Below are 288,358 nucleotides of genomic sequence, written 5' to 3'. Positions count from 1 at the left end.
ATGTTTAGTTGCATTCAGAATACGTCAAAAAAGCTATCAATCTCAAACATAGTTTATTGAGTTAGAGTAATTCTAAATAGTTCACTGTTTTTTTTCCTGGAAATTTTTGGTACTGCAGACTTTTTAAAAATGTTAACACTGGCTCTTTTAAAGGACCTAAGCTATATATATTTTTTCAAACCAACAAAATGGTAAAAATTCGAGGAAAATTGGGTGGAGGACTAAAGATCAATCAAGAACGAGCCTCAAAGGCAGAAATGGAGCTCTTCTGCCACCTGGTGGGTGTTCTGTGATATAGCAACAGCTATTTTAAACAATTTTTTTTTTTTTTAATTTTTATTTTGCAATACAATTCAGTTCTACATATCAGCCACAGATTCCCTTGTTCTCCCCCCTCCCGCCCCCCCTCACCTTCCCCCCAGCCCGCCCCCCATTCCAATCTCCTCCAGGGCAAAGCCTTCCCCACAGACTGAGATCAACCTGGTGGACTCAGTCCAGGTAGGTCCAGTCCCCTCCTCCCATGCTGAGCCTAAACAATTTTTGTTGTTTTGTTTTTAAAGAAATGTTCTAATGTATATTATTCTCAAAAGACAGACTACTTCCTCTGGGCTGGCCAATTATAAATGTCCAACAAGGTTACCCTAATAACACACCATGGGGCCTATCCCTCCATATTTTTATCCCTGTGTGTGTAAAAGGACAGGGAAATATCGCCAATTGTTAGCAATGATGTGCTAGTTAATTCTAGATTGGATGCGTCAGAGTGTACAAGCTTTACCCTCAATGGCCTCTTCTTTCTAGGCTCACAACTAAACTTTTATTGTGCTATTCTTTAACAGGGTTTGACCACGTGCCTGAGTTTGAACTAATGGAATCCAGTCCTAGGCTTTGTGATTGTTCAGTTTCCATTTTCTTCTCCTTTTATATCAGCTAATCTTTGGGACTGATGACAAATTCTTTCTTCAAATCTTTTCCTCTGTTGAGTGCAATTAGATTTTCATTCCTTGTTCTCTTCCTACAGAATAAGCATCCTCAGAGTAAAAGTTTCAAATCTCTCTTCTCTCTATCCAAGCCAGACTACCATGGCATATACATTCTAGGACGGCCTTGCACAACCTGATGTCTCTGAATAGAGCATGCGGTACTCTGACACAGGCACAGACTCTGACCCTCCTCTTTTAAGCCTTTGTTTGGTTGTTTTTTCTCACCTAACACTGTATTTTTGCAATGTTACTTCTAACCAATCCCTGATTCTTCTCCACTTGCCAGATTTCCCCATAGCAGTTATAGTATTTTAATGAGCTATGCAATCTTTAATACATTTCCTATTCATTTTCTTTCCTACCGCGCAATAGAAAACCCACGAGCACGGGGATTTTTGTTTACCTCACCTCACTGTGATGCACTCAGAAATAAAAACACTGCCTGGCACGCTGTCAGCCGGGTGACTGAATGGAAAAATAAGTGAATGAATAAATGATGACCCATTCTGCTCAGTAAATAAGTACACAGGGCCACAGTCGAATGTTCAGACCTACACATTCACACAGAATATCATCTTATTATATTAACTAGTTGCCCTCAGTGTCTATTCCAGTTCTTGTGATTAAAAAAAAAAAAAATACTCTGACCAAAGCAAATAAGGGAGAAGGGGGTTGATCTTAGTTTACAATTCCAGGTTATACAGGCCATCATTGTGCAAAAGTCAAGGTCACTAAAACTTGAAGCAACTGGTCAAGAGAGAAAATGAACACACACACGCTTATACTCAGTATACATTCTCCATTCTCATAGCCCAACACCCGGCCTGTGAAATGGATGGCATCGTCACTCACTTTCAAGATGGGCCTTCCTACCTCAAATAATCCAACTAAGAAAATACCTCATAGACATGCCACAGTCCAGCACTATCTAGATCCATTCCTGAAACTCCCTGCCCAGGTGACTCTACGTTGTGTCAAGTTGAAATCAACCATCACACTAGTCAGTTTATATGAACTCACAATCTAATTCCTAAAGTAATGAAGTTCAGTGAACTGTGTACTACCATATTCTTGTAAGATGGAAAATTATAAGACAGTTTACATAGTCAGTGGTTTTATAATCCTTAGCCCATCATCTTCATGTGGCACAACACAAATATAAAGCTATATAGATTCGATGAAGCTAGCTGCAGGATCATTATTAATAACACGTGATGAAGATGCTAAATTTGTAAGAAAAGGATAGTGGACTAGATGATGTTTATTCTGTGCAATGACATGTTCTGTGATACAAAGGCCGTATGGGCTTGCTGCAACCTGGAAGATGATGTGTGGTGAATTACATACTACAGCAAAACTTGAGGATTTTTAAAGGTTTAAAAATCTGCCATGATGCAACTTTTATACCAACATAGGAAAAGACTATAGGCAAAGCATAAGATTTAAAGTTATTGTCCACAGATGATGGATTAAACCATTTTTTTCTTCCCACTGCACAAGTATTCCAACTTATAATTGCTACAGATTTTACTATTTAGAAGAAAAATAACTGCTTATTCCTCAAGTATTTAAGCTACACTTGACACAATCTCATTCTAATTTCTGAAAAGTGATTATTGCTGGCTTGCATCATATCCAAGAACAATGTGTGCCTCTTTTGAAATGTCCTCAGTTAGAATTGTTAGACTTGGAGTCTTCAGATTTACTTGCATAAAATGAGAAATTTATTCAATAAATTAAAGCTGAGATTGACATTACCAAAGAACTAAATCATTCTCTCCTTTTAAAAATGCATTTGTTCTATCTAACTTCCTGCATTGGTTTACCTAATAATCACTAAATTCCTACAGATGTACTTACAGACACCAAAATCCACCATGCTTTAATACATGGGCGTGTCTATAACTATTCCTCTTTTATACACGTTAGTGCTCATTCCTTCATAGCCTATTTTAAACAATTCATGGCAGACAAGGGGCCTAAACTGAGTAATTCAAGGACTGGATTCTCCCCATTGAAATATCCAACCCACTCCTGAGTTTGATAGCTGAAATGATCATCAGCCTTCACCATATCCGTGGTTCCTGACTCTTTGTTTGAGCTATCCCTTTCTTCCAGATCTCAGTCAAGCTAGTCCTCAGTTTCTGTCCATTGAAACATTGCTACATTGCTCTCCTGCACTGTGCTTTGCTTAGCCAAGATTTTGGAAGTATGCGTTTGGGATCCACACAGTGGGGATTTACTGTATTTGTTTTTCACTATTTGGATGTTTGCTGTCACCTAGTTCTGCCCTAGAGGGTCATTCTGAGGGACACGTGCACACACACACACACACACACACACACACACACACACACCAATTTGCAATACTATTTCCCTAATCCTCCCCATTCTATACTGACAGTCCAAGAATTACTTTCTGGGTCACAACATTGACTCTTGCTGTGGAACAAATTCAAGTGGACCATTTATTGATTTCCTTCCTTGTAAAACTGAAGGTTCATATGACTGCTCTCCCCCACCCTACACTCAAAAAAGACTAAAACAAAAAAATACAAAAAAAAAAAGGCTACAAAAATCCCTCTCTATGGATCCTCTGGCTCTTTCCCATCCAAAGTCCCTCCATGCAATGGCACCACACACCTTATCTCATTGACACGCTTGTCACGTGACTTCCCCTAGACAAAGATAAAGCAATATACCAGCTGTTACCTTTCATATGATTCTTCTTCTTTTGTTTTTTATTGCATCTCCAAAAAACTAACCATTTTTGTCTTAGATGACACTTGCTTCTTCATCCCAAGTCCAGAAATGAGGCGGAACAAGTGTCTTTTAATGAAATAAAAAGCAAAACCACATTAACATGCAACAACTAACAATGCCTGTTTCAGGTAAGTACTGTGATACACTGATATTTTGCAATACACTGGTGTGTATACACTAATGCTCTCTGATACACTGGCACCCTCTGTGACCTTGAACAAGTCACCTGATCTCACAGTACCCACTGATGACCCAGGCACAATACCTACCATGAGGCTGACATGACAAACGAGTGAAAACTCGTAAACCCAAGCACCGTTCACTCCATGTAACACACAGTCCATAAACGTTCATTGTTACAGATTGCTAGTATTTTACAACACAACCAACATGGAATCTACACTTGTGTGCATGTAGTCTCTAACAATATCTCACTCACTTAATGCTCCATCTAGGTCAGTTTTCCAAATGCCTCTCATTAGCCAGCTTATTCTCTTTTTGTTGGGACCTTGTGCGAACATGCTTACTTCCCCTGATTTATCTCTCTTCATCATTCTCTCCTTCTACTTGAAACCAGCTAAGATTTTATAAGTTCCAACAGGATCCCAATACTTCCAAAGCAAACGAATATCCTGAAGAGAGTTGGTAGAACTTCAATTTGTTCTTTTCCCTAAACCCATCTCTAAAGAAATCATTTTTAAGTGCCCAAGTTTCTGCCAAAAGGACATTGTAGGATATAATATGCTTGATTGGTGAACACTTAGAAGTACCCCAGATGGTCACAAGGTGTGCTGCCGGGAGCCTTAAGGAAAACTCCTTTTAGAAACCATTCTTCCCTACTGTCATGTACGCAGGGGTGGGACTGATGTTCTTCTCTTTTTTCCTCGCATAGGACAATGGTACAAAGAGACAACTTTTGTTTCTTAGAAATCCTGTAATTTTTGTGTCCCTCGTTTTCTGAGCATCTTTCTTTTTCCCTCACAATGCATCTTTAATCATTTGTGACAGTGATTTTCACTGCAAACCATTTTCCTAGATTCTATAAACAGGAGACACATGGTTTAAATTACCAGACTCTCACTGTTCAAAACACCTCATTTTTCACCGCAAGAAAATAAAGTCAAAAGTTCTTTTTCAAAGTAAAACTGTTGCTTTTCAATTCAGCTTTGTAGATACTTAAGGAATTTTTTCTCCTTACTTCTTGATTTCCTAAGTGGGCACCTGGACATTCACTTCTCTCTCAACTCTATATAGCCCTTGCTATTTTATTCGTAGAATCTTAAGTTGGTCTTATGCTTTTCTGGGGGAAGATGGCATATGGGTCCCCTTGTATTTTCCAATAGAATAAAGCTCAATTAATTGCCAAAGTCCCGGTCACTGCCATGACTCCTGATGCCCCTGAGACAGCGGTGTCACTTTCTCTGCCTTTATCTTCCAATTCTCTTTAGCCTCTTCCTCCTCGTGGATCTGTATGTTTTACATCCTCTACAATTACAGCCTCAGCCCCAAAGTCTCCTTGATGTCTACCCATAAGCACTCAGTAGAGTAGAACTTCCCAGTAGAAATATAATAACAGCTGCAAACATGAGCAGCATAGGAAAGCTTTAAATTTCTAGTAGATGACTTTTTTAAAATAAGAAACAGAGCTAGAGAGATGACCCAATGGTTAAGACAACACACCACTCTTACTCAAGTTCAGTTCCCAGAACCCCGTGGTAGCTAACAACCATCTCTAGCTCTAGCCCCAGTGATTCTGACAGCTCTGGCCTCCATGGGAATCTGCATGCACATGCAGATTCACACAAACAGACACACATGCATAGACATAATTTCAAATAGAATAAATATTTTTTGAAAATTAGAAACAACAGATGAAACCAATGAAAGACTGTAGTCTGCAACATCTTAAATATTAAGGTTTTTCAGCTGCAATCGATATTGAAAATGTCTTTAGAACTGAATGTGTACCTGAAACCACACATATTAGACAAGATTGGCCACCTTGTTTAATGTCCTCTATGACCATGGGGTCACCACATTAGGCAGTGTAGGTCTAACACACTAAACACTTTCTCTAAACGTGTTGTTGTTGTTTTGTGTTTGGTGGGTTAGTTGGTTTGGTTTTTTGTTTTGTTTTGTTTTGTGTTTTTCAGTGCTGTTGATCAAACCCCGGGCATCAGGCTCATGAGGCTAGTACTTGTCTGCTAAGTAGAATCATCTGCCTCAAAATGTGTCCTGAACCATCTATTTAATATGCACTTGTAATTGCCCTGTAAGTGCTTCAGATTGACCACATCTGTAAACAAAATGTACTGTTCCCTATATTTTTATATATAGTATCTTTAGTGTCTCATGTACATCTCAGTTCCTCCTTCTGATTTCTTTGTCACTGTCAGTAGCTCCTAAATACGTCTTTAGTTAGTCTCTGGAACTATTCTACTATTGAGGAATTAGAAAGATCTTCCTGTCATCCTGTCTAACTCTTAAGCATTTTATCCACAAAAGTATTCTCAACTTTGAATTACAAGATTAAGTAGTCTCCTAAAACAGTAGATAAATACATGCATGAGGGTGTCTCTAGAAGTTTAAACAAACTCTTTTTTTATCATTGAAAATACACTCCTCTCTCATATAATACCTCCCAAACACAATTTCCCCTCATTCCACTGTCCAAGCTCTCCCAAACCAACTCCTCTCTCCCCCAGATCTAGTCCCCCTCTGTTTTCCTTCAAAGATAGAGACAACAACCAAACACCACAAAGCAAGATACAGTAAGACAAGGCAAAAGCCCTCATTGCCTTGAGACTGGACAAGGCGACCCAATAGGAGGAAAAGAGTCACCAGAAGAGAGAGAGGAAACACTGCGGGAGTCAGAGCGGGTGGAGGACACCAGAAGAACATCACATGCTCTTACAGAAACTCTTTAAACAAACGAGTTTAAAGACTATGGCCCCAATCAGCCATGCTTCCTCCTTACTCTGTAATGGCTGCATCTAATATGTTACCAAATCCCGTCTAGGCAACCTTCCTGATATCACTACTGCAAAGCTATTGCTTACTTCCCACCACATCTGGCTAGGAGAGCAGAGGTAGGCAGGGAGCCTGTCAATCAGAGGAAAGCAGATGCATTCATGTCACACATGAATGCTCATAGCAAGGTCAGATAAGCTGAAGTAATTAGGAAACAGAGTCAAGCCAAGACCATGGAGAGATGAGCTATCACTAGGGCCATGGCCAAGCCAGAGAAGAAGTTGTATTTAAGGTACCACTGGTGCCCTTAGCTTATAGATTTTGGTACTTGGAGAATTTGACTGTGGTCCTCTTGGAAATACCCCCCCCCCAGGACTTCTCTTCCCACACGCCTGATTGATTCCCTGGCCTCTCTGGCTCTGCTGTCACCCATACCATAAGATTTGCTCTCATTTACATAAGATCATTCTTGGTACCCTTAATTTATGTGGGGGCTCAGGTCAGATGGAGCCTCCAGTCTACATAGGGATGATTCCCTTCTAGCATCTGATAATGTCTCACTGACGTTCACGGGTCTGCTGGTCAGTTTCTAGAACTACCCTTTAGTCTAAAGCCTTGACAACTGGAGTAGCCTCAGCTGAGCACCCTTTTGCAGATGTCACTCTTACCTGTCTTCCACAGGCTTCTGCATAATTAAACATTCCCTTTTAGGGAACAGTAATGCCACCCTTACTAATTACTCTTATAAGTGTCTCATGGACAAGAAATAAAACCAAGAACTCTCTAGCACTGAGTTCAAGGACCTTTGGGATCTTCTTTCAAAACTAGTTTTGTATTGTTCAGTATTTCTTTACCTATAGCTAACACTCCAAAAGGGGAATGTGAAAGCTCTTGATTTCTTTATAATCATTGCCCCATGCTTCCAAACTAAATAAGTTAATAGTACTCCCTCTGAACCACATGAGTGAGTTATAGCAGTGCATGTTAATGAAGACTTCAGGAATACCCATGAATCATTTAAATATTTCAAATTGTCAGAACTGCTCAGGCCTTAGAAGTCCTGACAGATCCATAAGCTTATTAATGATGTCCTTCATCAGAGCTGTTTTCCCTTCTGTGAGAACCTGAGCAGGCCAGTGACATGTCACCGCAGCTTGGGCCAGATTTTGAAATGAAAAAGTACTCCAATCTAAAGTGAACTATAGACACTGTGTTGGCCCTGATGCAAAGTACTGTGTTGACACTCTGCCATCTTCTCATTTTCACAAAACTTTAAGCTGCCTGGATAACTTTGATGTCTCCCAAAGCAATAGACAGAGAGAACCTCCACTGTGGCCCACATGTAAGGGCTGCTGTGTGTGAGATCAAGCCCTTCAGCTGCTCTCTGTAAAATCCTCTGTGTCTTACACCAGCCCTGTACCTGAAAGCATTAGATTTATTTCTCCCTCACATTGCTCACTAATCACAGGACAAATTGTTGTCACATCATTAAAGTCTTTATCGCTACTCACTGGCAAAAACAGAATCAAGCCCACAAGAATATTGAGGGCATTGAGTTGCCTGTGTAATTCATCAAAATGCCACCCTAGAAAAAAAATCTCACTGCTAGGACAAATAATGGCTCAGTCCTTCAGAGAGCAAGAATCCCAAGCTTCTTTAAAAGATTCTCCTTGACATAACTCTAGATGAGCCTCTAAGCCTCTACACTTCCCCCATTACATCTATTATTGCTGGACCCACAGTTCCCAGTTGTAGTAACAATCCTATCATTCTACTGAGAGGCCCTCTCCCATCATTAGTGTGTGGTTGGATTTCTCAACCCCTGTTGCCACCCAGATTAGGTATCTGAGCATCCTGGCCTGCCTTCAGCAAGATCCTATCAGGGAGGTTGTCAGAAGCCCCCATTTCCTCTGGTGTCCCTTCCTAGTGACCTTCCATCCACCAGCCTACACTCTTCTTTCCCCCACTTATCCTTGCTATATTCGGAATTAAGCCTAGTTCTACACTGAGACCTGTTTTCTACTATTGCAAAAGCTTCTGAACAAAGCATGCCTTCATCTCTTTAATCTCTGTATGTTTTCCTGCATTGCTGTTTTTCTTTAACTTTACCAGTAGACCACCTTGTAGCATCTCCTGTTCAATGTTAAGAAGTGGCAGAACTCACAAACAGCCTGGGGAAAGACATGCAAGGTTTGTAGTTGCCTCACAAAGTCTCTTGTGAGTTAGGAGCTGATATTTAGTTTAAAAGCAATATTCCATCATTTGACATGGGGCATGTTTATTTTAAAACAAATTTAATTCAAGCGAATACCCTCTTTTAAATCTAAGCTCAAAGTGGTCAATGGAGTAACTCTGAATGTCCAGACCAAGAAAAACTCTTCTGGGCACATACTTATAGTATGCCTTCAAGGTTCTCTTTAAACAATTATATGAAAAATGCAGAATGAAGAGAGAAAGAAATAGGGAGGAAGAGAAGTAGAACCAGAGGACAAGGAGAACATTGGAGAGAAGAGGGTAGGGAGACAGAAAGAAAGTAGAGAAAGGAAGGGCAGAAGAGATAGAATGGAAGAGGAAAAGACATAAAGAACACTACAGGAAAAGAGAAAACGTGGGAATGAAGAAGAGAGGGAAGGAGAAGAGGGAAGAGACAGAAGACATGGACAAGAACATCACTTCGCCTAAGAGGACTCACAGTGTTTTATTAATCAAGAAGAAAATTAGATAAATTAATCCTCACATAGAACCCTCTCTAAGCTGGTAACATCATTCATTTCATAATTTTGTATTAGCAAGTCCAGAGAAAAATCTGGATTTCTTTGAAAACTTACAGAGACACTTGATTTGGCCAAAACACAACCAGAAGATGGAGTTTCTGTCATCTTCATGGTCTTCCAGATGTGTACAGGGAAGCAGGCATGAGTTGTCTGCATTCTGAGTTCAAACTCTACTCCAGAGGGAGACCTGGAATGTTCAAGGTGTTTGCTAACCAATAATATCAACACAACTCATTCACTCAGTCTTACTTCTTAGCAACAATTGAAAATGTGTCTATTAAATTCCTTGCCCTTAGTAGTTAAGCAATATCTTCATTATGTGAAAAATAATTGTGCTTTGGGATGTTTTTCATGAGCTATAAATAAAGCGTAGGGTGTAGAGAAAATAGAAGGAATACCGGTTAAGACGGCTGTGGAAGAACTAAAAAGTACAAGTTACCACTGGGGTACAGAAATCTTCAGATGTTTCTCAAAAAAAAAAACTGTTTTGCAGGAAATTTTTAGCAGAAAAGGAAACAAGACAAGCATTGTCCTTAGAGTGTTTAGAGTGTCACAGTAGCATGCTCATAGAAGCGTGACTTCAGTGTGAGATGTTTCTGAGGAAAGAGGAGGCCAAAGCCACTCCAGGATACAGGGTCCTCAAAGATCCACATGCCTTATTTCCTCAGAAAATAATGTTGGAGGCATCATTTTCAAAACACTTGGATCATGACAAGGGAAGAAGTGGGCAGAGTTGGGAGGCATGGATGAAGGGGAACCTGTGGTCAGTATATATTGTATCAAAGAAGAATCTATTTTCAATTAAAAAATAAATAAAAACTTGCATCACTCTTTAAAGTTTCATTCTATTTCATACAGCTTTCATAAGCAATATACACTAAAAGATTTTGACTAAAATGAAATATTTATTATTCAGCTGCTAAGAAAAATGAAACTCGGGCCGGGCGGTGGTGGTGCACACCTTTAATCCCAGCACTCAGGAGGCAGAGCCAGGCAGATGTGAGTTCGAGGCCAACCTGGTCTATAGAGTGAGATCCAGGACAGGCACCAAAACTACACAGAGAAACCCTGTCTTGAAAAAAAAAAGAAAGAAAGAAAAAGAAAAATGAAACTTGCAGGTAAATGGATGGAGCTAGAAACAATCACCCTGAGTGACCTAGACCCAGAAGGACAAACTAGTTGCAAATGAACCATAATTGTGACAGTTCCTTTGCTTGACCAAGCTTTAGTTAGGTTCTTGAGACTTCTCTTAGACACAACTGATGTTTTGTTTTGCTTTGGTTTGCCTTTTTGTTTCTTGTTGTTTTTATTTTTGTTTTCTTATAAAATCCATTTTTAATGGTGGTACTGTTTAGATTTGAAATGTCCCCCAAATGGGGTCAATGAAAGGTTGGTTTCCAGATAAACTGGGTCATGAAGATGTTAATTTCACCAATGGAATAGCCCAGTGATGAGTTCGTAACTGAATGGGTTATTTGGATAGAGGGTCTATGAGGAGAAAGTAGGTCATTGCAAGCACGGCTTTGAAGACTATATCTTGTTGCTGATGCCTCCACCTCCACCTCTCTCTCTACTTCCTGGTTATCATTGCCATGAACAACTTTACTCCATGGCCTTCTGCCGTGATGTTACTGACCATGCACCTGAATCTCTGCATCAAAATGAACCTTTCCTTCAGTTGTTTTTCTTGGGCATTTAGTCAGAGACATGAAAAACTGAGTATCATAGGAAAGACTGATAGCAAGCCTTGATCAAAAAAACCTTCAATATCTGATCAGGTTCTTAACCCTCCATCATCTTCCAGGTGATATCTCATTATCTTGTACTGTCTTCAATACTTGAATGAATGAAACTGAGTAATTTTATTTCTTCAAGAATTTATGTACTTATTTTAAGGAAATGTATCAAAATGCAGAAGATCTTTGACTTATAATGCTTGCTGTGAGACACTTAGAGTTCATAGCAGTTGGGAGTAGAAACAATCAAATTTAGAATTTTGGTCTTTTCCTTGGCTTTAGTATAGAGAAGTACTGTCTCCAAAGGCTGGGCAGCAACAGCAAGCCGCAGCTGTCAGTCATCCATATGATCACAAAAGAAACATCCATTACTCTACAGTGTACTATGTGGATAAGCTATGATACTTAGTAAGCTATATCCAATGGTATATCCAATGTGTGTCCAACTTGTGATAGGGTTTTGAAATGTAACTTCTTCTTGGGGCAAAGATTATCTGTATTATTAGTGAGGGACATCTTTACTTCTATGTACTCTTCTTCATTTGCCAAGTGATCTCCAGTGACTACATATGGCTTTTTAAAGTTATAAATATATAATAAAATCCATCAAAAAAGAGGTGGGACACACGTATTAAGGGAGAAGGTATAGGATGGAGAAATTTTGATTGAAAATACATAGAAGCTTTGTGTAGTGGCACATCCTGTAATCTTAGGGCCTGAAAGGCTAAGGCAGAAGAACTGTTGCTGTGGATTAATCCTCTTGTACACTGTAAAGATTTGTCACTCGAATTGGTTTAATAAAGCACTGATTGGCCAGTAGCCAGGCAGGAAGGATAGATGGAGCAACCAAACTAAGGATGATGGGAAGGAGAAGGGCAGAGTTAGGAGCAACTAGCCAGATGCAGAGGGAGCAGGAGATGAATATGCCATTTTAGTAAAGGTACGGTCATGTGGCAGAGCGTGAAAAAAGGAAATGGGCTAACTTGAAATGTAAGAGCTAGCTAGCAATAAGCCTGAGCTATTGGCCAAGCATTTATGATTGTTATAAGCCTCTGAGTCAATTATTTGGGAAGCAGCAGCCAAGTATTTGGGAACAGGAGAGTGAGGCAGGAAGCATCCAATTACAGACTGTAATGGAACAACTTAAATTACACTTGATCTTAGCCAAAAGGCCGCGAAGCAATTGGAACAACTTAAATTAAAACAGCAAGATCCTGTCTCAAAAACAAACAAACGAACAAACGTAACTTACGATTTCCTTTGGTTAATTGAAAACATAAATAATTATATATATATATATATATATATATATAATAAATAAACAAATATAATATTATATTTGTTTATTTGCTTACTGTTGTTTGAAGATGGATTTTTTGTTGCTTTGTTTGGTTGGTTGGTTGGTTGGTTAGTTTTTACTCTTCTAAGAAGTTTTTGCGAATGAGATGTTAATAATCTTTTATTATGGCATAAAATGCTTCTCAAAGCCCTTATAGTTTTCAAAATAACATTTAAATTATAAAATTTAAAATAAAATTTGAAACTTGTAAATATAACGTAAATATAAAAATATAAACATGAACTGGGAGAAGTTAATGTCAGGACACCAAGAGACATACATGGTTAAACTGAGAGAAAGAATTAAATAGAGGTGCACAGATTCCCGGGCTTCAAGCTGCAAGGGGAGGTAGTGCTGGTTTCCAAAAGGGGAGTAAACACAGTATTTGAGGTAGGGGCATAACTCCAGTATAATGCTAGACAGGACTGGGGGGACTTGGTGACTTTTGAAAATGCAAATGCCTTACTGTATCAGATCGCTTTTGATAAAGGCATTGACCCGTCTTCCAAGAGTAACAGAGGACAACTACAGAAGGGGCATCTCAGAGTCCTGTTAGCCCCTCCCCTGTGAGTCAGTTGGGGTTCATCATGCCTTCAGACCCTCTGATCAGCCATCATCCCCATCAAAAAAGGTGGTACAGTGTGTGGTGAGACAGCTGCTGGATTCTCTCCTCGTCCACTGAGACGTTGTCTGACAGTGATCCCCCATGCAGGGTGGGAACATCTGACTACAAATGCAGCCTGAGGCTCCAAGGCTACTCTGGGAAGTCACAGACTTACTCAACAGGAGCTTACCTATCCCGGGGCCACTTTTCCAGGCCTTGTCTCTCAATTATTGAAATAAAACTCACAGGCATCATTTCTGTAAAATCAAAAGGAAAAATCGTGAATGCTGAAAATAAAGCCCAGTGCCATTCCCCAGGCCAAAAATATGATAGTTTTCTAGCCAATGCAATGTAACAGTCTCTGAGTCACACTCTCATCAAATAAAGCATTTTATGTGAAGATACAAGAGAGGAATTCAAGCCAACATCTCTCCACTCTAACACACGGGAGAGATTACATGGATTCTTTCCAGACCTTTACAAACTTGGAACAAATAGTGTCTCATGTGCATGATATATATCAATATGTTATGGATTATATGTATTGGAAAACTAAACTATAAAATTGTCCAACTAAATAGCACCCAAACTGCAACTTACCCTTACATCTCTGACTGATTTTACAATGTAGTCTTTTAATAGTCTAGCTTAGAAAAGGTGTTAGGTTTTTTTTTCTTCCTTTCTTGTTTTCTGTGTTGCTAGGCCCAACCCAGAGTCTTATGCTCATGCTAGGCAAGTGTTCCAATCTGAGCTGTATCCATAGCCCACAACTGTTCTATTTTTGAAAACTTTACTTTCATTTACTAATTTAAATTTTTTAATTATAATTTAAATCTTCTATGTTAAAAAGAATTTTGATTTGACTTTTGATTAATTTTTAACATGAACTGACCATAAGTAATTTCAGAAATAATCATCTCACTGTAATTTAACAATCAAATTGAAACTCAGCTAGATAGTTGCCTCCTGGAAACATAGAACATCATTTAGAAAGGAAGGCTAATGACTGAGTCCTAAAGACATACCTTGGAATAAGAGTATAAGAGTTCTAAGAATTGAAGTGAAAAAAATCATCATTGAAGATAATAACTGGGCTAGGACATAAAATGGGTCAATGTGTGTTTGAATGATATTTAAAGGAGAATTTTCCTATAATAGGTGGTTGGCCAGAGAAAAACATAGAATCTTGTAGTTAGATTGTGAATGATGAATACTAGGTAAGGGAGAAGGCATCACAAAGAACAAAAATACCTGGAGAATGCTTGGATAGGTGAGTAGGAACACATAGGAGTGTCATTTGGAAATCAGAGGACAATTTGAAAAATCAATTTTATTCTCACACCAAGTGAGTTCTAGGGATTTAACTGAAGTGGTCAGGTGTGGCGGTAAGCAGCCTTAATGCTGAGGCTCCCATTTCATCATCCCAAAACTCCTCTTGCCCTTGCTTATAATTTGGAGTAGAAGTCACTCATAGCATAGATGAAAATTCATATGGCTTAGCACAGAGACAAATACTGCATGATCTCACCTATAAGTGGAATCAAAACAGTTAAAATGATGGAAGCAGAAAAAATAGGTTATCGGGAATTGAAAATGCAGTAGAAACCCAGATGCTCATCAAATGATGTGACATGTCAGTCATACCAGAGGAATAAATTCAAGAAATTTGTTACAGTCAAGCACTGTAGAACAAACCTTTAATCTCAGTACTCAGGAGGCAGAGACAACAGAAGCCCTATGAGTTTGAGACCACCCTGGTCTATATTGTGAGGTCCAGGCTAGCTAGGGCTACACAGGGAGACTCTGTGCCACACACACAAAAAAAAGAAAAAGAAAAGAAAGAAAGAAAGAAAGAAAGAAAGAAAGAAAGAAAGAAAGAAAGAGGAAAAGAAAAAAGAAAGAGATCTCTTATTTTATATGGTAACTATAGTTATGGTTATTAATAACAGTTTATTGGGTACTTGAATGTAGCAAAGAGAGTCAATTTTAAGTGCTCACATCACAAAAATAATATGTACTTGAGCTTTACAAAAGTATTTAAACTTATGCACAACTCTCCATTTAACTATTCCACAAAAGTATTTGAACTTACATACATGTAAATTCTCTCCATTTAAATATTCCACAATATATATGTATTTCACAATCTTGTATTGAACATCACAAATATACACAACTTAGTGAAAGAATATATCAGCTAACACAGTCTCATTTTAGGCACTATTCCACCGAAGTCACAGTTATTTCATCCAATCATAAGGCTCTGCTATATTCTAAGGAAGAATGATTTTAAATTCCAGAATCATAGACCCGTGGCTTGGAGTCAAAGCCCATGTGAGGACCTTGGATTTAACAGTGAGAGCAGTGGACCCAGAAGGTCCCTGGAAAGAACAAGCTGGTGAGCTAAGGATTAGCTTTAATGAAAACCTCAGATTAAATCGATTACATATGATATAGCCATAAAAGACAAATGATGTGTGAATAAAACCAGCAAGCTTGACTTTCTCTTTCTGTTCATACTTTTGTATGGGATATTAAAGATACGTATTATTATATTCCCTACAAAAGGGCAAGAGGGATCTTTTTAATGAAGTTGCTTAAAATTACTAAAAATCTAAGGTTGCTCTTTCTACATGGGAGTCACTTCAGGAAAACTAAATAAAGATGGTCATTGCGATGGAAATCCTCCACACAGGCAAGTTTGAATTTCTATTGCCAGCACATATAAGGCAAAACAGATGTTCTCTTGTGCGTTATGGTTCTAAAAAAAATGCTATAGCACATTCAATGAAAAAAGAGGCCATGAATTTGAGAGAGATCAAGGAGGGGTGGATATAAGAGAGGGTTTGGAGGGAGGAAAGAGAGGGGAGAAATTATGTACTTATCATAAAAATAACTAAAAAACTAGTAATTTTTAAAAGAAAAATGTTGGTAGAGATGGCATTGCTGTATGGATTAGTGACATGAACACATGAGTAAATGGATGACTGGAGATTTAAGTGACACAATGATTTCTAAAATTGGAATTTCTAAAGTTTATCAAAATGTTAATGTCATCAAGTATTTCTCCTATGTGAGGAAAAAAGTTCCAAAAACTTACAGAGGTTTCTAGAAACATCAGGTAGGTCATAGTCATGTAGGGCAAATATTCAATTAAAAATTGACTGGTAAAGGCTGTTGCGGGTATCCATCAATAGCTCACATGTTTCTGTAAGGCATCTTGGAGGCTGGATAAAAAAGAAAGAAAACACACACACACACACACACACACACACACACACACACACACACTCCTGAAAAAAGGACTATAAACTCTAATGTGTGTCTATACTGGTTTTTGAGTAGTAGAAAGATTGGCTTCTAAACATATCCAGCCTTCTATCCACATAATCAACCAAAGATCAGATGTTTTATAAATTTTTATTGTATTGTATTGCATTGCATTTCACATGTGGGGGTGTTTTGCCTGCAGGTATGTCCGCACCGCTTGCATGCCTGGTGCCCATGGAAGTCAGAAGAGGGCATTGGATCCTCATCCTCTGGAAATGGAATTACAGAGAGTTGTGAGCTGCCATGTGGGTGCTAAGAGTAGAGCCTAGGCCCTCCGTGAAAGTAGCCAGTGCTCTTGACTGCTAAGCCATCTCGCTAGCCAGCCGACATTTTTTAATTAACACTTCCACTGAATACATACAGAAATTTTTGTCATTAATCGCAAAACAATATATCACATCTAGTTCTATATTTAGATTTAGCTAGAGATATAAGTCATTTGCAGATAATTTAAAGTATATGAGAAGACTGCACAGTTTAAATGAACATATTGCACCATTTTATGATTCTTTGGTATCCAAAGGTTTTATAATCTGTATGGATCCTAGAACCAATGCCACATTGATACTGAAGTGTGACTTTGATGGAATCCTAAATCTGTATCAAGTAATCTCATATTTAATTCATCAATTAATCTTTAAAATAATAATTTAAAAAAAAAGACTTATCTTGGGCTAGGAAACATATCCAAGTGAACTTAGTAATTTACCCATATTCAGACTTAGTGCCATGGTCCAAACTTAGGCTGGTGTCTATGTTTGAACTATGTCCTTCTGACTTTAAACACAAGTGTATGGGACAGCCTGCAATCACAGTTCTGGCCTAAATGTAGCAATGATTTTGGTCACTGTAGAAGCTGTTGTAGTCATTCAAACTGCTGGCACCTGTGAGAGGTGCTCTGGAGTGAGCAATTCAGAATTCTGTGTTCCCTGGAATTTTCTAGAGTTTCTGAAAGCCCAGACACTTGGGATTCCAGCTGTGGATTCCTCAGTGAGTGACTAACTGCAGAAGTAAGATCAGACACATGCAAAGGCTTGTGATCATGTGGTCTCCCTCACTGTACGTGGCATGCATCTGATTCAGAATGACCAAAAGAGAACTAACATTTTGAAATCTTGATCTGCTGAAATACTCTTATTGCTGGCCATCTTACTACTTTGTGATTCATCAACTCTAAAATAAAACTAGGCCTTCACATATCCCTGGGATGGTTCCAAGACTGTGTGCATGCATGTGCACACACACACACACACACACACACACACACACACACACACGAGTGTCCAATGCATGCGTTTATAGCTGGATCCTCTCATTGTAGTCTGTGTGGGATCTCCAACTTAAGGATACTTCCAGGACTGTCAAGCAGTTACTGACTTCTGAGACTTTCTTCGCAGAAAACAATGCAATAAACCACAGTTTCCTGCGCCTGACACTTCATCACATGGCATCAATGCAGTGACTACCCACAGAGTGCCAGATGGCTCAGAGGCATCAATTGTTCAAGAATACACAGAGCATGGGTGTTGCTCAACAATGTCTCAGCTGCTACCGGGGACAACAAGAAGTCCTATAACTGCTTCACACTTGTGCTTTCACAACCGGCACAGAACGCAAGCCTCTTTCCATGGCCCTCTCAGATGGTTGTGTTTTTCTTAATTATGAAGTCCTCCACATAGCTCTAGAAGTTTGAATCTGAAGACTAGCGTCAAATATGTTTGTAGACCGTTAGAAAAGCAGTAGTGAACACTCACGCCCTGAGTGTCAGCCAGAATTACACTGTTGCATCACTGAAAATGTTGCTGCTGCAACATGTCCTTCAGCATCTCTACAGGATGCTAATCTTAAACCCAGGTTGGAGACAATATCTAGTTGTGAATCTTCCTGGGGGATAGAAGCAACTACAAACCTATATAATAGTCTTCAGATTAGAAAATCTGCTTCCACACAGAACTTATCCTGCTATGTTGTTCATTTCACACAGCACGGACCAGAAATTTATCCCAGGAAATCACTAACTAAAAGTGGAAATCTTCTAAGCCTGTTACATTTTCTATCGAATAAGATTTTAAGTAAAGATAGATGGTCTCTGTTATACCACTTCTTCCGAAAATGATTCTCATGTCCTTGGTGAGTGACCAAGAAACCTGGGGCAAGAATCAATATTGAATTTTCTGTACTCTTCCAAGGGAAGAAAAATCTAAATTGAGGTTGTCTCTTTTGTAAAAATGAGCTGCCAGGCCTATGTGATCATCCTTCAGATGCTGTCCCTGTGATTTCAGGATGATGATGGCCACACACTGACATTTCTGCCAAGGAATCTGAATTTTCATCAGCTGAGCTAGGAGAATGTGTGCAGAACTTTTTCCTCAGTGAGAACGGAGAAGGCATCTGGATGGAGCTGTACTAGGAACACTGCTGGAAGAGTGTCCAAACTGAAATGGCCAGCATCAGATCTTCACTTACATTCATTCACTTCTTTTCACAAGTTGTAAGCTAACCCGGTGCATTACCATTGCCACTGGTGGTTAAAATGCAAGTGGATATTTTCCCCCCGGTTTCCCACTTTCTCTTTCCCATCTGTGCAGCCACTTCAGGCAATTAGTCCACTCTGCGTTATTTCCTGAGGATGTGGGTATGACAGGGTGGGGTGGAAAGCCAAAACTTCCTATGCGTCTCTCGTTGATGTGTTCGCTAGCTTAAAGGGGCAAAAATGAATCTGAGCGGGGAAACATTCAAGATGCAAAAGGGCAGGGATTTTCCCTGGAAACTAGAAAAAAAAATACTCCGCCTGGTTCGAGGACATCAGAAGACCGAGTGTGATAATTTAGAGAGAAAATGGTAGCTCTTCCCAGATGAGAATAGGAAACAGAGGACAAATTTGGATATTTGCCCCTCCTCTGAAATACTAATCCACAAGAAATGATAAGGCCGCACATGAGGCTTCAGAGCAAATGGGATCAGAGATATATCCCAGTGATCATCCCTTGCCAGGAAATGCCATAGAAGAAAGAGAAAGATGACCCTGTTTGCAACTGCGGCAGCAGAGCAGAATAGAGATAAAGTAGACCTCAAGCTCTAGGTGGCAAAGAATAAGAGTCATCTGAGCTCTTCGCCACCTGGATCAGTGACCAAGGGCTGAGGCCATGGTATTAGTATGTAGGTAGTAGCAGGTATTCATATGCACAGGGGACTCAGTGGCAGGATGGCTCACTATACCTTTCTATTCCATAACTCTCTTGAGCTTCAGTACAACCAGGAAAAAGAAATACAGTTGGATTGTAGTATAATCTGAAGGAATAAAATAGTCAAGGAGAAGTTGGTTGAAGAACAGAAAACTAAAGTTATTTTTCTTATACATTTCATTTATTCCGTACTGTAATGTATACATGTCATAGGAGAAAATTAATATTTATATAATAAATTATACTTTATAGACTGCTTCTTACAATTAGGAATGGATGGTTGCTTCATGACCCATAGGCCTATTTGTAGTATATGTTCTTTCAACTTCATTTTTTTTCTTAGTCTGTATTTCTCTCATTTATTTCTGCTTCCCAGTTTTTAGTGCATTTACTATTTATGGAGGATGGCAGTAGGGTAGTCTCTGGCCATCAAGCCCCATGTTTTATATGAACTATCATCTATTGTATACCAACAATACTAAATGATTTATAGGGCTTTCTCTTTGCAAATACACCCAAAAAGAATGAGGTTCAACATGGTGCTTGTTGTACAAACAGAAATCACAGACTTAGGATAAGTGAATGACTGAAGGCATAAAGGAGGGAGGCCAGCTTTGGAATCTCTTCCCATTCTGAACCTCCAGCCCAAACTTGCCCCTAGACACAATGTTGCAAATGTACTGTCCACTCTACCCAGCTGTCACCTAAAGCCAAATTACTTTAGTGATACATCTAGACTCTTCCTGTAAGTTGTCTGATTCTAGTTATCACTTAAGCATTCAGTTTATCTTTGAAAGAAATTTACAGAAAAGCAAATGTCATCAATATCGTTTGAAGAAAATGTCTTTCCTCTTGTTTTTATACTTTTCTCCAAATAGTTGGCTGTGTTACTTACTCTTTCAATGCTGAGATGAAACACCATGACCAAAGCAACTTATGAGAGGAGACATTTAATTAGGGGCTTGCTTACAGTTTCAGAGGGTGAGTCCATGATCTTCATAGTAGGGAGCATAGTGATTGACAGGTAGATATGGCACTGGAGCAGTAGCTAAGAGATTGAGCCACAGACAGAAGTGAGAGAGACCAACACTGAGTTTGGCATGGACTTTCGAAAGCTCTAGTCTCACCCTCAGTGACATACTTCTTTCAATAAGAACACACCTATTCCAACAAGGCCACATCTGCTAATCATTCCTAACCAGTAACTGCTGGGATAATCTTTTTGTATACTATGTAAAGATGTGCCTCTGTCCTTCCTCACCTACTTAAGGCACCTTCTGGTTGGTTTAACAAAGAGCTGAATGGCCAATAGCTCGTCAGGAAGAGGATAGGTGGGACTTCTGGGCATAGATAGGAACTCTGAGAAGAATATGAGGCATGTGGAGGGGGTGGGAATTCATCAGCTAGACACAGAGAAAGTTGGACTTAAGGTACTGAGGAGAGGTAATGAACCACGTGGCAGAATGTAGATTAATATAAATGGGTTAATTCAAGTTTTAAGAGCTAGTTTGGAACAAGCCTAAGCTAAGGCCAAGCTTTCATACTTAATAAGATGTCTCCATGTCATTATTCAGGAGCTGGCAGTACAAAGAGAGACCTGTTACAAGTACCACTAATTGGGGACCAGGCATTCAAGCATTTGAGCCTAGGGGGCCATTCTCATTCAACCTCCACAAGCACTCTCCCAGAAATGTTTAAACTTTTCTTTCCCCCTAGGTGCTAACCTATCGCTCTTTCCCCTTCTCAAGAGGATCTGTTACCTCTAGCTCATTAACCCACCACCTAGCCACTCCCATGTCCTCTTCAATCTAGCATCCTAAAGCCTAAGCCACTAAGGACTCTTCTCCCATGAAATACTTGTTTCTAAATCCATTGAACACAGTTTCCTTTATATAAGTACTTTCTGTCATAATATCAAATAGAAAAAAATCATAGCTTAGTAGGAAGGAGAGAAAGTACCCTCCTTGACCACCTTTCCTGTATTATGGAGGTGACATAGTCATATAACCTGGGAAGCTATTATAAAGCAGTGTTGCAACAAAAGAGGAAGGAAGATTGTAAACACCACATAGCCAGACTCAGAAAGAAGCCAGCTCATAGCCGGGCAGTGGTGGCGCACGCCTTTAATCCCAGCACTCGGGAGGCAGAGCCAGGGAGATCTCTGTGAGTTCGAGGCCAGCCTGGGCTACCAAGTGAGTCCCAGGAAAGGCGCAAAGCTACACAGAGAAACCCTGTCTCGAAAAACCATCTTACAAGGGGCATTTCTGACACAAGGAGTGTCTTAGTCAGTCTGGGCTTCTGTGACAAAAGACCACACAGTCTAGGTTCCTTGATGGATAGATATTTGCTTCTCACAGCTCCAGATGCTTAAAGTGTAAGATCAGGATCCCCTCATCCTGGATTCTGTCTGATAGGTACCTTCTTGTCTGGACACATATGTGTAACAACAATTAAAGAAAAAAGAGTCCATGGATTTGAAAGTGAGCAAGGAGAATGTATGGGAGGATTTGGAGGAAAGGAAAGGGGGGAGTGTGTCATATTATAATCTCAAAAAATTAAAAAGGTGAAAATCAGTAGGACTGGAGAAATAGGTTTAGGTGACCTATTGCACAGAGGGTATTTCCTTTGTAAGTGAAGGAAAACTGAAACTAATACAGCATCTGTTCCCCACAAGCCATCCTGAGTTTAAGCAGCATAGTGGCATGAGAATAGGTAAAATAAACCACTCAGAAGGAACTGTGCTGAACACACATTGTTGTAGGGACTCTTTTCCCTCCGGGTACATTGGACTTACTCTACCATATCATGAACTTGTTTTGTGTTCAATTTGTTTTCAGTTGAGGCTGGTTGGTTGGCTGGCTTGTGTCTGCTGTTTGTTTTCTATCACAGTATGTATAATTCATGCAGAAACTTACTGTACTGGCCTCTTTCTCCTGAATTCCTTAGCCTCAGTATGTGGTTGAGAAGGAGCAGTTGCTCAACAAACTTGAAAATGATGATTTCCTATTGTTAATGAATAATCTCATTATTCAAAAATTCAATAAGCATTTTATAGATGTTCAAAGTTTCCAGTCACTTCACATCCATTGAGACATGGCTGGTAGCAAGATGTAGCTTGTTAAAGATAGTTTAGAGGATAGAAATTATTTTTGAAGGAAAAATCACGCCATGATATTAGTGTAATTAGTACTATGGGTCTGGGGTTAAGAACACTTTCTGCATTGCTAACATTCTATTTGGCATTCTTTCTATTTGGCACTTCTTGGCCCAGTGCTAGGGAAAAACAGTACTTATGATGAATATTGAGAGTTCTAGCCTTAAAAAAATAACTATACAAGCAATTTTAATAAGACAGAGACAGAATTTAAGCTGAATTTTTTCGTGTATTTTATTATACTAAACTTTATTTAGTTTTTCTCTACTATTCAGCAATATAGCATGAACACACACACACACACATAGACACACACACACACACACACACACACACACACACACACACACACTATCTCTGTCTCTCCAAAAAAATAGTTATATTACAAAGCAAATCAAAACTTTTCTTGTAAAAAAAATAGTAATTTTGTAAGGCTAAAATAAATCTATTTAAAACTAAAGTCATTAAATTACAAGTTTAGATTTGTCATGAAGAAATATGCTGATTATAGTATAATGGAAATTATTTTATCCTTTTTAGTATTTCTTTTCCAGAATATAAAAAAAATATTATTTAATGTTTACATAACCCAGAGATGGACTGGACAGTGGAAAAGAGATATAGAATGTCCATGAAAAGTAACATTATGATAAAGGGTAGATGGATGCAGATGTAAGTGGGAGCACAGAAGCCTGGGAAGCTGAAGGTATGGCCTTCACACAGTTGGATGCTCTGTGCTTCAGGTACTTAGTAAGTTTAGTCAGAGTTTACTCCATGACCCCAAAATGTTGCATAGATGGGGTGTGGGTCCAAAGCTCCAGATTCACCCCATCTTAAAAAAAAACTATCAGATATTTCTGCTTATACACAAATGGAAAAGATGTGCTTTCTCCTATTCTACCTACCAATTACAAGTTCTTAAAAATCCATTATTTGTAAAAGGAACAAAAGACTATTAAAGGACACAAAAATAATAAAAGAAAGTAGACTTCCAATTTTAAAAGCATAGTAAAACCTATTTCCAGCTCCACTCTATTTCTTTCCTTCCTGGGATTAGAACCCATGGAAACACACATTAGGGTTTTCTGGGAGGGATATGGTTGTTTCTTGTTGTTTGGAAGTACAAAAAGTCCTTTGCTTCAGGAGTCAACTCACGGCCCCTCTTTGCAGGAGGAATACAGTGATTGTGTTTGCCCACCAGTGGTGTCCAAAGATACCTACTCTGTTGTTTACCTAAGGTGAAGTCACTACATTGACCATGCTGGCCTTATTCTATCTGCCCAGCACAGCTACCTGAGCAACCTAGATTACAAGTGTGCATGCAGAGTGGATGAAAAACTCACTTATCTTGGGTTGGAGACAGAGTTCAGTAGAAGAGTCTTTATCTATTATGCATAAGGCCCTGGGTCCAATCCTCAACAATGAAAAACAAAACAAAACAAAGACAGAAGTCCCTCGCCATACTGTTCATCATGCTCAACATGAATGACAAATATAATAAATACCAAAACTACGGTTTTTACAAAAGGCAGAAATATTTAACAATGTTTTTTGAAGGGAAGATATATGTAAATGTAATTATAAACATGTTTGAAACAAGCAAAAATAAGAAATCTCAACAAAAGATGTGAAGATCAAGCATGTGAAGATTTTTTTTAATTAAAAATATAATAAAGAAACTAGGAAGGAGTGTGTGTGTGTGTGTATGTGTGTGTGTGTGTGTGTGTGTAAAAGATGGATGCAGGGAAAGAGAAATAACTAAAACAAAAATAAATTATTATCTCAACAGCAGAATGCCAAGGACTGATTAAATAATCAGTGAACTTGAAGATAAAATAACAGCAACATCCTCATTTGCAGAGAGTAAATGAGTAAACATTAGGAAAAAAAGCTATAAATATCCCTTCAGGGATATACAGGGTTTTAGCAAAATGTCTAACATGCATGTCATACTAATCTCAGGAGAGAAGGAGAAGCAGAGTGAGGCGGGAGAAGTGGTCAGAGAAAGCAATGGAGGATCTGAATAATGCCACTAACTTCATGGTAACAGTTCCTTGCTTCTCAGCCCACCCATCCTCAGAAGCTGGGATCAGGCCCCATTTACTTCAGGACATTTGTATTGGCATCTTGGTGCATCAGCATCATCTGGAAGACAGTCGTCATAGCACCCATCCTGAGACCAACTCAAAGCTGAATATTTTAATAACAGGAAATGTAAGTTTAAAAAAAAAAAAAAAAAAAAAAAAAAAAAAACCTCTTTTCTAACAGAACATCCCAATTCATTTTATGTTCTTGATCCTGACCACAAGAGGAACCTGAGAAATACAAGAAAGAAACAGTGGGGCTGGTGATGGGACCACACCCAGGATAAGGTCACTTGGGTTCTATTTAATGGGAAGGAGTGGTCAGTGGAGCATGTAGGACTTTGGGATCTTGTATTCTGAGGAAGTGTAAAGAGGTCTCCTGGGGGCTGCTTTTTCTAACAAAGGCACCAAAGCAGGAGAAGTAATATTTCAATCATGAGATCCCTTAAGGATTTTGTCTTTAAACAGTTGAAAAGGGTTGTGATTTTCAATGTTTTTGCCAACTCTCCACTCATTAATTACACATCACAAACCGACAATTGACTAGTAAGGACATATTGTTGACACTTTTATGGTTGAAGGCAACATTTGGGGTTGTGCTGGGGATGCTGTGAATGTGTTGCCAGCCGCCGTGATGAGAAGCAACATGTAAAATATTGGTAAGCCATGAGCCACGTAGAAAGGTATAGATTTATAGAAATGGGTTAATTTAAGATATAAGAACTAGATAGCTAGAAGACTGATCCATTAGGCCAAACAGTTTAAATAATATAAGTGTCTGAGTGATTATTTTATAAGTGGGCTGCGGGACTGCAGGGGTGAGAGCCTTGGTGGGACCCGGAGAGAAACTCCAGCTAGAGGGTTAAGTCTTAAAGGACTAAAAATAAAGGAGGCTAAACTATTTAATTTAAAACACTACTGATAAGTTCCACATGCCATAATGGTTAGAATATAAGGGAGATAAATTTGATGACTTGAGAAAAGAGGGAATAAAGAAACAATAATGGTACAGCGTGAGAAAGCAACCCCTCAAAATGGTAGCAGACCAGAGCCAAAACAAGAAAAAAAAGTATAGAAATGTACGAGTCCATAAAGAAAACAATGGCTGTGACTCATTGATTTAATTTTATATTAGACTACTTCCTGATGTGTATTGTGCCTCCTTTCTACTGTCACCAAGTCTTTAGATAATGTCAGATCTCATAACATCTCTGAACTGGTGCAGATGATATGAGGGATGCTGACATCTGGCTTTGAGTGAACAAGTGTGGACAGGTACTGGGAAATGATAAATTAAGACCCAAGGAAAAGGAGCTAGGGAATGGATGCTGGGAAGCTTTATGAAGCCCAGTTTTAAATGCATTCCCCTTCACAACCCAACTCTGGAACATTTTAGACAGTGTAATTTCCAGGAGCATTCTACATACATATCCTTATACACACAGATAAGCGCAGCTCTCACCCTTTATCCAAGAAGCTTCATTTAGAAGTTGGTGGAGAGAATTACAGAAACCCACAAACAGTCAAAGTGCAGAAATAAACTAACTCTCTGGTGCCCATCCCCAGTTAATACTTTTACAATGAAATCCCTACACTTAGGTCTCAGGGAACCTTATAGAAAGGGAATAGGGCTGTAAGAGCTAGAGGACCAGGATGTCAGCTGAAAGGTAGTCTCAAAAAAAAAGAGGACACAAAGTGGGGAGCAGGAAAGAGGTCAAGATCCATTGCATAAAAGTCTTAAAGAATCAGTTAAAATACATTAAGTATATATTAAATAAACTAAATGATTTGTTGAATTTGTGCAGGGGGATCCTATACTAAATTTTTTCTTTAAGAGGACAGGAGAAATACTCAGATCTCAGATCACATATTTCTTCCTCTTGAGAATTCTTGAACTGTTACAACTTAAAGTAACTACCACCCAGCATTGGAAAGGTTTGCACGATCTGGACACTCTTGTCCTTGAGGATATTGTCTGTGCTTATTTCCTGCCCAGAGTTCTCTGAAGACAAGTGAGACCAAAACCAAACTTATATAAATCTTACAAAACAAATAGAGGAAAGATATTCTAAGACCACAAACAAACAAGCAAACAAATATTCTTGGCTTGGCTGAAACTAACCATTGATAAGGAAATGCATGGAATCTGTGAGAGAAATCATACTATGTGAGTGTTTCATAGACTTTCTAGAGCAGAAGGGTGCTGGCCATGTTAAACATCTACTCCAGGCCTCTGCCATTGACACTGTTGTCCTGGCTTGCGTCTCTCTGGTAGCAGAGCATGACACAGCATGTGGGTTCAGGTGGTTATTTGGACTAAGAGCTTGGGAAGCAAGAACGAGGAAGTGAAAAAGTAGAAAAGAGGAAAGCATACATATGACATTTTTTAATCATAAATGGGCATTTGATTCTGCTGCAGTCTCTCAAAAGTAAACCGGTTACCTCACAAAACCACTCCCCCACCCACTCAAAAGACACACCGCTGAGACATTTCTAAAAGACCATCCCAGTATCCATGGTTAACTGTTGCCCCAGGAACAGAAATCTCGTCCATGTCTAGTCTGCACTTAACTAAAGCAGTTCTGAGGAAACGGGAGACCAACAGCAAAATGTCAGTCTGTTCTCTCAGGAAAGGTCCACCAACACAATGACTGAAATTAGAGGTAGGCAGAGAGGAAGAGGGATGGGAAACCAAAGTCATCTGCCCCATGTAACGTCCAATCTGGCACTCATGTGACATCCTTCTTCCCATCGCCCACAAGCAAGCTAATGCTGCTCTAAGAGCACAATCCAGTCTTCTTGATCCTAGAAAGACTGGCTCTTTCCTCTTCCTCTTGCCGTCTCTAATTCAACCCTTAGCCGGGCGGTGGTGGCCCACGCCTTTAATCCCAGCACTCAAGAGGCAGAGCCAGGTGGCTCTCTGTGAGTTCGAGGCCAGCCTGGGCTACCAAGTGAGTTCCAGGAAAAGGTGCAAAGCTACACAGAGAAACCGTGTCTCGAAAAACCAAAAAAAAAAAAAAAAAAAAAAGAATTCAACCCTTAGCAAATCGCTGATTTACAGGTGGATTGTATCTATCACTCTCCTTAAGACACATGAGATAGAATTTTTAATAATTTTGAGAACTCAAAGAAAAGAACGTTCACACATGGGGATAAGACACTGGGAGAGGTCTTTTAAGTCCAGCCCGTAGAGAATGACCTGGGTTAGTGAAGTCTTTGTCAGAGTCCTATTGGTTTGTAGAAGAGCATTATAAAAAAAAGTACTGGGAAGATGCTGTGGGTAGCAGCATTTGCCATGTAAGCCTATGGACCCAAGTTCGATGCTAAACACATAAAAAAAAAAAAATGTGGAAGCAGTGGTGCACATCTGTAATGTCAGCAGAGGAGAGGCAGAGGCAGGAAGATCACTAGAGCTTAGTAGCCAGCCGGTCTATCCAGTCAGCAAGTTTCAGGTTCAGAGAGATACCCTGACTCAAAAAGCAAAATGGAAAGCTCTTAGTTTCTTTTTCCTGTTGCTGTGATAAAATACATGACCAAAGCAACTTATTGGAGAAGGAAAAAAAAAAGGTTTATTCTGATTCACAGTTCAAGGGTACAGTCCATCGTGGGAAGGAAGTCAAGGAGATGAGGGCTTGAAGCTCATGGTCACATGACCACCGGAATCAAAAACAGTGGTATCGAGAGGTGGGCCTAGTCAGTGTAATTAAGTTATAGGGATTCCAGCCTTATAAATGAGTCAAGGTTGTCTCTTGAAAGTAGATCAGATCCTCTAGAAATGGGATAGATCCCATGAGCATACATTTTTATAGTGAGTTCAGATTTCTTGCCTCATTTTCTCTTGTTTTTTGTCTTGCCATGTGACTTCAATGTGCTTCTGATGTGATGTCATCTAGTCAATAGCAGTGTGCTATTTGGACTTTCAAGCTACTAGAATTTTGAGCTCAAACCCTCTTATCCTTATATATTACCCAACATCAGGCATTATGTTGTAATAGCATGAGACAATGACACTACCACACTGTGTGCTATTCTACTCACTTTTCCCTCTAGATTTATTTTTAATTAATAAAGAATTATAGGTATTCGTTGTGACACAATGATGTGTATATTCCTTGTGAAGTATCTAAATTGAGATAATAAATAAATTACATCACGTGTTTGGTGGTGAGAAAAACTGAAATTTACTCTTGGTGATTTTCAAGTATACAATAGCATATTTTGATATTTTCTTTCTTCATTTTGCATACTTTGTTAAAGTTTAATTTTTATGTGTGAATTATTACCTAACATGAATAATACCAAGTAATGTGCAGTAACTTCTGTAACCTTTGGTCTTCACTAGATTTTTCCAAGTTCTTCGCTTCTTGTTCCAGGAATTGAAATAAAGGTTCACATAATTTGTAAAAGTGGCAAGGAACTTTATCCAAAACACAGAAATAGAAAGATCAGAAGAGACTTCAAAAGAGCAGTCTATTGAAAAATGTTCACCGGTAGAGCACTGCCCTCTCATGTCCCCCAACACTAGAGAAAAAGGAAAGAGAAAGACAAAAGGTAGCAAGTGGTGGCAAGAATGTGGAGAAAAGGGGGCTTGTGCACCGTACTGCTAGCAATGTAAGTTAGGACAGTCGGTATGAAACACAATACAGACTTTTGTCAATTCAAGATAAAATTACCAAATTTCTGTTGCTTTTCAGTTGCTATAAAATACTCTGACAAAGGTGACTTAAGGGAGAAAGGCTTATTGTAGGTCACAGTTCCAGAGATGGGTATACAGTCTGTCACAGTTGGGAAGGCATCACAGTAAGACCATGAGGCTAACCCATGCACTGCATCCACAGTCTAGAAGCAGGAAGAGAACAGAAAGTGGGACCAGGTTGCAAAGTCTGAAAGTCCACCCCAGAATATACCCCCTCTAGTAAGTCTATGCTTCCTAAAGAGTCCCAAACCATCCCCAACAGCACCACCAGGTGGGGACTAAGTGTGGGAGACATTTCATATTCAAGTTGTAACAAATGATCCCTCATTCCAGGCCCTGGGCAGACATTGGAAGAAAATGCAACCAATGTGTGAGTGATATCTGCACATCCGTGTTCATTGCAGCACTACTCACAGTAACCAACAAGTGGATAGAAATGCTCATCATAGTGAAGGTCTGCCACCTGTACACAACAGAAGGGTATTTGGTCATAAAAGCAATAAAACCCGGGATGTTTGAATCAGCGTAGTGGAAGTAGAGGTAGTTACATTTAGTGAAATAAGGTGCAAAAAGACAAGTTCTGCATGAGTTAAATCATATAGGATATCTAAAAATGTTGATTCCCAGGGAATAGAGAGCAACAGAAGGCTCTTCCTTGAGTATGGAGCCTTCATGAGATGACAGTAAGAAGTTTGTGTGCTATTACTCAGTAGAACAAATACTAGTTCTCTGAAAATCCTAGAAGGGAGGAAGCTTAATGCTTTTCCTGCAGAGAAATGAGAAGTCTTTAAAGAGAAAGATGTGTCTAATCCTACTATACAATGAATACATGTACCAAAGTTTCACATGGTACCCTATTAATATGTATAATATGTCCTTACAAGTCAATCTCAAAACTAAATTCAAGTTTTAAATGCAAAGAGATTTGCTGTGGGAAATTTATTTTCCTGTGAGAAAGTTAGTGTGGTTATATAAATTCCAGTCTAAAGGAAATGGTCTTAAATCTAGCATTATCTCAGTGCTTCTTCTTTGCTGTCCTGTTTTTCACTGTTTGATGTCAAAATATTTGAATAGAATTGTGTTAAACTACTTGAAATATTTTTGAAAATTATTCTGATCTAATTCAAGGACCTAAAATTATTATAAGGGTTACATTAATTTTTCAGAATCCTGCTTAACAACGGTATGAGAATCTTCATCATTAACGAAAGAAAGAACACCTAAATCCAACCAAAACAAGAGGCTGAGTGGGGCAAAGGTTTGTGACCCAACCCTATAACCTTTGAGCAGAGGAGGGATAACAATTTAACAGTAGGGGGCTGGGGAGATAGCTCAGTGGTTAAGAGTGCTTTCTTCTCTTGCAAAGGACCTGAGGTCAGTTCCCAGCATCCATGTCAGGTGTCTCACAACAGCCTGTAACTATAGCACAAGGGCATCCAATGCCCTCTTCTGGTCTCTTTGGGTATTACACTCATGAACATGAGGTGGAGTTTGGGAGAACCCTGCATAAGAGAGAAAAGAGTGTAGGAGGCAGAGGGGTCCAAGTCAGCATAAGAAAACCCACAGACTCAACTTATCTTGGCTCATAGAGACTCAGAGAACCTGAACAGACAGCCAGGGAGCCTGCATGGGACTGACCTAGCCCCTCTGCACATATGTTACAGATGTGCAGCTTGGTCCTCTTGCGGAACTCCTAACAGTGGGAGCAGGGGCTACCTCTGACTCTTTTGCCTGCTTTTGGGACCCTAGTCCTCACACTGGGTCGCCTTGCCCAGCCGTATTACATGAGGAGGAGTTTAGTCTTGATACGCAGTGTTTTGTTGATATCCGTGGGAGACCTGTCCTTAACCTGAATGGAAACAGAGGAGGAGTGAATTGGGAGAGGGAACAGAGGTGGGGCTGGGGGAGGGTGCCTGGGAGGAGAGGAGGGAGGGGAAACTGTGGCTGGGATGTAAAATAAATAAATAAGTAAGTAAATAAATAAATAAATAAATAAATAAATAAATAAATAAATATGCTGTGGGATGTATGGCAAATGTGTTGCTGATTAATCAATAAAACACTGATTGGCCGTTGGCTAGGCAGGAAGTATAGGCGGGGCAAGGAGGAGAATAAAGCTGGGAAGTGGAAGGCTGAGTCAGAGAGACACTGCCAGCCACCACGATGAGAAACAGCATGTGAAGATCCTGGTAAGCCACGAGCCATGTGGCAAGGGATAGATTTATGGAAATGAATTAATTTAAGCTATAAGAACAGTTAGCAAGAAGCCTGCCACGGCCATACAGTTTGAAAGCAATATAAGTCTCTGTGTTTACTTGGTCGGGTCTGAGTGGCTGTGGGACTGGCAGGTGAGAGAGATTTGCCCTGACTGTGGGCCAGGCAGGAAAACTCTAGCTACATAAATAAATAAATGTTTTCAATAGCAAAATAAATACTTTTTTAAAAAATGTAACCAAAGAACATTTAAATTAGTGGAACAAAATCCTGCCCCATGATTCCTTTTTCAGAAGTACTTCCTTGCAGCTTCTTTTCTTTTTTCATTTTTCTTACACATGATTTTGGCTACATTTTATGTTTTAAGTTTAGACAAAACTCCCTGTGCCTGTCTCTCCCCCGTTCCTTTCTCACTCTCTCTCTCCTTCTCCCCCTAGTCCATCTCTGTCTCTGTCTCTGTCTCTCTCCCTCTCCTCCCTCACCCCCATCTCTGTCTCTGTCTCTCTCTCCCTCTCTTTCTCCCCCTAGTCCAGTGCTGTGGGATGGTCTGTATGTCAAGTGTGTTGCTGATTAGTCAATAAATAAAACACTGATTGGCCATTGGCTAGGCAGGAAGTGTAGGCGGAACAAGGAGGAGAATAAAGCTAGGAAGTGGAAGGCTGAGTCAGAGAGACACTGCCAGCCGCCACGATGACAAACAGCATGTGAAGATATCGGTAAGCCATGAGCCACGTGGCAAGGTATAGATTTATAGAAATGGATTAATTTAAGCTGTAAGAAAAGTTAGCAAGAAGCCTGCCACGGCCATACAATTTGTAACCAATATAAGTCTCTGTGTTTATTTGGTCAGGTCTGAGCAGCTGTGAGACTGGTGGGTGAGAGAGATTTGTCCTGACTGTGGGCCAGGCAGAAAAACTCTACCTACACATCTCTGTCTCTGTCTCTCTCTCCCTCTCCTTCTCCCTCACCCCCATCTCTGTCTCTGTCTCTCTGTCTCTCTCCATCTCCTCCCTCACCCCATCTCTGTCTCTGTCTCTCTCTCCCTCTCCTCCCTCACTCCCATCTCTGTCTCTCTCTCTCCCTCCCTCTCCCTATCTCTGTCTCTGTCTCTGTCTCTCTCAGGCAGCACACCACATACTGTCTTTGGAGTCCCGCCATCAACGAACCATGAACATTTGTTCTCAGTCACTTCCCTTTTCGCTTTTTAGAAAAAGAATATGACATCTGTTTCAACGTAATAAAATCAATGGAAATTTTAAGAACATTTCTAGATGACTATCCATAGTAGACATTTTTAGAAAGCAATTAAGCCGACCTAAATATGCGGGCCTCCTGCCATTAGTTGCTCTGTTTCACCTCCACCCTGCGTATATAAAGGGGGAGTTGTGAATCACACGTCTGTATCCTTTTTCCTCAATTATGTTGAATATGTGGGAAAAGTGTAGAAATTTCTAGTTGTTCAACACAAATTGTTTCTTCCACAGAATCATTTCAAATCGGCTCCTGAGGTAACAAGCTTCTTGCATGTAGATGGCATAAGTGTCGTGCCGCTGCCAGAATGCACTGAGTGTTTTTTCACAACTTCTCTGTTCCTCCGTTCCTTCTATTTACAGGTCACTGAAAGGCTGAGATAAGGAAATTCCCCTCTGACAGTAACACATCCTGGGTCACGGAAAGCTACAAGGACTGATGTGCCCAGGGGAACATTCTAAAAGGTCACGGCTTACATAAGAGATACTTGGACTTTCTGTTTCCTAAGAAATCCCATGTCAGTGCTGGGGAAGTGTCTCAGTCAATCAACTGCTCGCCTTGCAAGCTCAGTGACCTGAGTTCAATTCCTGGAGCTCACACAACAAAGCTGGGCATTCTGGGATGTGCTGCATTCCCAGCACTAGGGAGACAGTGACAGCAGATCCCTGATGCCTAATCAGTGAGTGTCACACCAGTAAGAAAGCCTGTCCCAAAACTTACAAGGTAGACAGCACATGATGGACACACAAGGTCAATCTCTGACCTACATGCGCACACTCGCACACACGCACACATACACACATACACACGCATACACACACACACACACACACACACACACACACACACACACACACGAGTGCACGCACATACACACAAAACCACAAATCCTTTTTTCTCCTCCCATTCCTACCCCCAAGTTTCAAAGAACCAACCTATAACTAACCAAGCCATGGTCTTCCACATTTTCATGACCTAACTATAAAAAAAGACACCACGGTGCTGTTTATTTGGGAGCTTTTTTATAAACCACTTAAATTTATAACTTTTGTAAGAAAACAAGTACAGGCTTGACATCTAAGGAAGAGAGGGGCAGAGAGGGAGAAAGAGGGAGAGAGAATCTCTTAAAAATGCACGGAATGTAATTTTTTTTAAAGAGAGCAAGAGAAAATTTAAAAACAAAATATAAAACACTGGGGAAAATACCACTTGAAAAGTAATAGACCTTCCTGTGAACACCATTTCTGTAAAGATTAGTCTACTAATTGAAAGGGACAAGGCCTTGGGACCCATTAAAATGGGAAAACTGTTAAAAGAGAGCCATGCTTGCTTTCCTTTGAGGCTGGGCTACCATCTAAGCAGACATCACACACCACTGTGCCCTTGCCCACTGAGCGGTCCTCACATTCACTCCCCGGAAACTCAACAGTGACCAACTTCCCTCCTCAAGAAAACCTTGAGCCACTTAAAGTCAGCATTAGACTTCCTGTTTCTACCGTGATACCCTGAATTCCTTTTTTGCTTGGGATTTCCTGCCTGGAGAAGTGATGATGGGAAAATATATAGTAACTTAAGAAGCCAGAAGTAGAAATAATAATAAAATTAAATTAAAGAAGGAAGAAATAATATCTCCACATACTACAGTATCCATAGGTCAACAATCCCCAGAATCGTAAAAGCCTCATCTTGCATTTCCTAGAGATGCCCGCCCATCTTAGGATAAATTGTGAATGACAGTAACTTATTAAAGGTAGGCTCTATATTCATCACACACCTTGTTAGTGACCGTCCAACCACTGGCACCTGAGAAACACCATTTGTATTTAATGCACGTCATTTGATAAGATAAAGGAATAAATAGAGGAAATCACTGTGAGAGTACATCAAATAAAGGTAGTGCCTAGGGTGGATACATGCCCTCTTAGGTACAATTTTTTTTAGGTAGACTAAGACAAACTATAGATGCCACAGACTTACCTCAGTTGTAACTCAGCCACATTTAGCTGTCATCTTGAAAAATTCCTGGAAGATCCCATTAGTTTTTGTTTTTGTTTTTCAGTCTTTTTTTTTCACTTGCAACTTTTTCATTATTAAACAATTTTTTATAATTTTGATTAAAACCCTGTTTTGATTTATAATCAAGAAACTGAGCTGAAAGTCATTTTCAGAGCACTGCAGGAGCATAGGAACTTGCAAGAACTTCAGTTGGACCTTCAACACCCTGACATAGAGACCCATATAGGATAACAAGGCCTTGGAAGACTCCCTGGTGACCTCAGCCAACAAGAATAGAATCTTAGTCCCTAAGTAGACAATTCACAAAACAGCGGATGCTTTTTCTGAGACTAGGCTACACATAGGTTTCTTCTGCTCAAATATATTAGAATATATCAGGAATACGGAAAATGAGTTTCTTCTGCTCAAATATATTAGAAGTTCCTTCCTTATTTAAAAAAAAAAAGAAATCAAAGAAAGAAAAAAACTGTTTCCTTTTATGTAGATCAGTATCAGGACAATTGTTTGTTTTTATGAATCTAGCATTGATTTGGGAATTAGTTTAAAGCTTTTAAATTTTTTTAAAAAAACAATATGAAAGTTTAAGGAAACTTTGGTCAATACCACACAAAACCAAATATTTCTTCAGCACAGAATTCAACAACCAAGGATTATTTTCTAATTAATTGCACAAATATGATTGTCATAGATTTTAATGAGAATAATTATATTGTGAATAACATTCTTCAAACTGTAAGTCATAAAATATTTGCCAAACATCCCATTTAATAGTTCCACTAAACTATTTCCAATTCATGTCTTAACCAAAGTTATGAAGAAATATATTAAATAAGATTAAGTTCAAGTGCTACATAATTAACACAAGAGAAGAAAAATATTTACTTATTCTGCTTTATATGACTCTTAATACTTAATGCATTTAAATCTCAAATTCTAATTGTCTTATTAATATTATTAAATAAACTTAACCTGACAAAATAAATTCCCCAGTAAGTATTACACCACTCTCCTGTTTAAACCACACAATTTCTACTCTGATGTTTACCCTTCATTTTTCTTCTACAACCCTGACAGTTTTGGGACGTGAACACTGTCTTCAATTATGACATATTTCAGTTTCATACAAAAAGTATAAATCTAGATACTGTCTTGAAAGTACCTCCTACAGAAGAACAGTATTTTCATACACTTTAAGGAAATTGCTAATTTAGATTCTTCAAAAAAATGGAAAAGGGAGATTATTGTTGGCAGGAAGAGAATAAAGCTCAAGACAGAGGTGAGAGTTGAGCCCACATACCAGCACAACTAGGGGGTATGGGAATCGCAGGATTCCAGAGCATCCACAGTGGAAAACAACTAAGTGGGGTACACGTTAAATCCCCACAGGGTAGATGTTGATTGATACCTTTCATGGGTAAGGTCACAGTGAAAACATTAAGTAGAAAAACTCTGCTAAGAAATTATGTACCACAGAAGGGAGAAGGCAAACTAAAGACCAACTCTTGAGAAGTCCCAAGGCCCAGGATGGGGGAAGAGAAAGAGGTACCAGTGCTGATGAGATTGAAGATGCTGTGGTGCTTCAGAAAAGACACCAGGTTTTCCAAAGAATGAGTTTCAACAAGATCATATGAACAGCCCAAGAGGAGGAAGCTTCCAAAAGGCCATGGTTTTTCCTGGAAACATGTACTGAATCACTGATGATCAACTTTGAAAGCCTAAGTTTCATGAGGCTAATTTAAATTCCCAGTTTACAAACTGAACATATGGTGAAAAAATGAAAACATGACTATAAAGAATCATGAGAAGATGTAGTCATGAGATGGAAGGAAATGCATTCAAAGTTTGTTCAAACCACCATAAGCAACCAAAGAAGAAAGGTTGGGTTGTTCAAGTGACCTTTGTAAATGATGAATCTTAGGAAAGGTCAAAAGGGAAAGATTGTGAACCCCCAAAATAGAGGAGTGAAGTATGTGGGAGCAATGTCTCAAAAGCCGTGGTCAAGTATGGTTCAATGCCAGGAAAAGTTAGCTTTAGAGAACACAATAGAAATAATGGCAGGCAGCACTTAGTGTAAAATTATTTTATACAAAGAACTCCTCTACATGCTCTGTGCACAGTGCCCTCCTTGATGTTATGTAGCTCTTATAAGGTGGGTTTTCTCATTTCCACTTCAAATATAAGAAAACTAGAACCAAAAGAAATTTAGTAAATTACCAAGACCACCTAGAAAGCACGAGGCTGTGTCCAAACACAGACCCATCTAATTTTAAACTCAACCAATGAAAATTCCTACTTCATACAAATTGTTCAAGACCAGAAAGCAGAAGGCAAGAAATATAATTCTGACTTTCAAGGATTTAAAAGTAATCAACAAATTCAAACACATCAGTGTCTGAGTTAGGATTTCTATTGCTGCAACCAAACACCATGATGAAAAAGCAAGTTAGGGAGGAAAGGGTTTATTTGGCTTACACGTCAGCATTGCTGTTCATCACTGAAGGGACTCAGGACAGGAACTCAAACAAGGCAGGATTCCAGAAGCAGGAGCTGATGCAGAGGCCATAAGCAAGCCATGCTTAGTGGCTTCCTTTCCCTGGCTTGCTCAGCCTGCTTTCTTATGGAACCCAGGACCACAAGCCCAGGAATGACACAACTCACCATGGCCTGGGTCCTCCCCCACTGATCACTAATTGAGAAAATGCCTTACAGCTGGATCTTATGGAGGCATTTCCTCAACTGGGCTCCTTCTTCTCTGATGACTGTAGCTGTGTCAAGTTGATACACAAAACCAGGCAGTACACAAGGATTTAAAAGTAATCAACAAATCCACATACATTGGATATGTATAGCATCTTATTCTGAAATTGTAGCTCTTTCAATATTTGCTGAACATATTGTTGAGAGGGAGTTATTAAGGTAGAAGGAGGTAGAGTTCTTTAGTACATATTAACTGCACAAAATGGTATGTTTCGCTGTGATATTTCACATACATATGGCATACTCTCTGTATCCTCTATTACCCCATTACCTGTATATGCCACATTTTATTTACCCACTCATTTGTTGACCCAGGTAGATGCCATAATTTGACTATTGCAAATGATGCCACAACAGTGGTGGAGATACAGGTATCTCTAGTGTGTGCTGACCTTGATTCCTCAGGTATGTACCCAGGAGAGAACTAAGTGGATTATTTTCTTTTTTTTCAGATCTTTAAAAAACACCCATACGATTTCCAAGTGGCTACACTAATCTGCATTCCCATAAACAGTATATAAGCGTTCCTTTATCCCCTGTAACATTTTTGAATCTATTAAATTGGCTTTCTTGATGACAGTCTCCAGTGGGAGACATTCATGATTTCTTTAGGTAAAGTACACAAACAAAGAAATAACCCTGTACCTTCCAGGGAGAGTCAAACTGCAAACAGTACAGACCTTCCATATACCATCTGTTCTCCTGTGCAAACACGCCTAAGAGAAATTCTAACTTTTAAACTACACATAGTAGTAAATTGGAAACAATAATAGAAAACCAAAGTGAGCACAGCAGCACACACCTGTAATTTCCGGACTTGGGAAATGGAGGCAGGATGATTAGGAGTTCAAGGTCACTCTCAGCTACATAGCAAATTCTAGTCCAGACTGGGCAGTATAAGACCTTGTCTCAAAGACATTAAAAATTAAGACAATTTCACCAATATATTACAATAAATGTCTTTAAAAACTGACTCATTTCATGACTTAGGACTGCAGCTCATTGCAGGTTAACTGGAACTCCAGAAGAGCAAGACAAGGAGTAAGGGGAGAACAGTTGTTTAAAATCTATTCAGTAAATTACTTCAAGGAATAACAATAAACGCAACTCTTCCACCATGCCACCTCTTCGTGACTATTGGAGTGATGGGTAAACCCTTCCTTCTCTTGTTTCTAGTTAACTCTGAGCCCAAACCCATCAAGAAGCCAGAGGAGCAAAAGGAGAAAAGGAACATCAACAGTTTCCTCACCTCCCTGGAGAATATGAAGTTCTCACCTCCCTGTGTTCTACTGACTTATAGTTTATTTAGAATTACCTCCCTGCTTCCTGGCTTTGACTTCTCCGTCAGATGCCTTGCCTTCTACACAACCTTTAAGTGCTGGGACTTCCTCTGCTCATCCCCTTCATGCTGGCCCTAAAGGAATCCACCCTCTCTAATGACCCAACCTCTTTGCTGATAGGCATTCCCTGGGCCTCTCCACTGAGCTCATTTAAGTATGCGAGTCTAAACCCGCTGCGTGTTCTACACAGGTGAGCCAGCATGTTCTGAATGATTGTCAAAACAGAAAAGTGGCCATTGACTTTTTTCTTTATTCGTCTTTCCCTTACTTTCAAGTCAATCAATGGACTCAGTAAATTCTGTTTCCAAATATGCCTCAAACACCCTTGTCCTCTTCACCTCTTATGTGTGTTATCTGGGGGATGGATTGCTTCTTGCATAGAGCACTTTTTAACAGAGAAGTCTAATTTCTTTGCTTCCAGTATTGCTAACTTCAAGTGCAATTTCACTTCTAAAATTCAAATTTGACCGTTTCTCATCCATGATATCCTCAAAGTCTTCCTATTGGTCTTTGAGAAAATGCCCACCCTTGAAGGATACTATGAAGTGATGCCATATAAGGTCCCTACATACCTCCATACCCCAAATCTTGATCATTCTCCAATTTCTAGTCTGGGTTCCAACTTCACAAAAATAGTATTTTGTTTCCAGCATTTGCTAATGTCCTTTACAGTGCCTGAAATACAATTTCCTTCCATAGCCATTGCCTAACAGTTATTCACACAGCACAGTTGCCTTCTCTAAGATTCTATATCTTATTCCATAGTCTAGCTTGAGTGTCTCTCCCAACAGCCTCATAGACTCTATGATCTCTTAACCACAGCCTTCTTTAATGATGACCAGTAAGTTTACCAGTATGACTAGAATTTCCCTTAAAGGGAAACAGTAAAGACTATTGTTCAAGAGCATCAGATTTGTAATGAAATACATGTAGACTTAAAACCTGAAAATATCTTCAGTGACATTATATGTATGGAAGGCCAATCAAAATCATCCCTTTGAACTATAGTCTCTATATCTATAAATATATTCAATGATACCTTCTATTTAGGATATCTTTGTATTAAAATAAAATATTGTCATACTACCTCACATATGATCAGATGATATAGTTTCACTCCATTTTGCTCAATGTGCACTGTCAGTTATGTAGCAGGCTTTTTAAAATGCATGTGCACTAGCCACCATTGATCCCTTGTTGACAGCAAGGTCTGATGAAGTCACAGAATGGAAGCAGACAAGGAGGCACTGGAGCTTTCCAAATCCTAATTCACTTTACTGATAGTGGAAGTGCTGAGTGACTGCAGACACTAGCGAGACGCTATGCAAAGTCCCAAGGTTGGCTCTAAAGCACACATTCTGATAAAGAATTGTGCTTTTATCCCATAATAGTTCATTCCTAGCTCAGTGCCTCTGAAATCAGAAAAAAAAAATCTATATCCTTTCAAATGCAACTTGGTACTTTCCAGGGATAAGAATCGCAATCCCTCAAATACAGCCTTTGCTTCTGACTCTGACATATTGTCCTGGGGGGCCTCTAAGCCAGACACAGTGTCCTTATAGATTTGATGTGATCTCTACACTTATCCTTTACCCTTAGTCAAGTTTCAAAATGACTCTGGATCCTACTGACATCTGGTACTAAGGATAACAAATAAAAAAAAGATGAAGATAACTATTCTAAACAAGTCCAAAAAACATTATAAAATAAAATGTAGGAAACCTCAGCTCTCTTTATCCATAGATAAGGAAATGCAAGATGTTAGAATGCTGAGCAGAAGCTCTGCTTAGAAATAACGAAAAGTCTTCTGATTTCAGATCTTTGCTGCTTCAACTCAGCTCAATCTTTGTGAAGGACAATGAAGCCACTTGTAAAAATAAATAAATAAATACATTCATAATATTCCCCAGTGTATTTTCTGTGCCTTAATAGAAAAAAATGTCTTTAAAATGTCTATTCATACACCTATAAGTTTAAGCCTTTTCACAGATGAGATCGAAGATGTAAGGTAATTGTCATTATAGTTTTGTAACTAAGACTTAAAATTTGGTCAGAAATAATGTTTTTCACTAGCCATGTACAATAGGAGCCCAGATTAAGCCTCTCTGGAAGAGGTAAATTTATATGTACGACTTTTTAATGCCTCTGTATAACTATTTGGGGATTAAATAGCTCCCAAGGGCTCACGTGTTGAAAGCTTGGTCTTTGATGTGACAGTGCTCAGTGGTGGAGCCTTAGAAGGTGATTAAATCATGAAGGTCTAGCTACTAACATCATCACTGGATGAATCCATTGATTAGTTCATAACTAAATGGGTAATTAAGAAGTGATGCCCAGGAAGTAGGCCAAGGAGTGCAGCCATGTCTTTGAGGTCCCCTCCCCTTCTCCCTGCTAAAACAATGAACAAAAATAAGTCTTTCATTCCTTTAAAGTCACTCATTTTATTTTTTTTATTTTAAGAATTGTTTTTACAAAATATAATTTGATCATATTCTTTCCTATATCTCTATTCCTCCCACTCAACTTCATATTCTTCCTCTCTCTCTCAAAAAAAAATCAAAATAGACAAACTAAAAAGAAAATGAGTAAGACCAAAATAATAATAATAATAATAATAATAATAATAATAATAATAATAATAAAATACCAAAACAAAAGTGCACCCCCCAAAAATTATCTAGAGTCTTTGGCCAACTATTCAATAGGCATGGGGATGGGGCCTGGCCTAGAGTGTGGTTGAAAACTGTTGGAAAAAACTGGTTTCCTTACCCAGCAGGTATCAAATGCAAATGGCTTCTTGGTTAGGAATAAGACTTTGTATCATTTCCCTTTCTCAGAGTTGGAATCTTGTCTGGCTTGGATGTGTATGGGACTTGTGCATGCTGTCACAAACTCTGTAAGTTCATATGTGTGTCAGTTTTATTGTGTCTGGAGAACACTGTTTTCTTGGAGTCATTCACCACCTCTGGCTCTTACAATTTTTCTGCCTCCTCTTCCTCATAAATTTCTGAGCCTTGGGAGACACTGATGAAGACATCCAGCTGTAAACCCTACAACCTACAGTTATCTCTTTTAAGCAGTTTGTCGCAGTGACAGAAAGCTGACTACTAAATTCTGCATTGCAAATAAATGAAGTTTCTGCATTTATCCTTTTGATCTAAGTTCCACTTACTAACAATACTCACACAAATCTTGAATACACCAATGTAGCTAAAATGTCACAGTTTCTACAGATAATCAATATAATGCCAGTTAGTGAGGTATCTTCCATGTTATGACAAGGTTTTGAAATACAGTTTGGATTTTGAGTGTAGTTTGGACTGAGTGCATGATAATATGGAGTGTCCCACAGGTGAGAGGCCATGGCATTGGACCATATCAGTCAAGGACACAGCAGCAAGGTGAAGTGGAAAGATCAAAGTGTGGAGTCATACAGATCAGAGTTTGAACTCCAACCTCTCACTGAGGCATGATGGATACTAGGCAAAATGTCCACACTCCTACCTGGAGGACCACTATGAGCCTTAGATTTTTCACGCATAGAAAAGGAATGATAGCACCTTGGAAAGCTGCTGTGAAAACGGTGGAGATACCAGTAGCACCAGGCATGTCTTTCCCAGTGAGTCTTCACATGTGTTTTCCTTCCTGTTTCTTCAAAGAGTCGATGTTGGTTTCATCTATGTTTGCCCAGCATGGTACAATGGTAGACAAAGAATAAATGTTTATGGCATTAATGGTCTTACATTACTTTTGTGGCTATACTCACTTGTGATTTGTATTTTCCCTTAATAAATCAACCATTAAAACACTTTGGCAAAGTTTGCAAGCTTTAGAGGTATTTGCAGTATGATGGGTGGTCCAGCAGACACATGAGCCAAGGCTGGAGTTTGGATACTCAAAGGAAGAGGCTGTTAAATTATAGGAAATGAGGCAGCATCAGAAATGAAGCAAACCAGGAAAGATGAGCCACAGACATCTATGACACAAGAGAACAGCAGATGTTATAATTCATTTCCAAGTGTAATTTTCCATTACTTTGGGTAAATTTGACAAGTGTTAATGGGATGAAGATGTATCTCCATTAAGAAAAAAATCAAGAAACACATTTTTCCTGATTCACAAAAACTCAAGTTTAGTTGGCTGGGGATGTAACTCAGTGGCAGAATGCTTACCCACCATGTACAGAGCCCCAGGTACAGTCCACAAACAAATAACAATAAAAGTACTAATTAATTAGCAAAAGTAGAAATCTCTAGTAATATGCCATAATGTGAAGATGCCTGGTGTACAAGTCATGGTTCTCCAGAGAAACAATCGAATGAGATGTATATTTAAGCTTTTCTTCAATAACATTTGCTTTCTAGTGTTGTAGAATATTATTTTAAGGTGTGTAACTTTTGTTTATGTTTCATTTGTTTAACTCTGTGAAGCTGTGTTACTGTGCCTGTCTAAAACACCTGATGGTCTAATAAAGAGCTGAACGGTCAATAGCGAGACAGGAGACAGGATAGATAGGGCTGGCAGGCAAAGAGAGAATAAATAAAAGGAGAAATCCGGGTAGAAAAAAATAGCAAGAGAACAAGGAGAGGAGGATGCTAGGGGACAGCCACCCAACCACACAATGAGCCACGGAGTAAGAGTGAAAGTAAGATTACAGAAGTAAGAGAAGGAAAAAGCCCAAAGGCAAAAGGTAGATGAGATAATTAAAGAAAAGCCGGCAGAAACAAGCCAAGCTAAGGCTGGGCATTCATAAGTAATAATAAGCCTCCATGTGATTTATTTAGGAGCTGGGTGGTGGCACCCTAAGATTAAAGAGTAATAAAAACAAATAACATTCAGGTCACATTTTTAGTGGTATGTTCATCTCAGGTTATTGGCGTGGTCAACACTATTGTACTCTGACATTTTAAATTGTTTTCATTACCTCTGTTATTTATTTATCATTGGTGGGTGGTAGCGTAGGTGTGTGGATAAGTAGGAGCGTGCCAAGGTGCCCATGTGGAAGTCAGAGGGCAACTTTCAGGAGTAAGGTGATCCCATTTTAGGATTCCAGGTATCAAACTCAGTTTGTCAGGCTTGGTGGGAATAACCTTTATCCTCAAGCCTTCTCACTGGTCCAAGCTCTCATATTTTTAAATGGTGTTTTGGGTCACATCTGACAAATTTTGGAAGAAACATATCTTCAACTAAACCTTCTTTACACATCGTACATCATACCAGCCAGATACTTCTCTTGCTTACCACACAGATCCCTGTTCCTTCTGTGTTCTGACTCGTCTAGATCTCGAGTGACCGGCTGAAGTGGTACCATGGTTTAAATCAGAAAGCACAGTAGGGAAAGTGCTTAAGGATATAGTCAGTAGCTGATAAAGAAGATTTAGAATGTCCTTAATACAAGCAAATGGGACATGTATTTTGAATAGGTGTTGAACTATCACCATGACCCATACATATATACACTTATTATGTATCAATTAACTAAGTTTTTAAAATTCATCATACAAATTTTCATACAAATGAAAGCTTGTTTGGAAGTTCTAGTGGGGGAACGTAGCTACCCTTATACCTTTGACAGAAGACTGGTCCTCCTTTATTTAGGGAAGGTTGTCCTCTTTAGCTGAGCTCAGAGCTTCAGGAGAGTTACACATGGAGCTGTAATGGATGAAGAGGATATCCTTCTAGTTAACCAGATAAGCCAAATCAACCCTGCAGATCAATAGGGTAACATGCTGCAGCCAGATGGCCCTCACATCCCATCTTATGCAACTAAAAGGTGACATCTTCTCTTAGGTCCCTTCTCAAACATCTTCAGTTAGAAGAGCTGGTAACATGAAATAAAATCCAAAGTGGGATAGAAAGAAAAAATTCTAATCTGGGGAGGGGAGAGGTGGAGGTGAGAAATTAATACATTTATAGGAAAAGACACAGCAATGTAATTCTTCGGTGGAAACAGTTGGGTGACAGACAGCCCAAGACGGTGGTTTTCTTCTTAATGGAAAGATTAAAAACTGAACAACTTCTTTAATGATGTCAAACTCTATTAAGGGCTTGTTAGCCCTGATAAAATTCCCACTCAACAAGTCCAATTAAAGAACTAGATTTCTACTAAAATATTAGGCACAAGTCACATACTTACTAATGCTGACACTTCTTTATGACCTCGTAGGAGAATTTCATAAGATTCCCGCTCCTACACACTTGCTAGAATACTGAAATCTCAGAAGAAAATTTTCCCTGTAGCTTTCCACAGGGCATGTTAAGTACAAGAATTTGTTTTTAAGATAGTGTTTTCATTTATTCAGCAACTATTTATCGGATTTTGCTATGTACCAGGAAGGGAGGCACAAAGACACAGCTCTGAACAGGCACCACACTTGCCCAAAGGCAACTTGCAGTATGAATAAAACTTCTCCAACCTACAGAGTCAGTCTCTCCCCTCTCCCCCTCACTCCCTCTTTCCCTGTCTCCTTCTATTCTGCTCCTTCTGTCTCTCTCCCTTACTCCCTCTCTTCCTCTCTCCCTCCCTCTCCTTCCCCCTCTCCTTAAACTGATATCATAGTGCAATGATTTACAGATTAAGTCCTAAAGATGAAGTTTATACCCTATTTCCACTAAGGAAAAAAAGTGTGTTTCAAAGTCATAAAGCATTGATGAATACATTAAAAATAAACAAACACTATACAATATCTCAAGCAGTGCTGTAGTGTGTAGCCTGACAACCAAGCCTCCAGCAGCTGTCTAAGGGGGTTTCGATGTGTCACACTGCGTCTTTTTCTCCTTGAGAAATGGGTCCTACGCTGTTGTCAATCAGCACTCCTTGACTATTTCTAAGTTATTCCATCAAACCCACTCTTTCCTCAGCACTCTGCGCTGTTGGCACTGGGACTCATTTTCGGTTTCACTTTTTCAAACTGATAGTGTTGAAAAAGGCAGAAGTGAAAGTGTGAATCATAATGCACGCAGGAGTTTAGGGTTAGCGACCCATTTATAACTCAGAAAACCATGGGTATTTCCAGGCTGATGTCATTCAAAGAAAGAATGCTAGGGCCGCTGAAGAGTGAGAGAAATTTCCCAGGCCATTTGGGGATTAAGATAACAGGTGGGATATTCCCAGCTAATTATTTTTATATTAAAAAAAAAGCTTTTCACAAAGACCAATCTAAGTTTCAAATCCTCACACTTACAATTATCGTAGAAATTGCAACTGTACTTTGAATTACTTTTAATCCTCATAACTGAGACAAATGTACATTGGGATTCTGACTTAGAAAGTACAGCACCAAGTCAAGGGTAGAGACATGCACCTGTAACCCATCATTCAGAGGGCTGAGCCAGGATAACAAGTTCTAGGCCAGACTGGGCTACATAGCAAGTTCAAGGCCAGCTGTGCTACCCAGTAAGGACCTGTCTCCAAAATACAATGGCTGGGGATACAATCAGTGTTGAACCATTGACTTATCAAGCTAAAGCCCCAGGTTCACTTGTAAGCACAAATTAATGATGATAATACAATATAAAGCTTCCTTTTACTTTCTTGGAGGATTTATCTAAATTTCATCTGTCATAAAATCTTAAGAAAATATTTTACTTATGGTGTTGCATAGAAAAAAATTATAATATCTGCTCAAGTTACTGAAATTGAATGGTTTTAGTTTATACTCTTTGAAAGACAGAAATAGATACAAATCGTAATTTTTTCTAACTAAACATTAAAGTATGGGATTTCTCTTCTCTCCACTATAGTGAAGCTCTTTGGAAACTTTCCAGGCTTTGTTATATGTTAAACTCAGCACATATCATAAAGAAGAAATGTTTCCCAATGAATAACCCTATGTTTGCTGAGAAAGTACTGTTGGCGTCAGCCTTGCTGTATTGGCTCTTTTGTTTGCTGGTTGGTTTGGTAGTTGCTTAGGTAATGTTTTCTATATCCACTTGTGAGTCAAGGCCACTGTTACCCTTTGCAATGAGTGTATGTCCTTAGTCCCTTGTGAACCAATGTCCCTGACTCATTAGATACCAGAACTCTCTCCACACACCAATGCTCGTAATATCTCCATTTGCCACTTGGCTTTTGAGGCTCATTCATGGGTTAACCCCAAAATCTTGTCCTGACACCTGTGAGCAACTAATTCATTATTCTGGGTCTTTCAAATGACTCTCCCCAGTCAGGTTAACAGACCCCATATGATGGAGGAATACATTTCAACATGTATCAAAAATTAAATCCCTCCCATTTCCTAGGGTAATTGGGAGCTCACAGACTTTGAGAATAGAAACCCATAAATTATTAGGTTAGCCATGGTGGTATACACCTATAATTCCAGCACTTTGGAGGCTAGGTGGGTGTATCACATGCTCACTCAATGATAGCCTAGACCACACAGCAAGACTCTTTTCAAACATTAAAAGGGGGGAGTTGAAAGAAAATGTATGTAGATAAGGATGAGCAAAAAATAAATAGAAAAATCTCTATGTTCTCAATTTTACTATGAAGCTTAAAACTTTTCTAAAAATAAAGCTTGTTATAAAAAGTAAAAGAGCAAACCATTAAGTACAAATTAAATCACGGAATATGTTTTATGACATCAGCATTTTAATGTCTACCCATTCAATACTATAAACAAAACTAGAAGGCACGCTAGAGAGGAAGGAAGGGAAATATTTACAGGATGTTTGAACAATAAATTCAATCTAAAATATATTTTAACAACCTATAAACAAGAAAAGAAGACAAACCTTGTAAGTATGTGGTTATAAATCCCCCAGATTAAAGGACAGGAAAAAAAAACACAATAAAGTTATAAAGAAAAAATAGCTGTGACTAGAAACACACAAATTAAAGGAGAATATTCTTTCATGTCTTCTAGACTGGAAATGCTTTCAAAACTCTGACAGTGACAAGTCACAACGAGGATACGAAACTCTCAAATTCATAATGTTAATTACTGATGATTAATGAACCTTGATGTTCTACCCTATGAAGCATAGCATAACATTGAAGAAAAAAATAAAATAACTTTGAGAGAACAAATTCATATAATTTGGAAAGCAGTTTCTCAATATTTAACGCATTGAAGCTTATGACCCAGCAAATTCTCCATAAAGTCCAGAAAACCTCTTGACAAGGACAATAGAATGTTCTATAACTCCAGAGCCTGCCCTGGAAGAAGACAATCAGCCCTCTACATTTCCTTTGCCCCAAAGCCAGGCATCCAAAATCAGTTTGGGGTTTTGGCACCCTCTTCTCTCTGGAGTGGGAAGTCAAGACCGTGAGTGGATCGGCTTGCCCACTGACCCCCTCTGCTCCTCATGGCTTCACTTCTCTAGCCCCTTGGGAATCTCTGCTTAGCTGGGGAAACTCACTTCCCAACGTGTCCAGAGTGCAAACCCTTCATCTTTCCAGTTCTCACAGTCTTGTTTGCCTACCCTTTCAGTCTTAGGCTATTAATAACCAGAAGCGTAACCTGCACGCTCTCAGCGACCGAGGAAGAAGGAAAGGCATGAATTACTAAGTCCAGCCATTACACCACAGTCTCCAAGTGAACCACTGCACCCCCCACCTGCAAACCTGCAGCCGGAACTGGGGGTGAGCTGAGGAGGGGAACCTGAACACCTGGCAGATTTCATGACCCACGTGGAAGTTTCTACTCAGGCGTGGAGTAAGTCATCCACAAACAGCCCTTGATTCTCCTCATCGTCCACACTCCAAGAGCTTGAGCATTTATGAGTAAGAGCAGAACGTCTTCTGAGACAGGGTACTGCTATAATCTTTTCATGTAGCTGGGCTATCCCTCCCCCCGAGCATATTTAAGGCCACCGTACGTGAAAGAGGGCTTTTGTAATGTCAGATAAATAGCCTGCTCTAGCCACATTTTCCTCTTCCTCAACCAACATCCTTTTACAAATATATGCGTTCAATCAAGGTAGCTCCAAGCTCCCACTTAGGAAGCCCTAGTGAGTCTAGCTGTCATACTGCTGTTCAGCCATCCTCCCACCCAGCATCTTTCAAGAGAGTGATATATTTCTTCCCTCTCTTTCCCCTTTGTGGCATCTGTTTTCTGTTACAGTAAATGAATGAGTGAGTAGAAGTTGAAAATCACCCCATAACGCTCATAGGTAACACATGGAAAAAAAAACTGAATACATGCTTAATCCTATTTTCTTTCTAGTCAATCACATAGTCTATTGTAGGAGAGTGGGTTTGATGGTATGGGCAGATTGTATTTGCCTTGTTCTGAATTAAATTTTTAAAAACTTCACTACGTGTTGTGAACATTCGTGCATATATATGAATACATGCATGAATGGTTAGTGGATTCTCTGAAGAAACATATCCTTTTCCATTGGGTGTATGAATGCACACACATACTGTGGTTTATCTTATTGCCCACTGAAAAAAGCTCAGCGTTGCTTCTGGTTTGCTGACAATGTAATTAATGCTGTAAGTAGCATTTTGTCTAGATAAGTACTTTATCAAGTATCAACTTTTTTAATATGTTACAGTTTTCAAACCTGGAATTGATTCATTAATACAAAATGAATAATTGATTCATTATACATAGAGTGGTTTTAATTTTAATAGACATTTACTTTTCTCTGCCAAATTAAATTGAGGAGTTCACACTCTTACTACTAAAGTATGAGGATTATCATATCCCTGATTATTTGGTAGCAATGGTTATCAGTCCTGGAATAAAAGATTTGTCAATCTAGTGTCTGAATAGGATGAGGCAAAATCCCAAAAAGAAAAATGCTGAGAACCTGAAATATTTAACTGTACATATTGGTATTCTTCTCTGTCTGCTTGACCCCAGTTTGAGATTTACATTCCTCCATAGAGACCTGAGAAAGTTGGAAACATCTAATGTTTTCCTTACAAATGTTTTCTCTCTCCCTGCAACAGGGTTATGTTCAATTTATTAGAAGAAAAGGCAATTGACACACCAGAATAAAAGGAAAAGGTGTGTCTGCTGGTTAAAATACATGAAGAATCAAAAACAGAAAATTTTTTAAAAACCTGGCAGTCACAGTAGAATTGAAGGACAAAGCCAGACCCAGTGTTGAGAAACTCAGAGGTTCTCCTGAACTTGCACTCCTAATCTGAGACATTAACAGGACAGCCTTGGAAAGGTCAACTGTGATCTTACTTTCACTCCCCATGATACTAATGATTTCAGAACTAGTGGCCAAACAATCACATAACGTGCTCATGTATGGCCACGTCCAGTTTTACTACAAAAACACGAAAGATTGGTGCAACTATAAATCTTTAACCCTTTCTTAATTTTATTTCAAAATCCAGGGGAAATAATTCTTCCTAAGAAGTAAAGGGCAGTATTTCAAATAATGTGATCAATGTGCTGATCTGTTCTGAGGGGAAAAATACTCAGCTCAGAAAATGGAAAATCACCTAAAGATTCCTGATCACATTAACCTTAAGCTGAAGGAAAGAAACCATATGCATACAAACAACAAAGGTAGACTCAACATTATATAGTTGAGTTACATTGATATAGTTGTGTATATACATGTAACAATATTAATCATAGACAAAAGAAGCTATCATTTGGAGAGTTGGGGGATGGGGACATGGGAGCAGTTGGAGGAAGGAGACATGGGAAGGGCTAGAGAGTGGAAAGAAAAAAGGGTAAGTTATATAAAATAAACTAAACAGACATATAATAAAATAAAAATTAGCATGATTCTGGGTGTGGTGCTGTAATCCAGCATTTGGGAGGCAAAGACAGGAGGATTGCCACAAGTTTGAGTCTAGCATCATCTACACAGAGATCTCCAGTCCAACCTGGACTGCAGAGTGAGAAGGAAGGTCCAGAAATGTGAAAGTTGAGTCTATTATCCTATCTACCTTTTTACTCATAATTATGACCTCATGAATTAGAATGGCCACCTCTTTCTACAACAAAAAAATCATCAAAAATGAAATTCTGAGTTTTATTCTTCATCATTTTACATTAAAATATACATTCAAATAAATTTGTCTGTACCTTTTACCTTGGTGCCATGTATGGAGTATTTGTCAACACATGCTGTTCTTAGGCACCACCAATGAACTAATTTTGTTATGCCCATAACAGAACATTACCAGAGTAACAGAACATTACCAGAGTAAAGTGACTCACTGATGCTTGATTGTGCTCTGAGCTGTAGGTGATGTCAAACTGAGGGTTCAGTGACCGACGTCATTGTGAAAGTCTCTGAGAGATCAGACATAACTCTCACCCAAATACCAACCATCATATGAGACCAAGTGTTGATTCCAGAGATAAGGCAATGCTGCCCCACCCCTTCTCTGAGAAGGAACTCTGCATGTTGAAGGTTTGATCTCCAGCTGGTGGAGCGCGAGCTGCTGAGAAGTGGTAGAAACTCTGGGAGACGGGGCCTAGCTGGAGGTCATAGTCACTTCTTGAAGGGTATAAAAAGCTGTTCTCCCTCCCCTTCTGTGGTGGTCTGAATGGGAACAGCCCCCATAAACTCATGTGTTTGAGCACTTGGCCCATAGGGAGTGGCACTATTAAGAGGTGTAGCCCTATGGAATGAAGTGTGTCACTGTGGGGGGTGGGCTTTGAGGTCTTATATGCTCAAGCTGCACCCTTTGTAGCACACAGTCTCCTTCTGTTGCTTGTGTACCAAGATGTAGAACTCTCAACAATGGACTACATCTCTGAAACTGTAAGCCAGTCCCAATTAAATGTTTTCCTTTATAAGAATTGCTATGGCCACAGTGTCTCTTCACAGCAATAGAAACTCAAACTAAGACAAAAGTTGGTACCAGAGACTGAGGTATTGCTATAATAGGCTGGAGCATGTTTTTGTTTGGAGGAATATGGATGGACTTTAGGACTGTGGATTAGAAAAGTAGTTGCGCTTTAGGTGGGACTTAATGAGTCATCCTAGTAGGAACAGGGAAGACCGTGGTGCTGAGGGTGATTTGAACTGTGGGGGCCTGACTCCAGAGGTTTCAGAAGAGAAGAATGTTAGTACATGGCCTAGAAACAGTTCTTGTGATATTTTGATGAAGAATATGGCTGCTTTTCTGCCCTTGTCTGAAGAGTCTGCCTGAGGCTAAAGTGAAGAATTTTGGATTAATTCCATTGGCAGAGGAAATCTCAATACAGCCTAGTGTAGACTCTGTCATGTGGTTATTAGTGTTCACTCTTATGAAGATCTATAATGAAAAGAAGCAAGCTGAGCAAGTAAAAGTACAAAATGTACAAATTTCGGGGAAAAAAGGAAGCACCAGGAAGGGGAATAGAGCTAAGTCCTCTGTTCAAGGAGATAAACAGTATTACGGTTAATCCACGTGAGTCTATTAAATGGATAACAGAATTTATTAAGACATAAATTGAGGAAATACACTCACAATTACAGAACAGAGTAGACAGCAGACATGGGAGCAAATCCACCTCGCAGGCAGAGGCAGGGAGAAGAGGCAAGTGACCCTTCTCCCTTTCCTTACAAGAGGTCACATACAATGGCAGGAAGCACCACCTCCTTTGGGCCATACAGTCCAAGGTAATGGGCAGAGCAAATACTACTACAAGACAGATTTTAAAATGGAAAAAAGGGAGTGGTGACCTCAGGGCAAGACCCCACCAAGCTAAGATTACAACTTGTGAAAAGGAATTAAAGAACAGCTTAAGTCCAGGTGTTGTGATGGACACCTTTAATCCCAGTACTCAGAAATCAGAGGCCAGCAGATCTCTGAGTTCGAGGCCAGACTGGTCTACCAGAGCAAGTTTCAGGATAGCCAAGCTTAGGCAGTGAAGGAAACCACAGTGAAGAAAACAGAAAGTTGGTGAAGATGTAATTTATCAAGGAGGCCATGTTCCAGCCCCAGCAAACAGCAGAACTTGGCAGCTTCAGCCTGGCTATGAGGTTCTGGCTTTAGAATCAAGGATAGAGGAACGGTGTTTTGGAATCTGGCTTCACAACTAAGGAAAGCTGCTGACTGTTGTGGAATATTATTTTAAGATGTGTTACATTTGTTCATGCTGTGGAATCATTGTTTAATGATGTAAAGATGTGTTGCGTTTTTTTCTATTACATATATTTAACTCTGTAACGCTGTGTTACTTTGCCTGTCTAAAACACCTGATTGGTCTAATAAAGAGCTGAACAGCCAATAGCCAGGCAAGGAGAAATGATAGGCAGGGCTGGCAGGCGAGAGAATAAATAAGATGTCTGGGAAGAAATGACTGAGGAGCAAGACAGAGGAGGATAGGAAGACATCCAGCTGTACAGAAAACCATGGAGAAAGAAGAGAAGAAAGGTACACAGAAATAGAGAAAGATCAAAGCCCAGAGGCAAAAGGCAGATAGGATAATTTAAGTTAAGAAAAGCTGGCTAGAGACAAGCCAAACTAAAGCCAGGCATTCATAAGAAAGAATAAGCTTCTGCGTATTTACTTGGGAGCTGGGTGGCATCCCCCCCCCCCACAAAGAATAGAGTAAAAACCAACCAAGTACAGGTGAGGCCAGGCATGGGGGGGGTGTCCCTGCATGGAGGCCTAGAGAGGCCACCGCATGAAGCAGTGAAAGAGAAGTCTGGATTGCCTTAGAAACCCCAAGATGTTGGAGATGCCAGAGCCTTGAGATACCTGCCAAGAAAGGCTACTAACAGGGAGTGCAAACAACCCAAGAGAAAGAAGTATGTTGCAGTCAACAAAGCTGAAAGGAGTTGAAGATCTGAAGAGAGCTTTGACATCGGACATGAAGATGCAGAGTTTCGAATTTGTTCAGCTGGTTTTTTATCTTGTTTTGGTCCAGTATTTCCTTACCATGCTCCATTTCCTCCATTTTGGAATGGTAATGTATATCCTGTGCCATTGTATGTTGAAAGCGTGTGATCTTCTTTTTTATTTTGATTTTACAGGGGATTACAGTTAAGAAATTGCATGAACCCTCAGAAGACACTTTGAACTTGTAAACAAGTTTGAGGCTGTTATAGACTTTGGGGACTTTTGTTACTGTTTTTTGTTTGATTTTGTTTTATTTTCCCAAGACAGGTTTCTCTTGCTGGCCTCAGCTGTCCTGAAACTCTCTGTAGATCAGACTGGCCTCAAACTCACAGAAATCCACCTGCCTCTGCCTCCTGGGTGCTAGGATTAAAAGTGTGCACCACTACTGCCTAGCTTGTTACTATTTGAGGTTTTGTTTTGTTTTGTCGTTTTGTTTCCATGTGGGGACTTTTGAAATTAGACTGAATGATTTCCGCATTATGTTATGGCTACACGCATATGGGGGCCAGGGAGTGGAGTGTGGTAGCTTGAGAAAGAACGTCCCCCACAGACTCATGAGTTTAAATGCTTGGCCCATAGAGAAGTATAGCCTTATTGGAGTGGGCATGGCCTTGCTGGAAGAGATGTGTCACTCTGGGGATAGGCTTTGAGGTCTCAGAAGCCCAAGTCAGTCTCTTGCTGCTTGGGGATCAAGATGTAGAACTCTGAGCTCCTTCTCCAGCACCATGTCTACCTGCACGCTGCCATGCTTCCCACCATGAAGATAATGGACTAAACCTCTGAAGCTGTAAGCAAGTCCCAATGAAATGTTTTCCTTTATAAGAGTTGCCTTGGTCATGGTGTCTTGTCACAGCAATAGAAACCCTAACCAAGATGTCCTCTCTCCCTGCCCCTCTCTCCCTCCCTCCCTCTCCTCCGCCATACCAGCTGCCATGAGATGGACAGCTTTGTGCCAACCCATTCTCCCACCATAACATTCTCGCTCACCACAGCCCAGAAACAAAACAACGGACCCACGTGATCACAGCTGGAAGTCCCAGAACTGTGAACCAAAAGACCCTTTCTTCCTCCAGATTGGTTTTCTCCTGTATCATGTCACAGCAACGGAGTAATAAAAATGTCAGTCTAGATATTACCTTCTCTTACACAGTACACAGAATTTGTCAGCAAATCCCACTTTCTTTATCTTCAAATGATATCCAGGATCAGGCTGCTTATTATTTAATGTCAGCTTGGTCCAAACAATCATTTTTGCTTATATTTTTGTGATTAACTTACATCTATCCCCTCGATTAATATTTGTCCAAATTCAGCATATCCTTCAAAGAGTAGTCAGAGAAATTATATTATAACATCTTCCCAGGGCTGGGGAAACTGCCAGCTGCTCAAGCATGAAGATCTGAGTTAGAATCCCAGAACCTACATGAGCCAGATGCAATCCGACTTATCTGTAATTGTACTGCTCCTATGACAGTATGGAAGATCAGAAAATCCCCAGAAGCTATAAAAATGGTCATTGTAACACAATGCACAACAGTAAAATTTGACAATAACCCAAATAAACAACAACAAAAAAAGAACATTAGATAAGCTAGTGGGGACCCACATAATGACATGCTTTCTCTTACAAGAAAAAAACAAGAGAGAAAAACAGATTACAATGGAATATCCAAAGTATTTAATCAAAGAATTGCCAATTTGAGGTCCTTTCTCCTGGTCTTTGTCTTCTGATGTTTCTATTATGATCATAATCATAAATGTAGTGATAAAAAAGATAAATGTAATAATAATAAACTACAAAGAAGTCTTATTTTAACAAAATAAAGCATTTGTTTAATGTACTTTCATATAACCTTCAAAAAATCATTGACTTGACTACGGCAAAAATGACTTCATAAACTTCAGAAAAATTAATAATTCCTTCTCATTTGAAGAAAAATTAAGATGAAGAATCTCCTCTTAACCCTTGGATGTTTGTGGCTATTGGGTAAGAAAAATATATCAATAACATTATCATTTATCAAACACATACCCACTGCCTCATTAGGACCATCTGTTATTCTATGTATAAATTATCCTTCAAACTTCATTAATCAGACTCAGTGTCTGAACATAAACACTGTAAAGTTTAAAAGCTTCCTGTGGAATTAAAACTTAAACAGAGCCATGCCCTCAACCCTCACTACTCCTTTTACCACTGCAGATGCTTGAGCTGAAAAAGTTTTATATCCATCCACTGCCCAGGGAACCAAACATGATATTATTGACTCTGAAAATGTCAAAAATTATGGTACAATTAGGCTTCAAGAAATAAAGGAAGTGAAATTTCAGTTCTTTAAAGATAACTATCTGAGACAAATCTAGAATGTACATTTTATATTTTTCTCCATTTCAACATCCAATTCTTGTATTGACTGGTATTAAGACAGCATTTTAACAGAAGAAATTAAAAGGAGATCCTAAAGATACAAAGGCTCCATTGCTGTTGATGTTCACAGGGCAAAGGTTAGAGTCCGCCCTCATGACCTCACCTAACCTAACCACTTCACAAAGTGCCTACCTCTCCACACCATCCTCTGGAAGTGTGGAATAGGGCTTCGCCATTTGAATTTGGAGAAAGGATGACATATCACACAGTCCCTAACACCATATAAGCTTGCACAAGAATTAAATTGGATAACATATATAATCCAGGACTTGATTAACACAAGGTCCCACACTGGGTTATGGGAGGACATGAATTGCTGGGGGGGGGGGTGCCAAGAAAATAGTGAACTATAAGATGGAGACATGGGAACGGATCATTATATTCAGAGAATCACAGTTAAGATGAGCCAGGATGAAACATTTCATCAAAGGACATAAATGAGAATTGAAAATAACCCTAGATTTCCTTGGGTGTGATGTTTCAGGCAATTACTAGCCTTTATGCTCTCTGGAAATGCCACTCATTTCTAGAAGACCAATCTCGGTACTCAAAGAGCAGCCAGCAATCATAAAATGGGAAATTACTTTGGCAGTTCATTCAGAGCATGTCCCAAATATAATTGAGCAAAGGAGACTTCAGTATTCTCAAGGCAGAAGAGCAATGAAAACTCCACATCCAAAAAGATGCTATTAATACCTCAAGAGCACACTTCCAATGAGGCTATGCAGAGAACTATATTACAAAGAGGTACTTAAGCTTCCTTTTCATTAGCCCCACACTGAGAGATGCTAATCCTTTTGCTTTCAAATTGACCCCGAGTGATTTGCAGTTCATTGGGGAAATGTCCTTTTTGGTAGATAATTCTTTCAACCCATTCTGCTTTATTGTGCTATGATTACATTTGACAGAAGATGCAGAAAACAGATGTCAGTGCTACCTTTCAGGTAAGTGAGGTACAAGAAAGACAAGTAAATGTATCATTAGTAAATCAATGTTATTTGTTGGTGCATTGACCTAGTAATGGTCTACATCCCTGATAAAGTACTGAATGTTCACCAACCAACTACAATAGTACCTAAGAAATATTAGGAGTACAGTACAAAGGTACTGGCATCAACCCACACAAACTAACTCAGAATTTTTGTTAACAAGATCCCTTGGCTAGTCACATATGCTTGAATATTTGGGGTATACTATTATAATACTTTTATTGTCACTTAAACATCTTCCCAGTATCTTCTCCTTACCCTCCAACACACAAATTCATTAAGACTGTATTCAGCTCAATTCCAAAGGTTAGTGCTTCAAAGAAATTAGTAGTTGCATTTTTTTCTCGAACAATAAGGGATCAGCAGTTAATGCAGAGCTCAGAGAGAAGAGCTCCCAATCCCAACATTAACTCAAATTTACTCCATCTTTGTGCCCCATGTTCAAGTTGGGTCATAAAATGTTCCCCACAGGCTAGTAGTGTATTTGAACACTTTATCCTAGGTATCTCTCTCTCTCTCTCTCTCTCTCTCTCTCTCTCTCTCTCTCTCTCTCTCTCTCTCTCTCTCTCTTTCCCTCTCGTGTGTGTGTGTGTGTGTGTGTGTGTGTGTGTGTGTATGTTTCCTTCCTGCCCTTAAGATATGAGGAAATAAGAAATCCCAGCTACACACCCCTGTCACTGTGGAACTACTTGCCACCATATCTTCGCCACCACTAAACTCATGAGTGAAAATAAATTGTCTTTCCCACAAGTTGTTTCTTATCAGGTATTTGGCAACATAATGCAAAAAAAAAAATAGCAGACAGAAAATTGGTGATGAAAAGTCCTTGCTGTTGCTCTGAGAAACCTGACCTTGTGATATGAAAGTCTTTGGAACAGGTTTGTTGCAAAACATGCAAGAGTTTGGAGCTCTGGGCTAGTAAATGCTTGTGACGATATATATACAGCTTACTGGGAAGCTCTCACAGAAATGAGGAAAGCCAGAATATTGATAGAAATATGGACAAGAAAAACTCTGCTCACAAGGTTTCAGATGGAAAGAGCATTGGGGGAAAGTTCAATACAGGCCTTTGTTTTAAATTCTAGCAGAAAAAAAATAATCTGGCTACATTCTGCCTGTCTCATGAAAGCTGAGTGAGAGCATTTAAAAGTAATTGATAATTTGCACAGCAGGAGAAATTTGAGGATGAAGTGTAACACTCAGGCTGTAGTGCAGTTATTGCTCACTATATTTGTCCAGATTTACAGTGAAAAGGGGTATAAAATGTAAATAAAGATGTGAAAAAATGGGCAGCTTAGTGAAGAAAGGAACGTGAACACATTAAATTTGCAGGCAGAAATCAGCAGTGTGGTACCAGTAAAGCAGAACCTTGACCTTGGCATGTGGACAGTAACAAAAGTAGCTTTAGCATGAGCTCAAGAACAAGCTCCAGGATTTAGCAGTAAAAATCTGTTGGAAAGAAAGTCCCAAAAAACACAGAGTATTTGTGGTATGGTTCTTGAAAATGGATGCCTAAGGAAGCATTTTCTCAGGCTCAGCCACAGAGGCACATGGAGATTAGCATAGTTTGGGTTCGGTCAGGACTAGGCTACATCTCTGGCTGGCAGAACTTAGCTTCATCGATCCGGTACTAGTTTTGCAAGCATGCAGGACAAATAGGGTCATGTAAGCTTTGACCAATGTTTGAGACAGTCGCTGAAGGTGGTTGCTGTGTAGCAGTCAGATTCCTTACACGAAGTTCCTGCAAAGGGCTGTGCATTCAGCTAGGAAGGGGAAACTTACATCCAGTGGAGATCCCAAACATTGAAGACGCCAGAAACATGGGGTGTTTGCCAGCAAAAGCTTCAGGCATTGAGTAGAGCCAGCCCAAAACAGAGTCCACTCATGAAACAGAGAACAAATCTGAAAGGAGAGAACTGCTTATGTCCATTGAAGCCCAGAAAATGTCACGAAGAGCCCCATAGGCTGCATGACACCACAGGGTTTGATATTTGCGCTGCTAGGTTTCACTTTGGTTAAGGCCTGTCTTCCCTGGCTATCCTCCTGTTCCCCCATTTTTAACAGAAAAGTGGACTTTGTGCTATTATGTATTTGCAGTAGGTAACTTCTTGTTTTTCTGTTGTTGCTTTGGGTTATTGTGTTTTTGTCTGTTTTTATTTCTAGAGATCTTCAAATTTATTTTATTTCATCCAACATTAAAAGCAAAACAGTATAACAGTTGAGGAGATTGGTGTGAAATATTTGGGGTTTTGTTTTATATATGTGTGTGTACATACATATACATACATATATCAAAATTCTTGATTCTTTGGGAATTTCACATCATGAACCCTAATCCCACTCTCCTCCTAGTCCCTCCATATCTGCCCGTCACTTTACAGCATCCCCCCAAAAGAAACCCCCCTAAAAATTACTCAAAACAAAACAAAAAAATCACCTGTCTCCTCTTTCTTTCCCATCTCTCCACACCCCTTCATTTGTACTAGTGGCGCTGAGAGCTGCAGTGTGTCACGCAGTACACCCTTTGTCTAATCAGCCCCACCCACAAATGTTCATTCCAGTGAGTCATTGGTCTAGCTCAAGGCCTCTGGCCTCTGGCCTCTGGCACACCATCATCACTGAACCCTCAATCAAACCTCTCGGATGTCCTACTGTTGACCTGAATAATGGGAGTCCTGTGGCTATTCCCGTGCCCCTGGGGCCAGTTCTCTCACACCCTTGGTGAGGGGCAAGACCATCTCTCCCAAGTACAGGGCCCAGCTCTCCCATGAGAGCCAGGGCCAGCTGTCCAGCTGCAGTGTCCAGTGAGGCGAAGGAGCTTAGCACAGCCCTCAGATTTCAACAAATATGGTTCCTATGGCCCGCTGTGGTAACACAGGCCATGAACCCAGACATGTAGCACCTCAGTCCCAGATGTCATCATGGCCCCAGGTGGCAGCACAGTCTTCAGATACCAACATGGCCACAGGTGGTGGGTGGCTCAGAGCCTGGGCATCCTTGTGGCCTTTGGTGGCAACACGAGTCATGGATGTCAACAGAGACCCCAGGCTGCAGTAGGGCCATGGACCCAGACATCGCTCTTGGCTACAGCCTGGGCCCAGATGTCACCTTGACCCTGGAAGGCAAGCAGGCCACCCACATCCCATCCACATCAGCCTGTTCCTTACCACATTTGCTTCTTTAGTTCTGCCTCTTTCCACAGCACATGAACCATTCTGCATCTTTTTCTCTCCCATTTCTCCATCACATATTTGCTCACCATAATGGTACTACCTGCCTGATCCATATGGTGATGGGCGGACCTGTAGATGCCTTCAGCCAGTCTAGACGATGACTTCTTGTTGTTTTGTTATTGTTGCTACAGATCATTTGTGTGTGTGTTTGTTTACAAAGGCTTATAACAAAGATTTTGTCTTGAGTCTCAAAAGATATGTTGAACTTTGGACTCTGTGTGTGTGTGTGTGTGTGTGTGTGTGTGTGTGTGTGTGTGTGTTGCTAGAGATTGAATGTAGGGGCTTGAGCAGATTAGGCAAGTGTTCAACCACTGAGCTCTGTGCTTTGGACTTTTGAGCACCATTGGAACTACAAGACTGAGGGAGCTTTTGAAGTTGGACTCAATGCACTTTGCATCGTGACTTCTCTGTAAGCTTATTGAGGCAAAGACAGAATGTTATAGTCCAGATATCAAATTTCCACCATAGGCTCCTGTGTGGACATTTTTACTCCATCAGGTGGGGTTATTGGGGGGTGTTTGAGGAGGTAAGGTTCAGCAGGAAGAAGTCACTGGTTAGTGGGAGTAGCATTACAGTTTATTGTCTGGACCCACTTTCTCTCTTTCTCTATGGCTACTTCTTATTCTACCAAGATATAATTTTGTAAAGAGTCCCAGTGGTAGGCTCCTGCTGCCATGGATACACCTGTTCCATTCCCTTTCCATCACTGTGGACCATGTCCTCTCAAACTATGAGCCAAAATAAATCTTTCCTGCCTCAGATTCCTTCTTGGCAGACATTTGATCACAATAACACAAAAGTAACTAATATACTTAGCAATTCATAGTATACATTTATTATGTCATAGATGAAAAAGGAAAATGCTACTCACCTCTTGGTTCCAGGTGAAATAAGGAAAAAAGGCAATCAGTTTTTCCTGGCTCTCTAGAAGTTTCTCTGAAAGCCTCACCCAAGGGACTGACTTTGATCTCATTTACCCAGAGACATCAGAGGTTCAGTGCTCCACACCAAACAAATACATCTTCTCTGATAGGCTCACAACCAAAAAGAAAAAGAACTGAGTTTTGGCAAGTTAATAAAGAAGAATGACTACCACAACAGTAACTGTACTCTTCATAGTAGACAGAATTCAACTTACATGGCAAAGGAAAGTCCTTCTGAAAATCTAAGTATTCTTTAGAACAATAACTCTCATACTCACCAAATAATATAGTCAGTCTTCTTGTTGAGAACACAGGAGCATATCTTCATGACCATTAAGATAGACATAAAGTTCTTAAAGAAGCTACCATAAATTCTGACCATAAAAAAATACTGATATCTAGGTTTTAGTAAACAGAATAATAGCTTCCCCACCCCAATATCTACATATGTGTCTCCCAAATTCAATGACTGTATTAGTGTATATTCTATAGATAGTGTATGTTCTATAGTATACAGCTTATATATACTTTGTATATAGCATTAATATATTGTATATAGTATTTTATATAATTATATAAATTTATATAATTTATATATAATGTGCTAAATTACATAAAATATATATTAAATTATGTGTAATATAATATAATTATATAAAGCAAACATATCAATAATAAAGTGAAAAACACTTACATATAAGGTATTGGCAAGGACATAGTGTAAATGAAATGCTCACGTATTAACAGCAGAGTATAAAGAGACCACTTTGTTAAAACCCACTAAAGCTATATATATTCATATACACTAACCTAGTTGTACTTTTGTTTTGTTTTGTTTTTTGTTTTATTTTGATTTTCAAGACAGGGTTTCTCTGTGTAGTTTTGGTGCCTGTCCTGGATCTCACTCTGTAGACCAGGCTGGACTGGAACTCACAGAGATTTACCTGGCTTTGCCTCCCAAGTGTTGGGATTAAAGGTGTGCACCACCACTACCAGGCTCACTAACCTAGTTGTATGCAGTGATCTCCAAGTATCTACGAGGAATTGGCTCCAGTACCACACATCAGTACCAGCATCCTCACATCTCAAGCCCTTCATGGAAAAAGGCATGGTGACTCCACGCCACTTGTGTACATTCTTCAGTGTGTTTTAAATCATCTCTAGGTTACTCATCACACTTTCTGCATTATAGATGCCAAGCCAATGGCTTTATTACTTAGAAAATAATGGCAAGAAAATATGTTTGTACATGTTCTTGTATTTGTTTTCTGAGTATATTCTGCCCAAGGTTAGTTAAATCAGTGGCTGTATAACTAAATGTGGCCAAGAGATATTTGTGTATGCCTAACAAAAGACATTGTAAAGATATCCAATGCAGCTTTATTCTGTAATCAGATGTTTCTGGTCCCAACCACCCATTTCCAAATACCCAGCAGCCACTTCCCAAATTACCACACAGAGGTTTATGTTTATTATAAATGCTCAGCCAATAGCTCAGGCTTGTTGCTAGATAACTGTTACATTTAAATTAACCCAAATTTCTATTTTTGCTTTGTCACATGGCTCATGGCTTATTACCTCATTTTTATATGTCCTGCTTGTTCAGTAGCTGGCTGGCTGGCTGGTGTCTTCCCTGAATCCACCCTCCTTCTTCCCATCTTTCTCAGTTTGGCTTTCCTGCCTAACTTCCTGCCCATCTACTGACCTGTCAGCTTTTTATTAACCAATGAGAGTAATACATATTCACAGTGTAAAACAGGATTGTTCTACAGCATTATTCAAAATAAGTAATAATAGAATAATAAATACCTCAAAATTATTAATATAAACATTGTCATGTTAATTCAATAAAACAATATGTTGGAATTTTATAAATCAAAGATAATACAGTGCATATATGAATCTCAATGTCATTGTATTGAATTAAGTAAACACAATGTGTACATTCAAGACAAATCCATATATACACACTTCAGAGGCAGATATAACTGTTATAGAGTTGTAGAAGTCAAAATAATCAATGATACTGAGTGAAGAGGTTTACTATCTGAGAAAAGACATGAAATAAATGTAAAGACTGCTTAAAATGTGATGTATTCTCTTCTAGATCATTTAAAGCTTCAATAAGCCCAACACTAAAATATTATCACATGATTTACTCCATGTATGTTACATTTTAATTAAAAAGAGACAAAAGTAAATAAAATACTATGTTCAGGTTGCTGGATATGGAAGATAGGGATTTTCCATCACATAAGTGCTAGGACATGATACACAATAATATTTGGTACTCTAGAATTCTTAAATCTACAGACTAAGGGAATGGTAATCCAAATTTGATTAACCAACAGAAAAAATATTGAATCCTTACAATTTAAGCATCTATTCCTCGAATATCCAGGTCATCAGTGAAAAATCTGTGTTAAATGAGAAACACAGGAGCAGCTATACACTTTATATAAATGACTAGGACTCTGACCTCCAAATGCTGGTTAATGTCATTGTAACATCTTATCTGTACCACCCATGAATCCTGTGTACTGAGGATATTTGGCACACCCTGCTTCTCTATCCCTTTACTCTGGACCCCAGACTATTTTCTGTTTGGCTTTCTGAGTACCTGTGATTTTTTCTATAATGGAATGAAGTCTAAAATCGGACATATCACTTCTAAACAAAAAGAAAAATGATTAAAATTAGAAACAAGAATCTAAAGCATCAAGAGTAAGAGGCTAAGGGTGTAATTTAGTAACAGAGTGCTTGCCTTAGTTGGCACAAGTACTGCAAAAACAAAAAATAACCAAACAAAGCAAAATTAGAAGAAAACTCTGTACTCAGGATTAATGTTTTCCTTATTGCTATTATCTCATCACCCAAGCCTAAAAAAATGACCTTGTCCTACACCCTCTGTCATGTGTCTTTCTCTTGGTGATAAATAAGGGTGGCAGGAGAGGAATAGTAATGGACAGGGAAGCTATTTTTAAAATGAACAAGTAAATAAGCTAATAAGTTATATTGTCAGCAGTTCTACTCTCTACTCCTGCTTTAATATCTTTTCATGCTTTAAATAAAATCTAAAAGTATTAACAAACATTAAGCAAGATTTTCTAAAACCAAAATCTAAACACAGATCAGAAAACCTGAACCAACTTTCTCCAATCCTATCTACTCAAACTCCTTATCTATTGTTTAATCTTTAACCACACAATACTCTTAGTAAGCCAAGCACATTGCCGGATAAAAATTAGGAAGTTGAAGTTAATAAATATTTTTAATAAATTAATGACTACACACATTATCCAAGAGTCTCAAGCAACACTCTAGATTATTGTTTTCCCCATCAAACTCTTTAGCACTTTCTCTTTACCTCAGGAATATATATGTTGATATTTTTGTGAACTCTCTACGCATCCCAAATTGAAATTCCATCTCTCCTTGGTACTCCCAAAGATTTATTTTTGTCAATACTGTTTTTAAAAAACACTATATCCTTCTTTCTGGTCTGTGCTAATATTATCTCCTTTGATAAGGAAAATCAAGCCCCCATCATAATCCACAGAAATTGATTTCATATATTCAAAAGTTATTTTAACTTACATGTTGTATGAATTTTCCTGGCAGGTGTGAACAAACATCCATTTACCCTAGATAGGGCACTGATAACAAACCAAAGAAGCATCCCACCTTAGTCTAGCTTAGTGACTCATGAGCTTATTGAGGTTACTTATAGGAGTGGGTGAGGGATTGCTCACAGGAACACCAAGAACTCAAAGGAAGTTGCATCACCAAAAAGGTCACCCCACCGTGGGTGACAGTTCATAAAAGCTGAATCCTTGAACTTACAGGAAGTTCATTGGCAGTAGAGTCTCCCTCCACTCTCTTAACTTGGAGAGACACCTTGTGAGTTTTATAAGTTTCAAAAACTTCCTGAGATTTATGAGTTTTTCCCTGCTTTAGCCTTGACAGTTTTGTTTATTTCCTGAGTCATGATGGGCTTCTACAGTAAGGAAGGTTTCCATTCAGAGGACTTCAATGCACAACACTACAGAAGTATCCTTCCTTCAGGCCTCACTCCCTACATGCCATAGTTCCGTCTGTTCTCTGCTTTTCATTTTGTTTTAAATTTTAAAATAGAGCTAATTACCTTCTCATGTGTAGATTTTACATTGTTTAAGGCAAATTCTCTTTTTTAAATGTATCTATGATTTTATATATATATATGTTTATATAAGTATATATATACATATATATATACTTGACCTTCATTACACATTTTATCAAAATGTAGACTTGAATCTTTTTAAATGTATATTGCAAGTTTATTTATTTATGAGTATAAGGGCTTCCCATATCTTTGATCTAAAAGCAACACCCAGAAAGATTAAGCAAATGGTTTTTTTTTTTCATTTATAAAAAGAGACTTTGCCAGGTGGTGGTGGCATATGCCTTTAATCCCAGCACTTGGGAGGCAGAGCCAGGCAGATCTCTGTGAGTTCAAGGCCAACCTTGTCTACAGAGCAAGATCCAGGACAGGCACCAAAATCACACAGAGAAACCTTGTCTCAAAAAAAAAAAAAAAATGTGGTGATATTGTGTTCCCCAAAATATTGTGCATCCTAATAAACTTATCTGGGGTCAGAGAACAGAACAGTCACTAGATAGACATAGAGGCCAGAAAATGGTAGCACACACGCCTTTAATCCTATCACTTGGGAGGCAGAGATCCATCTAGATTTCTGTGAGTTCAAGGCCACACTGGAAACAGCCAGGCAGGCATGGTGACTTAATCCCGGGAAGTGATGGCAGAAGGCAGAAAGGTATATAAGGCGTGAAAACCAGGAACTAGAGTTGGTTAAGCTTTTAGGCTTTTGAGCAGCACAGTTCAGCTGAGATCCATTTGGATAAGAACTCAGAGGCTTCCAGTCTGAGGAAACAGGATCAGCTGAGGAATTGGCAAGGTGAGGTGACTGTGGTTTGTTCTCTTCTCTGATCTTCCAGCCATTCACCCCAATATCTGGTTCCCAGGTTTGTTTTTATTAGTAAGAACCTTTTAAGATTCATGCTACACCTAAATAAATAAATAAATAAATAAATAAATAAATAAATAAATAAATAAAAAGAGACTCTGCATTAAGAAATACAGGTAGCTGGGAAGGTGACTCAGTGTTTTCTGTCCAAGCATGAAGACCTGGGTTCAAGCATGAAGAACCTATATAAAACTTGGGAGCATAACAAGTGTCTGCAATCACAACGCTCCTATGGGAACACTGGAAACAGAAACAGGAGAATTCCCAGAAACTCATGGGCTAGCTAGCCTGGTGAATGTTGCTGGGCAGGGGGTAAAAGAGAATGATAGTCTCAAACAAGGTGCATGGGAGGACCAACACCCAAGGTTGTCTGTCCTCTGACCATATGGGCATCTCAGCATGTTCACGCCTGCATTCACATACATGAATCTGTGCCCATACAGACATATATGCATACATACATAAGTGAAAAGTACAGGCCCAGACATGGTGGTACATGCCTGAAAAAAAATCTAGCCTGCGGAAGGTAGTGGCAGAGGCAGAAGGATCTTTACAAGCTGGTGATTGGCCTGACCTATACAGTTCTAGATAAACCTGGGCACTATTGCAAGATCTTCATCTCAAAGTCAAAACAAGCAAAAACAAAAGAAGCAGAATCATCCTTGGCTTTTTGTCTGCTCAGTCCCTTCTTGTCTCTTTGTGGTCAAGTTTTCAGCAATTTGCATCTGTGGGCTTTTTGTCATTATAGTTTGGCAGAACTGACAGAACCCGGAAGCAGCATGGACCCTGGCGGCAGTGGGGTGGAACTGAGTGGATGGGAGTGCCCTCTAGTTGTCCTGTGTGCCCTTCAGAGGCAGCTCCAGTCAGCCGTAGTTCCCAATGTCTTCTGTTCTTTCAAGTAAGAATTACAAGCTGCATCGTTGTCTCACGCTGTTACTCCTCTCATTCATTAAAAAAAAAAAAAGAGGAAAAAAAAACAGAAAAAGATGTCAAAATGAAGGTAAAAGCTTTAAAAAAAAATTGAGTCACATACTGATACCATTCACAGACAAAAGTTCTGACAGCAATAGGTCACTGAAAGACGGAACACAGTGTGAACAGGAAAATCTACAAAGGCAGGGACTTCTCTTGTGTCTGTGCACAGTGGTCTCCCACTAGGTCCCAAGCACCATAGGGGCAGGAAGGCTGTCATGCTAATCTCATACCACCCGATACTTACCCACAGTGAACCAGGTAAGTTCAACAGCTTGGAATCAAGAGAGAAAAGGAGAAAAGAAAGGAAGGAAGAAAAGCCGAGAGGAGGGATACAAGGAAGAGTTATTTTGTTCTGTTTCCTACCAAAAGCAGCTTTTTCCTTTTAAGCAACAACAACATCACAAAACGCTGGCCTTAGAAAATAATGGTAAGAGTTTATCATTATTTTCTCATGTTTATTTTTTTTTACTGACTTAAACCAACCTTGATACAGTTCTCCTGTCTTTATATTTCTTTTTTTTTTTTTTTTTTTTTTTTGGTTTTTCGAGACAGGGTTTCTCTGTGTAGCTTTGCGCCTCTCCTGGAACTCACTTGGTAGCCCAGGCCGGCCTCGAACTCATAGAGATCCGCCTGGCTCTGCCTCCCAAGTGCTGGGATTAAAGGCGTGCACCACCACCGCCTGGCTCCTGTCTTTATATTTCACATTTTCCTTCAAATAATCATTATTTCATTGAATATTACTAAATATTCATTCACATTCAGTGATATTATTTCAAAGGTCATTTCAGTGTATTTTCTCAGATTCGTGATTTAAGGGGAAAAGATAAGGAATGCTCACAGGTTTTTCCAAGATGCCCAGCCTCTTCCTCAGAAGCCACTTCTCTGAACAGAAACACTTAGTTTTCAACATCACTTAAATGCCTGTTATTATGGCTTGAGAATATTATGTGATTGACATATGCAGCTTTAAAATGCTGCTGATTTGGAAAATGCTCCTTTAAAGCACAAAAATTACAACAATTGTGTGAAATATAATTTGTATTGCTATGTTATCTGTTGTCTTCAGGTTAAAAAAAGAGAGAATGTTTACTTCATATTTTTAATTTAGTTTTTTTTTTGGTTGTTTTCAAATGAACAGTCTTCATGCAAAATACAACTAAAGTTGAAAACCATTTAAACAGAAATTGCAGTGGAACTCAGTGAGGCAACTTTAAGCAATCAAAAACACTTCTGTCAGTTGGCCATGTCAACTCATAAATTAGTTTTCGACATAGTCCTCATAGCAGGAAGATTTTGAATAACATGAACCAAGACTTATCCTGAGGCCCAGAAAGCATTTTTGACACATACACTCACAACAACAGCCTTCAGAAGAAAAGGGAACAGTGAAAGTTCTAAGAAAGGGGAGTAATACTTCCCAATGTCTAGCGGTGGAGATGGGTTGCTAAATTCTACATTGCAACAGTCTATGTGCTTTGCATGAAAAAAAAATACATAGTTTTATTCACCATGCAGACAAAAAGTCCCTTTGAACACACTCTATTTGGGGGTAGTTTTCTGACTCAAAGAGTTTGTCTTATTTCCCCAGGGATGCTTTAATCATTTCTCTCTTTTACCCACTGAAGACCTCAAAGAATCCAGTTATGTGTCATGAATGCACATATGTGCCAGATACATTCAGAACATACATTTCCTGCTAAAGAGTTAGGATCAGAAGAACAGGCCTTTGTAAGCTGAGCAAGAGCTTTCCCACATATTTGAGGACAGATTCTTAAGACACAATTTCACAACTCCTTAATACTCATTAATGGATCAATGTCCCATGCCAAAGTATTATGAGTCTTGGTGATTTTTTTTCCTTCCATTTCACAGTTCAGCCAAGGGGCACTTTTTAGAGAAATGGCTGAAATCTAGAAAAGCCAGGAAATGTCTAGATTAAACATCGTGGTACAGATCGAGGTGCATAAGTGATTCCTATGTGTTCTTAAGCCAGAATTCTAGTTTACCATGTCCTATAGATTACCCACAACAGGACAACAACCTTTTACTCCTGTGTTTACCTTTATTTTCATTTTTTGATACTTCTTTCTCTTAATTTTACATATTTCAAAGAACTGAACTATTCTATTACAGAATTTGTCAATTACTTCACTATTTTAAATGAAATTTTTGCATGTCTGTAATCATAGTTCGGCTTCTGTTCCTATAACAAAATACTGAGACGAGGTAATGTATAATACATTTCTTTAGCTTACAGAGGTTTAGTACTTGCAGTGGGCTCAAACCCAGAACCTGGTGCATGCTAGGCAAGCACTCTGCCACATAAACTCCTATAAGTAACATACATTCCTTGTAAGTTTTGTTCCTCTCATTTTTATGATACTCAAAAGCTTGGCTTAGCCTCTGCACATTTCTATGAAATGAGCAAGTTAGACAAATTTTTAGTTTCTCTAAATACTGAATTTCTCCGAAACCTTTATTGACTTTTCTGACTTCTCAAAGGTAAAGAAACAGTCAGCATACACCAGTAAAAGTACTATTTCCATACAGCTACTCACAACAGCTAAAATATGGAGTCAGAGTGGTGCCTGTCGTCACATGAATGCAGGGAGACAATGCAACACACATGTGTAATGAGGTACTATTCGCTCATATCGAATGAGATCTTGTCATTTGCCCAGAAAAAACAAAAATGGATGAAATTAGAAGATATTGAGTTAGCTAGAAAAAGCCAGGCACAGATAGAAGGCAAGGATAACACGTCCCCTCCCATCTGTGGAAATGACAACAGCCAAAAAGTCATCCTGAAAATAGAAGAGAGATTACTGGGGATTTTTGAAAGCAGTGGCCGTGAGTTAGAGGAAATAGAGTCTAAGATGGGTGGATGGCTATGCTAATGTACATTCTATGTGCGTGTGGAAGTATTTTTCTGTTGATTATTACAGTAAATAAATAATAATGACAAAAAGGGTTGTCTTGGGGGAGGGAGAGCACTGCCAGCCCAGGGGAAAATTTCATTTAATATATATATTCATATATAAGTATATAGTCATATACTGTCTTACATGTGTTATAGGTATTTTAGGTAGATAGTAGTATGATTGCTTATGATTTTTTTCAGACATCCTAGCTATTATTTTATCCCCTTGCTCTTCCTTCTGTATTTATCTCCTTCCTCATTCCCAAATTAAAACCCACCCTATTTTTCCAATTTCCCCCTTCAGATCATTTTATTGTTCCTACCCTCTCCTTGCAATGGTCCCTTTTTACTTTCCTGTCCCTTTTTACTTTCCTGGTTTCCGCAGTGACTCCAGGTTATGTACTCACAATTCAAGATTTGGAGCATGGGGCTCAGATTAGAAAGAACACACGATGTCTTTCTGGATCTGGGTTGCTTCACTAAATATAATCTTTTCTGGTTCCATCCATTTACCCACAAATTTCAAGATTTAATTTTTCTCCTCAGCTGAATAGTATTCCATTGTGTATATGTATCACATTTTCAATATCCACTCATCAGTTGAAGGATATTTAGGCTGTTTCCATTTCACAGCTGTTGTGAATAGACCAGCAATGGACATGGTCAAACAAGGGTCTGTGAAGTAGACCATAAAGTCCCTTAACACCAGCTATAAAAAGCCTTCTTTTGAATTGCTCATCAAGTTTGTCAAAGAGACTCTCAAAACATTATAGGCTATTGCTGTTGCCCTTGGTTGCCACCACCAACACCACCCCCACAAGATGAAATGTATGTTCCTGTGCCTGAAGATATCATACACTTCAGACAAAAGGCCCAGAGATCCCTACGTAGATCTGATCTGAAAATCTCCTCCCTGAGGACTAGCTTTCATGGTACCAGAAGAGCATCATGCAAGCTTCCAAAGGAGGGAAGCAACCAACTGTCTTGCCCAACTACGATGCCTATGAATCACAATGAACAGCATGCAGGATAACCCTAAGGGTGTGGCAGTGGCTTAAATAACTTGGTAATAACCAACAGCTCTCCAATTGGGTGTGAGACCTGCATAAAAAGAGCAAAATCATGCCTGGTACTGGAAACCAAGCCAACTACCTAGGGTTAGTTAAGTCATGGTTCTTGGAAGAGAACCTACAATTCCACTTTACTAAACCAGCATAATTTTTAGCTATATTTTTAAGTATTTGGCTTATACACACAGATAAGGGTAGTTTTCACCCTTCAGTAAGAAAACATTTTTTTGCAACAGATTGAGACCATTACATGAAACCACAACTGATTAAATGTACAGTTGTGGAGCCCAGTCCCAACTGATAGATTTCTAACACAATTCCTGCACTCGGGGCTCAGGGATCATTGCAGGAGAGGCAGTGGAAAGATGGTAAGAACCAGAGAAACAGGGAATTTGCTGTGAGATTGTGCCTCCTAGGAATGTCAGAAGCTATGCACATGAAGTCTCATCAACATGACTGTCCAAACATGAGGTGAACAAGATGACACCGATAGATACGCTGCTATGAATGGAGGAGATCTCATGAGGCCTCAATCCTACACAAAGAACTACAGAAAACTAAGGAAAGCCTTTCGCGGGAAAGAGGATCCAAACTGGTAATCCAATGCTAAAGACTCAGCCCTGAAAACTTGTACATAAAAGTAACATTATACAGACTAAGCAGGTTGTTTTTAGGAATAAATATATACATAGAATAAAAGTAACAACAATTAAAGAAAATAAGTCATAGATATGAAAGGGGGTATGGAGAAAAGGGGTTTGGAGGAAGGAAACAGAAATGAGAAATGATATAATTATATCTCAAAATATAAAGAACAAATTCTTAAGGGGCTGTTGTTTTCTTAAATAAAAACATCTACCCTTCATACTTGGATTTTGACAAAATTAGATCTCTATCAATGTCTTTTCCTTGTGTAAGATGAGATGCCTTCTCCATATTCTTCTACATTGGTATTTACTTTTGTGAGCTATTTATATATAAAATATACTAGTCAGCTTGACAAATAGGCCATGTATTTGTTCTCACAATTAAAATTACTATAGGTTGATATGATTTGTTAAACAAGTCTAACCCAGAATATTTTCCTCAATATTCATCATTTCAAATCTGTGATTTTCCAAAAATCTGCTAAGTCTAAAAACTCAGATCATGGATTTCATCAATCTTTCTGTATCCAGATATTTTGTTTTCATATTCACTGTCTCTTCCAATACAAACTTCTGTGGGGAAAATCTGTTAATAATCTATACTTAGTTTAAAATCATCAAAAGCAAATTGCCCTGTCTTCCCACTGTGGGGTCCATTTCCATGTGAAGGCACACAAGCGGTCAGACTAGCGCTATCTACAACTGTAGTCATGGTCTTCTCACCAACTGCTTTTACCCAAAATTATTTAGGCTGCACTTCACTCAGCTCTGTGTTCTATGATGAACTGAATGGGTGAGCCTTAAAAGCACTCTTAAATTCAATCATGCCCCGCCCCCCCAGATTAACACAGCACATGATCAGTTCACCTTATGCTGTTTTGGGCTGTGGATGTCCCTCACCTCAGAGCTGCCATCAAATTCTCATCCACAGAAATATTAACAAGAGCTACTGTGACCCATCATTCCCTCTGTTATTTGTGAGCTGTGGAGTGCATCTATTATTTTTACTTCAAGATACAAGTTCATACAATAGGGCATGAAGCAGAGGGATGATGGCTACCTCAGCTGAGTTCTGACTTTCATTTCTTTACCATATTTTCACACTCCTAACATTAGTTTTTAACACACAAAACTCAGTATCTTCTTCTTTTTAGATTTCTTCTAATTAATCATTATGATGCATTGTCTACATAGTGGTTAATTAAAATAACGAACATTGGTTCAACAAAGATGTGTGTTAGAAGTGGTTGTTTACTCTCGCGATGTTTTTACCACCCTTGCACCACTGGGGCTGTCTTGCCAGCCCAGTCATTGCTGTAGTTCACAGGGTTCATAGCTGCAAAGCAGAGCTATTGGAATGTGCTCTAAACAGAAAGCCAGCCAAATGTCTTCCCACAGTAAATGGACCAATGGATTATGGTACATTTACACAAAGTGCTACAGTAAAAAGCGCAATAAAAATTATCAAGATTAATTGCACACAACAATATGAATGAATCACATAAACATAACTTTAGTGGGAGAAGTTTGACACGCAAAATATTAAACCCTGTGATGCCATTTCTGTAAAGTATGAAACAAGGGAAGGCAAAATGATACAGTCAGATGCCAGGTTCTCAATCACCCTTGGGGATCAGCAGGTCTTTGAGTGGTAAAAGGGGTACCTGCCATGTTCCATTTGTGTGTGTGTGTGTGTGTGTGTCTGTGTGTCTGTGTGTGTCTGTGTGTGTATAAACATACATGTACATGAGAGATCAACATCAGGTGTCTTACTGAATTGTTTGCCACTTACTTTTTGAGACAGAGTCTATCATTGACCTTGGAATTTACTTATTCAATTGGATTGGCTGGCTAGCAAATCGCAGAGGTTCTACCTCTGTCTCCCCAGCACCAGAATTACAGACATGTGTTGCTATTCCCAGCAAGGGCATTCTGGGAGATCTGAAGCCAGGTCTCAATGCTTGCATCTTCCAGTTTTTTCATACTTGATCTAAGAGCTGATAAATAGAAGCATTCAACTTGTGGAAATTCAGTGAGCCCAACACTATAGGATATATACCCTCTGTAAGTATTTTAAATATTTTATTTGGAGAGAAAAAAATCTTAAGCAGCACAGGCTAGTGTGACCTCAAACTCACTATGTAGTTGACGATGACCTTAAGCATTCTGATCATTCAGCCTCCACCTCCCAAATACGAGGATCAGAGACACGTACCTCCATGTCCCATTTTATGTGTTCCTAGGGATTGAGCCCAGTGTTTGGTAGATGCCAGGCAAGCGCTTTGCCAACTGAACTACATCCTCAGACATATGCTTTAATTTTTTTTAAAGTTTAATAAACTAAATGACAAAACCAAAATAAGGCACAATAATTGAAACATGCTGAAAAATATCCATTAGACAATCTTTACTATTCTTTCTTTGTGCAAGGGGCTTACAAGACCGTTGTGTGTCCTCACTCTATGGCCGTGAACGCACATCTAGGACTCTAATGTAGCAGGCAGTGTGTCGGCTCAAATCTTGACTTTGCTTATTTCTAAGTTCTTGGTATTCTGTTTTCAGTGTTTCTCATCTTTTCTGATTACTTCTTTAGTCCTCGGTCCATTCTCATTTATATTTCCCCCCCTCATTTATATTTTTAAGGCAATCATAGCAGCTATGTCATAAGCATGAGACAAGGGTTAAATGAGCACACCTTTAAAAGGACTTAGCCCAGTGCCTAGCAGCACTACTAAGCATCCCATAAACCTTAACTAAATTATAGTTTGTGGATTACTCTGTTTCAAACTCTACACCTCTTGTAGACTGAAGCATCATAAGATAGTCTACAAGGCTTTTCACCTTTCATAGGAACTAGTGAGAGAGTGACATGAAAGTGATATTCTGCACAGGAATGAACAGGCGAGCACTAAAGGAAATGCCATCCATCCTACCATGGATGATGAGGATTAGGTCATGGCACACATGAGCACAGACACATTTAAGACAGCCAGGAGACACATCTAAGCCACTATCATTAGATTTTCTAAAGTAAAAGTTAAGATACAGAGTAAGAACAATTGTGCTTCTCTAGATGCTGCCATTTGGGATGTGTTTGAATCAAACCATCAAGTCTAGAAGCATGGCTGTTGATCAGAGATGGAGTAGCTATCTAGTCTGAGAGCTGCTGCCATAGCTTGTATTCTGTGGCTATAACAAAATACCTGGTACTTTATAAAGAATAGAAGTGTCTTTGGCTACAGTTCTTGAGGCTAGGAAGTCCAAGAGGATGTGCTAGCTAGCATCTTGCTGCCTCATAGCAGGGCAGGGGACATCATATGCTGAGACAGAAAGTTTGTTAGCTTGAGTTTCTGTCTTCTTATAAAGTCACCAGTATCAGTCACTATAGGGGCCCTACAACTCCGGTAACCCTAATTATTTCCCATTGGTCTCATGCCCAAGTATCATCAACACATGAATTTATCAATTTAATTTCCATGAATTCTGGGGGAAAACACTCAAAGCATAGCCGCTTATATCATCTACACAAATTCTCCCTTCCAACTCGATTTTCCTACCTGTATAACAATATTATTAGTAGCCTCCACCTCCCAGCTTGGAGTCTAACACAGTCAATATTTATTAAGGGCTTGCAGTTCTTAGCAGACTGAAAGCATTCATAAGTATTTGTGAAATACAATGAAGAAATAAAACATTCAAGGTTTACTCTGAGCAAAGCTGTTAAGTCAAAACTTTGTTCTACCTTCCCTCAGTAGTTCTCAAAATGCTTCCATCCCACTCCCTCTAGACCTCAAATGTATGCAACTTTGCCTCTAGTAATTCAAAATGCTCCCTGAAAAATATCACACCCAGACCTTCCCTCCCCCATCCAGGATGCTGTCCCAGAATCCTTGTCAAATTAACATACACTATGCTTCATTCCACATACTGTGAAAAAATGTGATCCTCTCGAATCCATAGTAATGACTGAACTTTTCTCAGGCACCTTACATCTCTCCTCCTAACAAAGCCTTCTGAAATCCGCATTATTGCCTACTGAGGAGACACAAAAGACCAAAATTCCCTTCGGTGCCATTTCTTGCCAACTGTGGGTATTTCTGTCAGAACAATCTCACCGTTCTCAGTAACAACAAATATACAACTTCCCCCTACTCCCTGATTATTTAGAAGTTGCTGACTGAAAAAATGAAAAATAATTCTCTCTATTCTGCTTCTTCATGTCCAAATGACAGACAAAAAAATGAAAAAACTTAGAAGAATATGTTGTTACTCTTCTGTTGGGTTTTAATTTCTCCAAGGAATAGTCAGGAAACTGCTGTGTGCAACCCATGCTTCCCTATGTTGAAAAGCTTTCTATTTCTCAATGTTCTGTAAGCCAAGGAAACATTCCCTCCCTCAGCCCTCACTCTGAATTCCCCTGATTGATTCCAGGAACAACCACACGGGCATGCATGCATTTTGAGTGTGATCATACCCATTCATGTGAGTATGTACACATGGAAATGTACCATCTTCCTTACTTCTGGCCCTGTAAAATATTTCCCATTTATGGGTTTTTTTTCTTTTAAGGTTATTCTGATGACCCAATATGCAAAACCTGTGTGTCACTGTGTTAAAATCAGAGAAGAGTCTTTGTTGAACCATGTCAGGTTTTATTGACTATATAATATATAGGCATCATGGAAATAAAGTGATAGACGTTCTATGACAGTCAAAAAAGCAACAACCCATGGAGTATGATGTCACTCCCTTTAGGAAGGCTCATTTAATCTACATTTGTACTTTAGAACTTGGTATGGGCAAATTATGACAGACAGCAGTGAGTCTCTGGCCTTAGGAAAATACAGGGTAGTGACTAACCTCAGAGGTACAAACCCTTTCCTTCTCTTCCCCTAAAGACATCTGGCCTATCAGGTACTACACCATGAATCATTTAGGGTTTGACACTCCCTCTGGGTCCAGGTGTTTCAGGAATGTTCTGGTGCTTATGAGCACTCTCCAAAGGCAGCACACATTATACCTGTGAATCAAGGAAATAGGATGAACTCTTGTCATAATAAAATCACAAAAAAAAGAGTAGAAACTTGAAGACTGATTTTAAAAATGCACCATATGATGTAAACCTGTACCAACCAATGGCTCAGAAAGTCCAAGGAATAAATGATTGCTCACATACAGAAAGCATCTCAGCATGAGCTGAATAACTTCTAGACCAAAGGACAGCTCGAGATATCCAATAAAGAGCTTTCTCCTTCCTCTGGTCTCTGTACAGGGATAACTGTTTGAAATACTTGCTAAATGACTCCATAGATGGGGTTCTTATGGATATTTTAAATGTGGGTACGCACTTATCACTAGGTTGTTCTAAAAAAGACTGCATCCTTAAAGTCCCAGTGGGGCCAGCTTCCCAGAAATGAGTTCACTGGCTAAGAGCCATCAACCTGCATGCCATCACCCAATACCTCTGCACTGAGCCCTGTCTGGAACTGCCCCATAATTTACTCTGGCAGAAATCCATGGCTAGCCTTGGCTCCACTCACTACATTGCCATGCAAACCTCAACAATGTCCATCTCTTTGCTCTCCAAACCCACGTTCCAAATATCTCATGCTTTCATGTTGCTCAGCACTGGGAAGAAAAGTACAGGATAGCACATGGGTTGCTTTATCTGTGTGGAGAAAAATCAAATCAGGCTTCTGTACAATGGCTAAAGGTAAGATTGCCCTTCACCCAAACAAGAGGCCCCTGGACTGCACCTCTATGCAAAGCCTATTTGGGAGACATGATAAGAAAATCTGAGACATTGTGACAGTTCCACCTGGAAGTCAGCACCAATGGCCAACCTTGTAAATGAGTTGCCTTGAGTGTTTCAGTAAAATGAGCCTCCAATTTGCAGTGGCCTCTGACAGTCAATAACACAAGGCAGAGTTACTCAGCTAATTCCATCAACTCACAGAACTTCAAAAGGGAGTAGCCAGTTATTGGTGTATTCAGTGACTGGTTTGTGGTAGTGTTCTATGGAACAATAGGTTAGCATTCATAGAAAATGGGAGAGTTTTAAAGAATGCATTGGGCATTATCAATACATTTTTCTCTAACTTCTATTCTCAAATAAAAGTTATCATGATTTTTCCAACCTGAGTAAGGTAACCCAGACCGAGAAAGACAAATATGGTGTGTATTCCCTTAAAATGGATATTTGCTGTAAAGTAAAAGATAATCAGGTTACCATCCACAAAGCCAGACAGGCTAAGTAACAAGTTGGGCTTAAGTGGGGACAGAAGAATCTCCCTTGGAAGGAGAAATAGAATAGATTTCGTGGGTCAATTGGGGGCAGATGGGGTTGGAACACGAGGAACCAAGTTGTGGGGGGCGCAGATACTGGGGGAAATGACAGGAAATGGGAGGCATTTTGGGGGTGAGGTAGAAACCTAGTGCAATGGAAACCCCATGAAGTCTACTAGAGTAACCCTAGCAAAGACTCCTGAACTGGACTTCTTCTGTAACGAGGCAAGGCCTTGAGTGGAGGGATTGGGACAGCAACCCAGCCACAAAATCTTCACCTTACAGTTTGTCCTGACTGCAGTGTGTTCTGGGACAGGAGCCTAGCATAATCTTCATCAAAGAGACCAGAGAGACTTCATCCAGTAACTGATTAGAGCAGATGCAGAGTCCCACAGCCAAAGAGGCAGAGCTCAAGGAGTCCTGCCAAGGAGGGGGAGGAAAGATCGAAGGAATGACAGGGGTCAGGGATATCATGAGAACATGGCCCCCAGAATCAATTGACCAGGACTCACAGAGCTCGCAGAGATCAGGAAGCCAGTAGGGGTCTGACCTAGGTCCTCTGCATAAATGTTATGGCTGAGTAGCTGGGTGTTCTTTTGGGATTCCTAACAGTGGGAACAGAGGCAGTTGCTGACTCTTCTACCTACTTATGGTAGGTAGACCCTTTCCCTTTTACTGGCTTCCTTGCCCAGCCTTGAAGTGATGCCTGGTCTTATAGTAGCATATTATGCCATGTTTGGTTGATGTTCCTGGGAGACCTGCTCTTTTCTGAAGGGAGATGGAGGGAGAGTGGATGGGGGCGGGGAGAGGCTGGGGGAGGTGAGGGATGGGAAACTGTGATCAAGGTGTAATATATGAGAGAAGACTAAAAAAATAAATAAGAAGTTAATATGATTTTTAAGTATGTCTAACATATCATTTGAGTGTTTAGGTGAAATACAGAGATAGATACAGAGGCCTTTTATGAACTATACATATAGTATCTACCAGAAATTCTTAATATTTAGCACAAAGTTATTCTTTTCACATCCTTGCAAAAAAAAATCACGGCTTTTTATTCTATGAAATTAAAAACAAATTTTCAAAATACAGCAAAATTAAAAAAAAAGAGAATACCATGTGGAAAAATTTCCAATCGTATGTAAAATTTTTAATGTTGTGGCTGGAATGATGGCTCAGCAGCTAAGAGCATTGGCTGTTCTTCCAGAGGACTGGGATTTGGTTCCCAGTACCCACATGGCAGCTCACAGCTACCTATAACTCCAGTTCCCAGGCATCTAACGTCTATTTCTGTCTTCCAAAGATACTGCATGCACATGGCATACAGATATACATGCAAGCAAAACACGAATATACACACAAACAAACAAGCAAATAAATAAATAAAATCTTTTTAAATTTCAATATCTGAAAAATCACTGGAATGGTTAATTCCATTTTCTTCTCCCCCACAATCCTGCCTGCCAACTTTCATTGTGAAATATATGGTCCCTAAGAATCCATCAGTGGTTATGCTATCCTTAAAAGAAATCACTCTCTGCATCTAGGCTTGCGCCTGTATAACGATCTGATAACAGAGCCCGGGGTTGGGAGTTTACAGATCATATGTTAAGGGTGAGGAAGGAGAGTTGCCACATGTTTGAGGCCAACATTTGTTTCAGAGTAGGTTTTAGGCAAGCCTGAGCTACATGGTGAGAACTTGTCTCATAATAAACAACAGAAAAACTTGACATGTTAGCAAGTACACTTACAGAGCCATTACATTTTGATTTAGGGGGCTATCACACCATTTAGGATTCTTGTATCGCCACCAAATCCTCTTGGCCTCTGGGAAACGGTCCCAGTTGTTCTGAGTCAATCTCTCCTCACAACAATGCACAACGTTGCCAACTTTGAATGAGTACAGTTCTTTTCTCTCTGTAATTCAGATCATTGGCTGGTTCGCATCCTTGACTGTCCCACCCACATGTTTAAAGACCATTTAACTAATGTTAGTTATGGCAGAGCCAAATAAGCACTTAGTCATCCCTGATTCCAAGTAGGAGTTCTGACCGGATGTTTTTATCCATCTTCCAGATAAATTGGTAGGGTCGTGAGGACACTGTCACTTTTCCACAAGCAGAATGGCCAACCTCCTCAGCTCATTCTTTGCATCAAGTAAACTAAGGTGGCTGCCTGCTCCTTCTTTGGCCAAACTGTGACCCACAGGAACCAGCCAGAATCCTAAACACCCAGATACTGCCTCGTAGATTGATTCTTACAGCAGAAATGAGCCAGACCTTTCCCCCAATCATCTCCAGGAAGTACCATCAAAGCTGGAACACAGGTCATCCAATCACAGACCAAACTCCATCTTCGAATGCTAGAAATAATTTAACCCCTAATGCTGGCTTGAGCTAGAACTTTAAACTCAGTCTCTGAACAAAGCTAGTAATTTGATTTTTCTTAAAACAAGTATTATTTAAATATTTGTTCAACTTCTTTTACCAAATACAGAGATACTACTTTTCCATTCTCTAAAATAATATATAACCTATTTTCCTATATTGATGATATTGTCTCAATGAGAAAATTCATTAAGAATGAGATTAAGTCATTTCATAAATACATGTTAAAGGAAACTATGTTCTTGGTAAGTTGCACTGTGTATTTTAATTGAGAAAAACTTATAACTATATACTCATTGTGTCCATTTAATCAAGGAATTAAGACTCAGTAATAAAAATCAGTCATTCATCACCTCCTGTAACAGATAGGATTGCATTTGACTGAATGGCTTAATTACACTGTGGTAGCTTTTCAGAAATAATTTAATGGAGAGACTATTTGCAAAGTGCAGTTTAAATGGTTAATGAGTACAATTTGACCTCAATGTCACATGCCATTTATAACCTCAGCCTTGCTCTGTGTCCCGAGAAGCTAACTGCATGGACAGCAGCACCAAGCTCTTCTGTTCTCAGGCTTAGATATAAAGGAATCCCATATTTATTTTCCACAATGTCTCTCACCTCGCTGGGTATTCACCACCGCCACCCCCACTTGCTTAGCTGTAAGTCTTGTGGTAGCCTCTTCCCTTAAGGCTACAAGTCATCTAAGGCCACTTATCTTCTATAATTCAAGTACTGGATGGATTCTTTGAACACTTTTCTTACTAAGTATTTAAACCTCCCACCATTTCTAGTTCCTGGAGGTCTCTTGCTAGTTCCAATGACTAACTAAATGTACAAGCAACCTATCTGGGCCAAAAGATGCCTAGATTCTTAGTGAAGCATGATTTGGGATGCTTCTACGAAGATGTTTCTGGATGAAACTAACATTCAAATCATAGAAAGAGCAAAGCAGACAATGTCCATGATGTGGATGGGTGTCAATAGAAGACTGACTTCCCCACTCCCAAGTAGGAGAGAATTCCCCTGTGTGACAGCCTTCAAATTAAGACACTAGCTTTTTGTAGCCCCATAGCAGGGACTGGGACATCGATGTGGCAAATTTTGGATTTTCCAGCCTCTGTAATTCTGTGAGCCAACTTGTTAAAATAACCTTTTTAGAAATCTCCTATTGACTGTATTTCTCTGGAAAACCCTGATTAGTATACTCCCTTTGCTCTTGCTCCTACCACTTTCTCTTCATTAGACTGTTTTAATTGCCTTTTGGTATACCCCCTTGTCTGCCAGACCTCTAGGTGACCTATCAGTATTGCTTGCTGTGGTTTTTCACTCCCCATTTCCCAAAGATAATCAATCCAGGTTCCTGCAGGACTCATAAAGTTGCATCTGCATTCCTATTTTGCCATCCTTTGCGTGTGACTTTTATCATCATGCTTCCAAAATGCACCAGACTCTAAAATACACTATGTTAAAGGAAATTGTGTTCTTGGTAAGTTGCACTTTGTGTTTTAATTGAGAAAAACTTATAACTATATACTCATTGTGTCCATTTAATCAAGGAATTAAGACTCAGTAATAAAAATCAGTCATTTATCACCTCCTGTAACAGATAGGATTGCATTTGATTGAACAGCTTAATTACACTGTGGTAGCTTTTCAGAAATAATTTAATGGAGATAAATAATTTAATAACAAAAAGAGAAAGAGAATCAACACTGGAGAGAGAGCTCAGCAGGTAGAAGCACTTACTGCTCTTGCAGAGGACCTGAGCTCAGTCCCTAGCATCCACGTGATGGTTCACAACAATCTGTAACTCCAATTGGAGAGTATCTGATGCTCTCTTCTGGCCTTCACAGGCACTGCATTCACTGTAGTACACAGATACATGTGCAGAAAAAAACTCATAAACAAATAAAAACAAATCTGTTTTAAAAGGGGCGGAGGGGATGATCCAGAACTTCTAGAGAAGGTCCAAATTGAAGATCTCCTTCGGGTCTCTCTCTCTTTGGAGGTTGGGGAACCCCACATAAGATGGGGAGGAAGAATTATAGGAGCCAGAGGCATCAAGGACACCAGGAGAACACACCGCCCACAGCCATCAACTAAGCAGGGCTCATAGGAGTTCACAGAGACTGAAGCAGCAATCACAGAGCCAGCATGGGTCTGCGCTAAGTCCTCTGCACATACGCTATGGTTGTTAACTTGGTGTTTTTGTGGGACTCCTAACAGTGGGAGTGGGGGGGGGGCGTGTCTCTGACTCTTTTACCTGCTCTTGGGACCCTTTTCATCCTACCTCACCCAGCCCTGATATGACAGTTTGTGCCTAGTCTTATTGTATCTTATTATGTTTTGTCCAGTGGATATCCCTGGGAGGCCTGCTCTTTTCCAAAATAATAAATTTAAAAATTAAAAGAATTTCCTTCTAGCAAAGTTTAATTTAGAAATATATTTTTCCCTATATAATTCCTACTGTCCAGAATCATACCCATACCACTAATGCATGCAAGTGGGCTGGGGACATTAAAGAAACTTGATTTCCAATCTTGATGCTAAAGTGGCTCTCTATATACCATATGAAACATCTAAACTTCATTACCTGTCACACATGCTCCTTTTGAACCTCAATCCCACTTTCTTCACATGCTACAGCTGCTCTCACACCTCTTTTATATACATTTATCTGAAACACAGTGGGAGGATCAAACACTTCTCTTCCTCCTTACCTTCAAGGTTATTGTCCTTTCTAACATCCATCCTTGCATTTTTATCTAACATTTCAAAAGCCAAAACGAATCTTCTGCCAAGGCAGCTCTCAGGAAGATTACAGACAGGACCTTGATGAACCAGAGAAACCAGACTCCTCTTACAGGTAGAGGGAATGAATTCTCTGATGTTACGTTTTGTTCCAGAATTTGAACTGCTAACATCTTCCAGCTTCAAGTGATGCTAAGAGGCTCAAAATCTACAGCTACATTGCATAATGTGCACGTATGTAGAGCCAAAATTCTAAAGACAAGAGGGGGAAAATGCACTTTATATGCATTTGCATATGTGATGTTTTTCCCTACAGAATCTCTAGCACCTATCACTGCCTGAAAAAGACATGCACACAAAAATAAGACCTGAGATGTTGCTGTTTGACATGGTTCCCGAACATGGACATGGGCATGGTTACAGTGAACTAAGACTTCTAAATTATAGAGAGTGGAAAGTAGAAACTGCCCAGCAAAAGTTGGCTGCTGCATAAGGGTGTAGGATGTATGAGCCCCCAGTGATGCTTAGCTAGAGAGATCGGTGGCTGCACAAGTAATGTTCCCTTCATAGGTGTGTCACTAAAAGGGTTCACATGGGGGGGAGATGTCTGTAGGAGTGGGAAAACAATAAAACAGGGTCATGGGGTGTATTGTGTACATGTATGAAAGTGTCAAATATTAATGTAAAAAATCCTAGCATCATTATGATTGTAAAATGGCTATTTTACTCTTGAAGCATTTCAGTCATGCTTCCTGTGGGACTTACTGAATGTTGTTGCTGGAGAGCTTCTCTCCAGGTCCCACCAAGCCCCTGCAGTTCCACAACCCACGTATAAAATAATCACTCAGATGCTTATATTACTTATAAACTGTATGGCCGTGACAGGCTTCTTGTTATCTACTTCTTTTACCTTAAATTAACCTATTTCTATTAATCTATAAGTTGCCACGTGGCTCATGGCTTACCGGTACCTTACATCTCGCTTGTCATGGCGGTGGCTGGCAGGTCTCTCTCCCTGCCTTCCTGTTCCCTCAATTCTCCTCTCTGTTAGTCCCGCCTATACTTCCTGCCTGGCTACTGGCCAATCAGTGTTTTATTTATTAACCAATCAGAGCAACACATTTGCCATACAGAACATCCCACAGCAGAATATCTTCACTAGGTTCCTGGTAAGGAGATACAAATTTGTGTATCACTAACTATGTATACTAAAATTATTTAAGATGTGGCTTATAAAAATTGGACTTAAGTGGCACTAAATTCTCAATTTACTACCATAGTTATTTTGTTCTCTCTCACTCAGGGAATAAAGGGACAATCAAATATCAAAAAGCAATATTTAGAGACAGAGTTTAAGGAAATCAGGGAAGCATCGAATCAGCTCCGAATAGTGATGTTATTCATAGACACCTCGGAGTACTTACTAATATTCTCATCAGTGCACCTTCAACACTAATCAGGGATGGGTATTTGAGTCAGTGACACTGACCCCAAATACTCTATATTATAGGCACACTTCCTCCATATCCCAAGACCACCACATTGCGCTTAATGTGATAACCTAGGAGATATCCAGAAACTACTTTAAGAGGCTAAGAAGCCTTAATAACATTAGGCGAAATTGTGATTTTGAGTAAAAATATATTGATATTCCCATTATAACATTTTGTCATGAAACATGGCTCAGTGGGTAAAATGCTTGCAGTGCATGGGGATCTGAGTTTGAATTCCCAGCACCCACACAAAAGCCAGGCACTATAAAGGCGCACCTGTTACCCCATCACTGAGGAGCAGAGGCAAGCTGATCCTCCAGGGATTTCTGGTCAACCTGTCTAGCTGAAATGGTGAGCTCCAGGTTCAGTGAGAGACCCTGTCTCAAAAAATCAAGTTGGAGAAGTAGTAGAAGAGAGCCACCATCAACCTCTACACACATATTCACCCACAGGCAACCACACCTCCACACACATGTGTACAAAACACACACACACACACACACACACACACACACACACACACAATGTCTTAGTGTAATAATGAAAGGTTGTTCTTGTGTTGGGCAAAAGATCCTATCAAATAAGCATTCAACCAAAATAAATACCCTTAAAAATTTGTCAGTATTTTACATTTTTAATTGCACTTTATAGACTTGAACACAGCCTTTGGATCCAAGAAACAAAGATATTAACTTATTTACCATGATGTTTAGTACACGATAAAAGCTGGTAATTATTAATAATGTTATATTTGAGAAATTTATAAAGAGAAAAAAGAGTCATGGGGACTACTCCAAATTTGTGCCTCTGTTTATTGGTGTGTGTGCACACATACAAATGTGATTGCACACACTTGCGCCACATCTTGTGTGTGGAGATTGGGGGACTACTTGCAGGAATTAGTTCTCTCCCTCCACTATGTGGGCTCTGGAAAAGGCACTCAGGTTGTCAGGTTTGTGTGGCAAGCCCTTTTGCCTACAGAGCCATCTCTCTGGTCCCCCATTTTCTTGTTTTGAAATCTACACTCTTCAACTGCAACTGTAAACCAGATGCTTTCTGTAAATCCTACCATGCCATTCCACCTGAAATCAACTGCAGCTTTTTAATTAACCAAGGGTCAGCCAATTCACCATATCAGTAAATACTCTGAATCATGGACACAGTGTAATGGGCACAGCCAGCTACTGCTGCTATGAGATTTAAAAATCAGGCGCTATTTAAAAGGCCTGTATCCTAAATTGTGTGCTAGTAATAGACAGAAAAATTACAAAGATAGTTTCTCTCATTCAAAATTCACACTGTAATGGAAGCACTTTCATGAAATAGGTAAATCTTTTTAGACTACCACCATGGCTCATTACTTCGCAATCTCACACTACTTCAGAGACCCAAGTCCACTAGATTAAAGGCATATTAATATGAAGGCCTAAGTATACCTTAAATAATCAGGAGGCAAACACTCTTAGAACAAAACTACTTTCAATGTTTTGTATCATTAATAATTTCTAGAAGTGGGAAAAGAACCACAAAAAAAAAAAAAATACAAAAACCCAAAACACTTTCCCTCAGTTTCTGTAGCTAGAAAGGCATTCCAGCTTCAAGTTCAAGGTCCTTGCCTATCTGAGTGGTGATAGCTATTCTCCAATCCACCAAAAGACTGATTAGCACATTGTGAGGATGTGACGGTTAGTTTAGCTGTCAACTTGACACAGTCTACAATCACCTGAGAAGAGAGTCTCCAAAAGAGATTATCTAGATCTGGTTGGCCTGTGGGCGTGTCTGGGGGTTAGGGGATGGCGGGGGCAGGGGGGGGGGCTTTATCTTGGTTATGTTAATTGATGTGGGAAGACCCAGCCTAAAAGTTGTGGGCACAATTTCCCTGGGATTAGTCCTAGAGTACATATAGCATATATTACATAGATATATAGCAGGGCACAAGCATTTGTTTCTGCCTGCTTTATGTGTGACCTCTAAGGATTCCCTCCACTCCTGCAATGACCTAATCGATTTATATCCAGTAGGCCCCATATCCTTAGAGGTTACACATTATGCCAGTACTGCCACAGGTCCGTGATTTAGGTCACAGTCCATCATTTTGGGAAAGTCAGGGAGGCAGGAACAAAGCAGCTGGTCACACACCCACAGTCCAAACTGGAGAGCACTGGGGTACTGGTGACGTCAGACACAAAGCATGTGCCTGAATCTGACATTATAGTCTTTTAAACTTGATACCAGTCTTGTAATGTGAATAAAAAAAATGTTTTGAACATTTTGATCAAAGAGCTCTGAAGTTATGCTGGAGATCAGAATAGACTTGTAGATGGCCAACTCAAACCCCTAAATGGACAGTGACCAGCACAAACTCTCCAGACAAAGCGTTGCACTTCACCCTCCCTGGGAAAAACAAAGGTCTCACCAATGCCAATGGTGCAGCTGGCGCAGAAACTTCTGAACGAGCCACACACAGGCAAAGTGATCACCGAGTGTGGATTTGCCCGGGAGTGTTTCCGGTTAGCTTCCAAAGCTCTGCATTTCAGGAATCCCCTTGGCTGTGAAAACCGAAACAGGCAGCTATCCTGAAGCTGGAGCTATCTCGGGCATGCACAGGCAGCCAATGCCGAAAGAGAACCAGGCCTCCGAAAAAGTCAGCTCTGTCTATTCCAATACTGCCTCTGCCACTCTCAATATGACATGCGACACAGAAGTGTCATCAGCCTCCCTCAGTCTACAATGAGAGAGTAATGATCTTTTTTTTTTTTTGAGACTTAAATGAAAAATTAAAGAAAGTTTTTGGAAGTGTGTCTGGCTTAAAGCAGTTGTCCAACAGAGATGGTAGATGTCGTGACTATATTCCAGGAATTAAAACATCAAACAGTAACAATGTCTAGACAGGGTTGTTTTTTTGTTTTGTTTTGTTTTCTGGGTTTAAGTGGGGCGTGGGGTATATCTATAGCCATGTGTATTTCAGTTTGTGAAAAGTCAATTCAAGCTACAGAATTTATAAAAACCCATGTTGAGTCATGCTCGCTAATAAGATAGATAGTACATTTTAAAATTCCACTTATGAGTAGATTCAACTGACCTTTTACAAAGTAAATATTTCAAGTGAAGAAATAATTCCTGTTATGAACAGAAGCATTTTTCTGTCTGGTATTTTAGGGGAAAAGTAGCATGTGCGAAGCGATTGATTAACCTGATTATCTCAGTTAAAACAATGCAGCTCTTTAACAAATTTTTATCTAACAAAGCTTGTTTACACTAAATACATCTCAAAGGGTTATTTAGAAGAAGATCAAGATTGAAACCTGTTTTTCAAATGAACAGGCTAGTAAAGGGATCCAAAAATAAGATCCATTAAATTCTATGCTTTGGGTGGTTGTGCCTGATTTTTGTGCTGATATGAAACAATGCATTATTCCTCTCCAGTAATTCCTTCCATGGCTGTTGTCTTCTACGCTGCTTTCTGAATACTCACTAAAGTGAATATGGTTTCCATATTTCACTTTTAAATTACCTGAGGAAAAGTCATTTCAATTAATTAATTTCTTTTTCATTTTTTCTTTATTTATTGTGTACAAAAGAGTGCATGATGGAGGGGGCGCACGCCACAGCACATATGTGGCAGTCATAAGACAACTTAGTAAAAATAGTTGCCTCCTTTCACATTTATGTGAGTGGCAGGGATCAAACTTGGGTTACCAGGCATATGTGACATGTGCCTTTACCTACTGAGACATCTGGCCAGTCCTCGGTTAGTTAATGTCAAACTCCAGTCGCTAGTTATTCATCTTCTAGTATAAAAGGCTTTAATGCACGTTCCCAAAAATTCACCAAGACAGGTACTCTCTGGGGGGTCTTGTTTATTTATTTAGGAAGTCTTTTCCTCCCATGAGTACTACAGGGAATATAAATCTTCAAATCTTGCCAAAGGGGTTTATTACCAAAGCAACTTTCTTTCCTGTACTTTTAAGAGTTGTTTTGTATTTGTGCCCATAAATGCTTCAATTTATGGCATGATACAGTTCAGGCTAAGGCAGTCAGAGATACTGAATAGAAACTCTGAATTGCTCAGAGAAAGTGTGAAATCCCATGTGTTACTAAAATCAAGGGACAGTCCTGGTTTAAAAAAAAAAATTCTGAGCACATTGTAAGTGGATAACTCTTTGTAGAAAAAATTCCCCACCCACATTGTTCTCTGAAGCATGTCTCAAAGTCCAAACCAGCCCTCCCATTCCTTAGCACAGAAAACATGTTGGTTTCTTATTCTCAGCCTGCACTACTGTCTCTAAAGTTAAATATGTCACATTCAATCTTGGGACATTACAGGAAATGTGATCAAGATTCTTCTCGTTACTGTGACACAGTGTGAAACAAAAATCCCCCTCAGTGCACTGCTTGTATTCCTTCTTAAATACCAGCAATTTGAGTCGATCTTGCCACTACGTTAGTATAGGGAACACTGGTATTTCTTATATTTCAGATCAAATTTCAAAGAAATAAACCTGGTCTGTTTTTTTTAATTAATACTTAATAAGATGTACCCATTGTTTCTACAGATAATACGACAAGTGAAAAAATAGAAATTTGGGGGCTGGTAAGATGGCTTATGGAGGAAAATGCTTGCTATGCAAACTTGGTGGTCTGAATTTGATCCCTGGCTCACACACTGGAAGAAAGAACTGATTTCTGAAAGTCCTCTGACTTCCCACATTCATGATTGCATAAAAATAAAAGAAATTTTCTAAAAATAGAGATTTTTTTTCCAAAACTGAGAAAACATGTTATTTTATTCCTTTTATCACTCCCTACTTTTCACTGAAATATTTCACATTTTAAAGAACTTTGAAAGTGGATTATTTACTAAGAGGAAATAAACATTTTGAACACTTCTAGCTATTTAATTTTAATCTGCAAGAATTTGAATTTTTAACTTAACATAGGAGTGAACACCAATATTTCATTACTGAGAAAAGTGCTAAGGAAATGAGTAATAGCTATCATTAGACAGAATACATCTAAATTGCTTATGTTGCCATCTTAGAAAGCTGGCCTCCTCACAGTGCTATTGGGCCATTTTTCTCGTGTACCGCAAATCCAAGACTTCTAATAGAGTTAAATAAAACATTTTACTTATGTTAACAAAATATCTCTTTTGCCTTTGAGACTCTCTTAGCAGTGTAGTCCATAAGCTTGGTGATTTTTTTTTGCAGATGTTTGGTGCATTTTTCATGGATGCAAGTGTAAGTGGAAAGGCTGTTCACCATCCCCACGTGGTTAATGGTTTGCCTGCCATTTCTTTTTTCTTTAAGATTACTTTTCTATGCTAACTTTCCTGTAGAAGAAAATCAATGTAGCGTCTTTGATTCCAAACCCTTTTCTCACTTAAAACATGATATAGTAATGAGCATCTTCTAAATCTGTAACTGCCTCTGCTGAAGCTAATTGAAAAATAAAGTGACGCGTGAGCCAGTCTTGCAGTTCGGAAGAGAGTGGCTAATACTACGGAGCACCAAGCAGACAGTGACGTCTGCCCTCACTGCTGAAACATAGAGGGTTCTGTTACAGTCACTCACCGACACAAATTCTACGTTTTACCCATGTAACCTCCAACATCAGGAAGAAGTCAATGGGTTAGAGACAAAGTGAGCCGTGCCTAGAATTGAAAATTACAGTTAATAATAATAGGCCACAGAGAATGCATGTCAGAAAATGTCATGTGGAACTCAGCCTGGCTGGTGGAGAAAGGCATCTACGAGGTGAAGCAGAGATGGAAGCAAGGATGAGCAGGATGTCTCAGACAAGGCACCAGCTCTATATCAGCTACAAAGCAAGAAATCAAAGTCTCACATCACCCAATGACGAAAAACAGGAAACAGATTCCTAGGGATCATGTGGTGTACAGATGGTCCCTGATGATGCCCTTGTTCCTATTCCTTGGAGCTACCAATGTTCTAGGCCACATTATATCACATGCCAATAGGAATCAGGTTAATTAGGATAGGGGGTTGCTGTTTAGCTGGATATTAACTGGGAATGTTATGGCTTTTGGAAACCTCAAAGCCCACCTACCGTGACACACCTCCTCCAACACTTCATAATCTTTCCCAAACAGTTCCACCAACTGGGGACCAAACATTCAAATACATGAGCCTATGGGGTCATTCTCATTCAAACTATTATTCTACTTTTATGTCAAACATTTACCAGTCACCCACCAACTCATGCTCTTTATCTCCTGAATCACTTCTGGGTCCCCTTGTCCCCTGGATAGCCCTTACTCACTCTTTATCTCTCAGTGTTCCTTACAGAAGCCTTGTAGACGAACTTCTAAACAGCCTTATTAAATAAGAAGCACAGAGCCAAATACGGGGTAATAGCCAAAGAGATCAGAGAAATAGCGAATAGCCACCCACTAACCTTATCTTACCACCTCGCCGTAGCTTTCCAAGAGAGCATCTTCCTGTCTAACCTGCGCTTTTATTGCCTTCCTGTTCTGCCTTCTCATTGGCTGTAAGCCCAGCCACATCACTTCCTCGTCACTGCCTGTCCATACAGACCTCCAGGTCTCTATGGTTGGTACTGGGTTTAAAGGTTCGGGTCACAGCTCGGCTGTGTCCTTGACTACACAGAGACTCTGCCTGCCATGTGATTGGATTAAGGGTGTGAGCTACCACCACCTGACTTCTGTTCATGGCTCTCTCTGACCTCTGATCTCCAGGCAAACTTTATTTATTAACATACAAATCAAATAACACATTTCGGTACAAATAAAGTATCACCACAAAGCCTTCTTGGCTACTGACTAAATTCAGTTTCCCAGTTAATTCCACTCATCTACTTCACAACATTTGTTTGGCAGGTGTTGGTTGGAAGGCTAGCACGGCCCAGCTTTACTCTCAGCAGTACAAATTCACCTTTGCTGGTCTAATTCAATCAAACTTGCTCTACTTGACTACTGTCACAACTCCATCAAAAAGTCAGGGACAATATGTTCCTTGCTCATCACTGCATCTAATAATGTGCCTGACAGAAAGTACATGTTCCAAGAAAACTTCTACAACATAAAAAATTAAAGACCAATACAAACTCAACAGTTTCAGCAATTCATCCTTGCATTCTAATTTTTATCTCTGTGTAACCAAAATAAAGGTTTGAAGCTACTTCTTTGTAGTCAAAGTTAAGAGGGTGCTAATAATGAACATTTCTTTCTGGCAGGACAATAAAGACATTTTCTAATCCATATTTTCATCTTTTTTTTTTTTCCTTTTCCTCTTTTGCGATACTAGAGACAGAACTCAGGGCCTTGTGCAGAAAGTGCTCTACTACTGAACTACATCTCTAACTGTTTTCAGTATCAGCTACAAACAAATTGAAAAGTATTCATATTGTAGGCATATGTAAATATGTGCATGCTACATTAGAGAGGAAGTGGAAGAGATGGAGACAGACAAAGAAAGCCACGGTGGCAGAGATAGCAGAAATTGGTTCACATGATTGGTGAGTCTATGATCTAGGACAGCTAACAATGTAGTTTTGTCTGAGGCTGGAGGCTTAAGAACCAGAAATGATTGTATAAGTTCTAGTCAAAGTTGGAAGAATTAGAGAAAAGGGTGGTGTAAATTTCAGTCTCAAAGCAAGATATGACCAGTGTTCCAACTCAAGGAGTCAGGCAACAAAAGGAAGACTCTTCCCTTCCTCCACCTTTTGCTTTACTTGTGTTCTTAGAAGCTTGGGTCAGGCCAACACTGAGAGGAGGGGGTTGAAGAGAGGACATTATGCCTACCTCATTTCACATCTGAATGACAAAGTGATGACCATATTGTCTTTCTCCTCTTCTGACTCAGGAATGCCATGAGTGATTTCTAAAGAGGAGGTGATGGAAACTATCATCCAACAAGACCCAGAGCTGTGCATTCTAACTGAGCCAGTGCCAAGTTATTTTCCCTCAGAATGGGATAAAATAGGATAGGATAGGATAGGATAAGGTAGGGTAGGGTAGGGTAGGGTAGGGTAGGGTAGGGTAGGGTAAGGTAAGATAGGGTAGGATAGGATAGAGTAGGGTAGGATAGGGTAGGAGAGAAGCAAAGCTCCAGTTGGGTAGATTGGATATTAGTCTACAGTTTAGAAGAGACTTCAGACTGCAAATATTCTAATAAATTGAGCTGCCTCCTAGCTGCCATCTTCTATCTTTTGGTGCTAAACAAAGGTAGCACCGACAAAGTGAATGGGTCTTAAAATACCTTGTACCAAAATCATGGAACACAGGAGAAGTTAAATATGTCAGGTATGGACACTGAAGCAAGAATCTGGCCACATTCTACCAGAGAAGATTTAATTTCTAAGCACAACCAGAAAGCATGGGAGCCACAGAAAAAGTGACAATGTAAGAGAGAAAGAGAAAAGGAGAGAGGGGAAGAAACAGCTCATAGAAAACAGGAAAATGTGCCTCAAAGAATGAAAGTTCCCCACCTCCCACCTGGGCATCCAGTTATGTAAAACATCAGTCAAAAGAAAATCAACTATGGATTCTTTAAAAAAAAGAAAGAATGAATGAATGAACCCAAGAGACTGCAGGTTTAATGAAACAATTTGAGGACCTTAACAATATTAGGAAAGACTTAATGGGTGGATATTTAAGGTACAGGAAATATGATAGATATGAAGGCAGAGTAAATTACTGGCACAGAACAAAGATGGCCACCAGAAGTACATCTGTATTCCTCGACACTAAGAAAATCCTTTACATTCTTTTATTCCTATATAAATATTGATTTGTGTTACTTTTTAATATTTCCATGTTTTCTTTCTTCAAATTAAGTGAAATTAACCTAGAATTATTTATTTTAGTTGTAGAAGGACAGGACAAAGCTAAAATTTTAAGCAATTGTCTCAAAATAATCTCTTAGTGAAATATTCAATTTAAAATTTTTCAATTTAATAGAAATGAAAATAATAAAATTTCTAGAGAACCAGGTGAAAACTATTCACTAAATTATTTTTGCCATGTCATTCATAATTAATATACACCAATTTCTGGACTTCCTATTGTTTCTGTGAGTATTTTTGTTTTTAATTTTATCTTATGCCTTTTAATTTTATCTTATGGCAAAGCACCTCTCACCAGCCCAAGTCACCAACTCAGTTCCTAAACATGTCCTAACCACCCCTTACACACCCACTTGATTCTTCTATTTAAATTTCCCACTTACCCACTCTCATTCACGGCTTTCTCATAAGGGACCTGGATACATTAAATTGAACTCATTGTAATTCTTGGTCAGTTATAATTATTGGAATAGGCATATATGCTTACTTGGCATGTGCTAATTATTAAACAACAGAGCACAAGAATGGGTACACAGACAACAGCTACAGATCTTCCTCCATCCCACAGAAAACTTATCCCTGACTTTGCATTTATCATTTTCAAACTCTTTAATTTTTCTTCTCAAGAAAATGCTGTTTTAATTATTTTAACCTTATAAAGTATTAGTTTTATAGGATTATTTTGTCAACTCTTCCTGCCCCTCAAATGTTTAATACTTTAATTGAAGTATAGCATAGGATAAATATCTTGTCAAGGAATTATTACAATAACAAATCTCCATACATTTGTGGTCGTGATAGTCTTCATGTACAGCATATGAAGATTCATTATTATGAAAGCAGTAATTCCTTGCCAAATTATTTATCCAGTGCTAATGAGGTCATCAGAGGGTACACAATGGAAAGCAATGGTTCCCTCTCCCTGACTCTGTCAGTAGTGAACAGTCCAGCAGTGTGGGGTAGGGATCCCTAGTCCCTTCTCCATCCGTGGCTGTTAATGGGCCCAGTGCAGACATCCATAGCTGCAATGAGTTGTGACTGCAATGGCTGTGTCTTGCTCAAGAGAATATATTCTGTAGCCCTTCTCCCTCTCTCCTGGCTCCTACATTCTTCCTGGCCCCTTTTCCTCAGTGTCTCCCAAGTCTTAGAGAGGAGAGAATAAATGTCTCGTTTAGAGCTGACTGTTCACTCACAACTTACTGTCAGCACCTTGAGCAGCCGTGAGTCTGCATTTAGAGACTTCTCCAATAGAGGCCGAAAGTGGTATATGTCTTTGATATATGTCTATGGATACAAATACAAATATTTAGATGCTGTCAATTTTATAAACAACGGTATTCAGTTCCCCTCAGCCTATGGTCTCCCTGGTATGTGATCTTTTGTTTGTTTGAGTTTGGGTTTTTTTTTTTTAATTTGGGGGGTTTTTATTTTTATTTTTTGTAAGATAATTATTCTTTATTTTACAGCTAATATCCACTTATGAGTGAATACATACCATGTTTGCCTTTCTCAGTCTGGATTACCTCACTTAGGATGATTTTTTTTTCTAGTTCCATCAATTTGCCTTCAAATTTTCTGATGTCCTTGTTTTTTAACAGCTGAGTAAAACTCCATTGTGTAAGTGTACCATATTTTCTTTATCCATTCCTCAGCTGAGGGACATTAGGTTGTTTCCAGGTTCTCGCTATTATAAATAAAGCTGCTGCTTCTCCTCCTCGTCCTCCTCGTCCTCCTTCTCCTCTTCCTTCTTCTTCTTCTTCTTCTTCTTCTTCTTCTTCTTCTTCTTCTTCTTCTTCTTCTTCTTCTTCTTCTTCTTCTCTTCTCCTCCTCCTCCTCCTCCTCCTCCTCCTCCTCCTCCTCTTCTTCTTCTTCTTCTTCTTCTTCTTCTTCTTCTTCCTTCTCCCTCTCCTTACTCTTCTTTTTCTTCCTCTTCTCCTCCTCCTCCTTCCTTTGTTTTTTATTCCTAGAGCTTTTAGAGTTGCTGTTAAGTTATATGAGACCTCTCCACTTTCTTTAATGTAGGCACTTAGTGCTGTGACTTACCTCTTAGAACTATCTTCATTGTATCTATAAGTTTGGGTATTTTGTGTATTCACTCAATTCTAGAAAGTCTTTGGTTTCTTTCATAATTTCTGTCTTGACCCATTTTTCATTCATTACTGAGTTATTCAGTATCTACAATACTGTTGTTTCTGTTGTTGATATCCAGCTTTAATCTGTGGTGGTCAGATAGGATGTAGGGTATTATTTTAATTTTCCTATATCTGTTGAGACTGGCTTTGTGTCTAAGTTTTGGAAAAGGTTCCCTGAGGTTCTGAGAGAAGAAATATTCTTTTGTGTTTGGATGAAATATTCTGTAAATATCTATTAGGTCCATTTCATTCATTAAGTCAGTTAGCTCCAGCATTTCTCTGTTTAGATTTTGTCCAAATAACCAGTCTATTGCCAAGAGTTGTATAATGAAGTGTCCCACTACCAGTGTGTGAGGGTCAATATGTGATTTAAGCTGTGGGTGCTCTTGTGTTTGGCACATAGACATTAATAGACGATAAGAATTGCTTGGTGGAGCCAGGCGGTGGTGGCACACGCCTTTAATCCCAGCACTGAGGAGGCAGAGGCAGGTGGATCTCTGTGAGTTCAAGGCCAGCCTAGACTACAGAGTGAGTTCCAGGAAAGGCTCCAAAGCTACACAGAGAAACCCTGTTTCAAAAAAAATAAAAAAATAAAAAATTTTAAAAAAAGAATTGCTTGGTGGATTTTCCTTGTGATAAATATGTAGTGTCCTTCCCTATCTCCTCTGATTAGTTTTGGTTTGAAATCTATTTTGTCAGATATTAATATGGCTACACCAGCTTTCTTCTTAGGTCCACTTGCTTAGAATATCTTTTTCTATCCTTTTACCCAGAAGTAATGTCTATCCTTGGTGTTAAGGTGTGTTTCTTAGATACAGCAGAAGGATAGATCCTGTTTTCACAATCATTCTGTTAGTCTGTGTCTTTTTATTTGGAAATTGAGACCATTGATGTTGAGAGAGATCAATAAGCATGAGCAATCTTTGTTGATTCCTGTTATTTTGTTGCTGTGATGTGTGTGTGTGTGTGTGTGTGTGTGTGTGTGTGTGTGTGTGTGTGTGTGTGTTTCCTCTCTTTTGATTTGCTGGTTTGGGATTATTCATTCCTTGGATGTGATTAACCTCTTAAGGTTAAAGTTTTTCTTCTTGCACTTTCTATAGGGCTGGATTTGTAGATAGATATTACTTGAATTTGGTTTTATCATGGAATGTCCTATTTTCTCCACTTATGTGTTTGAGAGTTTTGCTGGGTATAGTAGTCTGAGTTGGCATCTCTTGTATCTTGGAGTTTCTAGAACATCTATCCAGGCCTAAGCTTTTAGAGTCTCCATTGAGAAGTCAGGTGTTATTCTAATAGGTCTGCCTTTGTAAGTTATTTGATCTTTTTCCTTTGCAGCTTTTAGTATTCTATTTTTCTGTACATTTCGTGTTTTAATTATTATGAGATGAGGGGAATTTCTTTTTCCTGTCCAGTCTATCTGGTGTTCTATATCTTTCTTTTGACTTGGTAAGTATAATCTTCTTTAGGTTAGGGAACTTCTCTTCTATGATTTTGTTGAAAATATTTTGTGTGCCTTTGGGTTTCTTCTCCTTCCTCTATTCCTATTATTTGCAGATTTGGTCTTTTCATAGTGTCCAAGATTTCCTGTGTATTTCATACCAAGGTTCTTTTAGAATTAACATTTTCTTTGACAAAAGTATCTATTTATTCTATTATGTCTTCATTAGTACCCAAGAGTCTCTCTTCCATCTCTTGTATTCTGTTGGTGAGCCTTGAGCTTGAGGATCCTGTTTCAGTTGCTAAATTTTCATTTCCAGATTTTTCTCTGTTTTTGGGTTTTCTTTGTTGATTCCATTTTTACTTTCAGATCTTGAAATATTTCTATAGACGGAAGTTTTCCTGTGTCCTGCAGCCACTCAGTCCCAAGTAAACACTCAGAGACCTATATTAATTACAAATTTTATGGCCTATGGCTCAGGCTTCTTACTAGACAGCTCTTTCATCTTAAATTAACCAATTTCTATTCATCTATATCTTGCTACATGGCTGTAGTGTTACCAGTCTACTGGCATCTTGTTGCTCCTTGGACGACAGGATGGTGTCTCTTCTCACTCCACCCTTCTTTGTCTCTGTCTTCAGTTTGAATGTACCGCCTAACCTTATTCTGCCTCTCCATTGGCCATACAGCTTTATTTATCAACCAATGAGAGAAACACATATTCACAGCATACAGAAAGACATCCCACAGCACATTTCCTTCCGCTGTTGGTTTATGTTTTCATAGATTTCTTTAAGGTATTTTAAGGCCCTCTATCATACACATAAAGGCTATTTTAAGGTCTTTGTCTTGTGCCTTAGCTATGCTGCAAGACTCAGGGCCTGCTGTGGTAGGGTTGCTGGGCTCCAGTGGAGACATATTGTCCTGGCTGTTATTGTGTTTTTATGCTGGTTCGTAGGCATCTGGCTTTGGGAAATTATAATTCTATGTGCTGATATCCATTCTTGAGATTGTTGGGTGTGTGTTCTGTTCCTTGGTTTCTGTTGCCCTCTCTGGTTCTTAGCAGGGTGTGGTGACTATGTGTGGTCTGGTAGGAATTCTGGGATCCTGCCAGTTGTGGCTACTGGAAGTTCCAGGTATTTCTAGATATTGGGGACTGACACTTAGGGATGGGCTAAGAAGGCGAGTGCTGAGGGAGTCTACAGAAGAGAGGAAAGCTGGGTGTTCCACCAGGATCTATTTAGTCCCCTGGGGGTGGGAGCAGAGAGTGAGGAGAGGCCACAGCAAGGAGTCTACTATAGAGCTGGGAATATAACTGGGGGATTTGATATGATGGGGAGGAGGAAGGAAAAGTGTGATCTGATGCTCACCTACCCACTTTGTTTGCTTCCTTGTGTGCTTGGTTCCCAGGGAACACCTTCTGTAGTGGGGGATTGAGATACCAGGATGAGTGGGGAGCGGTGTTGGAAAGATCTGTGTGATCCTCTGGAAAAAGGGACAGAGGGGAAGGGGAGATTGCAACAAGTGGTCTGCTACAGAGTTGGGGTGAGACTGGGGGATGGGTAGACAGGAGAGGAGAGAACAGTGAAGATCTGTGGTTGGGTTACCTGTTCTGCTGGCTTATGTTTCCAGGGAATGCCTGCTGGAGTTGGGAACTGGGATAAAGTGATGAGTAGGGGGAAGGAAGTTTGGAGGAGAAGTTCTATGTGATCCCCTGGAGAAGGGGAGAAGGAGAGGAGGCTGTAGCAGGTGGTCTCAGGAGAAGAGGGTGGATAACACTGGGAGAATGGATTTGGAGAAGATGGAGAGGTGAAGATCTGCAGTTAGCCTACCTTGCTTCCCTGGCCCTAAATATATTTCTGTGTGTATATGCACACAAACACACACACACACACACACACACACACACACACACACACACATGCCTAATGCTTCAAAGCTGTCATCACAAGGCAACATCACCTTGAAATAAGACATGTCTCCCCATTTGGCCATCTGCTAAGACTTGACCTTAGTTTGGCCTTTTTCATGCTATTGACTTCTGTTAATATTCTATTAGTATGATGTTGGTGTACAGTGTGGAGAACCAAAGACCATTCCACCCAGAAAGGAAAGTTAACCTTCATGTGAGTACAAATGCACCAGCAGTCCCTCTCCCATCGCTACCATGGGAACTTGTCCAGTGTAATCAGGAACACTGTAGTTTAACCCGAACGTCTTAATTGGCATTAAGAAAGAGTAGTACTAGATATATTATCTTGCCACTACCCTCAGAAAATGTATTCAGGAAACTGAACGTTTTAGACACCAACTTCTAGGGCAGGTTCACACTGTAAAAACTATCATTTATAAACAGAGGGGTAATTTCTATATCAAGCTACATAGCTTATAGGGCTTTGTATACAGCCCTCGGTGTGCAATATATGAAAGGTAGGCCAGCATTTGAAAAAGCACTGACCTTGCAGCTGCGTATAAGCACCATGGGTGTTTACCCATTCTGCTTTGAGAAAGGAATATGTGGAAGGACAAGATGCCAGTCTCTATCAAGCTACATTCCTCGCACTGCTCTCATTATTTTTGTACTGCTTTGGGTCACCATGTCCTCATAAAGAAGACAAATTCATTATAAAGGTACGATGAATTGCTTGCTGCCTTTTGAGAGAGGCTATGTGAATTTTTTGTCCAGTTCAGCCAACTATTCAGAGTGATTCCTTTTGACCAGGAGCAGGGCAATTCATCCTTCTAGAAGATCAAGAATAGCAAAAACATATGTCACATGCTTCTAGATATTTTTCTAGAAAATTCTCTCTTAGTGGTTACAGAAACTAAACTCAAGAAGGATCACAGCAGCCATCATAGTGTAGTGTAAATGGGGGAGGACTGTTAATCTGCAGGAATAAAAATTAAGGCTGTTGTCACTGAGATATATTAAGAATGGAAGGTATGGAACATGAATAAATGAGATCTGAGGAGTAAGTAAGACCAGATGCTACAGAACTCCACAAAACAGATTAGGAATTTGGAATTTATTCTGACTACAATGGAAAACTATTGCAGACTCTGTGTAAGGACATGACAGCTGATTTCAACTTTTGAAGGGTTACTCTGGGCTGGAAATAGTGGGATATGTCTTTAATTCCAAGACTTCGAAGGAAGAGGCAGGCAAAGCTCTATGAGTTCAAGGCCAGACTGGTATACACAGTGAGTTCCAAGCTAGCAAGAGTTAATGGTAAGACTCATTCTCAAAAAAAAAAAAAAAATGGGGGTGGGGAGACAGTCCACTCAAGAGCACTCAAGTGGCTTTACTATGGCAGCAAAATAGATGTGGGCAGAAGTAGATGGTGTTGGGATATGGTTTTAAGGTGGACTCTATAGAATTCTCAATGAATTGGACATGTGCAGTAAGAGAAAGCAAGAAATCAGGGGTGTTTAGTGAAATAGATGGTGGAACCAATTATTCAGGTGGCCAAGGTTGGAGAGGAGTAAGTCTGATCTCATAAAGTAAGAGTTATGCCAACTGCCAACTTGAGAATCAGATTACAATATTCTTTAAGGAAGGGGTTCATATCAAAACATACTAAACATTCTAGTAGATGTTAAATATTTTATCTACATTAACAGATCTTTTTTTTTTTTTTTTTGTTTTGTTTTGTTTTTTCGAGACAGGGTTTCTCTGTGTAGCTTTGCGCCTTTCCTGGGACTCACTTGGTAGTCCAGGCTGGCCTCGAACTCACAGAGATCCACCTGGCTCTGCCTCCCGAGTGCTGGGATTAAAGGCGTGCGCCACCACCGCCCGGCCTACATTAACAGATCTTTAATCTATTATATCAAAATTGCATCCCTGTTCAGGAAAGCTTGGTTTGGGTTTTTATTCTATTGTTTTTGAGACATGGTCTTGTTCTACAGCCTTGACTGGCCTCAAATGTATGGCAGTCCTCCTGCCTCAGCCTCTCAAGTGCTGAGGTTCCAGGTGTGAGTAATTCCTGCTACATCTTTGAACAGATGGGCTTATTGCTCTTTTGTTGATCTTCTGTTTCCTAGAAACATTTATTAACAACCAAATACTAATAGTGCAGCTACATGATGAAATCAAGGAAAGTATTAAGTACAAAGCTTAATAATAGAAAAACATGGAGGGGAATATATAACGCAGTGGTAGAGCATTTTCGTAGCATGTGCAAGAGCCTGGATTCAGTCCCCAGAACCATGAAAATTAAGCAACAACAACAATAATAATGATAGGACAATTAGTGCCATGGAAGGTTGAACAGAAAGCTTGGCTTTGAAGACTGGAAAAAAATCAGAGAACTTTTTAGAAGAACGACTATATAGAATGCCAACAAAATGCTGTGTTTGCAATGCAGGATAGAGAACAGAATAGAGACTTAAAGATGTGAATGACATAAGCCACTTCTACAAAGGAAGAACCACACAGTCCTTTTCTGGCTTCTTTGAAATTATAGTGAAATGAGGTCCACCATGTATGGTTATCTTGTAACAGAAACCATTTTGTTACATCAGAGATAACTGAGCCTGGAACACATTTAGATGTGTATGTTTTCTGTTAGTTATAGCAATGTTAAGTCTATATTATATTAAGTCTATATTAAGTTATAGCAATGTTAACCCACTTTGTCTGTGACAACGATAGCCGTGTAGCTCAAGACTAGCTCTGACTTCTTAGTTACTACCACTTTTCATGCTATTCCTTAGAATCTGTTTTTCCCCACACTCTAAACCCCCTGGGATCATTCTTGGTGGCATGCAATAGAATTAACAGTGGAAAAGTATTCTTTAGAAAAAAAAATGAAAGTCTGAAGATGCAGAAGAAAGTCCAATGATTTTGGAGAGAAAGACGAATTATTTACATAAAGAAAAGGAGAAAACCTAACATCCTTACCACAGTGAGTATGATAGATTGAACTATGTCCTTGATTTTATTTGGAGATAAGGCTCTGAGGTATAATTAAAGGTTAAATACAGTCATAAGGGTGGTATTTAAATCCAATAAACAAGTGCCCTGGTATGAAGAGGCAGAAAGAAATCTCTTTCTACATGCACACAGCAAGGAGAGCCGTTCAGCCACAGTAAGAAGGTGGCCTTCTGCAAGCCAGGAAAAGAGCACCCTAATAGGTCTCACAGTTGAGATTAGAACCTAAAAGTCATCTAATAGGTCTCACAGTTGAGATTAGACTTCCTAGGTCTAGAATTGTGAGAAATAACATTCTGTCAGTTTAGCTACTTTGCCTCTGGTAGTTTGTGAGAGTAACCTCAGCAGAGTAATAATGACCTTGGTGTTAAGAAATGGAGTGTGTCTACAACAAAGCGTTAAACACAGGAGGAGGTTTTAGAACTGGGTTCCATACAGAGCCTGAAACATTTTCAGCATACATGCTGGAAACATGGGGGCTAAAGGTGATTCTAGTGACGTATAAAATGGAGAGAAGAAGAGCCATAGAGAAAGACTGCATCTCGCTGGTGAAGAAACTGTTGGTACAAATACACCCGCTAAAGGCTATTAAAGTGAGGTCTCCGAGAGAAATAAGAATTAAGCTATGTTCAGGAGGAAAACCCACCCCTGTTACCAAGAGCCAAAGAACTTGCCTCAAGTGTGCCTATGGTATAGAGTCTTAAGGAACAAAACAAACAGCCACAAAAACCAGAGCTTGAAAGTGATGGAAATGGCTGTTCAGCTGAGGGTTTATCTAAGCTGGGTGTTGAAGGAGTGGCTGGATTACAGTAAAGCGCGACACAAGACTGAGGGAGCCGTCAGCCAAAAGGAACAGTAAGACTTGAGAAACCGCCAGCCTGTTTAAAAATAAGATGAGGACACTATGGTGTCGCTGGACTGCAGCTCAGCAAGGGGCCTGTTCACTTAGACAAGTAAACATTTTCAGTTTTGAATTGAAATGGACAGGGGAAAGATGGAATAAAGGAAGGCCATCCAACTCCTTGGCCCTGATAAGACAACTGAGCGTTCTATCTATAAAAATATCCCATTCTTCAAGAAGGAAAAAAAATGGTTTAAATGGTAATTTAAAGGTTATCAGGACCATTGCCTTGATTTCACAAGGCAGCTGACCTGCCACGAAAGCATTAGGGCAGGATCTCCTCCTGGAGACAATCTGGTGCTCTGCCACCCAGTAGGTCAGGAAGGCAGAGCACTGAACCAAAGAAGAATATTCTCAAGCGTTACAACCAACTGAAACATGACTTGCCAGCTTTTGAACACCTGGCAACAGGCCACCTCCTCTTTCTTCCCTATTTTCTTTTCAGTTTTGAATAAGAATATTTGTCCTATCCCACTATTATATTTTAACATCAAATAACTTGTCTGATTTCAGGAGCTCACAGTCAGGGAGGAAAATTGCTTCAGGGTGAATAATTCCTGTAGTCTCTTCTGTACCTGGTTTAGAAGGTATTCAGACATGAGGAGGCACTGTAAAGTTGAAGCTGGAGTGAGCTAAGACACTGGAGACTGTTGGGCATGATATATCCCATGAGAAAAGGACATGCAATTTGGGGAGGGCACAAAATGCTAAGGTCTAAGTTCTTCCTAAATTCCTATATCAAAGCCCTAAGCACAATGTAAATATATTTATATATAAGACTTTTAGGATGTAGTTAATAAAGTCATAAAGGTGGTGTTCTTATCCAATAGAATTAGTGGCATTATTAGAACAGGAAAAGAGAGAGAGAGAGAGAGAGCAACATCGAGTTCTGAGGAAGTACTAGTGCATGGTCCATGGGATGCTAGTCTTCAGGCAGAAACAGAATCCAGAATAGACATTGCTGGTAGTTAGAGAAGTCTCCCCACTATTTCATGGAGGAAGGAAAAAAAAAAAAAAGACCGTGGAGAGTAACTTATTACAAATGACTCATCATTCACCAAGTGAAGCTAAGAACACTGGACCAGGCCAGTTGAGATAAGAGTGTGGCTGGGGTCAGACACTGAATAAGTTGAGTGCTTGGGGTGGGGGGGCACACAGAGGAATTTGCTCTGTACGTGGTCATGACAGAGCCTAAGGCAAGAACACTTCCCTTCCCATGGTGCTCATGAGCCAAAATGTTCTGAGAATTTCAGTCTCGCTCCCAGAGCTCCACTCTTCCTTCACTGTAGGAAAATTTCCATAACACTGTGACAACCTGGCCTCCCAAAAAGACTTTAAAAAGATGACTTGCATCAAACAAAAGTAGAAACCCTGCATCCCACAAAGCCAAAACATGAAGTTTACAAAGAAACTGTCTGCAGAGGTGTGTATGCACAGAAGACTCTTAAGAGACCTTAGTGCAACAACTAACCCCTTGCAGCAAGCACTGTCTCCTGGTAGAAGTCTGACTCCACTCCACTATTGTTTAAGGAGGGGTGAATGGTAAAGAGAAGGTTGAAAGATAAATGCTCTCTAATGTGTGAACTTCAGCTACTGGATGGACAGAGAGCAGGGGTGGGGGGAGAAGACCACACCTTTATCCTCTGAAGGTACCCCAGAATCTAAGAGGGTCACAGACTACTCTAAACCAGTGACCCATTTACAAAGGAAATGTGGGTGAAAAACATAAAACTTCAGACTTCAGACTTGGGCATCCAAAATGTTATAAACAGCGAAAGCAAGAAAAATTAAATTATGATAGGAAAATAAACACGATGCTTTGTTTGTGACAAATAGAATGAACACCATTAAGTCTGAACATCTTATGAAGGCCACATTTTTAGCTCCAGGCATCAATTATGGTTGCTCCACTGATGGAGTCCAGAGGAAGCCGATTCAGCCTGCTTCATCCTGGGGGACGGAGAGGATCTACAAGTTCACAGAATAATTAATAATATCCATGTTATTGTCCAACCGAGTTAGCAGGGAGCTGAAATCTTGGGCTTCATTCAATAGACTGGCCAAGTCTGACACCCAGGTCTGTTTCCTCACCCACAGTCTAAAATGTATTAGACACTCTGAGAAATGTCCCTCTCATATCCTTCCAAAGAGCCAAGTTGCAAGTTGAGTTTGGTAATCACCAGGCCTGAGTTTCAGCACTTGGTTAACCTTAAAAGATTCTTTTTTTTTTTAGGAGGGAGACAAGAGGCTGGTTTCTAATTGTTCCCTATGGTTATCATGAATTCTGCAGAACTTCATGGACTTGCTTGACTATTTCTAGCCAGAATTCTTCACTATTACATAGCTGGCCGGTCGCCATAATCTATACTAGGTTCATCCGATCTATAATAAGCAACACCAACAGTCACCACTTTTATCCAGGAGGCTACTGGTAGCATTAAGGAGTCATGAGGAAAGGGAGAAACCAGAGCCAAATGAGCCCCGGGCACACATTTATGCCATGGTCACTTTGCTAGGGTCACTAGCCGGATGTGAGTCACATCCCAAATGCATTCCTGTTCTCCAAGCTACAAGTTCAAAGCTGTGCAAGGCAAGCCTCCCTACCTGGGCTACCCACGGCATCTCTTCTCATCACTGTCATCCTCCTGTGCCTTTCTGCACCTGCCATGACCTCTTTACAAGGACACCAGGTGTGTTGGATTCAGAGTACACCCTACTTCAATGATGTTATTTTAATTATACCATTAAGACTCTATTTCCAAACAAGAGTCACATTCTCAAGGAGTACATACTGGGGCTTTCACATGGATAGGGATATGAGTTAGAATCAACATGGTCACTCTTGGAAATAGACAAGAGGGAAATTTTATGCCCACAACCATATCCATGGGATAAACATGTTCCAGCAAGGAGGTGGCCATTGCATTCCTCGGCTGTCATTGGAACAGTTACTCTGTACTAATCAAGGTGAGTTCAATAATCATCCTTCTCTTGGTCAGCTAGTATTGGCATAAAATCTATACACTGGGCAACTGAAAATTGATTTACAGAATTTTGATGTTTGGAGGATAGAAAACCCAAGCAGGGTCCGGCAAATGTGGTTTCTGGGGAGGACTTGCTCCCTGGCTTATAAGCAACTACCATATCACTCGAGTGGCATCCTCTTTGTAGAGAGGGGGAAGGAACAGGAAAGAGAGAGAAATAAATCTGGTGCCCTTTCCTCCTATAATGTCACTTTTGAGATCCACTTTTAGGACTTTATTTAACCTTGTCCAGCTACTTACTGGCCCCACCTTCAAACAGAGTAACTCTGGGTGGTAAGAGGAAGCTTTCAGTGTTCATATTTTAGGATTAGACAATTCTGTTCATAACCATCCCATTATCCTCATTACAGATGAGGATACAGGCATGTAGAGAAATTAACTCTCAATTTCCATAACCAGAACTAGTGTGAAATCCAAGTGGATTGACCCCAGAAGTCCATTTCTCTGTCTGCCAAGGTAAGAGGTCCTATTAGGAACTAAAACAGAGGTGAAGGGTGAGATTGCAGTTTCTTTCCTCTGAGAGATGGAGGACTGAGAAATACAAACTCTGCCCCTGTTACACAGAGTTATATGAACTTGTTACCTGAGGGATGGAAAGTAGGTTCACCTAAGTCTAACCTACAGGCCTACCCAACAGAGGGTGTGGTCTGCCCGGGTGTGGTCCAGTCTTCCTTGCTGCATACCCAGGCCAGTTTTTCCTGCTGCCTGGTTCTTCCTGGGCTCCCAGATGCTACAGAGATCCAGAGAGACTAGACTGTGCAGCTAGACTACCTGAGGGGCTGGAGCTGGACTTGATTCTCAGCTTGTTCCATCTCTACAAGCCAATGTAAACTGTTTTATTAATCTCTCATTTTCTTCTTCTCAGAACGTCCTGAGGACCAAAAGAGCAAAGACGTATGTGGAGTTTTAGGGGAAGGCCTGACTTATGTCAAACGCTTTATAAATATGAGTGATAACCAACATGGTCACTCTTTGAAACACACAAGAGGGAAGTTTTATGCCTTCAAATTAGAGGTTCTTAAAAATGCTCACAAGTTCCTTAACCAACCTGGGCAGTCTGTAAGTTCCTTAACCAACCTGGGCAGTCTGTAAGTTAACTGTAATTTCCAACTCTGCAGTCATTCAGTTTAGAAACTAAGAGTCTCACATGCTAGTCTAATATGTCTTCTGACCTTCGGGTGGAAAGTCTAAGTGTTGGGCATTCATGCTGGAACGCAGTGACTCACTTTATCTTTAAATATATATATCCATGATGCTGAGGTTAGCTCTGTCTCCATCCTCTGCTCCCCTTCAGTTTCTTCTTCCCCTAAGTCGAACTAAGTTGAATAGAGGTGTTCCTCACGCGTGTCTGCAGTACAACCTTGCTAGGGTGACCTTTGTTCATTTCCACTGGAGCCCTCACGTGGTCTGCTCTAAGAACATGCCTTCTTTTGGTAGAGTGAAGAAGGGTGAGGGTAAAGAAGAAAGCGGGGGCGGGTGAGTGGAATGAAGGGAGGAAGGTATTAGTGAGGCCAGAATTAAAGGATATCAAAGTTGTTGATACTTGGAGCCCCCAAGTGTAAATGCAGGACCTAGCAAGGCACGCACTTTCTCAGACCTGTTGCACATTCCGAGAGTCTGGGGTCTGGCAGGGTCAGGAGGGAAGAGGGGTCAAAACCAGGGTGCCCTGTGGCCCTGTCTGTCCTGAGGAGAGCTGGGGAAGCCTTCCCCCTGGGTCTGGAGTTGTGTGCCCTGCCACCCCGCTGCCCAAAGTTAGCAACTTCCCCTCCAGCCGGCCGGGCCAAGTCTGGCCGCCGTCATTTGAATGCGTTTCCTTTAAGAATAAAGCACCGCGGAGCAGGTCAGGAAAGTACACGGAGCGTGTCACAGAAAACACGCAGCGACCTCCCCACCGAGGAAGGGACAGGGGAAACACCGGGTCCTCGCGGCGCTGGACTTTTTTTTTTTTTTTTTTTTTCGACTTTTCCTTTAAAAAGAAAAAAAAAAAAAAAAGTTTTTCGAGCCGTAGGTTCCAAGAACCGGCGGGAGGGAGGGGGGCCGAGGCGGGGGCTTTTGCAGCCGGCGCTGGTCGGTTATGAGTCACGCGCGGGTTATAAAAGGGTCGCCGGTTCGGAGCGCGGGCTTCCTGTGCGCGGCCCGCCGCGGGCGGCTGGGGACGCGGAGCGAGCGCGCGAGGGCCGCGCGGAGGCCGGGGGACAGCTGCGCAGGTAGGGCGAGCCGGGGACGCGGGGGCACGCGGGGGACACGGGCGGCGTTCCAGCGGGAGCCGGCGGCGCACGTGGCCGGGGAGCCCGCCTCGCCGCCGCCGCCGGAGGGGACCTGGGCCGACCGAGGTCGGGGTGGCCGGAGGAGGAGGAGCGGGAAACCTGATGCAGGGGAGCGGCGGTGCGGTGTTCTGGGGGACAAGGGAGCCACCTGTGAGATGGCCCTGGACGGCTTAGCGAGGCGGGCTGGGGGGGGGGGGGCGGTGTGAGTGGAGGGTCGGAAGGGGTTGGCATCAGCTCATAAATAACCCATCCGAGGGCAACCAAGTTAGGTTCCTATGGTTTTTTAAGCCAGGGAAGCTCGGCCAACCAACCCATTGAGCTTCTGTGCCTACTTGCTCCTGTTGGGCTGAGGTAAGATTGTCTTGAGGCACCTTAGTTGTCTTTCCCCCCCCCCCCCTCAGAAATCGCCTGTAACTGTAGATCGTTTTTCAGCTTTCAAGAATGGAAAAGATCTTTTGGGTTGTGTACCATCTAAAGCAGAGATATTAGGGTGGTTGATAATACAGCCTACTTTGTAAATCCCAAAGCTGACAAGAATAAAGTCCAGTCTCTATTAAAAATGGGACGCAGAGGACCAGGCAGGTGAAGTTACTTCTCCAGCATCACACAGCAGATCCAGGACAAGCTGTGATTCAAAGAGCCGAGGGGCACCTGAGGGTGGTCATAATTTACATTTTGTGTCAAGTGGATAAGGGGAGTGCACATTATATATGTATTCCTAAGCAAACGTAACTATTACCTCAGCTTCCATCTTCAGAAGTACCACCTCTTTTATCCACTTTTAACATAGTGGATAATCTAAGTAATCTTAGGATTCATCTTTTAAAGTAGGTGTGTGTGAAGTAGCTCAAGTGAACTGTAATATATGCTATTTAATTTTCAGAGTGACTTGCCGTCTGCCATCTAATTGGGTAGTGATAATAACAGGATATTGGCAGGGTAGCTAGTATTATCTCGATTTTTGACTATGAGGACTCGGAACCTGGATTTTCTCTAGTAAGGTCACAGATTCCTTAAAGCAGAGTCTACAGTTGAGTCAAATGTGGGATGGGTGGTGAGGGGGTGTGAAGGCAGGCAGCCTGCTATTGATCCTCAGGGTGAGTTTCATGGTAGCTTGTTGCCAAGGGACCAAAGCACATTTTAAATACTTTGGCTGATTCCTCGGGGGGATTATAATAAGAGTTTCCTTCAAGAGTAGGTCAGCTGGCCATGGCCACAGAACCTAGCTTCCTGACCACACGGGTTGAGAGAAAAATATCAGCCCTGTGACACTTCCAAGAGATACAAGGCAGAACAATGGTCATAGCCCAAATAGCTGCTGTAGGTTTAGCCTAAACATGTACAGACCATAATTTATTAATTTTTAACCTCATAAAAGAGAAATGCTATGTTCTCTTTCTGGGATGGCTCTTATCATATTCTGCAGTGCAGGACACAACATTGTGCTTGATGCCAGAGACCCAAATGATCCAGACAGACACAGCACCACCCTCACGGATGCAAAGGGGGAAAGAGGCTAATGGAAGGAACCCTGACACGATATTTGATATGATTCCAACTTTGGTAACCGCAAACACCCAAACTAATGAGAGTGTACCGAGAATTCTGACAGTCTTTACTTTCCATGTGTTCGTGTGATAGATCTGTAGTGTTTGCCCTCATATGTCAACAAATGAGCCCTCTAAATAATAAGCCCATTTTTAAAAGACCCAGGTTTTAGCCTCTGGAGTTTTCTCATTGGTTATCTGTGCTGTAACCAAGATCTAATGGTCAACTTAAAGAAGTCTTTTTCAGGGTAGAGTAATAGTCCTTACACCCCATTTTTTTTTTTTTTTTTTTTTACATCTTTTGGATTCTAATGGAAATTGTATAGACTTTCTTCCAATGAGTATAAGGGGGGCAGGGAGTTCCACACACAGTTCTGCACTTCATATCAGCAAGCTTGAGGCTCCTGTGGTACTTAGCCATGATCCTCATGGGTGGTCCATTTACATAGTCCCTATTTTGAATTTAGGAGGACTAAAGGGCTTGATCGGAGGAAGTGGATTGTGGATTCTTCACTGTGGCTAGGTACTTCTGTCCTGACTTTCTGTTTTTTGAGCCCTGAGCTATTGCTTAGCTGAGGCTATTGATTTTAATAGCTTTATTGTTTAGGCATTAGTCCTCCACTTGGAGAAAGAGCTTAAACCCCACCAATGTTCTTCAAGCCATCTGTACACAACAGTCCTGTCCTCATTTGCCTGTGTCTCAGATAAGTGGCTGGGACTAGGCTGGTACTAAAATCTCTTACACTCATGATATTCTACAATTCCACAGAGACCATCAAACTCTAACTTGTGTAGCTCCTAAGACACAGCTAGGCTTAGTACATTCATACCCTTTATGTCCAAAGAAAGTTCTAGTGGTCATTACTGGAAGCCATTATCGAATGCATCATTATCGAATGCATCTTTGTCTTTTTCTTGGTCTTGTGGGCTCTAAAATAGCAAAGATTTTTTAAAAAATATATAAAAATTCCCAAAACCTCTTTTTAATCCCCTTTTATTCTCAATATACTGGCTACAATTTCCACGTATATGAGAATATATATATATATATATATATACATATATACATACGAAAGCTCTATTACAGATAAAAAGCATAACAGGCACACACACATCCCTTCTCACTAAGACTCTCAGGGAAAGCAATGCTTTTAATTTGATACCTGCTCTATAATTCTTACCTATAATGAAACCTTTAAGGCCTGTCCATCAGCGTCTCTGAACTTACAATATCCAAGACCACAAAGAAACCCACTTCAAAAGGACATTTACCTTCAAATTAGCACGTATGTCATAACCATCAGCATCCTTACAACCCCAAGGCTCTTGGCCATGTGAGAGAACACTTGATTCCCAAAATTACCACCCTTGAACACAATGGCACGCTCACCACGAAATGAGACTTGGCATCCATGAAGTAGCTACAGCTTAGCATAGTTTGTGACTCTTTATGCTGGCCCTGATAAACGGTGACCCATGTAGACGGACAAGGTTAAGACACTGGCATCGAAGATGTGTGAAGAATATCAGACTTCTGACTTAATGAAACTGGGAAGCTGCCATTCGGATAGCACTTCGGCCATTGTTCCATAAATAAGGATGTTCCGTTTAAGTTTTGTTTCCTGGGTGTCTTCACACAGAGATGTGGTCCCTTATTTGCCCGTGCATCATCAGATGGGCCAAGAGTGGACAAGTGACCCGCTGTGAGTGATTGTCCAGGGCATATCACAACTGTTTGACATTAAGTGAATCAGATCAGCTGCCTGTCCTCATGCCCCTGTGCATACCTGCCTGGTGCTCATTCCCAAGGTTGTGAGGGGTAAAACCGTCAATCACAAGGGTACTGGCCACACAGGCAGCCCTGAGTGCTTGCTGTTGTTATGTGTAAGTGGATGCGCTTGTATATGTCAGCAAACCAATTTGGAAAGTAAGATGCAGATGCAGTCTGAAGCTGTAAGGAATATAGGCACAAAGAGATCTCTAAAAATACTTGACATGGTAACAAAAAAAATCACTAACTGTTAAAGTTTTTAACAGTTGGAAAATTCATTCATCTCCTTAACTAAAAGAAAAACTAATAAAATAGTTAAGAAAACCTTTGCTGGGGCAGCATTTTGACCTTTTGGTAACTACTTTATAACTTCAGAGATCAAGAAAAGCAAAAAAAATTTTTTAATTTGTTTTATATAGGCTTTTGTGTCACCTATAGTTGGTATATAAGGAGTCAGCTATCCAGTGGTAAATATATTTGCATTTGTACATTTAAAATACCAAAGTTAAAGGTCTCCAAGTTCTCAGGTATAGCTTAGTGGTAGAGGGCTTGACTAGAAAGCATGAGCCATGGGTTCAATCCCCAGCTCCATATAAAATGAGATGGCACTGTTGGCATGAGATTAATGCTCAGATAGCTGGTGTCGTCAGCACAGCGGCTGATATCCTTTGAGCCCTGATTGGAAACTTGACACTGATGTCACTTAAACTGCGCAATGAGTTTTTTCGTAATCCCTACCATTGTCTGATTTTAAAGAAAAAGCTAAGGCTTAGAGAAGTTAATAAGCTTGCCAAATACCAAAGATCTGGCAGCTTTGGTGAAGTCATGAATGAAACTCAAGTTCCAAGCAGAATGATGAACACGCCTAGACCTTTCAGGTGGACTTTTTGTTACACTTGCTGACTCTCCCTGTTCCTATCTACCTCCCTATCTCTGCGGATCTATAGCTACCAGCACACGTGGCATCTCACCCCAAATGCTTTAACACATATCCCCTAAGAACAACAGCATAATCCTCCACAACAAAAATTCATGATGGTGGCATCCAAGTGTGGTTTCCCAAGTCCAGAGGAAACTCAGTTTTTACTCACCAGTCCAGATGGTGACATCTACTGGGATTCTCCAGCTTTACTCTATAATGACTACTCTCTGGAATGAGATCCCAGCACAGAATCCTCTAAAGGGGTTGATTTCTCATCCGGAATGCCAACAAATTTATTAATATATTTCCCCCACAAGCTCCCACCTCACTAATTCAAGAACGTGCCTGTTATTTAAATCCCACTGGCATGTTGCAGTGTCAATCTAAGCCCACTGTGTGGGGAGAAATGCCTTTCAGGAGTGCCTAGTGTTTACTCTGGACTGAGTGCTCTGTACCAAGCACTGAGACCCAGCTTCTGCCCTCATATACAAACCAGGTCAGTAGCAGAATGCACACACCCATTACCATGCTCTGGTAGAGGGTCAAGAGAGAATGAACCACCTGGGAAAAGGCAAGAGAGTCACTTCTAAAAGCAAGCAGAGGCTATCCTCTGGGAATGTCCTACTTGAGACCATGGAAAAGGGCAAGCTGAGAAAGTCTGTACTTGAGCATGTGAAATACATATATCTACTGCCTAAGTGAGTAGTGTCTCATAGTGACATCTTGGAGAACAAAAACTATAATCCTCATTTGGTTCATTAAAACATTGGCAAAATGCTATAGTGTGTATAAAGTAAGTGGTATGGATTTTGCCTTTTAGTGCAGAGTAATCACCTACCTGTATCTCACACAACTAATTTTTAACAAGACAGAAGCAAATTCTTCTATTGTAGAATCTAACGTAATTCTTATTATATAAATTCTTGCATACTTGGAGCCCTTATCGTGTATGGGAAGAGAAAAAATATGAACTGTTGCTTATCAAGGTGTTTTAAACATGTGGCGATAACTAATAGATAACATACAGATTTCAGTGGGGAGTTTTATTAAAATTAATTATTGACAATATGTGAACCCAAGTATTCAGAGGAAGTTTGTGAAGAGGTGACCCTTAAAGAGTGATAATACTATAGAATAACGGCCATACATTTTCTTTTCCCAAGATGGAGAAAAAGGTAAGGTTATCAAAAGAAATTGTAAGTGAAAAGAAGAAAATAGTTATTAAAATCTTCTTACTGGAGTTATGGCACTACAAACGTTGCCCAGTACGAACCTTTGCAAAAATATGAAATAAGGATATATAAATATAAATAAGCCCATAGATCACATCTCACCAGTGAGCTCTCCCCTTCCTGTCTCTTGTTTTTCCCATGTTTATTTCATGTTTTAGCAGTGTTCTGGGCCTTCACTAAGCCAGTGAGGTCACTGAAGTAAGGAAGTTGGTCCCTCCCTGGGATGCACTGATGTGGGGAGAAAGCTGGACTCAGGCTAGCTCCCCTCAACACTAGCTGCTTATTACTCCACTCCCAGACTCTAGGGGGAAAAAATCCTAACCTGGGTTTTTCCACATCCTTATCTGACGAGGGAAGATATTAATTATGGCCCATAATAAAACTATTGGGAAGGTTACTTCAGTTCCACTGGTCATTTTATAAAAATATTCTAGCTGTAAAACTGAGGACAGAATCTTCTAAGGCCCATATTCTTTCTCTTTTCTGCATTCATAATTAAATGTTCTCTCAGTATTATATATCCATAGTGATCCCAAGATAACACATTGGCATTCTTCTGAGACAGTTCAAATGTATGCCATATTTTTGCTTGCACATGTTGATCTTACTGGCAAATTCTCAAAATACATAAAGGTATGTCTATTTAAGCTATTCAGCATCCTTGCAGCTCCTTTTAAAAAGGAACTCTTAATTTAGAAATGTTAGACATTTTTAATAAAGAGCTCTTAATAAGAAATAAGAACAGAGAAGGAATTAAGGATTTTATGAAAGAAAATATTATGATATGAGGAATTAATAATTCCCCCCAGAAATGGCTTATAGAGGAATTTTTTTCTCCTAAATGTAAAAAAAATATGAAATGTAATCCTACCTAATTCACCCTGAGTTCAGGATATATAAAGCAATCTTTTTACCTTTAGAAGATGCATTTGTGCTTTAGATGCTATCGGTAGCAGGTCACACCACACATCCCTCTCTAATGATGGAACTCATGGATTCAAGAGGAAATAGAATACTATTTATTCCATTTCCTCAGAGAGGAGACTTATCCTTAAAATCAGTTACTGAGATGTGATACCGAATAATAATGTTCTACAGAAAATGAGCTACAAACTTCACATAAACACACTTTATAACAGCAGAAATTGAAATATTCCTTGAGACAAAAAACATTGGTCTTTATATGAAGCATTATCGAAATATGTTCTCATGATGTTTAAAATACCCAGAGGTTGAAATACAAAGAACAACCAAAGCTTAGATAATACTACTCAAAAGTTTAATATGTAACTCTTTGTCCAAGTCATTCTCTGTTCCAATTCAAACCCATCTGCCAATATGTGGGTCCTTTCTCCTCAGCCTCCGCTTTGCACCAGGACGAGCTAACTCGCCTAGTGTGTGCAAGTTGATGGAGACATAAACCCACCCCAGCCCTCCTCCTTCACTGCACTGAGGAACTTACTTCCTGAAGCCTTTCCAGACCCTAGTTCTCCCACACTGAGGGAAGATTCTGACTGTCAGAGACAGAGAACGGAAACCGGGCCCTAGGGCCGATGAAAAACTTTAGTACTTAAGACATCATGTGCAGTCATCTTCATCTTAGGTCAAAAGGCAACCAAGACATTAGTTAACGAGCTCTAGTCCAGAGCTTCCCCAGCTCTTGATTTTTTTTTTTTTTTTTACACATTTGCATTAACCTTTACTTCCTACTTCCCTGGTCTAACCTAGAACTGTAGCTTCAGAAGACTTAGGTTTAGGATAAATTCTGGTGGGAAAGCCAGATGCTCCACAGATGCAGTTATATGCAGTTGATTTTAGTAAGTAGATCTACATAGGATTCAACTCTGAATTCCATCTTCATCCTTGTGTTTTTAAAGGAAGGAAATAAATAAAGCATGAGAAATTAGTCAGGTAAAGTCATCTGAACTAAATCATTTTAATTTTCAAAAACATGACTTTGTTTTCACCTAGTGGCTTCAAAACTAAAATTTGTGTTGCTCTATCAAAACAAAACCATGGCTTTCCATGGAAGTGGATGTACATTCACTTCAGAACATCAAAGTCAACTTCTAAACATTTGTATATGTCAAAGTGAATAGCTAGGGCTGTCCCACAATGACTTTGGTTATAAATGCAACCACTGGCTTCCTATAAAAACATTTTTTAACATGCAGTTTCTTTGGTAATAACTATTAAATGGTTGGTGCTGAGAATAAACAGCAAAACAAGAAAATATAAAGATATATATAACTGTGGGAGAATAGAACTCATGATTTTCTCGTTTGCTTGCTTGCTTCCTTGCTTGCTTGTATGTTTCTCTGAGACAAAGTCTCTCCCGACATCTCCAGGGTGGCCTGGAACTCCTAGAGATCTGCCTGCACGCCTCTGTCTCCTGAGTGCTGACGCACCATACCTGGCCTAGAACTCATGATTTTTTTTATGAGACCCTCACAAAATGAACAGAGCTACTTGGGAAGAACAGTGGAGATGGATGAAGAGCATTTACAAATTTGGATAACTCAATCAGAAACTTAAAGCTGGCTATGAGAGGCAGCTTTGTGTATATGTTTTACCACATAGAAATTAATGAAAATAAAAAAAGATCAAGCCTAGGCCATATTCTTCTCTGAATAGATTAGCTGATAACATAACCCCTGGCAAATCAAGGTAAGACTAGAAAGATTGTGAAATCCTATGCTTCCCTCATACCTCAAAAAATTATGAGGCAGAAAAGCCTAATTAAGATTTCCTGGAGTGTTCCTTAGGTTTAGATCATACTAAAGGGAAAGAGTAATATGCCATTCACTGAAGGCTATCTGATACTATAATTTGTCTGAACTATTCAGTACTTAACATTGGTCTAGATTTCTACCCAAGGTCAAAAGATGTTTTCAGTAATGGTGAGTAGCAATTCCAAGTGTTGTGTTTTGTTATTTGTTGAGACGAGAGCTCATGTAGCCCAAGCTGACCTCAAAGGTGATAAGTAGTTGATAATAATCTTAAACTAAGGATCCTCCTGAGCCCATTTCTTAAGTCCTGGAATCATAGGCCTGCACTACAGTGTCCAGTGTATGTGGGTACTTGGGGACTGAACTTTGGGTTTCATATATTTTTCTTTTTTATAGATAAAATATGCCAGGTGTGGGGGTGTACAGCTATAATCCCAGAATTTGGGAGACTGAAGTATAAGGTCTTGAGTTCAAGGCCAGCCTGGGTTACACAGGGCAGCCTTGGCTACGTATACTAAATATACTCATGTTAACTCCTTTATTCAGATGTTATCTTTAAAGAATAAGACTTACAGATACCAAAGCTATTCACATAATAGAATTGTGTGCATACATGTACATGTACATGTGTGTATTCTCCCTAATGGGCCAAATAATATTGCTTGAAGTAAAACAAACAATAAAATGTTAATATATTTACCAAGCAATTACTATACCCAGTGCACTACCCAGGGGGCAAGTATTATTACAATCATGTTTTGGCTGAAAGTCTGTAGAACAAAATTCTGGACTGAAACTGTTTCATTCAAAGATTTTCATCATGAAACCAACTCATCTGAGAAAACAGCAAAGTTTAAAAAAAAATACTATCAGTAAGTATGATATATTTCCTTGGTTTGGGAATTTCCAAGCCACGATATTCTGCCCTGTCAAAATATATTCACTGGGGAATTTTTCACTTAATACATTTCTTTTGAACTTAATCACAGTTTTACATCTAGCTGGTTTCACTATTAAATAAAAGAAAAGGTGGTTCCCCTTCGGTCCTGAAGGGAACCACAGCCTTGAATGATGGTCTAACTTCTAGGTTCGCCTACAGTAACACCGAAACCAGAAACTTGTGGGAGAAATGTCACTTTATCTGAGAGAGTTAAATCCAACTCGCACAGGAAACAGCAAATTCATCTTTTTCTTTTTCTACTCGACTCTTTGCCGGACACAAGTCCCTTGAGTCAGTGCTCTTTAAGTCATACTTCCTGTACATCGAGCAAACAGAAGTCACTGGCTTGTACTTCCCCAATGGAATCCCGAAAGAGCATTGGGAACATTTCCAGATACCTTTTTAGGGCAGACCTGTATTGTCTATATCACACTACTTGGGGGGAAAAAAAAAAGATAAAGAGAAAACCTCAACTACTCATTATAGAATGAAAATGGGTTCGTTGAGTTTTAAGTTTCCTACGTCATAAAGTGCTATTCTAAATATCTGGGTTGTCTTCTTGAATCGCCTAGGGATCCAGAGGATGTAAATCAGAGAGTAGAACACCTCACTGGATCTAAAGCTATGCCCTTCAAACTTGAGCATTTTGGAACTGTGAACAGTGGTTTTGTTTTAAAGATGATACATGTGTACAAATTATTCTCACCTATGAACAGAATTTACAATGTAATTTTAAAATTAGCCTTTTAATGGCAAATCTTTCAGAATTTTTCCAAAAATTAGCCAGCTCTTTCCTTTCAAAGCTGAAGTCTACCTTGCCTTTGGATTTAGTCAGTCACTCCGTCTTTAGAACTGCATGTGCATACACAACTGTTCCTTTTTCTCTTCGCAGGTGATGCAGACCAGGAAGGGGAAACGTGTGGTTTCAGTTGCTGTGCCTCATCCTCTGGATGCAGGAGGCTCGCTGGAGGCTGTATGTTGTTAATGCTAATCGTGATAGGGGTTTTTGCCTCTGACTGACTCCTACATGTTAGCATTAACAGGATACCATGCCTGTTACTAGCCTTCACATGGAACAAACGGCTGCCGTGGGAGGATGACAGGACCATTAGTCACCCTGCTGGATGAGCACAGACTTCAGACTCTATCGTTTCTTAATGCACTAATCATAATCTGGTTACTAGGATGTTCCACTGTGTTGAGATAAATGTCATTTAAAAGATTTATCAGCAGTATCCCAAATAACATTTCAACTTCAAGCCCACAACATGTTTATTTTTATCTTTAATGGAAAATGAAACTTGTATCATTTTTAATTCAAAGTTATGCTCACAAGCACTTTCGATGATTCAACCAAAATACAGGCTGAATATACTATATATAAAACACATTTCTAGAGTATCTCTGTAGTTTAAATTCAGGGCTACCATCCTCCACTGACATCAAGAATTATCTGGAAATACCTCTTATAAGACTTGGAATTGGCATTTTTTTCCATGTTACCATTTCTTATTTAGTCAGCTTTGATTTAAAATTCATAACTCTTAATTTGTGTTTTATTTTAAGGGATAATTGAGACAATACTGAATGATTTTTAAAATGAAGTATTAAAGTATTAGCTGGGTAGTGGTGGTGCACACCTTTAATCCCAGCACTCGGGAGGCAGAGGCAGGTGGATCTCTGTGAGTTCAAGGCCAGCCTAGTCTACAGAGTGAGTTCCAGAACAGCCAGGGCTATGCAGAAAAACCCTATCTCAAAGAACCCAAAAACTAAGATAAAGTATTAAAAAACCGGCATGATGAATGGTCCCTGACAGCTCCCCATATTTCTTTCACAAGGCACAAAAATTTAACTTAGAGCACTTCTCATTTGAAATGAAACCCCAAATCTAGGTTCCAGTTCAATAGCTGAGCCACATGGTCAAGCTTTCCTCTGTATTTCTGCACGCACTGAAAGGGGTGAAACTTATTGGAGTGCAGCTTATTGGAGATACAGAACTATTTGTAAGATAATAAAGTACCACATTAGTGTTCTCTTAATCTAAAACTCTACCTGTTGCTTCGTTATAGTTAATAATTTGTTTTACAGAAACTTAATATTTGAATTTCTGTCATTTTCTCCACAGTATCACTTATAAAGTATATACAGACAGTTGTATTCTTATTATATTAAATGTATACCTGTTCTGACAGTGCTCCTGAACATTTTGTTAAGCAACTTTTTCACTATAGACAAATAAATTTCATGAGTCTTTAGTTGACTTAGAGTACTTTTGTGTGTATTTTTTTTTCAAAGTACAGAGTGTAATTTCAAAAGATATTTATACGAAAAGAAGACAATGGAAAAAAGTCATAAGGACGGTGAGAACGGTCCTGCCGGCTAGGACACAGTATTCCTGTGGAAGGGCACCTACCCCCCATGGCCCCACTGCTTTCTGCAGTGTATGCTGCCAAGATAAATTCCTCCTCTTAACCCTTGGACTGGTCTTGTAGTTCCACAGAGGTTCTGTGGCGGTGAATCACACTCAAGGTGTTTATTTGGACTGTTATTTCATCCACCACTGTCTAGCTTCAGGCCCCCTTGTTTGGAGTCTTAATTCTTCAAAATCCTTTTTGCTGCTACAGCCACAAAGTCACAGCATGATAGTAACAGACTGGGTTTTCTACATTACTTTCCTGCAGTTCCAATCAAAGTTCTGAGCATCACAAGGCACTTTAATGCCTTCTTGGAAGAGCTCTGGGCTATACTGCATGCCTAGGCAAGTGACTTGACCCAAGGCTCAGTTTCTCAATCAGTGTATTGTATCTCTATGACTTGTCTATTTTTAAGGATGGTAGGCTTAGATGAAAACCACAGGACAGAGCACGGTGTCTACAGCCTTGTTAAATACAAACCTTGAACATTTCCATTTCTGTCATCTAAATCAATCTACCATAGCAGGTATCCTTAACACTGTAGCTCTCCAACCATAATCCCACTGTAACAGTCCACACAACCCAGATATGGCCCAAAGGCTGGGTCTTCTCTGATGCTCGGCTCTCCTAGACTTCTCTTTGTTGACCAATCTTCATCAGAGATGGGATTATTCCTGACCAACATTTCCAGTCATTCCAAAAATTCCTGGGGCATGAGCAAGGCTGGGTGTGTTTGGAGAGGAAGGTAAGTAATGAGGAAGTGTGAGCGTGCTAATGTGGCTGTGACTGATTTAAATGAGGGGCTGTTTTCTGGGGTTGAGGAAGGAAACAGCAACCCAGTTTTGTACCCAAAAGACTTAAGTGAATAAAGCACTAAATTATATAGGGTATCAAAAGACTCAGCTGGGCACTCAGCCACTCTCCCAGACATTTGCTGAGCTAGAAACTAAGCTTTCCCTACTCACTGTCAACAACTACATAAACACACTAGCAGAGGAGGTGGGGGCAGGGAGTTAGAGGGCAAAGAAAATGTGGCATACTAGAAATTTTCTGAAAATAAGTGGACAGTACCTGAAAGAATGGGGAGACTGGAAGAGAAAGGGGAACTTGAAGAAAAATACATGCAGGCAAAGTATACATACACATAAAGTTAAAATACAGTTAAATTTTTTAAGCAGACCCACTAAGTGCCAAGAAAAATAACTGCTTGAGACCGACACAGCCGTAGAATGTTATAATTTTATAACAACGAAAGCAAGGTCCTAGCAGTGTCCAGAGTGTGCTGGGGCCTAGGGGTGCAGGGCTCCAGGTCCGAAATCCAACAAGAACGGCCTATCAGTCTTATCAGCAGTGTCACTTGCTGGCTGCCAACTGGACTATTTCTGAGTGCTGATAGGAAACTGTTTTTCAAAATAGAATTCTGTATCTAACCAAACAGCTGCTCAAAGGTAAGTGCAGAGAAAAGCCAGTTCCCTCTCCCTCAGTGATTTTCCTGTAGGAAGGACTGGAACGATCAACTCCAGGGAAATGAGAGTTGGGCAAGAAATGGGCACTAGACTGGGGGAGGGGAAGATATCACACAGGGGAAACAGAGTCTTCAGACAAAGACGGCACCCGTTCCAGAAGTGTTCAGAGCAGAATAGGAAAAACGCTTTGTCTTGGCAAAGGTTGCCAAAAAGAATCAGTAATCAAAGTCTGCTCCAAGGTGTGAGGAAGCAGGTATTTTCAGTCACTGTTGGGAACATCCCTTGTCAAAACCTGAATGCAGCAAGTAAGACAAGAGTTATGAAAGGGAATATAAAGCTAATGTCTTTTCTGGCTCTAATACTGTCATGGGTTTTTCACATTTGGTGATAGTTAAATGCATACAAATATATTCAGTAGTTAAAGCGTGAAAATCTGATGTGACACTCCATGGCCTCTGTGTGTTTGTGTGTGTGTGTGTGTGTGTGTGTATTTAAAAACAAACAAACAAACAAAAAACCACCTTTGGAGGCTAGCATCTGGTAGCACCTAACAGTAGCTCCAGAATTGCATCCCTATACAGGTATTCCTATACAGGCAGCACAAAGTAGAACAGACTGAGTGAAATCACCTGCATTCAAATTGTTTCCTCGTTTATGAAATGGAAAATCTGTCCCAAGTTGTGAAAACTAAATAAAGGCTCACACCCTAATTCCAGTACTCTGGAGGCGGAGGCAGGAGGACTGGATAGCAAGTTCCAGGCCAGGCTTAACTATAAACTGAGACCTTGTCTCAAACAAAACAACAGAAAAGCTTTCTGTGGGGGACTTAGCATGTTGGCACACAGTAACTACACAGTTAATGGCATCTTCCATCGACAAACACATTATTTTGGACAAAGATGTTTAGTACACCACTGTTTAAAAACGCAAAAAAATGGCAACACATGTAGTGTATTTTCACATGGAGGTTGTGGACATGGACCTTGCTGAAGTATCCACGGAGCAGAAGCAAACACACATTATATTAAAAGGTTTTATTTTAATTTACTATACATACTTAAATTTTAGAAGGCTACTGGGTAGATACAGTGCTCTCTGTCTGTCTGATTACATCTTCAGTTACCTGTAAAGACAGCCACAGCTTTACTCCTTCACAGCTCTTTCAGGTCACCCTTTACCCACAGTTCAACCCTCCAACCTGTCCCACTTCCCTTCCGTGATTATTACAAAGTTAAACAAGAAAAAAAGACTTAAGAGACAAGTTGCCAATATAAATCTCCAAGTGTATCCCACTTAAAACTATGTAATCAGAGGCATATTATATGTAGGCTTCCCAAGTTTCTCACCTTATTCTGTCTATAGAACAAAAGCATTACTATGAGAAAAATCACTAGAAGTGAAACACAAAGTATTCTTATTCCATGTATTTTGTGTGGGCACATTTCTGTTTGGAACAGATTGTGTTACAGACCCACTGCAAATAGGTACCAGCACATCCCATGGTCCTATTCCATGGACAGAACTGTCATGAAGAAATACACAACTTGAAAATAAACTGGTCATGTGCTTAACGTGTTTGTTGGGTGGCCTTACTTTCCTGTTCACAGAGTGACTGAGTAAGTCGGAAGAGCTGAGGCAGGTCTCAGGGCAGCTCGCGGACAACAAGAGTGAAAGCGGGAAGTGCTCAGGTCAGGAAATGTGACACTCTTACTTATGCAGGTTAAACATTAGAGCCATGTTTTGAACCTAGCTTTTCAGGGCACTCAACATTTAACAGTCACGGCAACTTTAAATCACATAAGCCTTCATTTTTCAAAAGCTCATTAAGTTTACAAAACTAAAAAAAAGGGGGGGACTCAATTAGGGCTAACACAGCTACTAAGAACAATTACCATCACATCATTTCTCTTCCAGTTCTATAGTATCATTTGTATGCTACTAACAAATTTAAAGGCAAATTATAGCTTTATTCCTGCCCAAAGACCTTTGGGGTGATAATCACTACTAGTAAGACAGATTATTACTCTCTGTTTCCTTTGCTTCTCTTCAGCTCCTACCCCTGTTTTGGTGGGGTTTTGTTTGGTTGGCTGTTTTTTGGTTTTTTTGGTATTTTGTTTTATTTGTTTTGGTTTGGCTTTTGGTTGTTTCTTAATTTCTAAAAAGGAAATTTCTGCCGTGAAAACTTACCTTTTTCTGTGATCTTTCCAATAACTTGTCCCATATTGTAAAATGTGCCTGAAAAAGAAAAAATTTGCTATGAATGACATACAGAAGGAAGCTGGAGTTTTCAGATTTCCTTTATCTTTATGTGTAAGTGTTTCCCCTGCATGTATGTTTGTGCACCATATCTGTGCCTGGTGCCTGTGGAGGTCAGACAGGGCATCGAATCCCTGGAACTGGAGTTAAGGATTGTTTTGAGCCATCATATGGGAGGTGTAAGTTGAACCCAGGTCCTCAGTAAGAACAAGTGCTCTTTACTACTGAGCCTTCTGTCCAGCCCCCAAAGAAAGTTCTGTAAAAGTTCCAATCTTTACCTAGCTTTTTCAAGTCATGTGTATGTGTATATCTGTATGTGGGCATGGGCATGTGGAAAGTCCAAGAAGGCCAGAGGCCTCAGATTCGCTGCAGCTGGAGTTAGAGGTGGCTGGAGCCTCCCCGTGGAGGTGCTAAGAACCAAACTCTGGTCCTCTGCAAGAGCAGTGTGTAGTATAACTGCTGAGTCATCTCTCCAGTCCTTTCTGTAGCTTTTTAAACCAAGTAAGAAGATACGCAGAACTGAAGTGTGATTACAAAAGTGAACAGAAGGCTTCTGTAACAACCCCCACCCTCACCACACCACACCCCAAAAAGTAACAACCTAGACACGAAGCCACCAAAGAGAACTCTTAAAAACTGTGATAGGATGCTGGAGTGTAGCTCTCCACAACGGACGGCCTCTGGCGGGGGTGCAGGTGGGGAAGGCCTCAGTTTTCTTAAGGGGCTGGCCACGGAGTTTGACCATGCTCCAGGGAGTATACGGACAACACAGACGGGACCTGTTTTTGTTGATGCTGTTGTTTTTGTTTGTGTTTTGGCAGGGTGGAGGATATCATAAGACTCGGGGAGGCAGACCTGGGAGGACAGGGAAGTGAGTGTGCTTGGGATATATTATGTGAAATTTCCAGATAATCAATAAAAATATTATGTTGGGAAAAAATAAAAGTGACTAGCAGAAGGAACTGCACAGAACCCTCATTTCATTTGGCTGGGACACGCCGTTTTCCTTCACTGTCCTACTACATCACTTCTATCACTGACAGTTTCTTTCTAATGGGAAGCAAAAACTGTGCCCCACTTTCCCCAAGACTACAGTGTTCTCCCGAACTAGCCTATCTGACCCTGCTAGAGGTCATCCTTCCAATCACACAATCACAGGGGTGTCACAGGAACCACCTGCAATGGTGTGATCCTGAAATGACAGACCCGTGACTCAGAAAAATCGCACCATCAAAGAATGAGCAGAAAGCTCATGGATGGTGACGGGGAGGTACAGAGGTGGTCAGTGACCACTTCACACAAAATGAGCTCAGAAAGTCTATACTAAAGGCAAAATTATCCACTATCCACATGCAAACCCTTCTACAGCCAGCATGGTGTGCCGAAGAGGAAGACCTAACCCTCCTGAGGCAGAAGGGACAGCTGGAGAGCAGAACGCAGCCTGGGACCGGGACAGAGCAGACGGAGGAGTTGGCCTGCAGTAAGGCCAGCCGGGTAGACCCCGCAGGACTTAGTGACACAGGACAGAGTTGGGTTGTTTGAGGGAGACCATTGGAAAGCTGGGGCAGGAATTACACAATCTGTACATGGTGCCCACCTGTGATCCCAGCTTTCAAAGGCAGGAGGGTCAGAAGACCAAGGTCACCATAATCTACACAGTGACTTCAAGGTGAGCCTGGACTACAGGAGACATTGTCTCAAAAAAGAAAGAAAGAAAAAAGAAAGAAAAGAAAAGAAAAAAAAACAAATATCTTTTCATTTTATTTTAATATTTTTTCACTTAAAATATTTTAAGCAAATATAGTCTAAAGTTGAACTGAAGGGCAGAGGAATTATAATAGTTCAAACAATTCTGGTAGGTACCAACATGGCTCGGAGGTTAAAAGCAGTGGCTGTTCTAAAGGAGCCGGGTTCAATTCCTAACACCTACACGCTGGCTCATAACCATCAGGAACTCTACTTCCACAGGATCTGGTGCCATCTTCTGGCCTCTACAGACCACACGGTACAGATACACATGCAGACAAAAACACTCACACACATAAAAGGAATAATTTTTTTTAAGTGAACAGCCAGCCAGGCGGTGGCGATGAATGCCTCTGATCCCAGTACTTGGGAGACAGAGACAGGCAGATCTCTAAGTACAAGGCTAGCTTGGTCTACAGAGTGAGTTCCAGGACAGCCAGGGACACACAGAGAAACCTTGTCTCGAAAAAAAACAAAAAAGAAAAAGGTAAACAAACAGATGGTTTGACTACAAATTAGAGGCTACACTGTGGAGGGTAAGGATGAAAGCAGGTCATAGTATGGAGCTATGCAGCGGATGGGTTAGAATCAGACTGTGCTCTGAGGTAGGAGTAGAAAGGATTTGCTAACAAATGGAAGAACGAACCGAGGATTCTCTCAAATTAGAAATGGGGACAACTAGGGAAAGAAGCATGTGTGCGGAGAAATCCAACGTGCAACGTGGATGTCGTCACACTGGTGAGAGTGGATTCCTGATTCTGTCCTACTGTCCAGCCCTTTCTATACCAGTCTTGACCGCTGCAGCTATAAATAAACAGGCTGTGAAGTCAAGACGATGCCTCCCATGTTGGAATCGACCAAAACCAGTTAACTATTGTGATTCCTCTGCCCTTTAGTTCAACTTTAGGCTATATGTGCTAAAAAAAAAAAAAAAAAATGTTAAATGAAAAAATATTTAAATGAAAAGATATTCCATATTAATATATTAGAAAATTAGACATATTAAAGGTAACAATTCTTTCCAAACTACTACAGAGGCTTAGAGAAATTCCTGCTATCATTCCAAAAAGATTACACTAAAGTTAAATGACGTGCAAAGGAATTACAGTAGTTAAATTTTTATGTGAATACACACACACACACACACACACACACACACACACACACACACACACGAAGCTTATAAAAGGAATTCCATGTGGCTCTTCCAAATGTCCCTAGAGTAAGCTGTTCCTCGACTTACTCCTCCACCCCACACTGCCGTCCCTCTCCCACCTAAACCATTCCTCCCATTCCTGCCCTCTCCTCCTTCCCATCACGTGTTTACAGCCCCTCTTCCGCACCATCCCCCACTCCCAGCTGAGCGATTGATAACTGAAGGGGAGGAAGAGTCAGTTTCCTTTAAGGGTGGGGCCCTGGTAAGCCCACCACACTCTAATGGGTGACCTCAGACCCATGAGAACATGGGTGGTACAAACTGGACCCGGTGGGAAATACAAAAAAGGATGACACAGAGTTGGAAAGGAGTAGAAAATAATGGATCTAAGAGGACTTGGAGGAGGAGGGTAAATATGACCAAAATACATTGTATACGTGAAATATTATTAAAATTAATAAAAACATATCGGCGAGTATCATGGCACATGCCTTTAATCTCAGCACTTTGGAGGAGAAGCAAGTGGACACCTGTGAGATTAAGGCCAAGCTAGTCTACATAGTGAGTTCCAGAATATCCAGGGGTATAGAGAGAGCCTGCCTCAAACAAACAACAAATATATTGAAAAAACAAAAATAAAAAGGCAACTTTGACAAAGAACAATAAAATGGAACAAATTATTCTACCCTATTTGGTGCCCCATTTATAGCTACAATAACTAACACTGTGGGTATGGAAGAGAGATGGGTACACGTGATCAGTGGAACGGAAATGAAACCCCACCCAGCAGATTTTCCGACAGCCATGTCCATACCCTGACTGTATTACCACTGAAGAAACCAGACACAGGTGCATGACACCTATTCTTTCTTATAACATAATTACCACAAAATGCTACTTTGGAAAATTAAAAATGCTATCTCAATTTGATTCCTTGAATGAACCTTTGCTCCTGAATAAATCTACTTTACATTATAAAGGAGCTTGCAAAGTTATTAGTAGAACACAAGGAAAATGAAAATGCGTGTTCTTCAAATTTACGTAAAATCAAGTCTAGAATCAGCCCATCCCCAAACTAGAAGCCGTGGCGCTTCGACTTTACTTACTCTCAAGTGGGTGGGTAAAGACAGGCCCTGAAATCTTCGTATGAGGTTCGGCTGCGGGGACGGAAGGTTGTGGACGGCTGACACTTCAAACTGGAAACAAACACTAGTTCTTGGGATAAGAGGGCCTTCACTCACATCAATGAAGTCTCCAATTCTGGTTTGATAGAAAAATAAATAAGAAAGCACTAATATCAAATCACAGTAGCCTAAAAAAAACCTACTTCTCCTTCCTGCTGGATCTCAATAAAAACAATCTGCCCAATCCATCTCTAACAACCCCGACATACAATGCCAAAAGAAGAAACTGGAAATTGGAAGAGAAATCTCTTTCTTAATTAGGATTCATATAAATATAAAGGATTTTGAGAGTTATGGAATGCATCATGCCATCAATCAAGCACATTCAACTTGTATAAGACTGACAACCTACAGCCTTACAATAACCCACAGTAGCCAAGTCTACAATCCGGTATGCAGGACGGACTGAATGCAGAAAAAAAGGACTGTCTCCAGAAGAAAAAACACCCTGGGACTTTGGAACTGGGGAAAAGGCTCAGAGTTATAACAGCACTTGATGAGCAAGCCTAAAGACCTGAGTTCGATACTCAGCACCCACACAAAAGCCAAGCATAGCTACACATGCCTCTAACTCCCGTTACATGAGGGGCAGGGACAGATGATCCCAGGACTGCACTTGCTGACCAGTGTAGCTGAAGCTACAAGCTTCCTGTTCAGTGAGAGCCTTTTCTCAGGGGATAAGGCGGAGAGCAACAGAAGACCCTCAGCGTCCACCTCTGAAAGAGTTTGCACCATGAGCGCCTCTTCTCTCCCGTCTCTCCTCTCTCCTTCCCTCCCCCCATCCCACTCTGGAAACTGCTCGCCATGGGAAACCATCAACATAAGCAGTAGATTTTCTTCATCTCTGCATCAGAGAATACATTCCAATTCAATTTACATGAACCATAAGTAACAAATTAGCACTCACGGTTCTTCTATACACAAAACTAGTGTGTCCAATTCCTATCTGAACGTTTTGCCCAATTTCAAAATCAAAAATCTTCAACTGAATAAAAATAAATCACAAAATCACATGTGGTAGCATATGCCTGTAATCCCAGCACTCAGAAGGCTGAAGCAGGAGCATCACATATGTAAGGCCAGTTTATAGGAGACCCTATCTCACGCGAACACAGAAAGGTTAAAAAAAAAAAATGCATAAAATGAAAAACACAAACCACAACTGTCGCTGGAGATCATGTGATCTCTAGGTTGCCACGTGAATACTAACAAAGCAACGGAGTGAGGTGATGCTAGCACGACACAGTAGACAAGCATTTCCTCTGGCCAACACACTGCCCCAGGGTAACAATCCAGGCTTACTGTAGCATAGCCACCCAACTGTAGACTCTTACCTGTGTAACTTGACTATTCTCTCGGGATTCTGAGATGCCTTCTCTTCTATGAAGTCCACTTTATACCTGAGAAGTACACAAAAAGAAAAAAAAAAGTCAAACCCTAAAGATGCCTCGTTTCCACTTCAGCTGCAGGGTTGTTTCAGCTGGAGCTTCCTTCTCCACACTCCCGCTTCTCAGGCTAGATCCCACGGCTCCACCAAATAGATCCCACGGCTCCACCAAATAGATCCCACGGCTCCACCAAACAGATCCCACGGCTCCACCAAACACCTCTTAGATCCCACAGCTCCACCAAACACCTCTTAGATCCTACGGCTCCACCAAACGCCTCTTAGATCCCACAGCTCCACCAAACACCTCTTAGATCCCACAGCTCCACCAAACAGATCCCACGGCTCCACCAAACACCTCTTAGATCCCACAGCTCCACCAAACAGATCCCACGGCTCCACCAAACACCTCTTAGATCCCACAGCTCCACCAAACAGATCCCACGGCTCCACCAAACACCTCTTAGATCCCACAGCTCCACCAAATGCCTCTCACTAAATCCACAGCACCTGATCATTGTCAGTGGACACTTCTGATCCTTCACTCCGCTCATCTCCACTTCTCGAAGCATCCTTTCCACGGGCCTCAGTGACGTGCCCAGCTGCCTGCTAAGCTAGCTCTTCGGCCACCCTCCATTTCCCTTTCTCTTACAGACAGTCTGTCCTAGACCCTCATTTTCACGTAAGCATCTGCCTGAAAGCAGCTTCCTGACTTACAATTGCTTCCACTGACGCAGTTAAATCTCCCACACCTCTGCCCCCAATCCATGACTCTCTTCTGCGCTGGAGATCCAACGCAAACACTTTAGACCACCAGTCACCAAACAGAACAACAAAAAGTCTCCTTCTTTTCTAATTTAAACATGTTTTTCATGAGTTTCCTATCTTAATATGGTAACATAACTGTTCATGTGTTTAAGTGAAAAAACCAGAGATTTCCTTGATTCTTCTAACACCATACCCTGTATCCACTGCACCAAAGTCCTATCAATTCTAATGCCTGAAGTCTCTGAGCTTACCCAGCTCTGTCAGTATAACTAATTAATACACATGCAGAACTCGAAACCCAGGTAAAAGCTTACTAAGAACTTGTCCATTTATCCTCAAGTGTCAAGTAGATATCAAGTGAGCATGAACATGAGGTCATGAATTGTGGGTGCAGTGGGGAGCACTGACTTACACCTGTCATCCTTTTTCCACCAGACACCCAGTGCAGATGGAGGGGTGAATTCCCCTAAATATGTGTCTGCCCTAACCCTCCTTTATGAGATGCTCTTGTGACTGTGAGGCAAAGCCAATGTTGGTACCTTCCTTTCTCTCAGACTGAAAGGTCAAGTCACTAAATGACCTTCCACAGTCCACTATTCCTGTGCTCTTAAACTTATCCAGAACTATCCACCTTCTTCCCATCACACAAAGAGTAGATACCAATGTCCCAAAGCTCCTTACAGACTGACGGTTGAGTGGAAAAAAGGAAAATTCCACCAAACACAGGATGGAAGCTAAAAGCACACTGTGAGTAACACAGCTATGGAGCACTTAGATTCGGGAAGTAACAAAGAACTATGCCCTACATGTAAATGCACACTGGACTCTGAGCATCTGGGACTGGAAATATAAAATCTTTAGCAGCTTTGATACTGATCATACGTTAAATTAACACTTTAGTATCACTGATTTTCTTTTAACATTTTTAATGTAGCTACTAGAAAAGTTAATAAAATTAGATAAACAGTTTAATCATATTTCTATTGGAAACTGTGTGCCTCGACTTTTGTCAGGAAAGAAGCTGATAAGTTCTCATAACCCAGGAATTGGGTTGATGTCTTACAGCATCAACGCTATAGGATGGTTTGACCTATGGTACTAGGTACTAGCTAAACTTTAGTTCAGTTAAACAATACATTAGTACAAAGTGCACTGAGTGAGGATATGCTATAAGCATTTCACAGGAAAGGGCTTCACGGCCAATCCCTTGGAAAACACTGTCTTCTACCCTTCGGGAGGCCTTGTCTTGCAACTGGGCTAACTGTGGATTTTTCACTTCTGCATTAATTAATGTCTCTGGAAGACACTACGAGGTATACTGCTTTGCAAAAGATGCCAAGCTAGAGAATAAGTTGAAGAGTCTATATCCCTGTGAGAGTCTGTGAGTCCACAGCTACACACCTAAGGCAATTCTAATCCACGTCCTTTACCGATTCCAGGTATACACTGCGGCTTTAGGCTACAATGTCTTTTGTTTCAACACAGATCTCCCTTTCCAGTCACTGTAACGTTTCTTAGTACATGAATACCTAGATTCATTTTGCTCCTAACAGCACAAGCAGAAGGGAAACTACAAATTTTAAGGGGAAAAGAGACTTGACAAGCCAAGCAGGAACTGAAATGTTGAAAAATCTATCAGACGGCTATTTCACACAAAGAAAAGTATGACCTAAATGCATAAGTATTGTCCAAACTACTTGAGTTTTCAGTCTTAACCTTTTTCTCTTGGAGTAGAAGAACAAGAGGAAAAGGCTGCCATGTGCCCAAAACAATACCGTTGTTTAGCACAGGTTATCACTTCAGAGTGGAGCAAAAGCGGAATCACACTACCTCGATAAAGAGAAGGGCAGGCCTAAAAACAGAAACTACAACACAGTGAGGAAATCACTGACGGAGTAAGGACCACTTTCCTCAGGGACTCAGCAATGAGACGAACACAGACAACACAGAAAGAAAAACGTGATCAAGAAAAAGAAATCATAGAACAAAAAGTAAACTTAAATGAAGCCTTATGTACATCAAATATAAAAACTCCTGCTGAGCATGGAAGTGTAAGAGGCCCACAACCCCAGGTATTCCAAACATAAAGACAAGAAAATGAGAACTTCCAAGTCTGCCTGCACAACTTAGTGAGACCGCATCTCAAAATCAGAAGTAAAAGGGGGGCTGGAAATACAGCTCAGTGGTAGAATACCTGCTAGGAAGCACAAGGCCCAAGGTTCACCCCAGTACCCGAGAAGAATATATGTAAGGAAAATAAAGTGACAAAATTACTGAAAAGCTGAGTTTTCCTCGTTACATGCTATTCTTGAGAGAATGTAGCCAATGCTTACTTGTTATGTTGAAATATTTCTAATGCCACTTTTGCATCAACCTCCAGAGTTTCGAAGGGAAGGTCCCTATAAATTAGAGCATGGGCATCTTTTGTGAAAGAACGTAGGTTCTCCTGAAAAACAAAACTAACCATTAGGACCCACTCGCCCAGAAGCGTTTCTCCTTAGGTCAGAAAGACAAAACCGGACACTCAGTGCTACAGATCCAAGTTTACAAGGAGGAAAAACTAATTTGTTACGACATTTTTCATTCACGGTGTTTGAGGATGTAGACTACACACATTCTTTCAATTTCACAACTAAAACACTTGTAAGATATCATACTAGTCAGTAAAAACTGTTAAAGATAAATCTGCAGAGAAAATTTTAGCATTTCACCCAAAATATAAAAATAAATGTTTACTAAAATTATAACACAGCAAGTAAAAACATTCATAAGCAGTGAGACATAGAAGATGCATACGGTGTACACATGACTAAAACTATGTTCAATAAATGCGTGAGAAAAATATCACTGTTTTCATCCCTCAGTTTCACTGGTCAGGGAGTGTCAGCAAATCCCCAGCCAATGAGGACTGCAGTCAGTTGAGGGTTTGTTACGTATGTCGCTGCTATTTGGGTCAGATTTTCATGTCTGATTCTTTAGTTAAACTCCCTCCTTTTTTAAAAAAAAAAAAAAGTTATTTATTTTATTTGTCTGTCTGTATGTGCACGTGCCCACAGAAGCCAGGAGGGGGTGTCAGGTCTATTAGAACTGGAGTTACAGGCACTTGGGAGCTGCCTGATGTAGGTAGGTGCTAGGAACAGAACCCGGGTCCTCAGTGAAAACAGCAAGAGCTCTTTTCATTGCCTGGCTATCTCTCCAGCCTCCTCTCCCTCTTGGTATGACTCCTGCATATACAGAACTCCTACTGTATACAAAAGACTGAAATAGTGTAAGGTGGTTGTTTTCAAATTCCGCTCTGCTGTGGGATGGTCTGTATGTCAAATGTGTTGCTGATTGGTCAATAAATAAATCACTGATTGGCCAGTGGCCAGGCAGGAAGTATAGGCGGGACTAACAGAGAGGAGAATTGAGAGAACAGGAAGCTGGGTGGGGAGAGACACTGCCAGCTGCAGTCAGGACAAGGAAGATGTAAAGTACCAGTAAGCCACAAGCCACGTGGCAAGGTATAGATTTATAGAAATGGATTAATTTAAGCTGTAAGAACAGTTAGCAAGAAGCCTGCCACGGCCATACAGTTTGTAACCAATATAAGTCTCTGTGTTTACTTGGTCGGGTCTGAGCAGCTGTGGGTCTGGCAGGTGAGAGAGATTTGTCCTGAGGTGGGCCAGGCAGGAAAACTCTAGCTACACTGCTCTAGGAATCCAGGTCCCCTAACACAACATTAACAAGTTCAGCTCACACATCCACATCCACATGTATATGATATGTGTGTGTGTATAATATATATGTACTCAATGTGTGTGTCTGTGTGTCTGTGTAGTGGGTGGTAGATGTGAACCTGCTGGGGTGGGGGATACATGCTGAGGCCAGAAGAGAACATCAGTTATCAGGTGTCCTGCTCTATCACTCTCTACCATATTCCCATCAAACAGTGTCGGTCACAGGACCTGAACCTAGGCTGGTGATCAGCAAACCCCCAACGATCCTCCCCTCTCTGCTCCAACACCCCCAACAGTGCAAGGGGTTACAAGTAGGTGCAGTCACACTCGGCTTTTTTCATGGGTACTAGAGATTTGAACTCAGATCCTCATGCTGTCACAGCATCTTAATTACAGAATTTTGATTGCTGTGATAAAACACCATGAACACAAGCATGGTCATGGAGAAGGAAAGTTTATTTCGTTCATAATTCTACATCATGACCCATCATCTAAGGAGGAGTTGATGCAGAGGCCATGGAGTAGTACTGCTTAATGGCCTGCTTCCATGGCTTGCTCAGCTGACCTTCTTATGCATCCAGGACCACCAGCCCAGGGATAGCACCACCCACAATGAACTGGGCCCTCCCACATCAATCACTAATTAAGAAAACTCTCTACAGAGTTGGCCACAGGCCAATCTGGTGGGGACATTTTCTCAGCTGAAGTTCATTCTTCCCCTAGGAGTCTAGCTTCTGTCAAGTTGAAAAAAGCTAGACAGCATATATAGCTAGTGTTCTTACTAAGCCATCTCTCCAGCCCAGCTTCTATATCTTATATTCTGGACATCCTAAAACTACTACCTTAAGAAAGGCACCTCAAAAGCTAGGCATGGTGGCGCACACCTTTAATCCCAGCACTCAGGAGGCAGGGGCAGGTGGATCTCTGTGAGTCTGAGGTCAACTGATCTACATAGTTAGTTCCAGGCCAGCCAGGCTATACTGTAAGACTCTTGTCTTATGGGGAAACAAAGAAAAAATAAGTAAACAAACAAAAAACAGAAAGTCAAGCAAGACAAAAAACTACAAAATGTCTGACTTCACTATTGTGAATATCCTAATCCAAACATATGTCACAAGTAAGCTGACAAATCATTAACAGATATAGAGTAATAGAGAAAGCATGGATGGGCAAATGACAGATTGGTGACTGACAGGCACATAGATAATAAATACTCATAGAGAGAGGTTCTCTTAAGTGTCTTCAATGTGCAGTACCATTCAGTAGTATTAACAGTACTATTTTATCAGAGTGTAACACACACTCAAAAAATAATACTCCAAAGAGTATACTTACTTTCGTTGGCATCCATTCATCCAGTCTCTTATCCAAAATGACATCATAGCAGAAAGCCCCAGCAATTACTGTAAATCCAACAGCAAGGAAAAAGAAAAAGGAACACAAATCTGTTAGGGCAAGAAGTTTCTAATCTATAACAATTGATTAGTTAGGTCATAGAATGCAATTGCCCCAAACTCTACAAATTATAAAACTATTTTCATACCCCAGGTGCATGCTAGGGCATCATAAAACTCCTATCAAAAACACCAGTTCGTCTTTTGTCAATCCAAAGAGCATCATTTTTTCTAAACATTCACACTTTCTTCAGGGATATTACACTATAGGGATCTCAAATGGATGCTGGATACAAAACTACAAAGGGATAACACTTAAGTAGATGTATGACTAAACACGCAGGAAATGCCCAGTTTCTTCATAATATCTTAGATATCTTTATTTTTTTTATTTTTTGTTCTTAGAATCATTATCTGAGCTTCTTTCATGTATTTTGGCACACACACACACACACACACACATACATAAGCACACATACATAAACACACATACACATATATATTAGTTTCACACATTGCTGCTACACATAATAATGAGAAATTCTGATTTTAACATGGTTAGATTCTTATCCTTACACCTCATCTATGTGGTACCCCTCTGGTCATGTTTCTGAAGAATGGAACCACCCCTAAGCACAGTTCTTCTCAGCAGCCTACCCATCTTTCCATTTCCTCACCCTCCCACAAATTCAATTCAGAAACAGTCTTTTTAAAAAAACAAAACACTATGACAGTGTAATTCCTTAACATTTGTATTCAAGAGTAACTAATTTTGTGTTAATTACTGACATCAAATTACTTCACATTTCATCCTAACAGTAATTTTATTACCTACAATACATGAAGCACGTGCACAGTCTTATACTAGATAAAATCAGAAATAAACTCTGTACATAATCAAAAATAAATACCAAAATATTCACAGATCTTAAAAGTAAAAATAGTTATGTATATATTACCAGGAACTTCTGGTGCTCTGACCAAGCTGACCACATAATCATCTTTGAATGCCCTTTCTACTACACAGCCCATCATCATAGCACAGGAACGCCAATAAGCCTAAAGAAAGAAACATACACATAAATGTAACACACTAAGATTCACTCAAGTTTCTACATTATTAAAACTGAAATCATCTCTTGGCTTAGCACATATTTTTCCAATACCTGCCCATTCATCCAGAGCAATTATGCCATTAATACAATCAAAATCTATTGTGCTTTTGCCAAAATACCTAGGTTCACATCCAGACTTTACCACTTTGTAACTAGTAGCCTTAGTCAAGTTGTGGATGCTCTCTTTATCATTTGTTCATGGCAAATAGGAAGAAATGCACCTACTCTCTAGAGTTTATATGAGACAAAATGAACACCTATAAATTACTTAAACCAGTACCTCATGCATAATAGATACTCAGTGTTACTACTACTAAAGCTTCTATCATCTTCTTGTTTAAGTACATCATTTCAACAGATGTTTATCAAACACTTCCTGATGTGAAGGACTAGATCCAAAAAGGAAATTATCTCTGCATTCACAGAAGCAGGAATCTAATGCACCCAGCAATAAGATGAAAATACTGTATATAGAGACACTAGCCAAGTGTTGCTAGAGCCTAAAGAATTTTGACAAGCAGAGACCTGGTAGGTTCCACAGAGCAGATGTTATTTTAACTGAACCACAGAACATAAACAGAATTTTAAAGGGGAGAGAAAGCGATCTGCATTGAAGGAAGAGCACTGGCAAAAGCAGGCAGGATAATAAAGCATAAATCATTAGTCACCAAGTACTCTCATGTGGCCAGAGCAAGGAAGAGGGGAAAAGATCCAGTAGGAGGGAAGACTAAGAGAGCAGGCTGGAGGCACATCATGCAAGCCCCAGAAAGCTATGTTAACTCTACCATGCAGGCAAGTTCTTCACGGATAAATGACATGACCCCCAAAAAGTCACTAATAAAACTTGATAGAACTGTAAAGGGTGATGTTTTAAGTAGTAAAAATAAGGGAGTTGGGGGTGGAACAGAGTCAAAAAGTTACGAAAATCATCCACAGAAGATGGTCTGATTTCAGACCAAATTCAAGTTGTATCAGTAGGAGTGGAACTCCCAATTATATAGAGGGTTACCAAAAGTTATGAGCATAAATGACATGCCCTATAGTTTTCTCAATCCAAAATACAGACAAGTTGATACCACTAGTATTTTGAGCTACAAAAATACCTAAGCTGCCCAGTAAAATACTATCTAGTAGATACCACATATGAGTTTGGCCATATTTTTAGATTTTATACTTCATAGAACATAAGTTTGATTTAAAAGGAGAAGAAAAAAAAAAACTGGAGGAGGCAGGAAAATACCTTATTCACTTCTGTTGGGTCAGGGTCTTTGAAGGTAAGAAATTTAATCTCACAGGACTTGGTCAAAGGCTTATACATGCCCCATGGTTGTCCGTCCACAAGAGCCAAAATGGATTTCCTGCAGTACCACTCACTTAAATCTAGGAACACAAAATTGATTGGTGATCTAAATCTAACAAAATCCAAAGTGAAAAGCTACATGTTTAAGTGCTACATTCTGAGACAATGAAAAGCAAAATTCTGCCAATTATTCTTGCAGAAATACTATATATTATACATATGACAAATTTAAAAAGAAAACATCAACACACAGAGACATTATTAACCAATTACTCAAACCTTTAACAAAATTTATTAAAGCTAAGTGTAATCTTAAGTTAATTTGCCAGTTAATAAAATAATCTTCAAAGACCTATATCAATTAAATATTCAAAGAGAAACAACATGGACACATGGCTTGATTCGTACACAAGTCAGAAGAAAAGGAAAATATATCTACACTCACATAAATCTGTTTAAATTATCCTTGAGTCTTGCTCCCAAACCACCTCTTTCTGCCATTATTCCATTACACAGACATTTCAAACTAAATAATGCAATTACCATTGTAAGATTATAAATGTGAATTCACATGTAAACCAGTCACCTCTAATCTGTTCCATTGCCCTACCCTAAGAAATTCTAACCCTGGTCACACATTTTACACATACTCACAAAAATGATGAAACTAGAGTCTAACATATAAACTAGTACAAAAGTTCCATAACCAGGGGTCAAGATGAGGACGGCTCAGAAACTTCATCTCTGCAGACGGTATGTATAGAGCTCCATTCCGGCCTTAGGTTTGTCTTACCCTCCTCTGTAATCTCCTACTGTCTACCACAGCACAGGCTAAGAAATACATGAAAATCAAATGACTAATTATCATCAGTGCTTGTTTAAGAGTCAAGAGTAGAGGGAGATTGAGTACACATGCCTTAAGCCAGTTTCAGCTGGCAACTAATCCTGTCAGTTACTTAAATGGTATTATTACTGAGTCTCTTAAAGTTTAAACTACACAGCCAATCATTCCTATCTACTATTTGGGAGATATTTAAATTTAAATATCATATCTATCAAAGCCCTACCCAAATGTCTTTAGCCCCTTCATTTCCACACCAAATCATATGTAAGCCCAAGGATCTCTCTAACAGTACATACAAAACAATTAACTTTAACATTCACTGCACTTAGCATTTCCATTCACACATTTAGTACCTATACCAAACAAAACCACAACACAAGGGGCAGAGAGCAAGCAGATGAGCGTTATATTCGGCTAGAAAAAAAAAAAGCTAAAAAGGAAAAGGTAGGAAAAAAAAAAACTCAAAACACTTTAATGAGACCTCAGGATAAATGCCTCCAGTACATGGAAAGAGAGTTTCACCAGCACCAAGCACCCTAAGCTTAGTCATAGTCAAGCAAACTTGGAGACAAACTGTACCTCACAGAAATGCTGCAACATCCACAGTGCCCACAAAGTAAAAGGGCCCATGAACGACAATAAAGCGCCAAGTAAATTCTATAGCTTCACAAAGCAACTACAGGATTTTCTCCTCTGTGGTGTTCTACACAGCTCGTGTAAAATGATCAAAACTGTACGCTGATTCTGCTACTTACGCATGGCACAACTGTAGGGAGTTGAAATGTTTTTATTCATCACGAAGACAGTGCCAGGATCAGTTTTCCCAACATGCTTAACCTCGATCTTTTCTGTTCGGGGAGTTAACGATAACTGCCTACTTTTCTCTTTATTAAAAAGATCATTCCGCATTTCTATCAGTTCGGTGGGTGACAGCTGAGCAGCTGGTGATGTCGCTATAAATCCTAGGGGGGAAAAAAATCAAAAACTGAATAAGTAAGTAGCTTACTATGGGCCTGTAACAAGTAAAGAAAGCAATAGAATTTTGCAGAACATAGGTAAAAAATTCGACCGGGGCATACTTATACCACTTTATAGCATGAATAATTTAGCTAGCATAGGCGCACACCTCTGGTTTTCTCTCACATGACTACCGATCTCCTCATTGGCGTCCCAAAACCAAGCGGGAGGAAACTACACCAGATAGTGGGAAGAAGGCAATGTTGGAGTTGGAAAGAGTCGGGGGGGGGGGGGGGGGGGGGCAAGAAAACTCCAGGAGAGGGGAAAGCCCATGCCCAAACTATCAATATCTGGCACGAGAAACGCTGAATTTTTCTTCCAAACCCCAAAGCAAGGAACTCGGCCAGGCCAGCACGAGTACTCACTCCCTAGAGGAGATGGGGACGTGTTTGCAGGAGACTGGGACTCCTTCCTAAAAGCCCCGCAAGCGCCGCCCATGCCCGCGTCCCTTCTCTTTCCCCGATTCCTGCACCCCAGACTGTCTTCCCAGGCTGGGAACGCAAAAACTCACGGCAGCGGGTCCCGCCGCCCGGGCAGGGCCGCCAAAGCAGCAGCCTTCCGACCGTAGTAGCCATGGCCTCCAGGGGAGCCAGGGGAGCCTCTGAGCCCGGGTCCTTCTCTTCCCGCTTCCCCCCCGGAAACCAGGAACGCGCCGCCGAGGTTCCGAGGGACCGCTCAGTTCCGGACCCGGCGCTGAGGCGGCCCGGCGCCACACGGGGGCGCGTTCGCGCTTCTCTGAGGATTAATCAATCACCCTTGGTCACGGAGCAGGGAATGTTCTCCAAGGCGCAGGGACCAGCCGGTGCTAGGCTGCGGAGAAACAGAGATGTCTCCTGTACAGGAGAGTCACACCCATGCCTTTGTCTTCCGAGGGTTCCAGTTTCCGGGCAGAAAAGTTAGGGGAGGACTTTCTGCTTTGCTAACAGTCTGGCCCATCACCCGGGATACAACTCTAGAGAGTGGAATAAAGAGAGAGTTTTAAAGCAAGGGTGAGTTTTTAGATGGGCTGCAGTGGGTCTGTGCCTGGTTTACCTTTTAATCGACCAGGTTTCTGTCGTCTTGGAAACACATCACGTTGATTTTTGGAGAGATCTCCTAGAACTCTTTGCGAATGATCTAGGCAAGTTTGCATGGAGTCCTTAATGAGAGCGGAGTAAACTGGAATTTGAGTCTCATCTGTGCATGGATCCCCAAAACGCAAACCGTACTGCCCGGTTTGTTCTCAGCAAATATTTGTTATGACTGTGCGTACAGAAACACCGCTGCGTCTAACGCCTTTGTGGTGCAGCGTGTTACTGTTGAAACAGCATTCTATACTTATGCAAAGCTGCACCAATATAGTTTTCATAAATTTAGCCAGGGACTTCCACATGACCTCTTCTTTTAAACTTGGCGGTGGAGTACACCGTCACCAGGTGCAAGTGTTAGCTGGGACACAATACTATGCCTTAGCCACAACCAATGTGCTGTGTCCTTGGCCCAAATAATGCGTATTTACAACTGCATAGGGAAAGTATTAAGACCTGTCCTCAACCTTAAGGTAAGTTTGAATTCAACCATTTTACGGGGCTATCTCTCATGTAATACCCTGATCCGTCGGGGATGGTTGATGCAAGCCTGCCATCCCTCCTCAACGAGGCTCGGCAGGGGGACCAGAGCTGGAGGAGCTAGAGCTGTTTGACAGACCTTTTCTCATCAACAACAAAAATTTTTATTCAAACCTGGAAAAGTGTGCTCATGCGTGTTACTTCCTTGAATGGACTATGGTTTCCTGGAAGCTTTCGGTTTCACCAGCTTTTTCGAAACTATGTCCATTTAACCTCATCTAGAAAAGCTCAGGTTTGAACTCAGAGATCCACTTACCTCTGCCTCCTGGGTGTTGGGACTAAAGGCATGTGCCACCACACTCGTTAATGAGGCTCTTATTGCCTAAATTTAGGACAGTTTTTCCTCCACCACCTCCCATAGGCTCATAGGCTAATTGGCCCCCATAGGCTCATAGGGAGTGGCACTATTAGGAGATAGTGGCCTTGAGGGAGGAAGTGTGTCACTGTGTCGGTGGGCTTTGAGGTTACATCTATGCTCAAGCTACGCCCAGTGTCTTAGTTCACTTCCTGTTGCCTGAGCAAGATGTAGAACTCTCAGCTCCTTTTCCAGCGCCATCTCTGCCTGCCGGCCACCATGTCCCACCGTGATGATGATGGACTGAACCTCTGAACTGTAAGCAAGATACCCCAATTAAATATTCTCCTTTATAAGAGTTGCCATGGCATGGTGTCTCTCCACAGCAATAGAAACCCTGACTAAGACACCCCCTTTCACTATTTTTTTTAATTTAGCATACAAAGTATTGGGTTTGTTACAGTAATTTCATGTCATTAAACATTTCCAGTTGTTCCCCTCCTGTGCCCGACTTGCTGATTCCTTCCCTCAGATTGCCCACTCTTTGATAACCCTGGGTTTCTAATCTGTGTGTTAGTAGGGTCCTCTGAGGAACAGACACAAAGGCAGAGTTCAGTATGCAAGGATTTTAGTAACAAAAAAGAATTATGATAAGGAATTAAGATATACATACTAAAAAGCACCAAGTCCATAGTAATGTTCAAAATTAAATGACAGTAGGGAATGAAGGAAACAAATTCTTTACCAATAAAAAAAAAAGCATTGCCCAGCTTCTTTCTTGAAATAGGATCTTTCACTGGGCTGGAACTCTCCAAATAATCAGGTTGTCTTGCTATCTAGTCCCAGGAATCCAAATCTGCCTCCCAATGCTACAGTTACAAAGGTGTGCTTCCAAGCCTACCTTTTGTACATGGGTTCTAGGGCTCAAAGTCAGCTGCTGGGGATTGCATGTCAATCACTTTACTGATTGAGTTACCTCTCTAGCCCTGAAGTTCAGCTAGCTAATCTTAAGTATCACTTAACTAACCACAGAGCAACAGATGCCCCTTTTCAGTGGGGCAAATGTTGTGTGCTATCTCCAAGGCCTTTGATTTTGTTTTCAAAAATTTGTATTATTAATCCCAGTATTTGGTTTTATATTTCAAAGTATTAAACATTTGTTTGAATGAAAAAAATTTTAAAAACTCTTAGAAGTGCATTGTGAAGCATTTTCTTCCCAGCTCTTTTTACACACACACACACACACACACACACACACACAAAATCCTGAAGCTTCTCTAAACTAAGCCAAATATATATCTTTATTCTTACTCTTTTGATCCCAATGCAACACACGAAACATTTTCTGTGACTGGAAAAACTGTATTTATATGTCAGCAGAGTCCATAAAGGAACAAGATTCAGCATACAGCTGGGAAAAGGCAGAGTTCAGTATGCCAAGATTTCAGTCAGGGGAAATGCCTGTGTCTTAGGGTTTCTATTACCATGATAAAAGATGACCAGAAGCAACTTGGTGAAGAAAGGGTTCATTTCATCTTACAACTCTCAGCCCACACTCCATCACTGCAGGAAGTCAAGGCAGGAATCTGAAGGCAGAAGCCATGGAGGAGTGATGCACAGTGGCTTATTTGCCCTAGATTTCTCAGTTTGCTTTCTTATATGCCCGGGACCACTTCTCCAGGAGTGGGACCACTGGAAATGGGCTGAGCTCTGCCACATCCATCAATTATCAAAAAAACACCCCCATAGGTTTGCCTGACAGCCATCTTATGGAGGCCTTTCCTCAATTGAGGTTACCTCTTCTAGAAAACTAACCAGGACAGCCTGTGAAGGAAATAAACAAGCAGCCATATAAGGCTGACCACACATAAGTTTCGAAGGAAGGAAAATTAACTAGACATATTTTTGGCCACCCAGGTAGTCTAAAGATCTTTCAGAACCATCATGGAACCTTGAGTCCATGAGTCGTGGGAGCTAGCTTGCCTCAGTATCCCTTCCACGTTCAGTGTTTTACTGGGAGCAGCTCCTGAGAAGTGGGGACTGTAGCCTCAGAGTACACATGCTGATGGGTTTTAGAAGTCATTAGAAGGCTGAGGATCAGCCACAGTACCTGTAATGGGGGGTGGGGGCAGGTCTCTGAGGCACATGAAATGAGTTGCAAAATCTAGTGATTATGGAGCAGTTGATACGCATTTTACAGGCCCTAAATAACACACACACACACACACACACACACACACACACACACACACAATTTTACCTTTTTCTTTTCATCAAGGCTCTATTTCTCTATTTCTAATTCCCTCTCTGCTGATGCATGACCCCAAGAAGTTAAATTGTATGATTCCTCTACTATGTTTCTTTATTAACTCTTTATGAACTGACTTGGCTATGAACCTGTCTATGTGTTAGCTGTTCCTGGAAAGAGAAAAGACTGTTGAATGTAAAAATGTACACAAAGCCAGGGACATAGCTGAGTAGTAGAATGCTTGCCTAGCATGCACGTAGCTCTGGGTTTGATCCCAGCACGGCAAAAAAGATAAAAAATAAAAATAAAAAATAGAACAAAGATGTACAATACAATTGATTCCTTCAATTATCATTCCTGTTTTCACCACCCATGTTCTTCCTTAAGCATAAGAAAATCTTATCAGTTCTTTCCTAACATTAAAGAGGGAATCAGGGATATAAACCAACAAGGTATAGCATTTCTTGTAGATAATATTTTTTCTGAAGAAGATAGATAATAATGTTATACATGTATGTATGTTTTTCTATCCTTCATTCTTAAACAAAAATAATGTTTATTTAAAATGATGATGATTCAATAATTGCTGAAAATTACAAATAAAATCACAAGTTGGAGATATAATGCAGATAATTAATTCCACTCTTCCCCCTCAGTTAGCAGCCAGAGAAAGGGAATCATAAAGGGAATGGTATTTGGCTCAAGGTCATCCAGAATGCTAGTGTGGCATCTGGGTTTCTTGGAAACACTAGAGTATGCCAAAAATGCTAGGACTCCTGAAGCATGTGGCATGTGGTCCTTAAACCATTCAGAATTTTATCCCAGTGTGTGACAGCCACATAAAAATCCTACACTTCATAGTTTGGAGGGAACATCACAAGAATTCCCACTCCCATTTCTTTAAGATTTCAAAGATGTACAAATTTGTCAAACATATGTTCATAGGAACTTTCTTTGAATGAAAGAGACAAATGTGTTCCCTTGAGATGGGAACCCTCATCCTTCTTCAGATGGAGAAAGCCTGTTAGACCAATCAGAATACAAGCTCATATAAAGTTTTAGGATGGAAATGCATGGGTCCTGGAGAATAGAGTCAGAATTGGTTAGAGTTTCTTTTCTTTTTAATGAGTGCATGTGTTGTTTGAATCTTGTATGGTCTTTTAATAAAAATCCCAGAGCCAGATATCAGGGTGAAAGCTGGAAGATCAGAGAAACAGAACCGCCAGCCACTAGTTCTTATCTCTATAAATCCTCAGCCTAAAGAGAGTAAGTGCCTGTTTCCTCACACTTTATATACCTTTCTCTGCCCAGCCATGTCACTTCCCGGTTTTAAAGGCGTGTGTGTTTCCCAGTACTGGGATTAAAGGTGTGTGTGCTTTCCAAGCAAAAGCATGAGATCTCAAGTGCTGGGATTAAAGGTGTGTGCCTGGCTCTGTTTCCAGTATGGTCTTGAACTCACAGAGATCCACATGGATCTCTGCCTCTCAAGTGATAGGATTAAGTGTGTGTGCCACTACTACCTGACCTCTATGTCTAATCTAGTGGCTGGCTCTGTCCTCTGATCCTCAAGGCAAGCTTTATTAGGGTACACAATATATCACCACATGCCATGTCGTGTGTGTGTGTGTGTGTGTGTGTGTGTGTGTGTGTGTGTGTGTGTGACATTCCTCCGAATTCCTTTATCTTAGTTTCACAAGGTACCAGTCGTCAATTGTTCTTAATGCTACTGGAGTCCTATTTAAAAAGCCCTTTTCTATGTCAGTAAACTGAATCATACTCTATAAGAATCCTTTTTTCCCTAATTATTGATAATTTCTCCTTCATTTTCTTGTTGTTTTAAATTCTTGACCCACCTTTTCTTGTTCCTAATCCCTTGACTACAACTCTCCTGCTCTCCACTCTCTCTCCACCCTGAAAGTATTGGAAGGAGATTAGGGTAGAGATGGAGACATCTATCTACAAAAGAAAACAGTTTGTGGGAAGACTAGAAACCCCTGCCCACTCAACTATGTATAAGTGATAGAGAATTCATAAGAAAAGCACACAATCTCCAAATACAGAAGTTGGGCACTGTGTGAATAACTCATAAAAGGTGAAGACTTGGGGCCTTTGAGCTTCTAACCTTTCCCAGTTCTCCAATCCACCTCCAATCTTGGAAATGTTTTTATTAAAAAAAAAAAACTGTGTCTCTAGAAGGAGAAATAGTCTTCCCCGGAGATGAGCCATATGTGTTTGTTTATATTGTTGCATATATATATATGAATTTGAAAGAAAAGGAGGCTATGAATTTGAAAGGGCAAAAGGTGGGACATAGATGGGGGTGAGGAGAGAAGAGGTAGAAGAGAAACGATGTAAATATATTTATATTTTTTAAATTGCAAAATAAAGCCATCTCTCTTTCCACTCTTATCTAGGGGTCCCTGGCCTAATTCTTTGTACTGGGACACAACAACCTAGAAATTCTAATAGGTGCCCTCAGGACCCTGATCCATAACTATAACAGAGTCACAATCATCCAAAAGCCACTCAAAACCACAGACTCATGAAATGTAATGTACAGAAGTATGAAAAATGAGGTATAAAAGTCTAGGCCACATCCCAGCTCTTAGTCCTGCAATAAAATAACTGTTATTAAATTGTATCTCCCTTACCCCTTCTCTCTCTCTTCTCTCTCTCTCTCTCTCTCTCTCTCTCTCTCTCTCTCTCTCTCTCTCTTTCTCTCTCTCTCTTCTCTCTCTCCTCTCTCTCTCTTCTCTCTCTCTTCTCTGTCTCTCTGTCTCTGTCTCTCTGTCTCTCTGTCTGTCTCTCTGTCTCTCTCTCTCTCTCTCTCTCTCTCTCTCTCTCTCTCTCTCTTTCTCTCTCTCTGTCCCATAGTATATTTGAGATCGAGAGTTTTGCTTCAATAAGCATCTGTCTGTCAAAGATATGGGGACGTGCTTGCTCAAGAGTATATGAACTTGCCATTTTGACAGAACTTCCAAGGTGACCATTAAGGCCACTAGCGTACAAAACAAAGGAGAGAGAGAGATTCACAACTATATTTCGGATAGTGTGCATGTTATCCTTATGGAGAAGGGCTGCGCTTGCTGCATCTTTGAGTCTGTGGCTGAGGTTCAGGATCACACTTGCCCAGTCATCCACCTTCCTTGTTTCATATGCCATAGAGTTTTCAAACCCAGGCTGGCACTGACCCACTGGGGTCATCACAGACCCTGCAAACTCAGCCTCAGTCTGTTTCAAAGGGTTGTGGGCTATCTCTAGATCTCCTGTTACATTTTGCACCACACAATTACACCCCTTGACTACAATAAATACACTAGCTTAGTGCTTTTCTCTAGAGTCCTTCTCTCTTAAGCTTGTTTTTTGGACTTTTTCTCAAGTGGTTCACTTTGCACAGTAGCCGCCCTATAAAAATCCAAACATTAAGAACACATAGAAAGTATGAAACCCATACTTTACAACCTTACTTCATTCTATTGTGGAAGGTGACCCTCAGCCCAAGTTTTCGAATCTAACCACTGCACCGTATATTATTTACATTATTCAAATAAGTCTCCAGGAAGTGGCAAGACAAGGAATTTGTAAGGACATGGAGAATAAAGGAGCAGTAACCCTGAGAACAATTCTCTCTGTGACAACTGTGGGAGTATTTTGATAAGTGTTGGCAGCAGGGTAAAGCATGTGATGTAGGGGAGGCATTCAAACAAGCAAATAGTTTGGCGACAATTTCTTAAATTTCTGCCGTGTTTGCAAATGCCAGTAGCAATTTCTCAGACTACAGAGTTGCTACACGTGACAGGTTCGAGAATGCTTTTCGCAATTTTCACCAAGTAATTCACCCTTTCAAATTAATAATTCCATAAACCCTTTGAATAATTGGAACTATTAAAGCTAAAGCCGTGCTGGGGCTTTCTATATTTAACTTGTGCATTTTGATGTTCTGCTGTAGAATCTGAAGCGAGTCCGGCATCTAAATGGAATCTTATATAACTGTTTTTGTGTGATTGGGGGGAGATGTATGCTCACATGGGTGTGAATGGAAGAGTTTAGTGTCTTCCTCTATCTCTCTCAACCTCATGACAGGGTCTTTCGCTGAACCTGAAGCTTGCCACTTAAGCTAGGTTTCCTGACCAGTGTGCTCCCAAGGACCTTTCTGTCGCTACTCCCAAAACACTGGAGTTACAGACACACATGGCCATGCCCAGCTATTCACCCGAGAGATGAAAATTAGAACTCTAGTCCTCTTACTTTCAAAACATGTGCTCTTCCCTCCAAAGCCATCTCACCATCTCTTTTCCATGTATATGTAGGTAGTAAGCAGGTTGCCTGCCCTGGTATGCATGTGGATGTCAGAAGACAACAACAAAGGCCATTGCTTCTTTCCTTCCACCAAATAGGTTCTGTGGACCAAACTCAGGCTCGGTGGCAAGTGTCCTTACCCACTGGGCCATCTTACTGGCCCTTAATTCAGTCTTCATAAATCTTCAGGCTAAAATAGTACCTGTTCCTTCCTAAATGTATAGGTGTACCTGCCTACGTTTTAAAAGCAGGCAAATTGAATGGATGTGTGGTGAGAATCCTTACTGTTGGCACTCATCTCTGCAGTTCCTCCAGGAATGTGGTACACTTTGAGTTTATTTCCCAGGAAGAAGCGTCAATTCTAGTGAATTCAATTTGGACTTTCCCATGCCCTCACTCTAAAGGTCATGAAACCAATGTAGGGTTTCTGCATGCTATCAAGTATATCTAGTCCAATAATACATTCTGAAACTGGGGAAATAGCCACTGGATAGATTAGGAAACGTACTAGACCCACTTCAAAATGCACTCAAGGTAAAATTCAATTGATCTCCTGACACCATAAGCTCCTTTTCTAACCATGGGAGGCTAGGTGTCAGTGTGGAGCCAGTGACCAAAGTCCATTAGATCCTCAAAGTCTGATGACTTATTTTTTTCCAAAGCTCAATTCCCTAGTTAAAAAAAAAAAAATTAGCTTAAAAAAAAAAGCTATTGGTCCTTGTGAGGAAACTAATGGGAAGACTAACCTTATAAAGTTTTAGTGTTAGGGTCTTTATCAAGTGTCCCTCCTGCTCACTGGAAGGGTTATGGATCTATTGGTTGGCTCAAACCTGAAAAGGAGTGGAAGTTGTGGATTAGCTGTTTTTCTCCTAACTGTAACAAAATACTGGCTTAGGAGAGGAAAGATTTATCTTGGCTCACAGGTTCGGAGGTTTCAGTCCATCCTGAGAAGGCATGATGGCAAGAACAGTGGTCCATAGAGGAGGGGGTGTGAATTGGCTGCTCTTCACATCTTGGATCTGAAAGCAGAGAACACAGACAAGAATCAGCAGTAGGTGAAACCTTCAAGTCCTATCCTGGTGACCCATAGCTCATGTCCCTACTTGGGAACAAAGTGTTCAAATTACATGAGCCTATAGAGGACATTTCACATTCAATCCATACCAGGTTGTGACCATTTTATGATTTACATTAGACCAAGAAAGAAGGAACAGAGATGATCTGTTTCATTCCCACAAACACCGTAATCAATCAGCAACACTGTAGGTTTGAACAAAGCAGCTCATTCTGATTTGCTGCTTTGAGCCTACTGTCCATCACATAACTGCACCCACCACCTGGTCTGTGGTGGCCCCTTTTTATCCTCACCACCTAGCCCGTGGTGATTGAGAGCATCCCCTTTTTATCCTCACTACTTTTGGTTTCCTGAGTCAGTAATGGCAGTTTCCACTATTAAATCTTGCCTACAGAGAGAGGCCATGAGCTGTACAAAGTTTCCAGGGCTCCCATCACAAATATATTTCTCACCATCATTGTGAAATGTGTCATCTTGACCTTCTCAGTGTGGGGGAGTAGATCTAAACTGACAGGTTCATTCTAACAGTCCAGTCTTCCCAGGCCTTGGCATCCCTCCACCTGCACTAAACTGAGGGAGTTTGATTGTCTACTACTCACTTGCAGTGGAACTCCTGTTTTCATGTTTCAGGCAGACAACCAAGCTGCTGGAGCCCTATTTATTCACATGTTCATTCATTTGTTTTCTGTGTAAAAATGCTTTTTTATTTATTTCTTAATGGACAGATGATAACTATACTTTTTCTAGGATATAGTGTGTTTTGGTAGATTTGTAATGGTCAATTTGGGATGTTTAGATTTTCCCTTACCTCAACCACATATCATTTCGTTGTATGAGAACTCTGAAGATCCTCTCTCCTAGTTAAGTGAGTTGTGTGGTACAGCATTGTTACCTGGGATCACCCTTCTGTGTAGTAACACACCAGAATACATTCCTCCTCTCTGGCTGGGATTATGTACTGCTATCTCTTCTTCATCCCATACCTACCCCACCTCCAGCATCCACTCTACAACTTTTGGCTCCTATGCACTCAACTTCCTTAGATTTAGTATGAGCAAATCAAGCAGTGTTTGCCCATCTGTGCCTGACTTCCTTATGATCACCGGGACTATTACATGTTATTGTAAATGACAGGATTTCATCCTGAGTAGCCTTGCATTTTATACATGCACGTTTTGTCCATCTGCTGATGGACATTTACGTTGAGTGTGTATCTTGGCTATTGTGAATAGTACCACATTAAACCTAGAATGCAGATGTCTTTCTGGCACATCTGTTTCAAATCCTTTGGCTGTAGATTCAGTAATAGGATTGTTGAATCATATGGTATAGCTCTACCTTTAACATTTTGCAGATCTCCATACTGCTTTCCTTTGCCCACTTCATTGATTTACATTTCCATCACAATGTACAAGACCTCCTCCTTCTTTGCATCCTTGTCAGCATTTGCTATTTATTTCTCCTTTTGATTGGCACTAGAAATTCTAATTTGGGTGAGGTAAATGTTGCATTGTAGATGATTTGCATCTTGATGAGGACTGGGTGATATATATGGAGCAGTTTGACAGACTTACTGGCTATTTTATATGTTAAGAGTCCCTTTGAACAGCCAGAGCTGTAACAGTGGATACCTCTTCCTAGAAAGCTCATATTGATAGATTTGGCTGGGTCTAACTTTCTGTTCTTCTCCCCACTATCTCATGCCCTTAATGCCCATTCCTGCACATGCTCCCCACATTTCTACCAGTGTCAATTAGAAACCTCAAATATTTTTTTGAAGTGCAATTCATATGGGCCATACTTTGAACCTCATCTTCTAGGAATCTACTGGGAGTTGAGTACAATTATAAGACTAGAAGCAAAAAATGACTACTCATCCTGAAGAGAGTCAGTGGTATCAAGCAGGCAACTGCCTCAGAGGGAGGCTATTGCAATCCCCACAGGCAATGTAGGGCTAATCTTGGGTGGAGCTATTACAGGGCATTCAGAGGGCAGTAGATGTATAAATATTGAAAAACAAGGTTTGTGTCATTCTAGCTTTTTAACTTCGCACTTAGTTGTAACTTGATCATTTATTGCACTGTAATTCCCTACTTGACACAAATCTTCTTGGTGTTCATGATATGTTTTATTCTCCTCTCTTTTCTTTGCAATCTACAATATTCAGACACTTGAAAATTCAAACATTTCTTCTCACATTAATAATAAATCCCTATCATGTTTGTCAATGAGATTTTGAGAATCTACATGGTGATATATAGCGTGTGTCCCAAGTATTAGTAACTGATTATTTAATATTTAAACAGCCTTGTAGACTGACATATTTCTCCAAGTTTTATGAGATTTTATAGCAGTTTGAAGCAGTCTCAAAATTTTTCTCACTTTACCACTCCCCAAAGTTACCTTTATTGTAGATGAAGGTGTCTACTGCTGCATATGTATGAGAAAGAGAGAGAGAGAGAGAGAGAGAGAGAGAGAGAGAGAGAGAGAGAGAGAGAGAGAAGAGAGAGGAGAGAGAGAGAGAGAGAGAGAGAGAGAGAGAGAGAGAGAGAGAGAGAGAGAGAGTGTGTGTGTGTGTGTGTGTGTGACCCAGAGGACAACTTCAGGTATCATCCTCAAAAATGTTGCCACCTCCTTGGAGACAGGACCTTTCATTGGCCTAGAATACATCAAGTAGGCTAGACTGGCTGGCCAGTGAACTCCAGGGGTCTGCCTGTGTCTACCCACCTCAGTGCAGGAATCACAGAAAAGGCCACCACACCTGAATTTCATATGTGGTTCTGGGAAAGGACATTAGACATCACTTTAGAAAGCAAGATAAAACAAAGAACAGATGTGTCTGCTTTTTCTCCCCAGTTAACTTTTTCTTCAAAAATTGGAGTTGTTTTGGCAGTGATCATTTACCTTGGATCAATTAAATAAGTAGAACCAGAGATATAATAAAGAGAGTTTGCCTATTTTACTAGTGAAAATAGAAAGTAGTTTATTTTGAACCAAATATGAATATGAATAACTCTGACCCAGGAACACAGATTTAAATTGCTGAGAGGTAATCCATCAACATATATAAATAATACACTGATGGTGTGTTGGGTAAGCAGGACATAGCAGACTTGGAAGTCTTCTCTATGGATTTTAGTTGTTATAGCATTTTTATTGCAGCTTTAAGGATAGAGATCTGCTGTGCTTAGAAGATATGAGTTTACCTATAAACTCATAAAGTAAGTAAGGCATGAAAGTTAACATAAATACTATTAAAGATCCTGTGATAGCTCTAGAATTATTAAATCCATCTCTGCAACCATGGTGTTCCAGGCTAAGGTCATTCTGCAGGATCTTTAATATAGATGTGATTTATTCAGAGAACTGGAGCTTGATGAGCCAGCAAATTAATGTAAGGAAGAAAAGAACATAGTGTAGTCCAGTATACTAAGCTTTCTTTTTGGTGAAAATGGGGTTAATTAATTAATTTTTATATATTAAATAGTTTAGACCTACAGGAAAGAAGGAACAAGTAGGGTAACGACTGCCATGTAGCCATCTGCAGTACTAGTGTCTGGATGCTGAGTCCTCATAATTGCCACACTGAGCCTGATTTCAAATGTGATCATATCAGGGACAGGATGGGTGGGAAGTGATTAAGTTACTGGGTAGCATCCTCAAGACTGGAACTAGTGCCTTTATAAAAGATGCCCTGGGCAGCTGCCTTTCCCCTCCCACCACGCAAAAATGTAATGAAATGGATTCATCTATACCTCAGAATGTGGAGCCTCGTCAGACATTGAAGCTGCCCTTACCTAGACTGCGAAGGCCCCTGCCTCGACAATTGTAAGAAACACAGTTCTGTTGTTTATAAACTCTCTGGCTAATGGCATTTTGTTACAGCAGTATCCACAAACTAAGGTGCTTGGGTTAATGATTTGTCACATTTCGCTGCCACTTTATTCTTCTAAAGTATTTCATCATAAACTACAAGCAGTATAATATTTTATCTCCACTCCTTCAGCGTATATCTTCTTTTAACATACTATTTTCTTATATAAAAAGTGGCACACGCCTTTAATCCCAGCACTCAGGAGGCAGAGCCAAGTGGATCTTTGTGAGTTCGAGGCCAGCCTTATCTACAGAGCAAGATCCAGGAAAGGCACAAAGCTACACAGAGAAACCCTGTCTCAAAAAACCAAAAAAAAAAAAAAAAGTGAATTTTACTTCTGAAATCTTTAAGATTAAAAGAAGGCATTTCTAGTATTAAAAAGCAAATTCATTATTATGCTCGTCACTGTCTCTTCTACTAGCAAAGGAGAAGAGAAAAATACTTGGACTTATGAGAATAGGTCCAAGTAACAGCTAAGACTTTCTATTTTGGTGTTTCCAGAAAGGACCTGACAGAAGGAAGCCAAGTTCTTTTTTGCCTTGAACTATTGATGACTGTGGTCAAGTTAGGCCAAAAGCTGAGGCTCCCCTCATGGGGAAGTGCTATACAAAGATTTGACTAAACACTAGATGTTTTTGCTTAAGAATTTAGTCAAGGGGGCTGGGAAGACGGCCAGTCAATAAAAGCACGAGGACCTGAGTTTATTTTTGTTTTTGTTTGTTTGTTTTTGTTTGTTTTTAGAGATAGGATTTCTCTGTGTAGCCCAGAGTGTCCTGGGACTCACTCTGTGGACCTGACAGGCCTTGAACTCAGCGGTCCACCTGCCTCTGCCCCGCCAAGTGCTGCAATTAAATGCATGCGCCAACACTGCCTGGCAAGGAGCTGAGTTTAATACTTAGCAAGAAAAAAAAATCAGGGAGGATGTTGGATGTGCAAAGATGTAAGTGGTGATGAGGAACACTGAGAAGAGGGAGAGGCAAAGATGAAGGGAGGGAAGTCAAAACTAAGTATGGATAAAAATGCCTTAAGGGAACCTACTCAGGAAATTAATTTAAAAACAAAATTTTACACACACACACACACACACACACACACACACACACACACACACACACACACAGCTGGAGCTGTAGTCATGGCTACAGTCTCAGATAGGAAAGTAGACAAGCAAGCATCCCTGAGGCACACTACCCAGCTAATCTAGTCAAATCCCTGACCTCCAGGTTTAGTGAGAGACCCTGCATCAAAGGGTGGAGAGATATTGAAGAGGAAACTAATATACCTCTGGCCTCCACACGCACAACGGTCATATGTGCATGGGCAACTACACACACACTCACAGAGACACGTGGGCATGTGCACATGCACACACAGAATCTCAGTCAATATATTAAAATTTTGAAGACAGAAAGAAGAGAATATAGAAAAGCATGAAAGAAAGGTTTGAAGAGTGAAGTGGGGGAAGATGGTCTTATAAATCTAAGTCATATACCACAGTGAAAACATCCCTTCTTCTGTCTGCTTATATCCCCTTCCTCTTCAACCATTAAGAAGGTAAGGTTTCTTTATTTTGTTTTATGTGTATAAGTGCTTTGCCTACATCATTCCCCCAAGGTCAGAAGAAGACATCAGATCACCGGGAAATGGACTTATAGATGGTTATGAGCCACCATGTGGGTACAGGAAATCAAACCTGGGTCTTCTGCAAGAGCAACAAGTACTCTTAACCACTGAGACATCTCTCTAACTCACTTCCTAGTACTGTAAGCCTGGTCAAAAAATACAGCTGGCAAAGTCCTAGGGAATGAGTTACTTCATTTTGAGTTGTTGGCCAATGGTGTCACATTGATCCCCTAACATTGCAGGTTATCGCCAAAACTCCTGGTCACCATCCAGAACGTGTCGGTAAGACCTTATTGCTGAAGACACCACATTCTTGAATCACAGAACATGAAAACATCAAGCTGGTACTCACCTTCAAGTTTCATCCCTGCTGGCTAGCATCTCTCGTACTGGAAGGTGCTAGAAGGAAAAAAGTAAATTTCAGGCTCACCCAGCTTTGCACCCTGAAAGTTACAACAGTGAGTGACCCGACAAGATAGGCTCACTGGGGAAGAGGGGTACAAATGCTGTGGAAGTAACGGACCACTTCCAGATTGGATCAGGCGCCCACTCTATGAGATGGAATCTATACCTGACACTAGTGTTAAAGGGGCCCAGACCCTGTAGCTAGATAGGTCATGGATCTTAGGGGAGAACCCATCCCTATTACTTTGCTAAATAGTATTAAAATAACCCTTAATGCCCCCCTTTAATTCTCCCAAGGGAAAAAAATCTTGGCTTATGGGGAGAAGAGAACACTGACACACTGTTATCAATCCTGAAACTAAGTGTTAATCTGCTGCTGCTATTCTAGTCTGCAATTTTTTTATCAGCCAAAAGGAGCATTCCAGAAAGACTAAAATCATCCACCTGTTAGAGTGGACAGATCCAAGGACACAGAAGAATTCCAGAATCTTTGGGAAGGAGAAGGCATCAATCTGTTTCGTGTCTATGGCACTCAGTTCCCACGTATGTCCTGTTTATTCCTGCTCTCTGTAGCTCTCTGGAAGTTCACTCTTTTAAGGTGGAAATGTAATCTGTTGCCCTCTGGAAGTTCACTCTTTTAAGGTGGAAATGTGATCTGTTGTCCTCTGGAAGTTTACTCTTTTAAGGTGGGAATGTGAAGCTGAGACACTGGTAAGCAATGCTGTTTCACGTGTATGTGTACATGTTCATGGAGATAGAGACACAAACCACGAATCATCTATTTTTTTTGCTGCATTTACTCCTATTTATCCACTTATTTAAGTTGAGATACAAATTAAACTCTGTCCTCCAAAAGAGTGCCTTGAAGAGTAGTTACATGGAAAAAGGACTCTATCTTTTCTTTTCTTTTTTTTTCTTTTAAAGTTATGTTTTTCTTTCTCAGTACAGTGGCAGATAGGCAAATAGGCAAGGCAATAGAATCTGTTACTAAAAATTCAAGTATTAATGTGACTAATTTAGCCACATGCATAAAAAAAACTTTTAAAACTGTCCAACTTTTCAACTTATTACTATGGATTAAATAGAATTAAATATTCTTCCCAAAATTCAGGTTGGGAGCTGGTGGTGTAAGTCTCAGTTGGTAAAACACTTGCTGCACAGCATGAGAACCTGAGTTTGGGTCCCCAGGGTTCACATGAAAAGCCTGGCATGCTGTGGAGTGTGCCTCCCACAGGGCAAGGGAAGGCAGAGATGAGATTCCCCAGGCTTACTGGCCAGCCGGTTATAATACAAATTATACCAGGAAACTGTCATGTACTGTCTGTGACTGTCGAGAACTGACGCTAAGGACAAGACAGGTTACCTTGTCTTAGACCTCAAGCATGTTTAATGCAAATGTCCTCCCAAACATTCTTTCATGGGACAGGCTGCCTCTGCAACAGAGAGAAAGGAAAAGAGCAGAACATCCCAGGAGTTAACACACGCTGCCCTGGAAAACAGAAGGAGAGTAAATCATTTGAGAAAAAAAAGAAACAAAAAAACCATTGTGTCCTTTAGAACAGCTAGAGGAGAAATCTTTTCCAACAGAGATTACTGTTGTCTGTGGAATGGTATAAAAACTTAGTGGGAACAAGAAGGTGGAAGCTCCTGCGTGGAGAGATGGCTCTGTCGGTCTGGAAAAGCTTCAGCATTGGGCCTGGAGGGATGCTTCGGTGACTAACAGCACTGGCTGATCTTCCAGAGGACCCACTTACATTTCCCAGCATTCACATGATAAACAGCGCTCAACTGTCTATAACTCCAGTTCCAGAGCATCCAACAGTCTTCTGCCCTCTGTTGGCACTGCATGCCAAACATACAGACATGCAGACATACATGCAGGCCAAACAGCAAACACATAAAATAAAATGAAAAAGGGGTTTTTTGTTTGTTTGTTTCAAAAAGAACTTCGGCACAACCATTCCAGAAGGGCCTCCCCAGTCATTTCCACTGGGTGCTGGAAGCATCTGATGTGATGATGTTTTGCTGTCTATATGTTGTTTCTATCTGCTACTTGCTCTTTGTTTCTTTTAACTCTTGTTTACTATGTACTTAATAAACTCAAACATTCCAAACTAAGAAGTACAGCTATAAAGATCATTCCCCATACAGAGTCCCAGTCTAGTTGAATTGCAAAAATAAAGTGAAGAGCAAATGAAGAAGATACTGATGTTGACCCTTGGTCTATGCATACAGTTGTGTGTGCACGTGCACATACACACACACCCTTAGGTTGAAATTTAATTTTTATTGTGAAGTATTAACAGGTAGGACCTTTAGGAAGTGATTCGGCCGTGGAGGATCTACCCCTAATAATAGGTCCATTTCCATTAGTTGAGTAATGGATTATCTTCAGACTGGATGTATTATAAAAGCCGCTTTGGGCTGGGGATGCAGCTTTGTGGTAGGTAACATGCCTAGCATGTGCAAAATCCTGGGTTTGATTCCCAGTACTATAAATGGGGTGGGGAGGAGGGGAGAGAAGGGGGTGGCTAACCTCACTCTTATTTGTGCCCCTCTATACATGTGACATCATGAGAGTCCTCACCAGCAAGAAGGTCCTTACAAGAGGTTTTTTCAAGACAGGGTTTCTGACTGTTCTAGAACTCATTCCATAGACCAGGGTGGCCTCAAACTCAGAGAACTGCCTGCCTCTGCTTCCTGAGTGCTGGGATTAAAGACTTGCACCACCAATGCCCAGCTAAGACTATTCTTAAATTGACTGATCTTGTAAAATGTGCTATCCTAGCAAGGTCATAAGACTAACTGCTATTTCTGCTTTTGTCATAAAACTTGCTTACTCTACTCAATGACTAGGACAACCTCAAGACATATATATTAGAGAATACATGTAATCTTGTAGCTCCCAACTTTATAAGCCTTGGACTGATATGGCTAGGTGCTGTATCTTGGTTGTGCTCTTGGTTGCAGCCCTGGTGCCATGAGTACCCAGCACCAGTATTTAATAAAGCCTCCTCTTATTAGATTTTATTTATGGTCATGGTGAATCTCAGAGTGACCCCAGAACCATACACCAGCCTCCAAAACCATGATCAAAAACTCCTTTATAAGTTACCTGGAGTAATTGGTTAAAGCAACAGAAATGGGACAGATATGTATCCAGTACCCTGGAGAGATAGTAAAGCTTAACTGTTGGTTGACTTAAAAATGACACTGTTATGTTAAAAACATTACATTCTGTGTAGTCATACAGTAGCCAAATAGTCACTGAATGTTCATTAACTGACAAGCAAGTTATTAGACAAAAAGAATATAAAAATGGTCCAAAACTACATAGACTGCCTTCATGGAACTAGTCTATTAGCTTTTGAAAAGCCGTAATGAGTTAAACATAAAAACCCAGCTCTGATACAAGGGAGGCAGCGGAACAAAAACTTTGAATACGGGGGTTTGATTCCACAGTGAGGAAAGGGTTTCTCCTAAGAAAATAGCTATTGAGCAGAGGCAGGAGGCTGAGTGGGCACCAATCAGATCTAATGCTATATGAGGGGTCCCTAGAGAAAAAAAACTGATAGAGTAACTATGTGTTTTTTAAAGGGGTATTTATTAGATCAGCTCACACAGTAAGGGCTGAGTAGTTCAATGATGGCTCTCTCTGCTCTGTTAGGTCCACAAAGCTGGACGCCTTAGTCATCACAATCTGCCAGTGAAGGCCTCAAAGACTCCTAGTCCATGTTGGAAGACTGTGGACTCTGAAGTCTGCCGTCAACAAAGGGTGATGGCAGAAGTAATGGAGTAGATACACTGACCAGCAAGAAGTGTAGTCAGGGAAGCATGCAGCTCCGCATTTCCCTCGGACCTCTTTATATCTGGGCCAACCCAGGAAGATGCTACTTGCTATAGGAGAGTCTTTAATCCTTCCTGGAAATGACTCACACCCAGGCAAAGGAGTCTCTCTTAGTTGACTCCAGATCCAATCACCTGATAATCAAGATTAACAATCACAAACAGGCAGAATCTCAAAGCAGTTCCACTGAGAGGTTAAACATCAGGATCTGCAGTCAGTCAAGCATGGGTCAAACCTCACTCTGTGACATCAGTCCATTCAGGCTACTTTAGCAGAATGGCAGAGATGGAGGCATAAGCAATGAGAACCCATCTCTCACAGGTTTGGGAACTGAGAAGCCGAAGGTTGTTTAGTAAGGGTTCACTTCCTGGTTTGCTGAGTGCCATTTTACAAGGCCTGGTGTCTCCTCCTCTTAAGGAACTAATCCTGTCCGTAATGGTCCGACGATCACTGTGCAACTACAGTTCAAAGACTACAGCTTCTCACACCATCACTTTGGCAGTCAGGACGTCCACAGACGAACTTTAGGAAGATGCAAACATTCATCCCACAGCAAACACCCAGAGGCCATGATGACTCTGGCATGTTGTTCAACCTTTCTATTCTAGATAGCTCACCTACAAAACAAAGTTATGTTCCTTTATTTAATATGATTGTTATGAAGAGTAAGTTCAATAACATGGCAAGACTTGAGCATCATATCTCAGATAGCATACATTCAATTACTGCCAGAAAATAACCAATTTAAGTGAGAGTAAAGAACCAACTGAAGAGGAGGAACAGCACGGGCACAGGTTCTGTAGGAACTTGGTGAAAATAAAAAAGGAAGGGGGGGGGGTCTGGTTTGATTTCTGCTTTTATTCTAAAAGGTGCCGGGAGCTCCCGAGGATTTCAGGATGGGGTATTTTGTAGATTCCATCCTCCTCTTGACTTAATGCTACAGCCTCACAGGACTACTTTCCTTCTCCAGTACATGTCGCATGTCTGTCTACACAGCCATCCTTGTTCATGATTTTCTTTCTGCCCATCCTCTACACAAAGAGGCCTCCTCAGTCTCTCTCTGAACAGCCCCCAGCCTCCTGTCCACTGAGACAGTTTCACAAGACGTCCCATGCTAGCCTTGAAGTCACGATCCTTCTACTTCAGCATTCTGGGAATACAATTACAGATGTGCACTGCTGTGCCCTGCTCACTTTTCTCACCTTTTACCTTTTTATTTGTTTATTTATTGGGAGGAGGACGTCACATGAGCTATGGTATACATGTAGAGATCAAAGGACAGTTCCTGATTGTAGTTATTAGAACCGAGAAATGCAATAGTTCCTGCTCCCCTCCTGAGACTAAATTTTGAACACTATATTGTTATAAGAAACTAGGGAAAAGTACCATGCTAGGAGAATAACATAAACCTCCAATAGCATGGGGTCCTCTAAAGAAGCATACTTGCCTGGAAAGAAGGATAGGCACATGAAGTAGTTTCATGTTACAACAATAAAATATGAAGACAGATAAGCCATAAAGAGAAAAAGGTTTCTTCAGCTTACAGTTTTGGAGGTTGAGAGCTCATATAGTATAGTGCTGTCTTGGTGGCCCCTGATTGGCTGACTCACCTCATGTTTCAGATGGCAGGAGCGTGATATACCTGGAGTAAGCTAATGATTAGATACTGAATTGGGAGTAAGAGGGATGGAGGAAAGAATAGTATCAAGTCAGGCTGGGGGGCCCCAAACCCTTTGAGGACACACCTTGTCTTAGTCAAAGTTCTCCTGCTAGAAAGAGACATCATGACCAAAACAACTCTTATAGAGGAAAACATTTAATCGGAGCTGGCTTACAGCTTCAGAGGTTTAGTCCGTTGTAGTCATATCGGGTAGCATGATGCCACACATGCAAACATGATGCTGGAGGAAGAGCGAAGAGTTCTACCTGGATCTGCAGGCAGCAGGAAGAGAGAGAGAAAAAGACTGGGCCCGGCTTGAGCCTTTGAAACCTCAAAGTCCATCGCCATTGACAGACTTCCTGCAAGGCCACACCTACTCCAACAAGGCCACTCTCCTAATCCCCCTCTGTTAGTGCCACTCCATGATGACCAAGCATTCAAATATAGGAGCCTATGGGGGCCATTCTTATTCAAACCACCACAGTCTTCTAGTGACCTTTTACTGGACTCCACCTCTTAAACATCCACAGCACCTCCCAGGATCACCCCACTGGCAGGACCGAACAATTACATGGGGACCTGTGAGGGAACACCAGGCCATAGAAGGGCAGTACAAGCACGAGTGTGTGCCTTTGGGCACCTCGGGGTGGAATGTTGAAACCAGGCACACTTCACAAAATGGCCTCAAGAGATGATGTATAGGGAAGCTGAGTGGCAGGGAAACTTATAAAAGACCTTGACTTTTTTTTTCCATGGAAGGTTAAATTTTATCTGTGAGATAATTGAGAGTTCATGTGGTACTGGAAATGAGAGACTTATTTTGTGCTCTCTTGTCTCTAAATTATAGTGTGGGCACACTTCCCAGCACCTTCTCCACACCCATGAGGAAAAATAACCCATGCAACACAGAAACACCAAATCTGAGACACTGAGAAGTCACTCAGTTTAAACCCAGCCCTTTTCCTCATTGCTGGTTTTAGGAAATGTGCCTCCACACCTCCTCAGCATTATTTGAATTCGGAATTAGAGTGGGTGGAAAGGATAAAAAATGGTGAAGAGTCCCAAAATACCAAATCTCCATTTGTGTTTACCTAAAAAAAAAAAACCTGTTCATAATGTTACGTGAAAGTGACTCTGACAGGTGAGGCGTGTGGAGATTAGAATGGAGGGGATGGAGGGGGGCTTCAGTGGGCTGCAGATGCTTCTTATTCATTAACACTGAAGCTAGGTTCCCACTTTCCTCCTTTCTCCTCTCCTCTCTCACCTTTACCTACAGCTAATCGGTAGCATGATCCTGTTTGTCGGGTTTGTGAAATACCCACTGAGTTCTACTGACTTTTCACTTCCTGTGCCCTGACCATTTACTTCACACCTTGTCTCTTTCACAGACCATAATAATGTTTTAGACGTGCTTAATGCTCTGTTTCTCTTTTCTCCAACCCACCCTTTACATTCTGTGATGACAGAAACGCTTTACCCTTATGCTATTCTATATTCAGCTCCTTCCTCCCCCCAAAGTGCCTATCGAGAACTAAACGTATGGCCAGCCTGGTCTACAGAGTGGGTTCCGGGACAGCCAAGGCAATTACACAGGGAAAACTTGTCTCAAAAAACAAACAAACAAACAGACAGACAGACAACAACAAAGAAGTAGGATGAAAATGCAGATAATGAACACAAGAAAGATAACCCTAAACTGTAAGAAAGGAGTTAGGAGCAAGCCAGCCATCCCAGAATTCCAGGTGGCAAAGTTAACAGGGCCTGAGCTACATGGTAAGACACCGCTTTAGTTAACGTGGATCTTTTCCTCCCCTATTCATTGCTTTCAAAGCACTCCTTTCTTGTATCTCCATGTTTAGAGCTGGTAATATGGAGCTGAATGGCATTTGTAACCCAGTCTTTTGCTTTGCCACCACTAATATCCTCTGCCCAACTACATTTATAGTCTAGTGCTACAGAGCCTTGCTTCGCCTAAGCAAAACCCAGTTTTAGGTCTCCCAGCTATCAACCCTGCTCTCTGCTCTAATGACAATGTCCATCCTTTATTTCTTTCCTTTCAAATGTTCCATATTTCAAGGCCTAATGAAGAAAGCCTGAACCTTATCCCCATCAGGGAAACCATCCCCTTCTCCTTGACCTCAGGTGAGCCTTGTCCCATCTCTCAGCCTAGTTCTCCTCATCTGTAAAGTGGGAAGAAAAACATTTCCTCTTTGGGGAGGGTTAAGAATTGCAACTTTAGACTCTTACCACTGAGAAAACATGAAATAAAACCAGCTGTTATTGCCCCCACCCCAACAGGTATTGAGTGATGTTAGAAACATGTGCAAATGGAACTGTCTCTCTTCTGGAGACTGAATTTCTTAATAGCAAAGCTTGGTCTTGTTCTGCACTCTCCCTGGAGATACACTGTAGCTACTGGACAGATGCCTCTAATGCATGAGTCAATGACTAAATAGAAGAAGCTCTGAGCATGGCTTTTTTTTTTTTTTTTTTAGACAAGGTTTCTTTGTGTAGCCTTGGCTGTCCTGGAACTCTGTAGACCAGGCTGACCTCGTACTCACAGAGATCTGCCTGACCCTGCCACCCGAGTGCTGGGACTAAAGCCTTGCACCACTACCATCCTCTAACAACTTTGTCTTGTAAAAATGTATTAAAAATTTGGGCCAGGTGTGGTGGTGTACAGGAGGGCAGCCTGGTCTACATAATAAGTTCCAGGACAGCCAGGGCTATGTAGAGAGAGTCTTGTCTCGAAAAACCAACAACTGTGATGGTTAACATTACATTGACAAGCTGGGAGATGGTGGTACCTTTAATCCCAGCACTCAGGAGGCAGAGGCAGGAGAATCTCTATGAGTTCAAGGGCAGCCTGGTCGACAAAGCAAGTTCCATGACAGCCAAGGCTGTTACACAGAGAAAGCCCATCTCAAAAAACCAACCAACCAACCAACAAAACAACCAACCAATCAATAAAACATTACATTTACAGTTTAAAAAACTTACTGTGCTTGAGAGACCAAAAAGCAAAACATGCCTCTAACGTGTAAGCCCTGACTTGTACAGGCTGTACCCTACCAGCCCACCTCCCTTTTTCCCCAGACGTTGAAGACTATTCTTAAATTGACTGATGATGTAAAATGTACTGTTTTAGCAAGATAGTAGTAGGTCATAAGACTAACTGCCGTTTCTCCTTTTGTAATCAAACTTGCTCACTCTGTTTAAAAAGATGACTAAGACAACTACAAGACATGTATGTTAAAATTAGACCCTGCCTGTACATAGACAGAATACATATAATCTTGTGGGGTTTGCCTTCAGAAGCCTTTGGCTGTTATGACTAGGGGCTGCATCTTGAGAGTGCTCTCAGGTGTAGTCCAGGCCCCACAATGAATGCTAGTACCTAAAATAAAAAGCCTCTTCTTACTGAAGTTTATTTATGGCCATGGTGAATCTCTGAGAGACCCCAGACCCATAACACAACAACAAAAAGTTGGCAGTTCCCAGAAAGCAGATTAAGCAGTCTAAGCAGCTTCTTGAATTCTGTACCCTTTAAATGCCAAAGCAATGGAAATTTCCCCAGGAATCCCATGCTGGGAGAAGGAAAAGGCACCATCCAGAGGGGCCCCTTGTCTCTGGGAAAGAGATTTCATATAGTTGTAACAACTTGTCATACCACCCTAGAGGTTGAGACTGGAGCTCAGACAAAGATGAGCTAGATGTGGACTGCTTAGCTGTGCATATCCTGGGCTCTGTATTTCATCTCACTTCAGGACCCCCAAAGACAGATTAGGAGTTCACTGGGTCTCTATTCTCTCTCTCTCTCTCTCTCTCTCTCTCTCTCTCTCTCTCTCTCTCTCTCTCTCTCTCTCTCACACACACACACACACACACACACACACACACACACACACATTTCCACTACTAATTTGATTCTTTCAGTTGAGAGACTTAACCTGCCTTGGAGCACAGGCCATGATCCTTAAGTTAGATGACATCCTCACTGTTTGTGTGCTTGGACTACCAGCTCCAACACTTTTATCATTTTTTTCTTCTTTTTTTTTTTTTTTTTTTTTTTTTTTTTTTTTTTTTTTTTTTTTTTTACTTTCCTTTTCTTGCCCCCAGGGGTCCTCTGTCCCCTCCCCTTCCCTATGGGGACAAAGCTTTCATCACTGTTGCCAAGGCAACAGTGGGGATGCCTCATTCTTCAGAGCTCTGCATCTCTAAGTATATTTTAGCCTTTGTCCACTGAGCTGGCTCAATTCTTTGTAAGGGGTCCGCCGCTAAATCAACTATCTTCTACCCATAACTTGATCCAATATTTCACCTTATTTAAACCGATCCAAAAAAAAAAGAAAATGTCTTCGCCTGGCAACGGCCTTTACACAGACGGGTCAATTTTCTTGAATGCCCCAGACATTAGTTCTGGAGAGCAAATGTGAACATCGCCTTTGCAAGTGTGCGCTTCCGCAAGTGCGGGTCAATTTTAAAGCACGCACTACAGCATTCATAATGGATTTCCCTTTTAAAAGCACAGGAGACCAAAAATAAACCTGACAAAAGGGCAGCTGTAGAATTTTAACATGTGGAAAACTCCACAGGCGGCACTTACATAACGGGAAAGAAACAAGATAAATATTTCACACGCTCAGATGAACTTCCAGATGACAACGAAAAAAGCCAAGAACCTAGAACACACCTTAACTCTCTAGGGAGGTCCGGAGGGGGTTGCGGGGGCGGGGAACGCTTGAACTAAGAAGATAAAGTCTGGGACCTGACTTGAAGCACCAGTGAAGGCTGATTTTCACCCTGCTTTCCAGAGTGTGAGGCTCAACTCACCAACCAGTACTTAGGAGCGCTTTTCCAACGATTTATGTCCGCTAGGTAGAAATTTTCCAAAAATCTCCCACCCTAGGCAAAACACTGAAAACGAAGTTTTCTAACACCAGAGAAGAAAAGGGCGAGACAGACCGAGCCACCCCCACCCCCACCAACACACACAACGGTGCCCATCCCACCGGCTGCGCTCTCCCGCCCCCGGCTCCTCGCCCTGGGGACAGCTGGCAGCCCAGCGCGGGACCAGACACAAAGCGGATCAGCCTGGGGGCGGGGGCCCGACCTGCGGGACTCTCCCTCCAGCAGCCAGCCTCCTGCCGCCGTCCCTCGCTTAGGACCCTGCGGACACCGCGCCCCGCGTCCACGCCCTCTCCTCAAGCCCCCCCACCCTTGAAAAGAAGGAACGTCCCAAACCCTACGTCCCCAGGGCCAGAAGACCTGCCAGTGGAGGCACCCGGGACCGAAGAGACTGACATCGCGACAGGACCCGACCCTCTGCCTCCACCTCTCTCGGCTGCTCCACCACCCCGCCAAGTGCTGGGGGCCCGGCCCGCCTGTCACGCTCCAGCGGGGGACCCTCGGCTACGCAGCCAGCTGGCGCTCGCGTAGATGGCGAGGAGCCCCCAAGGCCTCCTGATGCTGCTGCTGCTGCACTACTTAATGATCGCCCTGGACTGTAAGTCTCTGGGGTACCTCCACCCCGCCACCCTCCTACCCACTCTCCAGTCCCGTTATACCAGCCTTCTGGACGCTTGCCCGCAGGCGCGGCGCTCAGGGCTGGGGATCTGCCACGGGGCACCAGGTTTTGCACTCTGGGAGCACGAAGGGTAATCCGGATACAGGCAGGCTCTGGGCGGGGAGACTGAAGTCTTGGGTGACTTGTAAATAGTGCTGGGTTTTGTCAGTTCAAGTTGAAGAAAAACTAAGGGTCCCTACCAGACGATTCTCGTCTCCTTACAAAGTTGGGGGAAGTTTTCGAAGACACAAGGACGTGATCAGAATGCAAAACTCATAAAAGTATTCAAGACGCAAAGAGCCCAAGAAAGATGGCATCCGGGGTTGGCGCAGGGCACTCTGAAGTACCAGCGGGCCGGTGGCAGAGTCCTAGCTGTGCAGGCAAGGTGCTTGTGAAACACTTTAGAGGCGGGAGTAAGTGAAGTTCGAGGCTGCTGAGCCCCAGTAGCTGTTACCCTTTCTGCCTGCAAAATCTAGTTAGAGAAGTCTTGTCTGGCTACTCCAGCCAGCTGCCGTGTCCTCAGGGGACATCCAACCAGCAGGGCGATTGTTAGGATTGTTAGAAAGGCGCAAGAGATGAATGAGCGAGCGAGCGAGCTGGCAGCTGGCATAGTCCGGGAGATGTCCCAAAGCCAGTTTCTCTGGATGCTTTTAAAGGGGATTTGCACAAATAGCGGTCTCATGTGATTTGAAATTTGATTTTGTTTTCTTTGCGTTAACTTTTTAGGAGAATGGAGAAAATAACAATAGATTTTAAGTGTCAAGGTCTTGGTGGTGTTTGCTTATTGTTTCTGCTTTTTTTTGTTTTTTGGTTTTTTTTGGTTTTGGTTTTACTTTGATACCCCACGTTTCCTGTCTGTTTTTTTTTTTTTTTCCTTTTTGAGAGGTGGTTAAAATGTGCTACTGTTGACCTTCAAATTCTAGTAATAGTACTTTCAGTATTTATTTTGCCTGATGAATGTCTTAACGCCCAACACTAAGGCTTTTTCTCAGATTCCCTTAGCCCCAGCCCAAAGAGATGGGAGCTCACAAAGGGGTATGCCCCTCAGAGCCTGAGCAGGGTGCCTGCTGTCTCAGGGAAGCAACATGTCAAACCAGGAAGTTGAAGATTTCACAATGAAACCTTTATGCCTTTTGAAATATCAGCTGGTATCAAACAGAGCACACGGGGGTTGAGAGGTAATGTACTCACGATGAAAATCAGTAACAAAGCTGGAATCTGGAGGAAGTGTAACAAAACAAAGTCGTGTGTTCCTCTGAGCTCTTAAGTCTCCCTTTAACAGGAGTGTGGATGTGCTGTAGAATTGTTCATTAAAGCACAGAATTTCTCTGTTATTCCCATTCAGTCATCAAAGTAGAAACAATAGGCGCGTTTGAAATGGTCAGGAACGCAGAAGCAAGCAAAGGCTTACTCAATGGGCAGAATGATCCCTTCGAATTCTCCATCATGTGCCGGCTCTGCTAATCCTGATACCTGTAAGGAATGAGTTGGGAGCCTTTTCCATACTGTTCCCCCAGTGCCAGAAAGTCTGGCATGTCACGGGTGTTTTCTTTCCTTTTAATAGATTTAAAACTTTTAAGAATTCAAACTTAAAGAAAAACTTCATTAGTATAGGACGTTCCCATATCCTCCATACCCATTTCACCACTGTTGTCCTGAATGATGTCACATGGAACACTCTGCTCGGATTTTTCCCATTCCTATGGAATGCCCTTTTCTGCTCCAGGATTCCACATTGTGCTCATAGTCATGTCCCTTTATGCTCCTCTTGGCTGAGCAGTATTTCAGACACTGCTTGTGTTTTATGACCTTGACAGATACTGGGGTGCTGGTCAAGTATTCTGTTAAATTTCCTTCAACGGGTATATCTGAGACACTTCATTTGTGGTTAGATGAGGTTGTGGGATTTGGGGAGGAAGAGTACAGAGGCAAATGTCATATTCATCCTGTCATAACCCAGGGAGCATGTTGATGTGGTCTGTCACTGTTGATGGTAACCTTCATTGCCTGGTGGAGGCACTGTGTCAGTTTCTCCGTAGATTCTCCACCTCCTGTCCTCATGTCCATACTCTACGTTTAGAGGGAAGTCAATATCAGCAACTCACACTCAAGGAAGGAGGCAAGGGTGGTGATGCAGGACTATCGTCTCAGCACCCAGGCGGGAGGCAGGAAGATCATTCAAGGCCATAAAAGATTCAAGGCCAGCCAGAATTATAGTGAGACTATCTCCAAAAATAATCAAGGGATGAGGTGGGGGTGGGGATTGGAGATAGAAAGAAAGGACTGGAAATAAGCACTTGTAAAACATGAACATACACATATGAGCATACCCATGTATGCATGTGAATGTGTACACACACACAAATACACACACACGTGCACATGTACACACACATGAAGGAACAAGTATCTCACTTCCATAAGGATGAAATTTCTTCATACATTATCTGGGATTTGTATCCATCATAGATATGTCTTCTTGAACTTATTTACACACTTATTTAATCACTTTAATATCAGCATGACCTTATTAATAAATATGTAAATAATATATATTTAGTTGGTAATAGAATACTATTTTTATTTATTAAAAAGGTGGAGCATCTCTTATCTGTAATAATTTAATATTCTTCTCAAATTTAGTTGTACTGATTCTTTGTCCCAATCCAACCATGCATAATTACAATATCATGCTTATCATATTCTTTCTACTGTCTGTCAATTTCTAATATCTTTCACGGTAATCTAGGGAATTTTTTGCTATGATTTTTTTTGTTTTTAAAGCATGAATTCAACATCATTTATAAATATATGGACATTGACTTTTGTATTTAGTTGATGTATTTGTCCCCTATCAGCTACTGTAACAAAGTATCTAGGATAACCATATTAGAAAGAACAAAGGTTTGTTTTTGCCTCCCAGTTTCAGAGGTTTCAGACTATGCCTGGCCACTGCTTTTGCTGCTGTGTTGACATAGCACATGGGGAATACGAGAAACAGAGTTCTGCTCCAAGAAGGAACCGAAAGGGAGGAAGGAGTAGTAAGTTTCCCTGTTTCCCAAGGCCACACCATCAATGATAGTTAGAACACCGAGGAGGTCTCAGCTCCTAAAGGTTTTACCACTTCCCAATATTGCCACAGGCCAAAGACCAAGTCTTTGAAGAACACATATCCAAACTCTAAACAGTTGTATAATATCTTTTCTATCCAAACTATAAACAATTACAATATCTTTCCTTCTCCAGTGAGGTAGAACATTTTTTGATCTTTGACTGCCATTCTTATGCCCATTACTGAACAAAGTACCTGGTTCATAGTAGATGTGAGCAAGTATCTGTTGATCAGATGTAGTCCACTCAGCCTGCTATGACAAAATACCATAGACTAGGGAGCTTATAAACAAATATTTTTTTCTCTCACAGCTACAGAAGCTGGGAAGTCCATAAATAAGGCAAGAGCATTTCCACTGTCTGATGAGGGCCCAGCATTTGGTTCATACATGTTCCTTATGGCATTCTCATGTGGTGGAAAGGGCAGGGCAGCTCTCTGGGGACCTGTTTTATATAACCTCATTTGCAAGGGCCCCGTTTATGAACTAATCCTCTTCCAACAGTCCCATGTCCTAATGCCATCTATCATGTTAGTAACCAGGTTTCCACAAATGACTTTGGTAGACACAAATGTTCAGACTATAGAGTGGGATGGAGATGAGGTTTGGAAGACAGACGTACTATATAGAGTGAATTAGTGATCATACTGTAATCATGAAGTACCAACTTCATGTTGAGTGAGCAGTGTCCCATTTCTGTAAAGTGATAGGCTATTATTTCTAAAAACAGGAGGAATGAGTGTTCAGTATTGGGAATGGAGCTCTCATGAGTACTGGGATCTCTCAGAGAGCACTTTCTGCCACTTAACAGTCTGATGGCAGCTGAGTCTTCAGATGTGGACTGGACCCCTAGCCAGCCACTAGGCCTGAGTCTGTAATCTCTCCTAAAATGATCAGGGCTATGGTAAGAAAGAGTGGTCTGGATATATCATAGCATCATCGACTCCAGGAGACCAGTGATGCAAAACTTCTGCCAGTTGTAAACATTGCCAAAAACAAAACATCACCATCGACTGGCTCAAGAGAACGATTTGAGGCTGGTACAGTTTCAATTACCTGAAGAACATAAAGCCCAAATGGGAGTTTGTTGGTGGGCCTGACAACCATTTAAAGACTATGTCAGACAGTGCATTTCTAAAAGTCTCAAGCAACAGCCTCAGCCGTAAAAAGAACATTGGGTTTTCTTTGGCCAGGAACTCTCATTCATCCTTTCACCTGCGCATGAAGAATGACACCCATGGGAGAGTGTGGATGTGGACCACCTATGCCTTCCTCTGCACAGGATTTTTCCCTAGGGGATTGTCAGTGGGGAATAAACAAGAACTGCTGTCTTTTTGTTTTTTTAATCAAAGACCGCCAGGGTTTTGTTCGGGTTATCACATCAAATGCCTTTGTTTGTAATGTCTGTTTGTCTGTCTGTTTCATCACATGGTGTCTATCAGTGGAAAATTTCTGAGCCCATTCTCCAGGACTTGTAGAGAAGGTGAGGGTGAATTTAAAGAAGAGGAATTAGGACTTGGGCAGGTGTTTCCTTTGGCAAAGCTAGGAAAGGAAGTCTTAAAACGGAGCACTCCTTTCTTGGAAGGCCTTGCTGTGTTCAAGTGGAGGACTCAGAGAACTAACCCAAATAATGAGTTGTCTATTGCTGTGAAAACAAACAGCCATAATAATACAACAGCAATTCACTGTGCTAATGTTCTGGAAGTCTGGAAGTAGATCACACTAGAATAAAACCAAAGTACCACCAGCAGTAGTCCTGGGGGTCACAGTGGAGAACCTGTTTCTCAGCCTTGTCCAGCTTGTCAAGCTGAACAGGACCCATCCTTCTACCTTCAAAGCCAGGAGCAACGCCAGGATGCTGCCTCTGTGACTCTCACCCTTCTACCCATTTCATCTGAGTGACTCAAGCTAATGTACCCATTTCAAGGTCAACTGATCAGCAATTTCAGTTCCATCATAACCTTGATTCCTAGTTATGGTATAAAGTAACCAAAAGTATAGGTTGGGAGGATAGGGTATGAACATCTGTGCCCTGCTGGGGTGTGATTAGTGTTACCGTCAAGAACACCTTACAAGGGCAGCCTGACCTTCAGCTACAGATTGTCATTCATAGTGATATAAAGCTATATTCTTGCTTTGCGTTGGACTGCAGGGTTCAGTAGTGAAGAACATGTACTGTGGTCCAGTGTGATGACTCAACCAGGGAAAGCATCTGCTGCCAAGTCTGATGCCTTGAGCTTGATCTCTAGGACCTAAAATTATAGAGAAAGCTAACTCCCAAAGGTTGCTTCCAACCACCACATGCATGTGCATCCCCCACACAATAATAAATAAATGTTTTTATAAATACCCGCAACATGTTCTGTGACGCTGAACTCCCTGCTCACTCCGCAGCTGGGCAACCCGGTACCAGTTATTTCATTTCTGTATCAGTTTACTCATTTGTGGTGGTGGTAATCCCCATAATGATGTTGACCTTATAGCGGATGGGGGCGAATGAAGTGCGCTGGCACAGTTAGGAAACTGGAACTGCCAGCCTGACCCACTGTACACATGATCAGTTAAAGTCACATTTGGAAGAGGACATACAGGGTGGTGTGTAGAGAATGCCCAAGTCGGGGTGCTGTCAAGTTGGCAACTGCTTCTGTAATTATTTCTGAATGGTTTATTAAAACATACACACACTTAATTAATTACACAAAGTTATATGCCCACAGAGAAATGACTTATATTTGAAAAGAACTTAAATTTAATGAAGGATTTGACAAATTATACTTGGATCTTTATGATTCTGCTCCCCACCCCCCCTCTTTCTCTCTTCCTGTCTTCCTGTCTTAGGATTAAACCCAGCACCTGGCGCATGCTAGCCTTCACTCTACCACTGAGCTATTTCTTAAGACGCTAAGTAATTTAAAAAAAACAATGTCTGCCATAGGTATGTCCAACTTCCTGTTCAGCTCCAGACATAAAGCATTAGCTCTTTGGTTACTATTTCCCTTCCTGCAACTTTGTTCCCTTTCTTCTCCAGGGTTTATCTTTCTTCAGCATTTACGTGTTTCTGAATTTCCCTGAGTTGTCACCTTAGGAAGACTGACTTAGTTTACATTATATTATATATTGAATAGTCTGTCTGTCTGTCTGTCTGTCTGCCTCTCTCTCTCTCTCTCTCTCTCTCTCTCTCTCTCTCTCTCTCTCTCTCTCACAGACACACGCAGAGACAGAGAGATAGACAGAGAGAGAGAGAGAGAGAGAGAGAGAGAGAGAGAGAGAGAGAGAGAGAGAGAGAGAATGAATATGAATAGCCACACATTTAAATACATAAATAGATGTCTTCTCTGCTCAGCTGACAAGACCCTGAACTCAGCCTCTGGGTGGCCCAGAGAGTGTGTAAGAAATGTTCTCTGTTCTGAATTGTCCTGCAGTTTATGAGAAGCTAAACAAAAGACTGCACTGACCCAGTCCTGTGAAGAGTTCAAGAGTACACGCTTAGCTGTTCACTGTCTTGGCTCCAAAAGTCCTGAGCAAGAATCCTTGTGACCTGAACTGACAGGAAATTTGCTCTTTATTGCAGTCTCTGCCTCTGTCTCTCTGTCTCTCTCTCTCTCTCATTTCTCATTCTTTTATCATTAACATCCAGTTTTTAAATTAGTTACATAAGAGTTTGTTTTGTTTTAGCTGTCAACATCTCCCTTTTCCAGAGGGACAATTTATCTTTTGCCAACTAAACTCCTTGATATGAAAATTTCCAATGATCAAATCTCCAAAACTTTTTGAGTGCCAACATAACCCCAGAAGTGGAAGATTCTGCAGTGGATACCACCAGTACAATGAAAACGCTATATAAATTACCTTCAGGTGCATATGAGACCGAAACTGATTTTATGTTGAGACTTGGATCCTTTCCCTATGATATCTCATTATGTGTGTGTAAATATGCTAGAATCCTAAACAATGCTGGCCCCAAGCCTGTCAGACAAAGGGACATTTGGCCTGTAGAGAGGGAAGACATCACTCCTGGTCCCCTCTTGCTTGGTGTGTCCTGTTTGCTTGCTCTCAAGTCTGCTGAAATGTTTGTTCTGTTCTCAGAACTTTTTCACACCATGAAGACCTGTGAAATAGTTTACTACAGATGAAACCCGACATAAAAGTAAGACTTAGTGCATCTACTTATATAATAAATATGGAAAAGAACATGCGCATATGGTAAAGTCACACGGTGTGCAAAGGGAAGGGTATAAAAGGAAGCCAGGCCTCCCTTGCAGCCCTTGGCACCTGTTGTGCCACCTACAGATAATGCTCTTGAGTTCTTAACCGCATACAATTCCAGGAACTAGGAAACAATCATTCCTGTGAAATATGGATATATCTATGTCGTTTCTCTACAAAGGAAGGAGGCAAGCGTGGTGCTGCGCACTGAGACAAATAGATTGCCATCAGTTCTAGGCCACATTGGGTCCCATAAGGAGTCCTATGGCAGCTGGGCTGTCTATTGAAACCATCTCTCAAAACAAAAAGTTAAAATCAAATTTTGCTGTTTTGCATCCTCTAGCAAGTAAAATTATACTGTGTGGTGTGATAGAAGACATGTAGTGCACTCTCCTTCCTACTAAAAATTATTTTTGATAGTAAAGAAACCCCTCTACAAAGTTAAGTCTTACACTTGGGACTCATGATGACATCCTAGAGAAGCCTTGAGAATTTTTATGCCAACATGCAACAGTCTCCTAACAAAACAAGAAGCAATCTCCTAAGAAAAACAAATAATGGAACAGAGTAATTAACAAAATTGAGGGAAGTAGACTTCCAAACCATTGACCAAAGCTAAAGAGGGAAGAGTGCCAACCTAGACCTAATTAGAAAGTCCAGAGAAGAGCGTGTGTGCCAGACCCAGAGAGAACACCAGCTACAGCTAGCATTCACAGACAAGGGCAAATAACTGCTATTTAAAGAGACCAGAGGAGAAGTAATGACCACAAATAAAAAGGGAATGTGGTGAGCTGCTGGAAACGTGCTAATTTTGAAAGGGAGAGTGGTGTTTATGTTCTAGAAACTGCTCTAGAGGTATTTAAAAATAGGGATGGGTTCTGAGTAGCAGCAGAAGTAACTTCACAAAATGAACTATGACTCAAGTGTCTCTTTTTTTTCTTCAGTAAACCTAAACCTGCTGTCCTTTATATCACAAAAATATTAATAACATATTGGATAAATGTATTGGAGCTGTGAGATCATTGCAGCTGGACCCATACAACGGTTTGGTTCCAGAACAAATGAGATGTGGTGTGTGTGTGTGTGTGTGTGTGTGTGTGTGTGTGTGAGAGAGAGAGAGAGAGAGAGAGAGATGCATATAATTTTAACATTTCTTTTCTGCATCCATCTGCATTGTCTTGTATAGTCTACTTCTGGGTTGACTGGTTTAAACGGCAAAAGAAATTGACTAGAATGTGTGCTGTGGTTTAAGGACCTTATCCACCTTCCCATGCCCCTCCCCCATGCTTATATTGACTGCTAATCCCAGTGCCACCGCGTTAAGAGAGGCAGGCCTTTGGGACATAATTAGGTTGTGAGGGCACAGCCTTTGGGAATGAGATTAGTGCCTTTGTATAAAAGGCCTGAGAAGAACAGGAGAGGAGGGGGAGGGGAGAAAGAACAAAAAGAGAGAAAATGAAGGAAGAAAAGAGTGCTGGGCAAACTCATTCACTTTTCCCTCTTACTGTCAGGTGACGACTCCGACGACATGCCTTCTAAGCCCACCTATAAGGGGCTGGCCCTCCCAGCCAAGTCTGCCTGTTCTTCAGTCTTGGACTTCTCAGCTTCCAGACTGAGCAATACATTTCTGTTGTGTATAAACTACCCAGCCTAAGGTTATTTAGCATACCAGCAGGAAGGAACTAACATTGAGCCTGTATGAAATATCGAAATATCTGTACTCTTAAACTCCATAGCTTCACCAGAGTGGTCTACATTAAGACAAAACAAAACAAGCAAACAAACTTTAAAAAAAAAAAAAAAACACATGAAAGCACTTCTTTTAATGTATTCGGTCCATTTCAGACTAGCAGGAAAATGAAACCCCTTAAAAACACCCAGAATAATACTATCATCAGTTAGAACGTAAAGATCCTGACTTTCGAATAAGGACATTAGTGTTCACTGCAGATCAGCTTTTCATTGTTGATGATGTCATCAGATTTTCACTGCTTCTCAAGGGGCTTCCACATCTTATCTTCAAAAAGTAAAAACATCCATCAGACTGTGCGCGTGGTGTACACAGACTGATGGTGAGCAAAGCCTGTGAATATTAGGAAGCTGATTTATTCCCCCCCCCAAAAAAAATAGAAAAATGTCCCCTTGATTGGCTAAAGGAAGACAGTTTGAGAAAGCCTCTGGTTGTTCTGATCAACAAAAGAAAAGACTCATAGTGGTCTACAGAGCCAGAATACACCCAATATTTGACATAAACTCCAGAACATTTTAAAATTATTCATACTTCCTAAAATAATTCATTTAACATTCAAACTCATTAATAATCAAAATCTTAATGTTGAGTTCCATATGGACACTTCACTCTGTCTCTCTGTCTCTCTGTCTCTCTCTCTCTGTCTGTCTCTGTCTCTCTGTCTCTGTCTCTGTCTCTGTCTCTGTCTCTCTCTCTCTCTCTCTCTCTCTCTCTCTCTCTCTCGTGTGTGTGTGTGTGTGTGTGTGTGTGTGTGTGTGTGTGTGTGTTCCTCTAAGTACAAGTATGTGTGATGTGCATGTGGAAGCCAGAGGTCACCTTTGAGCATTGGTCACCAAGAGCTGTCACCCTGAGTTTTGACAGAAGATCTTTCAGTTGGCCTGGAGCTCACCTAGTAGGAAAGTCTGGCTACTGACCACAAGCCCAGCAGATGCTGTCCTGTCGCCACATCCTCAGCCTGGCTTTTCACACGGGCCTGAGGACTGACCTCAAGTCCTCAGGCTTACAGAACAGGCACTTAACTAAGAACCCACCCCACCCCTGGCCAGCTCCATTTCCGCTCTTTATATAATGTGATTGGCCACACTTCTTTAAGCTTGAAGACACACCGGCTCCTAAGAGTGCTCTTAAGAAGACAGTGGTTGGGGGGAAATGGAAGAAGTAGAGGCATTTAGCTGCCACACAGAAAGCAGCCTGGAACCTGTGTCAGCAACATACAAACATTCTCTAGTCATTTGTGTCAGAAGCAATTTCCATACCGGGGACCACTTGCCTCAAATACACTGTGAATTCGTGAGCAAGGGATGTGAACAGAGGAGAAAGTTTCACTCCACTGTCTCCTCCATTACCTCTCACTTTTAGAGTTAAAAAAAAAAAAAAAGATTGTACCAACGTTTTCATAGAGTATGTATACAGAGTCTTAGTGATTTGAATAAACAGTCTTATTTCTCTTGCTTTTACTGTTTCTTTTTCTTTTTTTTTTTGGTGTTTTGAGACAGGGCCACCCTGTGTAGCCCTGGATGTCCCAGAACTCACTCTGTAAACCAGGCTGGCCTCCAACTCACAGAGACATACCTGCCTCTGCCTCCCAGGTGCTGGGACTAAAGGTGTGCACCACCACCACCACCACCACCACCACCCTGCCTGCTTTTACCCTTTCTATGTTCAAGTATTCATCTTTAGTCGGAAGATTCTAAAATCTTCTAAGTAACAGTGAGAGCGCTTGTGAGCAGACTTCCTATTCTGTGGGCCTGAATGACTGAGGAAACATTTCTAACTATTAGAAAATAAACCATCTTGGAAGTGAATAGAGAAACATTGCCTTTAGAGAACAAAGCTAAAGCTATTTCACGGATAGGTTGACTTCCAGCTTGTCTCGGCAGAGGACAGTGAGAATGTGTAGGAGGAATACTGGTCCTATCATCTCTGACATAGCTGTCTTAGAGTCAGGGGTGATAGGCAGAATCACCTTCCCCTTCTAAATTCGTGAACTTATATTTAAATTCAGAATTATATTTGTAATATATACATGCCCATTTATACTTTGTGAAATTAATAGCCAAAATGGCTTCTGGAATGTCTCCACTGGATATCCAAAGGACCTCTTTATACCTTAATCATGAATGTGGAATTTGCTCAAAAAGAAACAAGAAGCATAATAACAATAAAATAGAACTAACATTTTAAGATTGAATTAGCTCTGCTCCTAGTAATTCCATATATGGCCTTAGAAAAATTACTTATTTCATTTGGAGTTTGTTTTCCTTATTTGTACAATAAGAGAGTTTGATTTAATGGTGATTAGTGGCTTCTAACATTTAATTTAGCATTTCTGAATGGGGAAATGAACCATAATTCATCTGTGGTAAGTTTATTTCATGTATAGTTGAGAACACATTTTATTTTTAAATTCTAAACTGTCTCCTTCAGAATTCTTCTGGATTATAACAAAGGCTTTTGGAAAAAGCAAAGAGTGGGGAGGGGATCTGTACAACTTGTTTGGTTTTTGTGGAGTTGGGTGCATATTATGCCATAAAGTCTCTGTTTGGTAAAATGGGCAACAGGAAGTTGCTGGACACTTAGAAGAATGAAGTGATGTGTGATACGTGGTATTTAGAGCAAATAATCATTTTCACTTTGGAGAGGGAAAATTGTACTGAAACTAAATGAAGTATCAAGTAAATGGGATCCAGGATTGAATTGACAACTACCCAAATTGGTTTAGTACAAGTTAAAATTAGCCTGATATTGTGTTGTATGGCTGCAGTCCCAGCTGTTAGAAGAATCACAAATTTGAGGCCAGCCTAGGGCTAACATAGTGAGATCCCCATATCAATATCTGTAACAATAATAATAGTAAATTCCAAAAGATATTGAAAATAGAAATTAAGACTTAGTGATTGGTTAGATTCAGTTAGGGGGATACTGATAAAATAAAACCTGTAGTTCTAGGGCTGTGAATGTGTAGAACCAGAGACAACATGGTGTGCATTTAATGGAGGAGGAATGAGCATTTTTCTATTTCAGGAACTGATGAGTCATTGGAAATGAGGCAGGATAAAAAGAGAGAAAATTAAGAAGGCATGGGGAAGGAAAGGAGCCCCTGGCCCCAGGGTGTGGCTGAAGCCTTAGACGCTGCGAGTCAGGAGCCCAGCAGAACATTTGCTGTAGAGTTTGACTACAGTCACAGGATTTCTTTTATACAGAGATATTTCCAATGTAATGTCACAGCAGCAGTGAATGTTTAAGGCCTGAGTGTATATGACCCCTTCTCCCTTCCCAGATGTAAACCTGTGATTTTCCAGGAATCTCACAAGAAATATCCACAGTAGAGGACATGTCAGTGCCCTTGTGCAATTCTTGGAACTTACCTCATCTTACCTTATCTTACCTAATGGTTCCACCTTATCAGGCTGCAATCCTATCCAGTGTACCTCTGGAGCCACCCTATAATCTCACTTATGGCAAAGGGAGCATGGGGGTCTTAGCAATCCTTCCAGATGTAACATGAGAAACACCAAGATGGTATGGATAGCCATGGCTAAGACACTTTAAGCACCATCCTGCTTTGAGAAGACCACACTGTTTTGTCCTTGAGCACCTCTCTTACCTGGACTCTTGAACTCACATCTATGTTAAAATCTCCTCGTAAGCTCCAACTCTACTTCAGATTGGCTTTCCCTGACATTCTTTTCTACAGTGAAGTCCAGAATCCTAACTTTACCAGAGATCTCTAAAGTTAATGCCTCAAGAGGCTGCAAATGGCAACATGGAACGGTGTCTTTGGGTCTCCGGCCCCACTGCCTGTGACACAAGAGAACGAAGCGGTTATTCATACACACCCTCTATACTAGAAATGTGAAAACACCCCGGTGGCGGGGCATTGGATGATTAATCAGGACAAAACATGAACTCTAGGGAATGTGTTAGGCAAGCAGGAAAAAGTGCAGAAAAATAAGATACTGGCAGAACCAGTGTCCTGGTCACCTGAGAGGAATTCTGTGAAGTCATTTGTCTGCAGGCCAGGAAGAGTGAAGGAAAAAGTCTGGCCAATGAAGTAATGGGCAACTGGAGGACTAAAAGCAAAGAAGAAACAAAATTAACAATTGTCCCTCTGTTCAGAATATTCTTCAGGGGCTCTTCGTCCTCCATTCTCATGCCAACATGCCTGAGCACAGGGAACTATTTGTATCACTGCTTCACAAATGTGAAACCCCACACTCTCCTTTGAGGCAGATATGAAGAATGTTCTGGAAAGCATAAGGAATGGGAGGAAGCTGAAGAGATTTCAGGGGAAGTGAAAGTGTTCATCTTTGGTGTCCCTTTCTCAGTATGAAAGCAGTGGGCCAGAGAGAGGAGTTGTTGTCTATCTACATGGATTTAGAGTTAGCACGAGTATCCTGCAGGACGCTGTAAGCATGACTCTTGAGTTGTCCTGGTAATAGAGGACTCTGCTTAGGAATGTGGTAAATGGCTTAACTGTCATAATGCATCCTTAAAATACCTTTGGACACTAAGTATATTTGGAGTGTAGCTATCTCTTAACATATATAAATGCCTTCCACATTCACAACTCAAATCAATCACAAAGCAATATTAAAATCAAGCATAAGCCATAAACCTACAATAAATATTTTATTATAGAAAATACTTAACTAAGTGGAATATCCAGATATAAGCACATCCAATATTTTGAGAGATTTATTATTCAATTATGTCATCTAACAGGATCACAGATTATTTTTAAAAGGAAATAGAAAAAGACCCTGTTATGGTCTTTTCTAAAGATAAAGATTTATATTAAAGAAAATGTTAATATTTTCTTATGCAAATTTAAATGTTTTTAATGGCATAGGTTTCCTAGATTTTCTTTTTTCATGTGTGTATGTGTGTGTGTATGTGTGCATGTGTGCATGTGTGCGTGTGCGTGTGCGTGTGCGTGTGCGTGTGCGTGTGTGTGTGTGTGTGTGTGTGTGTGTGTGTGTGTGTAGGCATATACACGTCTTCCGTTCATCACTTCTCTCCTTGCACTGTGTGGGTTCTTCAAATCAAACTCAGGTACAGCAAGCACTCTTACCCAAGAGCCCTCCAACATTTCTTAAGTCTATACATGTGCAGGTTTTCACAGCTGCAATGTGCTATCTGATGGAAGGACGGACGCAAGCTGTATTTTGAAACAAAGGATAACTCTTTTCACTAATTCCCTTGGTCCTATTTCACAATGTCTTTTGTCTTTAACCACTTCCCAACTTTAGTTTCTATGGCAACAGGACAAATCAGAAAGTACTTGGAACTATTTTAAAGTGTTGTGTCTAGGATTTATTACTTGGATCCAGACAACTGTAGTTCAATTAAAATGAGTCTCTGTTAACGTCTTTTAAAGTAGAGAAACTCAGGCTATGATTTTATGGTATGTTTGCATTTTCAAAGATTTTCTTAAAGGTTTGTATCAAAGAGCCTTAAGATAATTTTTAAATGTGATAGTACATGCTTGAAAAATTAAATATTTAAAGATACAGCGATTATCCTAGTTAAATAGATGAAAGTTATTTAACACTCTCTTAGCTAGAAGTATGATCCCTTATAGCATGGGGTTAGTAGGAAAAATTATATTGGGCTTATATTTGAAGCAGGGAGTAATTAAAAGTCTAGAGAAGTCAGCCAAAATAACAGCGTCAAAGGCCTAAAACTATACAAAAAGTGACCATGAATAAATCATGTGTCCTCTCCAGTATGTCTTCTGTAGTTGTGATGACAGGGTCTAAGAGGCATAGAGAAGAGGATAGTTTTTAAATTTTAAAAAGTAACTTTAAAATCATGTTTTATTACCACATAAGGGGAAAAAAAGTTCACAAAACTTTCAAGATTTTCTAGGTGAAAGTGTGTTCAAGAATTAAATCAGGAGCTATCAACAAGAGAGATGCCCACATGGACAGGGGAAATTCAACACAGTCTCATTCCTAGATGAAGAGCTACAGGTGACGGTCAGTGGCTGTGGAAGAGGGAGAATTTTCCTCCTGCAGGGACAAGCTCCCACGTAAATCGTCCAATCCCAAGGGGTCACCTCTCGACACAAGTACATACAGGCAACATTAAATGGACTCAGCAGGTCCATTTTATATGTGTGTGTGTGTGTGTGTGTGTGTGTGTGTGTGTGTGTGTGTGCATATTTGTATACATATGTGTGCACATAAACATGTATATACATCTAAGGATGATAGTTGAAGAGGAGATCATGAATTTGGGGGAGGCATAGGACCTGTCGGCCGGGGAAGGAAGACAGAAGTGGTGTGGATTCAGGGCTCATGTATGAGGTTCTCAAGTAAAATAAATTTAGGGGCTGAAGATAGGACTCAGCAGTTAAGTGCACTGGCTGCCCTTGCAGAGGATGGCGGTTCAGTTCCTAGCACTCAAGTGGGGGCTTACAACCAACTGTCACTCCCGTCCCAGGGAGTCCCGTGTCCTTGGACACTAGGCATAACTACAGTGCACTGACATAGAGGCAAAGCACTCATACCCTAAAAATGAAAATGAGTAAGTCATTAAAATGTTCAACGATCTTAAAGAATAATGATTAATTTTTTACAAAGAGAGTGTTGTGATTTTTAGGAGAACTATTTGATTGTCACCATGATAAGTAGTTGCTGGGTGGAGGCCAGGGCTGTTAATTAGCATTTAGTGAATCAATCTATCAAAATGATGAATTCTCCTCACATGCCCTCAGTCTTCATGATTTTCCACAATCCTACTGCATGCTCATATAAGTGAAATGTGTGCAATTATCTAAGCCTATAATTTACACTATTTAACCTATAAGCAATTTTTGTATAGTCTCATCTAAATAAATATACAAATTGCTATTTTTTTTATCTTCAGTAATGAGGCTCTTCATTTTTCTATTTTATTTGAAAGAGTTTTTTATCTTTTTGACTAAATTTAGGTATAACTTTCTAAGTGTCTTCCAGTGTACTTATGAATAATCATGTATGTACATATTTATTAAAATATATACTGTTTTGTTTTCTTTCTATTTCTATTTAATATTAAGAAACTTCACATTTAGTTTTCTGAATGTATATATATATACATTATTATACATAATGTTATTAATATATTTTGTTTGAAAGGAGGCAGTCAGCATTTTTTACAGAGGTTCTGGAATAAGAAGATATATCAGTTACTATAGTGCTTACATGCAAAAATGAGGACTTGCGCTTCATCCCCACTGGCTACATAAATCACATTTGGTGATACACATTGCAATCCTTGTCCTGGTAAGGCAGAGACAGGAAGATCTCTGGGACTCACTGGTTGGTCATTCTAGCTGAATTGGTGAGCCCCAGGTTCCAGTGAGAGGCCCTTTCTCTAAAATCAAGGTCAATAACTCTCGAGGAACAACATCTGGGGTTTATATACTGTATTTTATGAAGAAGAAAAAAGAAAGTTTTGTTCTTAGGTGATGTGGAGAACAAACTCGGTGATAAAGGTGTTCTGGAATAATGCTTGTGGGACATGCTGGGCAGTCGCTGAAGGCACACTTGGTTAAAATGGGTCAGTCTGAGGACTTTCACCAGCAGCACAGAGGGCCACTCCAGCCAGTGTGTTGACATGAGAGGAGAGAAGCAGAATGCAAGGCCCAGGCTCCTGCAACAGTCTCAGCAGGAGCTTTTCCTGCCCAGACCCTGGTGGTAGGGGAGGGAGCAGTGGGGAGCATTCAGACTTTAGATGCATCGTGAAAGTGGAGTGTTAGCGCTTGCATATAGATTGGATTTGTTTTCAATAAGTGGAGTTATTAAAGAACACTGCCCAGATTTTGGCCAGAGCAACTGCAGCAGTCAGGTGGCCTCTGTCTGGGGTGGGAAAGGTAGAGTAGGCTTAGAAAGATAATATTTAGATACAGGGTTTGGAATGTCTCTTAAATTTTCAAGTGGCAAGGCTGAACAGATATTTGTATCTAAGCCCAGAGTTCAGCAAAGACGTCTAGACCAGAGATAAATATTTACGACTTGTTGGCATTTATTGGCGCTTAATGTCAGGAGTCTGGATCACAACATCGTGAAAAGAAATATGAATAGAGGGAACCATATGATCAGAGGGAAGGGAGAGCAGGAAAGTGTTCGTCCTGGATGCTAGGTGCAGAGAGTGTGTTAAGAAAGGTATAATGAACTGGTTCAATAACGGTAGTGTGGAAACTGTCTTTGTCACAAATTCCCTTTCACAGATGCTGAAACAGTTCAAGGAGCCAGTAACTGTTCGAAACATGTCATAACAAGAATGAAAGAGGCGGCAGAATTTAAACATAGCATCCCACCCACTCTGAGCAGCCACTGAAATGAAGTTGTTCTAATTATTCTTAAAAGAGAAGAAAAAACATTAGCCTATCATTTCGTTGTTTTGCTAATCCATCCTAGTGTGTGATGTTGTTGAGTCACTTTGGAACACTAAATTTTTGTGACCACATTGTATAAAAAGCATCAAGCAGCGAGGAGAAAGAAAGGAGCAAGAGGTATTTATAGCGAATCTATTATGGTCCAGGAGCTAGGCTAAGCAATTATGGACTTTGATTGATTCTTTACAGCTAGCAAAGGAAGACATCATTAGCTTCATTTTACCTGGAAGGGAACCAACACCGTATCTTCCACAAAGTGACATGGGTCACACTTGATCTTGTTCCTTCTTGGTTGGTTATGACTTTCTGAAGACCAAAGATGATTCTAATAAACCACTAACATCTCTCTAGCCCTAATTCAAGGGGCTGAGGCAGCGGGATTCAAAGTTTGGGGTCAGTCCAGGAAACAGAAAGATTCTACCTCAAAAACTAAATAAACGAGCTTTGTTTAAAGACTCCACTTCAGCCCAGCAAGTTGTCTCAGCAAGTGAAAATCCCACCAAATCTCATTTGTTCTTCCATTACGTGCATGGGTGCAGAGTCAGTCACTTTTGAAATGTGTTCTCACTGTTTTACTCAGGCTGGTCTCAAACTTCTGGGATAAAGCAAGCCTTACACACACACACACACACACACACACACACACACACACACACACACACACTAATGCATGCACATGAGACAAGGTTCTATGTAGCCCAGGGTAGCCTTGAAGTGGCTGTGTAGCTGAGAATGACCTAACACTTGATCCCTCTACCTCCATTTCCCAAGACAATTAGGTCCTTTTCATTTCTTGCCCATTGTGGACCATACTGCAATAAACACTGGAGTGCAGATGTCTCTTTGACATGTCTCTTTTATTTCTGTTGGATGTGTGTCCAGTATTGAAGATCAGTTTGAATATATTAATATGCAGGTAGTCACTCTTGACAGCTAAATAGTCATTTCTTTGGTTTTAAGGATCATCTTTAGGTCCTGCACTTCTCTTACTTCCATTTACTTAAAAGATTGCTTGCAAATGAAATTAAAAAAAAAACATTTAATACATGGTCACTGAGATTGAACTTGTTTAAACAGGAAGTTCTTAATCTAATCTTAAAACTTTTAAGTTACTGTAAATGTTTAAATGTCCTAACACATCTATCTACCTTGCTTCAGCTCTTCTCCTCAGACTCCATTTTTTAAAACATGTGCCTAATAACTCTTTATATCAAGACAAAATGTGGGATTCCACTTCAGTACTTCACCAACAGATGTTGGGAATGGTGTCGGTTGGCTTCTTTGCTGGACCGAGTTTTTCTTTACTTTTTCAGAATAAAGTAAGTAGGAAAACACAAAAAAACTGTTATGTAGGCCTGGTGGTTGAGGTCAATGGTTGTTTTAAAGTTGGCTACCAAACATCTTTAATTCTTATGGATGTATTCCAACTCTACTGGCAGAAGTTCAGAAAATGAGGCAGAGATGATTATTTCCATAACGGCGAACGGCTCCCGCTGAAGTCCCCCCCCAATGAAATCCTTCTCTCTCTCCACCCCTGACTCTGCTAACTGAAGAATCAAAGTTCTCGTATTTTTCTGTTACTCATCTAAGATAAGCTGCTGGGACTAAGAACAAATATTTACTTTGCACCACAACAGTTTTAAACTTCTAACGATATTAGTTAAATTAACATACTTCACCAAAAACATGATTCAAAATATGAAGTATGATAAGGGTTTTTATTTCAAAAGTAAAGTACAGGCAGTGTCTTGTATAAAATTATTATAAAATTGGACATACATTATCTTATGTTTTAAAATAAATATTTAAATCATTAGGTATTTTTAGAATAACTGATAATGATTGCACTAACTAATATCACAAATTGCACAGGAACGTGACACTGTAGAATTTACTATGAACACTACTTACATGGCTAGACAGCAGCCCAGTGAGGTGGGGATTAGAAATTAGATATAACACAGTCCTCTCTCTCACAGTCATTCAGTTGTGTCAGATGTAGAGAGCAGGAGGAAAGAAACGAGAGGAGAGAAGGCATGAAGGAAGGAGGAGGAAGGAGAGAGAAAGAGAGATGGATACAGAAAAAGAGGCACACAGAGAGAGAAAGAGCAAGAGAGAGAGATGGAGGAGTGCAAAGAAACATACATCCTTCTACTCTCAGACCTTTACATTCTGGCTCTTCCTATTAAGAAGACTGATTTTTTTTTTTTTTTGAGAGAGAGAGAGAGAGAGAGAGAGAAACCACATTAAAATGTGAGAGGAAAGAAAACATGCACTTGACTTTATGACTGCTGAGGGCTGACATTCTGCCTTTATATGTTCTGCTTGGCTTTTCCTAAGATGAAGGCAACAGCAAGCAATGGAATTATTTAAATATCGGATCTCAAAAATACACCATCCTCCGCGATGGCATGGAAGAGGGACAAGGCAGTGTCCTCCTCAGCGATGACCAGCGTTCTGGAGTGTATCACAGGCACACCTCAACAGGAGAAATGGGCCATCTGGCTTTGACAACCAAAATAAAATTACTCATTGCCCTTTACTCTGCAATTGTAATTATCTAATTACTATACACTGAAGTGGCTTTTAAAGTCCCAAAAGTCCAAAACCCATGTCAAAATCTGGTAGTTTTCTCAGTAGAAATGAGCTTAACAATAGAATTATCAGGGGGAGAGGAAAGGTTATATCAAAAGATATTACATGAAAAAATTAAATTTAAAAATCAAGAAAACAGGAGAATTACCAAATAAATTATGTTTGAGTCAATTATTGTACATCACTTCTCCAGTTCGATCAGCTCTGGGCAAATGCCTAAAGCCTGATTCTTGAGCCTGAGTCCAAGAACTAGAGCTCTGGTTCTGAGTCACCAATATCATCTCTGAAAATCTGAAAAACCAGTAAGAAATGTCTTAAAAGCAGATTCAAAAATTGTTCACTGGTTGTTTTGATCTAGGGACAGAGGAATGGTTAGTCCACATTTTTTAATATATATATTTATAAAATCATTGAAGCGGGAGCTAGAGAGATGGCTTGGCAGTAAGAACAGTTGCTGCTCGGCAGAGGACAGGGTTCAGTTCCCAGCACTCAGATGGTGGCTCACAATCATCTGGAAGTCCACTTCCAAGGCATCTGATGTCTTCTTCTGGCCTCCACTGGCACCAGGGGTTCACACAGTACACATACTTACATACAGGCAAAACGTGCAGACAAAAAAAAAAAAAAAAAACCCAAACCAACAATCACTTAAGCATCAGATGCAAGACAGCACTTCTGCCTCCTGCTAAACTCTGCCCACACCCATGCTCGGTATTGTTTCAAACTTTCTGTGGCCTCTGAGTTCCACTTCTGTATCTTTTTTTTTTTTTTTTTAGCAACTTCAGGGTTGCTAATAACAGCTCAGTGTTCCAATATTTTCAATTTATTTAAAGCAGTTAAGACTGAAAATTGTGTTTTATAAAAATTAGCAAAAAGGTGTATTAAAAGAATTCTCTAATATTACCACACTGTCAGATTTGTAATCTTTGAATGAGCATATATTTTGCATTAGCTTTGCTAAGGTTTTCAATATTTTTCTGAAGCAGAAGACTTATAAGGTAGAGTAAATAGAGTCATTAAGCAAGGCCCATTGTGGCCAACCTTGGCCTGGGTATCACCCAAGACCCTGGACATAGGGTAGGGAGGACCTGTCAATAAGCACATTTTCGTGAAATTATCAAGAACAGAATTTTTTCTTTTTTGCTTTCATAGTACTAGGAATTAAAGCAAAGACCTTGAATATGCTAGGCAGGCACTCTCTCACTAACCTACATCCCTAGCTTAAGAGGGACACTTCTTACACTGTCTTTCACAGAGCATATACTTATGGGTTTCTTGTTAATGAGTTTATTTAGCTCCTCAGCTTGACTACTGCAGGATAAAGGAAGTGGTCTCCAAGGACTCTGGCCTGATAATTCCACCATTAAAACACTGAGGCTCTTACAGGACCAATGACTTTATGTACACATTCATGGGTTCCATCAAACCCCAATTCTTAAAATAGAGGGTTTTATAGATATGATTTGCCAAGTCTCCGGTGAGATGAGGACTCACAGAATCTGAGCCTTTACGTTTCACACACATGCTACCAATTATATTCAACTGACATAAACGCTAACAGAAGGAATCTGAAAGCCAAGGGAAACCTCCCTGCTTATTGTTGCTTCAGGTTTCCTTTGATTAGTGTTCAGGAAGCCAAAAGAATAAGGACCATTTATTCCAAAGGGCAGACATGGAAACAATGGTCTGGCAGCGTCATCCGACTGTCATGTTTGTGATTGGCAGGCGAAGATTACTCACATTTAGCTACCCTCATTTCTTGTAAATCCAAGGATTATAATTTCCTTTTTCTTTTGGTAAAGGCGGTTCTCTGACTTACTCTTATTCCAAAACTGGTCCTACACCCCTAACTGTGACCTCACACAAAACATACAGTAGCTTGGGTCAGTCACTAAACAGATTTTAAAAATGGCTTGATGAGTATCGGTACACATTTGCATCTCTGGGACCTTTGGATCTGGGTCCTCAAACAGTCATAGGACATCAGGATAGTGTGTGCAACTAGATGAAGTTCCAATTTTTCAAGTTCACTCAAATCAAATATTAAAAGACAGTAACAAAGTTTTTTTTGACCAAATGTAGAATGTGAAAGTCTACTTGTCATAATTCAGGTGAAATGGCTGTTTAAGACGCGCATGACTGGATTTGTGATAGAATCAAAGGGACAATTTAAAATCTGGAAGATTCTGGCCTCAGCACTGTACTTCATGATGAGGCAATAAAAGAACTCATTTCATGTCTATTTTAGAATGAAGAACTGAATAGGTTTCCACCATCACCATTGTTACCAGTTTTTTTTTTAATTTTATTAATTATTACCTCCTATCAAAATTATAGCACAAAGGAAGTCCAGTTTGGTAGGATGAGTACTGTCTATAAAACACAACACAAGTCTATTATAGACCAAAATGAAACTTTTGTAGTGTGTGTGTGTGTGTTTTCCTTCTACCATGAGGTTTTAGGGATCAAACTCAGCTCACCAGTATATATATGCATACGTACATAGGACATGAAGTTGGGAGGGGGAGGGATGTGTTTTTGCCATACAGGGGGAGTTAGAGGGGAGTGAATGAAGATGGAATGAAGGTGGGTGATCATATTTCATTTTATATGTGCATGCAATCTTTTTAATGTATGCAATTCTTAAGAATAAATAAAGCTCCTAATTAAAAATGAAAGAGTTAATGAATAAAAGTTTTTAAACTTTCGAATACATGCATGTAAAATTTATGAGAGAGTGAGTACAACTCATGAATAAAGTTGTTATTTTCCATAGAACTTTTAGTGATCTTTGGAATTTTAAAAAATATCTTTCAAAAGAAGTTTTAGTAAGTACAAAATTGGAATTGACAAAAAGGAAAAATATTCATATTCCTATTTGAGTCATGAAACCTAGCTCCCAAACCTTCCAGTCTCAGATTTGAAGTGTCCCTGGGTAAATGGAAACCTTCGATTCAGCTGAAGAAAATAAACACTCTCAGTAGGCGTGTGGTGTTTGGAGAGTTCAAAGCTAGGACAATGTGAAGGGAGCAAAGATTATCTCTTCCTCTTTTGCTCAGATTTCCCCTTAACTGGTTTCCAGAGAATATTAGTCTTTATTGCTTTGTCTGAAAATCACAAGACTTGTCGGTGGTCATAATCAAGAGCTGCTGTGGGACACTAATTCACATGTTTCAAAGTGACCTTTGAAAGTTTCAAAACCTTTCAAGTTTGGAATCGTAATTATTACAGCTGTATCCAGAGATTTTTATCATTAAATGTAGGATGACACGAGAAGGCCCGACTTTTTGCTAAGCTCACCTGTGAGAATCTGGTTTAGCTGTAGTCTTGACCCATCCTCAGCTCTCCAAAGGTACAGGCTCTGTCTTCGAACTCTAGAGAATAAAACTGGGGAAGGAGAAAAGAGGGTAGAAAAAGCAGCTCTGGAGAAGGGAGAGGTGAGCAATTCCAGAGGAACATTGGAGAGAAGAAAACAGCTTGCATGGGAAGGAGGTATATGGGAGAAGCAGGAAGGAGATTTGAAGAGATTCCCCGGACCTTCTTCATGGTTCTTGACATAAAGGTTTCTTTGAAGTGACGCTTTGGTGGCCCCGACTCCTCTCTGTCACTGAGCCTAGTGGCCTGATGCCTTCCACACCCATCTGCATTTCTGATCCTCAGTGACAAGGATCAATGGAGGTCCACATTCTTCCCCCACACCAGCTTACCAGTTTCCATGGTGGAGACAGTTGCAATTTAGAATCAAAACCTGAATGGAACAACTAGATAACTAAGTTTTGCAGAAATTGGGGAACTTTAATTTGCAATGAGACATGCTACCATGCTTCATAGAGAGATAAAAAGGAAAAATAAAAATTTCTCCTGAGTGGCTGTGTTCCTTAGGCATGAGAAGGAAACACCCACAGATAAATAAGCCAAAGAGAAGATGTCATCTCACATTTTTCTCCTTCCCAGAAATATAATAAATTCTTTCATCATTATAAAATTTTGATTTCATAAGAACTTTAAAATCCTTGAGCTCACAATTATCTGTTCTCCTTAAGTCTATTGGTATATGTCTATACCTGGTTCTTAAACTAGCCTGACTGGAGCAGGGTTTTTCAACCACGAGTGATTTCCACACCACACTTTCAAGGCACATTTATCCATTTATCTCTACAGTTTTAGATGTCAGGACATAGGCAGGGTGCTACCTTCATCTAGTGGGTAGGAGCCAGAGATGGTGTAACTGCATGATTGTGTACAGGACAGCCTCATATAAGAAACTACCTGACCCCCAACGGTCATACTATCAGGATTGAGAAACCATGGCCAAGAGCCTTCTGAGGTTTCCATGGTGTCTTTTTTTACTAAGCTCGGTCTCTTCACTTCTACCCTCCTGTTGTGATCAGAGCCAGTCTTTTGCCTTCATCAATACCAGCTTCTCTTCTCCCCAATCCTGCCTTCAGTAGAACAAAGGACCTTTCCACGTGACATCTGTATTAATTGGCAGTCCTTGTTCATAGTTCAACTTGAAAGAAATGGGACACTGTGCCTAGTATAGTACAATACAGTATAATACAGAAGAGGATAGATAGTACAGTATGAGTAACCATGTGGGATTTGGGTACTGTAGTAGTTACGTTTGCATAACTGTAACCAAGATACCTGAAAAAAACCTTAAGGTGGGAACTTTTTTTTGGCTCATAGTTTCATGCTTGGTTGGCCTAATGAGCTTGGGAAGAACATCATGGCAGCATGATGTTTGGGTGAATGACCTTCTTCACCCCATGGTAGACAGGAAACAGAAAACAGGAGACAGGAAAGGGCCAAGGTCAAGTTAGCTCCAGTACCTCACCCCAGTGACTTACTTCCTGCAGCTAGGTCACAACTTGTAAAGTTTCCAGAATCTCCCAAAATAAAACCATAAACTATCCTGGGGGAAGATTCAAGCTATAATCACAGATAATTCTTATAAGAGTTGGATGAGTACATACTTAGGAAGCACTGGGGATACAGCCTGACATCTAAGTACTTAATATGCATTGAGCATTATTATTATTTTTTGCTTTGATACCGAGATCCATGTTGGCTAACTCAGTTCCTCTTCTACCACAAGTCTGGGAAGCAGGTGTAATGGTGGTTTCTCTCAAATGCTTGCCTAAGCTATTGCTTTCTTCCCAGGTCTGTCCTGCCCAGTGTTTCTTCTACAGTGATGAGGCAAGATGTGCCCTATTTTACTCTTGCTTGATTTGAGGTATTTATATACCCTCTTGAAACAAGGAACACTGATGAATGTACGAGCACAAAGGACAAATACTCAAAGCACTGTCGTGGGTGGCAGAATTCTCGGACTGTATAGGTGTGAAGACAGGTGAATGCTGGGAAAAGTGTCAGATTCTGGCATGAGTGACCCTGTGCATTGTGATGCCTTTCACAGAAATTTATAGAAACAAAAGGAAGTTCTCAACCAAGCTGCTGTGTTGCTTTTGCCCATGAATTTGTGGTGGAAGGAGAGAAAGGAGAGACAGGTGTCTAGAAGAAAGGGAGGCTTGTAGGTTTCATCTCAAAAGAGACATCACAACTAGTAATAAGTATTTGTTTGGTTTTTGATTTTTGTTTTTGCAAAAAAAATGGTAATTAAATCAAGGAGAGAATAAAAGACTACATAAAAACAAGACAGTTGAATCTTTGAGAAGCTATCTCTGGATGGATGGATATGTGGGTGGGTGGGTGGATGAGTGGGTAGGTGGATGAGTGGGTAGGTGGATGGATAGGTGGATAGATATGTGTGGGGGACAGGTGGATAGATGGACAGATATGTGGGTGGTTGGATGAATGGATGGAAGGGTGCATAGATATGACATTGCATAATAAGGTAAATTAAGGGCATACTTGTTTTCAGAGGTTCTGAGGAGAGATTACTTCCTGCTATAGATTCTGCTTGGGAAATACTAAAAGCCCAAACCACCATAAAGAAAATGAAAGTGATGTGTGTGGTATGGTTTCCCTGTTTTGATGTTTTATGTTATGTGTTATGAATTGTGTAACAATTGTTACTTAGTTTATGTTGGCTTTGTTGAATGTTGTGTCCCACTCAAACATTTGAAAACAAACTTCCAGATTGATTATGCATCTGTTTTACTCTTTCAGATCATAAGGCAAATGGATTTTCTGCATCAAAAGACCACCATCAAGAAGTTACAGTAATAGAGTACCACGGTACGGCATCTTACCGGTTTAATTGGTTTACATACTGTCTTTCTATTTAAGATCTTCTGTCCACTCCATACTGTGTGTGTGTGTGTGTGTGTGTGTGTGTGTGTGTGTGTGTGTGTGTGGTGTGTTGGGAGAGAGCATCCAGGGTGGGAGAACAACTTTGTGGAGTCAATTTTTTCCTTCTACCTTATGTGGATTCCCAGGGATCGAACTCAGGTCTCCAGGCTTTTGTGGTCAGCCTTTTAACTGCTGAGCCATTTAACTCACTGCCTGCTCACACCTTAGTTTTCTCCTTTTGTGGTCTGTTTGGTTCTTGTGATGGCATTTATCATCAGCCAGGATGCTGGTAGTGGATGTCATTTATCATGTACTTGGAGCTTCTGTAGCGGCCACTCTGGTAGCCATCTTATAGCCAGTCAGGTTTTGGTCTGCTCTTCTCAAGAGGAACTTTTGGCCTCAGGCATCCTGGTTTCAAAAATGAACAAGATAAGGGTGAGGTATAAGTTCCATTAGGTCACCTAGATAGTAAAAGATTAGGGTGGTATAACAAAAAGCACTCAGATAATTCAGTGAAGGCTTTTAAGTTGTAACATGACTAAGCTAATAAGACCCACTTCATTGCGGGTCAATTTCAAATGAGGGAAGGTGGCTAAGAGGTATAAATGCGTGAAAGTGAGTTGGACTCCAGAGTGTGTGCAGGAGGCTAAACAGAGCTGGCACCATGCCAGAAGGGAGGCTGGAAAGCAGAGAGTGTGCACAGCAGGAGAGGATGATCTCAAGAGGCGAAATGAAGTTCAGCCTTCTACTCACTTTCCCAGAGGCACTTACCTAGGTCCAGCCAGATGCAGTGGGTGTACATGCCTCGGGTTTAATATCTCTATTAAAATGTCAAGATTACATGCTTTATTCTTACATTACTTTTAAAACACTGAGCAAAATTAACATAACTTTAAAATCTGACACCTTAAAATGTAAACACTTCAGTGGGATTCAGTATATCCAAAATGTTCTAAAAGCACAACCCCTCCCTAGACCCAGAACATTTCCTCTACTCCAAAGTGAAATCCTTTGCCCTTCGGCTTTACTTTTTAAAGACATGCTTTATTTTTTAATATAGAAAATCCTTCTATAATTTATTGCAGTCAAAAGTTAATCTCAGGGATGAAGTTACTATGCTCAGTGAGAAATTACTTCATGGCAAGGTCAGTGCTTACCCATGTACAAGATGCTGGGTTTAATGCAGTGCAAGCACACTCAAACACACACACACACACACACACACACACACACACACACACACACACACACACACAGAGTCAAACTGACTCCAGAGTAAATGTCTACTGTTTTCTTCTTTCACTTTCTTTTAGTTAGAGTGGACTTTAGTCTGTTTCATCTGTGCCCTGCTTATTCCAATTTGGCTCTTCATTAAGCAAAAATCAATCTGTAGTTTCTTCCACATTTTTTTTTTGCAGTAACTAAAAATCTGTGACATTTTGTGATTTGTATACATGAAACACATTTCATTCAGGTCTTTTTTCTTATATTTCTCTGATGTCAAAAAGTTATGAATTAATCCCCGATTCTCAGGGCTGCTGGTCTGCCTCACTTCCCACGGTGCTGCCAAAAGCAGATTAAGCCCGAAATGAGGGCAGCTCTGCCAGGCTTGGACATCACATGAGCAGCTCTCTGCAGCATGCAAACCTGAAAACTATTAATCAGAGTCTAATAGCAACCATTTTCTTGAACAATGGTCTTTTTTTTTTCAATCAAGATGAAACAGATGTTTTGACAACATAATCCACCTTAATAGAAAAGGTTGGCACCTTTTTGTGTATTAATGTGTCTTGTGTGAAGAAATATGATTTATGTCAACACTATTTGTTTTACTATCCAAAACAGAAGTAACATTTTAGTACAGATTTGGGCAATGTAAATGTAGGCTTGTGATGAAATCTTGTGTGGATTTCTAGCATGTGGAGGTGAGCTTATAATTATAACTAAAGAGAATTTCCCCATGGATGAAAATAACAGGGCTTTTATGGAGCACATGCTATACGCAAGGTATAATGTGCATCAAACACACATATATATGATATATATTATATATAATTTTGACAAGAATTACTATTTTATCATTTCACTGATATGAGTATGATGCTCCCATTATCTCAGGCCTAATATGTGACAACGGTCTAACTTGATGGCCTGTGCTGTGAACCTCCATGCCACCGTAATTCTGAAGCCAGATATGGAAAATTATGCCAGCTGTGAGTTTCAAATTTTGGCTGGAGAAAAGGGGGAGTTAACATCTAGGTTCTTTATCCGGAAATGTTAACCCCATAATGCTAGCACTTTCACTATGTGTATTAATATCCTAGGACTGTCTGAACAAAACACTACAGACTCTAAAACAATAGCCTTGTTCTCTGACAATGCTAGAGGATGACAGCTCAAGATCAAGGTGTTGATGCCTTAGGGCAGTGGTTCTCAAGGTGTGCTCCAGTGGGGTGGAACAACACTATCACAGGGGTCACCTAAGACCATCAGAAAATGCAGATATTTACATTATGATTCATAACGTAGCAAAATTACGGTTCTGAAGTAGCAATGAAAATCATTTTATGGTTGGGGGTCACCACAACATGAGGAACTGCATTAAAGGGTGGCAGCATTAGGAAGGTTGAGAACCACTGCCTTGGGGCTCTTGGTCTGGACTTCCCTGTGCAGGACACTTTCTCAAAGAATCTTAGAACTAAGTCCCCATCTTCTAAATCTTTGATCAGATGTTACCTTCTGAAAGCGGTCAACTGGTCTGGACATTGTCCCAGCAATCCTCATCTCCCCTGCTGTTTCACTCTCCCCGTCTCTACAGCTCTCACCTTCTGGGGCACTTGTTGCTTGTTGGCCTGCCTTTTCCTGCTGGACTGTCAGATCCCAAAAGCCAAGGATCCTTCCCTGCTTGCTGATTACAGCTCAAGAACAATGCTGGCCCACAGTGTTACTGAACATATTTTGGACAATTGGATAGATCACTTCTTCACATAACATGTATTCCATAAGAAGGAGAATAAAGTCAAATCACTAGGGTAGGGAAAGTCATTGGTTACATTTTCTAATAGGATTTCCTCAAGTTTTTCCACAGGACAGTGAGGGAAGGATCAGGAGGCACTCACCAAAAGGGATGTATTTGTGTGCATGTTTAGTTAAATGTATGAATAGTGTGGTGTGGTATAAACATATCTCTTAAGATGTAGGAGGTGAGACACGGAGAAACAGTGAAAATGAGTGTGGGCGTGTGCATAATTGTTGGAAAACTCAACAAAATACGGGAAGGAAACCTATCTAAAACTCAAGACTCCGGAAGTTACCACCCTTTCTCCTTAATCAACAGAACAGAACTGTTTCCTCAGACAGGTCCCTTAGCACACATTTGTCTTTGGAGCATTGTTGTAAACACCTCTGAAAACGATCATTCGGAGCGGCGTGAAAGTTTAAAGCTTTACGCACTCTGAAGACAGCGCAGGGTTCTTTTTTTCCCTTGCCTTTTTTTTTTCTCCAGCCATTTTTCTACTACCTTTCATTTTAGCTCTATAAATAGAAGCACAACTGAAAATTTAGAAACACACTACAGGCTACACATAACAACAAGTCCTTAGTCTGTCACATACCCATCAGCACTGGCTTAGTTTTCAAACATGTGCCTGCAGACTTTTTGTCCAGGACTATGCTCCATCTATAATATGGGACGTTTTAAAATGGACATTCAATGTTCTTGTTTTAAAATAATTTATTTATACTTATTTATGTGCATTGGTGTTCTGCCTGCATGGATGCCTGTGTGAGGGTGTCAGATTTTGGAGTTACAAACAGTTGTGAGCTGCCATGTGCTAGGAATTGAACCTGGGTCCTCAGGAAGAGCAGTCAGTGCTCTTAACCATTGTGCCATCCCTCCAGCCCCTTACATTAAATGTTCTTAAACATCAAAATCAAACATATGGAAAAGATTTTAACCTAATTTTTTATTCAGTGAAAGATCCTCTGCTTTTTTTTAAGCTCAAACCACATGCCTTATGGTTAAAAATATTCAGAAATATGAAGTTGGCACTGGAAGGAGCCTAGTTGAAACATACTTTTAAACTATTTATAGCTGGAGCTTCTGCTTGGCAGCTTGGAGTAGTATTGAGACAGTATTGGGTGACTCTTCCCAAGTCATTTGGTTTGGACAGTCAAAAGAGGTGACTCCCGCAGAGGTTCCAGGAATTAGTTTTTGTTTTTTTTTTTTTGGTTTTTTTTTTTTTTTTTTTTTTTGGTTTTTCGAGACAGGGTTTCTCTGTGTAGCTTTGCACTTTTCCTGGAGTTCACTTGGTAGCCCAGGGTGGTCTCAAACTCACAGAGATCCGCCTGGCTCTGCCTCCTGAGTGCTGGGATTAAAGGTGTGCACCACTAACGCCCAGCAGGAATTCTTTAATGATGGAACTCTGGTAAATTTACTATCATAAAACTGATCTTTGCTACACTGAAGTCAAACTGATGTGAAGATTCATCTTGTAATAGTTAATCCAGATTGAAACAAAGTTATAGGCAGTAATTTTGCAGTAGGAACCTACAATTTATTATAGGGCTCTATTAGGTGTATATTTTTGTCTTCATACAGAGTCACAAGGGAACTGAGTGGGACTGTAGCCGGTGAGGAACTTCTGTGCATTTTCCCAGCAGGCATTGGCTGGACCAAGTGTCTTTCTTAGGTGCAAATGTCCAGTACTCCTCCTTGAGCTCCCTCTTGATGCACATCATCTTTGCCTGAAATGACGTCATCTTGCCTGCATCTTCCATCAAACTTTAGAGTCCTGGGATGCCGAGACTTAGACTAACAAGTAAATAATTAGTCACAGCTGCTGCTTGTCAAGTACTAACAACGTTGAGGCCTGTATGTTTTGCATATATTGCTGCTTTTGAAGACTCACAACGATGTGAGCTACTATTCCATTTCAGGGATGGACACTCAGATTCCAGAGCTAGGATGATGTCACATAATTATTACAAAGAAGAGAGGCTATGCTCCCAATTCATCTTTGGGTGAAGCCAACATGGTATCTATTGACGTGATGTATTGATGTTTCTGTGTGTGGCTGGGTAGAGATGAATGGATGGATGGAAATGCAAAAAAAAAAATTGAAGTAATTTAAAGATTGTTTTAAAGTTTTTTAAATTAAGTAAGGTGTAAGCTCATAGGAACAATTAGAAAACATATTTTCCCTATTGTTTCTAGAGGCTATTTTAGCTTGTAAAACCCCAAAGAAGACTACTTCATCTAGATTGGAGTGGAAGAAACTGGGACAGGGTGTCTCCTTGGTCTACTATCAACAGGCTCTCCAAGGTAAGAAGCTGGAGACTTGAGGAGGTCAGAGTGAGAAGACACCATGTACAGCCCATTTAATTTACAAATGGGAACAGGACATGACTGATTACTGAAAATGTGTTTCTGTAAGTGTGAGATGAAATGAACAGTGTCGGAGACCTAAAATACAACAGTCATAAAAACCAGATAGCAAAAGCAAGTGAATTCCACCGAGACCTGGGATCCTTGGTTACTTAACACAAAACACAATTATTTTGCTGGCCTAGTAAATCAAACTGTTAGAGAGGAGAAAAACACTGGCCTGAGATTGGGCTGGGCATGATCGTGCATACCTTTAATCCCAGCACTCGAGAGGTAGAGCCAGGCGGATCTCTGTGAGTTCCAAGCCAGCCTGGTCTACAGAGCAAGATCCTGGACAGGCACCAAAAACTACCTAGAGAAACCCTGTCTCGTAAAACAAAACAAAAATAAAAGAAAAAAAAAGAAAAGAAAAGATGAGATTGGAAAGTCTACCACTGAGAAGCCTGGAAAGTTAGGATGTGTGGACTGTTAGTTACAAAAGGAGCCTGGAGAGTTGGAATGCATAGACAGTTAGTTAAAATAACTGTTAGCAAGTACTTTTCATTTGTTGTACATGTCTTTCACTCTCTACTCTTCCTTCGGATTATATAATTTATTATGAATTAAAATATGATAATGGTGGTTGAGCTACGGCGCTAGTTTGTATGTTGGTAACTTCTCTGTTGCTGTTATAAAATACTCCAACAAAGGCAACTAAAGGACGAAAGGGCTTACTTTGGCTCACTGTCCCAGAGGGATAGATAGAGTCGTTCGTAGCAGGGAAGGCATGGCAGCTGGATCGGGAAGTTTGCTGATCACATTTTCATCCATACACCGGAAGCAAAGAAGTACAAAAGGAAGTGAGGTGAAGCTAATCAAGATAGTGCTTTTACGATCCTTGCCACCTACCTCTTCTCTGCTATTACCGCAATGAGCATATATAAAGTTACTGTTCTGACCAGTTAAATCAGACTCTTCAATTTTGAAAGCAGAAACAGATAAGAGACAGGTGGCAAGGCAGGCATTTGGTTGAGTTCTTTAAAGTCAAACATGGTGCCAAATGTAGTGGTATACACCTTTAATCCCTGCACTCAGGAAGCATAGGTGTGTAGATCTCTGTGAGTTTAAGACAAACCTGGTCTGCGTAGAGAGTTTCAGGTCAGCCAAGGCTACATAGAGGGACCCTAGAGAGAGAGAGGGCAGTATGTGAAACTTAATAGTCTTTAATAGTCTAAAAATGTCCCCCAAAATGCATAATATGCACATGTAAGTTCAATGTTTAAATTTAAGTTTTTACCAGGAAAACAAATGCTTTAGTTTTGAATGAAGTAGCTTGAGGCAGACACTACATAGAAAGTTGCTTGCATTGTTTCTAACACTTTTGTCTTTTTTCCTTCCAAAAGGTGACTTTAAAGATCGAGCTGAGATGATAGATTTCAACATACGAATCAAAAACGTTACAAGAAATGATGCTGGAAAGTACCGCTGTGAAGTCAGCGCTCCATCTGAGCAAGGCCAAAACCTGCAGGAAGACACAGTCACTCTAGAAGTCTTGGGTAATGCCCGTGCACACATGTGTAACTGCCGTCAGCTGTCCCAGCCTCAGCCCCAGCCCTGGGGGTGAGACACAAACCCAGAGTCCCAGCCAGTACTCTACAAGCACCTTCCCAGAAAGACCCAGGCTATTTCCATCAGATCACTAGCTGCTGAAATCACTATTTCTTCAGATCTCTCTGTTTAAGACTGAAGTAGCCTCTAATGGTTTTGCTCTGTACCACGAACATTCTGGTTTTGTTAGTTTTTCAGTATCCTAGATAGTATCCCATAAGTTGATGGAAAGCCAACAGAAGAAACAGCAATTGTAGACCAGCAGAAAAATCAGAAAGTGTTTGGTTCAAGAGAATCAGCATTTATTTGGTAGCTAGCAGATGTTAAGTGCTTTCACATAGTATTTTACTGAATCTTCACTACAAAACTAATTTTTACAAATGAGGAAATAGAAGTTAAATTATTTGCCCAGTGCCATAAAATTAGAACATGTCCCAACCATGATTTGGATGCAGATGAGGTTAATTCCAAGGCTACTATGATTAATCAGCATAAGAATGATTGGTAGATAAAACAGTTCATAACAGCAGTAGGCAGAACCATCTTTTCTACGATGTTAGCATAAGAAACCAAGAAAAATAACCTCTTCTCTTAAAAAAATGTTGTTCAGAGTCTTTCTGAAGTAGTATTATTTTTCAACTTTTTGGCTAAGGCCAAGTATAAAATCCAGTGACACGCTAGTATGGAGAAAGTATAATTCAGAACAGCAGATTCAGTTGGTATAATCACTTTCTATTCTACATAGTGAATTATCATACATTAGCTTAAGAGAACAGTCCTTTATCAGCTTCTGGTTCTATGGATGAAAGGTCCAGTAGCAAGGCTCGGTTCTACTCAGTGTTCCACAAGGCTGAAATGGAAGTTTTACGTGGGCTCAACTCCTTTCTCCAGGCTCTGGGGAAAATCTGTTTCCAAGCTCCTTCTTGGTGTTGGCAGATTTTTATTTCCTTGTGATTGTAGGCCTGAGATCCTAGCCCATGCTCCCTATCATCTAGAGTCACACTCATTTCTTAGAGGCTGTGTATTTTCCTGTCACCTCACCCTTTTCATCTTCAGTACAGCAGAGGCATGCTTGATCCTTCTTGTACTTTGAATTGCCACCATTTCCTTCAGTAATTAACCAGAACAAATCCTGCATTGAAAAGGTCCATGCTGGGGGCTGGAGAATGGGCCACCAGTGGTTAAGAGAACTTGCTGCTCCTACAGATGACCCTGGTTGGTCCACGTTCATTTTGTAGCATCCAGATGGGAAATGACAAACCTGTTACTCCAGGTCCTGAAGATCTGCTACCCTCTTCTGGCCTCCATGGGCATTGCATGCACTTGATGCACATACATACATACATACAGGCAAAACACCCATACCCATTAAATATAAATAAGTAAATCTTTAAAAGGTCTGTGTTGTGTGGCCAAATCCACCTTTCTATATTACAGACAATAGATTTGGAATCTTTTTCTTTTTTTCTTTCTTTTTTTTTTTTTTTGGTTTTTCGAGACAGGGTTTCTCTGTGTAGTTTTGGTGCCTGTCCTGGATCTCACTCTGTAGACCACGCTGGCCTTGAACTCACAGAGATCCACCTGGCTCTGCCTCCCAAGTGCTGGGATTAAAGGTGTATGCCATCCACCGCCCAGCCACTTTTTTTTTTTTTTTCAAATCAGGGTTTGTGTAGCTCTGGCTGTCTTGGAACTTACCTTGTAGACTAGGCTGGCCTCGAACTCACAGAGATCTGCCTGCCTCTGCCTTCTAAGTGCTGGAATCAAAGGCATGTGCCATCATCACCCCCTGGTGATTTGGAATCTTAATGACATTTGCCAGATTTCTTCACAGTACTTTTATATTTTAAATATTTGAGAGACCATGTGTATATACTGAAGATGGGGTCTTCTGGGACTGTCTTGGATTCTGCCTACCATTGTCAGCCCTGAGTTTTCCAGGAGATTATGAATAGTTACCCACTAAATTTTGTTTTACTTCAAGTCCCAAAGACCCACTTTCTCCAATGAGATCCCACTTCTTTTTTTAAGTTTAAAAAAGCATTTTATAATAAAATAAAATATAATAAGATAAAAGACCCCACTTCTTAAAGCTTCCACAACCTCTCCAAAGGACCACCAGCTGGAGACCAGCTGTTCAAATACATGAGTCCATGGGGGTCACTTCATGGTCAGATCTTATCATTCAGTCCCTGATCCCCATAAACTTGTGGATATTTAGTAAGGGGAAGTGCATCCAGTCTAACTTCAGAAATCACTGGTCTCATGGCCCAAACCCTGTTCTAAAGTCTGAAGTCTTTTTTTTTTTTTTTTTTTGGTTTTTTTGAGACAGGGTTTCTCTGTGTAGCTTTGCGCCTTTCCTGGAACTCACTTGGTAGTCCAGGCTGGCCTCGAACTCACAGAGATCCGCCTGGCTCTGCCTCCCGAGTGCTGGGATTAAAGGCGTGCGCCACCACCGCCTGGCAAAGTCTGAAGTCTTAAACCATTCAAAGCAATCACTTACCCATGAACTCCTATAAAATAACAAAATACAGTGTTTCACAGTAAACATCCCCATTCCAAAAGGGAATAACGGGGGCACAGCAAGGAAAGGCTGGGCCCAAGCCAGACCAAGACAGAATGAAAAGCACTGAACTCCGCAGCTCTGTGTCCACTCTCTGGGGCTCTTGGTGGTATCATTTGGGCTCAATGACCTTGCATAGCTGTTGCTCACTGTTACCTGACGCACAGGTGGCTTCTCTTTTGGGATAGCTCAAAAGAGCCGGTGCTGGAATGTTTTCTCAGTGAAGGTCCAGTGCTTCTGACAACCCTAATATCCTGGGGTCTCACTACAGCTTGGACTAGACCCTTACAGTTTCACATGCAGCCCACACAAGAGCTCCATGCAAAGAATCTGACACTGTCCCACAGCTGTTGCAACAGCTTTCTGGGATCTCGGTACAATTGCCTTTCTCTTGAACCAGAATGCCTGGAAACAAGCAAACAAACCAACCAGCAGCATTGAAATAATTCCAAGTACTGTAGCCTGCTCCAGATGTGTCCTGACCCTCTTGGACCGCAGTATAGCAGCCTCTGTGTGCCTTTGCTACTGAACTCAGGCGGAACTCTTCGCTTGATGTCTGCTTTACAGAACGACACCTACAAGGCTGTTCTCAGGGATGCTTCTTCTACAGGAATTTGAATGGTTACACCATGGAGCTCTTCCTGATGAGTGGGTTTTCCTCTCAAGGCACCCTTTCTTCCTTGGTGGTGCCAATATGTTTAACAATTACAGCTGCTTTGTCTGAACTCACCTTGCCCTCCACCTGCAATTTAAACATCTCTGTGCACCTTTCCTTGTTATAAACATCACTTGCTCATCCTTCTCCTTTCTCCTTGTAAATCTGACAAAGGCATGGAAGAGTTACCATGCACAGCTTGCAGGCTATGCTGTCGTGACATTTCCTCAGCCAAACAACTTAGTCCACTGCTTTTAAATTCAGCCTCAACCCAGTTTTCAGGACACTGGCAGAGAGAGCCAGATTCATTGTCTGAATGTCATAGTAATGGCCTCTAATCCAATTTCTGATACAAGTCAAGTTCTTCATCCTGTCTATGAGCAAGCACAGTCTTTACTGTTCGCCCTTCTATTGGCATTCTTATCTTCCACAACCCACCAAAATAAACCATTAACTTCTGTTTATAGCATTACAGGGCTCCTCTACAGCTCCAAACTCTATTACAGTCCTGCAAATTAGTTCCTAAGGCTTATGAACTGTGTGGTCAGAGTCCCAGCAATGTTTCCACTTCTTGGTGCCAATTTTTGCTATTAGTTACTTCTCTCATTTCTGTGACCACCTACATGACAAGGAACAACTTAAAGAAGGCTCATGTTTTGAAGGGCTGTAAGTCCAGCATGGTAGAGAAGTCATTGAGATGGGACCAGCTCATCTGGGGCAATGGGCGCACGAGGTTGCTTGTTTACATCTTGGCAGACCAGAGAGCAGCAGGGCCAGAAGCAGAATGAGGGTATGAATCTCAAGGCCAGTCTTCAGTGACACACTTCCTCACAAGTGGTTCTCAACATTCCTATTACCACCAGCAGCTGTGGGCCAAGTTTCCAAACACATGAACCAGCCCATGGAGGGTATTTCATATTCAAACCCTAACATCCTACTTTATGAAATGAAGAGACTCAGAAAAATACAGGTCTGGCATCTTCAATACATGACTTCCTAAGTTCAAGTGTATTGATAACTTTGGTAGTAGGTGAGGATAAAGTGAGCAAATGAAGCATACATGAAATTTTAATAGGATATAGACATGGCTATTATCACTTTTACTTATATTCCTTTGGCCAAAACTAATGCATATAACTCTCCTGGCAGCAAGAAGAGTAAAAAGTGTGGTATATTGTATGCCCAAGAAAAAAGAAATACGTCTAGTGAATAGTGATCCATCTATAACTCAGGTGTCCCCTCAATATAGACTGTTAAAATTCATGTTCAGTTAATGAATAATCTATACTATTTGGCTTCCATTGTCCAGTGGCTCCCGCAGTTCCTTCATGTGAAGTACCCACTTCTGTTCTGAGTGGAAGTGTTGTAGAGCTACGGTGTCAAGATAAAGAAGGAAACCCAGCTCCTGAATACACATGGTTTAAAGATGGCACCAGTTTGCTAGGAAATCAAAAGCTTGGCAAACACAACAGCTCATACACAATGAATACAAAATCTGGAATTCTGGTAAGGTCATTTCCGGTATTAAAGTACTAACTGTCATTGCGATGAAATGGTTATTAGAACTTAAAATGATACAGAACAGCAGATCAATATCATTACTTACTAAGTGGGGAGAGGGGGTGGTAGCAGGAATGAGGATAGTACATGTACTGATAAATGAGGGAACAGACTATCATGGGAAGTGGGAAAACAGTACAGGGAACCAGGGAGCTAAACATATAAGGTATGACCAGGAACTGGGGGCAGGCCAAACAGGCAGTGCTCTATAGCTACCTCTCTGGCCCGGAAAATCACTAACCTCAGTCTCAATTTATACTACTGAGGAAATGCATGAAAAACTCAGTTGGGGATACCTGGACCTCAGTACTAACATGGAAACAGTGACCATAGGAAAACCATGTTAGGATGTCGGAGTCATTAAACTTTCCCATGGCTCTAGATCCATCACTACAATCTCCGTGACTTACATATCTATTACTATACACTTAGTTCAGATTTTCTGATTGTTTCCACCTTTTCTAAAGATAACTGAGATGGCTCTATAAATAAGCTGCTGAAACTTAATGACATTTTTATAAAGTAGTTTTACTTTCTCATCTGTGACTTTTCAGAGTAGAGGTGAGCCAAAAAAACAAAACAAAACAAAACAAAACAAAAAACCAGGTCATTTAATCTGAAGCCATTTGTTTCCAATCAAGATAATATCACATTAGGTTTTAAATGGTTTGCGTCCAGCAATGCAAAATCACTACCACAGCTATTATGAAAAACACTCTTATAGGTAATACTAAAAATAGCCTTAAGAATTTTGAAACAAAGGCATATTGTTTGCTTTGATTCTTTCTACCAGTACAGTGTCATTGAAAAACCAGATCTTCTGATGCCCAGGAAAGCACTTGAATTCTGTAGCTAAATGAAAAAAGAAGGAGTAGAGGATGCTGCCCTCAGAATAAGGCCATGCTCTAGCATTTTCCACAGTCATTGGGAGCAGTCAGCAGGTCCGAGAGATTTGTCACTTGTGAAATTGCGCACAAAAGCTGCCGTCACACTCTGCTATATTTACTCTTCAGATTTCTTTTCTGAGTGGGTGATAAAAGCCCCGAGACAAGTCTGAAATGCTAGGATCCACTCCCCTCAGGGAACCTCAGCCCTTGGGGTATCTGGTAAGGACACCTTATGCCCACAGGCTTCTTAAACTGGAGTGGGTTCTTCCCCCTTCCCTCCAGCCCACCCCCACTTCCTTTTTTCCTTCCAGAAACTCCTCAAGGTTATAAAACTACTGGTACAAATTATAAAGCCTTTTATACCAAATGCTTACCTCTCATCACTTGGCAGGGAGAAGTCATAAGGGTTGAACTTTTATCTCTTCAGAATTTCCAAATATTCTGGAATTGCTATAATTTACAATCCCATAAACATCAGTTGAGGTTTCCTGGGCCCAGAGCTACTTCCTGGTCATAGCTCTGACTCTTTGGAGAAAGTACTTGTGATTTGCTCTTGCTGTGAATTCACTGTCACTGAGAAAGTGCACTAGCCTTCTCACTAGGGAGGCCTTTCTTTATGAATGGCACTTGCCAGAAACTAGAGATCCTGTGGTGTCATGTACTTGTAATGTTGGCCACTTGAAGTCTACAGAGGGAGGATCAAGAGTTTGAGACCAGCCTGGGCAACACAGTGGCACACTGTTGAAGGTAAGGGGAGGAAAGGGAGGAAAAGAGAGAGACAGACTTCCTCAGATAGACTTGTCTTTTTCTGTCAAATTAAACAGGCCTAGCTGTTTACTTCTCAAAGTCCTGGCAGATTCTGGTAGATACATACACAAGAAAAACAAAGTTTTGAGTCATTACAAAGGGCAGACCCACTTGATGACAAAATTCAAAGGACATTAGTTATTTTAGGAGTCTACTCACAGATTTACAGTTTAAAGGTCTATTTATTTTTCCTTGTACAAATAGCAATTTAACATGATTTCCAAGATGGACAGTGGAGAATATTACTGCGAAGCCCGTAATTCTGTCGGACACCGCAGGTGTCCTGGGAAAAGAATGCAAGTAGGTAAGCATGGAGTATTGAGAAGTTCTGGTGTGTGAGGAGAGTGTGGAACATTTGATGGTTAAAGGAGCATGGGGAGCAAAGCGGGTAAGTGATTTGAAGGACAAGTTGGAAGAAATGTAAAGTGTGCTTAATATAAAAAGCAGTATTGTTTTCAGTCTATCTTCTAATCAAGGCAAGACAATTTAGCTTCTACATAACGTTTTTAATTTTTCAAATAAATGTTTTAAAATATGCAGTCTTTCGAATCACAGCCAAGTGTGCTATAGTATGTGTTGCTGGGGGCCCACCTAAACTGCTGCCACCAGCCTGCCACACATTTCAGTCTTTACAGTGGTAGATTCGTTCTTCATAGGGTTACACTGAAATAATACAGCAGTGCCTCTGTTCTGTGAGCATTTGTGTTAGCCACATGGATTATTGTTACTAAGCCATTGATGATGGGTGTGTCAATACCCTGAAACACTAAGCTTATACTAATTGCAGGGTAGGTTTTCCAAGACACACGGAATAGTTATGAATCGATGTGGTTCAAACTGTAGCTACAATGCATTATATCTGACAAAATGACTTTTAGAATCCAAGAAAATGACAGCTTCTGAATCTTTCCTAGGAAATATGAGTTTCAGAGAATAACCCCCACCCCCACCCACAGGGATTAAACCCAGGGCATGAGTGGATGTCAGAGAAAGGTTTCAGGGATTGAACTCAGGTGTTCAGTAGATGGCAAGTGCCTTTACCCACTATGCCATCTTGCCAGCCCTAACATTTAAGATTTTAGCGAAGCTTGGTTCTCTGAATATTTTCAATAAGTTTTGGGCCATGTCTTGAAATTAACTTAATTAAATAGGCTGCAAAAGCATACAGGTATGCTCAGCATTGCTACCAAGGGGAGCTTTTATGACTCTGTTGGATTTAATGATGGCATGTGTCCAACAATTCAAACATGCATTATTTCACATTCCAGATGTTCTCAACATAAGTGGCATCATAGCAGCTGTAGTAGTTGTGGCCTTCGTGATTTCTGTATGTGGCCTTAGTGTATGCTATGCTCAGAGAAAAGGCTACTTTTCAAGTAAGTTGAATTTATCCTTCTCAGATACGTAATTTCCTATTAATATAGAGATTTCTTTTAAGGTATACTGTTTTTCCTATGAAGTTCTACCCAATCTGGAGAGCATTTTTACTGCTATTGTATGATAGATAATGTTCACAATAACATGCATAAGGGTTGTGATACACCTTGGCAACTAGAGTCGAGGTGGGGTGAGATGGAGGATGCTTCCTTTTCAAAAAATTCTAGGCAATTCCATGGAATGTGTGAGAATCATCCTTGGAATATAACAGCACAAAGACATTCAATGTAGACAAATGTTTATAATGTATTAACATATGTGTGAGATCTTTATATTATATTATTTTAAGTTGGAATTGGGTCTTTCTAGATAAACATTGATTTCTAATTTTATAACCACCAGTGAAATGTTTCAGTATAGAACGGTGGGATGTTGAATGTCTAACTTAGTACAACTATAAAGAAAACTGACAACGAAAACTAGAAACCTAGTTGGGCTTGGGGGGGGTTTATACCTGGGATCCCATTACTGGAGGGCAGGGTACAGTCGTGAACATGGAGGTGAATATCTGGGATCCCAGTACTGGAGAGTAGGATAGAGTCATGAGAATAGATAGTTTGAGGCCATCCTGGGCTACATAGTGAGATCCTATTTCAAAAAAAAAAAAAATGACATAACAAAACCAACGAGCACACATAGACCCTACTGAACTAGAGATGCTTCCGGACAAGGTTTTAGTTCCTCATAGTTAGAACTCTTGCAACTTTAAAACACAATTGACCATGCAATTAGTTTGATATACATTTTTGAGATTTAAACATATTTTATTCTCTTAATGTATTCCTTCTCTCCCTGTGTTTAAATTTATGGAAACTCAAGAGCTTCCACTTGCTGCATTGACATAAGGATATGAAGTTGAATTTTTAAATGAAACAATAAATTATAACATGAATGAATTTTAGGTCCATTGTTTAATAATGGATATTAGTTTTAGAATTTAGGTTGAAAATTATTCATATCAAAATAAAACAAAATCAAAAGGAGTTGCTGATAACATAAGTAAATCTTACACATCAGAAATGTTTCCATGAAAACTGATTCAAGGTAATTCTTTATGCTTAGCTGCTACTGGGCATGGAGCTCACACATGTAATTACAACATTCACAAGGCTAAGGCAATAAGATTGTAAGTTCAAGGCCAACCTGGTCTACAAAGTAAGACCCTGTGTCAAGAAAAAAAAAAAAAAGAATAAACCGTTGTGTGAATGAGAACTCAGTCTAGCTTAGTCTAGCCTATTTTGTGAATAGAATCTAGCTGTGTCCCCCTGCTGGTCAACAGTGAAAGTATAAACAAAATTATTATTCAAAATTCTTGTCATTTTACCTAGTGAGGAAAAAAAAACCCTGATGATTTTTAAATGAGGAGTCAGTAAAGATACCTTTCTTAAAATACTGAGAGTTGACATGGGGATTAGTTCATTAGCTAAGTTCATTATTTCCATTTATTTATGGCAGAAAACCTGTGCAGGGGAACTGTATTTTTGAACTTGTGTTTCGGATCAGCATCAGCAAACTATAACCTCTGGCCACGTCCAGTTTATATCTGTTTTTCCTTCCCTTCTACTTTTTTTTTTTTCTGGTACGGGAAAAAGGGGCTCTCTACAGGCTAGACAACTGCTCTGCCACTGAGCAACATGGCCAACTTTCCTTTTACCTTTCCACTGTGTTGCCCAAGTTGGCCTTGAACTTATGATCACCCTGCCTTAGTTTCCTAAGTATCTGGGATTGTAGGTTTGCACCACCAGGCCCAGCTCCCTACCTTATTATCTGGGGCCTGTAAGGTAATTTTTACAGAGGCAAACTTGAAATTACTTAATAATAGTAACACTACCTTGAGACCACATTTCAAAGAAATGTTAGCCCTACACCAAAAGAATTCCATTATTTTAATGAATAAGCTGATGAGATGATGATTATACTTTAAATTTTGATAACATTTTTGGAATTTTGTTTTCTTCTGGATTATAAAACCAACTAAAGTATCCTTGATTTTACCCCTGAGCCCTCAAAGCCCAACCACTTGTTGTCCGTATGCCCTTTGATAGGAAATTTTCATTTAGAAGGTACAAATGTTGCAGGTGAGACTCAAAGGGAGTCAAGCCAAAGTCATGGTAGATGGATCTGCCTAGTAATTCTTGCACTAATGATATATACTTGTTCTTTTGTAGAAGAAACTTCCTTCCAGTAAGTATCCTTTTGCAACACTCTTTTCTTCATATCTTTTATTCTTTAATCCTCTGTTTAATGTCAAAAGTAGTTTGTGTAGAGTAATCCTGTTAGAAGTTAATTTAATTGCCTTCGTCAAGAAATACATACTACCTCTGTCCTTGTGCCTGCTTATAAATGACAAGAGAAGAATCATGGTCCCTAATTTTGTAGTCATTTCCATAGTACAACTTTAAAAACACATTTCTATGTTTCACTAAGCTGAAATTTTTCAAATAAGCTTCCACTTAGTACTTTCTACACTTAACTGAAATTTCATCAGTTTGGGGCCCAACACTGCTCCAGGCACTGCCATTATATCAGTTTTTTCAAAAAGGCCAAAACACCCACAAAATCTCTATTGGAAATCATGTATCAAAATCAGTATCAACACGGGGCTTACACTCCAGGAGCAGGAAATAACTAACCCTGTACACTCTAGGACATTGCCGAGTGTGACAAGTGAAAAAGGAGAGAGTATGAAGACTTGGAGTGGAGACTATCACTTAAATAGAGGGTCTAGAAGGGGCCTAGGTGATGTTTGGTAAAGGCTGAGGAAGGAAGCAAGCCAAGCAGAGAGCCACAATGGTGTTCTCGTAAGGGAGAAAAAAAATGAAAGTGCTCAAGGTCAGGATGTCCGGTGTATGGGGAGACATGAAGATGAGCATTGTGCGTCCAGCAGTGAGGGAAAGAGGCGATAAACACAAAAGTCCTGGGGGACAGACTATACAGAGATGTTGCAAAGCACTTTTGAGGATTCTGAGGTATTTGGCTTTGGTTCTAAGTAACATAGGAAGTCCATGAAGGACTGTAAGCAGCTTTAAAATTTTTAATTCTTTAATGTCCATCTTGATTTCTCTGTTAAGAATAAACTTTAAGGGAAAAAAAATGAAAGCAGGTAGAGCAATTAGATAACAAACAGAAACTAAGACAAGACAACATAGCTTATGGTCCCAACATGGTAGTGTTGGAGTACTTGAGGGTTTTATAGCATAGTGGATATATTTTCAGCAATTAACTGATCGAGATTCAGGCTGTTAGGAGAAAAGTCAAGTGGGAGGTGGCTTCAGGGTTACAAGACATATCCTCTACTTACTGAATGCGGAAGATTGTAGGAGATGTGGCCTTGGGAGCAGGGTCAAGGGGAGGGGAGGTCCAGAGTGCTTGAACTTTCAGTATTCAAATAAGCTTATTAGACTATTAAGTAGAAATAATCAGTAACAGAATATATGCAAATCTGGAGTTTGGGGGGAAATATTTTTCTTCTTTTTTAGTTTACTTTTATGTGACTGAGTGTTTTGCCTGAATGTATGACTGTGTACCAAGTGCCTACAGTATCCACAGAGGCTAGAAGTGGGTGTCAGATCTCCAGGAGTTGGAATTACAGATGGTCGTGAGCCACTGTAGAGGTGCCGGGAGCCCAGTTCTCTGCAAGATTACCAAGTGCTCTTACCCACAGAGAAATCTAACCCCTGGGGGAAAATACTTCAGCTGTTAACAAAAATGCTCGAGTCCTGCATAAGACATGATGAGATCATCAAAATCCCAGTTTTGCTGCACTTGATCTGTGACTGACCTCCCTTTATATACAAGCATGGCAGATGGATCCCGTTTACACATTCTTCCCTCTTCCCAGCTGGCATGGCTTGTCTTAAATCCTTTGAAGACTCACCTGTCATTGACTTCTTGCCTCAACCCTGGTATCTCAATCTCGTGCTATCCCAGTACAAACACAAGTCAAAGTCTAAAATATCAGAATTAGCAAAGGGGCAATTCAGGAGAGAGCTGCCTGGGGGTGCGGCCACTACCCAATCCCACGCCAGCACCAGGCAACCGTGAGCACTTCAGGTTTTTATTAAGATGAAAAGTGAATGGAGGGTTTTGAACAAAGTGAAAAGTGATCTTAAATAAGTGAGGGAGATTTATACTTTATTAATTTGAGCCTCTGTCAAATCAGACAGGAGTCTTCATAATCCAGGAAGGAACATTTTATTTCTTTACACCTTGTGTCTACTCATGAAATCTATAGTCTTCAAATTCATTTAGCTTCTACAAGAATCCCAATCAACACGTAAAACTTTGGACAAATGAAATTTCAGATTATAATAATCAACTTTTAAAATATTTAATGTTAATATATCAGGTTGAAAATAAATCTCGTTTGTATATTCCACAGAAACAATTTAGCATGTTAGCCTCAGGCTACATTTTGTTGCTGAGGGTTTCACACAAACCTGTATGTACTTTGCTGCATGGCTTCTCTGGATACTGTCTATAAATGTCAGAAAGCAGGCTGGGCTGTTGGGTTTTCTTCCTGCCTGGCTAAGATAGTCCTGCTGAATGAGGATGGGTTCCAGTTGGAAGTAATAATATAGTAAATACTGTCTTTATGTTCTACAAACAGGAAGGGTAGTCCTGCATCGAAAGCCACTCCAATGAGCGAAAATGTGAGTACTAGTAAAGCATGTTATTAGAATAGGTATATTAGGGACTGTAGCAGAAAAATGAAGAAAATGTATGGATTTCTATTACTTTAGATTGGTATCTACCACTGGTACACTAAAGGATCTAAGTAGTTCCTTTCCATCTGGATTGGCATGATAAAGATGTTTGGTATTTACGGAGCAATTACAGGAAGTGATTTTCATCATATTCTGTTGAGGGTATTCAGTTCTAAGTCTACCTCTGTAACATGAATCCTAAAAGGGCTTATTAATAAGAAAAAACCTGGAGCCAGATATTGGGGTGAAAGCTGAAAGATCAGAGAAGCAGAGCAAGCCACAGCCAACCTCACCTTGCTGCCAACTCCTCAGTTGATCTTGTTTTCTTGGACTGAAAGCCTGGGTCCTCACCCAAAACAATCTCAGCTGAACTGCCTTTTTCCTACCTCCTCACGTCTTATATACCTTTCTGTGTCCTGCCATATTACTTTCTGGGATTAAAGGCATGTGTCCTTCCCAAGCAAAGACATGAGATCTCAAGTGCTGGGATTAAAGGTGTGTGCCACCATGCCTGGCTCTGTTCCTAGTGTGGCCTTGAAATCACAGATCTAGATGGATCTCTGCCTCCTGAGAGATAGGATTAAAGGTGTGTGCCACCACTACCTAACCTCTATGTCTAATCTAGTGGCTGTTCTGTTCTCTGATCCTCAAGCAAGTTTATTAGGGTACACAATATATCACCACATACCTCCTTAATGTGACTGGGTCTGGCATTTTTAGCTGTTTTTGATAGATGAGAAAATTAAGTCAAGTTCTCACAGGCTAACCCTGGTGGAGGTGGAGCCCAGGCACCCTGTGTCTTTGAAGTCTGACCTGGTAGATGGCTACTTCCATGCTGTGGTTCTAGACTTTTATTCCAAGCATTTGGAAATGTTAGGGGCATAAAATAGCACCTGCTACTGCAGTAAAGGAAATTATCATCTAGTTGAGACCAGTTAGGAACATCATTTGGACATGCTGGACTACTTTTTGGCAATATAATAGAGAGGGGACAGGCAACATTCTCAGAAGCTTAAATCCTTTCCTGAGAAAAGAGGATTCTCAGAACCCTTCAGAACTCTGGGGAAGGGATTCTCAGACTTCTTCCAGCAGAATTCAGGCATCAGCACCTTAAACATTTAAGTGATTCTAGTAGACAGTAGTATATAATACCCATTTATCGCTTGTAAAGGTTTTTTTTCCTGTAAATTCATTTATAATTTACTTTTGTTAGGATCTATGACAGAAGTCACTATGTTTTGTAGTTTACTACACTAACCTTTAATTAGGGAACAAATATCATGTCCTATCCTCATCTGTAATTTACAGAGAAAAATCTTTAAGATTGTAATAAAATAACGTCATCCTGTCAAATAATAAAAAGGACTTTGTCTCTAAATGAAAGGGATCTCGATATCTCTCTCTCTCTCTCTCTCTCTCTCTCTCTCTCTCTCTCTCTGTCACCCTCATCAGCTCCCGAAGTCTCCGTTCACTTCTGTCCTGTGGTAGGTTTCCCACCTCAGTGTTGGGCCACACTGCTCTGTTGCCCTGGCGCTATTGGAAGAGCAGCAAGAGTGCCCTAGCACATGCCTAGCAAGCTCCATTCCTCTTGCTATAACTTCAGTCCAAGTTCTTTATTGTCAGCAAAGGTCAAGCTTCTTGGCTTCCAGCTTTTACTTAATTATCCATAAAATTAGATTTAGTTACATATAGACTAACTGTAACTCTAAGAACCTTATAGTTTGATATTGTTAAGATTTATATGAATGTTTTTATATATGAAGTAGCACATTATATTTAAGATTTTTTTCTTTCTTTTCTAGGATTTCAAGCACACAAAATCCTTTATAATTTAAAAGAATTCCACTTTCAAGATGCACCAAAACCACAGCTGTCACACAAGTTATTAAAATATTATAAAAATCTGCTTTGTCTTACATTTGCAAAGAGATGGATGAGGAGATGACATCATAACTTTTATGACCTCTAATTCACCTGAAATTGTTATTTTAAGCAGAGTTCTTGCCATCACCTAAAGTACAACCTGGTATCTTGTGTCTGAACTAAAGAGAAGGGAAATACCTGGTAATATTCAGTTTTGTGGAATGCAAATGAACGTCAATGAAAGTCTAAGTTTAGAACTTCAATAGATCATACTGACTGCGAAGCTAATCCACGAGGAGAGTATACACTGCAAGTGCTCTCCGTGCGAGAGTGGCTTATGTGTTCAGGAAGTACTCTGAAGGATGGAAACTCTGGTCTCAAAATTCCCACCAGAACCTTCTTCTTACCTCCAAATAACCCTTATTCCCGTGGTCCCTTGTCTCTAATATATCCATCTGTACAGGAAGTCCAGGGCTGGGTCTTCCGCCCAAGGATTTGTACTTTGTGTTTACTTTCACCTCGCAGAACCAAAAACAACACGAATGGAGCTGCTTGCTGCTATTTCCATCTCCTGAGACTCCCTTGGAGAGCTCAGGGACCCGGACATCAGAACGCACTACTGGAACCTACACAACTTCGGAGACACCTTTCTCGGCATGAATGGTGATCTCCCATCTATCCCTAAAAACAATTCTGCGCTGGGCTAGTCCCTCACTGCTGAAGATAAGGGGTTGCCAATCTGCTTCTAATGGAAACAGGACATGGGGGAGAGAAGCGTTTGCCCTATATATAAAATGTAAACAAAAGAGCTCATTTTCACTCCCAGCTTGCTTGATACAGCAAAGGCACATGAGAAACCATGGCTGATGGTTTCTAATGGGTCTAATGTTTTCTGAACTGTTTAACCACAAAGGCCAGCGGCTGATGTCAGAATATGAAATTCCCAGGGCTCAACAGTAAAACCAGTCCTGTTTGGGACTGGTTTGCCCATACTGAAAACAAAATGTAACTAGGGATGTCTAGTTCTAGGTAATAGCATGAGAAGGTCATTTGTCAGCTTTAAACATGGTTAAATTGGCGTCAAAAGAGTTTGTTCTTTCTACCCAAAAAGCAAAGCAGATTCTTGGGATTCACTGAACAAACGGAGTAGGTTGTTACTGAGTCCCTGTAGTGATCAGGTCACTGAGGAGTTGCCCCAGTACTGCCATACTGCTCCCCTGTAACTGTGTGGCCTTCAATCCTTCTCAGCAGACTCCTTCCTAAAGGTCTCACTTCTGTAATATGCTCTGCTCTCAAGGTCAGAGGCACACTTAGTGGAGCCAGCAAACTCTACAAACAACAACACAGTAGATACTTTAACTCCCATGCTTCCTGTTGCGACCACTCGTTTCTGTCACACAATGAAAACAGGCAAGTAAGTGTGCCTCTGTTCCAAGAAAACACAACTCACAAAACCAGTGACAGGGGTGGGATTTACCCACAGGGACAATCTCCTCATTCCTGGTAGCAAATGACAAACAGACACCTGTGGTGTATAAGAAATCAGGGTAAATGTTGCCTATGCCCTGACTCTGAGACTTGCTTTGATAGGAAGAATGCTGTCCTTCTGCAGTGCCAAGTAGACATACAATCTCAAGGATGCCTCTTCAGGCCACACACCACCATCACAAGATCAACTGCTTCAACTTCAATGACACAAAGCCACAGTGTGAGAGGACAATTATGTAGTGCCTTAACTTCACTAATAGATGAAAAGCTTCCTGTCAACACACTGAAGCCTAGATTCCATTTATGTGATGTAAAAATCTAACAAAGTCTGTGCCAAATACCTATTATACATTATTAACTAAAATACTGTACACAGCTAAGCAGAGATCACTGAATAAAGAATACTTTCTTGTACACAAAGGCTGTAACTGCAAACACTAATCTTCTAGTTATGAAGTCTGTCAGTGGTCACTGCCATCCAGACTTGTCCATTTGCTGTTTTCTGAGACTTGAACACTAATAGTGTATCAAAATCCAGCATTTGGGTTTTATTTTTCCACAATGAACCTGTGATCTGGCTCTAGAAACTACGATCACAACCTTTGTTTTAGTATTGTTGCTATTGTAACTAGAAGCAACTTATTTTTAGTCAGGGTGGGGGTTAACTTAACTAAGTCGTGAGTGTTTATTTTTCAATACAACTTTACAAAGAACTTCCTTCATTCTACAGCTCACTTTTTGATGAAAGTCCACATTTCAAAAATAGCTACAGGCAGCTAAACTTTTTAGCCCCATTCAACAGAGCAGAGGAAGTCACTCACCTATTGTTCAGTAAAGCCCAGGAAACCCCTCCCGCTTGCCACCTGCAGCTGTGGGGTAGCTCTTCAGCAGCTCAAGATGAGAAGCTGACTCATGCCTCAGCCTGGATACCTGCCAACCTCTAAAGTCAGAGAATAAAAAGGGAAAATACTTATTGGATGCTTTACGCATGTATGTCAGAGGTGGGGAGACGGGGGTGCAAACCTCACTCGCTCTTCTCAGAGGTTAGTGAGGAGCCTGTCGTTTTATAGTTGGCCACTTCTCAGGTTTGCAGTACTTCTGCTAAAGGAGCTGGGGTCTTCGTGAACACATGTCCACCTGACCCACAGTTCAGACTTTTTTCTTCATTTTAATTCTCCAGTTCCTTATACTTTCTCTTCATCCTCAGTAACCTCTGGCTCACCCAGCCCTCTCTGGTCCCCAAACCTCTCTCTGTCTCCTACCCATTCTGTCATGGTGGGACACATCTTCATCCACTCTGATTTCCAGATCTCTGATCCGGTATTTAAAATGTATCTTACAAAGTCATCTCCAAGCATACTTCATTTTGACTGATTATCAGCCCATCTCCTTTCCCGTTTCCTGCTGTGAGGCTGTTATGGCCCTCAGTATTCTCCTATTCTGTCCTGTTGTGTGCCCCGTACCCCACTCCTAAGCCTCTATTTCATGGACCCCATCTGCCTCCCTGCGCTCTCCCCACATCTCCTCCCACCTAGATAAACATACTCAGCAGCTAGAAGCTAGAGTCCACACAAGAACTATGACACTTGTGTTTGTGCCTAATCCTTTCCAGTTCCATCCATTTCCTGGCAATTTCATTGTTCTTCATGGCTCAATAAAATTGTTATAATTCTTGTTTTTAAATGCTGTTAGTCATCAACATTATATGTAAATTCTAACCACACAGCCATCCCATCCCTAAATTTCTCCATCTTTAACTTCCTCATGGTGCCATTAAAACTGGAGTCTCAGGCTTTCGGCATCCTCACCTTTTCTGGGGCCTTCTCTCAAGACCCTCTTCAGTCACTTAACCTCTCCTGCTCCAAGGCATCCTTTCTCACCCCATCTGACAGCTTGCCCACATACTGTCATGTCTAATGACAACTCCCTTCTCTCTTCCCCTGGCTAAACACTTCTCACTCTTTCTTGATTTAATCAAGTCTACATTCCACAGCTGGGAATTAAAAGGCTCCTCCTGTCCCCTTACACATAAGCTCTCATATTATAACCCACCTGATCAGCCACATGCGATTCTTCTTTAATTACATTATTATTCACTGATCAAACTGAACTGTTTGTCTTTACAGTTTATTCTGCCCTTTTGAATACATGTATTTACAATACTTCCCTTGGAATACTAGTCCTCAGCACAAGCTATGGAAATTCTATCTACTCCAAATAGACAAGTCAAATTCAACTTGCTGTAGCACGGCCTTCTCATTTCCTAGCTGCAAGTTTCTTCTCTGAATTCCCAAGACATTTGATTCTTCTATTGTATTTATTCATTTCTGTGTTATAGCATAAGTAGGTATGGACATGTCTGACACCTCTACCAATCTGAAATCCCAAGAAAAAAGACTGACTCATGTTGTACAGGTCTTCATAAACCCCAAGGTATTTAATAGTATCTAACAGGAAAACAGTTCCTAAAAATGCTGAATACTTGTGAAGCACAGAGAATGATTAAATGTAACCATCTACTTAGAATATTAATAAAACATTATATTCTGATACAACTCAGTTTGTGTTCTATGGATTATTACTACATGAATTAAGGATGGACAGAAATTAGTTTTCCCTTTTAGCAATTAGGTGTCCATATTCCCACAGTTCTTATTTTATGTATGTGAGTAGTTGTCTACATATATGTCTGTTCACCACATACACCATGGCTAGTGCCATCAGACATGAGAAGAAGGAATCAGATCCCCTGGAACTGGAGTCCAGGATGGTTGTGAGCTGCCATGTGAGTGCTGGGAATTAAAACTCAAATCCTCTGGAAAAGCAGCCAGTTGTCTTAAGCACTGAGGCATCTCTCCAGCCCTAGCCACACATTTCATACCTTTTTTTCATTGCTTGTTTCTTGCTCAGGAAGACTTGGAACATTTTAGCAGTAGTAACTGGTAAAGAAACCCAAGTGAACTCTCATGTTTGTTGTTGTTACCAATCATTATACATTCATTTTTAATGTGTCATAGTTTTACTTGACCAAATTCAAAGACACACTATAATGTCTTTTTACTTTCTACAAAGAACATGCTTTCAAAATAATGAAGTGTGTCAACAAAGGACCTATTTAGTTTAAGACTAAAGGCAGATAATTTCCAATACTCATTTTATGATCATTTTCTGCTTTTAATGTGCTACCTATAAATGTTCTTAGAGATATACAAAATTGAGCATGGTTCCATGATCTGTAGTTGCATTTTTAAAGTAAACTACTGCTACTCAATTTCTTTTGTTTTGAGACAGGGTCTCAATACGTAACCCAGGCTGGCCTTGAACTCCCAATCTTCCTGTCTTCATTACTTAATATGATTACAGAAACATGCTATTATCCCCATTTTATTAATTTGTAAACTGACTTTTCCTTCTAAAAAGTATTTAACTACCGTTGAATTCCCTGAAGTAACTGAAGATGCAGAAACTTACCTTTCTAGATTTTAGGACAATACAGAACAGAGGGAATAAAAGGTTTATTCATAAAGACATACTTACGTAACAGGGCTACAGAAACGTTCTGCTGCTCAGAGACTGCAGGGTTGTACTTTCTACTGAAAATGATGACTGCACTGCCTATGCCTACCCCTTAGTGCTATCTTGAGATTGCTAATCCCCACTCCTGCATCCATGTAAGCTTAAGTATGTAGGGATGTATTAGTGACGAGAATGAATGAGAAGAGACGGGCATAGAAACAGACAGAGAATGACTTGGTCAGAAACCATCAAAGTTATGAGGAATCTTATTCTCCAATTTGCCCTCAAGGTCGTTAAAAGTTTAATAAACCCATATCCTGGCATGCCAGAGACACTGTCAGATATACGATGACGGGGCTATTTCCCTTTAAAAGGCTAACTTTCTGGAGCTCCACCTACAGTTGCCGAAACTTCGAAGTAAAGTTCCTGATCTGAAACATATCCCCAGGAAGTAACTGCTGCCTCTTTTATGGCTGGGCCAACAACGTTCCATACAGTTACATCTTTGAGAGCCTTTTGTTCCAAGCTACCTTCACTCCTGAATCCATACATACCATAACCTGAAGGCAAAAATGAGCGGACAATGGTTAAGACACAACAGACATTTCTGTGCATATTAAGTTACAGAGTTTAGTAAGAAAGCCATGACAAGGATGTAGAACCACTGCTTCAAGAAGGTAAATATATGTTGGCGCACGCCTTTAATCTCAGCACTCGGGAGGCAGAGGCAGGCAGATCTATGTGAGTTTGAGGCTAGCCTTGTCTACAAAGTGAGATCCAGGACAGCCAGGGTTACACAAAGAAACCGTGTCTTGAAACATACATCCCTGATCCAAAAGGTAAATACAACATCCTTCCCTTCACAGCACATTCCCTTAGGTGATGGCTCCACTACTAGAGGACAGCACTGTACACTGGGAAGAGTCTAGCAGGGATAAGCAATTTTACCCAACTTATCCAAAATCTCCATCTGCTTCATTCTAAGAAAATGAAACGATTTAGAAACAACCCAGAGACAAGTCAATGCCAAACACATACTCCACATCACCAAAGAATTTAAAGGACATTTGATAACTGGGAAATGAATGTTTATTTGAATTTTTTTAATTAGTTGTACAACTAATTCATGACAAATTACCAGATGAATTTTATAATATTCTTCAGGACTGGGGTTTTTCGATGACTTCAAATTTGGGATCTAAAAAGAGGGAAAAGTTTCAGGCTTAGCCATGCAACAAAAACAAGATTCGCTACAATGCTTGAAGTTTACCAGTTCTTAGATTTTTTTTTTTAAAGAAAACATCTGTTTTTAAACATGTACACAAAAACATAACAACTGTCAACCTTTCAACAGCTTCTGTGATAGGGATCTCTATTAGCCTATGCTGCATAAATGGTGTTGTGTAACTAGGCCAACCAAATGAGAAAGCTATCATAATTCACGTGCTCTCCTACACCGAAGTAAAACAGTGACCCGAAGGCTTCCTTTCGAAACACATCACGGTTGTAGGAACTCCACATGTAACTGTCATTTAACCTCCAAACAATCCAAAAAACTCTCCTGGATGAAGTACAGCTCAGTGGGAGCATTTGCATAACAGAGGCAAGGTACTAGGTTTGAGCCTCGCATGAACCCCCAAAAGAAAATGTATGTGAATATTCTCTACCTATAATAATCCCCCAAATTTAATTTGTGATTAGACTTACCTTGAAATTTGAAGGTAGGAAACGTATTCATGTCCCCTCCACCATACATTTGTTTAAGCTTATAAAGCTCTTTGTCCAGCTCTTGCTGATACTCTGGGCCAGTATCAACAGGTCCTCCAGATGTCCTATTGGACAAACGAACAAAGAAAACTGATTTTATGAACTAATTAAAAAAAAAAAAAAAACAAAACTGAAATTATACTTTATCATTAAGTTTTAAGAGATTTTAAAGGTACACCTATGGGGTAAAAAGAAAACTCTTTAGGATTTGAGTTAATTCAAATTTGTTTCAGAATAGGTTTCAGAGATGAGGTAACTTCAAACAAATCTGTAAACTCAAGGTTTGTTAGCATCAAAGATACTTACTAATCAGACCCTCTCAGGATCTGAGTTGCAGTATATGGAAAATGATGCAGTTCAGATAAAAAAAGAAGAAACCCAAACCAGTAAAACAAGAAATCCCAGCAAAACCCAGACCATCGGAGACCTGAACTGTTAGGCCTGGGAGCTGCTAAATAATAAACTGATAAAGGGACCGGGGAGATGGCTCAGCAGTTTGGAACATGTGCTGCTCTTGCACAGTACTCAGGTTCATTTCCCATCACCCACCAGTGGTTCACCAGTTAACCAGTTCACCATTAACACCAGTTCTAGGGGGCCTAACACTCCCTTCTGACCTCCATGGGCACCAGGCACACAAGTTGTACACACACACACACACACACACACACACACACACACACACACACGTGTGTGTGTATATATATATATATATATATATATGCAAAACACTCATACACATTAATGAGAAATAACAACAACTAAAGAGTTATTACAAACAGATGGGTCTCTCAAATACCCAAGGTCTGTATGTTGTACATATGTATGGAGGCCAGGGGTCAATGATGACATCTAGTGACTTCCTCTACATCTTTCTCTCTCCATTTTGATTTTGGAGACAGGATTTCCCACTGAACCTGAGTTCATGAAATAGCTAAACTGGCTGACCAGCAAGACCCCAAGGATGTCCTGTCTCTGTCTACTAATGTTCAGATTAAAGGCAAATGCTGCTGTGGCTACAGCATCAGACTTTTTACATTGGTGCTGGGGATCCAAACTCTGGAACCTCTTTATTATGCAAGAACTTTACCAACTGAACCACTTTCCCAGTCCTCAAGACTCTTACTGACTGCATGGTTAGTTACCATTAGAGTTCCAAAATAATTATCTGGCACTTAAACTTCAACCAAGTGGGTCCAACCTTTGACATCTGCCTTAGTTAGGGTTACTATTGTTATGATGAAACATCACTACCAAAGCAACTTGGAGAGGTAAAGCTTATGCTTCCATATCACTGCTTATCATCAAAGAAAGTGAGAACAGGGACTCCAGTAGGCAGGAACCTAGAGATGGGAGCTGGTGCAGAGGCCACATATGGAGGGGTGCTGCTTACTGGCTTATTCCATATGGCTTGTTCAGACTGCTTTCTTATAGAACACAGGACTTCCAGCGCTTGGTGGCCCTACCCACAATGGTGTGGACCCTTCCACATCAATCACCAATTAAGAAAATGCCCTACAAGCTTGCCTACGGTCCTATCTTAGGGAGACATTTTCTCTGTTGAAGCTCCCTCATCTGATACCTCTAGCTTAGGTCAAGTTGACATAAAACCAACAAGCATACACTTGAACTTGACACTTACCTACAAAGCTCACGCTTGAAATTGTGCATATTCCTCCTATGCCCCATACCTCTGGGATCACAAGTGTGTGATTCTCCAAATTTAATGCTTTCTAGTTTTCATACTTTAATCTGACATCATTTTTCCATCCTAAAAGATATAACCTTCCTATTCCTACTTACCTATCTAGTCTTTAAAACTATTATTCTTAACCTGGTATAGTACTTGATGTGTCTTCCAGTTGGTTGAGAACAAGCTATAAGCAAAATCATGAGTAAATTCTTTCCTTTTCTTTTCTTTTTACACTGGGAAGATGATTTACAGCTGCCCAGGAGACACTCAAAAGAGTAGAATGCTCCCAAGCACTGCCTTCAAAGCCCTAATGTGAACTTCTCCAAAATACCTTTCAAAAATGTCTCCAGCTGGGAAATGTTTCCTTTCAAATCTCCAAACACTAGAAACCACCTAGTATCTAACCATTTACGTATACTTGTTTGTTTATAAGCTTTCTACTTCCATCAGGTTTTAAGAATCTGCATGTTATAAAAACATGGCCCATATCAATTAGCCCTCATTGTGGTGATACTGTGTTCCCCAAAATATTGTGCACCCTAATAAACTTATCTGGGGTCAGAGAACAGAACAGCCACTAGATATAGAGGCCAGAAAATGGTGGCACACATGCCTTTAATCCTATCACTTGGGAGGCAGAGATCCATCCAGATCTCTGTGAGTTTAAAGCCTGACTCACGCCTTTAATCCCAGGAAGTGAGCCTTTAATCTCAGGAAGTGATGGCAGAAAGCAGAAAGGTATTTAAGGTGTGAGAACAGGAACTAGAGCTGGTTAAGCTTTTAGGCTTTTGAGCAGCACAGTTCAGCTGAGAGGCATCCAGTCTGAGGAAACGGGATCAGCTGAGGAATTGGCAAGGTGAGGTGGCTGTGGCTTGTTCTGTTTCTCTGATCTTCCAGCATTCACCCCAATAACTGGCCTTGGGTTTGGTTTTATTAATAATACTCTTTAAGGATTCATGCTACACCTCATGTTCTTTATAAATGACAGAAGACTAAAGAAAAGAATTATACACTCCTGTGTTATCATTTTCCTAAGATTTAGGGGTTGAACCAAATGATGCATAGATTGGACATTCATCTCAAATGTGTGGTTTGCAATCATGTTTTTCCAAGTCTTACTTTAAGCCATTTTGAGTGTTTTGTCATTTCCAGTGATATATCACCATGAAAACATCCTTAAAGAGAAAAATGCTGTTTACGTACATCCCCAAATCACGTCACAGAAAAAGCCAAAAATGAGAGTTGGAATACACTGACTGTATGTTTTGCCCAATCATTCTTAGTTCTATGATGTTAAGCTAATCAATGTCTCTGGGACTCAATTTTCTTAGATAGCTACTAAATGAGTTCAAGATGCTGTGCACTTCTGTGACTTATTTCATTATAATGACATTACTGTGTCTATACTTCAAATGACAACAGATTTACTGGAACTGTCCTTGGAGCCTTTATAAAGAAGACACAGTTAGGACTTACATCTTGAAATCTGCATACTTTGAATATTTATAGTCACAGTGCACTTGGTCATCTCCCCACTTACTGTCGCTTTGACTTGTACGCTCTTATCTTGTCCACGAAGAGTTTCTGTACAGGATCAAGTTCCTTATTAAACGCCACCGCTGTCACACCAATGTTCCTCCTCAGATGCACAGAGACTGCCGAGCGAAGGACAGAGGAGAGCCTGAAGAGCCTCTGGAGAATCATGGTGAGCCTCTGGTACTGGACAAGCATCAGAAGGTTATGCACTTTTCATAAAACACCCCAAATGCATCATGTGGTGAGACCTAATTCTATCAGTTAAGTTACAGAACTATACTGCACCGGAACTCAGGCTATATCTGGTCATTCACAGACATATGTAATGACCCTTCCATTACAAAACCTTTGCTTTTTACCAAAAGGCTCTGGGACATAGGAGCAGCTGAGAGTTCTAGGAGGGTTACAGCAGAAAGAAAGCACCAAGTCTGGGGTGATGCTTTTTTTCTCCCAGGAACTTGGACCTAAGGAAACAGTGAGGCGAGGCTCTCAAGACCATTACTTGTCTCCAGCAGGAAAAGACACTTTGCTCATAATGTGCCAGTTTCCATGACCCCTCAAAGGGCCAAAGGGCGCTGGACAAAGAGAGTAAAGACAGTTGTCTTAGCCAGGAACGAGAGGCTGGAAAGTTCCACTTCACAGGCCCACAGGAAGGAAAAGAGCTTTGCCTGCTAACAGCAGCAGGATCCTATCCACTTAACACTGTAACAACCAAATCAGCTTCCAACAGAAACAGTAAAGGAAAACAACCACCCCAAGTGAGCCCTGCAGTAACAGAGAGATCAGATGATAGAAGCTCATCAGAGAGTTTGCACAAGGTCAAAGTCAAAATTTAAAAATCAGAGCTTAGCCTTTCAAGTCCTTAGACCTCCTGAAGCTAAAACAAAGTAATTTTCTAGCTAAAAATGTTCTTAGATACATTAAAGGACAGGATAATTCTTTTTTTTTTTTTTTTTTTGGTTTTTCGAGACAGGGTTTCTCTGTGTAGCTTTGCGCCTTTCCTGGGACTCACTTGGTAGCCCAGGCTGGCCTCGAACTCACAGAGATCCGCCTGGCTCTGCCTCCCGAGTGCTGGGATTAAAGGCGTGCGCCACCACCGCCCAGCCAGGATAATTCTTGTTGAGACCTGAGTTAATGATTTACAACTCAAATGCAAAAATATTCCTAATTACAACAAATACATTCAAGCAGGAACTCCAAAAGGAAGAGCCAGGGAAGCTGAAATTTAGCAGAAGAAAAATTTCTCCAGATCTAGACTTAGCTTATAAAGGGAAAGGGATCACCAACCCCTAGTGAAATGGCAATAGAAGGACCACATTTCAACAGATAGGGGATAGGTTCGTAACGTTCCTCTAGACCCTGGGAAATAAAACCAGCCCTCTCCCACCTCACATCTGTTTAATAATCATTGTGCTACAGTCTGCTGTATCACAGTTAATGCTGCTCAAACTGTGACAAAGGATCACTCAAAGCCCCGAGGAAAACCTGCTCCCACCCAGATTTTATCTGTATCCGCCTGCTGAAACCTGACTTCTACTGAACTGTGAGGACCCATGGCAGTGGGCACATTGCTACTAGTGTATATTAGTGGAGAAATAGGAACAAGGATTTAACAACCTTTACAGCAATTTGACAAATTAATTTGTCCCTTGAATCTGGTGAGGACAGTTACAAAAGTGGTGGTAGACGGGATAGCATTTGATCCCCAGAATCTGCGCGTTCTGTTTCCTTTTGGTTGTCTCTAAAGTCAGGATTGGCCGCAAGCTTATGCTAGCACCGGGGAGGCAGAGACAGGCAGATGTTTGGACTCAGTTGATAACCCAGTCTTCTTGGCAAGACCTTGGACACTGACTGACCTTGTCTCAAAAACCAACATGCATAGTACCTGGAGAGTAACAGCTGAAGCTGACCTCTGGCTGCCAGAGAAACACGTGCAGAAGTGCCCACATACACCTACATAAATACACAGATGCACACAGACAGACAGATAGAATTACATAGAGGGGTGGGAGTAGACCTTTACCACTGAAAGTTTGAGAATCATTAACTACAAGCCAGCAGAATGGCACAGTGGTTACTAAACCTATGTGAAGGGAGTAATTTTATCTCCCAGGGCACATTTGTTGTCTCAAGACAATTTTAGTTGTCCTGAATAGGTTGGATGTAAGTGTCTTGTAGTGGGTGGGTGGGGATCGGCCACACTTCTATACCCCTACAACATGAAAAGTAACAACCCTCCCTCTCTCACTTCAAAAGGTTAGGCAGTCTAAAGTGTCAATAATACCAACTCCAACAAAGCCTCGAATAGCATTTAGTACTGCTCAAAGATATCAAACAAGCAGAGGGATACCATTCACTGACCAGGATGAAAACATTTGAAGAAATTAAAGTCTTGATTAACGTGTCAGTCATAATCTACCAGAGAATTATACAGGTGAAAGGGCTAAAAGCAAACAAAGAAACAGAAGGTCCTGATATCAGGAAAGTATAACCCAACTCAATGTCTGTCTTCCTCTCTGGAAATCTGGGAACACGTAACATACATCAGTAAAGGCAACAACACTTGTTTAGCCCTAGACATTTTGAAAAATACATTCTCCACTTAAGGAAATACCCTTTAAGAGTTAGGGGAAGGAGGTCTTAGTCTTGCTTTCAGTTGATAAAAATTATATCTAAGGAAGGTTATTGTTTACCTAACATTTTACAGTCAACCTGCTCTCAAGCTGACTGCAAAGACTGTCATTTCTTCTACAAAAACAGGCAAAAAGGTTCCAGCTTTCAATAACGTAGCATCAAAGTACTGATTCTCAATTCACATTTCTAATTTACCCCATTTCCTGAGCCCCAAACATACATGTATGTGTTTATCTGCCTCCTAAATCCGACACAATCATCCAAAACATGAACACATAGTCTCTTACCAAAACTACTTGTTGCTTCTCCTCTACTGCCTTCCACTTTTTCAGATTCAACAGTGAATACGGACTGTTCGCTAGCACATAGAAGAAAATGTCACCTTAAGTGTATAAAACATCTGTGACAAATTCTGTATTGATGGACTATCAGGAGCTAGCTGTCTGTGAAGGGTCTAATATTAAAATATCGGGGAAAGCATCGGGGGGAAAAAAATCAAAGTTCAAAAAAAGAGGCGTAGCATTGGGAAGGAGCATAGCTCTCCTATTTATAGCGATGACTGACCAGCCCGGCCAAAAGCTAGTCCGTTTGCTGCCTGTTAGTATGTAATCATAAATCAATCCACCGTTTCTAAAGTCAACCCATAAAGCTGTTTTAACACCATCGTTTCTAGACTAGATGCAAACTTTGGGGATATCACTAGTGCCCTTTTTTTCCGTCTTAAGGGGCCCGACCGGCGCTCCTGCATAATTCACAAGCTTCTGGCTCGTGCCTTGACCTTGGGCTGCCCCAAGTGGGCTGCAGACCCATCCCCGCGCCCTTCTGCCTTCCGTGCGGGTCTGTTCTGCCCTCAAAGGGGTATTAACGGTCTTCTTGTGTCTAAGGCACAGCCTGGTACTCAGCACGGCCGAGGTCACCTGTGACCTCAGGCCGGGCCGGGCAGGTGCCAAGGGCACGGGGCTAACCCTCTGCGACTAGAGCAGAGGTGACAGGCAGCCCTTGGCTCGTGAAGAAACCCAGAATCGCAGTCCCAAGAGGCCAAGCCAGCCGGGTTACCCTCCCAGTCACCTTGCACTGAGTCCCGAGCTGCCAGAGTCCCCGCCGCCGCCACCGTTCTACTTCCGGCCCTGGCTCCGCCTACACACGCCTACCCGCCATCGCAGTGCATTATGGGCCGCCGCTTCAGTCGTTCGACGCTCACCGGACAGGAAGCGCCTCGGAGACAGTCTGCGACCGGACGCCTCTAGGTGAGACAGAAGCCAAACAGGAGGAGGAAGTGGAGGGCAAGTGCTTCCGGGTCCCATAGCTAAGACTCCGCCATCTTATCTTTCCTTCACTTAACTTCACCCCTTTCTCCCCTCTTGGAAAACAGTGCACTGTACGCATGCGTACTTGGTTCTCTCTTCTAGTTCAGGCCTCCCTTCGGAGTCAGCGTCTTGTTCCGTGGGGTTGGGGAGGTGGCTGCAGTGTGTGTGGGGGGGAAGCGAGCTCGTCACACCGAGCGGCTAGGGGCGTTTGTGCCTCGTGAGCCTCCGTTGCCGCCGGCGTTCGTGTCGCGCACCCTGCTGGGAGTTGTAGTTCCTGGCCCAGGGGTGCCTGGGAGGCGGGAGAGGGGCCGGGGTTCCTGAGCGCCGATTCCGCGGGAAGGGCCCCGGGGCCTCACTCAGCGAGTCGCGGGCGCGGCGCGGCTTACCCGGAGAGTCGCTGCACGTGGAGCCCGCGCCGCCGCCGTCCCCAGCCGGCTGTGGAGCGCGGCCGAGGGCCACGGGGCGGATTCCGGAGCTGGTGAGTGCGGCCGCGGGCTGGCGGGGAGCGCGGGCCCCGCGCGGCCGGCCTGGTTCCGGGGCTTCTTCCCCCCGCCGCGGCCCCCCCGCGGCCGCCTCTGTGTTTTGTTTCCGCTGGTCCCCGGCGCTGTGACTCCCATTTCCGTTCGGGGAGACTTGAGGGAGCCGGGTGGGGAGGGGCGGGAGAGGCTGTGCGGGGAGCCGAGGGGAGGGGCGCGGGGAGCGGCATGGTCCGGGGCCGGCGCGGCGGAACGCTGACGGCGCGCTTGTCGCCCGGCGCGGGGCGGGCTAGCCTCGGCGGCCCCGCGCTCCCGGGTCTCCCTGGAAGGGGCCAGACCAGCCTGACACCCGACTCAGCGACTCCCGCACCCCACATCCAGTTGCCCCTCTGGGACGGTCTCAGAATTGCACACTAATGCAAATGATGACTTCCAGTTCCTTTTGCGAGGAAGTCAGTGAAGGTTAAAGGTTAATGTACTTGGCCAGCTTTTTTTTTTTAATTAATTATTTTTTTTAAAATCATTGGCGTAGTGCAACAACGATGGAGTTCAGGGATTCCACCCTAGGGTTAACAGCGTGGGGAATGGTGCCAGTTCGTCGTTTCAAGATGCTGAGTAGTCGTTTGAAAATAGATCCGTAGGTAGGCCAGTGACATGGCCCGACAGGTAAAGCCACTTGCTGCCAAGCCTGATTATCCGAGTTCAACCCCTGGAACTCTAGTGGCAGAGAGAACTGACTACCACAAGCTGCCCTCTGACCTCCACACATGTGCACCTACAAACATACCTCACTATCTAGCTCTGGCTGACCTGAGACTCGCTGTTTAGACTAGGCCGCCTAGAATGCAGAGGTCTGTGTGCCTCTGCTTTCTGAGCCCTGGCATTAAAGGAGCGTACCACCACGCCTAGCAGTAAGTAAATGCAATTTTTAAAAAACCAATAGGTAGTTTGGACTAATGATAGGTCTGAGTGCTGGCAAGAGGAAATGATTTCAACAGATTCACCATCGTCACGTTCTTGGATACCATACAGTCGTCTTTAACTCCACAAGATACTGGCCACCACTTTAGTGCCTTTTTTTTTTTTTTTTTTTATTTGTATGCAGACCTGGGTGCCAAGGGGACTGAAGTCCATTTTACCTGTACTGCAAGTACAGAAGTGCATCTTGGGTACATGGTCATGAAGTAGTGAATTAAGTACTGAGATGTTAAGTTGGAAGAGTCAGGAGAGCAGATAGAGGCCAAGTACTGAATTAACACGGTTCACGGGAGTCTTGTGGCAACAACAACCAAAAAAAAACTTAAATCTTAGGACTAAAAAGTAAAATGGTAGTTTTGAAAACCTGAATGCCCTTCACCTGAAGAAGGGTCTTCAGTTTTTAACTTTTAATCAGATTTTGGTATTTGCTCTTTACACACACAACATAGATGTACATGCTGTCCTTTTTTCCTAATGGTGATTGCATTTTCCAGGAAATGCACAATACAATGTGAGTGAATTTCGTCTTGGAATGATTTGTACCTGTGCATTTCTTCACACCCTGAATTATTTTAGTTTGCTTTGGTATGAATTTCCTGTTTCTGTGCTGAGCTTTGCCAGCTTTGGGAGTTTGTCCCACCTTTTCTCTCTCTTTTTGGTTATTAATTAACTGAGGGTTTGGTCTTTCCACCTAATAGTCACTTTCAGTTCTGTTTTGTAACTTGTGCGTTAAACAAGAATTTTAATCTTTATGTAATCAGGCCAGATATTTAGCTAGACAGTTGTAATCCCTCTCCATGTTAAACTTCAGGTTTGAATCCAAGTTGCTTTAATATAGTTGCTCTAACTTTCATTTGCTTTTGTAGTGTCTTGAATTAACTTACTTAGACTGGGCCAACAAGTTCCAATAAATAAAGGAATGGAATCACCATATCAGGCTAATAAATGGCAATTTAAACAAAAACTAGTTTATAAATGTGGTATGTGAGCTTTCACATAGATAGAGTACCTCTCCTCCCTCCGCTTTAGTTCAGATTTGGTCTTTTTCTTGCATATCATTTTTGCTTATACAGGTGATGTTTAAAAATCTTGACATTGATCTCTTCTAGGACTGAACATTGAAAAACTTCAGCCATGACTAAGAGAGAAGCAGAAGAGCTGATAGAGATTGAGATTGATGGAACTGAGAAGCCAGAGTGCACAGAAGAAAGGTTGGCGGTTCTGAATTGACCAGTTTTTACTATTACTGGTATTCCAGGTTACAGTCAAGGACCAGACCAATGTGTTTAGTTTTGTGTGTCCTTGTCTGTCCCCATGTCCCTTCCGTCGTGTCGCACCCCCCCCCCCCCCCCGACTTAATAGGTCTGTAGCTCAGAGAGAAAGGCATTTCTGAAATATAAGCAGTAGTAATGGGCACACAGTTATAATAGCCTGTCCCCACCCCCACCTAAAAGGCATTTCTTTGTTTTTTATTCTTTACTAAGTGCTGATGACTTTTATTTCAAAGACAGTTTAATTCAACCTGAATTTAACAATAGTTATTTATGAATAACTGCTGTATATTAGTAACTGTCAGAAGTAAAATAAGACAGTTTCAAATGTCCTTATAAAAGTCGAAGAACACCTGTGTCCACAGTACTGAGCATAACGGTAAAAGTGTTGCTTCTTGGAATGACGATAGAGTCTTACCTGAAAGGGGGTGGTGATGAATTCAGAATCAAGGGAGAGATTCTGATAGAAACAGATTTGGAAAAAGTCAGTAAGGAGGTTGTGGAGATAGTAGCTAAGGTGCTATTGTACTCTGTAAAGCAGGAGACAAGCTAATTAATATACTGAAGCTAATGGGACTGAAAGGTCATAGGGGACTTCTACAGAGTAGCAAAAGACAGGCTGGGATGACTTAGATCTGGAGGGTCCTGAATTAAGAAGACAGCTAAAATTTAAACTTCAGTGCTAAAGAGAGCTTTGAATTGTTTGTTCCTTTCTGCAGCACAAGAATAGAATGCCTGGGGTCAGCTTAGCTGGATGGTTTTGACCTGAGTACTTTAAGAGCTTCTAGTTGAGTTGTCAGTATGGTCTGCAGTCACCTAAGAGTAGTCTAGAGCTATAGTATCTGCCCCAGAGATCACTGGTGATCTTGTTGGCAGGGAACCTCCGTGTGTCCAGTGAGCCTTTTTCTAGGGCTTTTCAGTTAGTCTGAGAAGGTGCCAAGGGAGAAGCCAAAGAAACTTTGTAGCATTTGGTCACACAGCTCAACCCTTGGTCAGGTTGGGAAGGAGCTGCAGAACTGGAGTCTAGCATGTCTACTTATTTTTATGCACACAAATACTCCTAAATGCTCCATAGAGCCTAAAGTGTTTATCACAGGCCCTTTGCAGGTGTCTGGGTGGTAGATTAGCTGTTAACATGTGGCTCAGTGTAAAGGAGGCCATAGGTGTTCTTCAACTCCAGCAGTTTGTTATGTTGCAGAAATTGAGAAACAGTAATGTGAGATCATCCACATTCCTTCAAAAGAAACTACTGATTAAGATTTTTAGATTTCCCAAGGTTTATAACTTTGCAACAAGAAACTTCGAAAGTCTTACTTAATACTTGGTATTCAGAGAAGTGAAATTTTAGAATCTGTTCTAAGGTAGCATTTGGATCTCTTAAAAATCATTATTACTAAAAAGGATAGGTTTCAGTGCTTAATAGCTGAAAAATATGCTGAAAGTGCTCACTTTCAAAAAAAACCAAAACATTCTTTATATTAACCAAGAATAATAATACACTATTATTTTAAAATAATATTGTTTTTAATCATGAGTGTTCTGTTTTATAAATTTTAAATATTTTAAGAAATGTGTTGTATATATATTCACTAAATATATATATTTTATATATATCATTATACTTGGAAAATATGTAAAAATAAAATGACATTGTGTATGTGTGCACACTCATGCACTTATACATGTTTGTGTGTGTTGAATGTGGATGCCTGTATACCATAGCATGCATGTGGAGGTCAGAGGTCAGCATCAGGTGTTCATCCTCACTATCCAGCTTGTTTAGACAGGCCAACCCAGCTGGCCTGTGAGCCTGGGATTTTTGCTGCCTTGTCTCCCATCTTACTGTAGGCGCACTGGTGAGATGTGTACTACCATACCTGCCTTTGCCTGGGTTCAGAGGATCCAAACTCTGATCCTCAACATGTACAGCAAGTGTTATCCTACTGAGCCATTTCCCTAGCCACTAACTCATGTTTTATTTTATTAGGAAATTTTATTTTTAATTATGTGTATTTCAGTTATGTATCTGAGTGTGAGTATATGCAGGTGAGTTTAGGTACCAGCAGAGGCAAAAGCATCAGATCACCATGCAACTGGAGTTTTAGATGGGTGTGAGCCACATGATGTAGGTACTCAGAACCAATTTATGTCCGTCTCTCCATCCGTCCCCATGCGTGCCCCCCCCAACCACTGAGGTATCTCACTGACTCCCACTTCATACTTATTTTAATAACTGTGAAGAGATTTAAGTCATATTTAAAGTTTAAATGTGTTGTGAAACTTAATTTAGTAAATACTATTTCCTCAGTCTTCTCTTTGACCACCCCCACCCCCACCCCCCACCCCCCCCACCCCGTAAGCATTTACAAGAGATATGTACAATTACTTATCAAGGCTTTTAACCTATTTGAATTGTGAAATAACAATGCAAAAGAGCTCTAAGTAAATTTTAAGGGCAATATAAATTCCTAAGACTAACCAGGCAGTGATGGTGCAAGCCTTTAGTCCCAGCACTCAGGAGGCAGAGACAGAGGCACGTAGGTTTCTGAATTCCAGGACAGCCAAGACTATTCAGATAAACCTCTCAAAAACCTAATAATTGGTTAGTATTCAAATTAAATTGCAAGTATTTATATTGCTATGCCTTATCAATTTATATTTACTAGATTATATTGGTAAGGAAATTGATTAGTAGAAATGATGTACAAAATTTTGGTTTTGATTTTTGTTTTGTTTTGTTTTGAGTTTTGAGATAGGGGCTCATATAGCCCAGGCTGGTTTATATTTCTCTATGGAACTGAGGATGGAGGATGACCATGAACTGATGCTCCTGCGTCTACTTCCCAAGTGCTGTGATTACAGGCTTGTGCCAAAATCTCAACAAATTTTACAGATTTTAAAGGACACAGTGTATTACCATGGTTCTGGGCCTTAAATTCTTGAAAATAACTTGAGAGGTAATATAAAGGCACACATTTCCCCTTAGATAGTATACATCCAGAACTTATTTATGTACTGGTGCATGCATTTATATACATAACTAAGCATGTTTTTAAGAGTGTTTTAAGTTTCAAATTAGCTATGAGATTTAGCGTTCATATTGACAGCATTAGTCCATGAGTCTAACAGCATCAAAGAAGAAATTAGTGCACACCATAGGAGGAAAGAAAGAGTTTCAAAGACCATGTATGTTTTTGGTATAGTGTTATCTTTATATCAGGATAACATGTGATTATTAACCTTTATCTCCATTAACATTTAGCATTGTGGAACAGACCTACACCCCAGCTGAATGTGTAAGCCAGGCAATAGACATCAATGAACCAATAGGCAATTTAAAGAAACTACTAGAACCAAGACTGCAGTGTTCTTTAGATGCTCATGAAATTTGCCTGCAAGATATTCAGGTAAGGTTTATCTCTGTAAATATCTATAAATATATCTGATATAAAATTTGAGCACTTAGAAATGAAAATTCTTTCAGCAAATTTCCTGTATCTAAAACTTAAAGATTGAGTAATAAAATTGAATTGCATGAATAATAAGTCACTCATTCCTTTTTACTTTCATGAATGTGAAAGTCAAATTAACGATGGAGTCGTGGGAAGCATTAAGAAGTGAGACTGAAGAAGTTTGTGCTTGCTGATTTAACTTAATATGAGTTTTCTCACCTTTAGAATGAGGGCCATTGACGGAATGGTTTGTGTTGCCTTTGCATTTTCTCTGGCAGTAAATTGGAAATATTTCCCATTGTAGTATTATTGTATGTTTGAAGCATCCTCACAGACTTAGTTTACCTTTTTTCCAGGTGATACTACTTTGTGTATAAGAAGTAACCTGAGTAAGATTGCTGAAGTAGTTTTCCATGACTTGACTTTTCTTTTTTGGGGGGGTTTTCGAGACAGGGTTTCTCTGTGTAGCTTTGCGTCTGTCCTGGAACTCACTCTGTAGCCCAGGTTGGCCTCGAACTCACAGAGATCCGCCTGCCTCTGCCTCCCGAGTGCTGGGATTAAAGGCGTGCACCACCACCACCCAGCTCTATGACTTTTCTAAAACTCATAATAATTGCTAGCATCTGTACACTTTTTTCACATTAACATATGAATGTGTATTTTGTCATTTTTTAACATTGTTTGCTTCGCTTTATTTTTATTTTATTATTATTATTATTATTATTTCTTCTAGATAGGGTTTCTCTGTGTAGCTTTGGTACCTGCCCTGGATCTCGATCTGTAGACCAGGCTGGCCTTTAACTCACAGAGATCCGCCTGGCTCTCCCTCCTGAGTGCTGGGATTAAAGGCATGTGCCACTAACGCTTGGCCGCTTTATTCTTTACTATCTGTAATGTTCATGCCTGTCTTGTGATACCATTTTTCCATGTATTACAGAACTTTGCCTTAGTGTTTTAAAAATTCGAGTCCTCTGCAGTTACTATTAAACAATATTCTGTTATAAAGTAAATTGAAATATTCATTAGTTGCTATTAACCATATTTTAAGTCTTTTTCCTTTATTATACATATAATAAATGTTAATGGTGATTGGATATTGCCTTCTAAAATTAGAGACTGTCGTTGTATCTACTTAAAACAACATGTTAAACTTTCGTCTTAGTAGTGAGAAGATAAATTAACATGGTATTTTGAAAGCAGTTGATATTCAATATCTTATTAGAAGTGTAAAGTGCCCAACAGTTCTACTTCAAAGAATTGTTCCTACATAATGCTCACCTGCATAATAGTATATTTATAAAGATCCTAAAAGTAAGTCTTTTAAAACAGAATATTCAGTACATAAATGCAGGATTCAAAATAGTCACTAAAAGTGGTGAGCTAGAGCTATAAGGATAGAGTACATTGAGTTAAACACTAGCAAAATACTTCCAAATGATCCCATTTAATTGTATCAGTCATCAAAAACCACCATGTTATTATTTCTATTCTGCAATGATAGAATACCTGGCCTCGTAATGAAATATGGCCTACGAAGTACCTATTCTATCATAGTTTCTCAGTAAGCATTTTCTGGATAAATGGAAGTATGTGTAAATCATGATACCATTAACTTGAGAGCTATGCTTGGATATATGGGCATTTCACATCCCTCTAGCACCTTTCCTCAGCTGAACAAAGAATGTGAGCATGGCAGCTCTGTTTCCCATGTCAGTGCAAGCATGCATTTGACATTAGTACCTGCTGCTTCTGGGAATGCCTTGGCATCGGCAGATAAATGCCAACTTAAAAGCAGCTGGAGCAATCACTGAGTTGTTCTTCTTTGAAGAATATGTTACACATTCAACCATGCTGGAGCCTTGTTCTTATATGTCCTATTCTTAGTATGCTGTCGTGTTCAGGCTCTGAGATCTAACTTTTCAAGATACATAAGCCATAGCTTCCAGTTGGTAATGCTAGTGTCCTCTCGACCTGGAGGAAAGTCTTGATGTTCAGAGAATGTTTAAATGCCAAGCAAAGACTTACGTTAAGGAGTAGAAACTGCCACATTTAGCCAATCCAATGTGTTATAGAGTTTGTTTTGTTTCTGTTCAAGTCGGATATAAAGTCCACTTAATACTTTAGGTTTCATGTATAAGACATTGTAAGTAGTTGAAATTGTGATTGTACCTTTACTGAATTCTTGGTAATCAGAGTGAAAGGAGGATTTGTGTGCTGAGTATATGTGCAGACACATCTAGACACAGTGTACTTATGATGGAAGCCTGTTCCAAGCTAGTGATACAGTATCAGAGGTCAAGATTATTTTTATTTCATTAATAAGCCATGGTAAGAAATGCATTCACTAGAAGGAGGTATGAAGAGAAAAGAGCACCATTGTTCCAAGGATATGGAATTATGACAAAAGTAGATCCAGTAGTTGAGTCATGAATCATTTAATTTTATTAACTTTGTGATTAGAGGCTTCAGCGTGAATCCTAAGTGGCTTTAGTTACAAGGGAGATACGGCATGAATATGTTAGTAAACTTAGGTAAATTGTCAGCCGCTAATTAACATCTTTTCTTATCTGATAAACATTGGATTATCTTGTTCTTTAAATGCATTTGCAGAATGAAGAATTGCCTGTTGGTGTTATTTAAGATCCCAGCTGAGATTGCAGAGCTCCCATAGAAAACTGCCACTTAAAATAACTTTGTAGCAGCAGGGAATGGTTGCAGGATGTCTGCCTGGCACACATGAGGCCCTGACTAGTCCTCAGCACCACCAAAATAGAAAAATTAATGTGATAGGTTTCTGCTGTCCTCCATTACTTCCTCAGTGGTGAAAATACTTCTAGTTTTAGCAAATAAATAGTATGACAGCTTTATAATTAAATACATTCTTATAAATTATTAGTATGCTCAGAAATTCTGTTGGTACAGTGGTTTGTACTAAACCACAGACAGTAACTTAGCTAAGGATTGAGCTAAAATAATCTTACTTACTCTTGTCTGTTTAGCTGGATCCAGAACGAAGCTTGTTTGACCAAGGAGTGAAAACAGATGGAACTGTACAGCTTAGTGTACAGGTAATTTCCTACCAAGGTAAGTTACTTCCATTGGCAGATACTTAAAAATGGAGTTCATGTTTGTCCCCTAAGATAGCTGAAATCTGTCTGCTGAAGGTGTTGGAGACGAGCGTCCAGATGCCTGGAGTGGTTCTAGACTTGTGCTTTTGTTCCCTAAGTACATCCTCGGGGTAAAGCTGAGAGCGGAGCACGGTTAACCTAAGTGAGATAGTGGTATATATTGAACGATAATAAGTAGCAGAATCACATCATAAAGAACTATTTCTTCTAACATTTTTATTCTTTGAGAATTTTATTTTATTTTTATCATGTTCACCCCCACTCCTGCCCTTAACAGTTTAGTTTATTTTTAATAAATACTATATCTTATGTGCAGTTGTTTACCATTGTTCTTAGGTTATAATTTCTAAATGTAATTCTGATTTCTGAAATAGCTTTAAGTTTCTGCCTGCTAAATCTCCATTGAGGAGTCTCCGTAGTGATAAATCACTTACCTCAACTTTATTTCTATCCTTTCCACAGGAACTACAGTTTTTAATGCTATAGGGCCTGAATGTCTTTAGGATGTGGATTAATTGATGTGAATTTAATTGAGCAAAGTCAGCAGATGTGTAGGATGGAAGACAAGGGCTGAGGAGATGGCTCAGTCTGTAAAGTGCTGTGAGTGAGGTGAAGACCTGAGTTCAGAAACAGTGGTTCTTACCTCTAATGCCAGTGTGGGAGCAGAGAAAGGAAAATCCTTGGGTCAAAATGAATTGGTGACACTCAGACTCAGTGAAACATCCTGACCCAAAAAAATAAGGTGGAGAAAAATTGAGGAAGATGTCCCACATCAACTCTGACTTTCATGTGCATGCGTACACCTGTACACACTCAACGCCACACACAATAAAGTAAAAAGAAGGCAGACAGAGCCAAGTACAGTGGTTTGTTCCCGACACTTGGAAGGCAAACACAGGGGGATAGCTACTCTGGGCTTCATGTGATCCTGTTTAAGAGAGAAAGAACAGAGTCTCATATTAATTTTCTTAGAAGGTTTGTAAAATCTTGAATGTGTAGCTACTCATGCACTCTCTGTTTCTGGGTTTTTTTTTTTTATATCAGTGTAATATCATTATATCAATACCTTCATCTTTTTTATGTTGCTTTTGTAAGAAGTGGCATTTTTTCCCATGTGGTATATGTAGGTAATGTTTGTCAGGTTTGTGTGCTCAACCTTTGAATGCTAGGTTAAAGAATTTTTAGGTATTCTCTACATAGGTGTTAAATTTTATTACATTTGACTTTACTTCTTTTTTTAACATATATTTTTATTTTTCAATTATTTCAGGATAAATTGCAGACATGATTATTTTCTATCTCTAAATATATCATCAGTGTCTGTGTTTCCTGAAAACCAAGGGTCCTAGACTAGGGTACAGCTCAGTGCTAGAGTTCTTCCCTCTTCTGTGTGAGGCCCTGTGTTGGATCCTCAGCACTGCAGTGAAACAGTGCTCAAGCATTCTGCTGTGTAATCACATAACTGCTCCCCGAGTCAGAGAATTAATATTGACACAGTACTGTTGCTGTAGAACTGTACTTACTTAGAAATAAAGATCTGTTCAGTTTTTCATTATTTCAAGGACATTTTTTTTTTTCTCATTTGGAAAAAATAAACTTTACTTTTAGCTCTATGTGTCTTGTGGTTTTTATTTAAGTTTGTATTTTTGTTTTATCCACTGTTAGGAATTGAGCCAAAGCTAAACATTCTTGAAATTGTTAAAACTGCGGAAACGGTTGAAGTGGTCATTGATCCAGATGCCCACCATGCAGAAGCAGAAGCACATCTGGTTGAAGAAGCCCAAGTGATAACTCTTGATGGCACCAAGCACATCACAACGATTTCGGATGAAACCTCGGAGCAAGTGACGAGATGGGCTGCTGCGCTGGAAGGCTACAGGAAAGAGCAGGAGCGCCTCGGGATCCCCTATGGTAATGAGACCGCTGTTGTTGGGAGCAGTCAGGGCTAAAGTAGATGTAGAAATACCACTCGGATAATGTAGATGTTCTGGAAAGATTATTGATTTTTGTATATCTAGTTAGTTTTGAACTATAACATACTAAGAACATAATGAACAAATACTATGCCGATTGCTTGGAATACAAAGAATTATTAGAAAAAATTCTGCCCGTAGCATGTTCACAGTGTAGTTGAAGAGAAAGATGATAAATAAAAAGAGGTGAGTGTCATAGAAAGTTTAAACTGTCAGTGACTAATACAAATAAAGCATGCCTTTAGAACATCAAAGAAATGAATATTTTGAGGAATGCCAAATGGAGTTGAGACAGTAGTTCATGGATTCAGGGCAAGCTTAGGCTTCTGTAGCAGGCCCTTTCTCAAAAAACAAACAAGAATGTCATAGGATCAGAGTACTCTGAGGAAATTGGAGTGAGTTTATTCTGAGAAACTACACTGCCATAAAGATCATTTCAAACAGGAGACATTCAGAACAAAGTGTAGACCTGGATAAATGCAAGAGTGCTTAGGCTGTATTGGATCAAGAGTTATTTCTGACATCGTAGAACTGGTTTTGGTCAGTGAAAGTGATAACTAAAAAAAAAAAAAAAAATGAATGTTGCCCAGATGTCCATAAGGCACATAGTGGCTGAGTGAGAGAAAACAAGAACATAGTAATACTGTTCGGATGAGCATAGACTAGGTGGCTTCTTTGGTAGTAAACAGGAAGAGATAGGTGAAACAGTGATAAGGTTGACAGATTGTGAACATGGGGAGAGGATACTCAAGTACTGACCTAACTTGGAGAGCTTGAGTGACTAGAGTGGTAGTTTGGGTACAAATTGGTTGCTTTTTCATTACAGTGGAATGATACTGTTTACTAGGCACTATGGTAAATTCTGGGCTAATGATGATCCCCAAGAACAGAGCATGCCTTTGACGACACACCCCCTAACCCTGTATAGGACTGGCCTTAATGCCTTACGCTAGCTAGGCAAGCACTTGACCTTTAAACTAGATTCCTAACTGCTAGGCATACCTTTGAAAGTCTTTTGGAAGATATAGGGATGTCTGGTATAAAGGTTTCTTAAGCGAGAGTATTGATAGCACTTGACTTTGAAGTAAAGTACATCATCAGTTTAGGGTACCCTTAAATTCACATAATTTCAGGAGCACAAACTCTCAGGCTAGAGATACAGATATTCTGTGGAGCACATTCATATTGGGTTTGTATTTGAAGACGTAAAAGTAAAAGTCTTTTGAAAGAAACATGGAGAAGAACACATTACTGGTTCCAAGACAACCTGTAGGGCAGGAGAAGAAGGGAAACAGGAAAACGTTAAAGATGCCAGGTGTAATGGCACATGTCTTTAATCCCAGCACTCCAGTGGCAGAGGCAGGCAGATCTCTGAGTTCTGGGTCAGCCAGACCTGCATAGTGAGACCCTGTCTCAAAAATAAAGCCCAAAATCAATGGTACAGCTGAAGACAGAAGGAAATAACTATGTAGTATCACTACTATTGAGGCAGAGTTATAGGTTGGTAACACACTTGAGATGCTTTTGAGAAAGTCAGAAATACAAAGTAACATCTAGTTTGGTAATCATAGAACGATTGTTTAATTTGGGTTTAAGTTACTGTAGAGTTCAATAAAGCTGAACTATAGGCACAACTTAGAAATGGGGGAACATTCATTAGAAGCAATAGAGAAGAAAAGCGTTAGGGAAACAAAGTATCATACAATTGAAGAGTTGGTAGTGTGCTCTTACCACTATTCCCTCAATAATGTAACAGCGACTTAGAGTATTCACACTGTATTAGGTATCTCATTTAGACGTGGTTTAAGTTACATGTGTTCACGTACATCCTTCATAAGTAAATACTGCACTATTTTGTAGAAGACTTAGAGTCTGAGGAATTTGGTATCCCTGAGGAGTGGGGGCCTTCTGGAACCAGTTCCCCACAAATGCCAAGGGATAGGTATATGCAATTCCTTATTGTGACATGTAGAAATTTACTTTTGGCATGTAGAAGCTAGTGTGGATATATAGTTTATTTGACCTTTGTGATAGCAAGTTAGGAATCACTGAGAGGAAATGCTGAGAAGGGAAGAAAGGGACATGAAAACACTGAATAGTGTTTTTGCAGTGTTTGCTGTTATTTTCCACAAGACATCCTCAGTAGTAGTAGTAGAGTTACAGGAAGTAATCATAAGGATGACCATAGGTAGTAAGATGATTGATTCTCTGTGGTTCAAGGTCCTACCAGGAATGTCATTTACTTAAAAGCACATTTAAGCTGGGTGCACGCCTTTAATCCCAGCACTTGGTAGGCAGAGGCAGGTGGATCATTGTGAGTTTGAGGCCAGCCTGGTCTACAAAGCAAGTTCCAGGACTGTTAACACAGAGAAACTCCATCTCAAAAAAAAAAAAAATTTAAAAAAGTACATTTAAAATACTTGACATCATCATTGATGAAATTCCTTGTCATGAAATTTTTATCTACTAGGCAAGTATCTTAGTTAGGGTTTCTGTTTCCATGAAGAGATACCATGACCATGGCAAATTTTAAAGGAAAGCATTTAATTTGAGGTGGCGGCTTACGGTTCAGAGGTTCAGTCCATTATCATGGCAGGAAGCATGGTGGCATGCAGGCAGACATGGTGCTGGGAAAGTAGCTGAGAGTCCTACATGTTGGAGGCAACAGTAAGTCGACTGAGACACTGAGCAGTATTGAGCTTAGGAAGCCTCAAAACCCGCCCTGACGGTGACACACTTCCTCCAACAAGGCCACACCCAATTACATTGAAACAACCACATTCCACTCCCTGGCCCCCAGAGGTTGTAACAATATCATAAGGCAAAATGTATTTAGTCCAACTTCAGAAGTCCCCATAGTCTATCACAGTCTCAATAGTGTTTTAAATTCCAAAGTTCAAAGTCTTTTCTGAGATTCATGGAATCTCTTAACTTTAATCACCTATAAAAATCAAACTCAAAAAGCAGATCACATACTTCAACATATAATGGTTCAGGATATACATTGCCATTCCAAAACACAGGGAACGGAAAGTAGCAAGGAAATACTGGACCAAAGTCAGACTGAAAATGAGCAGACACACTTCAAACTCAGCATCTCTGCAATCCACACTTCAACTTCACAGCTTCACGCAGTGGCCTCTCTACTAGGCCTCCATTCAGGGACACCCCTGACACATTTAATTACATTCAAAATACCACAGCAAGCTTACACTGAGTAATATTTTCTCAGAAAACTATCCTTTCAAACTTCTCTTTCTTTATCTACATGCAGTTTTGACAGATTTACTACCTCAATTACCACTGAAATATAATATGATTAACTATAGCTACTTTAAATGTCTTTGAAATACTGACCCACATTGGGAAATCCCTTAAAGTTCACATTAATATAAACCAGCTTTCTATCTTGATAGCAGCTTAGACACTTCTTCATTCATGTGGTTATATGTGTGAATATTTTTAGTATTGCCCGTTAAACTAATCTAAAGGTGAAATTAATAACTTTATAGTAGTTAGAAATCTATCAAAGAGATGGGCTATCCAAAATGTTAAAAGAATAAAAACAAATTCAGAGTCAAATATGTATTTTTTTCCTTTATGAAATACATATATTGAAATGATAGGTTGTGATTTTTATTTTTTTAAAGTATTTTCTAAAAATTTGTTTTTGCCAGATACTAACATTTAAGACCATATGCAGATTCTTAAATATAAATACTATTCACACAGGAAAAGTATTAGTGATTGTATCTAACTAGCTATCCAGTTCCATAGCTCTGTCTTCTGCACACTGGTAAACTCCTTTGTTTAGCCTCTCTCACAGGTCTGATAGAAAGCAAGCTTCTCAGAAGCCAGTTCTACACCAGCTTTCATTCTAGTGACTTGGCTGGTGTGTGTGGTGTGGTGTAGATGGTTTGCTTTAGTGTGTTTTTTGAGATGAAGCCTTCCTATGTGGCCCAGATGGACGTTGGCTTGTGGTCATGCAGCATAAGCCTCCCCATTTACTGGAGTTGCAGGCACTTGGCTTCCTTTTCTGTTTTATAAACTGCTCTGTAACTTTCATTTAAGTTAGTCTGATTGCCTTAGGACTGCTCATTTGTTAAAGAACATGTTAGACAACTCTTAGGTTTCCTGAGTTCAGGATGGACTTCTTTTTTGTTGTTTGACTGGTTTTTTTGTTAGTTTGTTTATAGACAGTCTCCCTCTAGCCCAGGCTATCCTAGAATTCACCATGTAGCCCAGCTTGTCCTGTCCTTGCAGCAGTCACCTGCTCAGCTCCCTGAGTCTTATTTATAGTTGCCTAGGTTTGTATGCACATCCAGACTTTGTTTCTCCTACCTGAGTGCTCAGCGTTAGTTCTTCTCATTCTCCTGTGGGTCTGGAAGCAGACTGCACATCTCCAGAGCTGTCCTCTTGGCCTTTGGGTCACTGTATGCTGAGGCCTCCAGTTCTGTGTTCGTAGCCTCAGCCTTTTGTTTACTCCCCATTCTTTCGTTCTGTTTACAGCTTCTCTGGAAAGGGTTCCTTGAAAAAGATTGTTGGCTTTACACTTCCAAATAATACGTATTGTACTCTGCTCTGCTTGTGGTAGTGTCATAGCACATTAAAGAGGACAATTTCACTTTTCTTTTAGGTTTGATGACCCCATTCCATTACTGTTGTGTAAAACATTCAGAAGCACCTTAATTCAAGTTCTTGAGCATCTGCTTTTTGTGTTTGGTCTTTATCTTCATTTGGTTATAGTGAGAATCTTTTCTTTCGTCGTGGTATGCATTAGTATTTGTTCATGGTAATGTGATTCTTAAAAGAATAATCCTGCCGTATATATTAAATGAGTTCCCGCCTCTTTATCCTTCTACCTTTCTTTTTTTTTTTTTTTTTTTTTTTTTGAGCTGAGGATTGAACCCAGGGCCTTGTGCTTGCTAGGCAAGCACTCTACCACTGAACTAAATCCCCAACCCCCCTTCTGCCTTTCTTGCTGCCTGGAGTCAGCACAACCTGAGCAATCGTAGGTCTGAATTGAGGAGTTCTCACTTTCTACTGGATCCTCCCGGGTGGACAATTTGAGTCATAGTTTGACTCTCCTGAGTAAATTGGTTCTTGCCCAGCTTACTGCTTTAGGAACTAAACCTCCCTCCCCCTCGTGACTGTGTCTGGGGTGCTGTGCTTTTGCATCCTTAAATAAGTGCTGCTCTGTCCCCTGACTGTGACGTTGAGAAAAGACGAATACGCGGCCAGTTCAGTAGATTACACTGGGTGTCCTGGTAGTATTTGAGGAAAACAGGAGAGACTGTTTCCCTTGCCTTGCTTATCTTGATAGTTTCCTGTAAATGTCTTAGAAAATGAGCTTACTTTCTGAAATCTTTGAAAGGGAGGTGCGGTTCAAGGTCACTTGGCTAACTCAGAGCCTTCTTAGTTGCTCTCAGGTAGCCTTCCAGGGCTGAGCGAGTCCAGGGCTGAGCACTGCACTCTCAGCTCTCGCTCCCGTTTGCTGCCGTATTTCCTCTCGTGCACTCCACCCTACATCATCCCATCTCCTTCTCTCCTTTCTTTCCTTCCTTTTGCTTTTGTTGGCAATAATGGAGGTTGACCCCATGGACTCATGGATGCTTGACAAGCACTCTACACTGAGCTGTATATCAACACTCTTTTCAAGTTTTTATTTTGAGACATGGTCTCCTTAAATTGCCCAGGCTGGCCTTGAACTGTGAATGATTCTCCTGCCTCAAACTCCCAGGTAACCAGGCTTGTGGTTCTGCACCACCAGGCGCAGCATCTGTTTGTTCTCTATTGTTTCTTTTGTTGTTTCCTTCCTGATCTGCTTTCACTGGGCCACGTCTGTGCATCTCCTTGCTTGTTGTCGTGCCCCTGTGCTTCTCACTGTGTTCTCATCCCTCCCTGACCCTGCACTCAGCGGCTGCTACCTTAGGAAAACTATTCTGTAGCCTTCGTGTTTGAGTTTGGCCTGCTGTACTTCCCATGACTGCTTCTCAGCTGAATTCCGGCTTCCTGTGCTCAGAATGAATTATGTCGTTCGCTTCCCTTTGCATTCTTCTGCATGACTTTTTACTACCTGAGATGAGAGCTGACTGTTGGCCAAGCTTCCCTCAAGTCACCTTAACAGTTGGGGTTACAAGTGTGTGCCGCCACACACAGTATCTTATAAACACGGCTTTGTCTTCACCCGTGTGTATTATGGACTCTGTGGTAGATATTTTGTCACCTGGGTGTTTTTCTGTTTGGTTTTTGTGAGCATTTATAGGTTTCTGGTTTCACCCTCAGTTGCTTTTTCTTCTGTCTCTCTGTGTACATTCAGAAAAATCAAACTGTATTCCCATCTTCCTAGACTTTCCCCCTTCTCTTCTTGCTTTCGGTCCTGTGTTTATTTTTACTATAAATTGTTCCTTGACAAAAAGATTGTTACTTCTTCACATATTTTCTTACTGAATAACATCCATTTGTTGGGTATGTGATCACTATTATTTGAGTAGACAGTCATCTTCAAACAAGAGTGCCAGTGCCAAAATTAATCCAGCATCAAGTTCCCACAGATAACATTTCCTTTTAGGTGCCAGGAGTATAGTGATGAAATCTTTGTATATACTGGCAATCTTTTTCTTCTTTTTGCAAATTCAGTTAGCTTGTAAAAACAAAAAGAAAAGTTGAAGTAATTTGGGTATTCTTTGTATAAAGTCAACAAGTATCTATTCAAGGTACTGTGGTAGACAGAAGTCAGATTTACCAGTCTTTGGAGTTATAGCCTTGATACCAATGGAGAAACAGCTGAGTAAACAGGTAGTTAGATACTATTCATAAGTGCCACCAAGTGTGAGTACAAGGTAGCTAACTTTTTATCAGAAGGGACGGGGAAAGGGCGCATTGTGCACAAGTTGAAGAGTAACGCCAGCTCCCTAGGATCCCATTTAATTTGTTGCAAGGCACCAAACCATACAGTGCTACAAAATAATATTTTGAGCTTGGGCAGTACCCTCCATTATCTCCAAGATAATATAGTTTAGTTGTCATTTGGCCCAGTAGAGAATGATTTTATAGTTTGGTTTTTATGATAAATAAAATTCCAGACTAACTGATAGAGAACCAAGTGACTCCTCTGGAGACTTAGATTGAGAAATTGACAAAGAGTAAAGAAGAAAATATAGCATCAGCATGAAAGTCGTTCTTCATAGAATCCATTGTTTCACTTGGAAAAACATCTGTCTGGATTTCGTATGTGTATGTATGTGTATTGAGAAATTAACTGTAAATTGATCTAAGATGGAACTAGGCTAAAGGTAATATTTTTCTTTCTAGATCCTATACAGTGGTCCACAGACCAAGTCCTGCATTGGGTGGTTTGGGTAATGAAGGAGTTCAGCATGACTGATATAGACCTCACCACACTCAACATTTCGGGAAGAGAATTATGTAGTCTCAACCAAGAAGATTTTTTTCAGCGGGTCCCTCGGGGAGAAATTCTCTGGAGTCATCTGGAGCTTCTTCGAAAATGTATAAAACTAGAGTTATTATCTATTTGCATTGTAACTAAAGCTTTATTTTTTGTGATTTTGTTTTCATTTTATTGTTAATAAGCAAACGTGCTATAGTAGTTAACATTTATTGTCATAGGTAGTGTGAAGAGTTCTTTATGTATTATCTCAATTCCTATAGTAATGCCATAAAGTATTACCTTTCTGATTTTTTACTTTTTATGTGAGAGACTGAGGCTGTAAGATTCCTACAGAGTGTTAGACCTAGGGAGTGTAACAGCTAAGATTCTAATTCAGGCTTCTATGGCATTCCAAGGTCTCTCTTTTGGTTTTCTTTTCGAGACAGGTGTTACTGTGTGCATGGCTAGCCCTATGCATGAACCTTGCTGCAGTTCCCCACGTGACGGGATTGCAGGTGCACGCCTGGCTTAAGTGGCGTCCAAGGTCTTCAGTCTCCCAGGATGCTCCACCCTTAGCCCTTTTCATGTGTTCTAACCAGTGCCTTCTCTTTGCCTGCTCACTGCCTGCATTTGATCACAGGCTTCCCTCCTAGTCTCTTCTTTGTAGAATCAAGCATTTGAAATGCCTTCTAGTTGAATAAATGAGATTTTTTTCAGAGCCACAGAGATTATGAATGATCAAGGGACTATGAGCAAAGCTTGAAAACTGCCTGGCTGACCAAAGAGTTCAAATAAATACAATTTTTTTTGTTTAATCTATCCCATATGTTAATAACTTTTACAGTAAATGTTAAGCAATCTTATCAGCAGCCCGTCCTCTCATACTGTTTTATATATCAGTGATGTTAGCCAGACCTCTGTAGTTTTCAGTTTGTAAGTGGATAGATGCTGTTCTTTTTGTTGGAGTCAAGGATGGAAATGTCACGGCTCCATCTTTTTTCTGCTATACGCTGATGAGGAAGGAGGATCTCACACAGTAACTTGACAGCATTTTCATCCAAGGGTCATTCTGCTATTGAGGAAGAGATGACCTCTGGAAAGAAGCTCTGCTTGTTACATCTTGAATGGATTCTCATAGATGGTTTTTAAAGTGTTCCTAAGAGTCTGTATGTTCATTGACTGTATAGCTTTATTACCAGCTTCAGTTCTTATACACGAGTAAGTTGAATGTCTTGGTTGTACTTTTCAGAGTCTCAACTGAATCATGTTCATTCAAACATTTTCTTGTTGGAATTCTTGGAACTACAACAGTAATAGTACTTAATGTAGTCTCTTTTTCCAGTCTCTCCCAGATCAGCTCTTTCTTGTGCTTGGCACATTTTGATTCGCCTGATGTTTCTCAAACTGTAAAATTAGTACTTGTTTGCCTTTCCTAGTCAGGAGGCAAGAGTCTTGTTTATCCTTTTCCATGCAATAGAATGGGTTCTCCTTAGAGAAGCTCTGCTCTAGAGTTGTACAGCCTCCCTAAGTATCTCACAGAATTGCTTGCCTGTTCAGTGTGGATCTTTGCTCTGCTCTAGTAAGGCAATGACATTTGGTTTTAGAATCTAAGGCCCAGGTCAGCATTTACAGAGTGGGCATGATGATCTAGAAGTTGTGACAGAATATCTAGTTTCTAAGTCTCCTCAGATCACTTCCCAAGAGAGCAGAAAGAAGAAAGGCCTATAGTTTAACTCTGGAAGGTACTGTTTCCTAGGACAGAACTGTTACTGAGCAGCCTGCTGCCTAGTCAGCCTTAGTGATCTCTTGTGGAGCTGTTCTTTTGCACCTTGATTACCACTTGGCCCATATGAATGCAGCTTCTGTTAAAATATCTTTCAGGTTCTACTATATTGGGAAGATAAAGAAATGTTTCAGGCATACAAATTCTTGAGCATGCTTTTGATGTGAGCGTCTGTCTTGTCAGCCTTATACCCTTGGAGCCTAATGTTTCCTCAAACCGCCCCGTGTTCCCCAAAACTTTGCTTTTAAGCATTCTATTTCCTTCATGCATGGCCAAGATTAGGGGGACTTTAGAGAAGTCCTGTATTCAGATTTCTATCTTTTCTTAACCTATCACTTTGTGTGTTCTGCTTTCTGTCTTGAGAGTCTCTAAGAACCATACCAAACTCAAGTCTTTGAGAATGAAGGTTTTGGAACTGAGTTTCCAGGTTACTAGTGTCTGGGCTGTCTAATGACTCGTTTCTATTATGTCTCCTTAAGGCTAAGCTGCTTCTATTCATTTAGTGAAAAATGGAATCATTTCAACTTTAGTAGCACTTTTCTTTATTGAGACTTTTAAAATAGTGAGGAAAAAAATCTACCAGAAACAAAGCTTTTAAGAGAGAATAGTTCTGAGGTAGAATGTTCAGAACTAGAGGTCTGAATAAAACATAATAATCCTCAGTTTACTGAAAAGTTAACTTTGTTGTGTGCTTCTTAAAAACAGTTTTCTTTAACATTCACAACAGCCTTTGGTCTGTGTGAGATCTCACTCAGATGTGAAGAATAGCCAGAGGTCGAAAGTTTACCTAAGTGGTTGTAATTGCTAAGATCTAAACCCCTGTCTCTCTGAAGCTAGTCCTAAATAATTAAGACCTCAAATTTATGAGCCCCAAAGAAAATTCTGTCTAATAGGTAGGATGCAGACCCTGTCTTAGTCTCCTAACCCTTGTGTGCTCTTGTATCTCAGACTGGACCCAGGCAGTACACCCTTAGTCTTTTTTGGGGTCCCAGTGTGATGACTCACTCGGTCCTAGGATGATCACTGACAGATTCAGTTTCGACAGACAGGCATAATTATGATAGGCATAGTTTGAAGTACTAGAAACTTGGATGTGTGATTATGTGACAGGGTAAGCATTTGATCTGGCAAGAGTGACAGTGATTAATGCATGCTTTTGTAGAGTGTTATGTTCAGGTCTGTGTTAGGGATCTCTAAGGAACCAAACTGATACAGTGAACTCATGGTGGCTGTAATGAAAGTCAACATTGAAAGCAGTATTTTAAACATGGTTAATTTGTACCTCTTAGGACAACTAAGATTTTACTGAAAATTTAACTTTAGGAATATTATAAAGTTAAGGCAGGTCTGTTCAAAAGTGAATGTTACAAAATGAAACCTCTCAAGTGGGTTTTGGGTTTTGATTTCTTATCCTGCTCAAGTTTCAGTTGTTTAATATATATCTTGTTTGTCTTACTGGTTTTGATTTTAATTATAGGGCTTTCTAAAAACATTGTATTTGCTAAATTCAGTTTTACTGGACTGGAAATTATATTTTTGGTTTTAAATGAAAATGAATTTTTTTTTTGTCTTCTTCAGATGTTTTGGCAAGCCAAGAACAACAGATGAATGAAATAGTTACAATTGATCAGCGTGAGTATTCATTCATGGAATTTGCCCACTTATCAGTAGAAATGCTTCTTTATTAGATAACTTCAAGTTAAAGTTTCAGCATAGCTTTCTGACAGATCGTTGGGTTCACAGAGGAATGAAACATCATAACTATCCCATGTAGACCAGGAGTAGAGCCTGTGTGTTGGGTTTGCTTACTTGAGATCCTGTTTTCCCTCTCTAAATTGAGAACTGATTATCCACAACTATTCTTCCAGAGTTTTTTCTTTCTACCAGCTCTGCTACCCTAAATACTCCGTAGCCATTATTCTGTGCATGTTTGAAGCTTGCTACATGGATCTTTGATAAACTGAGTTATTATTTAACACTGTGAGACTTAGCTTTGTTGATACTTGCAACTCTGTTTCATTCATTTTCACTGCTGAATAGCATATCCAGAAATGCCACAAATATTATCAGATTGTTAAGTTTAAGAAAAATCACCGGGCGGTGGTGGCGCACGCCTTTAATCCCAGCACTCAGGAGGCAGAGCCAGGCGGATCTCTGTTGAGTTCGAGGCCAGCCTGGGCTACCAAGTGAGTTCTAGGAAAAGGCGCAAAGCTACACAGAGAAACCCTGTCTCGAAAAAACCAAAAAAAAAAAAAAAAAAAAAAAAAAGAGAAAAATCAACAGCTTTTATTTCTACCCTTTCAATTTCATTGAGTGCCAGCTTTTCTCACAGTGCTCTTGGGTTTATAGTCTTATAGATGAATGTGAGTTCTTGGTATTCTACGTTTTCACCATCTTTGAAACCATTTTTATAAACAAATGTGTTGTGACTTTGCTGATGGTTATTTGCCGTTTTAAGTTGTTAAATGTTGGAACCAGGAAGACTAGCTGGCCGTAAGCAAAGATTTACAAACTGCAATGGAAACAATATAACTTGATTCTCTACCTAGGTCTGAAGTCTTTTCTTGATATAATTAGAGGGACATTAATTTTATTGATTGTATTTATTTTTACTTCCTATAATAGAAGGAAAATACTTTCTTTTTTACCTTTTCTGTCTTAGCTGTGCAAATTATCCCAGCATCAGTGCAATCTGCTACACCAACTACGATCAAAGTTATAAACAGTAGTGCAAAGGCAGCCAAAGTACAGAGGTCCCCAAGGATTTCAGGAGAAGACCGAAGCTCACCTGGAAACAGAACAGGTATTTTTGCATGGATTGGTGTTATGAAACTTGTCAAGTTAGATATGTAAAAGTATAAATACAGACTCTCTCTCTGGCAGTGTAGTTAATATTTCTAAAATAAGTTTGTTTTTGCCTTGGATGAGATTGAACCAGAGGACTTGTGCACTGCCTTTATCTTGTGTTAGTTTCTAACATGATGACCTGTGCTTGTTCTGCTTATGGATTTAGGAAACAATGGTCAGATCCAACTGTGGCAGTTTTTGTTAGAACTTCTCACTGACAAGGATGCTCGAGACTGTATTTCTTGGGTTGGTGATGAAGGCGAATTTAAGCTGAATCAGCCTGAATTGGTTGCACAAAAATGGGGACAGCGTAAAAACAAGCCTACAATGAACTATGAGAAACTCAGCCGTGCGTTACGGTAAGCAGTTGTACTTTTTATTTGTTTCCCCCAATACCAGACTTCTCTAAAATGTAGCTTCTCGTTCTTGATATAACACCTGGTAAGTAATGAAAATAAAATACTTTTTCTTAAGATAGTGGGTGTGAGCTGGGCGGTGGTAGTTGCATGCCTTTAATCTTAGCACTTGGGAGCCAAAGGTAGGCAGATCTCTGTGAGTTCAAGACCAGCCTGATCTACAGAGTCAGTTCCAGGACAGACAAGGCTACACAGAGAAACACTGTCTTGAAAAACCAAAAAAGGAGAGGAAAAAAAAAGATACTCGGTGTGTGTTTAGTTGGTTAATGGTTAAGTTCAGTTCACCACAAGCCTGTCCTGCCAAGTTTCCTATCTAGATCTTCACGGTAGTAGAGGAGCGCTAGCTTCTAACACACACATGCACACACAGAATAAACAGAATGTGATTTAAAAAAATTTTAAGCTAAAACTGACTTTTAAGAGTTTACTGATAATTTTGAGGTGCATAAAGCTTTTTTGAAAGATTGTAAGATTATTTGTTTTATGCGATTTAAAAGCATCCCTGTTCAAAAACAGCCTGCTTATTAATCTTTAATATTTTTACAATTTGCATTACAAAGATGCTATTTACATACTAAATTGAATGTATATTATATCAAATATGTGAATACTGTCTTCTATTTTTACAATTATATTTACAGTTTTATCCTTTACATCTGCCTAAATCTGAATATCCAAAAGTAGAACTTGGAATCATTTTCCCTTAATACTATGAATACTCTAGCTGGAAAGACCTCTACTACCTTGTGTTAGTGAAGCCATTGGAGTACTTCCACACTGTGGCCAGAGGTGCGCCCTGCTGAACTGGGTCCAGTGAGGAGTGCACTTGTGCCTGCTAAGTTCCTAAGTAACTTTTCTTAGTAGATGACAAAACAGAAATGTCTGAATGTCCACATACATATAATATCCTAAATCAGACCTCACCCGTGTATCCAGCAGCAAAAAAAATGAGTAAACTAGCTGTGATACATTCGAGTATTAAAGATGAGCTACGGCCACAAATGGTGATACAGTGATGTTCTCGAAAGGGTGTGAGAGTGTGTGTGTGTGTGTGTGTGTGTGTGTGTATTCATTAGTATAGTTTGATAAGACAGGAAAAGCAAACTACAACACTTACGGATGTGCATTTCAGGAAAAAAATACAAAGGAGCAATGAAATTAGTATCTTGAAGCAAGCTTGTATTTACCTTTAGAGTGAGGACTGGTTGGGAAGGAACAGAGGAGGCTCTAGGTATTGACAGTCTATTATTAGACCTGAGTGGTAGATAATGCTGAACCGTTAACTTCTGTGTCGTTCCTGTTTAAGTGATACCAGTTGAGAGTTGATGAGGTTTTAGTATCTAGTTTCACGAAGGTAAGGGGAGGTAGCTGTGGAAGTGAACAGAGGGAGAGCAAAGCAGAGCATGCTGTCATCTGGCACCTTCTGATGCGTACGCTAGATTGAAGGGAGGAAGGACTAGACACAATTAAGGCATGATGTGTGTGCCTTTTTCTTTTACCAAGAAACAATGATTATACCAATTCTAATTACATTCTAGAAAGAGGAAACCACTTTCTTTTTTCCTTTTCCCAAGTGTCTATTCATCATAAACTTGTATTTTTAAACTGCATGACAAGCAGTTTGGTGATTTGTAAGCTGAGGTTCTTTATGGTGCCCTTTACCTCTTCCTGTAGCCTATTTGTTCTGACCCTTATAATTATTCTTTGGGGGCCTGTCCTAGTTAGGGTCTCTTGCTGTGAAGAGACACCATGACCATGGCAGTTTTAAAAAAAATTTTATTTTGTTTAATTAACATTTTTCTCGTTTATTTTACATACCGACCACAGTTTCCCCTCCCTCCTCTCCTCCCACTTCTCTACCCCCTACCTACCCCCCTCCCCATCCACTCCTCCATTCAGAAAGGGTAGGCCTCCCTGGGCTTGAACAAAGCGTGGTACATCAAGTAGAGGTAGGACCAAGCTCCTCCCCTTGCATCAAGGCTCGGTGAGGTCATCCAGCATGGGAAACAGGTTCCCCAAAGGACCACGGCAATTTTTATAAAGGAAAATATTTAATTAGGGTGGCTAGCTTACAGTTCAGAGGTTCAGTTTATTATCATCATGGTGGGACATGGCGGCATGCAGGCAGACATGGTGCTGGAGAAGGAACTGAGATTCCTACATCTTGCAGGCAACAGAAAGTGGTCTCAAACACTGGGTGGTATCTTGAGAATGTATAAGACTTCAAAGCCCACATCAACTGTAATATACTTTATCCAACAAGGCCACACCTCCTAATAGTGCCACTCCCTCTGGGGACCATTTTCTTTTAAACTATCACAGGATCCGTAAAGTTTTGTTTTTACCAAGAAATCTGGGGAGCCTTTATATAGTAAATGGAAAAGATGAAGGTATGTCTGTATTGTATTAGATATATCAATTTTTTGTTCTCTGGATTCTTATTGGTATAGCTTCTATTTTATAGAGAGTTAACTGTGGCAGTCATTGTGTGCTAAGCACTTTATAAAGATTATCCCTTTACTCAACAGTTCTGTGAGGTAAGTACTGTTTTAACCTCATTTTATAGATGAGCAATGAAGGATTAGAGGAAATAGGATGTTCCTGTGCTCACAGAGGCAGCAAGTCCAAGAGCGAGCGAGCGAGGATTTACAGCATGGTCTCTGGTTCAAAGCCCTTTGTTAGGTTCTGTTGCTGTTTCCAAGGCTCTTTGTTTTGTCTTCTCTTTAGTAATTATGTTGGTCTCTAAATCAGTGTGTTACCACAGTTGTTAAAAGTTCATTTTGAATGTTTCATGTCATTAACTATTGTGGTGAGTACAGAGCTCTGTAGACTTGTATTTGTAGAAAAGTCTAAAACATAGGGAGTACAAACTTCATTTTTTACAAGGTCCTAATATGGTTTCTCTTTTTAAAGGTATTATTATGATGGGGACATGATTTGTAAAGTTCAAGGCAAGAGGTTTGTGTACAAATTTGTTTGTGACTTGAAGACTCTTATTGGATACAGTGCAGCAGAACTGAACCGCTTGGTCACAGAATGTGAACAGAAGAAACTGGCAAAGATGCAGCTCCATGGAATTGCCCAGCCAGTCACAGCCGTAGCCTTGGCTGCTGCCTCTCTACAAACAGAAAAGGACAATTGAGACCTAGGACCTCCTGGGAGTCTAAGGCTTTTCTTAAATATTCAGAGCAAGCTTGGCTCTAACCTTTATTACTGAATTTGAATCTTATTTCTAGACTGTACAATCTGATGCATGATTTTTTTATAAATATTTCATACTCTTGTGAATTTGGATCTTTTTACTTTGAGCATATATTTTAGAAAATGTATGTTAAAGGATCCCCACGATGCCTGAAGTGTGAGAGCAGGTTCATCATGGGGTAGTTTGCTAACAGTCAGGAAAGCTAAACTGGTCAGTATTAATGTCTAGCCCTACCAAAACCAGCCAGTAGCGTCTGCAGATGACAGTAGGGAGTGTCTCCAGGAAACAGCCACCAGTGTAACCATCGCTGGAGTGAAGAAGCTGTTTCCTCTCTGCTGCTTTACATAGAGCCCGAAAAAGGAAGTCCTCAGCTAAAGCATGTGTGCCTGTTTCATCTAATCAAGCAGAGCTAAATGGTCATATCAAATACAATTATATGGATAATTACTAAACTATCAGGTTATTAATTTATATATTTGCAAGTAAAGAATAAGTTAACTGGCAGAAGAGAGTGTGGAATGAGACCCAGGTTTAAAGCTGGCTTAACTCAAGCCATTATTAATGGTTTTCTGTATAGTTTATTCATTATGTCAGGACAAGGACTTAAATTATTTTGAGAGAGGCGTTTAATTCTAATAAACCAGCTATTGCAAAAATTCCAAGATGATATCATTCTTTCTCTCAGATTTAAAAAAGTATACCTCAGCAAGAAAATAAAAATTTGGTTTAGTTTAACTTCTTTTTTTAAATTAATCTGTAGTACCAGATTATTATGCAACACCATTTATGTATTCATTTCTGTGTTTCTGATAAAATGACTTGAGATCAGACGAAAGTACTTAACGTTTGAAGATGTTAGTGAATGACTTGTGAATAGTTATGAAAGGATATTTGCCTTGGCGCTGTAGGTGATCTTTAAATAAACTTCCCCACTTGTTTCATCTTTTTTCCTTTTGAATATTGCATATGTGTCTCTAAAAACATAAATGGCCAACTAATCACTTTCTGCATGTATGAAGACATAAAGATATTCAAAAGGGAGACTATTAATTCTAAAATCTTTAAATAAATCTTATATGAGATGCCTTACTGCTTGCTAACACTAAGAAGAAAAGGCTAGAAAAAAAATCTTTTTTGTTTGTTTTAAAGTATTTTGCATAAATCATGATGTGAGAGACTAGCAAATAGTTTTCAAAGCAGAAAGGTGTTCCTTAGAACAGTAGAAGGCCACTTTATACACCCCTCTCATTTTGTTCTTTGAATTCATGCCAGAGACGGCTGTAGACGAGCCCATTGGGTGTTGACCAGCAGGGAAAGCACATGTGACTGCAGCCATGGTGTTGCCAGGACTAAGCAGTGGCTGGGCTTATGAGAAAGGACAGGAAAGGAGGGTTGCTCACCTCCTGCGTCATCCTTTCCACTGCTGTGCTGTCAGTCTTCAAGGATGGTTAGTTTGCTTACATTAAGTCCTTTAAGATTCTACAGTAAATACTGAAAAACAATTCAATTGTATTTTTATTTTATTTTTAGTGAAGAGCTGGCAAATATCAGTATAATTTAATCCCCGTGATTTTAAGAATATCTGAGTATAAAAATGGTCTCGAGGCCCTAACTTCAGATAACAATTTAGTAGCTATAAAGAGGCTTTTCTCATCTTTTCAAAGCCTGGAGAGCCATAATTCACTGTTTCAAAGCAGGATATTTTCATAGTACTTTGAGAGCTTGAGAATTTTACAGTTAAAATGTTTCAGAGACATGGTGTTGAGGACAGGCTTTATGTTTCATTTGTTTGTTTTTAAGGAACATCTGTATTTCTAGGTCCCTAAAATCTTATTAAGCATTTTCAAATGCGTTTTAAAAAAAAAACAACTACATTCTGTAGATGTTCTTTCTTTGGTAGCTTTTGTTTTAGTCATAATTTGAACAGTTCTCAGACATTAGATGTTCGCTTCTCTCCACCTCTTGCATCCTCCTATGCACCTTCACACAGGAAATGAGAGGGATTTCTCCTTGACGCAAGCTTTATTACTCTGTCTCCACTTAGATATAAAATCGTTGTCCTTATGAGGCCACAGTTTGCCAGTCTTTTATTAAAAATAACTCATGTTCTGAAAGAAAATATTAATTTGTGGTATTCTTTGCTCAGTTTTGTCATACATTTTTTTCATAGAATTTAAAATACGGTCAAACAGAAGAAACATAAAATTGTTTGACCATCTTTTGTACCTTGTAAGTTCAAGAATAATGAAATGTTCATTTTTGTTTTAAAACAATTTTTCCATGTGATGTTTACATTGAGCTCATTTTATACATGTGCTAGCCGGAAGTCTGAACACTTCTGTTGGCATTAGAAAAGTCCAGCTAGTTAGGCAGAATTGCTGTATGTGGTTGATCTCCATGTGATGAATTAACTGATAACATTCATTTTGGTGTCAATCCATGTAAATAAATTAGGAAAAATTATTTAATTTTTCTCCCCAGATAAATGGTGATTCTCGAATATGGTTATTTCTTTTAAGGAGTGTATCCCAATATTTTTGGCGAGTTCTGTCATTTTCTGCATTTACCGTTTATGCTACTGCCTTTTATAAAGAACTAGTGTATCCTTGAGATAGCACAAAAATGTTTTAAAATTTATAACTGCAAAACTAACCTGTGACTGACTTAATGTCTTCAGATCTAAGACTATAAAAATGTTGATATTTCAATATTTCACTTATTCCCAGGAAAAAGTATTCTCAGTCTTTTGTAGAAGGGAGAATTTTTGCATACATTTTTACTCTTTAAATAAAGACACTTATACTATCATAATAACAATTATGTATTTCTTTGGTTTTTTTGTAATTTTACATAAAACAGTTATTTTCTATTTTTACTCAGATAAAAATATTTGTGCATAAAATGTAAAAATAGTAAATGAGAAAAATAAAACTATTATACAATAAATTCTTATGTTGAAAGTTTTTGTTTTTTGTTTTCTTCTGAAAAATAAAAACTCAGATTCCTGGGATTTTTTAGTTGGTTGAAAATCTTGACAGTCCACTTCTGGTGAACATACATTTGTTCCTCTGTATTTCTTTTCATTGCTTAAAACCTATCAAAGTAGTAATCCCCAGGACACACCACCACCACCAACACCACCACCACCACCACCACACACACACACACACACATGAAACAAAACATAATTTGGGGGAAGAACAGATTCTGCTGAACTGTAATTAGTTGGTTCAAGGTAGTTGGTAAGAAAAGTAATGTATTCCCACCCAAAGAACTAAGGTTTTAGAATAGTAACAGGTAGACCAGTAATGCTGAACACTTGTCAAAAAGACAAGGCAAGGGCTGGAGAAATGGTTCAGTGGTTAAAAGCACTTATTGCTCTTGCAGAGGACCTAAGTTTGGTTCCCAGCACCCATGGCCTGCTCACGGCAACCAAGGGATTGATAGAACCTCTTCCTGGTCTCCACAGGCACCTATATGCACATAACCACAACACACACATATGCACATAATTGAATAATAAAAATAAACCTTTTTGAAAATGCTGTTCCTTAAAAATAATGAACGTTAAATCTGGATATACAGTTTTCCCAATTAGTTATAGCTTACCAATGTTAGTAAAAGCAAAAAGGCTAGGCATATGTTCTTAAATTGGACTCTGTTAGCCTGAATAGACCTTAGATAAAGAGAGACCCCTTGTCAGACTGTTCAGGTATCATCAAATTGGAATATCTCAGTCTTTGGTGTTTAGCTGTGGTCCTAAGATATATAAGGCAAAACCAAGTTTTAACATTGCAAGCAATTTAGTTTCAATATCAGTGGGCTTATTTCTTAGGTTACAAAAGCCAGCTGCCAGCAAGATTCATCCCTGGCAGAATGCAGAGGTGCAGCTTTAATATCTCAGTAAACCAGCATTGTTTTAAATTTTATCTTTTATAAACCTTGTCTTTAGGTCAGGACAGGAATTATCACATAGAAATCTATCCAATCCAAAATAATTTGGAGAACTGATGGGTGGACCCATCTTCATGTGGTCACCCTTACTAAAGATGTGGGGGGTGGGCTGGGAGGAAGGCGGGGAGGGGGGGCTTTATAAAAATAAAGAATGAAGAAATAACAACAACAAAAAAGATGGCAGTGAGATCATTCATGATTCTCTTTTTTTAACCTTAGTCAAGATGGTGACTGCCTGTGTGGTTACCCCCACCAGTGATGGTGGTGAAGTCAGATATTCTGTCTTTGACCTTAGCCAGGATGGCACCTGCCCACATGGTCATCCTCACCATGGCATATCACGTGGTGTTTTCCAGAGCTGTTTAATGAAGTTACAAGTTTTTTAGGTCTTAAAACCATACCCAATTTCTTGGCGCTTTTTTTTCTCTTTTCATTCTAAGGTAGAGCAGCATAAATAACTTTCTCTGTCATCACAAAATCTGAGCTCAAGCAGCTAGTGATCATAACCGAGCTGTTAGCAAGACATTCAAAAACCAGTCAAAAACACGAAAACCCAAGCATCCAAGACCAGTTTAAAAAAAAAAAAAATGTACTGTGGCCACATTATTCATACATGCATTCCAACAGAAAGACAAAATTTTTCCCAGGAAATTACCAGCTGATGAACTTAAAAATTCTAAAATAAGAGTTTACAGTATAAAGTAGCATGTAAGAAACTGTAAGAATAAAAGACATTTCCTGGCCAAGGTGGTAGAGGCAGTGGTGCCAGATGTTGCTCACACTGGGTGAGACCGCAGGCCATTGTCAGCCCAGGTGCACACTAGTCCAAAGAAATTTACCTGAAACAGGTATCAAGTATACTACAAAATTTACATCTACAAAATTGCATTAAAACTTAAGAATACTACATGAAGAGTATTATTAATGTGCTTTTTGTGTCTTTGGTAAGTATCAAGCCCATGGGGGACCCCAAGGGTGTTAGGTAAGTACTCTGTCATTTAGCAATGCCCCTGCCATGGATATACTAAGTTCTCATCACCAAATGGGAAGTACTAACTTTACATATCAGATGTATTTCTGAAAAGTTGCACATATTATAAATATAATGGTTAGTAGTATTTTATGTACTGTTGGCTTTAGAGCATGCATTCATAATTCTTAAATATCAGTGAAGAAAGTTTATACTTAAAAATTTCAAATTACAGAGAACAAGTTAAAAATGTTCAGCCAGTAGAAACTGAAAAACATGAATGGATCCTGACCTTGTGTCATCGGTAATAGGTTTTCTGTAACTCGATAATCGGTTTCTCCACCTATGCAGCAAGCCAGATCAAACCAAATATAAAAAGTAAAAGAACGGATTTATTTGAGCAAAGCAACTCCCGGGTGAGTTCTTCAGCCCTAGAGATGGAGGCAGGATTAGTCACATGCCCAACCTAAAGCAATGAGTTTTTATATGTTGTAGGTGAGGGGTGATGATGTGTCTGCCCAAGTGTGGTCAAAAGCTGGAATGCTTGGGGGGAGGGGAGACTTGAGCTGCTGGCAACTTAAGGGGCAGAGCTACCATAGCCACCAAGAATGCCGAACTGAGCTTTTTAGTGCCTTTCTTCACTGGAGATTCTCTGACAGTGCAGGGTTTGGAGAGAGAGAGGAATGGGGCTTTCTGGATCAAGTAGGAGTGAGTTGGAGGTTCCAGCTGAACAATCCAGTTTAGCATTCAGGGAGGGAGGTTTTAGTCTTGCTAATAAAAGAATTTAGGAACAGACTCATGCTGGGTGTGGGAGCTCAACACCTTTAATCTCAGCACTCTGGAAGCAGAAGCAGGTGGATCTCTGTGAGTTCAAGACCAGACTGATCTTCACAGCGAGTTCCAGGACAGCCAGAGCTACGTAGTCATACCCTGTCTCAAAGAAGAAAAAAAAAAAAAAAAAAAAATCAAACAAAATCTGACTCAGAAGGAAGCGTGAGACAAAGTTTGAGAAAAAGCAACAGGGAGGCAAGCTGTAAATCTTGGCAGCCATCAGGAGGAGAGAAAGTCGTGTCTTTTGAGTTAGAGTTTGAGAAACAGGCAGATTCTCAGGAATGGAGGTCAGAAGCAGCCGTAGGGCCATAGTCACATGGCCAGGAAGTGGGGAGGATGTAACTTTAGAGGAGTGAGAAAGTCCAGAACCTCTGGAAAGAAACACTGGTGCTTCTGGCCAGTATCTGGAAGAAAGGAAGAAAGAAATGACAAGCTCCACGTTTCCGAGTGAGTTAGGAGCAGATGGACTCCGCAGTACTGCCTGTGGAAGCATTGTACGAGGGAGCAGCCTCTGGAAAGGCTAAATAGATTACCTCAGAGGGATAATCTATTTTTTTCATTAGCATGAATTTTTAAAGATTTATTATTTCATTTGTGTGTGTGTGCATGCACGTATGTGTGTGTGTGTGTGTGTGTGTGTGTGTGTGTGTGTGTGTGTGCAGCCTCTGGAAAGGCTAAATAGATTACCTCAGAGGGATAATAATTTTTTTCATTAGCATGAATTTTTAAAGATTTATTATTTCATTTGTGTGTGTGTGCATGCATGTGTGTGTGTGTGTGTGTGTGTCTGCCTGTGCTGTGGGATGTTCTGTATGGCAAATGTGTTGCTGATTGGTCAATAAAACACTGATTGGCCGTTGGCTAGGCAGGAATTATAGGTGGGACAAGGAGGAGAATAAAGCTGGGAAGTGGAAAGCTGAGTCAGAGAGACACTGCCAGCCACCACGATGACAAACAGCATGCGAAGATGCTGGTAAGCCACGAGCCATGTGGCAAGGTATAGATTAATGGAAATGGATTAATTTAAGCTGTAAGAACAGTTAGCAAGAAGCCTGCCACGGCCATACAGTTTGTAACTAATATAAGTCTCTGTGTTTACTTGTTTGGGTCTGAGCAGCTGTGGGACTGGCAGGTGATAGAGATTTATCCTGACTGTGGGCCAGGCAGGAAAACTCTAGCTACATGCCTGTGCACCTGTGCAGGTGTCTGGAGGCCAGAAGAGGATGTTAGAGGCTCTGGAGCAGGAATTACAGGCAGCTGTGAGCTGCCAGACACAGGTGCTGAGAACTGAACTCGTCTTCTGAAATAGTAACAAGTGCTCCAGCCCTTCCTCAGCATGCCTTTGTGTGATTCTTGTTTACTGTGGGCTGCACGTACCCAGATGATGGGCCCAGCCTGATTGGTTCTTTAGGAAGGAGCCAGGAGTACACAATGTTTAAATCCTTGAAGCAGATCAGAAGAGCTTCACATCTCCACCCGGGACCAAAGGTGTATTTTCTTTCTTCTTCTTTTTTTTTTTTTTTAACTAGAAGAAAATAGCTTTTTAAAAAGTGGTCCTCAGCAAAGTCCTGATGTCCGTGGCTTGTTATGTGGTATTTAAATCCTGAAGAGTGGCAAAGCTGTTTCCATTGCTAGTGTTACTAGAGAAAAACAAGTGAAGAGATCCAAAGCCAGCCATTCTGGAAGGGCCTGTTCTCAATGGCCTCTGAGGCTACTAATGCCCTTGTAGCTCCCTAACGTTCACCCCCCATAGTTGTGACCCTAAAGTCATGTAAGAGATGGGACATATCTTAATTCTAGCATTCTATTAGAACAGCCCATGAGCCCTCAGCTTTCAGGGACTGGGAACTGACATTTAAGGAAGCCACACTGCCTATTCACAATTTTCATTTCTACAACGAAAAAGAATCTCAGTTAATTTCTAACACTACACTGAAGTGCATCCCAAATCTTAATATGATTGATTTTAATGCCACATAAAATCAAACTGAGAAGTAACTTTGTGTTAAACGTTTTCTTCTTGGGAGTTTGTGTTTCCTAGTTGACTAAGGCACAGCTTCAACTCTTCAACTGTGGGTTATAATTTCATCTAGGGCTCCCATAATAGTATCCGAATGAGGAAGGACTGAAAAGTTTGGCAACAGTAAAAGGTCCCTCAAAGTGCAAGGGCCAAAAGTTACTTCTAAATGAAACACAACTGAATCTAGGGTGCTTCTGGTAGGTTTCATCGGCTTTGTCTTGTGTGATCTCATTGGAGCCCTGGTTCTGAACACACAACTTGCAGAGTTCTACTCCATGCTGGTGCAGACACCAGTGCAGACCCAACGAACCCTGCCTGGAACGCCTTGGCTCACAGGAAAGGCTGTGGAATGTTATCAATCGCAATGGTTTTGCTTTGCATAGAAAATTTTCTATTCCTACAACATAATGGATTAACTTCCAAAAAACTTTGAATTCTTCCTTACCATCATTCCTCAGTATATGACAAGTTAGTAAATCTTTAGATTGTATCACATTATTGCGGCTCAAGTTGCTGATTTCTTTCAAAAAAAAAAATCATTAAATGAATTGTGTTTTAGGATTAGGACAAAATGTCCAACAGTTTCTGAAATGATCCCACAATACTTCTGTCGTTTTGTACTGTGTATTTATGAAGTAGCATTGTCAGAACTGATTTAAAAAATTCAGCTCTGAAAAACAATGCTGATTCTGTAAATCTGGAAATATCAAATATTCAGCTGAGACTTAATTCTCTATGTAAAAATACCCATAGAAATTCATCCCATTACTATGTAAGTTTGCTTTTCTCTATAATAAGTGACGGTCAGATGTATATCAAATAACTGTTTTTAAGTAAATTTCTTTGTGATTTATTATCAGTACAGGTATAATGTCTATGCTTATTTCATACGTCACTATACCCTGTGTTGTGCAAAAATCTTTCAAATTGTGAGCAGGAACTGTGAGCAGAAAATGTTGAAGGGCTTTTTGTCTGGAATCTCATTACAAAACATACTGACTTGCACCAAGGGTATTGGGTAGAAAAAAAGTGAAGAATGTCAGACTATCTTTAGTATTTCTTTAAGCCTATTGCTTAGTGCACAGGTCTAGAAATGGTAGGATTCCCCTCCAGCCAACACAGTTCTCAGGGGTTCAGAATTCCACCAGCACTTTCTTGCTTCACGAGCTGGAAAACACAGCTGCTAAGCTAACTCTTATGACACATTCTTGTCAAAAAAAAAAAAAAATCTCAGGACTGATCAGTGAGATGTTCAAGGAGCTGTATGCTTCTGAAAAAAATTAGCAAAGAGAAGACAGACAGCTCTCCGAGTTAAAATCACTTGCCTGAGTAGATTCGGGGTTGAAATATTCCATATGCACCTGGTAAACTTTTACACTTGCTGGAAGAAAATCCCCTTGCCATTTACTCAGCATTCTAAGTATTAGCACACCACATTCCTGCTGAGAAGCAAGCTGTGCCACGCGTCTTTGGAAAAAGATCAAAAGAAGTTTGTTTTCTATATTTCACTTTTGCTGGGGAACATACCAAAATCTCCCATGGCTATTTAGTTTTCAAGTCATTGGCAGGATCTCTGACTCCAGTGTTCTCTCTCAGGGGAGAAATGGTTGCATTTGTACCTTCCAGTGGGGCCTAGCAGAGTAAATTAGATACATTGGGAACACTGGGTACATTTTTTTTTTAATGAAAGTCGTCTCAGTATAATTAGTATTCTAGAATTATGAAGGAGTTAATGTTGAGAGATGCTTCCTGAGGGAAGCCTTTAAAGGAGGGTTAGAGGGACATAGACAAGGAAAAGAAAGGAAAGCTAACTCCCTGGGATGATGGCTTCTTGGTTCAGAATGTCATTGCAAGAAGAAATGGTGGGAAGGCCAGGGAGTGGACATCTAAACAGGACCAATAGGGGGAAAGGAAGGATGCAGGGGCCCATAAACTACCCAAGCCGATGTCCACATAGCAGCCTCTCATCCTTCAGCCCCTCTTATCCCGAAGGGAGAAAGCTGTTATTTTTGGTTTCTCCATGGCATATGTGGCCTTCGTGTCCCATTCTTTGTGGGAATGAAGCTAGCTTGGCAGGCCTCTAGATGATCACCAGCATGCCCGATCCACCTTGCTGCATCCTTTCTGCATTTCCAAAAATTCATAGTTGGAAGATCAATTGAGTTTATCTTTTGCAGAGGGATATGCACAGAGATTGCGCGTCCTTCTCTTCTCTGAGATTGAAATGCTTTGTCTTGGTCATTACTGGTCCGTGTTTTGTTTTGGTGTGTGTGTGTGTGTGTGTGTGTGTGTGTGTGTGTGTGTGTGTGTGATCACGTTAGGGTGATGTACCTGTGCGCACCACACATGTTTGGAGGCCAGAGAACAACATCAAGTGTCAGTCTTCAAGCGCCTTTTGCATTTTGTTTAAGACGGGGCCTCTCATTGGTCCGTTGGCTCCCTTGCGTGGGCTGGTTGACTCACGTGTTTTCAGGGATCCTCCAACCTTTGCCTCTCATTGATGGGATTATAGGCGCCATTGCTGGTATTATAGGCAGACACGACAGCATCTAACTAATGCCTGGCTTTTTATGTGGTTTACAGGGAGCCCAAGTCAAGCCCTCGTGTTTATGAGACAGGGTCTCCACTGACTTGAGTCATGTTTCCACCCCCAGCCTTTATCATTTCTTTTTTACACTGCTCCTCTGCCTTCAAAAACCTTACTATCGTTTACTGTCCTAGACAGACAAGACCCTCCTTGAATGTGCTTTTTGAAACTACACTGACCTAGTCTCTAGTTGATCACTACCTTGGGGCTCAGTATTGGTCTCCCCTCCTTGAGCCTTAAGTTAGGTAACTATAACTTTACAAGTGATTGACATGGCTGTCAAGTGTTAATAAACTAATCTTAATGGTCTCCTAGAATCCACAAATACTGCCAATGTTTACAAAGATGTTATAATAGGACACTTCATTCAAAACATGGCGAAGTTAATAGTTTCCATTTATTTCTGCTCTTCCTAGCTTTTTCTTCTCAGTTAACAGAATCTCTGTCAAGCCAAATGCTCTAAAGAAAGACTTCAAAACACCCTTGATCCTTCTGTTCTCCATCCGTATACTCAACCTACCAGTGAGGAATCTGCCACTAATCTCATGAGTTCATTCTTGGTGCAGACCACATTGCCCAGGCCAAAGGTTCTCACTGGGTTTTTGGAAACATCTCTTTAGATATGGTGAGTTATATTTGAATGGAAAAAAAAAAACAACAAATAAAAAAGGAAAGGAACATAACTGCTCCTAGGTATGATGGAGGAGAAAGTTTATTATAGATATGTAGGAGAGCATAGCCAGAGGCAGAGACATCTGGGACAGTCTAGAGTGGTCATGTGAGGAGAGGGGTGAGAGAAAGGGAGAGGGGGGAGAGGAGAACCAGGTGCAGCAGCCAGGAGGCCCAAAAAGTGGGTAGCCTAAACGGTTGGATTATATGGGGGGAGCATCAGGGGGAAGGACAGCCCAGCCCAATATCCGGGTTGGAGAAATTTGAGACAGGATGTGGGGGTATGCCAGCCAGCAGAACCCTACTTCAGCCATTTGGACCGGGTTTGAAACCTAACAATATTAAATACATTTTTTTTTTTTTAATGGACAGAGTCAGGCTGATCTCAGTTTTCTGGGCTCAAGCAATCCTCTGGTCTTAGCTTTCCAAGTTGCAGGAACAAGAGGTGTATGCTTAGCTTGACTGAGTTTTAAATGTTAAATCAACCTTGGTCCTGATGTATTTTAGCATATTGATGAATTCAGTTTGCTAATATTTGGTTGAGGATTGTCTGTGTTCCAAAGGGATCCTGGCCTGCAACTTTCTTTGCTTGTACTCTTTGCAGATGCTGAGAATCAGGGACAGTATGTCCTCTAACCTCTGGCAACTTTTGTTCAGTGCTGGCAACACTCAAATTCCTTAAATCTCCTATAGGATTCACCAGTGCAAACAGCCCAGTCTCTTTAATAACTGGGATAAATTTAGGATAAAACTTCAGTTCCTCACAAAATGGTACAGGTTAATTTGAGGGGGAAACGAAGAGTTTTATGCATGTACCAACATGCCTCATTCTGAGGCATACATGCATCAACACGTGTGAATTGTATACAGCCAACTTGTAAGGAAGGTGCCAAGCGTGGAGGCACACATCCCTAATCCCAGCACTCCGGAGACGGCAGCGCAGATTTCTGACTTCAAGGATTACGTAGTGACACTGTCTCAAAGAAAGAGGTGGGGAGGGGGGCTCTGCGGGCGTGGGGCAGTCCCCTCCACTCTCTTCCAAGACTTTGAGATTGGATGTGTGAGGAGATGGCTAGGGCCAAACTAAAAAAAAAAAATGTTTTTAAGAAATGAGGCTTTCTGTATAAAATAAAACTTCATTTTCTTTCTTATTATTGACTCATAAGTTAGAGGAAGGGGGTGGACAGGTGAAATGTCTTTAAAGTCTGAGTCTTAGAATTCTTTCACATCAGTAGCAGATGGAAGATATTTTTAAACATTTGTTGTTTGTCTTTAGGTTTGTGTGTATGTTCTTTTGTGAGTGTGCATGAGTGCGCATGCATGCCTGTGCGTGTGTGTGTGTGTGTGTGTGTGTGTGTGTGTGTGCACATGCACACATGTGCACCTGTGAACATTTGCCACGTGTATGTTTGTGGAGGTCAAAGGACAGCTTCTTTTACCATGTGGATCATGAGGATGGAACTCAGGTCGTTGGGCTTGGAGGCAAGCACCTTTGCCCATTGAGCCATCTTGCTGGAGACAGGGTTTCTCTGTGTCGATTTGGTGCTTGTCCTGGATCTCGCTCTGCAGACCAGGCTGGCCTTGAACTCACAGAGATCCACCTGCCTCTGCCTCCTGAGTGCTGGGATTAAAGGTGTGCACCACCACCGCCTGGCCAATTGTAGGATTTCAATATGTTGACATTGGTGATATATATATATCAGTCCATGTGAGCTATTATGACAAAATATCATAAACTGGTGGTTTACAAGCATAAAAAATTTATTTTTCACTATTCTGACTTAGAAATCAAGGCCGAGGAACTGGTAGACACTGTGTCTGTGATGGCCCACCTCTTGGTTCATGGATGGCACCTTCTTACTGTCCTCACAGGGTGGAAGGGGAAAGCAGCTGCTCTCTGGGCCTCTTTTATTAGGGTGCCAATTCTATTCAGGAAGGCAGAGCCCTCATGACCTAACCGCCTCCCACTGGCTCCACTACTCACACCATCCCCTTGGTGGCAGGTTTCAACAGGTGAATTCTAAGGAACACCAGCAGCCACCACAGGAGAGTACATCCCTCTTCCAACTCCGACACCGCACAGTCTGCGCCTCACATACAAATGCACAGAACCAGGTGGTCAGCAACCGAATACTTTACCCACCTTTAGATATAGGGAAGTTCGCTAAATCTTAAGGAACGAAACCCTCTCCGACAGACATCCACATTGCGTTTGTGTTAGCATGTGTTATATTTATGTAAGACTTTGAGAGAATTGGACAATCATTCCCTAATATTTGTTATCTCTAAGTAAGTAGAAATATCCTTAGAATTTGCCTATTTCAGATTTTATTCTCTAAAAAAATACATATAGCACTGTAGTCACAGTTCCTTTTATGACTCATACGATTAAGATGGCGTTGCACGGGAGTGAGGGGCTGTACATACCTTCCCTCTTCAAGCAACTGTGAAAACAAGAAAGAGGTAAAAACAGGAGTGTCACCTGCCAGGGATCAGGCAGCAGGAGGCAGGATGTGGAGAGGGGATGAATGGGAGGCAAAGCCTACAATTGTCCCTAGCTTGAGCTCCGGGGGTGACGCAATGCTGGGACAGGGTAGAGGCCCCTGGGCCCCAAGACAGCGTGCAGAGCTCACGGAGTCCAGCTGTCAGGCGGCACTTTGGGTAGCCCACAGAAGGTTCTCCCACACTCTCCGATGAGCACATGATCTGGAGGACACAGCCTCCTGAAGGCTGGGAAAGAACGCCTGACTGAAGCCCAGGAAGCTATTCTCAGAGCAGACTCGGGACCTATGTGCCTTCCAGCCACCGAGGAAAACTTGTAATGGTGAGGCGCTGAATCTTACATTCTGAAAGTATTAATATTGACTATTAATCTGTCATGATTTTTTTAATCTACTTTTAAAAACCTTGAAAGCTAGAGATCAATTTCATATCACCATCCATGCATTTCCCAAAATATAGAATTATATTTCACCGCCTGTAGCGTTTATCTGATTATTGAATCCATATTCAATATTCATACTATTGAATTCCATGCCTACACAGTCAGAATGAAAACTTGTGAAGGTGGGGTTTCTGTGACCATTTAAGGTCCCAGTTCCAACGTTTTCCAGTTGGTGTCACTGTGGCTAAGGTGACATCCACACTGCTGACATAAGACACGAGAGGAAGAAGGATGCAAATCTGAAAATGTGGCTGAACCAGGGGGGCACGGATCTGGGGAGACGAGGATAAATGTGTGTCTGGGGGTGGGGCAGAAACACCAGAATTCTCTTCCGGAATCAGTGGCTGAGAGAGCACATGCACCCGAGCCTGTGAGCCGGCACAACAGACCCGCAGACAAAGCTGTAATGATTCTGCAGGTGGTTGGCATCCCTGGCCTTCGCAGTGACGCGGCATATGAATCATCCCGGGCTGCATGGCAGTAGCACCCAGATCCCTGCTACAGCTCCAGCGCTGGCTTGAGTCTGAGCCCTGCAGAGTGGTGGAGGGAAGCCTCCGCCGCCTTTCTATCCCTGGGGGCTGGAGCATCGTCTTTCTCCCTGCGTGTCACTGGGACACGTGACAGGAAGCCTAAAGCAAACCTAAGTATTGTTTATTAAAAAGAGTTATCCCAGTTCAGAGTGTCTGAAAGTTCTAGGATAAAAAATGTCTGCCTGGACACGTTATAGCTCCAAAATAAACAGTGTGTCCTTGAGCTTCACCGGCTGTTTGGGTATTCACACATGGAGTGTAAATGGCAAGGTAAAGACATTTATGTAACTAAACACTGCTCATCCACAAGGACTCCCTGGGTTTTTTATCTTTTATTTTTATATTTTTTTGAAATGGGAAAACATATTTTCAGATCTTACTCAGTTGTTCAAGAAGGTAAACAGATGTATTCCTTAACACTCCCCACAGAACATATTGAGCTATTCACACGTACAGCGTGCTGGAGCTGAGGTTCCACAAAGGCTGTCTGTTATGAAACCTGTCTCCACAGAACCATAATTTCCAATGAGGATCTCATTTAAGACCATTTGTTGGTGTCACACTTTGTGTGAAAGGTGATTTTTCTTGTGAACATAGTATAATTTACATGTAAACCTTATTTTAATGAGTAGTTATTCCTCCCTGTCTCCTTCTTAAATTTAGAGGATTTAAATCTGTTTAAAATTCAGTTTTTCCTATCAAGATGTTGAATACCTCTAGTGAAGAAAGGGCCTGGGTAAAGCTGAAGGGAATTCTAGGCATGGGTGTAAAATGATACTAAAGCCAACACAAAACAGATCGACTTGGAATCTGTGTTCCATTTAAAAACTACGAATTGATGATAATGTTCCTCGTGGGAACAGCATTCATTCGGAATTCTGCCAGAGGAATTCCGGTACGGTCAGCACCACCCTGACATCCAGAGGCTGGAGGAGTCTTTAGTTGAGTCTCAGTGGCCCGAGAGAAATCTAAAGAGGGGTGTGTGAAAAGACACCTGGGTCTCGGCTACTCTTTCAGCAATCCTGCATTCGAATTGTCCTCTGCTGTCCGTGAGGGAATGGTTCAAGACACAGACATCAAACTTTGAGGATGGCCGGCACTCATACGGCAAGTATTTGCGTATAACATAAACACACACTCCCTAAGTCACCTCGGGATTAATGCCTAACACAATGTAAGCACCATGTAAATGGTTATTTGGCTGTGCCATTCAGGGGTAATGACAGGAAAATGGTTTGCTCTTGGTCACTACCGATAAAATATTCTGGTTTTGTTTGTTTGTTGTTGTTATTGCTTTTAACATTCTCTTTTAGCTCAGGGTTGGCTTTGAATTCGTGCTGTAGCAGCAGCTGGCCTTGAACTCCTGACCTTCCTGCCTCTGCCTCCCAAGAGCTGAGAGTACAGGCTTTCACATCGTGGCTGGCCAGATGTAACTTGTTTTCAAACCATTTTGATGCACAGTTTGCTGAAGCTGCTGATGTGGAACTCATAGATATGGAAGGCTGACTGTATTTCAGATTAGTCACTGGAATATTGAAACGAGCTGTAAGGGCTCAAGGGACCATGACTGTTCAGCAAAATAGCAATAGCAGGTTCTACCCTAAGGCCTGGGATCTTCCACACCATCAAATTTTGGCCAGAATTATAGTTCCGGATCTGAAATTCCTTCCATCAAATCCAACCAGAACACAATTACCCCATATGAGTCATACTCCTACTGCACCAGTGGCCAAATCTTGTCAGGCAGATCAGTACTGTAGCATGCTGAACCCTAGAAGGGACATTTTTATCAGCCCATTGCCCCCACCAAAGTTCAGGGAACATTACAGAAAAGGAGGCAGAAAAACAAACAAACAAACAAGAAAACAAAAAACCGTAAGAGCATGCCATGAAGTTCTTCATTCTATCCCATTTTGGAGGTACAGTTTCACTGTGTTCCCTTGGATGGCTTAGAACTCCTTAGACAGACAAGGCTAACCTCAAGTTCCCAGAAACCCAATGGCTTCTGTCTCTTCAGTGCCATGACTAAACGCATGCACTGCCTCTGTGGGGTGTCATTCTGTTTGCTATGAATATGTGTTGCTATGATTGGTTAATAAAGAAGTTGCTCTGGCCTCTGGCAAGTCAGGATACAGCCAGGTAAGGAATCCAAGAGAGAGGAAGAAGAAAGGCAGAGGCAGAAGAGACACCAGCACCACCAGGAGAAGCAAGATGTGAAAGTACCAGTAAGCCACGAAGCCACACGGCAACTTATAGATTAATAGACATAGGTTAAGTTATAAGAACTAGCTAGTGAAAAGCTTGAGCCATAGGCCATCCAGTTTGTAAATAATATAAGCCTCTGTGTGTTTACTTGGGATTAACCAGCTTCAGGATGCGAATGGGAGAGATTTGTCCTGACCGCGAGCTAGGCGGGACACAGAAAAACTTCTGACTACACACTGTCATATTCTTTGTCAGTTCTGTCTTCTGGGTAGGACATGACTATCATTTTCATGAACTCACAATAGGTGTGGTTACTAGCATGACAAAATCAAGCCAGTAAAATTCCGGAATGGATGGGGGAAATGATCTCTGGGCCACATACCTTAGTGAGAAACTATCAGCACTTGATAGTTGTTGAGGGGGTGGGGGTGGGGGACCACTCTTCTTTGAGAGTGTAGCTACTAGCAGGTGGCCTAAGCTTCAGTGAATGGCCCCATAAACATGCACACATGGGCAGCATTAATTGGACTTAGTAGGCCACTGAAAACAACACCAATAACAACAAGTTAGGAGGGTAAGGGAGTGTTAAGAGGAAACAAGAGGAGGTTGGAGGAGGAAATGGGTGGTATAAAAGATCACATTATGTTGTTGGCATGTATGGAATTCTCAGAGAATAAAAAATAATGGCACAGGGAGAGTATACATTTCTACACCTTTGACCAGAACGTGATCGTAAATGAGTTTTCTCATTTTTGTTTTGTTTGATTGTAAATGATATCCTGAATTTAAGGAGGAATTTCTGTTATTTATAAAGTGTCACTGTTTACCATGCGACAGAAGCCACGAGGCACAACAAAACCCACTGTAAGAGTTTATTAAGGGAAGGGAATAGAAAAGATGTGCATAGGCCTATGGAATGACCGTGCAGGAAAAGAGAGAAGGAAGAGGTAGAACCTGCTTTTACAGGTACCCACTCACACATGCGCATATGGGCTTACATAGCTATGCCACACATGATAACGTGATCACGATGCTCACAGATTACATGATCACACAGCGCATGGATGACGTAGGACACAAGGTCCCAGGATGACTAAGCATCTTGCCTGACTACTGGACAGCACATGCTTGGGGAGTGGCTAGGAATTCTAACAATTTCTGTTGTACTGATACTTTGAAACTTAGGATCTTAACATTTCATTAAATTTAATGCATCCTTGAGCTGGGCATGGTAGGGTATGCTTTTAATTCCAGGCAGGAGTAGGGCAGAGACAGGAGGCCCATACATTTGAGAACTGCCTGTCTCAAACAACAGCAAACAAAACACAACAACAAAAAAAAAAGCTTGCATTTTGTCAAGGATTTTTTTTTTTTTTTTAAGAAATGTCAACGGTATTGCGTCTAAGTTTAGACGTACTAGTAATCTAAAATCAGGAAGGTTTTCAGAGAAAGAATTGCTGCCTGGGGCAGAGATTCATTGCACTCCCTAGCCAATTGCTATACAGAACTAAGATTCCTGCCTGCTTCATCACCAAGACCCCCCACACCGAGAACTCCATCCAATAGGAACTGGACTAGAAGAGAGAGATCACCCTCGAGTTCTTACGATTGTATTTCTGTCCCTGCCATTAGTTGTTTGACAAAACCATTTGCTCTTGAAAAAGTGAGAAGACTGAGTTTGTGGATAAATGCCCCAGTTTTTGAAATGAAAAAAAACAAACAAACAAAAAAAAAAACAAAAAACAAAAAAATCATAGACATGGAGCAGGTGAGTTGGTTCAGCCGGTAAGGTGATTGCTGCCAAGGCTGGCCACCTGGGTTCTCCTTCCTGTGGAAGGAGAAAACTGACTCCTGCAAGTTGACTTCTGGCCTCCATACATGGGTCCCATGGCACTTGTATGTCCACATACATATACATAACTAATATTTTTAAACTATAATAATACACTTACTACATACATGGGTCCCATGGCACTTGTATGTCCACATACATACACATAACTAATATTTTTAAACCACCATAATACACTTACTACCGTGCCTTGTGGATTGTCTCTGTGTGTTTTCTGAATGTTGGGTTGTCACACATTCATTTCCCAGAGGACATAGATGTTTTTCCCAATACATATCAACACTGTTGAAAAATCACTATAAAATATTCTCACCATCAAAACCAAGTTTTAAGACCCTTAAGACCTTTGATTCTGAATGCACACAGACACTTCCTCCCCTCATATGGACACTGGCTTTGGAGATACTCTTTCTGCTGAGAACATATGCCAATAACTAGAAAAGATGCAAAAATGGAAAAGTTTAAGAACGTTCCAAGACAAAAAAAAAAAAAAATCTAAGTAGATTTGAACCCTGGTGAGTCTGGAGCTGGGCAGAGGGAGATGAGAGTTTGCCACTGGTGGTGTAAACTGCTCTAGAAAAGCCAATGGCCAGTGTTAATTCATGGTAGAAAAAGGGTGGCGTGCATCCTCTAGCCTGCATATGTAACTCCCAGCTCTGTGAGTTCAAAGCCACACTGCAAACAGCCAGGCATGGTGACACACACCTTTAATCCCAGGAAGTGATGGCAGGAAGCAGAAAGGTGTATAAGGTGTGACGACCAGGAACTAGGGGCCTGTTGAGCTCTTAGACTTTTAGTAGCAGTTCAGCTGAGATCCATTCGGATGAGGACACAGAGGCTTCCAGTTTGAGGAAACAAGATCAGCTTAGGAATTGGTGAGGTGAGGTTAACTGTGGCCTGTTCTGTCTCTCTGATCTTTCAGCGTTCACCCCAATACCTGGCCCCAGGTTTGTTTTATTAGTAAGACCTTTTAAGATTCACGTTACACTTAAGTTTCTCAGACTGCAGACCTAATGGGCAGACACTTCAGCACGAACCTGTGGCCATAGTCCCCCTCGTGGCTGAATGCTGAATTGCAATGCTTCCAGTGAGGTCCGCAAGGGGGAGTCAGAGGAAGCAAGTGCTAATCCAAGGACAAAGCCAACACAGCCCCAGGGAGCCTGCAGTCCAATCGTCTGAATGCTTGAAGAATCAACGTGAAGAAAAGAAACTGGCAAAATAGTCAGTGAGTAACTCAAAACCAGGACCACTGTCTCAAAGAAAACGAAACGTTTTCTGTAGAAGGAGCTAGCTTAGGCTACATAGTGAGCCTGGGATCAGCCTGGAATGGAGAGAGAAATGAGGGGAACATCCTTCTTATGAAAGGAGGAAGGAGAGAGAGGGAGGGGGAAGGAGAGTTGAGAAACTATATAAATCAATCAAGAATGAGTGAAGACAAAAAAAAAATAACTGTTTTAGAAATATTAGAAACCAACGACACAGAATCATAATAACCCGAAGACGTGGGGTAAACCTCACTGGACGCAAGAGAAGGGAAAAGGTTGATACAGGTGAGAAATGGCCGTAAGGCTTCCCAAACACTCTATGTAAACATAGATTTCTACTTTAAGAGTGAGCCAAGTATCAATGAATGTGAATGAAAACAAATCTTAACAATCAACTTTAACAGACCTTATAAGAAATTCAAGAGTTGCCTGGGAGAAACACAAAATCACACCCACTAACTGCCAAAGGGTCGTTATCAGCAAAGATTTATATCGGAAGGGCACAGATTCTCAGCAGCGAGTTTTGTGCCCAGAAAACGAGGGGTGAACTCAGATGGGGATCAAAATCATGTTCGCACTCTTGAAAACCAGCATTTTTCTGCCTGAACCATATCCCCATCCCAGGCGGAGACCCTTAACAGTCCAACCAAACATGAGCAGCGCTGAGCGATATGGGATCTTTTCTGCTTTGAGCGGCTCAATCCTAGGCAGCTGGAAAACTGATTGGACCAGATAATTTGAGATTCCTGATAATTTGAACCATGATAACTTGTGTCGTCTTTAGAAAAATTCAAATAAACTCAGTTTACTTCACATTCATGTTTACAGACTATTTAATTTTCCCCCAAAAAGATCAACTTCAAAATTACTGGATTAAAGACCTTTTTAATTACTTTTGTAATTTTATTTTTCTTGCTTACTTTTTGTACCCAACTAATAGTAATAAGAAATAAATTCTGCAGAGGATAGGGGGAAAAAATCAGTGACAAAATCAATTAACCTTATTTCATAGTTTAGTTACTAAAAATAAGAAGATGAAATGAAGATAAAGAATACAATTTTATACTAGCAGTATAAAATATGAAGTGCATGAGATACATTGAATAAAATATGTGCAATATCAAAAGCTATTGGGGTCCAGCTCCTTAATAGTCTTTACCCAGAGTTCCAGAAGAGACGCTACCAGTGGCGGATTAATCTGAGGGGTTCACTAACAAATCTATGCATACTAAACTCTTTAGTTTATTCACTTTATTTTTCTGAGTCAGTTCTCTCTCTACACTACTTCTATTCTGCTCTCTTATTTAGCTCCTTCACATCTGTGTGCTATCTTAATTTCTTCATCTTAGTTCTGCCCCATCTTGGTCTTTCTCATCTCGTTCTTACCCACCTACTTCTTCCCCATCAGGCTTTTCCTCATCTTCCATCTTGTCCTTCTAGTTCTCATCCTCCAATCTAGTCCCCCAAGTCTCTGAGGTTTACAGTTATACACCCGTGTAATAGCAATGTTCTGGCTAAGGCAAGGTCACCAGGCTTGAATTCTTACAGGGTCATCAATGCAGATAAGAGTTTTCCTCAGGCAGTGACTGTCAGGCTTTCTTTTACAACCCAAAAGGGGCGTGGTTAAAGGAGGAGGTCAACTGAGAGCTAAAATCGGTTAATATACCAGAAAAAGGGAATTTATGTGCTCAGACTACATTCCTAGAAGTGGCTAGGTAAAATGTCAGGAGTCTGTAATGTTAGTATAAATCATGAGTAAAACAAAACTGCTTATATTTCTTTGGGTCTTTAACTGTCTCAGTGACTGGGCTGTGTCCTTGACTGGCAGGGCGGGGATCTCTAGACAGCTGAGTCTCAGCTTAACTGTCTGGTATGCAAAAAATCCTATTGTTCTAAGTTAAATGTCAAGAGGGAAGTCCTAGACTGAGCTTAATTTTCACAGGAAACAAAACTATGTACATAACTTCCGCCTGACCTAGGCGGTGTCTTTATATGGATATTTACCTTAAGGTCTGAAATGCTTATCCTCTCTGCCATTTTGGCCTTGGATGCTTGAGAGGTATTTCAGATAAAATGCACTGTTAGAAGCTCTTGGGGGAAGTTATGAGAGCACACAAGAAATTCATAGCAGGAAACAGCTGATGTATTAAAAGCTGAATAACACCAAATACTACCTGAGGTTTGGCTTTTCCTCTGGAAGAATTCCTTGATTCTTCCAGGTATAGCTTTACCATATTCAGTTGAATTCTTACTACATTCCTGTGGCTCATAGCAGTGCAAGCTCTATTTATGCATTGAAAACCATAAAGCCCTGCTACAGTAAATGAAAGAGTCCATAAATAACATGCCTATTCTGTTTTCTCACCTGTAAAGTGGACAGAGTAGTGGTACCTATTAATATCGAGCTGTTGGTAGCCAGCAGACATAAAGTATTAGACTACCACTGAATATTGATGCCTCGTAAATGATGTAGACAAATGCAACGTGTGTCATTTGATGACTAAAATTACTTCTGCTGTGGAGAATATTGAATGATAATAATGATTGAATGATAGGTGTTTGCGATCATTTGTTTTCTTCTACATTTCTGTTCAAGTCTTTTTCCAATCATAATAGCCTTTAAATATATCCTAATTGATTTTTAAAGTGCTTTGTAAGCTAAGGCTAGTTGCTGTTTCTTTACTCTCTTTTAATACCTGTAGACATCTTTTTAGTGTATTATTGATTCTTCCATGTGGTGATATTGTGTTCCCCAAAATATTATGCACCCTAATAAACTTATCTGGGGTCAGAGAACACAACAGCCACTAGATAGACATAGAGGCCAGAAAATGGTGGCACTCATACCTTTAATCCTAGTATTCCAGAAGCAGAGATCCATGTGGATCTCTGTGAATTTAAAGCCACACTGGAAACAGCCAGGCATGGTGACTCATGCCTTTAATCCTGGGAAGTGAGCCTTTAAACTCAGGAAGTGATGGCAGAAAGCAGAAAGGTATATAAGGCATGAGGACCAGGAACTAGAACTGGTTAAGCTTCTAGGCTTTTGAGCAGCACAGTTCAGCTGAGAGGCATCCAGTCTGAGGAAACAGGATCAGCTGAGGAATTGGCAAGGTGAGGTGGCTGTGGCTTGTTCTGCTTCTCTGATCTTCCAGCATTCACCCCAATAACTGGCTCCAGGTTTGATTTTATTAATAAGACCATTTAAGATTCATGTTACACTTCCATTTGTTAATAACATGCTTTTTGGTAAATTATTTCTTTATATTTTGTTGTATTGGGTTCATCATGTATTTACAGGAAAGCATACAATATCCCCTAATCTCACCTTCCTTCTCTTCAGCATTGGTCCTCTTCATCCCCTAGACGGTTTAGCTTCTACTCTCATGTCATCTGTATGTGTATGTTAACACCTTCTTACACCTTTTTTTCTTTTATACTCAGCAAATATTCCTTTGTTATTTTGTAACAGTTGAAGTTTCTGCTTTCTACATTTTCTCCTGGCTCTCTAATCCAAAATGAATTCATTTTAGTAATTCATGACTTCTCTGAAGTCTTTGAAGTTGTTATGAACAGTACACTCTTAAGAGTACTTATTCAACTGGGAGCTATTTAATAAATTACAGTCATGTTTCTAAAGAGATAACCCGGAATGATGCTTGAAAATCAAGGAATCACCCAGTCTCCTTAACAGGCGGGGATATTATTTCTAAAGAAGTACTATCATTGGCTGAGAAGCTCGTATGTTGGAAAGCTGTGTGTAATGAAAGTTGACAAAGAATCCTACTTTTTTGAGACTGAATGGTGCTTTATGCCACCATCTTTATTACTCTTTACATCTTTAGTTACTCTTTGTTGCTCTTACAAAATGTCATGACCAAGGTAACTTATGGAAGCAAGAGTTTATTTTGTCTTAGCATTCCTGAAAGATAAAGAGTCCATCATGGTGGGGAGGCATGGCAGCAAGGGGCAGGCACAGTGACGGGAGCAGGAAGTTCACACCTTCAAATGCAAGCATGACATAAACAGAGAAAAGTGGGAACGGTGTGAGGCCTTATGCTACCAAAGCCTACCCTCAGTGGCACACTTCCTTCAGTAAGGCTGCTCAGACAGCTCTATCTACCAGGTACTCAATGTTTGATTCTTTGGGGAAAATTTCCCACTCCAACCTCCACACTGTCCTTTGGGAATTTGACCTTAATGAATCTGCAGTGGTCCCTCTCACTTCTCTGGCTCTTTGTGAAGCTTGGTGAAGACGACTGGTCTTCCAGGACAACCTTATCCAACTGGATGGGGACTGATCTTCTCTGACAAGTTTCCTCCACTCCTGCCTGGCCCTCTTCCCAACATCACCTGGTGGTGGATGTATTGGATGCCATTTCCAATGGGGTCTTGCTATAGACACTTTCTAGGAAGCAATGATAATCAGAAATATTTTCAGTGGGCAGACCTCCAGCCTTGAACCATCCGGAAGCTGGCAGTCTGCAAACAGCTATATCTGAAGATATCTAAAGGAGTTCACTTCTCATCAGGATCATTTGACTTTTAGAAGACAGGCTTGAGTTTGCAAAGATGTTTTTATCTGAAAGTCATTGCTATCTTCTAATTCTGTCCTCTGAAGACTCTAAAAATAGCCAGCACTGACAACTTGTGTTTTTTGTTGTGATCTGCCTTCCTTTAAGTGGCTGAAGAGTATTTTTGGCCTCACGGGAGATTGCATCTGTGCAGCTGAGTCCTTCAGTGATGTTCCATCTCCCAGTGTTTGGGGTTCTGACTTTTGATATGGAATCCTATATTCTATGGTGCTTTATCATGACAGGTACTGACATGGCCCAGGGCTTCTTAGTGCAGGTGAGTTTCAGGCAGGAATGCTCCTGGCTTCCAAGAGAAACACGAGGGAAGACAAGTGCAGGAAAGCCAACTTGTCAGAGTGTTTTCATTCTGGTGAAAGGATTTCTGTGTAAATTTTTTTTGAAGACCTTGGAAGCTAACCTTGGCTTTCAGATTAATAGCCAGTGTGTTAGGAGAACATTTTCTAAGCCTAACTTCTTAGTAATTTTTAGATGGCTGTAAACTGAAGTTTTCAAAAAGAAAAACAATAAACCACAGCCATTTTGAAGATTCTACAAACCTAATTAACTAGAATGTAGTGACTCTGGAGGGATGGAATATTGCAGACCCAGAGCTAAATTATTTGGGGCTATCTTTTGTCCCATTTCATATCTATTTTTGTTTATGACTTATCATCCTTTCACATATCAAGCAGATCCTTTGGAATACATAAATTTAGCAGACCACTACTACTAAAAGTAGTGGTCTGCTAAGTGTTATCAGATAACATTTGAAACCTTCATGGTGATTTCCCTGCTTTGCTGTGGCCTGCTTACCCACTGTGATAGTTTCATTTGTCCACTTGACCCAACTTAGAATCACCTGGAAGAGAGTCCTGGTGAGGTACTGTCTGGATCAGGTTGGCATGTCTGTGAGGAATTGCCTTGATTATGCCACTGTGGGTGGCACTATTCCCTAGATGTGGCTTCTAAACTATATAAAAGTGAAGAAGAGCTATGTAGCAAGCATGCATACATTTGTTCTCTCTCTTGACTTCAAGTGCTTCCTACCCTGACTTCTCCACAATGATGGACTGTAACCTAGAACTGTGAGCTGAGGTAAACTCCTTTCTCCCCTAAGTTGCTTTTGCTAGGATGAGATATAAAAGAAAAGTAAGACACGTTGGCAAATGCCTTGATACATACATCTTTATATATTAGAAATATATATGAAATATATAAAGCATTATATCTTTTGTTCTGTGGCTATAAAATTTCATGTATGAGCTTCTAAATTGGAAGATACCATTAGAGGAAACTTGAATCTGTGTTCCCAGGCAATGGTCATTCATATTTCTCAGAATAAATTCTATTCCCTTTGAGGTGAGAGCTGTTTTGCAGTGATATTACAAATCTTACAAGTCGACTAGTGTGTAACAAATAGCCTGAAGTGAGTGTAAGGAGTTGAAGAGTGTAATAACAGTACTCAATTTGTTTCTGCTCACAGTCCAAGAGCATAACCTTGTTTGGAAATGGAGCCATTGAAGATGTTTCTTAGATAAGGATGGAGATGAGGACATACTTGATTCAATGCATCTGGAAGTCAATTGGAGTACCTTTATCAGACACAAAAGAAAACTGAGACCCAGAAAAGAGGGCCAAGAAGAAAGGAGAGTCTAGAGACCCACTGCCACAAGCAGATGAATATCAGGAAAAAAAAACAGAAAAAAATAATTTTTTTCTCTAGATCCTTTGGAGAGATTGTGGCCAAGTAGACCTCTTTATTTCAGACATCTGGCTGCCAGAAAAGGAGAAAAAAATAAAAGTAAATGTGTTGCTGTAAAATCCATTGATCTTGACACCCTGTTATACCAGACCTAGAAACTAATATAAAATGGTTTGATTTATGGTTTCATTTACAACTTAAGCAGTTCCTTTTTAATATCTGATTCTTTTCTTTTTTTGTTGCGACATGGTGTTACTATAACAGCTCAGGCTTGTGCATCCGCAGATGATTCTTGTTCTGTGAATTAAAGCATAATGAACACATTTGCATCTGCCCTTTGCCACGGTTTGATACCAAGATCCACTATTTGAAATGAATCTCCAATATTGCTTTCTGCCAGAGGCCTTACATTGGTTTCAAACTCTCTTACCGCAGTTTCTCCATCTCCAAAATTGGTTGTAACAATGCCATTTCCCTGAGTTAATGATACTAACAGGCTATAGGAAAATAAACCAAAATTATAGTGAGATTCCATCAGAATGGAATCATTCTGTCAGAATGGTTGTCATTCAGAAAACAAACTAAAAACGCCAGTGGGAATGTGATGAAAAAGAGCTCCTCCAGTCTTGGTGAGAATATAAATTAGTGTGGTGACTACGGAAATCAGTGCACAGTTTCTCCAAAAACCTAAAATTAGGGCTATTTTATGATGCAGATATCCTGCTTCTGGACACATATTCAAAGGACTCTAAGGCAGCCTTTTCATGTTTATTGCAGTACCTTTCATACTAGCCAAATGGTGGATTCAGCCTAGGTGCCCATTGTCAGATGAGTGAAAAAGACTATCACACACGCACGCACGCAACACACACACACCACACACACACACACACACACACACACACACACACACACACACATGATGGTATACTATCCAGTCATTAAGAAGAATAAAATTGTGTTATGATCAAGAAAATGGATGGACCTGGAGGATCAGCATGTTTAGTGAAATAAACCAGATTGAAATATTATTCTGCATTTTTATCTTATATGTAAAATAATACTTGGAAAAAAAAGATTTGAAAGTCAAGGGAGGACTATTATGGAAGAGGGATCAGCAGGAGTGAGAAGAGACAGGAGAGGGTAAAGGGTGGGTACATAGGATCAGATACACATTATACGTACTTGAGAATGCTACAATGAAACCTGTCATTTTATGCAATGAACATAGGCTAATAATGATAGCACAGAAGGTTCTTTAAGCAGCACTGTGTAATTGTGGGCCACACATTAGGACTCCCTAATCTGGAAATCAAAAATAGAAAACTTTTTGTATTCTGGTATGACAGCACAGTGGAAAATTCCACATGTGGTCTAATAAAAAGATTGTGGTAGGCTCTGAGCGATGTTTCAGGGACTCAACCCTGATGACCTGAGTTTGTAAAACCCACCATGGGAGGAAAGAACTGACTCCTGAGGAATGTCTTCCAACCTCCATACTCACACCATGGCATACACATTCCTGCACTTACATACACATAACAAACATATACTAAGAATAGATAGAGAAAACAAATGAACTCACATTGAAAATGCTTCATTCCTATAAGCATGTGTTTAAGACATAGATAAGATAGAAATCAATTTCATGCTTGTACTGTGGTCCCATATATAAATACTTCATAACTTTTTTAAAGCAAATTTGAAATACTTCTGGTCCCAAGCTTTGAATAACAAATGCTCAACTCATAGTATTTCTTGAGGCTTTTCTCAGGGAGTTTATATTCTCATGCACCAGAATCACACTGGAGTGCTTAGTACAGTATGCAGTCAATAAAAATTTGTAAGTGACTTACTTGGAGATGAATGAATGCCCAGAGAGAATGATTTTGCTTTACATTCTTGCTGTTTATTTTTCATCTAAGAAAGCATTTTTAAGGATTATTGTGAAGTCATACGAATAAAATTTGTATAGACATAAAATCCATGTTGAGTTGCAACATAGATGCCAAAGGACAATGTAAGAACAGAGAAACTAATTGGCAGCTCTCTACAGTTGGATACAATTGTGTGTTGTGCACCAGAAAGTCTTTTGCAAAATCATCATCTTAGATCAGGAGACGACGAAGCAATCGTCAACATCCTGGAAAACAGTTTCTCGGCATCTCCTCCTTTCTTTCAATGTCCTCCTTCAGTATGGCTGGTCATTACTTTTGGTGATTGACATCCCTTCAAGGTGCTTTGTCCTAAGTACTACATTAACAACTGTAACCTGCATATCCCTGTCCACATCCACAGTTCCTATAGTTTTACCCAGTATAATTTTATTTGGCGTAGCCAGTATATTTTTCATCACATCATAGGCATGATTAGAATTTCTAAATTCTTGATCATAATAGTTATCAAGTCTTGATTCCTGTTCTAACTTGACCTGGCCCACAATCCCTAGTGCCACCTTGTCCACAGCTGTAGCTGCTCTTTTTTGTTACTGTTGCTGCCTGTAGACCTCTTGGGGCTTCACATTTGCTGATGTCTGCTTCTGAACAGTTTCCTTACTGTTCTGCATCTAGAGATGCGATAAACATAATTGTCTTCTTCCGTTGGCTTTTGTGTCCGTGAGGGTGTTCTGTATTTTCAATCTCCCCAAAGGCTTCAAAATATTCTTGAAGGACCTGGGCTCCATCTAACCAAAAAACCCTTAGAAGGGATTCTTCTACCTTTAAAGCTTTGGCCCTTTGTGGAAGGTCTATTGATTTGCCCTCTAGATTGTGTTCTTTCAATTTCAAAACTTCACCAACACTCACAGCATCTTTGAAAAGCACAAATCCAGATCCTTATAATCTCACAGCAGCTGGGTCTGCTTTAATTGAAAAATCTACAACTTCCCCAAATGGAGACATGTACTCAGTCAGGTCTTGCTTTCTTGCATCCTGGACATACTAGAAACATTTACCGCCATCCTGCTGATTCTTGCTGAGTTGATCTTGGATCACTCTGAAAATTCCTCTGTTTTGCTGTATTGGTTCCTGTCTCCAATGACGGCAGAGCTGTTGGCACAGTCAGGTCCTGGCAGCAAAATGCCGGTGGCGAAGCATTGCCTGTATCTGTATTTAAGCAATCCTTTCCCTTTCTTTTTTGAGTACCATAAACTCTGTAATTTAGAGACTAAGAGCTGCAGAGCACTCATGCTCATGACTCGAGCACAAAAGACCTCCACTGGATCTCGAGCCGCAGTGTCTTGTGCCCACTATGGAGTACGAAGTGGAAATTAAATTCCTCCTTCATGATTTTCATCAGTGGAATTTCCTAGAGCATTACTTTTGGAGGGTTAGACACTGAAAAGTCGACTGTAAATCTTTAGTTTTCACAGTCATGCTCTTCAAAGTTTTCTGAACTCTTAAACAGTTGAAGAATAAAAGTATGTACATCTATATATATGCATGTGTTTTTATATAAGCATATACATATATGTATATATATATAAAACAGGTATTGATATATGCACACACATACTTATATGATGTGTCATATATTCATAAGATGGCCTTTGTACATGGAGACTCTCTAATCAGCTATTCATTAATTTTGCTACAATAAGGACCTCTTTCTTAGAGTTAATTTTTTGTGTCTCTTGTGTGCAAATGTCCTTGCCAGTGAGAAAGGGCAGGTCAGTGTGCTTACAGCCTGCTCAACAGCCCTACTTCTACCACAGGGCTTCCAAATAAGCTTGCTGCAGCTGGCCAGCTTACCTTGAGACATACTTCTGCAGGAGACAATATTGGGCATTGAGTCCAAAACCAGCCCAAGAAAACCTACTAATCTTCCTGTCTGTGAAGTGGTGATTGGGCATGAGTAGCACCAGGAAATTTAGTCACTCTCTGTTCTGGTCTTGGATGCAAATCTTTTAGACTCTCAATCTAGGAACAGAAAAATGTATTCTTCTAAAAGTGAAATCAGCACCTACATTTCTTTCCACCTGATATCATCTTTTAAAGTTATGATGATTCGATTTTTTTTTTTTTTGCTTAAGTAGAGGAGAAAAAGATCAGAACAGAAGATCAGTGACTCTCAAAAGAGCCTAGGAAAACCAGAACCACCTGTAAGGTCAGCTCTGGACTTACTCTGCCATATTTGAGGCTCTCTGTACTTCATGTAGAGCATACTGTTGCTGTGATTGACCTTTATGTTCAATTTTAGAGCATATATTTCTTGTCAAATCATGAACACCTACAAGGCTAATCTTTGAATCATCTTCTGTCATTACTCTTTATCCATAGCATTAGCTCTTTAACTGTTGATAGGAAATCACTCCAATGTCTAAGCCTCCTTGTTCTGTGAAGAACAAGTGTAGAATATACTAGATTTCCTCCTATTGCTCTTTGATCTCAATAAGAAATGATCAGCGAGTGTGTGTGTGTGTGTGTGTGTGTGTGTGTGTGTGTGTGTGTGAAAGAGAGAAGGGGGGAGACTTATGAAATTCATGACAAAAAGCAACATAAAAAGATAACATCTATTTTGACTCAGACCCTGTAGAGAACAGCAATGATTTGTATATCTAACAGTGGCTGTCTTAGTGTATCCTAGTACAGGGTGAAATTCAGCTACTGTGAGGATGAGCAGCCTTGCCTGGGCTTATCTGAGATTCCAATGTGTGTAGTCTGTGACTACTGCAACTTTTAGTTACGTGAGTAGAGCTACTTCCTTCCTTTTTCTTTTTCTTATATTTTTTTTGTCATTTTTGTTTCATTTAAGACAATGTCTCATGTATCCAGCGATAACCTCAAACCCACTATACAGCTGAAGCTGGCCTTGAATTCCTGAGTCATCTACCTTGATTTACTGGGATTATAGGAGTTTGACATTATTCCTGGCTGGACTCTGTTTCTATAAACAAACAAAAAAAAAACAGACAAACAAACAAATAAGTAAATAAAATACAATAAACCTTTGGCCAGAAAAAAGGAGATCTTTATAGAAGAAGATCTACATGTCAAAAGGAAACTCTACCCAGAGACCTTTACAGGAACAGACAGGAACGAGAGCCTGAGAAGCCAGCAGAATGGCATGCTCCTGGATGGCTCTCTGGAAGGAAAAAGAAAAAGTGCTGATCCATGGAGTTGCTGATGGAGAGGTGTAAATAGTCCACTGAGCTGATTTAAGACTAGTAATAGCTGCTGGGTGGTGATGGCACACACCTTTAATCCCAGCACTTGGGAGGCAGAGGCAGACAGAGCTCTGCGAGCTCAAGGCTAGGCTGGTCTTCCCAGCAAGTCCAGGACAGCCAGGGCTGTTACACAGAGAAACTCTGCCTAGAAAAAACACGAAAAAGGAAAAAAAAAAGACTCTGTAAAAGGTGGTGTGAGGTTTATAGGGCAGTTGATAGAGTAGTGTAATGGTTTTCATGTCTACAGTGCTGATATCAGCACCTTATGTTATTGGCATGGTCCCCTTGCAGTAATTAATGAACTTCTAGCCAATATCCTAGAAGTAACTCAAGTCCATATTTTCCTATCTTACTTAGGATTTACTTTACTTTTCTTCCCTCTTTTCCTTCCTTTCTCTCTCTCTCCTTCTCTTTCCTTCCTTCCTTCCTTCCTTCCTTCCTTCCTTCCTTCTTTCTCTCTTTCTTTCTTTCTTTCTTTCTTTCTTTCTTTCTTTCTTTCTTTCTTTCTTTCTTTCTTTGTTCTTTCTTTTCTATTTCAGAATCCTGTCCCTGAAAGTGCACCACATCGTCAGGGGTCCTTGGCTTCCTGCTGGCTCTGGTAGTTTTCACACATTCCTTGCAATTCTTTGTACCATAGAATTATGACAGAGTGTGTTGAAACCCCCACATTGACGTGACCTTGACAGTCGTGAGACTCACTTATCGTGTCTGCGGATTTTACAGCATGCAGCTCAGTCAGAGTCGTCTGATATTGTTCTCATGGCTAGAGCAGGACTGTGGATATTAAAGGAAGGAACAGAGGCGAAGCTCGATTTCTATAGTATGGTGCCAAAGAGCAAAGTGTCAGCATCATTGGTTGCTGTTGATGTTCTCCATCGTGTGGTGGAGGAAATGTCTTTCCATTGTGAAGATACTGCTGTCTTTTACCCTATTTTTATCCCAGGAGAACCTTAAATGCAAAGGATAGCTCACATTTATTGGAGCTAGGTTAGGCTTGCAGTAGGCAAGATCCAGAGAACCCCACTCTGTCTTCACTATACTCCCCTTCCACCCCACCCCCACCCAGCACAGATGTCACAGGCACCCTTGAATGGTAAAATCTTCCTTCCTTTCTTTCTTTCTTTCTTTCTTTCTTTCTTTCTTTCTTTCTTTCTTTCTTTCTTCCTTCCTTCCTTCCTTCCTTCCTTCCTTCCTTCCTTCTTTCTTTCTTTCAAGATAAACTCTCACTGGGTAACCTTGGCTGGCTTGGAATTCACTATATAGATCAGGCTGGCCTTGAACTCACAGAGATCTGCCTGCTTCTGTCTCCTTAAGGATGGAAAGTGTGTGTTAACATACCCAGTTTATTCTTGACTTTTTATGTGAGTCTTTCAGATTTAAACTTGGGTCCTCATGCTTAACTCTTATCCTCTGAGCCATCTCTCCAGCCCCTGGGTATGACTCCTAAGCTTGCCTAACCATAAAAACCAAATTGTAGTTTTGAGAAGGCGCGTCCTTGGATTTCACATGGAGGTTCTGATTCATTTGGTAAGGGATTCCCTGGCAGGAACCCACTTTTCTGGCAAGTACAGATTCTCCTAATATAGTCTCTCTAGACTATGTACCCTTTGAAGAAACATACAAACTATGAAAGGAAATTGAGAAAGTGACTGTATCACACAGAAGTTGTTGTTTCTTTTTATGGGACGCTGGAGTAGAGGCCAGTTCCCTTGTGAGTTGTCTTATGGCATCACCCCATGGCATAACGTATAATTAGCATCTATCCCAATGCTTTTGTTTCTTGAAAAGCACTTTTGTACCCTTCTTGGACTGGCAGGCCATTTCTCAATGTGCTGCAATTGCAATTCGTCAAAACCAACATTCCATCCTAATGCAACTGTTTGTGGGCTTACACAGCTGAGATCAAATGAAAAAAAAAATAGATCCTAGATTACAGAGTAACAGAAAATATTATTAAAGGAAGACCACAACTGACTGGCATATTTTTACTCTGTAGGGATAGTGGGTTTCACTTCATGGAAACTTTTACTTATCAGTTAGAAAAGCTGCTTACTGGGTCATTTGGTTACCAAAGAAGGACTCCCAGATCCATCTGGATTAGAAAGGAGGAAGCAAATGGAGCCATGCATATCCTCATGACAAATTAAAATAAAAAATAGACCTAGGCACTCTCTCAGAGGATATGTGGGCTTTCTTTTACCAGGTTCCAGAAGAATCAGGATCTAGAATGCTCCTGGAATTTAGTGACAGTAGGGAGGGAGGGAGGTTAAGACTCATGATTAAAGATGGGTATAACTGAAATTGCTAAATGGTCTTCTTAATAAAAAACCCAGAGCCAGATATTGGGGTCAAAGCTGAAAGATCAGATAAGCAGAGCAAGCCACAGCCACCAGCTATTACCTCACCAACTCCACAAATCCTCTGACTGAAATCCTCAGCCTGAAGAGCACGAGTT

The 288,358-nt window shown here is 40.5% G+C and overlaps 4 protein-coding genes across 12 annotated transcripts; 2 read left to right on the top strand and 2 right to left on the bottom strand.

The window, feature by feature from the left end:
- Nucleotides 1–122,681: 122,681 nt before the first annotated feature.
- On the bottom strand, nt 122,682–167,661 carry Mrpl39 (mitochondrial ribosomal protein L39). 3 transcript variants are annotated; one of them, XM_059277584.1, is made up of 14 exons: nt 167,221–167,661; nt 156,320–156,389; nt 154,904–154,950; nt 148,901–148,998; nt 148,726–148,809; nt 139,269–139,475; nt 137,610–137,749; nt 136,214–136,313; nt 135,196–135,263; nt 132,475–132,587; nt 129,321–129,386; nt 127,909–128,062; nt 123,832–123,879; nt 122,682–122,767 (listed from the first exon to the last, which is right to left on the bottom strand). In XM_059277584.1, exons 6-14 carry the CDS (start codon nt 139,420–139,422, stop codon nt 122,717–122,719), a joined length of 894 nt encoding a protein of 297 aa, XP_059133567.1. In that variant the 5' UTR covers nt 139,423–139,475; nt 148,726–148,809; nt 148,901–148,998; nt 154,904–154,950; nt 156,320–156,389; nt 167,221–167,661; the 3' UTR covers nt 122,682–122,716. The 3 variants fall into 3 exon arrangements, with proteins under 3 accessions (XP_059133567.1, XP_059133569.1, XP_059133566.1); XM_059277586.1 differs by lacking the exon at nt 148,726–148,809; XM_059277583.1 differs by lacking the exons at nt 148,726–148,809; nt 148,901–148,998; nt 154,904–154,950; nt 156,320–156,389; nt 167,221–167,661 and adding an exon at nt 140,042–140,174.
- Nucleotides 165,809–215,702, top strand: Jam2 (junctional adhesion molecule 2). The gene is made up of 10 exons (XM_059277587.1): nt 165,809–165,969; nt 192,209–192,277; nt 197,547–197,654; nt 199,100–199,252; nt 203,829–204,025; nt 205,978–206,077; nt 207,042–207,149; nt 209,379–209,394; nt 211,820–211,862; nt 213,719–215,702. The coding sequence occupies exons 1-10, from the start codon at nt 165,903–165,905 to the stop codon at nt 213,749–213,751; spliced, it is 894 nt and encodes a 297-aa protein (XP_059133570.1). The 5' UTR covers nt 165,809–165,902; the 3' UTR covers nt 213,752–215,702.
- A 4,147-nt stretch (nt 215,703–219,849) lies between these two features.
- Atp5pf (ATP synthase peripheral stalk subunit F6) lies at nt 219,850–228,174 on the bottom strand. 4 transcript variants are annotated; one of them, XM_059277816.1, is made up of 5 exons: nt 228,107–228,174; nt 227,482–227,656; nt 223,784–223,962; nt 220,491–220,615; nt 219,850–219,981 (listed from the first exon to the last, which is right to left on the bottom strand). In XM_059277816.1, exons 3-5 carry the CDS (start codon nt 223,945–223,947, stop codon nt 219,944–219,946), a joined length of 327 nt encoding a protein of 108 aa, XP_059133799.1. In that variant the 5' UTR covers nt 223,948–223,962; nt 227,482–227,656; nt 228,107–228,174; the 3' UTR covers nt 219,850–219,943. The 4 variants fall into 4 exon arrangements, with proteins under 4 accessions (XP_059133799.1, XP_059133798.1, XP_059133802.1 ...); XM_059277815.1 differs by lacking the exon at nt 228,107–228,174 and adding an exon at nt 227,806–228,049; XM_059277819.1 differs by lacking the exon at nt 228,107–228,174 and having other exon boundaries at nt 227,615–227,638.
- Gabpa (GA binding protein transcription factor subunit alpha) lies at nt 227,278–256,505 on the top strand. 4 transcript variants are annotated; one of them, XM_059277811.1, is made up of 10 exons: nt 227,279–227,660; nt 230,284–230,385; nt 233,708–233,852; nt 236,897–236,981; nt 238,691–238,936; nt 246,313–246,507; nt 249,750–249,803; nt 250,834–250,974; nt 251,185–251,377; nt 254,348–256,505. In XM_059277811.1, exons 2-10 carry the CDS (start codon nt 230,309–230,311, stop codon nt 254,574–254,576), a joined length of 1,365 nt encoding a protein of 454 aa, XP_059133794.1. In that variant the 5' UTR covers nt 227,279–227,660; nt 230,284–230,308; the 3' UTR covers nt 254,577–256,505. The 4 variants fall into 4 exon arrangements, with proteins under 4 accessions (XP_059133797.1, XP_059133794.1, XP_059133795.1 ...); XM_059277812.1 differs by lacking the exon at nt 227,279–227,660 and adding an exon at nt 227,992–228,198; XM_059277813.1 differs by lacking the exon at nt 227,279–227,660 and adding an exon at nt 228,572–228,665.
- The last annotated feature ends 31,853 nt before the right edge of the window (nt 256,506–288,358 follow it).

This window comes from Peromyscus eremicus, chromosome 12 (assembly GCF_949786415.1).
Source record: "Peromyscus eremicus chromosome 12, PerEre_H2_v1, whole genome shotgun sequence".
Lineage (NCBI taxonomy): Eukaryota > Metazoa > Chordata > Mammalia > Rodentia > Cricetidae > Peromyscus > Peromyscus eremicus.
This window is presented reverse-complemented; position numbering and strand designations above follow the sequence as displayed.

Bases quoted from the DNA above. Each gene is read 5' to 3' on its own strand.
- Gabpa (XM_059277811.1), top strand. From the start codon at position 230,309: ATGACTAAGAGAGAAGCAGAAGAGCTGATAGAGATTGAGATTGATGGA. The intron at 233,853-236,896 runs GTAAGGTTTATC...TTGTCTGTTTAG, and splicing joins TTTGCCTGCAAGATATTCAG to CTGGATCCAGAACGAAGCTT. The intron at 246,508-249,749 runs GTATAAAACTAG...TGTCTTCTTCAG, and splicing joins TCTGGAGCTTCTTCGAAAAT to ATGTTTTGGCAAGCCAAGAA.
- Atp5pf (XM_059277816.1), bottom strand. From the start codon at position 223,947: ATGATTCTCCAGAGGCTCTTCAGGCTCTCCTCTGTCCTTCGCTCGGCA. The intron at 220,616-223,783 runs GTAAGTGGGGAG...TTTGTCCAATAG, and splicing joins GCGTACAAGTCAAAGCGACA to GACATCTGGAGGACCTGTTG. The intron at 219,982-220,490 runs GTAAGTCTAATC...CCCTCTTTTTAG, and splicing joins TCCTACCTTCAAATTTCAAG to ATCCCAAATTTGAAGTCATC.
- Mrpl39 (XM_059277583.1), bottom strand. From the start codon at position 140,105: ATGGCTACTACGGTCGGAAGGCTGCTGCTTTGGCGGCCCTGCCCGGGC. The intron at 136,314-137,609 runs GTATTTTCCTGC...TTCTTTCTTTAG, and splicing joins ACCCAACAGAAGTGAATAAG to GCTTATTGGCGTTCCTGTGC. The intron at 132,588-135,195 runs GTAAGTATACTC...TTTGTTTTTCAG, and splicing joins ATGAATGGATGCCAACGAAA to GAGAACCTACGTTCTTTCAC.
- Jam2 (XM_059277587.1), top strand. From the start codon at position 165,903: ATGGCGAGGAGCCCCCAAGGCCTCCTGATGCTGCTGCTGCTGCACTAC. The intron at 165,970-192,208 runs GTAAGTCTCTGG...TTACTCTTTCAG, and splicing joins CTTAATGATCGCCCTGGACT to ATCATAAGGCAAATGGATTT. The intron at 199,253-203,828 runs GTAATGCCCGTG...TCCATTGTCCAG, and splicing joins AGTCACTCTAGAAGTCTTGG to TGGCTCCCGCAGTTCCTTCA.